The 229,439-nt window shown below is 41.6% G+C and overlaps 1 protein-coding gene and 2 long non-coding RNA genes across 12 annotated transcripts; 2 read left to right on the top strand and 1 right to left on the bottom strand.

Annotated features, from left to right (window-relative positions):
• Positions 1 to 16,992: 16,992 nt before the first annotated feature.
• Positions 16,993 to 197,852, bottom strand: CASZ1 (castor zinc finger 1). Of its 10 annotated transcripts, none has more exons than XM_072156451.1 (21): positions 197,834 to 197,852; positions 148,074 to 148,158; positions 69,451 to 69,501; positions 34,871 to 35,404; positions 31,655 to 32,489; positions 31,202 to 31,264; positions 30,825 to 30,915; positions 30,551 to 30,715; positions 28,107 to 28,279; positions 27,175 to 27,992; positions 26,580 to 26,691; positions 26,415 to 26,478; positions 26,175 to 26,329; positions 25,967 to 26,089; positions 25,553 to 25,870; positions 25,114 to 25,312; positions 24,839 to 25,010; positions 23,342 to 23,490; positions 23,015 to 23,237; positions 22,442 to 22,729; positions 16,993 to 20,369 (listed from the first exon to the last, which is right to left on the bottom strand). In XM_072156451.1, exons 4-21 carry the CDS (start codon positions 35,358 to 35,360, stop codon positions 19,246 to 19,248), a joined length of 5,562 nt encoding a protein of 1,853 aa, XP_072012552.1. In that variant the 5' UTR covers positions 35,361 to 35,404; positions 69,451 to 69,501; positions 148,074 to 148,158; positions 197,834 to 197,852; the 3' UTR covers positions 16,993 to 19,245. The 10 variants fall into 10 exon arrangements, with proteins under 10 accessions (XP_072012552.1, XP_072012551.1, XP_072012550.1 ...); XM_072156450.1 differs by lacking the exon at positions 197,834 to 197,852 and adding an exon at positions 197,139 to 197,296; XM_072156449.1 differs by lacking the exon at positions 197,834 to 197,852 and adding an exon at positions 196,646 to 196,737.
• On the top strand, positions 53,946 to 59,561 carry LOC140135244 (uncharacterized). The gene is made up of 3 exons (XR_011856490.1): positions 53,946 to 54,039; positions 54,573 to 54,698; positions 59,474 to 59,561. It is a non-coding gene; the product is annotated as an uncharacterized lncRNA (long non-coding RNA).
• On the top strand, positions 66,677 to 80,359 carry LOC140135243 (uncharacterized). The gene is made up of 3 exons (XR_011856489.1): positions 66,677 to 66,713; positions 66,995 to 67,079; positions 79,129 to 80,359. It is a non-coding gene; the product is annotated as an uncharacterized lncRNA (long non-coding RNA).
• Positions 197,853 to 229,439: the final 31,587 nt, after the last annotated feature.

Raw genomic sequence — 229,439 nt, 5'->3', positions numbered from 1 at the left:
GCCTCCATCCTTCTTTTAAAATTCTGCTAAAGAGTTAGAAGTTTGCTTGGGGGCCTTACCAGCACTCCTCCATGCTGCAGCTTTACAGGCTTTTACACGGTCTCCGATTCCCCAGCTCCCTTAGTATTTCCCCCTCCTTCTGCCTGAAGTAATCTCACACGGTAGGAGAGGAAATCGCTCCTGTACAGTGTAACAGCCAGTGATGCTACAGCATGGAGGGGCTCTGGTAACTGAATGCTGAGTTTAGTTCAGTTTTTCTAGGATAGGCCAAGTAAATCCTGTAAACTCACTGAGTGAGCGACCTAACTCACTTTAGTTCAACAGCTTCACAGTTCTTCCTCCCTACAATGCAGCAGTGACTTCTCATGTAACTGATGCAATGTTAACATTTTGCCTTCAATTACAAGGCAGAAACTTTGCTAATTAAGCCTGCATCTGTCTGATATAGAGCGGTACTGGATTGTCTGTCACTTCTGCTTCTAATAACATTGTCTATTAAGTGGTTAAATTATGTCAATGATATTGTGTATAAACAACAGAATTAGGTTATTATTTCTCCCTCATCCATAAATAGTCGGCCCTGTATGAGAATTGTACTTTGAGATAGAGACGAACGCCAAAGACTGGAGGTATAAATCCTTCTCTTCAAGGACAAGATCCCTCGAGAAAGCCAAAAAAGCTCTATTTTAAAAATAAAAATGAATAGATAAAAACTGTTGTTATTAAAACCTGTCAGTTCTGTGTGGAATAGACTTATAAGGCAGATAGATCACAGGAATGTTTTCCGCTGTGACTCACGACAGATTTTCAGAACATCTCCCAACAAATGTCCAGTCCGAGATGGAAACATTCTGTGTGCATAATGATAGCAAAAATATCAAATATATCTCCTATTTATAGCTGCATCGCAGTTTATTATTTTCTTATTATATTTTTCTTTAATGAATATTTTGATTAAAATCCAGCTGACATTATGTATGTAAATTATTTTGGGAGTTTCTACATTCTATTTAATGTGTCACAATCATAATATAAACTTAGATAACGTATCATTATTTAACACCATTAATTGCACCTTTTTTTTTACTTGGGTCAAAGCTATAAAGTGAAGGTGTCACCCCTTCCCACCAATGCCCTTTTTCTTTTTTTCTGGTTTAATTTTCTGCTCCTGTCCTTTAAAAAAAAAACTTTTAACGAAGACTTTTCCATGTACATAGCTGTATGAGGGCTTTTTTTCTGCATAACAAATTCTACTTCCCGGTAACAGTATTAAATATTCCATGCTGTGTACTGGGAAGCCAGCTAAAAAAAATCCAAATGTGGTGAAATTGACAAAAAAAAAACTAATTTTCACGTTCATGCCAGAACGGCCATTGTCACGTTCTTACAGATCTGCATAAATGTAGAGTCCAGGCTGTTACAGGTACAGATCATTTCTCCCCAGAGGGATCGACGATCTGAGCAAATATGGTGGCACCTCCAGCTTTTGAAAGCCTGAGGAATGTAATGGGTTAACACTTGCGATAGGTGCTGGCATTACCAATCACAGGATTTATGCACAGGTATTTGCTGCAAATGCAGCTAACACCTGCAATGGGGAAGGCTTCGCCAACATACTAATATAGCCCTTTGCGGCAAGGGGTTAATCATCCATTTTAAAACTAATTTTCCATGTAGCTATATTTAATAACATTTACAATTATTATCAAAGTCTATCCTGTAGACACCACTAGAGGGAGCTATATAGTGTATACGCTGATCTCAAGCATAAGAGATTATGGCAAACACCACTATAAAATCTTACTGTCTGCAGAGGATTTGGAGCTCTCTATGAGAACAATGTATATTTTACCACTATGATTTAAATCCACACAAAAAGTTGGATCCTAAGTAGAATGGATTTAAAAGACAGAGATTTGCTCCTAAAATAAGTTCTAAATACGTATATGTTATATTTATCTCACTGTAAACTATTAAGTCTTTAAAAGGAATTCACTGGTTAACAAGTGTGATAATGAAAAACAAAATCCCTGCTGTCTAAGGATTATAATCTGTTTCAACCAAAGGTAGAAATTACTGGAGCACTGATATAATGGCAGAGTCCTGTGAAACCCTTTTCCAAACTCCCTGACACCAAGAATAACACAAAACTCTATTGATTGTAACCTGACGAGGAGACCAGACCAAGAGGGGAAAAACCTCATGTTTAAAGAGATGCCTTTCCGTAAAAATATAATATATTTCCTCCTAATAAGGTAAAATATTTGCAGAGGGACGAGTGCAGAGCAGAAGCTCCTAACTGTCTTCTAAGGCTTGTTTATTCATTACAGGCTGCAGATTCTCCTACAACACACACATTGGCTCCTGAGCTGCTGCACTTGCTGCGTGGTGGGCTTTACAAGGCTCTAATAGGAACTTGCTGTTAATATTCTGTTACTAATTATCAAAGAAAGGAAACAAAAAACACATTGCCACGTCTGCAAAACCCCTTCTTGTAGAGGAAAACTTGTAAAGATTTTGTTATTTGTTTTCTATTTTGCAAATGAAAGGGACTTTCTGGTTTGGGACTGATTTTATTAGGCTTTGCTTCCTCGGGTCAATCCTCCATGTAATACATTGTGCTCATCATAATAACCTCTGTCAGCAACACATGGATAAGTTACTATAAACTGCCTCTGGGGGTAACTTAGTGGATCAGATCATTCTATTGTAATGTCCCCCCCCCCCCCCACCATTTGTACAGATTCCATTGGTGCTGTTCACTTAAATGGACCAGAACTGTAGTACCAGATGCAGATTACAAGCAGTCCCCGGGTTATGTACAAGATAGGTTCCTTGGGTTTGTTCTTAAGTTGAATTTGTATGTAAGTCGGAACTGTATATTTTTATAATTGTAGCTCCAGAAGAAAAAAAAAAATTTTTCCCAGTGATAATTGGATTTTCAATATATTTTCTCTAATGGGAGCAAGGATTATCAATAAAGCTTCATTACAGACACCATAGAGCTGATCATTGCAGCCTGGGATTATAGTAACATCCAGAGAGCTTAATTACAGGCCACATCTGGCAGAGGGGTCCGTCTGTAAGTCGGGTGTCCTTAAGTAGGGAACCGGCTGTATGTGCAGACCTGGCTTTGTGCTTATGGGAGTTTTGCCATGTTTTTGTAATCCTGCAGAGTTAATTTAACTCTTATTAAGTCATGGGGTACTCTTCTCCCCATTTTTATCCCTGGCCTGAACTTTTTGAAGGGCGTTTAATACAATATTACCTAGAACAGTGATGGCAAACCTTCTAGAGGCCGAGTGCCCAAACTACAATCAAAATCCACTTATTTACCGTGAAGTGCCACTAGCCATTTTAAGCAGTAAATGTTTGCTACCTGTTCTTCCTCATCTTTCAATCATATCGACCCCCTGAGCCCAAGGAAGGAAAATAGGGATTCATGGCTTCTCTCCAGAGTGTCTCTGTAGGAAAATGAATGGTGGCTCCAGCAGGAGGGCCTCCAAAGACATTGCAGTTCTGTCAACACCTTCTTGCTTTTCCCGCAGTTCCAAACAGCCAATGAAATTTTGCTTTAAAACCGCGCTGAGAGCAGCATATCTTAAATTGCCTGGGACTGAAGGTGGATTTGGTCCTATTTGGTGAACTCTGAACTGGAGCAATGGTCTGAGTGCCCACAGAAATGGCTCCGAGTGCCACCTCTGGCACCAGTGCCATAGGTTCACCACCACTGACCTAGAAGGTTGGTACGTAAAAGAGAATTCTAAGCCCAGAAGAAATATGTGTAATTCAGTTAACAATTGGATTAATGATAGTGGTCATCATAATGAAATGGTAGTCATAAATATAACATCATCAGAGTAGGTGGCAGTTGCAAATATGGTAAAACATGGGGTCTGTTTTTAAAGGACTTCATAGAGGTTGTATATAGAATAGAGTAAAATTTCCATTTTTGTGGATGATACTAAACTCTGTAAAGTAATGAATACACAGGTAGATAGTATAATATTACACAGGTATTTGTGGAAACGGGATGCTTGGGTGAAGAAATGGCTAATGAAGTTTATTAATGTTTATAAATGTAAAATATGTTATGGGACATTGATGCAGGGGTTTAGCCTGGCTGCTGGAAAGCCTATTTGGAATGGGAAAGAAATATTTTTCCAAATAGGCCAGTTGCCATACTGTTTTTTTTTTTTATAGTTTTGACTAAATGGACCTCCAACTTTATTCAAACGTTTTTTAATAGGATGCACAGGAACCTGCCTGTAAAACTGATATCATAACTGTCGTATGCTTAGTACATATCTTATGTTATTTTTGCCTAAAGTGTTCCTTTATGCACCCCAATGGTACATTGTTGCTCCAGCAGTCCAGCAACAACTTAGTTAAACTACAGTGACCTGTACAGACGTGATCTGCTGTTATGTGGACCATTATGGGAGGCCTCCTCTTATATTATATTCACTGCTCTGGTTGTAATAATGTGTAATCTGTGTAAATTATTATCCTAAACTTTTTATGGATTTGGTAAATTAAGACAGTAAAGGCAGTAAAGACATTCAGAAAACTTTATTGAAATGTTACATATATGGAAAGATAAATGGTGCTTTGTAAGTTCCCATAAACAATAGTTAAAGTTATGCTTTTAGCAGGAGATTAAAACAAATAGTAGATGGAAATGTGCAAATATCACTACCGTGAAAAAACTGCTCCCATGTGTTTTATCCCCTACACATTACAAGAGCCTGTTACGTATCAGTGGAAACTTATAACAAAATGTTGTTTATGTCAGCCATAAATATATATGTTTCCATGTATTGGGTGATTTGGAAGCTTGTGCTACGCTCTTCAGAAGGTAGAGCTTTATTTTATAATTCTCTGTCCAGAGCAGTTTCCTTCTTTTTACCTTTTAGGGTAAAATGGAAAGTAGACCTCTCCAGGCTGCAGAAGTGTCAGGTAAGGCTTTTGATTTCTTACAGGATTTTATAGACGTCTTATGTAAGTTTACTATTGGCTTAAAGGGGAACTCTGCATTTTAGTGTATTTTCCAGCTGCATACATAATCACCCCAAGTAGTAGTAGCTGTAGGGGAAAATCTTTCCAAAGTAAATTTTGAAATAGAATATAAAATAACAGACTTACAATATGGGCCCATTAATTATGTCATTAGATGGGATGCACGGACTGGCTGTTAAGGCGAATTACCAAAAACGGTGCAAGTTCCATAACTGTAGTATGCCTATAGCGTTCCTTATAGCGTTATACTTTTACAGCCCTTTTTTCTTTCACAATCAGTATTGCAAGTTTTAATAGTAAGAATTGTCTTGGATTTTATTAAAGAACAATTTTTCTTTCTCCTGTTTCTTTCTCCTTTCTGTCCTGCATTTATCACTGTCTAACTAAACGTCCCCTCCAGTGCACATACACACACATAGTGAAGTTGCTTAAGCTTTTCATGACTTGACTCCTTACAGATCAGACCAAGTATTTAACTTCTTAGGCTGGGTTCCCATTTTCAGGTTTCTGCATGCAATTTGTTAAGCAAAAAATTAGAGTGGAGGGGACTTATCCATTACACTTTTGCTCAATTTTTTGAACAATAGCTGGTTTTGGGTGCAAAAGTCTGAACATGGAAACACAGGAAGATTATCACGACTGGGTCACATCATGCTCCAATCCTCATACCACTTCCTGGGCACATAATGCACCCATCTGGGTATATTGGGCACACAATTGAATTTTACATCATAATGCATCCCCTCCCCACCCACTTTGTGTGGAGGTAGTTTAAAAAATCCCAATTCCCAACCGTGCACCAGGACGTGGAACTTTTTCATGGCTTACATATCATCATACATACTCCCCACAGGATTCAATTTAGATGCATTTAGCATTCATTTTTGTCAAAAGAGTGAAAGATGGATTTCCATGAAAGATGAGTAGTATGTGCTCGTATGGTGGGATGGCCATGGTTGCGCCATTGTATTACAAATGCCAAAATTTTGACCCTCAAAAGTCCAAAGTTTTTCTGTGTAAATTTGGTCGTCACAGTTTAGTCCAGTTTAGTCGCCCACCCCTGTTTTTAGGTTTGAACAAATATTGTTTCTGCCACAAGGGCCTGTATTTTACAACCACCTTAGTGGCATTGTTATTGCTCTGGGTCATAAACTGGTTTAGTCAGTGACTACTTACTTTTCTAAGCGCATTATTAATAACGGAACAATGACTATTAGGGAAATATCCATAAATTAGGCGGCTATTCCTTTCTGCCTTGGCTTTGTGATTTAGCTTCATCCGATCTTACCGACGTGGCAGAAAACTGTTTGGGATTATGCTTAATGGTATATTAATCTGACTCTCAGGAAGGGCAATATCTTATTAAAAAGTATGTGTGATAGTTCCCCTTTAACAGCCTTGAATTAAAGTCTGGGCTAGGAGCACATGTAAAGAAGTCCCACATTAATTACAGAGGACACGTTTAATATGAACATTGGGAGATGATTTAACTTGTGATCATTAATGTGGACAGAAGTTATAATGATTGAGTTGGAACGTTACACAGGATGGTGCTGCAGGGAAGCAGGTCCCAGCTCTGTACTTTACTTTACGCCTCTCCAGACTAAAATTGTACTGGCCAAGGAAATGTTTCACAGTGCAAACCCTTCAGCGACAGAGAGACGTATGGGCCGAGTTCTGTCTTTAAGACTAAAAGACACAAATTTGTGAATGGGTCTGTCATGTTTCCTTATAGAGCAAGCTGCAGAGATATATATGGAATAAAACAAGAAATTTTATTCCTGCTCATTGGAGGTCACTTGACATTGTGGGATGCAACTCCTATTCATTAAAAACAATATTAATCTTAATTAAATAGATTATATATTAACCTGTTCACAATTGCTATATATGTCCTAATTCCACATACCCTGTGCAAAAAGCAAGTCTGAAGATTTTATATTACTTGCACACTTCTATACAGAACAGCTATATCTTCTGAATGGTTGCACCTAGAAAAAAAAGGGTTTAAAGAAGAGAATCACAACTTTAATATCACTTTAGGATTGTGTTTCTAGGTGCTACTGAACCAGAGATAACTTCTGTTAAAGCTATAGTCTAGAATGCAATTTTCTTAAACAAAAAGAAAAACATAAACAACAGTAAAATCAACAAGTGCTTTTGGGGATCGGCATGGGAAAAAAATCATCAACAATCACAATGGAAACAAAAATTAAACACTGGATACCATCAGGGCCGGGAGAAGACATCTTGGTGCTCAAGACCATAGGGACTCCCCCCAAATAAATATTTGGAAACATGACAATGCCACCATAACTTTTCCATAACCATAATCATTTTCCCTCTTGTCTCTCCCCCACAGACATCCAAGCTTTCCTCTATCCCGTTGACATCCAAGCTTTTCTTTATCCCACTGACATCCAAGCTTTCCTTTATCCCACTGACATCCAAGCTTTCCTTTATCCCACTGACATCCAAGCTTTCCTTTATCCCACTGACATCCAAGCTTTCCTTTATCCCACTGACATCCAAGCTTTCCTTTATCCCACTGACATCCAAGCTTTTTCTCTAGCCCACTGCCATCCAAGCTTTTTCTCTAGCCCACTGCCATCCAAGCTTTCCTCTAGCCCACTGACAACCAAATGCTCCCCTTTTCTCACTGCCAACACACACTCCCTTCTCACCCAGTGACAACACACTCCGCTTCCCTCACAACACACTCAACCCCTCCCCCACTGACAACATACATGCTCCCCTTCTCCCATTGACAATACACATGCTTTCCTCCATATTTGATGAAAAACAAGATCCCCCTTCTCATCTGAGACACAAACTCTCCTCCACTGAAAACATCCATGCTCCCCATCCTGACAACACACTCACTTCACCTTCCTCACCAAAATCATAACGCAGCCACAGTCCTGGACTCTGCAGAGGAGAAGCTCCGGGCCAGCTGACGGCTCGGCAGATCCAACTAGTGCCCCACCCTCGGCCAAAGCAGAGTAGACACTCTAGTAGTTGATTGCCTAACTCTGCCATTACCTTGTCCTGGCCTTGATACAGTGACACATGCGGAGAGGTTACTTAAATGGCCACTCACACTAGGATCATAGGTAAGGTCAGCTCACATCCAGCACATTTGCTAGTAATAAACCAAAAGTAAAACCAAAGCGGAGCAACACTGAGGAAGCTGTCACATGAGAACTTGGTGTGGTGTGCGGTGCCTGTTCTCCGGCCAAACCAGCAGAAGTAGTATTCTAAATGTCCTCGGCTCATACACGAAAAGGGAATAGGTTCATCAAGTACCAAGTGTTCAAATAAAATAGTTGTCTAATTTTAGTAGGTATTCTAGCTGGCTTGTCCTCAATAAAACTCTCCCACATCTTAAAAACTCTTTCACTTTTGGCCCCAGTGAGTATAATAAATGCATTTTTATATACAGCTTATTCTTCTGACTGTAAATTTGGCAGTGGATACCTCTGTGGTTCTGTTGAATTAAGAAACACAATCCTTGTGTGATATTAAAGGGAAGAGTCTACTCTGAATTCTGGTGTCATTTTAAAGAGTTCAGTGTGACCCCATATGGGAGCCATGGGACTCCTTTTGTACTGATAATGCTATGTAAACTAAAATATGGCTGTATGTTCTCCCCGAGTTATCCGAACTCTGCACCAAAGTACATATTGCTGCACTGCAGTTTTGGTGTACCCCCTGCTTCCTACACCCCTGCTGTTTCCCGTGTCTTGTCTGTCTCGTCTAGTATTGAGATCTGTATACAAGTGATTTGAATGTATGATGTTAAGGATTTTTGGCATCCATTCTTTATTCAGTCCCCTCCAATGGGTGATGATGCAACAGCAGTTATTTCTGAGGACTATTGGAGATTGGTTCCTACAATAGATGTTGTATTACACTTGTTAGACGGTAACTATATGCCTCCATTATATGAACCAATTGTTTGATCTGGATTATTGTTTGATGCATATTGTATACGCTACCTATTGCTCTGTATTCCTTTTTATTTTTGAAAAAAAAATTAATAAAAATGTACAGTTTTAAGAAGTGTGTCCCCTTCAGAACTAGAGTTCGGTGTTGCCCATCTCTATTAAACAATTACCATAAATACTTGAGTATAAGCCTAGTTTTTCAGCACAAAATTTGTGCTGAAAAAACCCTAACTCGGCTTATACTCGAGTCAACTAAAAAAAATAAAAGTCAAAACTAACCTTTCTGACGTCATCTGTAGATCTTCTACTTCTGTCTCCGATGCTCCGGTGCCACCTCGGATCCTTCGGATCCTCTTCGGATCCTCTTCGGGTTCTTCTGCTCCTCTTCAGTTCCTCTTTAGTTCCTCTTTAGGAAGTTTCGCTCCTAACGATGCCAGCAGCTCACAAACAATGACATCGGCATGCGGATGTCATTCTGTGTGCTGGCCAAGCACAGAGACCCGAAGATGAGCAGAAGAATCCGGAGAGGACCAAAGGACCCGAGGCGGCACCGGAGCATCGGAGACAGAAAAAGACCTATGGGGGATGTCAGAAAGGTAAGTACAATGTTTTTTTTTTTTTTTCATACTACAGGGGCTGGGCAGGCTGTATGCTACAGGGGCTGCGCAGGCTGTATGCTACAGGGGCTAGCGGACTATATACTGGGAAGCTGTGACCAATGCATTTCCCACCCTCGGCTTATACTCAAGTCAACAGGTTTTCCCATTTTTTTGTGTTGAAATTTGTGGTCTCGGCTTATACTCGGTCGGCTTATACTCGAGTATATACGGTATTATATACCCTATATTGCAGGTTCTTATGAATAACACTGTTTTGTGTGCATTTTTTGTAGTGTAGAATATTTTTTTATATCTCAAAGTTTAAAATAGTAGTTTTAAAATCATTTTTATTATGATTATCATTTTTTATAGTTTGTTATGGGCTTTTATCATTTGAATAGTGGTTTATTGCTGAGGTCACAGTTATCAAAAGATAATGTGAATAAAATGCTGCAATCTAAATATTTAACAATACAGATTTATAGATGTGTTTGTGTCATTGGAAAAAAATGTTGAAAAGTTAAAATGCTCTAAAAGAAAACAGTGTTTATACATATGAATTTTTTCTGCAGCAGCAAAAACTAAAGCAAATCTACCATCGACATCAAACATGGATAAACCAGGGGACCTTTCTCATAATTTCAAGCACAGTGACTGTGGTAATCTTCTTATATTTGTTATTCATGGCCTTATAAAATCAACTTTTAAAATTATGCTAATGAGCCAGAAGACCTGTGGGGGGGATGTTACCAGAGCCCTTCTGTGCTGCAGATTTCTTTCACTGCACTGTCTCACCCTTCCGCTCTGCTCTCTCAGCACTTCCCCTATCTCTCTGCTTGCTGTAATCTCACTGCAGTACAGGAAATTTCAGCACACGCTGCTCTTTGACAGTGTAACAACTTGTGAAGCTACAGCATGGAGGGGCTTTTGTAAAGCCCCCAGAGATCTTCTGCTCTTCGCTATGTCAGTGAAGAAGGAAAAGTGGGATAAAGTGCTGTATCCACCATGTGCCTTAGGCTATATTCACACAAATTTATGGGGGACATATATACGGAGTATAAACGTCCCCCATACACGGCAATGGGCTCATGGCGCCCTACGGGAGCGGTACGGTGCTGCACGCGTTTTGCACCAAACAATTCCATAGCGGCAATATAAATGAATGTGGCTGTATGTAACCTGTAAAAAAGTGGTACGGTACGGGTAGCATACGACCATTCTCATATGGTCGTGTGAATGCAGCCTTAGGCTATATTCACACTAACGTGTGCTTGCCGTACTGTAGCATGGCGGGCACATGTCGGGGAAAGATAGACATGTCACCCAGCACCATGCGCCCATTGCTGTCTACGGGGGCATATATATATATGTATACGTTTTCCGTATATATATCCCCCATACAACAGTGTGAATGTAGCCTTAGACTGTATCAACATATTCAGGATGCCAATACAGTTTAAACCAAAGCCAGGGCTTTGTGCACTCCATATTGTATTGCCATCCTACTGCTGGCACTACACTACATTGCATCGACAGGGGAGTTATCCAGAAATATGTTGTTGGATATGGTATATATACAAGTTTATTACTTTCAATTATGTAACTTTCAAGTTACAGGATAACAAAAACCTTTGAAAATCCAATGGTCACAAGGACAAAAAGATTTTTTGTTTGGAGCTGCAATTATAAAATATACAGTCCTGACTTACATACAAATTCAACTTAAGCACAAACACAATGAGCAATACGGTTATGTGGTGGTACTAATATTATTAGCGTTGGGAAACAAAACAATTAAAAGGGGGTGTTCAGACTATTAATGGGGCAATGAGAATTGTGCAGTTATAAGGATGCACTGAGCTCATGTTGTGTAAGATGTCATTTTTTGTAGGATGAGGTGAAGTTTTTATTTATACCATTTTGGGAACTGTAGGACCTTTTGACTTTTTTAGACTCAACATTTTCATGTTACTTTGATTTGGTGAGTGACAGGCCTCTGATAGTGGTAACACATCTAGAGTAAGCTGTTGGTTCAGTGCATAGAACTTGTCCTTCCATTCCACATGTGCACACATGTAATCCCAGCATTTCACTGACACGTGTACAAGAGAAATGAGAGGTTTTTAATTAAAATGACATCATAGAGACCTCATCCAGATTCCGCAGTTATCAGCAGATCAATAACTATCATGTATCCATTCTTCCTCTGGGAAGGGATAACAGTTAAACATGAGATAACCAGGCTGTTCATATTAACCAATCAGAGCACAGCATTCATTTTTTAGGAGTAGAAGTCGAAGATGTGCGCTGTGATTGGTTGCTATGGATAACACAATTAATTTAATGTTTTACTTCCTAATTCATTTTTCTGCATCTCCCAATTACCCCTCATTTGTTTTTTTCTATACATTATAGGCAGAAGTGATGGCTGTAAGTCCTACATGAAGACTCCCCTCCAATACACATGAAGATAAACGCCACAAGCCGCGCACATCGCGCTCAGGTATCTATACGGCCGCTCTCTGTATAATGTTGTGACTAGATTGTTATGTCAAGATCCTGAGCTCAAGATGGGAAACAATTTCTTTTTTTTCTTCTCTAAAATGGAATGTTTAGAGCCATCTCGCTGGCCGGCCTGACATACTACAGACCTTTTTTATCTACAATAAACATTAAGGATCTTTTTCCTCTAAACAGCCGTGTATCGCTTCTCCATTCTCATAATATTTTACTTAAGAGGTTTTTTTGGTACCCAAATGCATTACTGAGCATTTGTCTACATTACATCTATGCTGCCATTTATCTGCTCGTTTCTGTCTTGTGTCAGTATATTTTTGGATTCCTCGTGCCATTGCTTCCCAGCACTTACCCAGCAGAAAGCAGGAGGCACCATTGTGCGGTTCTGACCCTTAGCACGCCACCTGCTTGAATGGTCAACCCATCTACTGCAGGATATGTGGCTCACGGGTTAACTTCTAGTGATATACACAATCCATAATGGCCACCAGATGCATGTGCTGTTTTATAGCTCCTGTATTGGCCCATGGCATGGGTATCTTGTTCCATATGAAGCAGGTGCTCATCTATGTCTACTCAGTCTCGACCCTGATCTTAATGCACAGCATAGATACATTTCACTCATTATGTTAATGGTGGGCGTTACCAGATCCCCTCCGTGTTGTAGCTACACAAGCTGTTACACCCCGCTCCTGCACAGTCTATCAGCCAGTGAAGCTACAACACAGCACAACAAGGATCTGGTAACACAACCAGAGCCCCTCAAGCTCGTTATGATTTTAGAAGGAAGGAGAACATGGATAACAAATATAAGAAGATTACCACAGTCACAGTGCCTGGATCTATGAGTAAATGTCCCCGGTTTATCATGCTGGATTTTGATGGCAGATTTCCTTTAAAGGAAACCTACTATGAGGGATCTACTATCAGAAGTAGATTTGAGGGTAGTTTCATCCTCCCTAGGTCTAGAATAATGATGGTGAACCTTCTGGTGACCAAGTGCCTAAACTACAGTCCAAAACCCACTTAGTTATCGCAAAGTACCAACACTAAAATTTAAAGGAAACCTACCAGGAGAAATCAGAAGTAGAATTGATGGTAGATTCCTCCTGCTGCCTCTGCCCTAATCTGTAATTTTGATAATCCTGGAACCTAACTTGTTAAAAACTTTATATTAGTTATATGTAAATTAACTGAAGAGGCTACTGGGGCATGTACTAGCCTGGCAGGCACTGGGAGATGAGGCTAGTACATGTCCCAGTAGCCTCTGCAGCTAATTTACATATTACTAAAATAAATTTTTTTTTTAGCAAATTAGGTTAGGTTCAAGGATTAAATTACAGATTAGGGCATAGGCAGGAGGAGGAATCTACCGTCAGTTCTACTTCAGATTTCTCCTGGCAGGTTTCCTTTACTAGACCTTAAAACCGAACCATAACATCAATATTCTTTAATATTGCAGCAAGCATTAACTATTATAACCACTTTATCTTGCATGTAGGGAATACAAATTTTGCTACACTGAGGATCTTGTTAAAACCAAGGTTTACCTGTCAGATTTCTATTAAAACAAAGTGTAAAGACAATTTTTGTATTTTATTGCTTGAACTCCGAGAGATGAATTTCAGTGATTGAAGTTAATGGATGAACAATAGCTTGACAACATTTTTATTCCAAGTAATTATTTTCTCAAAGTTACATTTTTTTGATATATTATTATAACAGATTTATGTCAGAATATGACTATATCTCTCACGGCTGTAAGTAGTGCACTTTGTTTTTTGAGAGGTTAATGCCCAATTCTGTTCTAAACTTGAAAGCTCAATGCTCGAGCATCTGTCATAGTTAGGCCTCACAGCGATAAATTATTGTATACTACTACATTATTATATTTTCACCTAGGGTTTCTGGGAAAAATTGTCTTGGTCCAATCCCTCCCAGGAGAACAATCATGTTAATGTTTACTTTGCTGCAATTATGAGGTTACATCACAGACCTTCTGTTTATTATATGTTTTTGAAATATACCATAGATCTTCCTGGAAACCTGAGAATTAAAGGGAATCTAGCAGCAGGTATGACCACAGCTACAGATAGTGTTGGGTAGAAATCTTAAAGGTCTGTATAACCATACCTATGTGTATACTGCTAATAACAGCAGTACTGTAAATAATGCATTTATATTCCAGGATTGTAGCTGTATTTGTAGCACTGGTATGTGAGATGTGTCTGCTGGTGCAGGATTCTGATTGGGTAGTACAGAAGAGGGAGAGTGACTGAGGAGCAGCTCAAATTCAAAGGTCAAAGTACATGGTAGTTGAGAATATTTTACCTGTGTTTCAAGTCCAGATACAATCCTGGAAAATAAATGTATTTTTCAAAATTCTGCTGCTGCTAACAACACACACAAGGTATGGTTATGCATACTGTGCTCCACAGCCAATACTTACCATCATCTGGAGCCAGAGATGGCATGGGGAAGGGGGGGGGCAAACTGAGAAATCACCCATGGACCCCTTCAAGATACTTTGGACTCTGTCACAGTTTGCTTGAGTACCTTTCTACTGTTGCAAAAATAATTGCATCCATGTCTGTAAGAAATTACTCTTTACCTTTTCATATGATATGCGCAAAACTTTTATTTTCTGTTATTGCTTTGCATTTTTTCTTTTTTTTTCCGTCTGTGTATCAATGATCTATGTGACCGTGTATGTAAATCTTCACTTTCCGTTAATCTTGAACCACTAACTTGTATTATCTAAACAAATATCCATATCTGCATATTTAACCTGCATAACATACAGTCAGCATTGTTCTTTTACATTATTGAATTTTTTTTTTTCTCTGTCTCCGCCAACTATTGATTCCATTTTTGGTCATAGTTTAGATTGTATTGTTTAAAGTTTGCTTAATATTCACTGACTAATGAGGCCGCAGTAAGGTATCAAGGCCGATCTTTATTTGCCTCAAGGTATTTGCAGAGTATGGTTATCCTTTTCTGCTGGTGGGATTACTTTTATGTTTAAGAACTCAGGACTTTAGGGAAGATGCTTCTACAGGAGTAGACTAGGAAAGCGAGCATCATATACTGTATGCAGTTTTTGTGACACAATATCAATCTTTAAACGTTCTTCTTATTTTAGATGTATATACCTGCTTTTGACTCAAGCCGTTGCATCAAATATTGAAAGTGAGATCATGAAGAGGTCCCATATCTGCCAGAGCACTGACCAGCAGCGGAGAGCACAGGTATTCGAGGAGGGACATGTAATCAAGTGTACGTGTGTATTTAAGAAACCACTGGTCAGAAGAGGAAGCCAGGGGAGCGCTGGAGAATGGGAGGTAAGTAATACGTTTATTGTGTTTTATTTTTTGTGGGAGATCCTCTTCATTAAAGTAAATCCACCATCCATTATGATAAACTAACTATTTAACCACTTTTATCTTGCGTGTTTGGAATACAATTTTTGATACATTGAAGATCCTGTTAAAATCCAAGGTGTAAAGACAATTTTTCATATTTTATTACTTGAACTCCCAAGAGATGAATTTCAGTGATTTGAAGTTAATTGTGATGGTAGATTTCCTTTAACCATTGGGTATATATAGTAACCTATTTATTTCTTTACTAATGCTTCCAATTATGTATCTTATCACCCAACGTCGTGGCAATGTGTAACTTTTTCTATTGGATAATGGTAAATGAGTCAGAATACGTTAATGTCTGCATTGCTTATCAGGGGTTTGTAGGGGGCTCCCATTCATAGTGTTGGTCATGAATATTAGATTGGCAGAGATGAGCTGCAGTTACTTGACTGGGGCGCTGCCCATAGACTGGAGCTTCTTTTTGGTCTTGCTGACAGTAAGCTACTGCGCTTGCCCAGAGCCCAAATGATGCTGGAGACAGGCCAGAGTGGATAGAGGAGGGTCAGTAGTGGCTACCGGGGGCCTGGAGTAGCCTTTGCACCCGGAGGTGTCTCGGGCTACTCCACGCCCCCAGTAGCCTTAGAAATTAACTTGCATATTACAGCATTAAACTTTATTTCTGGAGCAGCTACATCCCTGAATTAGTGAAAAATGGAATACAGCTGCTGTCCGGACGGGGAATCTTCCATGGGGAGTAGGTTCCTCATGGTATATTTCCTTTCAATGATGATATATCGGATGCCATTGTGTTTAGTTTTCCCAGATACCTTGTCCGCTTTTTCATCCTTCTCCTATGAACATTGCACTTTGGTAGTCTGAGACACTCCTTCTCACAGTGTGCATGCAGTAGTTACGAAGGGACTAGGAGTGGCCTGTACGTGGAGGCCACCAAGTACTGGAACTATGTAAGTTGAACCATTTCATTAAGCCATTGCTGCATGACTGCAAAAAGACAACTGACACAAGTGATCTGATTTTTTTTCCAGTTTTTATTGAGTGAAAATGTCAAACCTTGCATCAGTCATGCAACAAAAAAAAATCAAATAAATAAACACATATATTAAATTTCTAACAGCACTAAATTCAAGTGGAAAAATATTCAGTTCTTATCAATGCGGGAAAGTCCAATTCAAGTATTTAGAAGAACTCATTCTCACCTGGCTTATTAATAATAATGTTAAAAGTATATATCTGTATGTAATACATATATACATTACATATATATATATATATCTATCACATACCCCATTATATACAAATGTACACATGCTTATACCTATATCAATATACACACAAAGTATCCAGATATAGATAGTAAACTGTCTTTCGCCATGGTGACTGTAGTTTTGCTTCCACAGGAAATTAAAAAAAAGGATTAAATAAAAATGACGCATTAAATTTTGCAGATGAGTTGGAGATGGCTTACGTCCTACTGTGCAATATCAGGTTTAGGAAGACCTCTAACCTGATCAGTTCCTCAATTCATATATTTTTTTTTAGCTGAATTTATTTTATTTCTCCTTTTTTTTTTTTGCTACAAGTCAAGTCTAATTTACTTTTCGATTTTATTTAAGGGTATTACAAGGTGTATGTTTTGGAGATTGTAGTGTCCTTTGTATAGTCAGAACCTCTCAGTTTACCTCTATCCCTGATGCTTTGTAGGTCCAACTAATGCTTACAAACAAGAGAGGAAACTTTACAATTTCAGATACAGGGAAAAAGAAAAAAAAATGTATATCTGAAAAGAGAGGATCTCTGAGAGCAAAGAACTATTTTATTTCCACGTCGTTGTTCCAACAATACAGTGGTGGTCAGCTCAGCTGCAGAAAGGTTTGAGAGGCATTTACTTCCATACTCATCTCAGGAGAATTACTAATAATAATTGGAAAAAAAAAAAACTAAACGGGAGAGAGGGGAAGCACACGTAACTGATTGAGGGAGAAACCCACAAAATTAAATATAGAACTACAAACTTATATTAACAATCTGAAGATTACAATCCTCCATATTATCCGAACATTGTTATTTTGTTTTCTATAAAATTCAAGTTAAAAGTCGGAATCACGCTTTTCAGTGCTAGGGTGAAGTCAAACTTGAAGACTTCGAGAAATCAGAAGCTAAAAACCATAAAATAAGAGGCATTAGAGCAGGGTCTGGGGGCTGACATCTGCGTCCGGTGATGCTCAGACACTCCACCAGCCACCATATGCAAGCTTACTTTAATTTTTGTCATTTTTTTTTATCTTTTTGTTCTATATATAACCTTTACAGAAAAAAAATACTGTACAACTTTTTCATTTATTTCTTTTTTTTTTTAAATCAGAATGAATATGTTGCTCCAACACCGCTTGTTGCAAACACTTGAGGCGTTCCTCACTTAATCTGTTTGTGGTCTGCTTAAAGGGTGAGTACAAAGAATCCATTAAGGATTCGGTAAGGTGGTTAGGGCCTGTATCACCTGTGTCTCTTAGAGAGCGAAGGCCTGTAGTGTTTTTATATATTTATAATAGCATCTAACACACAATCTTGATCAGAGATCCTCCTCATAGATTCAACACTTCAGCACTGCTTCCTTTGGCAGACAACTTTGCTGAATCAGGATAAAGGGCCTAAAACAACTCATCTAGTGACAGATACAAAGAGAGGGAAGCAGAATGATTTTTAAGTGCAAAGAATTTTTTTCTTTTAATTTAAAACAATCCATCTGCACTTGCCCTAATGAACGAGTTTCTTAACTGGATAGTTTCCTACCTGAGAGAGGACATCCTGTGCTTGGTCTGTGGTGTAATCTCATAACCCTCAATGTGACCCTCTAGGAGAGGCCACTAGACTTACTGTCAGAAGGTGCTCCAGCTGAGCTAAACAGCAAAACTCTCTGTTTTTAGACTTGTAGCCTTTGCTGGCCCCTGAGCAGTAATATGGAGCTTTCTCCAGAATGTGCTACAGGAATCCTACCTCATTTGATGCATCTACCCCACACAAATATTTCCATTCTTTTCACAAGCAGTAACAGCGTGTCCTATAGGGCAGAAGGCTTCCTCCACGGATGTGAGGTTATCCTGGCTGCTCTTATAAGAAAAGTCCCATTTTTATTATACCAAAACAATGCCAAAATAAATAAATAAACCAGAGCAATTGGTGCAGAGGAAAGTTTTCTATATAAATATTTATAAAATAAAACAATAGCTTCCCGGGAACAGCCCAGAGAGAAACTGGAAGAACAGGAGTGAGAGCCTCATCACAGGGCGCCCGATAATGCTACTCAATAAATACCCACCAACCCAGCCCATCTGACCTCCTCCCTTGCCATAACTATATGGGAGCTTCCCCTATTTTATATTTTAGTGATAAAACAGGAACAAAAGTATTTCTTTTTCTTCTCACCCCCCTCCCTTTCCTCTACCCATGAAGGGGCTAATGGAAGGACTTCATATCACCAGAAGTCAAACTGATGTCCCTTGCCCTCCTGCTCTCAAGCACCAGTGTGAACGGATTGAAACGGAGGAGGCCAGAATAGCAGAAATGCCCCCTTGAGTCCTATGTAACTGATGACTTGGTGGAGTCCAAAGTTACAGAAGCTGCTTTTGTTAAGGTTCCTATTCCTTCCCTTGTTCTTTGAGTCTTTTGTTTCCCTCTCTCTTTTTTTCCACTTTGTTGGCAGGAGGGGAATATGGGTGAAGAGTGTACAGTAAGGCCCTCAACAGGGGATATTTATAAAACATTCAGTTCTAGTTGGGGTTATGGGGATGTTTGGAGGTTCAGTGGATTTTTGGAGGTATCACAGTGGTTTGTAGAATCCCCAGCACTTTCTTTGTTGTCTTTCCTTGATAAACATTCACCATCAGGCAAGGAGTCCTCAGAATCTGTGTTCAGATCTTCCTCATCATCTTCCTCCTCTTCATCTTCATTGAGTTCTTCATCCTCCTCCTCTTCGTCATCCTCTTCTTCTTCATCCTGAGACATGTCATCATCAGCATCCCCACAGTTTGCTATCTGAGTGTTTTCCCTAAGGACACTTTCAGCCCCATCCTGTGGTTTCTTGCTAAGGTCCAGGGAGTCATTGAGGCCCACCCCTGCAGCATTTTTCAGAAACAGAAGGGAGTTATGAGTGTCTGTGCTCAAATTTAGGGAACTGTCCAAGTTCACTGGTGGATTTTGAAGGTCATAGTCAGCACTACATTGAGTGGACCCCTCTTGCCCAGGAGAAACTGAAGGTAGTTCCCCCCTTTCCTGTTTCTCATGCTTACGCTTATGTGAGTCCATTTGAGACATTCCCACTACAGTGTGCTTGCAGCTGGGATAAGTGCAATGAAAGTGTGAGCACTTCAGCTTGTACTTGCATTCGGGCACCTCGCAGTCAGCACTGGAACTGAACTGACAGAAACCTGCGGCACTGATGACATCTTGCTTTCCGTGGTGCTTACGGTGGGCGGTCACTTTCGTGCTGTCGGTGCAGCGGAAACCACAACGCAAGCAGTGAAAATGTGTGCTATTGCCAGAGAACTGACAGTCAGGGAAGTTGCAGCTAAGAGAGGATTTGAAACGCTTAAAGTCATCAAGTACAAGGTTGTCCACTCTGTCATGGTGCTGTGCATGCTTATACATGTGGGTTCGTCCACAGAACTTATAGCCACAGTTTTCTCTGGTGCAGTGGTAGTGAGTGACCTTCAGAGAAAACTGGCATGCTGTATCCTTACAATCTTCATACAGGTCATAACGTCGGAATCCTTCCAACATCATCCCTTCATCCAACATTTTGCGTGAAGAGGCAGTCTTCCGTCTTTTGCCAAAAGGTGACATATCCTCAATGATCCAGAATCGTTTTTTGGCTCCAGAAGCTGTTGGCATGGTTATGGTGTTTCCTACAAAGAGAGAACATTTGCCATGTGAAAATGCACAGGGACTTGGGATACATTTTACTTGGGATGATTAATCTCAGAGAAGTAGATGCTAAGTTTAACTGTGACTAAACACTTCCTTTAATAAGTCTTTTTTTTATAAATTATAGATACATGTTATTAATGAGTACCAAAGGTATGTGGAAACAACAATTAAAAGCTTAGGGAGTATTCCAACAAAAATATATTTATGACATAGTTGTATGCAAATGTGTTTTTGCTCAGCTTTTTCTGTTATTCTTCATAGGCTTCTGTGATCATACGGTTACCCCACCCACAATTACTTGGATTTCGCACATCGGTGGAAGCCATTCTATTCAGAACTCCACTTGCTCTTTAACATGGTTTCTTCCACTTACGTATCTTCTACAATGATGCTAAGTGTGTGTGAACAACTTGGGTTATATCAACTAATCTTAGTTCTTCACTGTAACAAAATTTCAGACAATTATTTGTATTCTGTACTCCACCACCCAGTTCTCTTATCTCAGGTTGGTACTCTGCCTCCCACTTATAAAAACTAAATCAATATTATCAAGGATTGAGTCAATCTACAATCCCCACAACCCAACATGCTACCCAGTGTCCGTCCACCATCATTACCTATTTATCTACTCTGAACAATGGAAAAACTGTCCTCAATACTAGATTAAATCCCATCACAGCTGATCTCCACCATGACCAGGGCCGGATTAAAGGAGGGGCTCATGGGGCTCGAGCCCCGGGGCCCCCACCACTTTCACTTTTTAAAGGGGCCCCCACCAGTTGGCAGGCTACATACTACAGGGGGCTGGCAGGCTACATACTACAGGGGGCTGGCAGGCTACATATTACAGGGGGCTGGCAGGCTACATATTACAGGGGGCTGGCAGGCTACATACTACACAGTGCTGGCAGTCTACATACTACAGGGGGCTGGCAGGCTATATACTTCCATAAGCATTGTTGGAAGGGCCCCCACCAGATTGCGCCCAGGAGCCCCCACCACCCTTAATCCAGCCCTGACCATGACTATCCCAGGCCTAACCCACCTCTTCAACCTATTTCTACCCCTACTGGCACTTTTCCAGCTTCATAGGTCCATTGAGTACAAACAAGGAACTGTTGAGCATTCTCTCCTGCTACAAACTCTATCATCCTATAGCATTATTGATTTGGCTCTTTCACACATCACCTCTTCAACTCATGGTGTACCACAAAGCTTTGTCTTGGGACCCCTACTCTTCTCCATACTCTTCTCAGGTCTAGGACAGCACATAGTAAATCCCATGGCTTCCAGTTCCACCCCAATACTATGGCCCAGACATAAACTCTCTTCAACCCAGTGGGGGAGGTTTGTCAGAAGTGTTTGAGAGCAGAACTGTTTTAGTTGCTGCTCCTCTCCCGTGTGCCAAATTGTGCACGCCGTGCTACGGTATGGATGGCACACGTTCGTGTGAATTCACCCTTAGAGTAATAGAGCACTTACTTCAGGGTCATCTTTTCACTAAGCAATGTATGTGAAGCTTTTTAGCTACGGCGTATGTAATTAATGGGGATTTATGGGGATGGGGATTTATCAATGAATAATAATGATACAAATAGCAAAAAAAAAAAAAAAACCCTGAGCTTGGGCTGGTAAGAGACACATGTAACTAAACACAAAAATATTTTAGGAACTGTTCATGGCTCTTGGAATCATATAGAATCATGTAAAACTGTTCAGTTATTATGAGGCTTTGACATGTTTTGCTATCTAGTACAGTGGTCTCAAAAATACTTTATTATTTTTCATTGTTCAAGGTACATTGGCAAAAAAGGCAATGCAGTCATGTTACAGAAGAAGTATTCATTCTAATAGTGATGTTTTACATGTGAAGATGCAATATTTATATACCCGCAATATTGTTACATTCTAAATTGGCTAATTGACATGTTGAAATTGTTGACAAATGTTGACATAGATTCGGTGTTCTTGTGACATTTGGAACTTTCTTGAAGACTGACAACCCTGAACATTTATTAGAATATTTATTTTGTAAGAAGCTGAAAGGTACCTGCTGCATCCTGTACTAGTGGGACATCACTTTTGACGGGAGCTGGAGTGGCTATTACTGGTGTAAAAGTTGGAGCGCTGCTTGTTGGCACCACAATGCCCCTGCTGACCCCAAGGCTGGCAGTGATCAAGGAGTATGAGACACAAGATGGAGAGAGCAGGAACGGTAGGGAAGTAAGGGGAGGCCTAACCAAGGCAGGAGGAAAGGAAGGAGCATGAGGCATAGCCGCTGCTGGCGGTGGTGGAGGTGCATTGTGGGTGTCGTCAGAAGCAGAAGGGATCAGGCAGCCTGGAGAGGGCAAAGAAGCAGGAAAACAGAAGAGAAAGGAAAAAAGAAACAGAAAAAAAATGAACCAAATGAGAATCTGAAGAGAAAATGGTAAGATGAAATGAAACACTAAACAGAAGAGGGACATCATGACTCTTAAAACTTGTCTGAATGGATGGGGCTATAACTCTGGGTGATATAAACCGACAGGAATAAATATGTAATTTATGTCATGGTAATTGTTATATTATGTCTGTGAGTTATCTTACCCTAATATGATAGGAGTAAATATCTCTGCTTTCTTACCTGCATCAGCACTGTCATTGCCCACCGGGGTACTGGAGCAGCTGCGATCAAGGTTGGAGGACTCTGAAGACATCCCGCCAGGGCTGCCCAAACCAGAGTAGTCCATGCACTCATCAGTCTCTGTGTCCATCATGTTTTGGGCTGTGGTCTGGAACGCTGAAGTATTTTCTGTAGAGGACGGACTGTGGGCTGCACTGCCACTCAGCTGAGTATGGGAGACCATCTAAAATTACAAACCCTGGTTAGACTATGTGGTTATCATTGGTGCTAAACTAGAGAGGTTTTATGAGTGGTTGTCTAATTGAAATGTATCATGTCTTGATTTACCTGTCCAGGTACTCGGTCAAAATTCTTTCCCAGCATTCTCCTCATGTGCTTGCGGGCATGTGATGTCATCTGGTGTTTAAGGAGGAATGAGAACTGACAGCCTTCCCGAATGCAGTGGAAATGGCTATTCACCTGGTTGTATTTGCATCCTGGCAGGAGAGAAGGGAGTGGTAAATGCTTCCAACATTACAGACTTTAATTTCATCAAGTCACGTTAAAAAAAAAAAAAAACAAAGCTTTGTATCTACTTATGTGCATTTGTTGTTCTGTTCTTTTTGTAAACTACTTTGGATTCTACAGATTTCCCCATGATAAAATATGTTGTTCATTCTTCTAATTTTCTGACCGTTGCTTCTCTAGCAACCAGAACAAACAGGTGGAGGGTTTGGCAGGTGAGGACTTGCAGTCACCATGACAGCGCTGCCTGACTTTGAAAGCTGGCCCGGCACCTGTAACTCCAAAAGGTGTGCAAATAAGAGCAAGAACCGTCTCCTGACATCTGTAAGAGGACACGGACTGGCTCGAGTATGTTGATACTGATCACCCTGGTTACTGCAAGCTACTATTAACCTGGGACATAAATACTTTATGAGTTAACAAGGTGAGGTCTTCTGTTTTGTTTGTTTGCAAAGGTTTTAGTTATGCAAGAAAACTAAGAAAAACGAGGGGCACAAACTACACGATGACTAATCTTTCCCAATTCTTTTATGTTATTTGAACACAATTAGTTTTGTTGACAAAGGACTGTTACAATAGTTACCGAGTTCTATGTGACTAACTTGTAATATTAGGCCGAAATACAGCTCTATAAAATATTAGCAGAGATGTGCTAATATGTATACATCCACTGTGCAGGTACACATTAAGGGTCCAACATAATCACCACAAGCCCCAAGTCGGTGCAAAATTTCTTTTGTTGATGGATGCACAGTTTTTCTGGCCATTTATGAGTATAAGACATTTAGTAAACCTCTCCCGTACAGGATAATAAAAGGCTAAGAAAAATGGGTGCCCAGAGACTAAATAACCCAATTCCTCCATTATCATGATCAGTTTGGGTCCTACAAAACACCACAGGATAAGAGAGAAGCGTCTTTAGTGGCAAAACCCCAGTTTGTTTGCAACTGTGGAGAAGGACCTGGATCTTCTGGTTGGAATCCGTTCATAATATATTTTTTAGATTGCTATTACAATAGTTTAGGAACATACTTGCAATGGCAGATATGCAGTTTTGGACGCCCGGCTATATGAAAGAACTTTACTAGCAAATTCAGTATCTCCAAATCTATTCTGCCAGACAACCTTCATGTTTCAGATGGTTTATGATATATGCCAATGTGTAGTTGGGTGGTCAACCAACTTAAATGTGGGTAAGAGAAATAAATCATATATATATTAATGCAATTACATTTGCATAATGATGAGCATCTACTTTAAGTCAACCGGTTTGTAGATGTCACTAAAACAAGAATCGGTTGCCTCCTAGTTTCTACATACCTAATCTGCCACATTCTTCCCTCTTGGTGAAGTATTTGAAGCCATTTGCTGCTCTTCGTTCTGCCTTCTCGTGTTTTTTCACATGCCATGGAAGCTTAGTGGTTATGTTGGTGACAAAGTAACAGCTGGGCCTTAAACAATGGTAGTGTCCACGCATTCTGAATTCACAGTGCTAAGGATATTGAAAGATACGAAAGAGAGGAGAAGCTAAATAAAAGATATCTGGGAATAAAACTATTTCATTGTTTGATGCTTCTGGCTCCTCTTCTACTTACCTGGTTTGGGCAGAGACACTGCAAGGAGTAATACGCAAATTGGTCTCGCACATTCACTAGGCTGTTGTTGGGGTTGATGTGGTCGAGGCAGTGGGATTCCGCTTTTCCTGATGTCTTACACACATATTTGCAGTTTCCAAATAAACAATGAAAATGAAATTTGTTTGCATATTTGCAGTCAGTGGCCAGGCAAGGATCGCTGCAAAACAGATACCCAAAAGATACCAACATTAAAAATAGATTTCTGCTTCTATTGGACAGATTATTATGTTAAGTAACATAGCTTGAGGTTTTAGGCTAGGTACCACATGTAAACAAAGATACCTTCCTCAGACGTAAATCATTAGATATTACCAAAGATTTTCAGGGACGTTATAGAAGCTGTAATCACATAATAGGGCATGTTCCTTGAGAACAGTGTTTTTTGTATTGAACTTACTTTTCCTGGAACTGTAGGAAACCTGGCTTGACTTGAGGTTTCGCATTTTCAAGAGAAGTTGTTGCCATGGGAGATGAGGCTAAACTGGGTACCGATGCTGGTATTTGCGGGATTTGGGGTATGGATGACGCTAGCTGTTTCCATGCTAGTAGAGTTGGTGTAGATGGGACAGCAGCATGGCAGGGAGCAGGAACCTCACATCCAGGTGTCAGAGTTGTGGGGATAGGAGGCGATGCTGACATGGGGGAGACCTTATTTTCTCCTGTAAAAGAAATATCGGAGCCGCCCTTTGTTCCTACATCAGTCCGAAAATGAAAGCTGCAATAAAGGCAAATGCTTTACAAACTCGTACAAACACAGAATAACTTTTTGTGATGCTATGTGTAGATACATTGCTTTGGGTAAGCCTCTTACTTTGCATGTTTGACGGCTCCATCCTGAGTACTGAAAAGAGCTCCACATTCTTCCACAATGCAGTGAAAGTGCAGTTTATGCAGGAAATCGCACTGATGGTCACACACGTCCACCGGATCAAATCTGACAGATACACAAAGACAATGTATAATAAACCTGATCAATTGACAAGTTTTTCTTCAAGCCAAACTTTTGGTATGACTTTTACCTGCGCAGGTATGTCTTCCAAGGTACGGAGTTCTTTTCACGGTCAAGGGCCTTCATTACTTTGCCTAGATAATGCGTTGACTCCCCAGCTCCAGAGTCACTGCTCTCGGCGTCTGCTTTTAGGCTTAGAGAACTCCCTGCATTGCTGTGTTGGCTCTTTTCCAAAAAAGAAGAAATTACAATGTGTGCTATTGTGTGGCAGAATTGACACTAGTTATTTAAAAGTGATAATTATTATTACCTTATTTGCAAAAGTGGGATGAAGCAGCGGATCACATACTGTGTCTTGTCCATTGGGCTCATTACTATGGATCAAATAGAGAACGTTATCTCTCCAAACGTAAGAGAAAACCTAACAGCTTTGTTTGTAGAATTTGATACAAAATATTATATGGTCGATTCTCACCTGTTCAAACTAAGGTCTAGACTGTGCTCTTGGGAGCTGTTCTGTAGTGTTCCCTCAGGATCTGAAGTTTCTGTTTTAAAGCTAAGGCGACCTGTTGTTTGACCATTGCCTGCTGCAAAATAGAATTTCGAAAGTTAGGAAAAATCCTTTAAACTACAGGTAATTACATATGAGATACATTGTAGAGAAAACTGATATATGATTTCAGAATAAGTGAAGGGTTGTTTCATTTAAATGAAAGGGCTCAGAATAGGGAAAATAGGATTTTAAAAATCATTAATTGTTGCCACCGTTGAGTTTAAATGGTGTCCAAACACATATTGGAAATGCATATGAGTGCCCAATCCTCCAGTCACTAGATTAAGTGTGCTGCGACACACCACGAATATGTCCCAGTGCACAAGGGCAAAGTACAGACCAGATTACACGAGGATTGAAGAGGGTATTTTCCTTCATTAGGACATTCATTCTTAACCCCATTAAATATATTTTGAATTAGCTAAAAAAACTTTAATATAACAAAAACAATTTATAAACTACATTATAGTGACATAAGTCATGGAGTGGCTTAACTAAGCGTGACGCAGAAGCTCACCTGCTTCAGGAGAAGGAGACTGCTTGAGTGCCGCTGCTGCCAACCGTGCCATCATTGGGGAGATTAGACCCTTACTAGCGGAAATCTTTTCCATTATGGATGTAGCAGCTGGGGAAGTGCTGTTTTGATCACTGGCCCCAGAAGCTGACTGCGGAGAAGAATCTGGAGCTGCTGCAGGCATTATATTACTTGCATTCAGAGGTAATGTGGTGCTTCCACGGCCACTCACGATAGGAAAGTATGGCCCAGAACCAGCAGGAAGTGCTGCGCTAGACATGGCTAAAGCCAGGGGCATAGTTGTGGGCAATGTCTGGGATAGAAGAGCTGAGATCTTTGTTGTTGGCGGAATGGTGCTGGTGGATTTATGTGTTTGTGGTGAAGGTGCTTCAGATACATTTGGGACCAGGGATACGGAAGACTGCTGGCTCGTAGGGGAGGCACTCAGACTAGAGTTCTTGCTACTCAAAGCAGAGAAGTCAATGAGATCATCATTGCTGGACTCTTCCAGATCATTGTCCTTTCCTCCAATCAGGGAAGAGGAGAGCCCAAGGACCCCTGAGCTACGGATGTGACGTCTCTCATGTTTGCGTTTATGTGAGGTCATCTGGCTGGTAGAGGTGAAGGTAAAGCCACATCCAGTGCGTATACAGTGAAAGTGGTTGGTAGCTTTGCTATACACACATCCCTCGTATTTGCATTCCTCATATTTGTAGAACTTCTTGAATCCATCTTTTGCATATGCATCATCTTTTATATGGTAGCTCTTGTGCTTCTCTATGTCACACTTATTCTTGAAGGTAAAGCTGCATCCTGGACGTCTGCAAGCAAGTAAAAAGCATTTGTCATCACTAACTAAAGTTGATGAGTAACATGTAACCCTCCAAATATCATCTTCTATCTCTGCTACCAGCCCTGAAAATAAACTCGATTACCTGCAGTGAAAATGAGTGGTTTTCTGCCCATAGAACTGGCATTCCACGGTGCCACAGTCTTCAGTGGCTCGGAAGCGCTGAAAGCCATCATTAATCAGCTGAGTGTTCTTCTTATGGAAGTTTTCATGTGTCATCACATCTGAGGTGCTTGTGTACACTTTGTTACATCCCACCTGGGAAATAGAGCAAGTCACCTTAATGCAAAATGGTCATGTTCTGAATACACAAACAAGAGAAGACTGCTCCTAACAATGAAGCATAGATTTGATGCCAAGCAGGGTGGGTATAGCTTCCTTGTGTGTGTACATGTAAATATGTGTGTAATAAATTCTGTCCACAAATTTGTAATCTTATTATCCTTTTACATACATGATCACTATATTAGGTAAAGAGTGATGAAAAAACTAGATATTGTTAGTCTACAAAACCACAGCTGAAAGTGTATTAAAATCCTGTAAGTCCAAGCTCAAAGTCATCACGTCACTAATGGAATGTTCAACTTGTCTTCCCTCTGGCATCTGTCTCCAGGCAAACCGGGCAACTTTGCCATATTGAGTAAAAAAAAAAGGTGCGGAATCTGTAAATGCGGCAGCTGAGGGGGAAAGGGGAAGCAAGAGCCAAGTGCCAGGGTCTGCACCATCTCACAAGTGAAAGGAAAAAAAAAATAAAAGTACCTCCCGTGCCTTTTCCTATTCACTCCTGTCCTGCTAGCAGGTTGATGAGAACAGACAATAACAAAACCCTCTGACAAATACCCAAAACGAAAAAAAAAATCTCCAGCTGTTTGCTGTACAAAAGCGTAGTCACTGTTGACACCTTGAAAAAAAGCAGAACCCCACCACGGGATCAGAAAAGAAAAAAAAAATTAAACAAAAAGCTGCAGAGGAATAATTTGCAATGTGGCACTAGGTTCTAAAGCTTGAAAAATGTGGGCTTCGTATAAACAAGGACCTGAAATTTATCCACACCAATTATGGACATAACCAACGTGTATCCTATACAAATCTTGTTGCTTCGGCTCCTCTTACCTTTAATTTAGCATGGAAAAGTGTGCAGTAACCAGCAGCACTAAGCAGTGACCCCTAAAACGAGCCAACTACATGACTTGGGCAAAGCCGCCATAATACCCCATCACTACTGCATTTAGCTACCAGACTAAGCTGACGTTCTGCAGTTCTGGCCGCAAACAACTCGATGACAAGGGAAACTGAAAGTCCAAGCCACAACCTCCTAAGTGCAGGTGCTATTCCTATCTCATGTGGCCTGTGTACAGGGATGTGTGTGGAATCCATGGTCATGTGCAGTAAAAATATCCCCATTTCCTGTTTGTGTTCATGAGCCCTATTTGCACCCCATCTAAGGATCACCTGTAAACCACAGTGATCAGTTATGAAGGAATACAGCTAAAGGCACTTTCCTTTTCTGTGGAGGTGCATCCACGTATTTGCCACTATCTTGGCTGTGGTGCTAATGGAATGAGGAAAGGAAGCCTGAATGTCTCAGACAATGGACACCATTATTTATTTTATTAATAGAGCACGATTAATTTTATGGTGCTGTGCATATGTATATATATATATATATATAAAGTATTGAGTTATTTCCTCGCCACAAATCTATAGATTCTAAGAGGACTGTAAGGGGTATATTAAGATGTCACCTTTGTGCAGAATATAGGAGGGTGTTGTCTGTGTATTTGGGCTAGATACGACCTGCATGAAGCATCAAGGAGTAGGGTGTTCCCTTAGCAGTATCATAGGCCTGGGTGGGGTGTATTTGTATACTGTATAATAAAGCTGGGTGCTGGCTCTATATTGTATGTATCAAACACTTCCATTCTATAAGACGTGGGTCTCCTAGCAGTTCTAGCTGACCATTCCCACCGACTATAGGTAGCACAAACACAGCATTGTGGGCAAAATTTAAATACAGTTTAAAAAATATGTTATTATGTATATATTACATTTTGTATTTATTTTATTAAGTATGTATTTATTGTTATATATTTGGTTGTATAGGCTTACATATTCCCTATGGAAGTGTATGAGAAAAAAAGCCTTTATTGCTCGTAGTAATGATCCACAGAACAGCTTTAATGTTTAGAAAGAAATGAAAACTGCACTGTGATTGGTTACTTTAAGCTTGATGACCTGTTATCGGAATTGCAGGGGTTCAGATTATCACCGTTTACTTCTGACTAAAGGGGCTTTAATATTCCAGAATAGGCTCCAGAACAGGTACAGGTAAGTATATTAAATGTGTGTGCTTGTTTGATGGACATATTCGTGCACCATGAATGGGTCAGTAGGAAGGAGCAGTATAAGTCCTTTTAATGTTGTATTCCTTGTTAACCCTCTCCTGACTTGGGCTCAAATAATTGTAGCAAAATCTGCCCCATACAAACATGCATGTGTGGCTTTAACCCTTTGTTCCACAAGACTTACCTGCATGCAGTGATAGTGTGTGCTTTTGCCATTTAAATGGCAGCCATGATAGTAAACACTGCAGTCATCTAAAGGACTGAAACGCATAAATCCATGTTGCAGAGAATTGTCTCGTTTCTTGTGCATATTGTAATGTCGAATAACATCTTGCTTGCTAGTAAATCTCTGAAAAAAACCCCACAAAAATACGGGTCACTCGTATGCATAACTCATGCCAGCGACATATACTTTACATTATTACTACAAGACAGACGCAGGGACCAGATGATATTACCTGGTAGTTACACTCCGGGTCCAGGCAGTGGTAATGCTCCCGGTACTGATACGCACAGTGAATATGACCGCAGTGTTGGCTGCCAGAAAATCTACAAAGGTAACCATACTACCAATGAAAAGACATGCGGTATGTGACAATGGTGAAATAATCTTATGCAGATAGGAAACTAGTCATGGATTGGTAAAAATGTACAACGTCTATGGAAATGGCGCAGAAGAGGATTCACATATACACAAAAAAAGCAATGTTCTGGGTATGGTGTTTGGCTGACTCCGGCAGTGTTAGATTGGATGTGGGTGAAAACTGGCACACGGCCATATGTCATATGGTCCTAAAGTCAGAAACATTCTCATCTCCATACAAACCACTCCTACCTGGAAATGTATTTCTGGTAAATATTTACATCTTCGGGGGGCTTGTCTGGGGGGAGTCCATTCCTGGTGAGAAAGACAGGCCAGAGCTGGTTAGAGTCCACTTAGCTCCCTATCCAGCTCCGTCTCATGCCACACTCCCGGATCTGGATGTTAAATTACCCAAATTAATTCAACTCTCTGTTACCATAATCTAACCCCCTCCACCCCAACCCCCTCTTTTGCAACACTCACCTCCACTCATACATTTCATCTGTCTGCAGTGTTCCTATCTACTCATTGCCATCTCATCATACAAGCTTTACAAGAAATACTTTTCCTCTACTCTTCCACCATGTAGGTTGTATGCCCAGTGTCCTATGCCTCTCTATGTACCATTTATGTCTATAGATAATGTCTATATTTATGAGTAATGTAAAAGCCCATCTGGAATTTAGATGCATGGCAGGTACTTACTTAACAGTGGAGACTGTTCCTGTAGTGATGGAGTCTGTCTTTGAGAAAGTTGACTTTAGATATTCAGGAGTGTTGAAAGGCAATGTGACTGGTTGCTCGGATGCGGGCACTGGAGTGGTAGGGGTGCTTGTGAGAGGAGCAGGGGATATACTGGGGACAACTGCTGCAGCTTTGAGTGGAGTGAGTTTTTGGATATTGCGCACATCGTACTTAGAAGGACGGCCAACCTTTCCTGTTTTAAAAGCGATAGAACCGCCCATGTCTTGGTTGCCTTCACCGGGCTTAAAAAGGTGAAGATACTTGACATTCTCCAGGTCATATTTGGAGGGTTTTTTGTAGGTGTTTCCATTTTGTGGTCGCAACGACTCTCCAGTTTTTAATTTCTGAATAAAAAAGTCATATTTGGAAGATCGAGACATAAGGCCTTGCATTTGAGAGCTGCCAGCTGTCGTCAGAGGCAAAACAGTAGTTTTGGGTTCTTGTAAAATGACTGCCTCATGTCCCGGGCCTCTGCTGGTTAGTGGCTGCAGAGTTGATGCGCTCTCTTTGCTTTGTATAGTTTTGGAGTTGAGTTCCTCAGCTTTTACAACGTGGGCAGGCCAAGACAGGTTCTCTCCAGCTTTCAGCTTTCTGATGTACTCTTCATATTTCGAGAACCTGGCTCTTTTGCTGAGAGGGTCTTCAGCAGAGGTTGGCTCTGAGGTAGCAGGATTGATCTTCTCAAAGCTAATTTTCTTTGCAAGCTCATCTCTCACATTGGGTTGAGTGTACCCAAACATCCCCAGAAATTCACTCATAGTGTTGGCTGCATAATCCCGCAAAGAGGATGCTTCTCCTGTATGCATAAAAGTGAAATGTTCAGATTCGCAGAGAACACAGCCTGATCTATCCTCCGCTAGCACACACATCTGGCTCACTCTCTAGGTTTTATGACTTTTAAATTAATTTCTTTAAAAAAAAGAGAAAAGTAATTAATACTGGTAAAATAAAAAGGAGTTCATCAATGGCAAGAAAATCAATTCCCTGAATGTTCTCTGCGATGGCTTTTCAGTACATTAAACAAAGTTTTCATAAATGTCTCTGCTCTCCCATCTTGGCCTAATAGGAAAGAGAATCATTTTACTGGAAGGGAAGCCAAGTCTTATCTGTCAAAATGTATGGAAATTTCTAATATATATATGCTGGGTAATGTGCGTCTGAATATCGATTCTGTACAAAATGTCACCAGTGCGAGGATGGGCTGGTTTTAATACTTTTCTAAGCAGTAAAATACATGAAATCATACGAGGGTGTAAGCTACTTGTTTTGTTTTGATCTTGGACATTCTTTTGAAAAGTGTAAGAAAAAGTGTTTTCTCCTGCATCCTCCTGTATGGTGTAAGCCATAGAAGATGCTAACGTTGTATTGTATCAGTGGTGTAGAAATTACATCAATTTTTACGGTGGATAATAGTTGTTGTCAACAAGCACATGAACCTTCCTGACCGGGTGGACACGGCATTTGGCCGTTTGCTCGTCATAAGCACCCATATCTGACTATGTGATTTACCAATATGAACTCCATTATGTGTGTATGTAATAAGAGACCATAGAGAGCCAGTTTTGAGATGTGTGTCCTATCATTTTCAGGTGCTCTGTTTTTACCCCTGGTGCTGGTATAGATGCATGATATGGCGGATTCTCTTATATGTAGTGATTTTATACTTGGAACAGAGATGTATTTAATGTATACACATTGTCCTTTTTCATTGTGGTAAAATAAACTAGTAGACAGTACTGAAGTGAACATTGCTTATATAAATTGTCAATTAGAATGTAAACTGCATCATTTTGCAAACATTTTTTAATGTAAAAAATTGATTCACTTTTAAGCCCCTTTCATACAAATGTATTAAATCGTCCATGTGCTATCCATACTGTACCATTTTCATACGGGTAGCACACGGCTACATTCACTACAATGGGCAATATGGTCATCCATTTATATGGCCGTAGTGCCCACAGTACCATGAGCGAGGTGTAAATGAATATAGAGCATGTCCTATTTTAGACTTTTTTTTTTAAACAGATTTATACAGGTTCAGCTTTGAGGTGCTACAGACTTCACAATGTGTATTGATAGACAGCTAAAACACCAACTCAGAAAAGCAGCCACGGGCGCACAGTCAAACATACACTAAACTATTAAGTTATATTAAGAATTGGATGAGTGTACAATTTGGTGCAGTGTGAACTCGGTTCTTGACTATTACAAACGTGCTATTGGTGCCGATAAGCAAGATCATTCACAAAAATGATGACTTCCTTTCACTGAAAGTGATCTCGGGCTTTATTTTAATTGTTCAGCATTATCTTAAATATCTGTGGTGTAAAAGCAATTAAAGGAGATGGAGCCCTCCCTGTTTGGGCACAGTGCAGAAAAAGCTCAGCTCAGTGTCCCTTGGTTAGATGTCAGGGGACACAGGACTCGGAGATAAAAATAGGACTTGCTGGCTATATTTGGAAAGAAAACACTAAAGACATAGGAATCTTTCCTGATCCAAGATCTGACTAGAAGTGGCCGTGTGTGTGCTGTACTCCTGCAGTCATTTGTGTTTTTATGCCACTATCTGTGCACACAATGAGCGAAGTCACCTTGTCCCATAGAGGGAAATGCTTTCCTATGGGCGTCTGTTGAAGGTCACACATCTTCCCATTGATCTCACAATGTTTGTTAATTACTTTGTCACTGATGTGGTGAAGGATAATTAAACAGCTCTGTTTATATCTTCATGCATAATTATGAGCCTAGCACTGCCACTCGCAGCCAACCAGCAGACAGCCAAGCCAACAGTCTGACCGCCTAAACACTCACACAAAGATATATAGACAGGGATTACAAGGCGGGTGCCATACTGACGAGGGTGCGCTTCATGGTCACTGTTGTAACCAGTGCAGTATTCAGCTTCATATAAATAATACTATTTTTTTGTATACTGTATTTGTATATTATTTAAGTGTGTCCTCAATGTGTATAAATTGGTGTTATAATGTGTATATAGCAGACCCCCCCTTCCTATACAATCATTTTATCTGTCTAGTGTTCGCCTCATACATGGTATACAATCTCCTTGTGTTGTTTCTGAAATGCCAGTAAAGGTACAATATATAAAGCCAACCTTTGCTTGGATTTTGGGATATCAACCTTCACTAACGAGAGCTAAGTACAGTCACATACCTGTGGGTGCACCTGAGGGTGCTCCTGAGGGTAGCTTAGTTGGGGCTTCTGCATCCTTGGAGACTGTCCTCTCGGATTCTCTCTCTTCCAGGTATCTAGTCCCTTGAGGGGCTCTGGGCTCCTCAGTGTTATCTTCGTCATCACTGCACCCTTTTGGCTGTACCATATAGACCCCCTCGGGGGGAAGCTCCGGGAGTCCTATTCTTTTGCAGTCTTTGTTCGTCCTTTCAGTGGGTTCATCTGTGTATTCTCCGTTGACCCATTTCTCTATTACTTCCCTACGTCGCTTATCTTCCTCGGCACTTCTTTGATCAGTGCTCAGGGCTTCAGTTGGATCCACTTTTCGTTTCTGCTCCCCATCCCTTTCACTGCTTTCTAAGGGTCCAGCTTCAGCATCTCCTGTATCTGATCCCTGTTCTGATACAACTTGCCGGCTCAGTTTGGCACAGATAGCATTTAGTTTCAGGCCGCCTTTCCGTTTGGCAGCCATCTTCGGCTTTCCTGAGGTTCCGTCAGTGCAAACACTTCTTTCAGCTAAAGGAGGAGAAAACAAAGAGTATTGGGTTATATTTTTTTCTATTTCCTACATTTTTATTCTTTTTTTTTTTTTTTAATGATTCCCACAGCTGTATTTTCAGTATAGAGTAGATGCCGCCACATTGAATGCACTGAACATTTTGTAACATGTCCAAAAACTTTGGACCTTTGGGTATTTTGCATGGTTGTTATTCGTGTAATTCTGCATATAATCTACACATTTTTTGCTCTGTAAGTAAAAACCAAGAAATATAAGAAATTTTATTGAATATTTATTATCCTATTGTGCATATATTTAGTACTAGTGAGTTAGATTGTATGTCTATTGGCTGGCAAGGCAGCTTTGATAGTATACATATCCAGAAGCAGGCCTGTCAGCAACATACTGGTGTAATTCAGATGCCCCTTAGGATGTTATCCTCTAATCTGACATTTTAGAGCAAACTACTGTGGATGCAATGACAGCATCTAGATGGAGACTTGTATGGAAGGTGAACGTGTGAGAACAATGTCAGGATCCCATTGATACATGAAGACAAATTTGGCTATAAATCAATACAAAGTAAGTGGCCTCGATCTAGACAAGAGTAGGTAATGTCCAAGTCATCCCCATTACAGTCATAGGTGGCAATAATTAAAACAGAGGGAAATAGAGGTTTGGACTACAAATGGTTAACTGGCTGCTCTGCACTGGTTGAGCGAGCTTAGCATGTTATTGCTCTGTTAAAATAAACATCCCGCTTTATTTCATTTAGCCCAAACAAAAATTCTTTTATTTTACATCAATATAAGGAAGACATTCATAAAACCGGCCTGTCAAACTCAACGTTTTCATCTTTTTCCCAGCACAAACTCACCAACTACTTTATTTACACACACAACTTCCTCTTAAAACAATGCCAGCACAATTACATTGCCTCATGGGCCCCTGCCTTCCAAAAGCCACCAAGGTGCACGCAGGAGAGATCTGGAAGGAGACACTATGGAAGAATCCAAGGCGCTACCTGAGAGGCTTCTGGCTCTTTGTCAGCTACTACTTTTATACTGTACTGTTGTTTAGGATCCATATCTCGTAGCTAATAAAAAGATTGTAAACATTTAGGTTCTATTTATTTATGGGATCCAGTATTGTTTTCATTATTGTTTTCAAATTATTGAAATAACATAGTTTTGCTGCTTTACTTTCTTTTTTTTTTTTTTTTTAGAAACGTTCATTTTTTTAAAAGTTTTTTTTAATGTAAAGTGGTGGGTGGCAATAATGAGTAAAAACCGCCCAGGTATAAGCCGAGGCCCCTAATTTTACTACAAAAAACTGGGAAAACCTATTGACTCGAATATAAGCCGAGGGTGGGAAATGCATTGGTCACAGCCCCCCCCCAGTATATAGCCAGCAAGCCCCCAGTAGTATATAGCCAGCAGCCCCCCAGTAGTATATAGTCAGCCCCCTGTAGCATATAGCCAGCCTGCCCCTGTAGTATATAGCCTGCCAGCCCCTGCCAAGTATATAGCCAGAAGCACCTGTGCCACAGTATATAGGCAGGTCCCCGCCCAGCTATGCAGACAGTTGATTTTAAAAAAATAATAAAATCTAAACTCCTGCCCCCGCAGGTCTTCTGTGCAGCAGGTCTGTGCGACGCACAACTTTGACTTCAGCCGCAACCGCTGACATCAGAGAGTGCGCCGGCTCCTAGCACACACAATACTATTGCAGCGGCGTCAGTGCCTGTGACGTCATATGGACCTGCTGCTGACCGACGGATCGCACAGAAGACCTGTGGGGGCGACGGAAAGGTGAGTTTAGATTTTTTTTACTCAAGTATAAGCCGAGTTTGTGTTTTTCAGCACATTTTTTGTGCTGAAAAACTCGGCTTGTACTCGAGTATATACAGTGTATGGGAAATGGGTCTGTTTTCCCCTCAGAAACAGCACCACATTTGTCTAAAGGCTGTGTCTGGTATTGCAGCTTAAGCCTTTTTACTGTGTCTGTCTACAATAAAAAAAAAAATAAACCCCTTAAACAACCTTTTTATTTAGTTCACCAAAGTTTTAAAGACTGACACTATCTAGGTGCAACTTCTATTAGATTTTCAAGCATATGTAGGTAAATTTAACAAATAAAAATGAGGGTAAAAAAGTCACAGGCAGATAATGCAAATGCTATGAGAGGTGAATTTGTAATGCTGATTTGGTCCTGTACACCAATATATTCATGAGGTAGGATTAGAAAACCTTGTTTCTTTGTGTGTACAATATGTGACACGTTCTACCATCCAGATTATCAATAAAACACATTATTGCTTTCAGTTCAGGAAGTGACCTTGGACATCCACTGTCCTCTGCTCATGTCCTTGTCAGTTTTCACGCTCACAGAAGTGAACTACTTTTAGTGAATGTGCTACAATGAAATTTCCATTTTATAGTTTTTTTTTCTTCCTTTTTTTTGCTGGCATTGTTGGATTATTTGTCTGATAGAAGCAGACTCTCATATCTGTAGACTGCTGACATGTAGTAAAATGACCCCTACAACCATCTTGAAATAATGGAATCAGACAAAATCGAAGTAGTACATTCAGTATGATCATGTAGTGCTCTGTGTGCGGGGCTATGAAAATACCTCATCCACGGAGACAAAACTAAGACACAAAACTAACAGATGTATGATAAAGTTTTGGCCACATTTTTACACGCTAGATTTTGTGCACTGACTTATTCCTCAAATGATAGTAATGGTAGATTGAAATACAGAAATATTGGAATTGTGCTACCTGGAAGCTGGAAGGACACAGTGTGTGGCTTATTCTCCAAATGGAGGGGCATCTGTTTCCAGCTGTCATTCACACGGCTTGTTAGTGGCACATCTTCCAAATAGCCAGATGAAATATTAATCCTGTGTATTTTCATTAGATAAACTTAATTGCTTGCATCTGATGAACTGATTGTCTCTGCAGTACAGACAACTCACCCATGAGTATCACTGGCACAAACTAGAACTTGTCACCTTCATCACACTGCCATCCCTGGGGGTCACCCTGGCACAATCCCTGTACCTTCTCTACATGGGCACAGTCAGGTGTAAATGGTTACGCAGTAGTAAGTGCTATAAAGTCTATAAGTGTATGTCCTCTACAATATCCGAATACATATGCTCTAATAGTATTTGAAAAGCCCCCATACTTTACCAGAAAATACGTTACCATTAAGATTTTGCACGCACACAAGACTTGAGACACTCTCAATTACACATGCAGCGGCAGTCAGCAAAGTGTTAACGGCAATTGTTAAATGGTACGGCAGATTGCCCCAATAAATAATTTACTGATATTTATAAATATTCAAATCAGCAGGCATCAGAAATTGAAAGGGAGGTGACATTAATTCCAGAGCTCTCCAAATTCATTTGAGAATCGTTTCTCATTTCAAACAAATATTAAATCTTTGGCGGCAGTCCTGAAACATCCTCTGTGCTGCGGTAACTCCCACAATGCATCATGGAGGATCTGGGCCTGTGACTATGTAACGTATAGATGCAAAAATATCCTACAGTTTTTATCTGCAATTTACAATAAATGAAGAAAGGTTCTCAACCAGTTATGATGCAGGACACCTAAGTGGTTCAGAGGTAACAAATACCTGTATGTCAAAACTATAGGATCATGGCATCGTTGGCACAGATGTTCCATCTATCTCGGAAGTTGGGTGGGATTTCTGGAGCACCATTCAGCAGCTTCTCTCTCAGACCAGTAATGGTCACCCACACCACAGTAATACAGAACACACACACACATATATATATATATATATATACCGTATATATATATATATATATATATATATATATATATATATATATATATTTTCATAATCCAAAATCAGGGGTGGATTAATACTGCCATGGGCCCTGGGCTGTATGAATATTATAACCCCAACAAGTCTGGAATTAAATTCCTACATATGGAACTAGAATCGGCTTTTCTGGGAATGGAGGATTCGTCCAGTCTGTCTGCTTTCAATCTGCGGTTTCGGGATCTTTGGAGGACCTTCAAAGGTCCTGAAATGGCTTTGGTATACATGTGTATTGAAAGCAGGAACAGATGTAGGAGGATTTCATAGAAGAAGGCAGTATGCAATTTGGTGGGTGTTTGGGTGGCCATGGGCCCCATAGAAGGTTTGGCCCCCAGGGATACTGCCCAAACCGCCTATATATTCCACTTCTGCCACAATTTTTCCTTTTTGTTTTATTTCCAGAAGGTTACTGTGTACTTTTTTTCTTCTTCCATATTTCTGCCCTCTCATGATCTGCTGATTGTCCTAGTCTTTCTATCCCGGGCCAGAGAAATGAGTCCCCTCCCTTGTACTATCTGTAAATCATGGCGTGGAAAGAAAAGGGGGGCCAGACCTGGCATCCCTACTGAATTATAGGTTTTCTAATGCAGGGCTGGCTGTCAGCTCCCTGTTCTCTGCTTTATAGCTCTGTCTGTGTATCTCTAAGCTCCCTGGTAGGAAATAAAGTTACCCCTTGGCGAGACTTCTAAACATTTCATTCAGTGTGAATGCTGCCTAAGAAAAATGAGCGTATATATCTTCCTAAAGATGTATCCTCTTCTCTAGATGAAGCTTGCACAATGCATGAGATGTGAGGCCGGGGTACAAGTTCAGTACAAAGGGCTGGAACCAGTTCAGACGCCTATGCACTGATCAGACCAGGCAACATTGAATTATCATTTGCAATTTTTTATGAGAATTTCTCCTGTGATCCATAGTGGATCTCAGAGTTCGTGCGATTTCATATTAGAGATCATTTGATACTTTATTTGCTTCTGTATGATATAATTTCCCCAACATTTGCTGCCTGGAAATCTAGGAAGGTTTATAAGGACATCTTAACAGAAAATGAGGTGGAAAACATTCAAGACAGTTGAAATCCTTCCCAATAGTAGTCATTCCAGCAAATGTATCTCAAAGTCATACATTTACAACAAAAAAACAAGAACTACATCTTGTTCAAGTTCATGACAGAGCTTTTAGAAAAAGTCTGCACAATTTTGCTTGTTTGGAAAGTTTTCATGAGAACAATCTTCTTCCTGGTATTTCAAAGTTGCATCTGAACAAACCACAAAACTTCTGGAACAATGAGGTAGAAATAGCCCAATCAAAGCCCAGAGCTCAACCCAATATCAAGGAACTGAAGCAGTGTTGGAAAAAACTATGTTTCATTCATTTTTGGTAAATAAATAATCTGTGTATTTAATCTGCAGTTGTATTACCCTACTAAGGAACAGATTTTTTGGTGTCCTCAAACCATAGAATTCAAAGATGGTGGACTTCCTCCATGACTTTATATGATCAATGAACTTAGCTTCTACGTCCTATTGCTATTGCAATATATAGGTCTCTAAAGTAAAACATTAACAGTACAGTGATTCATATATTGCTGTTATCTACTACACCTTTATATTACAGTCACATGTTGACTGATGTTTCTAAATAATTGGTAAAAAAAAAAAAAAATTTATTTAATATATTTTAGAAGCAGCCCAAACAGTGCATTGGTTCTGGTTACTAGCTAAACACAAGGACTTTAATGGTTTATATGGGTTACTACTACTATGAATGTGTCCCATCTGCTCCTTTCTTGGCTTTCCCTATAAAAAAAAAAAAAAGTCCAATTTTTTTTAATTTGCCATCACACCATTGTCCATCCCAATGGCCCGGAGATTCACATATGCTTTACACCTTGAAAACCCCCCTTCTCCCCCCAAATAAACTAAGGAAAAAAAACTGAAAAAAAAAACCCACAACGTCCCCTTGATTTCCTCACAATGGAATAGAATAGAATAATCAATCCAATGTGTGCATTTTTTTTCTCCATAAACTCGATTTCTCTCTCCTTCTGAAAACAAGTGAGCTGTAAATACTGTTTAACCTCTCCCCCTCCCCTCAGCTCTATAAAAACACAAATATGCCATAACTCAGCCCTTCCAGCCCTGGCGTCTCCGCCATGCCCTGCTGCAGGCCTCACTGGAAGGTCAAAACAAACGACTTTCCGATTCACTGCTCCTGAAATAATTTTGTGTATTAAAACCTGAATCTGCACTTTCTGGACCGAAAGGCCCTCTTAATTATTGCAGCCGTCCTTGGGACGGACAGTGATCCTTCACGAAGACACAGTAACCAACCCCCCCCCCTTCGCCAATCTGTTTGCAAAGTGTGTCTGTCCTTTATTAAATTGTTTTCTTTTCCACATTATCAGTTGCCATGGAGACCTCATCTCTCGGATTATTTGAATTTCATTATATCTATTGATTTGGGAGCATTTCATCTTTTTTATTGTTTTTCTGTCAATTTTCAAAACGAATAACCATCTAATTTGCGTCAGTGCTGATTATGTTTGTTCCTCAATAGAGGTCGGCAGCTGCACCATGCACACAAATCAATGTACAGCCAGCTCAGCGCTGCCTGCCTGCCTGCTAGGGCATCTCACATACACAACGGCTACACAAGTGCAGCACAAAGCGCACTGCTCGCCACACAGACACACAACTTCTACTCAACGCAACTACTAAAACACGGACTCAAAATTATCTTCCAATTACTAACTGGACATGCAAATGTGTTTACCTAGGCAAATTTATTTCCATTATACTACCGCATTTTCTAGGCAGTCTAAGTGTCATCCATGCCTCTCTTCTCTCTGCACGGTATACGTTTTTAAGGAAAAGGTATCTCGGTTGACAGCAGAGAATACAAAGATGAAGACAGAGCCGATGAACGGATTTTCATTCATTTTTATTATAGGACAGTAGCTCATCCTGCCACACAATAGTTTCACCGTAAAATAAAGACATTTTTCACACTTTGCCCCTTCGGCTGTCACCTGACGCCATTTCTTTCTCATGCACATTTGGATTGTTCGTATAAGTAAATTCCTGACCTTTTCATCCTATAAAGGAATGTTCTATACTTTCTGTAAAATTGAAACAAAATTGGTGTTGAGAATTGCCTAAGAAAAGTATCAGTTTCAAGTTATAATGTGAGAAGGAAGACACTCTGCTACTAAGCAGTGCAACACACGGAGGGGAACAAGTGGGTGAAACCGTAAAGGGTATAGTCCTGTACTGTCACTACATTGTTAAGCGATTGAGGCTATAATTCCTTTTGGACAATGTCTGGACGCCTCCTGCGAAAATAAATCGAATCAAAGAATAAATATCTGGCTTCGTGCTTAATGTTTTCCCAGAATTTTCAAGAGGAAAGGTACAATAACAGTCAGAGCATCATAGAGGTACACTTCCCTATACAACAGTCAAAGAACAGCAAAGAAAACTTTACACAACTTTTAGAAAAGTCTCCTAATGGAATGTAAGAAGAAAGCATCACACAGAGACAGACGAGACACAACAAAATGCTGCGGTGTATTTCCTTCATTGTCACTCGATGTGGATGGAACACAAGGGGGGTACAAGTCATTAAAGTGCTTACTTGGTTCCTTTTTTTTTTTTTAAATAATTTATGCAATTTTAAGCATTTGTGTATAAATTTTTTAATAAGCCACCCTGGAGCAAAATGGCCATTAGCAGCCCGTGCACTGCTGTCCAATCATCTCAGGCCAGGATCACTCGCACAGCACTCTTGCTTTTTATGACAAGATAAAATGCTTTTAAAGCAATTTGCACGAATATGGAAATTTCCTTGCATTTTTTTTTATAGATGCTTTTCTTAGCCATAGGGGACAGTTGTGTGCCGCCTTAAGAGTTCATGTGAGCGTTTCAATGTATGATATAGGTAGCCGAGCTGACTTTGACAGTTAGGTTAAGGACATATTATATCAATGGATACATCTGTATGTAGTTTAGCTAGCACTTGTCATACTCCTCCTGTATAGCTTGTGAGTATCAGGAACTCCTATACTTTATCAGTCTGATTCCGTTACATTCCTGGCGTTCATTTCCCCCCAATGCGTTCTCTCAGACGTGGGGATATAACGTTTATTCTTTACAAGTACGAGTCGATGTCTGTGCCTGGGAAAGGATGGTGTCTTCCATCTCCATTTCTCCACAATCCTTGCTCTCTACGTTCCCGTGTGTCTCAACAGCTTCACATCTCCTGTGCTCCCTGCAGCTGTCTGCTTCACAGCCTTGATAATTTAACTGTCGCAATTCTTGTTTTCTGTAACTGTCCCTAAAATAACAGGTTTCCATCTTAAACAAACATTCCCACGTTGGAGAAAAGGCTGCGATTTAAGCGGGTCCCTCCGAGTCGGCTGTTTGCACAGATCTCTTCACTAGAGGTCCCCTCCTGACGAAGTGACTTATTAAAGTTTAAACAGTAATTAACAGAACAATAAAAATAAAGGGATGTTTGGGGAGCTGTAGCACACACTGGGTTTTTGGCAGCGCCAGCACTTTCCAGTGCCCTGTGCTGGCAGGGAAAGTCTGTAGCAGAGCCAGGGAAATAAATCGTAGAGTGAGAGGATGGATGAGAGGCAGAGGGTGAGGCTGATGTGTTGGGAACCCAGGATGCAGGGGTCATGACACACTGTGTGACCCAACCGTCAGGATTCGGGAGGCAAATGTGTGTGTGGCAAGCGGCTCAGTAAAGTGCTGCACATTCATTGCAAACATTCCAAATTCTACATAGCATCTCATAATTAGTAGAAGCCCAGATTCCTACTGCATTCATATCCATATGTTTTCACCTGACATACTGTCACAATATCTACAGTATGAAACTTTTGATTCTCAATTTTCTAAAATAATACAGTAATTTCATCTTTTTATAATCTTACATAAAATTAGGGGTGGTTTAGGTCTCAGGAGTCACTGGACTGATGTATGAAAATTAAATATCTCCAATATTTCTCAATATCTGATGCAGGATCTGTTACAATTGTTGTGAACAAATATAACCAGCTACACATGTTCTTGCATGTACTAAAGTCTGTTGTCAACCATCTGGGGATAGGAATTACAGTCACCTTCCTAATCCTATACATACTAAACCCTAAGCGGGTTACAGAGGATGGAAGAGGCAGGTGGAGAATACAGGCAAAAAAAATGGAATGATTCAGCAAGGTTGTATCTGACCAGTCCCAACCACACAGCAATAAGCATGACAAGCTCAAATAAAACCACAAACCAAGAAAGACACCACATAATGACACAGGTAACACTCAGACACAGGCTAGGCTTTCTCCAGACACAGACACTCACACAGACACAAAGTCCCCTCTCCAGCGCGAGGCTGTCAGGTAAATTAGATCTGAAAGCTGACAATTTCTGACCATATTTCCTTGATTATTTCAAACAAATGCACACCAGCCGCTGTAAGGAGATTAAAGTGACATAAACGTCCCGGGTGGGAGGAGGGAGGGCAGAGAATTCAGGTCACCCCCATCCGTCCCCCATCTGACAGCCGCTATATCGCTATCCAATCCAATAAAATCCCCCCCCCCCTTTGCTTTAATTAATTTTACAGCTAGCTTGCTTAATTACTTTCAATCAAAATCCTCCTGCCATCACAAAATTAGAAATGGTTGAGCTCCATTAGCCTAAATTCTTCATTTCCATACAGATCTCGTCCATGCAATTCTCTTCTACATGCTCCCTCACTTTGGGAGGCCTAAGCTAGTCAATCACTGGGGGCTCATCCTCTTGGGAGGCCACAGTAAGCCAGGGGCTAGGAGATCATAGCCCCAGGGGGCCAGAGTAAAACAGAGGTTGGAGGATTACATGCGTGAGTGAGCTGAATGCAGGGGCATCACACCCGTGACAATACGGTTGGGGAACCAGGATCACATTCTTGGGAGACATGAATCAGCTGAGCAGATCGTATTCCCATGAGGCTTGAGTAAGCCATTTACAGGCCTGATGGTGCTCTGTACTGTGATATCACACAATGAACCTGATGTATGTGGGGGATTATACAGTTAGAGGATCATACTCATGAGAAGGCTGAGCGAGTTGGCACAGTTGGAAAAGGCTCAAGTCACTTGGGGGTAGATGAACGTCTTAATCAAATTAGTGCCTTGAGATCACTCAACAAGGGAGGGCTGGGTCCAGACGTGGGAGGGACATCAGTATAGGCAGATTTAATATCATGTAGGTAAGTGATCACTCTCATAGTGCTCATTGCTGTGAGATCACTGCTGGATACATCTGTGTGAGTCAAGGGAATTATAATAACACCTTCCAGTTAGGCAGCCATTGAGGTTAGGTGCAGGCCAGGCAAACAGATGAATGGCTGCCAGATTCTAATAGTCACCAAATACCATCCAACCTGTGCAATCTGCATGATCCCAGACAACAGGTGAAGTTAGTTTCTCTACTTTAGTTTAATAACTAGAATCAGATAAATTAGTTTCATCAATAATTTTACAAATTTTGCCCCCATGCACACACTACGATTAGCCATATTTTTTGGATATTAACTAGGGGCAGCCCAGAAATATATAACCAATCAATACAAATATGGCAATATTTTAATTTGACTAAAAATGAAGACTTTTTAGCTCCCCTGGTGACAGCAGTAAAGAAGGTCCAAACCCCTGCAAACGCGCCCTACAGAGCACAGGCCGGTAATGTGGCTTGACACATAGGAGCCTGTTATTTTTTCCGTCATCGCTTGGATGAAGCTGCTCAAAACAATTAGTGTTAAGTTCTGTCTAACCAAAAAAAGAGTTGCTGTTTTGTTTCTGTACCACAACACGGTAAGTGCTAGCGACATAGGCAAACTGATCAATTATAGGAAAAAAAAGTGAAAAAAAACCCATTCTATGGAATAATACAGCAATGCAAAACTGATATGAAAGGTTAGTGTTAAAAATGGATTAAAAATCTAGAAGTAACTTTTACCCTCCTATGTGATTGTGATACTGAGTTGCCACAATCGGCTGGAGTATTAGGGAATATTAAGGCTGGGGACAGACCGAGAGTCCTGCCTGCAGGTTAGTTACTATGGATTTGCTGCAGGCTAACCCGCTGTGATTTGATGGTCACTCCATCCATATGCTATATCCGCTATAGCTGTAGGTATGACCCGTGGATTTCCACATTTGAAATCTGCAGTTCAGTTTTGTCAGATACCAAGCAATGTCCAAGTGTTTTATGCCAGGATGTTTTTACAGAGGATTTTTTCTCCATGGATGGCCTTACACTAATACAACCCCTTAGGCTGACGGCACATGTATTACATGCAGATGTTTTAAGTGGAAAATCCAAAGTGTACTGTAGTGTACAAGATTCCTAAAACTCCCATACACACTTTAGTGATTTATGATACAGAGCATGTAATTTATTTTCTGTAGATCCCAGTTCAGAAATCCAATTGCAATGCAAAGCAAGAGCTCCGCCGCCACCATAGGAAAAACATGGCATAAAAATGCATCAGAAACTAGCCAATTTTGGCTGGTTTCTGATGCGTGAAGTATGGCTGCCATTCTACTTCATGTGCAGATAGCCTTACACTTACAGGGATGAGATACTTTATGCTCTTTTACACAGCTACTTACAGGCATGAGCGGTAAAGGATGTGAAATGAGGACAAGGAGCGCATGCGCAGCAAGGGGGTTGAATTGCAGGCCATGGTGGCCGGATCACAGACCCGTGAAGAGAGATGGTAGTAATGGTTGTGGCACATACCACATGACTGGGTTTGTTTCTGAGAAATCCAGAGGCTTTGGAGAAGGAAGGTATACCAGAAGGTTGCACAGCTTAGTACTATATGCATTGTAGGCAGGGAATCCTTACTCCCGGATAACCCCTTGAAGTGGGTTTTACGACTTGTAGATATTGATGACCCATTCATAGAATAGATATGGGGGGAGGTCTGACACTCAATACCTCTGCTGATCAGATATCTGCATCTCCATTTACTGTGTTGATTATATATTTTTGTGTAGTGGCTGCTTGCCCTAACTAAAGCTCAGCTTCCATTCAAGTCCAGAGGAACTGAGCTGCAGTAATGTAGCACAGCCACTATGCAAAAAATGGAGCCATATTTCCACCTTGTTTCTCTGTGTTGTTTACAGCAACATATGAAGTCACACTCATTGGTTCGTCCTGAGTGTCAAACCCCCACTAATAAGGATAATCATCAGTATCTAAATGTAAAAAAAAAACATTAAGTACCGTAGTTTCCTTTAATTGTATTTGTGTTACAGTTTGTTCCATAAGAAGTAACAACCCCCCCCCCCAAAAAAAAGACGGACTACTAAAGAATAATAAAAAAAATGTAAAACACTAAGGATGATGGCACATTACTGTGGTTGGTCTGTGAAAAATGGACTGTGTGCTGTCAGGCGTTTGAGGACCAAACTGTAATCATAATAACAGGGGAAGAAGGGACTCCTTGTATCATTTATAACTATAATACAGGAGTTTTGTCCTCTTCACTATAGTTGGTCCTTGAAACAGGACACTGGACAGTACATGAGCGACCTCAGTTGTCTGAAACTGCCCTAAGTGTGAGCAGAGCATAAAAGGTAAAGTCCCCTTATTGTTATTTAAAGATTTGTATTGCTCAGGGTCAGTCTGTGCCATGTGGATGGATTGCAGGTTTGTACAAGTAGTCATAAAAATGTTAACTTTGCAAAGCCCTAGATATTTGCAGTCCATAAACATTGAGGAGATTTATCATATGCCAGCGCAGGCGTTGGCATATGATAGCGGCCACGCACGCCCGCGGCCACGCCCGCCCGCGGCCACGCCCGCCCCCACATCCCGACAGACACATTAAGAGGGTTTGGCCTCTTGATGTATCCAAAGGGTGGCATGTCTACTGGGCAAAACTACGCCAGGTCAGACCTGGCGTAGTTTTGCATTAAGACCTGAGGAAGAAAGTTCACAAGTTTTTCAAAATTACGCAGGTTTGGGACAGGAACGCACCATGCCCACTTACTCCACTGGCTGCCACGCCCCTTAGGGAATTCTGTAGACGAGTAGTGGGACACTCATGATCTATACTAGTCACATTCAGTAAACTATAATGAACAAGTCTCTTTATTTCTGAAATTCAGGGAGAGAAGAAGGGGGTGCCCACTGTACCAATTACTGGGAGTCCTAAAAATGAAACTTGCATCTATCAGACATTATGTCATTGTTGTTAGTGTGCAACAGGGCAGCGTTGCCCCCTACTATAATTATATTCATAGCCACTGTTTGGATCACACAGGGAGACTCCAGATATTCCTGGGGCTTCTCGTTGACTACGGATGATTTGTTCAGGCTTTTGACTGAGATGTTGAGAGTTCATGTAATTGTATAGAAGAGCGGTGCAATGATTTCTCTAGACAAGCTTTCAAAACAATTCATTCAAGTCCTGCTGCAGAAACAGGACATGTGTTAATGATATGTTCACTCTCCTAACTCCTAATATAGTTTCCAGTTTCCCTTTAAGACCAAGAGCTATAATTTCTCCCTGCCTTGGCATAACTAAGTCAAAAATGGAGATGTGTCCTATACCCTCTAAATGTCCTCTCTGCGCCAGTAAACTCATAACTACACAATCCACAGTTGTCCCGACATTTCTCACTTTGCAGAACAACTGTTACTATTCCACAACTGTTCTAAAAAGTGCTACTCCCCTCACCCTGACAAAGCTGCACAATCCCAAAACAAGGGCTTGTCTGCCGAAAAATGTTATTAACAAAAAGCTCCGGCAAAGCCAAAAGGACAAGCCACGGCACCTGTTAAATGGAGACAACTGTCTGATTCTGGAGTTAGTCAGTGACATTCAGGACATATAGTCTACCCTGGAGGAGAGGGAGAGAAGGGGTTCACCCTGCAGTCTCCTATAGCCAGATCTAGTGTAATAGTCATGTTTTCATACGGATACAGCTACTCAACACTGACAGTCCGGAGAACTGCAAGCGATCACGAAATGCTCAATACACAACCGATGAAACGTAAGTTAGCAATAGGTAGTGAGTTTGTAACTGCAGAATCAGACTACAGAGGGCTTGTTTGTAGTCTGTTACCATGGAAACGGGAGAGTTATAGAAACAAAACTACAGAAAACTTTTAATCAAGACAATTTTCCAAGTTACTTTAATTCTGATTCCCTTTTTTTTTTGTACTTTTACCCTCTCAAACAACGGCTCACACACAGGCTGTGGAAACCATGGCTGTGTGTGTGAGCCCATAGTTCCATCAAACCTGTTTTGGACAATACACCAAAAAATAAAAAGCAGACCTCTGTATTTCCCCATCTTTAAGATTGTCAGATACTCTGTTTTCTTGAATTATAACCTATTTCTTTATATATAGATTTTGTATATTAAATTAGTACTCATCGTGTACATTATGTTTCATACAAAGTCAACTGGATCACGTATTCAGAACCATTAAAACATTCCCTGGGGCACACACAGGAAGTAGAGGTACAAAGCGGACCCTTGCTCTTATCTGGTCGTGAACGTTGATTTGCCCTGTTCCATTTCTCAATATGTCCTTTCTAGGCCCAAAATGGCCTTAATAATTTTATTACCTCTTTGACTCTATTGCCTTATTGCTCGCTCTTAGTTAATGGTCCCGTAACCACGGAAACCAAACGAATACAGAGTCACTAGAGAATGGAATGATTAAACAGGTTGCCCTTGCAAAACAAATTTACTTCAAGTAGAAATGTGTGCGAGGAAGAGTGCTGACATTGCGGAGGCTCAGAGCACCCAGGAGTGCAGCCCTCTGCACCTGTGGACAATAAACCTGCATCTTCCATATTGGTGGAGAGGATCAGCGAATCCTGCGGCCCTTGTCACCCTCTTATATTCACAGACAGCTCGCCTCTAATACCTCCTGCCCCATTATGTCACTTGCAGGTTTTTTTTTTAGTACTATTGTGTATTTGCATTAACCCTGCCAAAGAGATATTTAATTGTTACAAAAATAAAAGACAAAATATTTTACATTTTGCAAAAAATCACTATTTATATTGATTCATTTGTGAGAGAAACTTACGTATGTGTACAAAGTCTGCGCAAAGGCATAAGTGATGTTTTGTTTATGACCGGAGTACCGTCCATGTTGGGGTTTGGCACACGGTGACCTCCAGCTTGTTAGTTAAAAGCTGCAGGCAGATCGTACACGAGCCCCTCCTTTATGATCTGACAAGCACCCTAGTCACTTAGCTCAGCTAACAGGTGTCCCCCAGCTCTCCAACACTGATCAAGTGTCACACTTTTTTTTTATTCAAGCCACAGAACAAAGTCAGCCTGTTCCCCTCCCCAGAAGCTCCCACTGACAGCTGGTTCCCTGCAATCATTATGCCATAAGATGGCTCCTGCTGCCCGTCCCCGAGTAATATGCATCAAGTCGCATGTTTCTGAATGGTAGATATGACCATATACAGGCTACAAAGTATCAATGAGTAACCCGGTAAAAGTAGGCGAAAACCCTTAAAAGAGCTGCAATGGTCACTATTTAGTTGTCACTTTTATATAAATGACTTATAACGCCTATAAAGAAACAATTTAAAAAAAAAATGCTTTATGATTTTTTTGCCCTTACCCCCGCTTTATTCATATCTAATTGACCATTCAGAATAAAAAAAAAAAAAAAACAAGGAAATATCTTTTTATGTTCATTTTGCTTCCTATCACATTACAACTATTTATTAATATTTAATATTAGATGAAAACCACAGGTTTATGGCAATTCTTTTAATGTAATACACCGGTGAACCATGAATTTCCTGGAGTCGGACTGAAAAAAAAACGCTCATCTAGGTTAGAATAGTGCAACTGTATTACATAAATTACATAAAAACTATTTGTTGTATCTGAAAATATAGATGTTATCAGGGACTAACAATAGGAAGAGAGATGCTTATACAGTATGTTACACGTGGATTTGATCCCAGATTATGATGTGGATCCCTCACATATTTAGAGCCAAGTTCAACTTTTAATTCACTTGAGAAATCTGTATCAGATCCGAATCAGAGAACTGTCATTTGCTTGGTAATATCACAAGGCAGATTTTGTAGAAGGGACATGTCTAAAAACTTGCAGCATATTCATTAGATGAGTAAAATGTAACTATTACCTAGAGGAGTTTTCCTACAAACATCAGATATCCCATTATATGATATTCATATTTTTAACATTTTGCTTTTCTACTTTTCCTCTTCACTTCTCACAATCTTTCCTATGTAAACTTTTGTTTGGAATTGGGACAAAGTCATAGGGGGCGCCACAATCCCTCCTATAGAGGGTAAGGTAATTCAAGCCAAGACTCTTGCAATTACTTTCCTTGTCAAGTTTTCATTTTCTACTTCCTAAAAGCTTTCAATTGAAGAGCTTCTGGCAGTGAGAAAAACAGATTATGATAAACATGAAAATGTTTTATGAGAACTGGACTCCTCTGCACTGATGATAAATATGAGGGGGGGGGGGAGGTAATTCACAATGTACAAGTCAGCAGCTGTCAGAGTAGCTTCAATGCACAGAAAGTCCATTTCCTATAGATTTGTATTGTCTCTCTGGGTGCGGTGCTCACAAAACTGTTAGGAAAAAGTAAACACAACTTGTACCTAAGGTAACTTCAAGTCTCCTTCCAAACGGTCTGAAGCCTCCCCCTCCCTCCAGCTCCCACCTGTAATACAGCCAGAGCCTTGTATGCTGCTAATTCCTGCCTCAGGCCCTGACAACCTGTAAACAGGAGGTGGAACTTGGGCTGACATTTGTTTGGATGTGTAATAATCTGCTTTTCCATCACAAGTCACCTCATCTTCTGGAGGAAACACATTCTGCTATGTATCCTGCAGAACATTAGACGTAGTAAACCCCACTTCTCGTAAAGGTGTCTTGTGGTCACTCAACTGGGACAGTGTCACTTTGTAAAGCTGGAACTATGTGGATACAATTTAAGAAGATTCCTAAACTATCAAAGTATTTTAGCATTTTAAGATGCACAAATGATATTCATGTCTCTATTGAGGGGCTCAGACTAGCGTATCCATTGCACGTCCATAAAAAAAAAGTGCCTGCAGTCCTCTCTTTGCAGTCGGTGTTGTATCCGCGTCCGTTTCACATCCGCAAAAATAAAAAGCGAAAACTAGATTGCAAAAAATTATCAAAAAACTGACCGAACACGGATGATATTTTAGCACTGTACCTATTTTTTTGGGAAATCTTTGGTCCACAGATGAGCAAAAAAGTAGTGCACTACTAGGTTTATTTTGCATGGGTATTGGATCAGTGACATAAAAAAATGACATGGAAGAAGTCCCATAGAATACAATGATGGGTCACTGTAAAATCAGAAGCTGAGCCCTGGTTCTGCTGATATGTGTGCTGGGTTCTGGGCACAAGCTGGCAAAGTCATTTCTTCTATTATATCTGAGTAGATATTTCGGTGTTCGGTGCTAAAATGTTCAATACATGGCGGTAACATATACAGTGAACTTGTCTTCATGTACAGAAAATAACACCTAAGAAAAATTATAAAGAAATCTGAAAACATATCACTGTAAATGCCCAGGTTTAGGATGATCTCAATATTGTAATTCCTGCAGCCTGTATTCTAATGTATCCGCACACATTAGGCACTCGCCATGTTGTAAACACGTATGATGTCACGCACAAGCGAGTGACTGTTGACACCATAACGTAAATTTCTTCTCCAAGCTCCTCCCAACCTCTGGGGAAATCAGACTAAAAGAGGCTAATGCAAAGCAGTCACTTTTCCCCCCCTCTTTCTCATGACACTGTTCACAAAATTTATTTTCCAACTCTTCTAATCTTTGGTACACAACCATTTAATTTGCATAACCCAGCCCTCTCGTAAAGCACAAGGAAAAAAAAAAATATCTCGGCACTCGTTTAATTAAAAAATGTAAATTTGCTGTCATCTTGGGGCCTGGTGAGTTAGGGACGACAGTGGCATCTTTTACTGCTGACAGCGATGCACTGAACGTGTTTTGTGAACTGCAGGAAAATGAGATGATAAGGGACATGTGTGGACGGAGGCCCAGAACGCCACAACCTTCATCCTTGTCACACGCTGCCGGGGAGGAGGGGGTCTCACACTTCTCCATGCAATAACATCATTCATCTCACAAGTGCAGAATTCTATAGTAAAATTTACGTATTTGCCTTATACATAGAATTATGCTGATGGATTGATGGACCTGATCAGTACCAGATACATATTATCGTGTATGAGAGAAGTTTATCACAGTGGGGTCCAGCTCCTAGAACTCATCGTACAATGAGAGTTGTAGTCCAACACCTGGAGGGACACATGTTGCACAGAAGACACCGCTGCTGGTTCAGGGTCTTTGTCTTTGACAGTGAACCTTGTCCATCACTTAAGTCACATCAATAAATAATGGATGATACATGAAAGTTCATAGCAGAGCGTTCCATGTCATTCACACTTTGTGGATATCAGAAAGTAGATGAGAAAGTCAGAGGCTCGGTATATGGGGCGATGATCTCAGACACCAGTGCCTTTTTGTTTTTTTGAGGCTGAAACCGTGATCTCCAGGGTGTGATCATAGTCACCACGGAAACCCTGAGACACATGTGCTGCTGCAACCGTCTCCACAGACAATGCCTGAAGGTCCAACAGCCTGAGACTGACTACAAGCCCCCGACGCCCCCTCTACCTGAGCTCCACACAGGACAGGCACACAGGGTACCTCCCAGAGACACCTACCTTGTCCCAAATTCTCACAATCCCCTTGGCTTACACAGACAGAAGTATCATATAGAGCAGGAGATAATGTGTACAGCACAATATAAACAGCCTGAGACTGACTACAAGCCCCTATGCCCCCTCCACCTGAGCTCCACACAGGACAGGCACACAGGGTACCTCCCAGAGACACCTACCTTGTCCCAAATTCTCACAATCCCCTTGGCTTACACAGACAGAAGTATCATATAGAGCAGGAGATAATGTGTACAGCACAATATAAACAGCCTGAGACTGACTACAAGCCCCTATGCCCCCTCCACCTGAGCTCCACACAGGACAGGCACAAAGGGTACCTCCCAGAGACACCTACCTTGTCCCAAATTCTCACAATCTCCTCGGCTTACACATACAGAAGTATCATATAGAGCAGGAGATAATGTATACAGCACAATATAAACAGCCAGGGATCCCCCTGCAGGACCTCCAGCATCCTATCCCCAGGTAACCCCAAACACAAAACTTTTCTACAGGAAGAGGATGGAAACTTACAGTAACAATCTAAAGAGAAACAAGAGCCGTAGTCATAGTGAAACAACAGCCACCAGCCCAGTGTATGAAAACTTCTAATGCAGGCTACGAGGATGGAAGAGACAGAGGTACTCACCATAGTCAGAGAGTCCAAAGCTGAATTCACTTAAATAATCAACTTTCATAATACTTAATTAGGATGTAATTGAGGCTGCTGTGCTTCCCGGATCACAAGTAGTTTGCCTGATGTCACAGTGTGTGTGTGGGAGCCGTGTCAGTGCACGGGCAGGGATTGGCACAGCACTGCTGGCACCGCCTCCTGCCGGCCTCACCAAGTGCATAGAGGGCAGGTGACAGAGCGCCGAGTCCCTGCCTCTTCCCCGTGTGTGAACAGGCGCCTCTCCGCTGGATGACAAGTGAATGGAGTTACTGTACACAGGCGGCCGGAGGCTCGGGCTGCCCTATCAGGGTGTCACAGCTCTGGCAGGGGCTGTCCTTCCTGCTACACACAGCGCCGACACATCCCCAAACACACGGGAGCCCGGCACTCACCCGCCACATGGCGGAGACCGGCAGTGTGTACAGCGCCGTACAGGAGGAAGCGTCTCACATGTGCGGCTCTTCACAGACACTAATCTACAAGAAGCCGCATCAACTGCAGGTGCAGACACTGCCCCGCAAACTGAGCAGCTCCCAGATACCAGACTCTCCCGTTATTACTGTCCTGTATCCCTGACACCATCATAATCTACCCCCCCCCCATAATACTTTCCTGTATACCTGACACCATCATAATCTACCCCCCTATACATACTGTCCTGTATACCTGACACCATCATAATCTACCCCCCTATACATACTGTCCTGTATACCTGACACCATCATAATCTTCCTCCCCATCCATAATGTCCTGTATCTACCCCCTATCCATACTGTTCTATATACCTGACATCATGATAATCTACCCCCCTATCCATACTGTCCTGTATCCTTGACATCATCATTATATACCCCCCTATCCATACTGTCCTGTATACCTGACATTTTGATAATCTACCCCCTATCCATACTGTCCTGTATACCCAACATTTTGATAATCTACCCCCTATCCATACTGTCCTATATACCTGACATCATGATAATCTACCCCCTATCCATAATGTCCTGTATACTTGACATCATGATAATCTACACCCCCTATCCATAAGGTCCTGTATCCCTGACATCATGATAATATACCCCCCTCAGTCCATACTCTCCTATATAACTGACATCATGATAATCTACACCCCCTATCCATACTGTCCTGTATACTTGACATCATGATAATCTACCCCCCTATCCATAAGGTCCTGTATCCCTGACATCATCATAATATACCCCCCTCAGTCCATACTGTCCTATATACCTGACATCATGATAATCTACACCCCCTATCCATACTGTCCTGTATCCCTGACATCATGATAATCTATACCCCTATCCATAATGTCCTGTATACCTGACATCATGATAATCTACACCCCCCATCCATACTGTCCTGTATACCTGACATCATCATAATATACTGTCCTGTCTCGCTGATGTCTTGACAATCCCCCTGAATCCATACTGTCCTGTTTGTTAAATCATGATAATCCCCCCTCAATCCATACTGTCCTTCCTGCTATATTTCACTCTTATTACATTACCTTCTTTATTTCCGTTTTGACACAGGGTTATAACTAAGACCACAACATCCTGTATTATGACATGACAGGCTGATCACTAGTCATCATCATCAGCCATTCATGTCTCCTGTGCAGATGAAGCATCATCTATAGGTCTAGTTCATGCACCAAAAAGGAAAATTCCGGATCCAGCTAGGTGCAGATTAAAATCGCCTTTATTCGATTTTCAGGGCATCCATCAGATAAAATACAGGTGGCATGGTATAATCGTCAACGCGTTTCTAGCACATACAAGTGCTCTTAATCATGACAGTCATGATTAAGAGCACTTGTATGTGCTAGAAACGCGTTGACGATTATACCATGCCACCTGTATTTTATCTGATGGATGCCCTGAAAATCGAATAAAGGCGATTTTAATCTGCACCTAGCTGGATCCGGAATTTTCTTTTTTGTGGACTACATTGCCCAGCAGTGGGGTGGATCCGTGCTAGCGGACTAAGTTGCCGCATGATCCAGGTGAGCTGGAGGACTTTTTGTATATCTAGTTCATGCACCCCCTGCACAAGCCACCTATCTCCTGGAATAGTATAGGTGTATAGGAGTTCTCACCTTGTGGGGCGGGTGTGCAGCCAGTGTCATGTACATGTTGTGATTTCCTCCTTGTTTTGTATAGGTGAGTGATTTATGTAAAGTTTACAGACCAAAATAGTACTAGTCTAATTTTGCACTCTTAGCCCCCCTTTACACAAACCTGCTTTATCTGCAGAAATGGAACCACGTGCTGATCAGATCCCATGGACCAAGCATAGTGCAGTGGACGTGAGTCCTTGCATCATAGTGATATATGTATGATGCAAGGAGTCTATCGGCAGTGATAAGTTTATGGGATCTGACAACACACAGGTGCGTTTTTTCATGGACCAAGCACATTCTTGTGCAGGGGTCCTAATTTTGACATAAAATGGCACCACCCCTCACTCACAGGAGGCTCTCTGAGTATTAACGCTACTAGATCATGCTGAGGTGTGATCCTGGCTACTGACTGTTCTGTACTCCTGACCTCGGGTCACCCCTTCACTTTCTACCTGTATCTTGACCATGACCTGCTGATTTCCCGTCATGACCCTGGCATACCTTTGACTTTCAATCGGTGCTGCTCATACTGATCTATGACCTGACTCTCTACCTTGTGAACTCCTGCCCCTGGCTTAGATGTGACCCTGTTTTGCTCAACTGTTCCTTACCCCAAAGCTTACATCACATTAACTGGTCCAACTTCAACTTTTTAAAGTTGTGCACCCATAAAGTGCGTGGTGTGTGTCATAAAATCAAAATAATTGTAAGTGTCCTCTGGGTGTTCCTTTACTGTAAAGAGTCCTCATCTCTCTCATGACAACAAACCATCCATCTAGGAGACTGCTAGAGCTGTTTTGACCCAATCAATACACAGACCCCAGGAAACTACAGATATGGCCCAGTTCACACCTGCTTTTGGACCTTTGTTATTCTCTCCCATCACTAAAATCAGATACGTTACACTATCCTTGGATTGCAATGAATTTATAATGGCCTTTGTTAGTGCACCATTTCCATTAGGTTTCTGTTAGTTGAGACATGAAAAAATAGCTAATTTCTGCTCAAATAACAGCAGCACTAACAAAAGTGCTGGGAATGGGCCCTAATGGAAACTATTAAAAGTCATTTGAAATCAAAGGACGTTTTAACATACCTGTTGGACTTACAATATTATCGTTTTAGTGACGGAGGATAATAACGGAGGTCCAGATTCAGGTGTGAACTGGGTCTGGTGCAGGAGGAAGGAGACCTGCCCTCTCCGTTAAAAATGTTCTATATTTTACGGCACAGCCTGGCTCGGTCATGGTGCATTGAGGACTGATTTTGCAAGCTCTGTGTGGATTCTGTGTGCGCTATATAAATATAGGAATTATTACCTCATCTGTGAGCAGATGCCATAGACGTTTTTGGCGGCCCGGGATTAAATTGTACAACCGTATCACCAGCCCCAATATGGTGGTCTTACACCTACTTAGCTCTAAACACTGTTCCCCTATCCTAGAACAGGAGCTTGTGTAGGCCAATCCATGACAACTGCGCCATCAACCTATCCTGTGAATGTGGTTCATGACAACCCTTCTTACTCATAATGAAAGGGCCACCGCAGGATTGAGCAGAGGTCTACAAAATGGCATCTGAGAACCTCCAGAATGGCACTATTCAGGTAAGTGGGAGCGCAGAATTGTCTCCATAATCTGTGCTGGCTCCAGGTATAAGGCTTTCTATCTTCCCCTATGAGGGCCATGGTCAGGGCTGGGTGGTAGATATTTCCTCAGTGACTAGTAATCTCTCTTTTTTCCAGTATCTGTCTTTACATTACTCTAGTCCAATTTACAGTAGAAAATCAGGTGCCTTGTATATAAAAAAATAATTACAGATCCTATGCAAAAATCTTACAATATTTAAAAAAAAAGGAAGAATAAACAAATTTGTCAGGAGACTTCAACAGGAGCCAATTAAGGAATTATGGAAGAAGAGTCTCTAAGTACAGTAACATGATGGAACGTCGTGGAGTGTCTTGCTGTTTATTGGACGCCTGCTGTGTTTTCAATAATGTACGTCTCCTGCGTGTGGTGTGTGCGAATTCTCCTATCCTACTACATAGGTGTAGTGTGTGTACCAGTTTGTGCATGTATGTAAGGCTGTCTTTGTGTACTAAGGCGTGGCAGTGTGTTTACATAAGCGCTGTTGGCACACTGGCCTCTCCGTCTCTATAATCCTGTTAGCTGGCAGCCTCCTTTCTCTAGGCTTCTTAGTGAGTATTTGTAAACTAGATATCTAATGGAAAATTATAGGAAAATTATAGTGAAAGCCATGATGAGAAAATCAGATTACCCCCAATTCAATTCTGCCATCCCAGCCCACACAGTGCGTTCTCCATTTTTTTTCCCATAAATGCCAATGCCAGGGGTCCCTATAATCAAATAAAATTGAAAATCATCTTCCCATTAAATTCAATTAGCTGCAATTTCTAAAGCCTATCAGAGATTTTAATTACTAAATTATAAAATTCTCCAATGCTAAATTGAAGACCCGAAAAAAAACGTGCATCTTTGCATTTCAGTGAAAAATACAGGATGAGACCTTGAATGGTTATGTATCTGCATCTTCTTATCTGAATGTGACAGTGTCTCCCTGTCCTCATGTAATTACAGCAGCCAGTATGCCGGCATCGTACCCTTCACGAGGACACAGTGTAACCCAACCATACCTGTCGCTGCGCCTCTCCTTCCTGCCCTTAGGTACAATACTAATTGTAACTTCATTGTTGTCTATAAATATGTAAATGAATAGTTATATCAATATTATTCAATCAGGACACAAACACAAAGCACTTCCATCTGCATTGTCATAGTTGAAGAATTTCTGGGGAGGGGGTGCTATGATAATTAGAAACCACCCCCATTGGTCTCCATCAGCTGTTATATACAGATACTTTGTATATTCACATTTAGACCATGGCAGAATCTGATGTCATTGTGACATCACGGCCCCTATCAGCACATGGTGCACATCATGGTAGCACACAAGGAGATGATAAGAGCCAAGGATGCACACAGTTTGTTTCCTGTGTGAGAACATAAATAATCATTTCTGACAAAAGGTCAGAATTCTCAGTGGTAACTGGATGTAACATGTAATCCTACACAAGATTAGCTGGATTATAGGCAGGATTCTGCCAGCCAAATCCCATCTAATATAAAACCGATGAGACAGTTACCAGTTATTCCATAACCTTAGCAGAATAAGGGAATTTTTTTCTCTTTTTCTACAAGAGATTGTAACACTGTAGTAATGTAATTGCTTTCATTAAGAAGGGATGTCAGTTTTGGGGATTCCATAAAAATCGCCATCCTCTTCCATTGCCAGGGAAAGTGAAAGGGATATGAAGATTGTGTCCAGAAAATGGGTGCCATTATCTGAATGTTGGGTACCATTTTACATTTATATAACATATGGTTCCAAGGATGTGACTATAGTCATGTCTTATCAATTATACTAAAAAACCTTCAGACAAGTCATCAAATAGAAGTAGATGGATTATATAACCTGATAACATCTAAATGACAGTCTTGTATTCTAAATGATTGTTGCCATTACTGGGGTGTGCCCCCCACATTCAGCTTCACACCTAGCAAGGCTACCACTCTTCTTCATCAGCCATACAAATATACTAGTATCAGAGTGAAGAGATCTTCTACAGTCTTCTGTGTCCTACTCATTGAGTCACAGCAAACATACAATGTACACACTGCTATTTACACTTGTCAATGTGTCTTGGCTACCAAGCTGACTGTAAAATAAGGGATATGTGGTTACACTCACCTTTCCTTCATGTTATCCGCCATCTTTCTTGATGTCACAATGACATCATAAGGTTTCTCGTCTGCTGCTCCCTATGTGGCTCCTGCTCCTACTCAGAGTTTCAGCTCACACAGTTTGGGCAGTTGCATTTGGCAACAAGCAAATAAACACACATTAATTATACTGGTAAAGGTTTTTTTTTCTTCAAATAAAAATAAAACTGGTTGGACTTGATTCTCCTGTTTAATTCTTCGTCTTTCTTACAGAATTAGTAATCAGTTTCAGTTGAAAGCTCCCAAACTTAAACTTCTCTTTTGCAATAGGACAGTTGCAAAATACATGGAGTACAGTGCGGCTTTGTGTCAGGTGTACTATTAGATATTGAGTATTTTATGAACGTGTGAAAAGGATCCCCACTGTAACATAATAGACATAGTGACAGCAGTGATGGGGGGATTGTAGAGACCTTGTGTAAGGGCTATTCCATGTAATCCAATCATCTCAGCCATTGGGCACATTTACTTATCCGTCCGGTGGAGTTCACAGAAGGTGCATTGTCCAACAATCATGCACTGTTCCGCGATTCACAAGGATCGTGCACCCAATATCCTGCATGTGTTGCTTCCCAGCTTAGGTCCGCCGGAGTTCAGCATCTTCTTCCTGGTGTGCATAAGTGCTTTGGATTGCGACACAATTTGAATGTTAATCAAATCAGTCGGATTGTCCGACGGCACGCCCCCCCCATTTCTGTCGCATGAAAGTCAGCGCATCCGCGCCACAATCCCATTGCATGCGACGCAATCCCCTGCTAAATACTTGTCACAGCCGTGCAATCCCAAAAAATGTCGGAAAATCCGACTAAAGTGCGGTCGCGGCACTTACTAAATTAGCCCCACTTACTTTCCTGGCCTTGTACAACAGAAAAGGAAGTTACTACCTGAAGACCCAACTATTTCTATTTATTGCAATGTCCTGCACATACATCAATTAGAAAGTCATTGGAAAAAAGGAAAAAGTAACTGTTATTTGAATGTATTTCTTGGCATTCTCTTCCTACCATGTGTCCAGGTGATATCTCCTCTTTATATAATGTGTTTATATGTGTTTATGTTATTATGGTAGGCTACTGACACACAGTAATGCTCTTTATACATAGTACTGGTCATGCCTTACCTGGAGTAACGATGCACAAAAAAATTTCCCAATGGGGTTAATAAAGTTTTATTCTATTCTATTCAGATGGTCTGAATATGGGCACTTGATTATAACATTAGGTTATTATTATGACATCAGTGGGGGCTCTCAGCACCCATACCAGGTAATTGGCCAAGGACTACATTCTCTTCATTGTTTACACTGGTCCAACTCACAGTTAGCAGTGGTTGTTCAGGGTACTGTAGCTGTGTAAGATTCCACTGTGGTCTCTTTCCAGTGACTCTCTAAATACCAAATTTACATGATTTGGCTTACACAGAAACTATGGGGGGAATTTATCATACGCAGGCAATTGTATACTGGCGTGTGATGCAAGCCACAATCTCCCCCGCTGCAGCAAATACAAGACCTCCTGATGTATCCATTGGGTGGCTGCGCAGCCAGGTAAATGTAGTTTTGCGTAAAAACCAGCAAACGTTAAGTGGTGAGTGTTCACAGATTTTAGTGAGTGTGCAGGCACGCTACAGGAACGCCCCATGCACCAGCACGCCCACATGGTGTGAAATTGCAAGAATAATCACAATTTCTTGCAGTGTGCAAGAAATTGTCATTATTTCAATGCTTCTACACCAGAAAACTAGTGTAGAAGCAATGTTAAATCTCCAACTATGAGACCATGCAGATGTCTCTCAGGACCCTAACGCTGCAGAAAACAGTGCTCACCCACTGATCCACCATGTAGGCCATAAGGACAGCATATGGCTGAACGTTTCACAAACGATATTACCCCATGTATGGTAAACCCATTTTTATTGACCAGGACGTATAATCCATCCTTATGTAATAAGTGAGCACATTTCCTTACATAATTGTATGTGACCGATAGTTGTATATTCTTCCTGCTCCAGCACAGACAAGGTAGAACCGTAAGGTCCTGATGTCTTTGTGATGCGCAGCGAGCTCTCATTTGGCGTATTCATGCAGCTGAGGATCTACAATCTTATTGCTTAAATACGCCTTGTGTCTACAGTTGTTTACAAAGCAAGAGAGCAAATCTAAGCACTGTCTCTTTGTACTGAACAAACAACATGGAACAGAGACAACGTCGCAGGACTGTCACCGTGTATGTGCGAGGCTGTATGTTTGTTTGCTACGGCACAGCAGCCGCTGGCTTTGGATTAGTTGCTGTATTCCCCCTCCTTTCCCCTCCGTACTTTTTTTGTTGTCTGACAAACCTATCATATTTTCTGTGTTTAGCAGACCATGAATTAACCTTCATACCAGTTACAGGGCTATTTAGTTCCTGCCGCAAGTAATCACCAAACTTTCGCTGTCTGCTGTGCCTTTCTCTAGCAGCAAATCTCAGCACATCACTGCAGACTGGTGTACAGTGTCCCCACCGTACAGATGAGGCAGAGCTGAAAGCGTTGGGCAGCGCATAGTCTGCTGCTGGGGGGTCAGAAACATTTCATTACCTGTAAATAGTATATATTACAAACTACCATATAAATATATATACTGCTATAATATCAACATTTTATGACCAGAACTACTGGCAACGGATGAGAATCTTACCCAACCTGCTCATTCTTTGAAACGTTTTTAGGCTCATAGTTCATATTCATCCTCATGGTTCTTGTTGGGGTAGTATTGCAACTTTCATAGTCAAGTGCATGAGATGTATCAGTGAAACTGAATTATTCACAAGGTTTATGAAAACCTGTGTATGAGTTGCCTGTGACTCAAAATTTATTTAAGTGGAAGGTGATGGTGCCAGATCATCATAAAATATGAGAACTTGGACCTTTTCAGTAGCAGGAAAATGATGCTATGTGGACACACTGTGGAATGGCTGAAGAAATTACAAGGTGATCCCACAGTAACTCTGCTGATATCGGCTGGATTTTAATGTTGTTTTACCACGCGTTTCTGCTGAAACCAAAGGTTACAAATGATAGTATTTACAGGGGGAGAGATCAGTTCCATTAAAACTATGATGTCAAATAGTGAAAAGTCCAGTTGCCCAGGGTTAGACTAAACTAAACTGAATTTTCTGAAAGATTTCACTTACTTATAGGAAGCAAGCTATACTTCCCTGACCCCACCAGAAGAAAGTGGGTCACCATATATTACCAGGCCAAACAGTGCACACAGCGTCTATGAGTACTCTCTGTGTATTCAAAGACACACACACAGCATGAAGCTGTCTCATTAAAGCAACTTATTGTTCCTCCTACTCTACCGTAATGTGCTAAATATAAAGCTCCTTTAGCAAGTGCAGGCTACCCAGCCCTTCATAGCATGCAATGTGGATTAGCCCTCTCTGATCTGACGCTGTGGTGCCTATATAGCAATAGCATACCACCTGTAAGTCATGTACACTACTATCATTAGAATAACCCAGGACAGTAGGCTCTGCTGTGCGAGTGAGCATACAGATACTACTACTACTCCACTGGGAGTCATTTAGAAAGAGTTTATTTTACAAACAAAATAGTAAAATAAAAATAATCATAATATGTTTCCTTTCCCAAATAAAGTTCTTAAAGGGGTTGTTTGGAATGGGGCTTTGTGTGTATAGGTTCAAATAACAAAGAACCTATATTCTCCTCTCTCTTACAGTTTGGTGCAGTTTGTGCCTCTTTTTATATACACAGGCACAGCGGTGATGTGTACGTATACAAACAGAGGTTGGCAGTGATTGGCGCCACTGTGCTGGACTGCACCGGCGGAGTATAGGTTCTTTGTTGTTTCTCCCCGGCATCTAAATAAAAAATAACCAATCCCAGACAATTCCTTTAAGTACAGAGAAGTGGAGTTTTAGTATGCCCATCTGGAGGGTAATCTTTTGGTTTCAGAACATGTCAATAATCATGGACCATGTTTTGTCAATTTGCATTATGACCAGTGACCAATTTCCACAAAGAAACGATCAAGCCATATAAGTTCAGAGTCCTGAATGTAATGTTTTACAGAAATACTGCTGCTTGAAAATACATAAACCAATTTAGCCTGTGCAGTGCTCCCTTTTCCATGGTGCAAAAGAAAGGTACGAGGTTTGGAGGATTTAGTGAAGGAATTTGATATTTTGCAGGCATTAATATATTTTCGACATAGAGGAGGATTTGTTGGGATTACTTTGAGGTATTAGTATTCAAAAACACTTCCGCCCTAACAAACTATAGCCCCTTTTTTTCCCAGAAAGTTAGTGGTCCCTATTGATTCTGCTTAAAGGGGTTGGCCAATAATAGCAAACTTTACCCTGTTAAAGTTTGCTGTTTGCGCTGAGAGCCACAGGTCATGTGAATCCCAGGCAGCAGAACTCAAGACTTCCTGTGTGTCCTGTGTATCACTATTGTATGGATACATCCAACTATTGAGTGTTGGATGGGAGTGGTTAAGACATAGGGGGTGTGAATCCAGTAATGAATGACTCCATCCGCTGGAAGCCATACAGGGTGCTGGGGGCTACAATGACACTAACGTTTGCCCACTGGGCCATAGTATGGCGGGCATACGTTCGCCGCGATGGAGAGGAGGATGGGTGACCACTCCCCTCTCCACTGAGATACATGGTGCACGGCACCGTAATATGGGGAAAGATAGGACATGACATATCTTTTCCCCGGGTATGGAGCAGTACGGTGCTGCATCATTGCCACCCTATGGGGGAACGTATATATGTAGCCTAAGCATAAGGTGACACTATTAGGGTCTTATACTTACCTTCTTAAAGTTTGCTACAATAATATTAATAATAATCTTATTATTATACCACCATCAAATTACGTAGCGCTTTACAAATCATAGGGGACATATACAAATATAATAAGACATTACAGAGTAATAACAGTCATATGGAACAATAGGAGTGAGAGCCCTGCTCACAAGAGCTTACAGTCTATGAGGATGAGGGGGTGACACTAGAGCTTGTATAATGGTCCAGCCATTTTTTTTTTTATAAGGGAATGGAATTAAAATAAATAAATAAAAAAAAATGCTGCTGCATGAACCAGCCATCAGCTGCCATCTTATATACAAAGTCCATAGTCAGTGGCACTACGGAGATAACAGACTTGGGGAGTACCCAGAATTGGTTAATAAAGTGTTAAAGTTGCATACAGTTAGCAAATGTGATAGACCTGCATAAATAAATGGGTTTTAAGAACACTTTTGAAGCTTTGAGGGTTGGGTATTAGTCTGATAGACCGGGGAAGGGCATTTCAAAGAATTGGTGCAGCTCTAGAGAAGTCCTGGAGACGTTTTTAGAATTAAGGAAGAGAATAATCTAAGATCACTGGCTGATCGAAGAACACGTGTTGGACTATAGAGTGAGATAAGAGAGGAAAGGTAGAGAGGTGCAGCATTATGCAGAGCTTTGTGGGTTATTAAATATATGTGGCCAGCCCCTTTAAGCTGAGGTCAGAATTTATTAGCTAATAGTTTAAAGGGGTGAATCTGTTGCTTAAAAATAAATAAATACAGAGCAGATGTATTTCTTTAGGGAAACGCATATGTAATCGGGCCGATGCATGACCCTGTGCACCAGCGGCACCTGTGACAGCACCCTCAAAGAACCTTCTCGGCATCAGGGCAAGTACAAACATCTACCCATTACTGGAAATAAACCACTTCACCTGTTTCCTTCTTTCCTCTGAGTGGACCTAATTAGCCCCATTGTGAACTGATAAAATGTGACTTGTATCTCTTCTCTATCCGGGCTTGTAACCCACAATAAAGGCCAACCAGAAAGTATTTCTGCATAGCAGGGGGGGGGCTATTAGTGTCTGAATGGAGTTAAAGGGAGATAAGCAGCGGCAATTATCGAGAATTTTCTATATTATTTTGAATCTCCATTATCTAATAATCTTTAATTCTGTGTTTTCCAACCTCTTCACCACAGGACACCGCTGAAGAGCAAAGAGACGAAGCTATGTATGTATAAATCAGTGGAATTTCCATACTAATTCTCCTAATAACTACACAAGTACATTGTCTGCTGAACACAAGGCTCTTGTACAAATATACTTATCACTGCTCCATTTTCTGCCTACATCAAGTAACCGGAATCCAATTCTTGTTACAAATGTGGAATAACTCAAAAATATTCCAAGTATTGTTTCTCAATACCATGTATTACCAGCTAATGCCGCTTTCAGAGGCTATGGGGTGATCACCAAGTGCTTCTGAGATGATTATTGGATTGTTTCCTATAGGACGCATTTGACCAGGGATGATAAATGACCAGAGAAATGTCAATACAGCGACTTTGCCTCATGCCATTTGGATGACAACATTCAGGTATTCTTTCATAGTAAATTGCCCTAGACTATAGGATGTAAAAATATAGAAACATCTATGATTTGTACAGCGCGATGGAATTTGATGGAGCTTTATAAATAAAGATTATTATTAGTATTAACATTGTTCATCCTCTGGGCATTTCCTAGGAATATTAACTGATTAAATATCACAAGTTCCCCAGTATTTCCTATGGCAGGGGGGTAATGGATTTGCACCTAAATTTGTAACTTTTTGAAAAGTCACATGTCATAAATATGTCTTGAACCAAGTTACTCCAACTATCTGCTTTATTAAATGGGGCACGACTGTGGTCTAGGCAAAAGTGACCTAGAAGTTGGTTCAGCGAAAAGTGTAAAAAATCCATCAATAGCCAAATGCGACTTTTCAAGCGACGAAAAACAGGCGCAAGTGGTAAATGTTGAGTATACCCCAATCCTCTAGGAGAGTCCTCCAACAGATATAAGGGTAGAGGCAGGTAACTAGGCTCCAGGGTAATGAATAGTAAGAATCTCGGAGCAGCCATTCACACTGGCAGGCACAATGCCCTAATGTGACCTGCGGTGTGCTCTTTCTGTGTTCCTATTTCAAGGCCACTGCCTGGAGCTCCCAGACAATGACTGGGGAGGGCTTTGAAGTCAGAATAGAAGCCGAAAGCTAAACAAGCAGGAGGGGTGAATTGAGGAGGGGTTTAAATGGGAGGGGAGAAGGGGGGTGTATTTAAATACAAAAAAGTTGAAAATACAAAAGAAGAGTGGTTCACAGTTGTGCTTTAAAATGTAAAAAGACAATACGAAAACCAAACAGATCCAGGACAGGGCACATGCTGCTAATGTCTGGATGCTCCTTCTGAGGAGTGAGGATGATGGATGTCTTGCAATGGCCTGCAAGACCTAAACATGTTACATCACAAGTATTTACATAAACTGCTTAGCCACCCATAACCCCTGACACTTGCAGGACCAATGGAAGCATGGGATGTGACACCGCAGGCTACTAGAGATCTTGTAGAATAACTACCCATCTTAGGGTATGCTCTGCGCAATGTGACACCTGCTAATCACTTCTTCTAGGTATATTAACTTCTGTTACATTTGTTTCCAATTCATTTGTTACACAAGAAAAATAGAAATACTGAAATGATTTACTATTAGTATGTATGAGTACCAGGTGGAGAAAAAGGGATAAATGACTTTACAAAATTTTTTTTTTACTTACCTAAAGTGTTGAATATACAAAACTTTATATACTCATATATCATATAATATATATATATATATATATATATATATATATATATATATATATATATATATATATATATAAAATATATATAATATTTTTTTGTATCAGCATAATTTTTTGTGAGTTTTACAAAACTAATGATATATTATTGTTTATATGGTATATTCTGCAGTTAGTGTATGAATTCATAACTTTATAAATCGCATCCAGACTAGGATATTAAAGGGGTTGGGCCAACAATTTAAATGATCTCCTATCCAAAGGAAAGGAGAAAACAAGGTGTTCGGGATTTTAATTATCGAAGCCCCCACAGATTACAAGAACGTTCCCCCAAGCAATCTGGTGATTGGTGGTTCCATTCTCACTAATGGGTGGAGTGGCAGATATAGCGTGCATCTTGCCACTCCATTCCATCCTCATTAAGTGCTGGAGATAGCCGAGTGTTGTGCTCAGCAATTTCCAACACTGCTATGAACTGTTGGAGCGGCATGATGCTTGCTCAACCTGCTGCTCCACTCGTTAGTGAGAGCTGGAGCTCCATTCTCCAGATTGCTGTATGTACTGTTTTCATGATCAGTGCTGGTACCTGATCACCTTATTTTCCCCTATCCTGTGAATAAGGGATAACTGAAATAGTTAGTACATTGCCTTTAAAGGGCACCTACCACCACAAATCTACCTATAAAGGTAGATTGGGTGGTAGGTGCATCAATGGGACGTGAGGATAGCCCTTTTAAGGGCTAATCCTCACGTCCCCTCACTTTTTTGGTAACTTTTATTCCACATTTATTTAAATTTACTTATGCGGCTACCGGGGCGTGGAGTAGCCGCATATGAGATTACATGAGGCGGCTACTCCACGCCCCGGTACCCACTTTACCCCTCCTACTCACCCATCTTCGGCGCGCAGCTCCGCATAGCTGCGCGCCCTCGTCCGGCGACCCTGCCGTCTGCGCATGCGCAGAAGAGTCAGAGTGCAATGCAAGTTCTGCGCATCAAAAGCATGCGCAGAACACGCGGGTGAAAAACGCAACTGTGAAAGGGGCCTTACCCAGGCCTTACAGGATAACAGGGTCTGGCACTTTTAGATATATAAATATGCAGATACAAAAGTTATGGGTCTTACCTTATACAGAGATGACGCAAACCCTTTCACTTCTCCAGCCGTCACTTCATCCTAATTGAAATAGATAAGAAAAAAAAACACCAAAAGCTTTAGCTGTATGTGGTAGCAATGGTTAAAACAGAATGTATGTGCATGTTGTCCGAGTCTATACACTGGCATGTGGTAAGCAGTGATGATCTAGTGTCTATTTGGCAGCTGTAGACAGACTGCTAATGTAACAGGTGTCAAGTGATTATTACAGGAGGGGCACAGGTGCCGGGTGTACACCAGATGTATACAGAGGAGCAGGACATCAGCGTGTACGAGTGGCTCTCTAAGTGTTGGACGTATACATAGACCTCGGCCTGTGCAATGCAGCTGGGATTACACATGTGTGCTGACTGTATGATCACAGACAATGGAAGGACGTATTCAGGTTTATTTATCATGTTTCATCTATACAACTTAGAGCATTTTTGGTGCAGGTACAAGCAAACCTTACTGCCCCATTCCTAAAAACGTGAGACATTTTTGTTTTATTTTTATTATTTCTTCATTGTACACATAGCACCATTGTACTGTATTTTGTCACATAGAGGAAAGTCTGTGACCTCATTGAATGGTGATGTCACAAACATAGCTTTTTCCTATTCATCCCCTGACTCCTTACACTCAGGAAGAGGCCACTGAATTATTTACAGCCATATGTTCCAGAGATCTGATAGAGGAAAACTTTTTGCTGTAACAGTGGGTGAGAGTATTCCAATTTATTGATAAAGTTAATGCATGAAGTTTTTGGTCAATAATCAGCTTATCTAAACCCTCATCCTTTCGGAAGAGATCCCTTGAACTATGTGATCCACAGTATCACTCCTTTTTAGCTGAGCAGATCTAAGCAAGAGAAATCTGCCTTAGTGTTCAAAGTCACACTGTCCCCTGCTGCCACGCAGGAACAGAAGGAAGGGATTAAATATTCTCTTTCTGCTGCCCTCCCTCCTTTCTTTTCACTTACTTAGAATTTGGATATCATGTCTCAGTCCATAAACTGCCCCTCATGAGCTGAGGGTAAAGGATTACACCATTTCCTACTGTCATAGACGCAGCAAGAAGCACAATCCACTAGTTAAAACCAAGTAGTTAATGACATTACTTTAGTGTGGACTTTTGCATTGAATAGTACGGTAACCCGAAATTAGAATGTATATTGTATATTTTCTAATGTCTAAACCAAATGTACCCCAAGTAAACAAAAGCAGATATACCATCTATTATACATTGATTGACATATTTAAAGAAAATCCAAACCAAACATGACAAACCAGGGACACTAAATTCTAGGCTCAGTGACAGTGGTGATCTTCTTCTATTTGTTATTCATGGCCTCCTTCCTTCTAAAATGAACATTTAAAATTATGCTAATGAACTAGAAGGGCTCTGGGGGGCATTACTAAAGCCGTGCTGTAGCTTCACAGGCTGTTACACTGTCTCCCCATCCCTTCTTCTCCCTCCACACTTCCCCCTTCTCTCTGACTCATGTAATCTCACTGCAGCAGAGTAGGTATCAGCACACAGAATGAGGGTTGAAGTGCTTCTTATACAGCCTATGAAGCTGCAGCAGGAAGGGCCTTGGGTAACACCCCCAGAGCCCATCCGGCTCATTGGCATAATTTTAAAAGTTGATTTTAAAAGGATGTATGCCGTGGATAACAAATATAAGAAGATTACCACAGTCACAGTGCCTGGATCTATGATCTAAATGTCCCTGGTTTATCATGCTGGATTTTGATGGTAGATTTCCTTTAATTCCACAAACCCTATGGCTAGGCACACACAATGGACCCTGCTGACTCAGAAGTCACCTATATTATAACATTGTGGCTTCTGATTGACCCATGGAACTGGATGGGGCCACGTTGGTTTCTAACATTAACAATTACATCAGCCTATACATTTGGCTTCCCATGTTTTTCCCTAAGGACAGATAAAGTGTCACAAAGTATATACATAATACAAGAGCCAAAATGGCTGTTTTAGGTGAGAATCCTCTCTGTTACCATAAAGACAAAGCTATACTTTATATATATAAAGTATATATATATATACTTTATTCATTATGATTTTGGACATTATGTATATATTTTCTTCAGTACTTTGATGTTGCTCACTGGGAGTTATAGCTGAAAGTCTATAGAGAAAAACTGAAATTTCCTCAATTTGTGGTTGACTGAGGGGGAAATGGTTCTTTTTAAAAGGGTCTCAAAATAATACATATCACTTTCTTGCAAATACAACCCAGTTGTTTGTTCTGCCTGACAAGACACAATACAGAGATGTGGTTGTTGAGCAACCAAAAACAATACATAGATGGAAACTAGAAGCAAAGCGAAAGATTGGAGAATTGTATTGTAGAGGAGCAGGTCAAAGAAAATGCATTGTATGGTTAGGTCCTTACAGCAACTGGTCTACACAAGGAAAATAAGCAGCACTTTGGATGGTAACAGAAGCAAATGAAAATGTCCAGTTAAAAGTTTGCAGCAACTGTATAGTTATTGTGTCAAATATGAGGTTACAATTTTGCTACGGCTGTTAATATAATAACCAACTAACATAACTTTCTGCTGCTTGTAAGTCATACACCTGTGAGAGAGAGCAGGACACAGCTGCTGCTCACTGGATTTTAGAGACCTTTTTGTAGTCCTTTGCACATCCCTAATTTTTTTTATCATTGTTTTAATAAATATTATATATAGCCCCTACAACTTTGTAATCAATTAGTACATATGGTACTAGAATCAGCTTTTTGATGAATAGAAGATGGGTCTCTAGTCTTCTGCTTTCAATCGGGGGTTTCAGGACTTTTAGAGGACCTTCAAAAGTCCTGATATAGCATGACCTGTGTACATGTGTATTGAGAACAGGAACAGATATGGGAGGATTTCATGGGTTAAGATCCTTCTTAGTATAAAATTGGTTTGGGTGGCCATGGGCCATATAGAAGGCTTGGGCCTATATTATAATCCACTACTGCATTAAACCATAATATGACAAGATCTGATGCGAAATGGAGGATTGCCATCTATCCATGCATTGTATGGTTAGGTCCTTACAGCACCTTGTATACACAAAGGAACCTGTTGTGACATAACAGAAGCAAATGAAAATGTCTAGTTAAAAGTTTTCTGTAACTGTATAGTTATTGTGTCAAATATGAGGTTACATTTTTGCTACAGATGTAAGTATAATAATCAACTAAGACTATATTGACACGAATGCGTGCCTGCCGTACCGTAGCACATTGGGCACACGTCAACATCCGGGAGTGGGGGAGAGGGTGAGCATAATGATGTATGGTGCATGGTGCCGTATTTTGGGAAAAGATAGGACGTGTCCTATCTTTCTCCAGGCCACGGAAGGGTACAGTGCCGCACATGTGCGGCCATTGCCGTCTACGGGGGACGTATATATGTCGCCCGTATATATACGTCCCCCATACGGCCTTGTGAATGTGGCCTTACATAACTTTCTGCTGCTTGTAAGTCATACACAAATAAGAAAGAGCAGGACACGCACAGCAGCTGCTCGCTGGATTTTAGAGATCTTTTTGTAGTCCTTTGCACATCCCTATTTTTTTTATCCCAAGCAGTTCCAACATTTGTTTTGTTAAATTTTTTTGTTTCCCCTCGTGTGTCTTTCAGCTGTGGCTTATCATTGATGCAAGAAGAATAACGCCAATTTACTGAGAATGCGTAATCCTAAAATCAGATTGGGGGATTTTATGAGGCAATATGACCTTGCATATGTCTCCATTAAAGCTATAGAAACCTGTTCTTGTATGCTGTGTTCCCAGTACATATTTAGACAGATAACACTAATTGCACTTGACATGTCCTCTTAAGGATGGACTCCCTCCTCCCCCTGCTCCTCGCAGCCCCCTCCATGCAGAACAGCAATGAGTGAGATCTGCATTCCCTGACAATACACACTCCATCAGCACACAGCCTTACCAGTGACACTACACACATACACTCCATCATTCACCACCAGCAAAGCAGTGACAGCACACACACCCTTACATATCCGCACAGCTCATCATCACAATCTAAACATATCATGATAGAACTATAAGAACTTGCACTTTAAAATACATTGTTCTGTATATATATGTTCTGTAATAGGTTAACTATGTAATTGGACCTAAACTTATAGGCCGTGTATGTTCCTGAGCTACAAGATCAGGCCTTGGCGATTTTCACAGATGATAAGTAACATCAGAAATAACATTTTCTGGTTGTGCCAGAAACTTTAAACAGAAAACCAGGGGCGGATTTAGACTACAATGGGTCCCGGGCTAGTACATATGGTACTAGAATCAGCTTTTTGGTGAATGGAGGATGCGTCTCTACTCCCTGGCTCCAATCTGAGGTTTCAGGATTTTTGGAGGACCTTCAAAGGTCCTGAAATGGCTCTTGTGTGCATGTGTATTGAGAACAGGAACAGATGTACAAGGATTTCATGGGTGAAGATCCTTATTAGTATAAAATTTGGTGGGTGGTTTGGGTGGCCATGGGCCCCATAGAAGGCTTGGGTCCCCCGGGCTACCGTCCAAAACGCCTGTATTATAATCCGCTACTGCATAAAACCATAATATGACAAAAACCGATGTGAAATGAAGGATTGTCCTCCATCAGTCATAGTTTTGGTGAAACTACCAGCATTCTCTGATACCACAGGCTGCTATAGACTGACCAGGTCTTAAGCTCTGGCAGTCACAGTAATAACCAGACATACAGCCACAGTAGAGCAGTTAGAAAAGCCTGAAATAAAAGAAAGACATATCAAAGTAGTGATACTAGGCATCATCAGCGGTAAAAAATTACACTCCTTGTCAATGTCCACAAAGCACATAAAAACTCTAGTGATTGTGTAGGCCTACGCTGAAAGAACTGCACGTTAGAATGTCTGCAGACTTGATTCATGTCACCATTATAAAGCGTCCCCTGTCAAAGACACAGAGCCACTAACTCTCAGCCTTTCTTCCCTGCTACCCCTTCTTTTTATTTTTTTTTCTAGCCAAGCAACTGTGCATTTATTAATTCATGAGGCACTAATTAGTTCTTTGTTTAATTTTGTGTTAAACAGACTGACCGGAATGATAACGACTTGCAGCGCTGCGTTGCGGTCCCAAACCGCCCCTCTTTTCTGACAACAAGGGAGCGCAGTGCGACTGCCGTGATGAACCCAAATTCCCTCTTCAGTTGCACTTCATTAAGTCAAAATGTGACAAGAAGCTTAGAGAGCAACTTTCAGATCCGATCGCACATAACAATTGGGGAGTGAAGTTCTCCAAGAGGATGCTGGGGAGGCAGCAAATGTTCTGCCTGTCTCCTAACCCCTCCAATGCCACGAAAAAAGTATTAAAGAGACAGAAAAACATGTCTAACCCAGCAAAGTCTAATAAGCAAATAATTTCATCATCCTGCAATGAAAACTTTGCACAACTATCCATAGCCACACTCTGCTGAATAAAATGATATCAGAGGGTTTCCGTGTACATACATGAGCTTCCTACTATGATCTCGAAGATTAATTTTAAAGATACTAAACGGTCTATATCCATTTGATCTTCAGTGAGAGACAGCACAGTAGTGGTGAGACGACACATAGATGCCTCTCAGGAGTTATTGCTATTTTGAAGCCATATTGACCGCTTGATGTATAGACGTGCTCCTGGGACATCTGACTTCAGAGTCTACACGACAGCTAAAGTTGCTTGGAGGCAGAAGGCACAAAGCCTTGTGAATATGTGAGTGAGTGTGAAGGGTACGGGGTTTCACTGCACGAACCAAGTCTCTTCTTATTTATCCAAATATCCTCACACAGTTTCAGAAGTTAAGAGGATTCTGGAACATGACAAGAGAAGGAACCATTACTTCCTAAGAGAAACGGTTGATATGCTGCAAAAGTTGGCTTTGTAGTACTCTTACATGTTAAACTATGACTACAGATCCATCACAGATGTATGGTACATTATTAGTAGAACACAGCAACAAATATCTTACTATTGGAGCTATTAGGGCACTGCATTATTGTGAAAAAGATCCTAAAATGGTAGACTTATGGAAGTGAAGTTTCCATGTTTTGCTCTAATGCTGCAACTGTGCTAGAAAAAGCTGGTGACTTGTGTCCAACCCAAATGTAACTACAATTGCGTATTTAAATACACCTAGAGAGCAACTACATAATGGCCTTTGTAGTATACTCACAGGTAATGGCAAATTCCCAGTCTAATGGTTCGTTTGATTTTCTGCCATTTCCCAGGAGACTGATCCAGTCCAGACAGTCCCCGGGTTACGTATACGATAGGTTACTTGGGTTTGTACTTAAGTTGAATTTGTATGTAAGTCGGAACTGTATATTGTAATTCCAGACAAATTTTTTTTGTTCCGTTGACAATTGGATTTTCAATATTTTTTGCTGTAAATAGACCAAGGATAATCGATAAAGTTTCATTGCAGACACCTTACAGCTGATCATTGCAGCCTGGCATTAAAATAAAGTATCCAGAGAGCTTCACCAGGGGTCACAGTGGGCAGAGAGGTCCGTCTATAATTAGGAGTCGTCTGTAAGTGGGGTGTTCTTAAGTAGGGGACCCTCTGTATATGCTTTCAGTATATGTAACCTTCTATTACATAAGTGAAGATTTAACATTTGATTATTGTTCCCATAAACAATAGGTCTGATACATTTCTGGGCTACTGGAAAGGGTTAATCTGGAAAAACCTGCAGTCCGGTGCATAATGTGTTGAGCACATGTTTACAAATGATAACATACATACAAATGATTGATTCCTGCAGGACTAAAGACTGAGTAGAGCCAACAAGTATCTGAGATAAATTGTATGTTTCTATTTAATAATGACACTCATTTATACTGTCCTCTGCCTCCGCTACTTGTCTAAACAACCCCATTCCCTCCTATCAAATATGATCTATAAAACCTGCATCCTCCTTCCATCTATCACAGGCCTCTATTATTTCATCTTCACTTTGCTTTTAAAGTTCTCTGTGTTGGATCATCAGCTAGTTGTGTACAAAGTGCCTCCATATCCCTCGCCATCAGCAGCCTGCAGTCCTTCAAAGGAACAGATGCTATGATCAGGCGCTTCAGCGATGGACACAGGTTCTGTGGTACCAGACAATGTACTCTGTAATACTGCTCAATTTAAAACAAAGTACAGTCAGCAGCTCTGACATTTGGGTCAGGGTATAGTTATTTAACCCCTTCTGCATATAAATGACACAGGAAGCATGTTCTACAAAAGGCTCATGCAGACAAACGTGAATTTGGGACGTGTGCTAGCCATGGTCTCAAAAGCTGGCACACATGCTCATTCACTTCTATGGGCTCATGCACAGGGCTGTGGATTCCACGGCCTCAAGCCTGGGGCAACTGCCAGGCTGAAAATGATACATCAGGGCCTATTCTTGTCTGTCTTTGGTTCCTGGTCTATTAAAATTGTCATCGTTGTGTGAGTGGCACCAATGACACAGTGGATGCATACGGTCCGTGGGAACTGCACATCCTATGTGCCGGAAGCCTTTGAAGAAGCAGATTTGGTAGCTGAGCCCATAAGATGAGGATACTACACAATCTCAAAGGGGGAAATTTATCATACGCCGTTGCTCCTGCACTGGCGAATGATGGCGGCCACACTCCCCTTTTCGAGCTGGAGGTCGTAGCCAGGTCGTAGCTGTTATAGTTTTGCGTAAAAACCAGCAAACAAAAGTCCACTGGTTTTTCAAAAGAACGCAGGCTTGGGCGACAACGCCTCATGTCTGCCCCCTCCACTGCGCCCTTCTACGCCCCCTCCACACCCACATGGCGTGGAGGTGGCGTATTCGCTATTTTAATCGCAAATTCTTGCATTGCACAGAAGACTGCCGTAGAAGCAGTGATCAATCTCCCCCACAGACTGTAAGCACTTGCCTCATAGACTGTAAGCTCTTGTGAGCAGGGCCCTCACTCCTATTGTTCTATATGACTGTTTGTACTCTGTAATGTAATATTATATTTGTATATGTCCCCTAAGATTTGTAAAGCGCTACAGAATATGATGGAGCTATATAAATAAAGATTATTATTATTATATTGGCATTCACCATAGACAGGAGTGATATCAGCCAGTTAACCCCTTTGATGTTGTGATAAAGAATAAAGGTAGTTAAGGGGTCACAGTTTGCTATAAGTTGTTATTGCATTATTAACACCCAAAGCAACCAGCTATGGCTTTGATTGGTCAGAGGTGTTCCTTTGGCCAATCACAGCCATGGCTTCTAGTTAGGAACGTTAACTTGCCGGATTGGCTATTAAGCAGCCAATCTGGCAATATTTTTGGGTCGAGCGGGGATGGGAACACCCGAATGGGAAGTTCAGGTTTGCTCATCTCAAATAAAGACCATTACTGGGACATCAACATTTTTTTAATATATACAGGTGGTCCCCGCATAACATACAAGATAGGGTCCATCGGTTTGTTCTTTAGTTGAATTTGGATGCAAGTCGAAACAGTATATTTTATAATTGTAGCTCCTCAAAAAAAAAATTTGCCCAAGTGACATTTTGATTTGGACAATGGGACGACGGATTATCAATAAAACTTTATTACAGACAACTTACAGCTGATCATTGCAGTGTGGGACGAAAGTAAAGCATCCAGAGAGCTGCACCAGGGGTCACAGTGAGCAGAGGGGTCAGTCTGTAACTAGGGATTGTCTGTAAAATTTGTATCAACCCAACTAATAAGGTTAATATGTAATTCATATGTAAGTTAAATTCATTACCCAAAATAATTAGGCCAAAATAATTTCATTAAAATTTCCAATTTGTCCTGGTAGAATAGGAAGCCTATAGCTGTTTTAAATATAATAAAGACATTACAGGCTGTCCCAGGGTTACGTACAAGATAGGTTCTGTAGGTTGGTTTTCAAGTTGAATTTGTATGCAAGTCACAACTGTATAATTAATAATTGTAACCCCAGCCAATTCTTTTTGGTTTCTGTGACAATTGGATTTGAAAAATGTTGGAGTCTCATAAAAACCGAGATTAACAATAAAGCTGATGATGTTGCATGAAAACAATGTAATTCTCTTCCAATAGTGTAGTTCAGATCACCTGATTAAAATTCACCATTTTTTTTGCATCTGTGTTTAGCAACTTCCTAGGAAGCAAACAACTTAAATTATGAGACCCAAAAAGACCTAAAAAAATTGTCCTCCGTCTTCCCTCACCTACTGGAAGAGCGAAGCAATCCCACATCACATTTTGGCAGCGGCTGGCTTGCTTTAGCTAATTTGCTGTCAGACTGCCTAAGCAAACCAATTAAAACTAATCATTAATTATAAAAGGAGAAAGAGAGCGAGGGGAGAAGAGAAGGGAAAAGTGGGGAAACGTGATAAGGGAGAGGTGGGTCTAGCAGGTAGACAGCACATTAATGCAGCAGGCGACTGGTAACACAAAAGTGATTTCTTATTCTTCATCAGGACTGCCATGCTTACTGGCGGCTACAGTGTTAAAATGACTCCCCTCTAAATGACCTTTGAGGAATGCTAACCAAATTAAAAGCACTTAGCATATTTAAGCTAGATCTGCCTTAGAAAATTCAATTACCATTTTATAGTGTGATCTGTTTCTCTTCTAGGTAAACCTGCCTGCAAGAGCTCAACTTCTACCAGTAAACAATGCACAGTGTGAACAGCATCATCCAACAGCCAGATAAGTCTAATAGAGAATGGGCTGATGGGACTTTTTATTTTTTCATGGAATAATTTCTCAGGTGTTTTTTTGTATTTCTCCAATACAGATGGCTTGTCCAGTGGCTGGTAGCCTCACGCAGCAGACTCCTCTATTGTATGTTATGTGTGCTGCCCAAAGGGGGAGAGACAGCCAGTAAAGGGGCAGCTGTCATAGCATTCACCATCGCCCCAAAAATGCACCCCTTCCTCAACCCGACTCCTACATCCCTCTGTTGGAAAAAAAATAGCACACACCAAACTCGGTTCCTTTTGTAAAGAGCAAGACCCCCAAGAGTCGAATGAATCGCTGGGGGGAACGGACAACATGGAGTGGTGTCATGGAAACCAGAGCCTTCCTCAAAAAATATCCATATCCCTTTTCTGCCTTTCAGGAGCTGTCAAGAGACTGTGTGATTGTCACACGACCCACAACCCAGCCGTGACAAAGCCAATTTTCTGCCTCATACTTGATTGATTAAAAAACTTTTTAGTAAAACCATGTTAAAAGACAAAAAAAGAAGAAAAGAAAAAACAAGGGAGAAAAAAACAACAAAGAATTGAAAGTGACACAGAGGGTGGTGAGGGTCTAGGGCAAAGGCCTAACAGCAATGTTCCCTAGGCAATAGGTCCTGGGGTGACTGTCATCAGCGCATTACACACCAGAAGCAGTGAAAAGGAAAACGGTCAAATTGAACACAATGGTGATTAAGATAATGATGAAGTAGGTAACAGGGGAAAAATGAAGGTGACAAGTTAGGACTCAAAATCTTTTCTTCTTCCAGGAAACAAAACCACTCCAAGCGGTGGCTCTCTCTGCTGGAGCGCTGGAAAATGGTGTTGTCTGTATAAAGGGGAACACACGGGGGATGCCTAGATGCGGCGCTCTCTGGGTAAAAAGGGGCACACAGGGGCTGTGAGAAGATGATTTTACTGTGACAGGGCGCAGCAAGGAGCGTGCCGCAGTGCTGAAAAGATAGTCTTGTAACTTGAATGTCCAAGTGTAAAATTCACTTGCAAAGCTTTCAAAAACTTCTTTTGTTTCTCACGGAATATAACAAGCGCCGAGTGCTGTCTGTGACATGGGGCTTCAGCAGAAGTGGTCGGAATGTTTTTTTTACAACGCTTTTTAGCCATCAAAGAGGAAACAAGCAATGTCAGCAACTTTCATTCTATGCATTAAAAACAGCACAACTCTTTACTGCATCTTATATGTCTCTCTCACGCTTATGGTTCCATTGAGTGATGCATTGCTAAAACTTGTGGTGCAATTTCTCTATAGAACATAAGGAAGTGGGACATTACAGCTTGGAGTTATTAGTGAATCATCATCCATATCATGAATATCCAGGGAGGGTCCTCCACAAACCCTGAACAGAACTATATGGTAATCTAAGATCAGAACCAGTAGACAAGCATAACCTCCCCCAAAAATTACAATGATGACCTAGTCTTATGGCTTACTGTGTGTTAGCATTTTGGACGATCTTATGGAAGTTCGATAATCTTCTAATTTCTAATAATCTAGGATATCTAATAAATAATATTCATGGAATGTACTACTAAGGGTCATCTCCAAAAACAAGTATAGTAGAAGACATTCCTTAGGATGAGAAAGTAGTAATGGTTGAGTTGTTGGGGAATGACCGATCGCAGAGAGTCCCCCTTTGTGACTTCCACATAATGAAAGGCCCGCTAATGCCTACTTCCAAGACGGCTACATTCCAATTTATCCTGGCACAATGCCCTGATAATGTATGGTGGCGGCACTTAGCAGTACGGTACCACAGGATGTCGGATCTGAGAAAAGCAAACAAATCTGTTCAGTGCAGATTTTACTGTGTACAGAAGCAGAAGATGTCCCCCTTAAACAATCAATTACATACAATAATTGGAGGAACACATACAATCCTCCTGGAGAGATAATCTGTGAACATGTTCAATGCGTCATGTGGGCCATACAGTTGCTGTCTTTTCTCACCCTTTTATTTGTTTGCAGTGTACTGCATTCATATCCCATTTATAGAAAATCTTAATAAAATGGCTCCAAGCAACAGACACTGCACACCTTAGTAGGCCCGGACCAAGGTAAATCCCAAGACTTCTAGCTAATCTAAAAAGCAAAAAAATAAGATGCTTCTTGACAGAGAGTCATTTATATTTTAGCTTTGTTCCATTATCCTAACGAATTCTTCATCAACGGATGCAATATTAACAGCAGAAAATCAGCTCCCTCCACCCGCGGGAATTTCACAAAGACAGCGGCCGTGCTCGTGTCTCCTGCAGTTGTCCAGAGGGAGCCCTGCAATGATCACTCACTTCCCTTCAGTTTTCACCGCTTTACACATATTTACCCTCTTACATCTTTAAAATATGACAGTGCGACTGAATCTGAGCAGAGGAACTGGGGGCTTTGAGCATCACCAAGCACAAAATTTTTAGTGTTTTTGTCCTCCCTGCACAAATGTGTTGTTCTCAGGCTGCAAGCAACATATCTGTGGTCTGCATATCATCAGTGCAATTTGAGGCATATTTCCGAATAAAATGCAAAAAAAAAAAATCCAGTGGCAAATTAAGTCACTAGCTTGTGCCAACCTCTTCAAGGGTCACAGGATTGTGTTATATAGAAACTGAGCAGCAAATACAGACCACATGGAAGACACCTGTGAGGCATCCATATTTTTCACATTCCCATACTGTAGACTTCACTCACGTGCAGGAATGGGACCTGCTCTTAGTTTTCTACAGCCTTCTCACAGATGCATGAAAAATATGTTCATGAAATTCCTGTTGCTTTTGATAGGTCAAATAAAATAACCTTCTTGAGGTTGTGATACCTTTAATTGGTCCATTGAATAAATGTTCAAGTGTGCCATCTACAAAAAAAACAAAAAACGAAAGCACATGGATGAAAACGTTTGTGCCTTACACACATCCATTTGGATATTTTGTTTTGGCTCTTCTTGGTCATGGGTCTTGTATCCATTGGAGATGTTCACGAATACTTAGAAAATCCAGTTAATAGGACATCACAAATACCAGACCAGGCTCTCTTACTAAAGTCGATTCATGTCACCATTCAAGATCTGTTTGATACTGAATGGCCTAGTGCTCGGATATCATCCATGTTACCAACATTGATGCCTCTAAAGCACTTTGCAGCGTGGTACACAGTAATGTTAAATATGGCTACTTCAGTCTCTTTCCTTTGATGGGCCCCACAGCAGCATCATGGCCCACTTATGTAATGAGCACTTTCTTGTTCCCAAGCTGTTCTGCCACATGACAGGCACAAGTCTATCCATCCATCAGCCATAGTAGGAAGTCCCTCTTCACTATTCTCTACCATCCTGAAGAGCAGCCCCTGTAAAGATTCCTTTACCACCCAGCATCGATGCCGACAACTATTTGGCAGTGTAACAAAAAAGACAAAACACGGCATTACTGCGAGTGAGAGCATATTATATGGTTTTGTTAGCTCATTAAAATGACTTTGTGGTAGAACATTACAGATATCAGCTGTTTATTTTTAGGTGTAAACGTACATTTTCTCTAAAAGGAAGCCCTGGTTAGGTTCCTATTGATTAAATGCATATTATATGATTTCTATGGAGAAAAATAACCCGGTGCTGAATATTTATAAGATTGATTTTATTTTCTTTGTTTATCCAAGGGAAATAAAAACTTTCTGTAGGTTTTATTGTCTCAGCTAAAAAACACACAGTTAGGTGCTTCTTCAGGAAAATTCCCCAGGACCCTGTGACCCTTGACAAGACGTTTTCAATATTATTAATATCCATTAATACACTGATCAGCCCCAGAAGACGACAGCTGCCTCGATTACTGACTTCTAACATTTGAAGTCAGTGCCTTGTCTTGGCAGCCCTCTCTCCAAACATATGAGTGTCATTTCAATCGATATTTACTGATGCTTATAAATAACATGACAGGGCTCCTGGTTAAACCATCAATGTACGACCAAAAGCTCTTAGCAGGAAGAGAGGAGGAGGGCAGAGTTGTGGCTAAAGGTGCATTCAGTGTGACAACAGAAATGTATGCTTGTATGGATTCCCCCTTAATATCAGGATGTAAGAAGATCTTCCCTTTAATATTTAAACTTTTACAAAGGGCAAGCCCTTTCTCAGGATACAGCATTTTCTTCCGCGCAAGCGTTTCACCATTGGCCAAAATAATGTTATATAATGGATTATGTTGGATGTCCTACTAAAAATACACCCAAATTTCCTCTATTAAGTCATAGAACAGGGAGAAACAAGTGTCAGGATGTGCATTTCCTGGAAATGTTTGTAATGCACTGAGATTACAGAAATCCCTTTTCTCAGTGAAAATAAAAAAACCCCACAACACCTTAATTCTAAGAGACGTCCCACTGCACTAGGAATGTAACATCAGTGTTGAGCATGTAAAGCCACTTCTTTATCCCTTGTGTGAGTGGACGCCTGCTGTGATGGGGGCTCAGCCAATGCCACCATTATCTCTCCATGTCCAGTATGACAAAACCCAGTGTATTGCATGGCCTCCTGCATTGACTGGTGGTTGTACACTCTGATACTATTTAATCTCATTCCCTCTACAGGGGTTGGGATTCCCTTCCTCAGGGAAAATCTGTTCCCAGACGTTGTCTCAAATCTAAACTCTCTTGTCCCACACATCCCCACTGTGTTGGAAACTGTGGGCAGGGATTTTTGTTATTATTATAGTGACTCCATGGGTGGGTCCATGGCTGACCCTGTCACTTCCACTTACTTTTCCTATCAGTCTTTAAACGACAACCTCTTCTCTGTGGTCTGCCGACATAATACAGATACTGCTTCATTTGTCACTTTGACTATGCACAATCATTTTGTGGAATCCGCTGCATTTTGTACTTTTCAGCACACTTGTCGCTCGCTGCCCTCCCTTCAGAGCCCTAGTTAATCCAGTGTTTCAAACTAGAGGATCCTCGGAATATTTATTAGATTATCAACTGCTACCCGCTGTCTCTGTGCTGTGTTGCTAATCCTAATCCCATCTGACTCCTATTAGCCTGATTCAGGGGAAGCTAACCTGTCCGATCTAAGTAATTAGGGTCCCTCCTCCTGACATCGGTGCAGCTGCTCGGCTCAATGCACAGTTGTGTCCTCAATGGCAGGTGCAATTTTCTGCATGATTACTATGATTTGATACATGTCTAAGAATACAGTTTTCATCACTGGAGACAACATGGCCTAAAGCTTAAAAAACAATGTGGCGAAATACAGTTCTGGGAAACTTACTGAGAGTTGTAGTTCATCATAGCCCTCGTTAGATCAAGACATTAAAGTTTTTTTCTGTCTCCCCTCACTTTTTGTTTGTCCCATGCGAAAGCAATGTCAGTTCTTAAATGTTCCTTCAAATATTTTTATGTCATATGCTAATTTTGGAACAGCATGTCCTTGAAGAGTGAAAAAAAAGAAAACGGTCAGCCATATGTTGAGCTATCAATCAAGACTGTTTTATACTGTAGAGGGGAGATATTTTTTAAGGGACAAAGCATTTTGAAATTGTTGTTTAGCTCCAACAGATGCACTACAAGTCCCTTTCATACCTATCAAACTACAAAGATCTAAAATCTTCCAGCTATGGAGTACTTTGGGAAAACATGCTTCTATAGCTCTAAAATAGCGTGTGTACTTCACTGGAGAAGATCACTAAAGGTAGATCATTACCACCAAATCAAGGATCTAATACTTTTAAATATTTGTCAGCTTGGATTCAAGCGGGCATTAAAAGCTTAAAATCCCTAAAAAAAGATTGACAATGCCTATCATTCAAGGAGCTTAGACAGAAATATAATATACCTGTATCGGATTGGCTTAAATATCATAGAATAAGATCTATTATGGATTTGTTAAAAGACCTTGCAGAAGATCTGACATACACTTTATTTATTATTACATTTGTAAAGTCATCTAGATCGAAGGGTGGTATCTCTGCAGCCAGAATGGATCTTATATATGGGTATGGTAGAAGTAAACAACCCTACATGTTGAGTTGGGAAAGTGAAATAAAATTGACTTTCTCTCATGAGCAGTGGATGATGGCAATTTATGACTCAAACAAGAATCTGTTTTGTACAAACCATATAAATACCCTGTTTAAACTCCATACCCGATGGTACCTAACCCCCAAAGAATACTGTTGGAGGGGGTGTACAGCAACAACACTGCATATGTGGTGGGCCAGTGCTCAAGTTCTCCAGGTTTGGAATTACACCTTTAACCTTATTTCTAAATTAAGGAATACACATAACCCACCTTGTCTTTCTATCGCTCTTCTGGATATCCACACAAGTGACTTCTCCAAGAGTGAGAGATGGATAATTAGCAGTCTATGTGCGGTTATCAGAACAACGATTGCTAAAAAGGGTCTGGTGACAACTCAAACAAACCCAGGTGAATCAAAGGAAAACCCAAACCCAAGTCTTCGTGGTTGTGTCCCCCACCCTGCTCTCTCTTACCCTTCTCTTTCCTTTCTTCTTCTTTTCTCACTTCTATCCCTATGCTCCTCTTTCTTACTCTCTTTCCCGAAGTGCCACACAAGGATGTTTGGAGAAGTATGTTTAGGGAAGTTTTCTCTTCCTAACACTCAACTGTGTTCTTTTGTTTATGTTTTTTGGATAAATGCTAAACGGACGATTAAGGAAAAAATATTAGTAGTTCAACCCAATGATAGCACTATTCTGTTGCAAAGATTGTATTATATGGTTATTATTACTGTTCTGAGGTTTTTTTTTCTTTTTCTTTTTGAGGAATGTCATGACCACTGCCATATCCACCTCTACTGTATGTACTTGGACTATTATTTGTTCCATTGCGCACAATAAAATCTGTGCTCTATACTATAAATAGTCATCCCAAATGCCTGATCGGGTCCTGTTACCAGAAAGTCACTAAAGTCACTAAAGTTTGAAGCCTTCCCATGAGTTACCATTAGGTCTGAAACCACTAAAAGTCTATCTGGACTCAACATATGAAACCTCTCTAAAAGAGGAGAGGACTTTACCACGTCTGGTAAAATGACATTCACCTAAAAGAAGACCAATGGACCTCATTAAAGTCATTAGTATATTCAGGGCTCCGTTAGTAGCCTTATTTATCCAGGTCATCTCTTTCCGCATCCTATATAGGAGCAGTACAATGGAATAAAAAGCAATACAACTGCACTATGTAAACCCTGCTATACTCAACCATAAAAACCCTTTACAGCAACAAAATAACATAAAAGTCTGGAAAACAATGGGGAGATTCAGAAAAGAAGCAAAAAATGATCTGAAAGGTTCAGCACCTGTGTGAAATATTTATGAGCGTGTGGGTGTGATTGGGTTTGTGTTTGAAAGGTGACTAAAGTAGTAATTTGAGCGTTCCTGAAAACTTGTGTACACGTCAAACAATAAAAGGGGCCGCTCTCTCCAGGCACCAGCTGCTGTCCCCTCTTGATCAGTTAATATGATACTCCTCATCATCTCCTCTAAATGCGTAAACTAATTCATATTTGATGTGTTACACAGAAATAATGGGAACCATTACAGTAAGTTATAGTGCCGGGCAGAACATACAAGAACTGCCATCATGGCACACCAGTATTGTCTTCAGGTATAAAAGTTTTATTGTACTATATTGGACCTTAGGCCGTTGTGTGTGTGTGACGAAAAAAACTCAGATGCTCAGATGCTCAACTACTTGCTGCATTCAGCACATTAGAATAAGAAAAGGGCTAGCCTATCTCCAGCATGATCGAAATCTCACTATAAGCCCTGTTTATTATAGTTATGACTATCTCTTCCAAAAGTGATAGCTTAATGTTCTGTCACTGCAGCTCCTAGAGGGGCTCTCACCAAATCTTTTCCATACAGCATAGGGGTTAATCTGATCATTGGGGGTCCAACTGCTGGGACATCTACAAATCATGAGAATGGACTCTTAGCAATGAGAATGGGGGTTGTGTTCTACTAAGTTTTAATACTATGGGAGTGTTGTATATTGATGGCTATCCCTAACTCACATTCACTGTCTACAAAGTGCTGAAGATATCCGAGTGTGGTGGCCAGCAATATCCAATGTCCCCATAGTATTGAATGGGGTAACAGGACACATGCTCATTCTGCTGCTCCAAATAATGAGAAGACCCCCAATGTTTTGAATGGTCCGTGTGATTACTGTGGTTCCGAGACGTCAAATTTCCACCCATCATCCCGCCTTTGGATAGAAGATAGCAATGAAACTTGTTACACCCTTTAAACCTCCTTTTACAGGATAATTAACTTTTTAAATATTAAGGGTATTTAAAGTTTGTGTAGTCACAACCTGTTCCTTATTTTGTTTAGAGGGACTGCCATGGAGTTGCACCTACATTTTAAACTTTTTTAAAAACAAAAATATAATACAGATACCCTAACACTTTCAGAGCAAATTCTAGCAATGGAGAAATAAACTCCCCATACACACTATTCTCAACCACAACCTATGTGTTCCTGGCCTTTTTAGCTTTTTTTTTATTTTTTTTTTACAATTTATCAGTAGATTGAGAATGTAGCATGCCTCACCCTGCTAAATAAAGCATTGGCATTTCTGATAAAGCCATCAAATTCCTTATCACACTGTCATAGGCAGCATTTAAAGAGACACTCGCTCTAAGCTTTCCCACAGATCTCTTACTACTCATAGCTAGCGCCACCAGCAGTCAAACCAGTGTAAGAGCTGATGAATTTTCTACAAAAACCTAGTTCCTACTTCTATATAGTCGAAATCAACACGATGAAGATGAAGAAGAAGACGTTGAATGGCTAAGAACTTTTCTTTACTTTATGGACAATGATTGCTGTATTATCCTGATTACAACTCAAGATGATAGATGTAAATAGATGGTAATATCACACTCTATAGAGAACCACATTACACCTGTGGCCTCCCATCATCCTAAAGATTGGGGATCGCGAAATGGACATGCAGTTTTGAAAAATATCTCTTAGAGGTAATCTACTCTAAGCTTTTAGAGAGAAAATCTTAGTTGTCAAACTTTTATAACTAAGATTCCAAATGAAAATCAGAAGATTACTAAGGTACAGTATGGGCCCATTTCTTCATCATGCTCTGCTTCTATAAACATGGTATATTAATAACTTTCCCACAAAACCCAAGGTTCTCCTGTAAATATCCCTAGTCAGTGATAAATATAGGATCCATGTGGCCATTTTATTTATACAGGAGCTACATTTAGCACATCTTTGCCTCATTTACATCTCCCTGTATGTGCATTATCTCATCAGCTGGCACATTACTGAGCTATAGCATCCTAGTGACTCCTTCCATAAATCTGATCTCCAGATTCTTAACACAAGCTCTTTTATACCAGGTAAGAAAACACAGCTGGGAGGTGCTGGCAGTTTTCTGGGCAAAGCAGGCAGGCATGGCTGGCTGCAAAACTCCCTGTCGACACACAGAATAAGAATACACAGCTGAAGTTACAGCTGCTGCTGGCATGGTGCTACCCACAGAAACTCTACACAGCTGGAGTCCCAGCTGGTAACCAGAGGGCACTGCTTCAGGGAAGCCCACAATGATATGGGCATCTTTCCTAAACCCCCAAGGCTGGTGTCCAAACCTCTCGGCTGCAGGAAGCAGCTTGTTTCTCCCTACACAGGCCATTGAGATCTATCCCTACTAGAATACAATTTTACTGCCCAGAGTGATGCGGGATTTATTTACTCCCAAATTTATTATTTTTAATTATTTTGATTTACAAAAGTGCACAGCCATTAAAAGTGTATTAAATAAACTTGGTACTACAGTATTTAGCAATGAGACAGGGAAATCCATAAAAGAAGACAGTGATTGCACTCCCTCGCCTGGCGCTTCTCAAACTATCTGACCAGCTTCCCCCTCACCATTGCGGCTTAATTAGCCGCCATTTTACCTTCTTGCCTGTATGTCTTAGAAATGAAGGTGAATGAAGCTGTACACACTGCTGTCATATTGCAAAGACAGAGATTGGCAGCTCTTCAAACACTTCCACGTGTTGGTTCCATTAAAATTCTTCTTTATTCAATAAATGCACACATGAAGAATGGACAGTACAAAGATCTACGCGTTTCGACGCGACAGCGTCTTAGTCATGATCATATCTGCTGTCATATGGTGCCAAGGCCACACACTGCTGAGTGGAAGAGTACTGATATAGTATAGTCACTTGCGTTTGTTACATAGCGCGTGGATAAGATCTGTTTAAATCAAATCCATTTCATCCACTAAACCCCAGCCCAGGATAAAATGAAGCCAAATTGTCAAAAATCCAGATCTTTCATTGAATCTGAACTGTACATGAATCCTGTACACCAGTGTATTCCGCCAGTGAGGCACGCAGTATCTTGTATCTGCAGCTCGGTGAACACTGTTCTACATAATGTTAGGGTCACTTTTCATTCATTTTCTTAATCATTACTCTCTTGGGGGGGGGGAGCACCCAATATTTTTCTATTTGCCAATTTAAATGACACTTGGATAAGTCATACAACACATAACTAAGACTATCAAAAGTTGTACAATAGGTTTTTGTGCATTTGTGGATTATTCACCCTATAGTCCTGCAATATTTTGTCAAAGAGGACCTGTCAGGTCAATTTGGTACCCTAAACCTACAGGTCCATGTGAATTAGGGTCCCAAATCGACTTATATGTCATCTTTGCATGCTGTAAGTTAAAAAACCTCATTGAGGGTTCATTTACTAAGGTGCAGAATCGCCGGGTTTCCCAAATATTACTGTTTTGTGCCGTTTGTCCCTGAATCGTCCCGGGTTTTTGGTGCACGCGATAGGATTGTGTCGCATCGGCGCCGGCTTGCATGCGACGGAAATGGGGGCCATGGCCGTCGGAAAACCTGACGCATTCGGAACACCCGCGGTATTTAAAAAAAAAATTGTGTCGCAAGATCAACACTTACATGCACCGAGGAGAAAAAGGTGAATACCGGCGGACCTCAGCGCAGCAGCGACACCTGGTGGACATCGGGCGCACGACCTTAGTGCATACCGGCAGAACTGAATCCTCGTCGGAGAACGCGCCGCTGGATCGAGACTGGACCGGGAAAGTAAATGAGCCCCAATGAGTGGATTTCAAACAGGTCCATTGTTTGCAGGTCGAAAACGCACATGTTCATATGGAGGTAGGCTTATTTCGGATCAAACGTCTCAAACTTTCTTGCAATCTCTCTCAAGTAGAGGGCAGTGTAGGGGAGTTATAGATCAGGTTTTCTCAGTTTATGGCCATCAGTTTAGGACCATTCATAGATGACTTTGTGGCAACAAGCTTACTGTAGGTGATGTTAAGTGGGTTGTCAGGGGGTTTAAAAACATGGCAAATTTCTTCCAAAAACAGCTCCTATCCTGACCATAGGTAATACCTGGTACTGCAACCAAGCTCTATTCATCTAGCAAAAACCATGGCACTGTTTTTGAAAGAAAGCAGCTAGGTTTTATAGCCTCCAGACAACCCTTTTAGGTAACTGACATGGAAGGACAAGGCCAGAGCAGCGTTTTTGGAGAGGACTGGGTTTATCCTTTGTAGAGTAATGTGAAGCCACATTGTTTTTAAGGGAAGATAATAAATGATAATTTATAATCATAATGATGTCATGATAATATGAAAGACAGAAAAGTAAGGGCTAAATGAAAACTTTACATAGAAGAACATGGCCACAGCTTGCCTCATTGTTACCACACCCATGTAGAAGTGTGCTCTGCTTATTACACGTCTGTTTTCCCAGCACTTTACTTAGCAGGAAGTCAAGATGTCTGGCTAAGGACCAAAGTTTACCCCAGCAAAAGCAACTTTATGTTGCTCCATCTTAATCAATTAATGTGCACTGATTCATCTGCAGCCATCTTATTGCAGTCTTGTACCAGCTGTATTGGTTATTGAAACAACAGCAGCGTTATTATATGCACATAAATTATGTATGCCTGTTTTCCACAGAGCATTTGGATCAGGAAGATCGGACACATTGAACTAACATTTGTCTCCAAGGTTTTTGTAGTGAGTTTTTAATGTTTTTCCATTCAATTGCCCTAGTAACCTACAAACTGTATGAATTCAATTTCAATAAAGAAAGAAGTTGGGTGAAAGGGTGTAAGAATGGAAAGCTCACAATACTGCTGTACCGTGGTCTGAGCACAAGTCCGGAATGAAAATAACAAACTTCAAGAATCTCAAGGTCATTTAATAACTTGTTTGCTTTAGAACCATGCTGGACGCAGAAGAGAAAGTGTTATAAAAAGCGACCACATGTCATCAGGACTGGATAATCTTCTACAGGAGCTGAAAAGACACAGGGCACACTGGGGCCTTCTTGGGAGAAAGGGTTTCTGAAGGATCATTAAAAAAATTACTAAACCGACAAAAAAACTAACTACTATTACTAACAAAAGATAAAAGATATTCACTTTAGAGATGTTCTACAAAAACCATGGTCACATACAATCTATACTACAGAAGTGGTGGTCAGACACATGACAATCTATGCTACCGAAGTGGTGGTCACACACTTGACACTATGCTACAAAAGTGGTGGTACCACACATGACAATCTATGCTACCGAAGTGGTGGTCACACACATAACACACATGACAATCTATGCTACACAAGTGGAGGTCACACACACAACACTATGCTACAGAAGTGGAGGTCACACACATGACACTATGCTACAGAAGTGGAGGTCACACACATGACAATCTATGCTACAGATGTGGTGGCCACACACATGACACTACGCTACAGATGTGGTGGCCACACACATGACACTATGCTACAAAAGTGGTGGTACCACACATGACAATCTATGTTACAGAGGTGGAGGTCACACACATGATGATGTATTCTACATGAGGGGTGGTACCACACCTGACAATCTATGCTACAGAAGTGGAGACACACACGCATGGTCATTTATGGTACTGAGGAGTTGGTCACATACATGATCATCTATGCTGCAGAAGTGGTGATCACGCTGACAATCTATGCTGCAGAAGTGGTGATCACACATGACACTCTGTGCTACAGAAGTGGAAACACGTGCATGATCATCAATGCTCTACAAGCAAAAACGTTCCATACTACAGATCACAAACTTGATGTCCTCTGTTACAGAAGCCATGTCCGTACAAGGGCAGATTTCACAAAATTGGAATATTGACCATGACTGACATATTAAGACTATATATTTACAGACATCAGATCATTCAGCTTCCAAGAACATCCACCATTTCATATGAATTTAAATCAGGTTTTCTCTTATTACAAAGAAATGCAGAGATGAGTTACCAAATGTTCAGTAGATACAGATCTGAAGACTTTACATGTTGTCATAGGATCATATGTATATCTACATAGTGGGTGTAGTCTGTTGTAGTGGCACTAGTCCTGAAGTTGTGGCTGCCACATGTTGGCAGGTCCCAAATTAGTTGCAATTCTGGAATGGGCCAAGTTTCAATCAAGTGGAAAGGGATGAATGAAAGTGGTTACAAAACTATTCTCATTCTTTTCTAGAATAGAACATGACAATGCAACTCTTGGTTCTGCATCTTCTACTCTTTTTATTTGATGTTTGGTTTTACCAATTCAATGCAAATTTTATTACGGTAATATAGAATTAGAAGGTGAACCCAGTGTACAGTGGAAACATCCCTGGAAAAGGACAGCAGGCCGTAATCTAAATATAAGAATGAGCAGGGAGCAGGGCTTTTTGTTGTCGTCTGTCAGTGCGGCTGCTGGTGTGTGTGAGGCTTTGGTATGGGGAAAGTGGAGGGTAAGGGAGGGCTCTGTACAAGCTGCCTCCAGTCACACTGTCTTGTCAATAAATTTTGTGTTCACTTGCTTTGTGACAGGGATTCTTTCCCTAATATGGGGCTGCCAGCTTTCTGGGTTATTTCCAGTGTGTGTGATAATGCTGCCTGGATGCCAACGACTGCTGAAGTTCAGGATTCCAAAAAAACCTAACGGCAGGACAGTGAAAGACAAGAGCGAGGGTGGGGGGAGAGGGGCTGGGGTGGAAAAAGGACACCAAAAAATAGTTTGGCAGGAAAGGTACACACAAGTAGGTTTGTAGATGCTATAACCCGACACGAGAAAAGCTGGAAAGTCACCCTGTCCAGGTTATGAGCGGTTCTGTGGATGAGAGAGTAACATGTTATACAGAAGATCCGCTCATGTGAAGGAAAGGCCTGCTCATGATGATATAACTGACAGATAAAACACAGATCACAGCGCAACTATATATGGAGAGCAGAAAATATACCTACAGTATCTTGTCATCACTATGAACATTGTGCATGGTGCTGGCAGAGTTAATCTGTTTCCATTTATTTTCCTGCCTTCGCCCCTCTCCTGTACCAACATTCTCGATGGCTTCCATCACCTTCCTCCCCCGCCCCCTGATCTTAGGAAAAAACCCATCAAAATAACTATTTTATGTCTCCAAATATGCAGATCATTTTGTTTAATGAAAGATGCTTGACGTCTGCGATCCAATTAATATGCAAATGCGGGCAAGGATTTATTTGTGACATTCTGTCTGGGTGAGAGAAAACAAAAAAGGCCCGTTAACCAAAACACTAATTGCTGTGACTGATTGTCACATATCATCATTTTCATTGGAGCTCCACAATCCCTGGCTGGGGAGAAGCTGGGAGCTGTGCTCCAAGGAGAAACAGGGCAACTGTCTCCAGCACACAGGACGCACAAGAGGCAGTGTCCCAGGGGGCGGCTAAAGGAGCCTTACAGCCTAACCACAAGGGCAATGGGGAACTCCAAGGTACCCGGGGGCAAAGACCAGCTCCAAATCCACACTCCGCGTCTTGGGTCTCCCATACATAGGAACACGCTTGGTTAACACATAGACCAGAGGGGACAACATGAGTCACCTCTCAGACGGCACAGAGTAAATGTGACATCCTCACCGGTTCTATCCGTCTACCCTGCAGTATTCAAAATCACCGTCTGCAATGCCTGCACAGACATGCATCACCGCTGTGGCTGTCAGTGCTATATTAACCTTTTGTTACATGGGTACATAGTAGTCTGTCTCAGTCTAAATACAGAAAAAAACAACAAATGTGCTACAGGTGCAGAATACGGAAAAAATGTTTTTATCATAACAACCAAATACAAAAATAGAAGTAAAACCTTCAGTGCCATATATATTATAATTGATGAGTGAACTAATTTCCCTTCCTTTTCACTGTAACTTTAATCCACAATGGCAGCAGGCAATAACAGGGAGAGATTGAATGTAGACTCCAAGAGGAGTGGCTTTAATAAAAAATGGGTGTAGCTTAGCAAAAAGGGGGCATGGCTTAAACTCTATCTGCACAAGTAGTGGAAGGGCTGCAGAGATTACCCCAGCAGTCATTTTGTAGTATCAGAAACCAGCCAAAATCGGAGCAGTTGTGTTTTTATGTGATTTTGATGCAACAGGGTGTCGGAGTTCAAACTATGCGTTGCAGAGGTTGCATTCTACACTGTGATCTGCAGCAGTTAAATAGCATGGAGCAGATCATAAAACCGCAGCAGAAATTTATACTATAATGTATAATACTATTTGAATAGATCCCATAAACTGCTACTGTATTACATGTAAAACAAGCTACTTGTGTGGACACCCTAAGGCTAGCCACACATGCAGAGGAATGGCTGAAGAATTTAAGCAGCCATAATTCCAAGTCGTTCCGCAGTAGTACAACACAGCGAAAATCGCCTGGTTTCCTTTGTGGCTTTATACCACATTTTTGCCATGGCAGCGATGTAAAGCTCAATCTTAGCAATACTGCACCCAGAATCTTCAGAAATAAATTGACATGTAGTAGATTCCAAATCTGCTACAGCTGTGAGATTCTGTGGAACTAACTTAGGCTACATTCACACTATAGTATGGGGGACGTATATACGGCCGACGTATATGCGGCCGATATACGTCCCCCATACACTTCTATGGGCTCACGGCGCCCTACGGGACATGTCCTATCTTTTCCCGTGTTACAGCGCCGCGGCCATATATCGCTATGGAGAGGGGCGGGGTTGAGCGCAGCTCACCTCCTCCTCCTCTCCCCACGCTGCCGTGTGCCCGCCGTGCTACGGTGCGGCGGGCTCACGGCAGTGTGCATGTAGCCTTAGGGTGTGGTCACATGTGGCGTTTGCAATATGTTTTTAAACACATTTCAAAACGCATGCGCTTTTACATGTAACCATGCGTTTGGCTGTTTTGAGAGGGTTTGTTTGTTCATTGTTGTAATTGCAAGCATCTGTGAAAATGTTAACACTGCTCTTACACTTCCAGAAATGATGAGAAACACTTTCAAACCAGCCAAATGCACCCGGGTGATGCCACACGTTGTTTTTAAACAGTCCATTAAAAAAGCATGCATTAAAAAGTGCATGCTTTTTTTGAAAGTGCATCCGTTTTTGAAAGGCTTTACGCATGCTTTTTTGACAGACTGCTTAAAGACGGGCCAAAAACGGGTTCAAAACGCCACATGTGGCATCACCCTAAGGCCACGTTCACATGTTGCATTTTTTGCTGTGTTTTTGATGCATTGGGAAAGATTCTCCTGTTTCTCTTCTATATAAATGCTTGTCTTTTTCGCCCTCCTGTCTCTGTTGCGTTCTTGCTTTTGCTTTGCGTTTTTGAAAAGCACACAAGCTTTGAATTGCATTGCATTGTGTAGTGTCACCTTGCTTTTTGTGATGCATTTTAACATTTGCGTTTTGCTGGGAAGCAGTTTCCCTTAACTTTTTCATCAAAGTCACAACTTTTAGGGCACAGTCTATGTATCCAAGCACAGGGGGCCGTTGAACGCATCTGATTGTTTACCTATCACATGTGTTTCACTGCAAATACATTCAACCCCAGGCGTGCCCCCACTGCAGTAGCACTGCGCTTGTAAACGCAGCACTAGTGCAGCGTCTGACATCACCCTTGGTGTGCATTAACACATTTGCTTTTTCAGAAGCAGTTTTTGATGTTCAGTCAACCACATCATCTGGGCATGTCCACGTGAAGATGCTGACCTCTCAAGCGCATAAATTGCCTGCCGTGGTTGGCAAGAAGAGGAGATGAGGGGCGGGTACATAGTTGTGTCACAGAGGGGAGAGAAGAGAGGGGGAGCCTGATTGATTTTTAAAAAATGGTTTGGGAATGTGCTAAGGACTGGCTATGGGGGCATGGTGACAGGTTCCCTTTAACATTGATTTAATTGAATAAAACAGTTTCATACACAATAAATAGATCCCGTCCCTTTGGTAATTATGTCACAATGAAGCCTAAATAGAATAATTCTGTGTGGCCCTGCAGTAGTCAAATCAAGGAATTAAAAAGTTAGGCTTTGAAAGAAATAAATGACAAACTTCAATGAAAGAGAAAAGTTATAGCTTTAGTGGGAAGAAAAGCTGCTCTCTGTCATTTCATGATATTGTGTGTTTTAAATTTAATTCTGGTTTTCTTGAGTTCAGCGGATTAAAGTTGAAATAACCTACAAATTACTTAATGTGTTGTAAATCTTGGGAAATGAAGGTTTAATGTGCAACACATGTCAGAGGGGAGCAAGACAGAGAGGGAGAGAATTCCTCTTCCCCATGACAGCCATGAAAAAGAAATCATTTTTCTTCTGCACTGAAAACATGCAGGATTAATCCCGCCATAAGGGTCAGTAACAAGCGCAATGTGAGCAGGGACAGAGGGGTTACAGCTGCTACTGATCACCCATGAAAGCTAGCATAGTCCTTAAAGTGGGAATTTACAGAGACCATTATAGCCGGGCAGCCATTTTTAATGAATCTGAAGATTGTGACCTTATAGAACAGAAAACTTACTTCCAGTTAAACATCTGTAACATTTCTGCATATAAAACATACATAAACTATATATACTATATAAACTTTTCAATTTTCACACCTTCCGAAAACTAGAGATTTTTACTTTTCTGTTTGTAAAGCTATATGAGGGCGGTACAAATTGTACTTCCCAGTCCTGGGACGAGGAGTAGGCGAGGGTAGGTGTCTAGGGGGCCACCTTCGCCTCCATCCCCGTGGGGCACCGTCCCAGCCCTCAATAATAATCAGCGGTATGTGCATCATTAAGAGATACATATTACTGGGCAGAGGCAGCATGATATTACCACTGCCTGCAGCCTTCTGTGTGTCCTATCTGTGTCATAGAGAAGACGTCGGCAGCAGTATCATCACGCTGCCAGTGTTCTGGAGGAGAAACGTGGGAGCAAAGTGGAAGCTGCAGGGAGTGCGGATTTATAAATTCTGCTGTGGTACATATAAACTTTTGGCATGTGCTGCCTCGGCTAACCAATATACTGTGGGCATGTGCTGGCATTGGCTACCTATATACTGTGGGTATGTGCTGGCATTGGCTACATATATACTGGGGGTATGGGCTGATATTGGCTACCTAGATACTGGGAGCATATGCAGGTCTGGGCTACATATATATTGGCAGCATGTGCTCGCCTGGGCTACCGATATACTGGGGGAATGTGGTGGCCTGGGCTAACTGTATACTGGGGGCATATGCTGACCAGGGCTACCTAAATACTGGGGGCATGTGCTGGTCTGGGCTAACTGTATACTGGGGGCATTTGGTGACCTGAGCTACCTTTATACTCAGGGCATGTGCTGGTCAGGGCTACCTATATACTGGGTGCATGTGCTGGCCTGGGCTACCTATATACCGGCAGCTTGTGATGGCAGGTTAAAAATTGTTTATACTGGTGGTAGATTTCCTATAACGAACAGGGGTGTATTTGGTATTTTTGGGTGTCCTAGGTCAGTGGGTATAGAGAAAGATATACAGTATCATCAAAAGCAACATCCTTCTAATGTTTATTAGCAACAAATAACTATACTAAATGATACTGGCTGATCACCTAAAGGTCATGTGACCTGAAGAAAAAATATCATTCCAGTGCTGAAACATAATATTATCTCATTCTTTTAATAAAATCAAATAAAATGGTGAATTGTGTTGTGATCATCCTTATACACTGAGGGTGCTGTCACATGGTGCGTCCTTGGTCGGTTCTTGGTGCGTTTTTGTATGGTTATCATGGGTTTGACTGCTGTGAATACTGTATTACCATTTTCACAACTGCTTAAATTTCCACAAATGCACGGTAAACATGGTAAACATGCAAAGACGCATTGGTCAGGACCAAGAACTGACCAAGAACTGACCACCCTAAACACCCAGCTAAACCAGACTTCTAAAGATCAAAATTGTGTGAAGAGAAGAACCCATTTCCCGTATCTGGAATACACCAACCCCACTATCTACTTATACATATTTGTATTACAAAAGGTTCTGACAAGGTAGTCCTGTCCCATTGACAATAAAAGTATACAGCAGCCTCTGTGAGGGCCTAGTGTCAAAGATCTATTAGCTGGAAGAAACAGATGGCTCCCCACTATCATCTGAAAACGTGTATATCATGCATGAGGGATCGGACAAGATAAAAGAAGTTTATAATGAAATCTCTGCGTTGGGATGTGTCGCTGTCTCGTAAGCACACCTGCTTATATTCTAAGTAGTGCTGCCTGCTACTATCACTGTGGTTGTGTGTGCGGTTCCCCTGGGGTGGTAACATTGTCCATGGTAATCACGAGACAGACGGTCACCCTTTCTACTCCTGTCTGCCCTCCTCTGTGTCCGCTCTCCCTTTCTGCAGCTCCTTCTCTCCGGAGTGGCTGCCATATGGTTCTAGTTAAGCTCCATATTTTTTCTTGTCAATAGAAGCCACACTTTCCTTGCTGCCAGACGTTCTACAGATTGCTCTGTTGGCTCAATTTCTTATTGGATTTTTTTTCCCTTTAAAAAAAAAACTGACATTTTAAATTAATTTACAGCCACAACAAAAAGAGTTCAGAATTTTAATGGTGTTGTAAGTAATTTTTACCTAATCCGCTCCAGATTTTGGTATTAACCTTTGAAATAGGGTTCATTCAGCTACTAAGTTACAAGCTTTGGACTGATATACTGCTGAGAGGGGCTGTATGAGTAGACAAGTGCGCAGGATAAATAGTGTTTAAACATGGACCTAAAACGCTACATGCATCCAGCTGGTAAAACAGCGCAGATGCCTATGGGTCCTCAAGCACGAAACCTCCAGAACTATTTCCTAGTCCAGAAAGCTATCAGTTGGGATTTATCATATACATGTTTTAATTAAAAAGTAGGTCCAAAGCTTAAAAAGGCTCTACGTGGTAGCAGCAGTAATTGAGATCCATGGCACGGGAACAGCAGTGTTATTGCATGTGCATAGCGGTGGTTCCCATTAGATAATATGCACATTATAAAGAGGTTACCTGTGCTTTAGCATTGAATGTTATAGAGCCTTTTATTTAATTTGTCCTGTCACTAGTTCCTACTAGTGTGACACTTCTTATGTGACATTGACAAGGACCCTAGAAACATAAGAACATCATAACATTTAGGTTACAGCTCAAGCCCTTGTTTCCATCAGGTTGTCACTGGCAGGACTGGCAGCATTAGCTGCTCTTACATTGGCGGATTATGCTGCTATTGCTTTTGGCTGGTTTTTATTATGAAAAATTGGTTTCAGATGTTGGCAGAAGGAAATAAATGATTTCTTTTACCTTTGTCGTTTTATTACTGAAAAATGTTGAACTCTAACCGTGTAATGACAGCTCAGATGTGAAGGCTGCAATTATTGAACAATATCACAGCGGGAGACGCACAGTAGCGCTAACTGACGGAGAGGAGCAGCAAATCAATCACCAGGAGGTGCCACCGCTGCATCATCACCAAGAACCAGGTCTTATGTGGGCTGGGGAAAGTGGCATTAGGGAGTCAGATTGTTTCCTCAAATAGTACAAACATCCTTGGCATCAGTGACTGGGGCTCTGCCAGCCAGCAACAAGTCTACATTCCTAAAATTCCACTGTGCCCAAGAGGTTCCCCTGGCATCAGGGACCAACACTGGAAGATCCAGCTACTGCAGGGAGAGCTAAATGAGAAAGATGTCACACTCCAGGGGGGATTGGCACATTCTCCAGAGAGTGAGAGAGGGACAAGGATTGGTTTGGTTTTGGCTACTGAGTAGAGAAAATAGTGCTTTGGCAACTGTATAAAAAAATACAAAAAGCAAAAAGAGAAATACAAATATCATGCTTCCCATATGTATCACTACTTGTATTAGTGCGTCCCTCGTTACCAATATAAATGAATCTAATTTCTGTGTTTCTTTTTGGGATGAGGGCATTATTGAAGAACAGCCTACATCTAGGCATGTACCTATCCAGATATAAAGAGGAGAGACATATTCTGGTACACCTGCTATGGAAATAACTTATGGAGATAATGGTCCCACGATGTGTTCCTGGGAGGTCATCCAGGACAGGACTGCTACATCATCCTCACAAGTACCACAGAACTATATTGCCTCTTCCTGGTATATAATATTCTACAAACTAAGGCCCCTTTCACACTTGCGTTTTTCACGCGCGTTTTCTGCATGTGCTTTTGACGCGCAGAACTTGCATTGCACTCTGACCTATTGTAACCAATGGGTCTTTTCAGACTTGCATTTTTTTTCACGCACACACGCACGTTTTTTTTAACGCGCGTTTAAATCTCGACATGCTCTACTTTTGCAAGTCACGCGCGTGAAAAACGCACCATACAAGTCTATGGAGATGCATCAAAAACACATTGCACTCTGAGACACTTGCAAGTGCAATGCGTTTTTCACGCATCAATTGCCATAGAAAAGATAGAGATCAGTCCTGAGTCCATTTCACGTGCATTTTCTGCGCGTGAAAAACCCATTGAAATTGCATTGAAAAAGTGAAAACGTGAAAAACGGAGACACTGAACAAACTCTGACTGAAAACTGATTGCACTCTGATGCAAAATGTGCGTTTTTCACTGACCAAACCCTGATCGCTCCCTGATCAGACTCTGACGTGATCTGCAACGCAAGTGTGGAAGGGGCCTAAGATGGTGAGGATGTATGAGAGCAATGCGGTGTTAAAATCACATATCTGTGGTATGTCTGTGCAAGAAGTCAGTATCTAGAAGTCAACCACCACCAATGACTAATGACACAAACAACTTATCATACTTCTGATTTGACGTTCTCAGTTCCTTGGCAGCCCCACATACGAATGGATCTAACCAATGTCATCTGGATTGCCACCTTCTTTATTAGACTCTACCAGTAACTGGAAGTTACTCTAAGAAAGTGTAAATTTGCAAATGCCCACATGAATTCATAGGAAGAGACGCCCTTCACGCGCTCCTCTGTCAGCTGCCATCATGTTCATATCATATCAGCTTGCTTATTTTTTGAAGGGGGGGCATGAGGGGATATTTTAGTCCCCCCGGCTTGGATGACCCAAGCGTTTCTATAGAAACCTCAGTTTGAAAAACAACCTCTGGAAGTTGCCAACTATTTTGTCTTCTAGTTTAACAACTGCTCCGCTCACATGCTGGGGACAGCTGGGGGGCCCCTGCCTTACAAAAGTAAAATGGGTTTATAATGGACGTCCTTTTAATGGTTTCAGGATACAAAGAATAGTGTGGGTTTTTTTCGCCTTGATTTTTTTTCTTCAAGAAAATGACAAGCATAGATGAGCGGCTCAGAGTTCAGTTTCTACATTACCACATTTGCTGCATGAGTGACAGTGACTCCTCTGATAGATAATGTGTTAAACTACCCAGTAAAGAAAAGAAAACCTCTGTGAAAGAGAAATCCCTATTTAATTACCAGTAAACCAACATCAAAGGAGATAAAACAGGAAAATAAAGGTAAAAGATGCACGACACATAGACGCACCCATACTGTGTCATTATTACGCCCTGTCATCTGCTGACCACATACGCTGTATTCTAGAGAGTAAATAATACATGACTTCGACTTTCGCTGATTAGATCAATTTAGCAGAATATTAAACCCCGGTAAAAATCATAAGATGGTCGTTTATTACAGCGTAGAAGGATTCCTGGACACTGATGCATCATCTAAAGAGAATAAGAACTGATGGATTTCCTTCACAAAGCAGACCTTTCCACATTCTGTCCTCTGATTGATCTATAGGTAATTGACCCACACTGGGAATTACAAGAGCGGATACCAAAGTGCCACTCTATAGGCATTTATATCACAATGTGCAGATGTAGCAATGTCCCGTTTAACATTGGGAATATTACATGTTTATATCACATGTATTATACAATATATGGACAAAAGGCCTGGGCCTAAGCTCTCGATAATTGAATTCAGGTGTTTAGTTCAAACCCATAGGCGCAGGTATATAATATCCAACCCCATGTCATGCAGTCTCCTTCTAACATTTGTGAAATAATAGGCTGTCCTAAAGAACTTGTCGGTACTGGGATGTCACACAAGCCAGTATGTTCTTCCCTCCTTAAAATTCAGTTTTTATTGTTATTTATAGATCAACATTAATTCACATTTAATAAGGGGTTCACATTTCATAGTACTAAGCAGAGAACAAATGGAAGTACAAAAGGTAGAATATCACAGTGAAGTAGAAGAAGCAGAAAGAGGACCCTGCCCATGAGGGCTCACAATCTATATGGGAGGTTAGATGGAAACACTAGGTAAGGTCTGAAGGTCTGAAAGGGGGGTTTGGCCAGTCTGACACTTTTTGGTAGAGAGTTGCCCAGGAGAAGTCCTGAAGATGGTTGTGAGAACAGCAGATGGTAGGAGAACAAAGCAAAATGTCTAGATTCCATGAAATCTTTGAGTGGTATTATTTGGAAGTGAAAGTGTTATAGGGGCTGGCCCGACCATTTAAGTTATCCCCTATCCACAGCATAGGCTGAATAGTGATGTGTTAACTGTAGGGACCCCCACATATTACACAAATGAGACTCCCTGATTGCCAATGAATGGGGATTTCCTTTTCACTAATGGGCACCTACTCATCCTGCCACTCCATTCACTGTCTATGGAAGCGGTCAGAGATAGCCGAGGACTGGGTATGACTTTTTCAGTCATTCCCATACAATTGAGAACGGGGTTCTTGTTCTTGTGATTACTGGGGTTCCAGGAGTCAGTCCTTCTCTGATTGGCTAGTTATCCCCAATCCTGTGGATGGGTGCTAACTTAAATAGACACAGACACTCAGCTGCATGCCACATCGTGTTACAGGGAGGTTTGTCTGGGACACATACTATCCCATACCTCCTCTGCTATTAACCTTGGCAAAAAACGGCCTTCTATAACTGGTTACTGGGCAGTTGAATGTAAGTCTTATAGCCAGCACTGAAAGGAGTGTTGTACACTTCCTACACTGTGGCCAGGGAACCTGGATAATAAAGCTGCTGCTAACCCAATACAAGCAAACAGGATTCCTTGTCCTGCTTCTTCCAAACCCACTACTAAGCCCTGCAGAGGGCTCTGTGGTCATAGCAGGGCAATATAACTCACACACAGGAGGTTGGATATCACTGAGGAGACTTTTGAGCTACAATTTCACAGATTGCAAAGTCGAGACTCAAGCTAGAAGACTGAGAAATGGAAGAGGTGTATAGAAAGCAACTTCAGAGGGAAGACCCACTGAGCTCTGGACCTGAGGAAAGAAACAGAAAGCCGCTCCTTCAAAAAGAGTAGGAAAAACAGAAAACTGCCAAAGAGATTAAGAGGATACAGTGATACAAACATATCATGAAAAGAACTGAGATAGATAAATGAGTGAGATAAATATATACAATAGGGGATGTATGTTTTCTTGGGGGAAGGAATCAAAACTTTCTCTAATTATCTTAAAATTACTTTTTTGCCATAATGCAGAACTGATGCAAATGTTAAATTAAATTAAAAGCTCAGATAGTTTTGTCAAAACCACCAACTGTAGACATGTATTCTGATATCTTAAAGCCTCTGCTTTTCTTTTAGCTTCTTATGCCCATGTTTTTAAGAAAAAAAGGCTTTAAAAATTATGCATATGAGCCTGACGGGCTCAAGGCACCATTAACACATATGGTGTCTGGGGCCCCTCAGGATCGTTTGCTTAATTTTAACAGTCTTTTTTGTTAAAACCAGGGCATAATAAGCTAAAAGAAGAGCAGATCGTGCCTGACGGGTGCACACCAGTATGTCAGTGTGCTTGGTTTACAATCCTTCTTCCTGGTGGTAGATGACTTTTAAAGAGATATTTTGAAAGTAGAAGCTATCAGCAAGGGCTATAAGACTTAAATTCTAAATATTGAGGGACACACAGTCAAAAATGTTTGGGAGAGCAGTTAATTACTGTAATATGACATAATGGGTACATGTCACAAGTCTGGCCACCTGCCATACACCAACACAATTGGGCAAATAAAATGCATTTACTGGTCACAGACACAGTGGGGCACATTTACTTACCCGGCCCATTCGCGATCCAGCGGCGCGTTCTCTGCACAGGATTCGGGTCCGGCTGGGATTTAAGATGGTAGTTCCTCCGCCGTCCACCAGGTGGCGCTGCAGCGCCGAAAATAATCTTAACGCCCCGGAATGCACCATCCCATAGAAGGTGAAGGTGAGCGCTCCCCAAGCGACACATTTTCGGTTTTTAAATGCGGCGGTTTTTCCGAATACGTCGGGTTTTCGTTCGGCCACGCCCCCCGATTTCTGTCGCGCGCATGCCGGCCCCGATGCGCCAGAATCCGATCGCGTGCGCCAAAAACCCGGGGCAATTCATGTACAAGCGGCGCAAATCGGAAATATTCGGGTAACACGTCGGGAAAACGCGAATCGGGCCCTTAGTAAATGACCCCCAGTATTTCAACATCCCGCTGCAAGCTTCCACATCATGGGTTATGCAAAGACAATTAATGCCAAACAATTAATATAAAGCAAATGTCTCAGATGCCTCAAACCACTCTACTGCCACAGAAGTAGAAAACCACTGTCTAGTCTGGCTGCAAAATTACATCACTCTATAGAAGAGGACTGTACACTATAAAGTGCCACAGCCATAACAATAGCAGAGTAACTAAAGTATGGTAATAAATTACAAAAATGATTGCTTTCCAATGTACTGAATCCTACAGATGCACAGGAATATAACAATCCAATATAATTACATCCAGAAAAAGTTCTGTAGATCCAAAAAGAGATCTTCCTTACTAAACTTAGATTGTTCTCCAAGGTAAGAAAATCAGCCTTCTGTACCACTGAATCCAATGAAACATAACCTTCTATGTTTCTCTGGAACTAGGAGGAACATAGATGCCTGTACATGCAACAATGATCAAGGATGCTATCTGCCTATAATTTATTTGTATAGAATGTCACTAGAATATGGTCTCCAGCAACTAACAAAGGGTCACCAGGCTAAGGCTTCCAGCACATGAAGAGGGAAAATTTTGGCTGTGAAAAAGTTTTCTTCAGTATTTCATGGCCGATTATCCCCAGTCTGGCATCTGTTTTTCAAAGATAAACTATAGTCTACAGTATATGTGATCTGTGAAAAATGGTTCTGACTAAGACATGCTCTACTTTTTAACAGATCTCTCACACAGACCGTTTAAAGAGCCGCTGTGGGCATCGATATATATAAAAAAGTATTGAATATATATAAATGATTGTTTGGGGATCTATTGAATCCAACAGCCCTAAATAGCAGTTCTGACCACCAGGATTTCTAAACTCTATTTTGCTACCATTAAATACAGAAAGAAACAAATGTGAGACATTCATAGTAAATTTTTGGTGGCAGGGATTAGAAGGTGACATCAGAGCCCACTAAATAAGCTTTTCAGCACTGCTTCATATACTACTAGTCACTGCTTGACTTTAGTCCCCCACTCTTCCAAGTCACAAAAAAATCCTGCACGTTCTTCAATAATGGACTGACAGTATCAGAGCAAACTTCCAACACTTACACTTCTCTGCCACAAGTTGCCGAAAAAAAAGGAGGAAGAGCAAAAAATGTGAAAAGTGTTGTCTAGGAATCAAAGAGTCACCACTTCTTTTTATTTTGTGTTTTTTTTCTCAGTAATTACACTAAAGATGAAAAACTCATAATAAACATCTTGCAGTCCCCACCTGCTAACAGTAATTATAATAGACTCAACAATAAATGGTAACGCAGCATAGAGCAGCATCTTGGGAATTCTCTGGGGTATGTGGATTAGCTTGAAAAGCCTGAATGATTAAAATACACTAATTAAAATTTTGCGTTCCTTGGTAACTCGTCTGCCTGGGCCCCTGGTGTTGGCAAAATGGGAATTAACGTGACAAAAGCAACACAGAGGGGTTTTGTTTTAAATAAAAAAAAAATGATGCACACAAAACTCTTCGGCAGGACAGGAAGAAAAGCGCAGATATTTGCCTCTTTTTTCACTATTATTGTCCATTCTGCGGGATCTTGAAATATCTTGTTCACATCAACATGTATCCGGCTGAACAGAAGAACGTGTGACATTATCCGCCCCCCAAGTGTCAGGAGTGCAAGCTTATTTAGTAACATTGAATTTTATTACATTTTTTTCAATCACTGCCCTTGCGGGATGTAGATGAACTAACCCTGTATGACAGTAAGGGAGATGCTTCATATATGTTCAAGTCCGGTGGGATTAGCAACAGATGCTCCATTCTGCAGCCATATACTGCTGTATACTCCTAAGTGGATATGCTAATTTGCTGGGAGATTTACACAATATGGCAGGGAAATATTTCTTTAAAAATGATCCCTCTCTCAGGTAAATCCTCAAACGCTGCATTATAAGAGCAAAAAAATGAAGGGAATGAAAGAGTTAAAGGACGTTGTCACAGGGTAGGGCATGCAGCATGCAGGTAGGGCAGGTAGACTTGACAGGGTCCACTCACTAGCACATTCCTTCAGGGACCTTGGTGCCAATTCTTTAGCTGGAAAAGATTGACTTCTGCTCGCTGCAGTTTTACAAAAGAATTGAAGCACTTCTGAGTTGCCCTTAGCAACCTAATTGCATCAGTACATTGCACACAGGAGCCAAAGTAACTGAATTTTGATGAAAAGGCGGCGGTAATTTACGGCATCACAAAATTAGTTGCCGTGGCGACGGGTTAATTACATCTCAAATTAACAAAGCAAGTGTGGTGAAATTAAATATAAATCATATTTTCTGCATAAATTATAGGGGTTGATTAGACCGGGGCTATGGGAGAGGAAAAGGTTGTCCCACGGAGGGCCTACGTTGGAATGACTTAAGCCGACTTTGCAAGTGACATAACAAAGTCTCTGAATGTTTCTCCCAGGCAGCAGACTTCTCTCAGGTCGGTAGTTATCAGGCATCCCTCGGCCACACGCCGGCCATTGACCTGCTGCTTTTATACTTCAGGGCGTCTGTGCGGCGTTACCAAGCACAGACCCTGCTGTGTGTAATGTGCAGCCTGCGCTGCATTGTGCTATTGTGTTAAAGTGATCTGTGATCTCCCTTTAATACTTGGACACTATGAATAAAACAATAAATCTGCGCTGTGTATCCTGACCCGCACTGTTATACACGGCTTTCACATGATACAAAAGGAAACTTTCTCTACCTGACTGTAACTAAATTATTCTGTATTAAGTATCCAGAGTAATGTATCTGGTGCACTATATATACAGGCAGTCCCCTACTTAAGAACACTCGACTTACATACAACCCCTAGTTACAAACGGACCACAGGATATTGGTAATTTATTGTGCTTTAGTCCTAGGCTACAATAAACAGCTATAACAGTTATCACAGGTGTCTGTAATGAAGCTTTAGTGTTAATATTGATTCTTATGACAACCCAACATTTTTAAAATTCAATTGTCACAGAGACCAAAAAAATTTTGGCTGGGATTACAATGATAAAATATACAGTTCCGACTTACATACAAATTCAACTTAATAACAAACTTGCAGACCCTCTCTTGTATGTAACCCGGGGACTGCCTGTACTTGCTTTACAAGTAAAGTAGAATTGCAATTTATTATTATAAGTGTGGGGGAGGAGGCCAGATGTGCATAGTATATAGATGAGTATGATTCTATATATGTAGCTTACGATCATTTGTGACGACTTGATGGGACATTGTATGGGGGGGATTTATTATTACTTCTATGGCAGTTTTCTGGCACTGAAATAATCACAATTTTATGTGTTTTTTGTGCAATGAAAGAAATTGTTATTATTTTGGTGACTATGCCATCTTCACACCATGTGGGCATGGGTGGTGCAGCTGTCGGTGGAGCGGGTGGCAGAGTTCTTGCCCATGTACTGCTTAACGTTTGCATGTTTCCAGCGCAGCACGGCTGGCGGATACATCATAAGGTCTAAGCCGCACGGAGCGCCGGCGTATGATAGATCTACTCCAGTGGCGTAACCAGAAGCTGATGGGCCCCAGTGCAAAGTCTGTGCCCGGCCCCCGACTACAATGCATGGTTTATAGTAATTGTCTTCTCATATGGGAAAGTGACACCATAAGGGCCCCCTAAAAGTCTCGGGCCCTTGTGTGACTGCAACCTCTGCACCCCCTCAAGTTGCACCCCTGATCTACCTGTATAATAGATCTATGTGAGAGCAAGTAATATGGAAACTATTTAGGTGGGATTTTACACTGTTGATGAAATTATGAAGGAGCTTAATAGGGCAAGGTATGAAGAGTCAGATATAGGCCATTTCACAATGCAGATATTTTGGAATCAGTTAAGCCAGTGGACTGCCTACAGTGCAGAAGACAGGACACAGTGGGGCAGATTTACTTCCCGGTCCATTCGCGATCCAGCGGCGCGTACTCTGTGGAGGATCCGGGTCTTCCAGCGACTCACTGAGATAGTGCGCCTGATGTCCACCAGGTGTTGCTACTGCGCTGAAGTCCGTCGGATTTCACTGGAGTTCACCAAGCTACCCTGGGTGAAGGTAAGCGCGTGTCAAGCAACACTTTTTTTTGTTTAAATATATTGGTTTTTCCGAATCCATCGGGTTTTCTTTCGGCTACGCCCCCCGATGCGCCACAATCCGATTGCATGCGCCAAAAACCCAGGGCAATTCAGGGAAAATCCGCGGTAATATTCGGGTAACCCGACGGAAAAACGAGATTCGGACCCTTAGTAAATGACCTCCAGTGCCTCATAGTGATTTATGATTCAAGGAGTCCCTTCTTTGCTGCAAAACAGCAGCCCTGAGCTGTAGTCATGGAACGGGTTTAATAGCCAAACGTAGAAGGAGTGAAGTTAGAAGTGTCATTAGGAAGGGGCAACATTTTAATAGCAAAAGGTGCTATAAAATACATAAAATTTATGTTTGAGGTGGGGGAAGGGCTAAAGGCAAAAGGGAATCAGGTTGAAAATTACATATAAAATTGAAGAAAGGCACAATCTAGATTCCAAAATGTGCAAAGAATTAGGTTACAGGCAGTCCCCTACTTAAGAACACTCGACAATTTATTGTACTTTAGTCCTAGGCTACAATGATCAGCTGTAACAGTTATCAGATGTGTCTGCGATGAAGCTTTATTGTTAATCCTGATTCTTATGACAATACAACATTTTTAAAATCCAGACTAAAAAAGTTCTGGCTCGGATTACAATGATAAAATATACAGTTCCGGAGTACATACAAATTCAACTTAAGAACAAACCTACAGACCCTATCTTGTAAGTAACCCGGGGACTGCCTGTATAGTGTATACAGTGTATAGTGTTATATCACCTTTCACATTAGCTTTGCGGAGAAGTATATATATATATATATATATATATATATATATACACTCACCGGCCACTTTATTAGATACACCATGCTAGTAACGGGTTGGACCCCCTTTTGACTGCAGAACTGCCTCAATTCTTCGTGGCATAGATTCAACAAGGTGCTGGAAGCATTCCTCAGAGATTTTGGTCCATATTGACATGATGGCATCACACAGTTGCCGCAGATTTTCGGCTGCATATCCATGATGCGAATCTCCCGTTCCACCACATCCCAAAGATGCTCTATTGCAGGGGTAGGGAACCTATGGCTCGGGAGCCAGATGTGGCTCTTTTGATGGCTGCATCTGGCTCTGAGACAAATCATTGATTAATAGCGATCGGCAGTGTGTACATCTAAGACACACACAGCGATGATCACTGGATGTTACCGCTGCCTGCGTCCTTTGTGTGACCAAGGTGCCATAGGCGCACCATTGCTTAGGTAACAGCACCTGTGTCATAGAGTACACTGTGTCATCCACTCCTCTCTATGACCCAGGCACCATTGCCTTAGCAACGATGGCAGCGGCACTTGGGTCATAGAGAAGATCACGGGAGTACTGGTGCTACCTATCTACTGGGGGCAAGTATGTGCTTTGACTACCTATCTACTGGGGCCTGGGGCATGTGATGGGGCTACCTGTCTACTGGTGGGTATTTGCTGTGGCTACCTACCTACGAGGGTCATTTGCTATGACTACCTATCTACCTTGGGCATGTGCTGTGGCCAGCTATCTATTGGGGAGCATGTGCTGTGGCTACCTATCTACTTGTAGAGCATGTGCTGTGACTACCTATTTACTGGGGGGCATGTGCTATGACTACCTATCTACTGGGGGGCCATGTGCTGTGGCTACCTATCTGCTGAGGGCATGTGCTGGGGCTAACTGTCTACTGGGGGAATTTGCTATGACTACCTATCTAATGGGGGTCATGTGCTGTGGCTACCTATCTACTGGGGGGGGGGGGCATTTGCTGTGGCTACCTATTTACTATAGAAAATAAGTTCTGACCGGAGCTCCCGGTTCCCTGGCCTCCGTGTGTCTTTCTCTTCCAATATGTCACTCACAAAATAGAGTAGTTCACACTCCTCCAGCACAAATTCCTGAATCCTCCGATAAGAATATACCCCTATTCAGACCAACACTCCTGCGTTTTTCTTGTGACCTCCTCTGTATGCAACATATGTTCCGGTAGATCGCTGGAAGAAATTCACCCGCAGATAGCGTAGTACAGTTTAACAAATCTAAAACTCCAATATGGGACGCCAGCTGCACGTTTCGCCCGGTTTGGCTTCTTCTGGGGCGAAACCCAGGGTCGGGCGAGAACGTGCAGCTGGCGTCCCATATTGGAGTTTTATATGCGCATTTGTATCGCTCTTTTGTGAGTATGTTTTCAACCTAAATAAATCCTGAGTGTTAAACTGTACTATGCTATCTGCGGGTGAATTTCTTCCAGCGATCTACCGGAACATATGTTGCATACGGAGGTGGTCACAAGAAAAACGCAGGAGTGTTGGTCTGAATAGCGGTATATTCTTATTGGAGGATTCAGGAATTTGTGCTGGAGGAATGTGAACTACTCTATTTTGTGAGTGACATATTGGAAGAGAAAGACACACGGAAGCAAGGGAATCGGGAGCTCCGGTCAGAACTTATTTTCTATGTTTTACAATTTGTGTTTACTGGATCAACCCTTGACTGTTTGTAGCTCCATGAGAGAGGTGTGCAGCACATAGCTGTTATTGCTGTATTTTTTACCTATTTACTAGTAGGAATGTGATGGTGCTACCTATCTACTGGGGGGCATGTGCCGTGGTTACCAATATACTGGGGGGCAAGTGCTGTGGCTACCTATCTACTTAAGGGCATGTGCTGGAGCTACCTGTCTATTTGGGTGCACGTGCTGTGGCTACATATGCACTGGGCTGCATGTTCTGTGGCTACATATGCACTGGGAGGCATATACTCGGGTCCCCTATTTGCTGGGGCATGTACTGAGGCTACCTATCTAGTGGTGGGGCATGTTCTGTGGCTACCTATTTACTGGGGGCCATGTGATCTGGCTACCTATCTACTAGAGAGGAAGTGCTGTGGCTACCTATCTACTGGGGGGGGCATGTACTGTGGCTACCTATCTACTAGGGGGCATGTTCCAAGGCTACCTATCTACTGGAGGGCATGGGCATATTGTATGGCTCTCACAGAATTACATTTTAAAATATGTGATGTTCATGGCTCTCTCAAACAAAAAGGTTCCCGACCCCTGCTCTATTGGATTGAGATCTGTTGACTGTGGAGGCCATTTGAGTACAGTGAACTCATTGTCATGTTCAAGAAACCAGTCTGAGATGATTCCAGCTTTATGACATGGCGCATCATCCTGCTGAAAGTAGCCATCAGATGTTGGGTACATTGTGGTCATAAAGGGATGGACATGGTCAGCAACAATACTCAGGTAGGCTGTGGCGTTGCAACAATGCTCAATTGGTGCCAAGGGGCCCAAAGAGTGCCAAGAAAATATTCCCCACACCATGACACCACCACCACCAGCCTGAACCGTTGATACAAGGCAGGATGGATCCTTGCTTTCATGTTGTTGACGCCAAATTCTGACCCTACCATCCGAATGTCGCAGCAGAAATCGAGACTCATCAGACCAGGCAACGTTTTTCCAATCTTCTACTGTCCAATTTCGATGAGCTTGTGCAAATTGTAGCCTCAGTTTCCTGTTCTTAGCTGAAAGGAGTGGCACCCGGTGTGGTCTTCTGCTGCTGTAGCCCATCTGCCTCAAAGTTCGACGTACTGTGCGTTCAGAGATGCTCTTCTGCCTACCTTGGTTGTAACGGGTGGCGATTTGAGTCATTGTTGCCTTTCTATCAGCTCGAACCAGTCTGCCCATTCTCCTCTGACCTCTGGCATCAACAAGGCATTTCCGCCCACAGAACTGCCGCTCACTGGATGTTTTTTCTTTTTCGGACCATGCGATGGTTGTGCGTAAAAATCCCAGTAGATCAGCAGTTTCTGAAATATTCAGACCAGCCTTTCTGTCACCAACAGCCATGCCACGTTCAAAGGCACTCAAATCACCTTTCTTCCCCATACTGATGCTCAGTTTGAACTGCAGGAGATTGTCTTGACCATGTCTACATGCCTAAATGCACTGAGTTGCCGCCATGTGATTGGCTGATTAGAAATTAAGTGTTAACGAGCAGTTGGACAGGTGTACCTAATAAAGTGGCCGGTGAGTGTATATATACATCCCCATAGAAGGCTATTGTGCCCAGTAGTGGTAAGGTGACCACACACGTGTGGCGCCATACAGTACCATGCAAGGGAAAAAGATAAAGCATACTATATCTTTTCCCGTGTTTTCAGCTCTCACCCTGCCTCCTCTCCAGTGCACTACATATGCCGGGTGAGCATACGTTTAGTGTGAAAGCCCTAGAGTGCAGAAGCAATATGGGAGGAAAAATAAGGTGATTGAGGGGCAAATTAAGTGAAGGAGTGGCAAATGAAGCAAGAGAGGGGCTAATGAACCGAGGGAGGGGCTAGGTGGCAGACAGCGAGAGGAGCCAAGTTTAGTATATTACTAGAATTATGGAAGACCAAGCATGAAAGTGAAGTAAACAATGGTATTGAAAAACTAAAGGAAAAAAGCAAGAGATGCCAGCTAGCAGAAAAGCAGAGGCACATATAGATGGTGCAGCAACTATGTGCAGGCAAAATATAAGCAGTAAAATACTACAATTACAAATGCATTTTTTTATGCAGTTTTTTTGATCCAAAGCCAGAAATGAATTCAAAAGGAAAAGGAATTAAACAGGAAGTTCTTTGGATTTCTCCTTCCTACTAAATCCACTTCTGGCTTTGTTTCAGACAAAGTGCAATGTATACTACATATGTTATTCCAGCATAAACTAGTATAGAAACCGGTAAATTTACTTGATGTGGGGCAGGAATGGAACCAGAGTCATTTACAGAATGGAACACAACTGGGAATCAATAATTCAGATGACTAAAGAAGCTGGAGCCAGAGGAAAATATTGCAGTATGAAGGTATAAAGTAGACATAAAACATAACACTATAGGTAAAAAGGTAAAGTTACAGATAGAGAGCGTTTCTTTACTTTATGGCTGTCTGGTGTTTGCGACAGTTTGTGTGTTATATATAAATAGCGTAAGGGTAACATGAAAAAATGCACCTGATATTTGTACAGGCGGTCCCCAATTTAAGAACACCCGACTTACAGACAACCCCTAGTTACAAACGGCCCTCTGGATGTTGGTAATTTACTGCACATTAGTCATAAGCTACAATAATCAGCTATACCAGTTATCAAAGGTGTCTGCAATTAAGCTTTATTGTTAATCCTGGTTCTTATGACAATCCAACTTTTTTAAAATCCAATTGTCACAGAGACCAAAAAATATTGGCTGTGGTTACAATTATAAAGTGTACAGTTCCGATTTAAATACAAATTCAACTTAAGAACAAACTGACAGAATCTAACCCAGAGACTGCCTGTACTTTAAAAGGACAGCAGTATAGTAAAACTATTTCTGTTACAGGTTTATACAGAGAAAATGTGTTATTGCAAAGCTACCCTTAACTTTCAGCCTAAGAAAGTTAGAGGTTTCACTAAAGACGCCTATGAAACTGGTACTTGCAATTCACTAATGCCTCCTCTGCCACTTAAAAATACGGCAGAAAAGTATGTGATGGTTACAGGATAATCTACAAAAGTAATAAGACATTTTAATGTATTGACCTCCACATTTATCAAAGATGGATTAAAATATCATGTATTTTTTTGGAGTCAGTGACTTTTTAATGTGTGTGCATTATACCTTTCATATAGAGCTGATAAACAGTGTGTACACAGTAAGAACATTTGTTAGTATTCACATATCGCGCATGTTACGATTAAGACTAAGAAAAGTGTTGAGAGGGGGCGACCAGCCCTGGCCACTATTTCACTTATCTTCTTTTACCAACACATTGTTTCCTTTCACATGCGCACCGCTCTTTCCTCTTGGTGTTTGAAGGTGACTGTGAGGCCAATTGGGAATGGAAGTGAATGACTGTAATCTGTAATTACTGTCCAGAGCTAGTAAAAATTACAAGGACACTTAAAACGAGTGCCACTACCTCTAGAAAGCCTGCTTCATTATGCAATAAAGAGCCGTAGAGTTAAATTAGGATGAAGGACTGGCAGCCTCCGTTCTCACATAAAATAAATGGCAATGTTATATAAATTATATCGCTGCTGTTTGTTTGTAAGGAGACTAAGGATTAAGCCTACCTGCACACAAACGTATCCATAATCGCCCATGAAAAACGGATGTTAATGTCCGTTTTCAGGACCGCATTTCTGGCATCCCTTTTATAAATGATCCTCACAAACTATAGTCCATGAGTGATCTGTTAAATGCTGTTCTGAAAAGGACATTCTCCATTTTTTTTTTACAGATTTGTCACACGGTTAGTTGAAATAATCGCCGTAGCCACTGATCAAATGAAAAGTATTTTTATTTTTAAATTTAGCAGCCATGTGCCGTCACACATTTGCATCTGCCCTAGGGGTTTAACATCAGGATGATGGGGTGTTCTTTGATATGGGTAAGGTGGGCCGGTTGTCATAGAAAATGACAGACATGTAACAGGTAACACAGATCTTCACTTATTGATATTCCTGTGTTGGGTTTCTTACTAAAGTTTAAAGAGAACGTATTACCAAGTACAAAATGACAAATACCTAATTTCTTTGTCCCCGTGTCCCTGATCAATTTGGTGGGTTTTTTTTATTCATTTTTTTAGAAACATGACATTTGTAAGTGACTTGTTTATAGTAACCAAAGGGGTGGTAACCTTTATCAAAGCAGCACAGCGAAAAGAAAACGCCCCCTCCGCTGCCATAAACTAATTCAAATATAAACTAAGTTCTGGGATCCATCTCTTGTGAACGGGCAGTCAGACTAAATATAAATTGTAATAGATGACTTGTCCTTTTTAATACATGGCAAGAGATCTTTCACATATTTAGGTATAAATGACCAATTATGTTGTTTTAATCATTCCATGTTGATAGTTTGGTTCAGTTACAGAGAGGAGAATAATAATAATCTTTATTTATATAGTGCCATCAAATTCCATAGTGGTTTAGAAATCATAGGGGACATATACAAATATAATAATACAGTACAAACAGTTGTATGGAACAAGAGAAGATTATGGACAGGTCACTCACAATTACATGTGGCTTAAAGAAGCACAACAAGATTTGGATCGAACTTAGGGTACATTTAGACGGCCGTCTCTGGGGATGTATACGCGGCTGCAAATTTGCGGCTGCATATACGCCCCCATAAACGGCAATGGCCACCCGGCAGCATTATGGTGCCACACATGTGTGGCACCGCGCCGTACACCGGTAAAAAACAGAGCATGCTCCCCATGTGTGCGGGCAGTGCACCACTTTTCTCTTCTCTCCAGTGCAAAGCGGTATTCCCGGTCAGCAGTGGCCCGGTGGGCATACAGCTGTCTGTATGTACCCTATGGTTAAAAAGCTATGTTTTTAAAAATACAGAGTGGCCCCATATCATGCACTATGAGTGGTCTTCCCCAATCAAGATTTCCTTCACACAGATCAACAAGTAGTTATACAAGTCCTACTGCACAACTGGGCACAAAAAAACTGTTCTCTCCAAAAATCCCTGATAGAAAATGGATAAGCACTCAAAAAAGAAGGAATTAGGCCGACAAACTACCACCACCCTGTTATCTAAAATGATTTATGTATATTTTCAGAGATTTCCCATGACTCAGAAAAAGAACTTTGAAGACTTTGAAGTGTCATGCTGGTTTATTGTCCCACAGGACTAGTATGCCATCATAACCTACCTTCAGCAGATACCAACCAGACTGGTGATGACGTACCCAGACTATGGGACATCATTCAAGCCAGGGGGGATATACTAACATAATTCTTCTCCACCTCTCGTTCTCCCAGGATGTAGAAGATAATCTCTATGATCCTGTCATCACATCATATCACTAACAGGTTGGTGGGCATTTGTGGGCCGAAATCCTCATGACAGATTTCTTTAGCCAACTTTTCTTTTTTAACTCTCTACATTCCAAAGCAGGAAGGAAACATGATTGGTGACCAACTGCGACTGTAATATTGAGCCATAGGGGGGCCACCTAAGTAATGCCACATACTGTTTGCAGCAAAGTGTAGGGTAGAGCTATTAAAAATACTTCTTTTTCCGATCAGAAGGTAAATTGCACAGACATTGGTACATTTCTAAAGGGCAATATATACGTATAAAAGTATATATATATATATATATATATATATATATATATATATATATATATATATATATATATATATATGAAGAAGACACCACTAAGATTTCTGTTCAAAGGCTAGAGAACAGTAAATAACTCGGAAAGCGAATATTGTTATAAAAATACAACAAAAATATCCTATAATGTGTAAAAGCTCCTTAGTGTTCAGCCCAAGGTAGAAATCCATAAAACTATGCTGAAAAATTCATGATGCATCCACTGAAATCCAGTGACATTGCCTCTGATGTGCTATGTCCTTGTCCTGCTGATTTCTGGGCAAATGGAAAAGGACGGGCTAAACAGATCCCCCACCACCACCTCCCCTCCACCCTCTCCAGCAAAGACTGCAGCAGGATGACCCCCTCCCCATCCCAGATAAAACAGCAGGTGGGGATCAGAAGTTTGGAGGAGAGTGATGGAATCAATGTACCTGTACGCACAGTGGACCCACAGGTTCCGAGCATTGCATTTCTTCGCTATGCTTCTTACAACTTGTGCGCAATATCGTGATTCACATCAAGACAGTAAAGGGTGAGTCTGATGCAAAATGTTTATGAAATGCTTTCCTGTGGAGCCAACTGAAATTAAAGCGTTTTCCTCTTTCACCCCTCCTTCACATATCATAATAAAAGCATAACATAGCAGGAAGTAAAAGGTAGACGCAGGAAAATATAATAGACATTTATTCTAAAAGGCAGCAGATGATAGTGCAGGACGCATTTACTTATTATGATAAATCTATAGCGATCACCACATGACTGAGCCCAGAGAATAATGGCCAGAGGAGGGCATTGTACAGGTATGGATACACATGAAAGGTAGGTACAATGCTGAGATCATGACACTTTAGATCAATATAGGCTTACAATATACAACTAGATATATCATGTCACAACCCAGGGCCGCACGTACAGACAATCGCCTTCATAATCAATTGATGCACAGTCACTCCATAGGAGATGTGTCTGTCATTTGTCACTTGCACCCCATGTAATAAATGTATTAAGGGTCCACAGATAACTATGCACTGCAGTCAGCTGAAGAATTGACTTGTGTTCACACCTAAAGGATAATTCTGCATGAAAAAGAACACCATAAAGTAATGTCTAATCTACAGGCATGTTATAGAGCAGGAGAAGCGGATCATAATTATATTCCCCTATCTGCAGGCTGTATGTTATGGAGAAATAGGGGATGAGCAGATTGTTCTATCTGCAGGAAATATGTTACAGAGCCGGAGAAGCTGAGCATAATGTATATAATCTCCCATTTGCAGGTAGCATTTTATAGAGCAGGAGTAGCAGCATGGATTGTACATACTATCCCTTTTCCAGGCATTGGCTCACATTTATTAAAGTGTTTGCACCAGACTTTGCACTGAGAAGAACGTGCAAACTGCCTGCGCATGTATTTATAAAGTGCCTGTGCCAGTTATGTGTCGCGGCTGCTCTGTGTCCGATGACACAGAAAAAATGGGCACCTAAAGGGGTGTGTTAGTGCTCAGTCAGAGTTTTTGCCACATTTATCACTAACGTGCGCCACAATTCTGCAGCATGAGCAAAGTGCACCAAAAGTAAATGGTTCCCGAGGGGGCGCCAGATTAATGAAGACTGTGCGCCAGTTTGGATGAATCTGATGCATTCTTCACTCCACAAGCAAACAGCACACAGTGAAGACTACACTAGTTTTGATAAATGAGGGCCATTGTGTTATAGAACAGGAGCATTTTTTTTGGTGCACTCAGTTTAATTGCCGTGTGCCACATTTCTGTCGGGCTTTCAACATAAATGTGGTGTGCAATGCGAATCCGCATCAGGGTGGCCCTTTAGGTGTAGAGTTTTGTATTGCAGCGGACACATTACTGGCGCAAACTTCATAAATACACGTGGAAGCACTTGGCACATGTATTTATGTGCAAAATGCGGCAGAAAACTGGCGGCAGTAAAAGGCAGCCTCAGTACAGTCAATCACCCCTTTCAATACCACTTATAATCTAATTTTATTGGGTTAAAGGGGCGTGGTTGCCAGATTAGGGGCGGGGTTAAATGAGTCATAGAGCAGAAGGAGATGAGCAGATTGTACATAATGTCCTATCTATATGCAGCATGTTATAGATCAGGAGAAGCTAAGCATATTATACATAATGGGGCACATTTACTAAGGGTCTGCACACTGCATTTCCGTTGGTTTTCCCGACTATTTCCGATTTGCACCGCATTTAAGTGGGGTTTTTGACGCACACGATCGGATTTTGGCGGCGACTTTCATGCAACACAAATGGGGGGGGGGGGCGTAGTCGTCGGACAAACTGACTGATTCGGACTAAGCGCAGGATTTAAAATTTAAATTGTGTCGCAAGACATGCACTCACATACACTAGGAAGAAGAAGGTGAACTCCGGCGGACCTCAGCAGGGAAGCGACACATGCAGGATATCAGGTGCACGATCTTGGTCAATCGTGCCGGTCATTATCCTCGTCGGACAGTCCGGATGGGGGATTGCGACAGGACCAGGTAAGTAAATGTGCCCCAATGTCTCATGTGCAGGCAAAATGCTATAGAGTAGTAGGAGCTAAGCAGGTTATATAAAGTTTCCTATCTGCAGGCAGCATGTTATAGAGCAGGGGAAGCTGAGAAGATTGTACATAGTGTCCTTTTTGCAGGCATCAAGGTAAAGAACAGGAGGATCTGATCAGAATCATGTGTAGTGTCCTATATGCAAGTAGCAAGTTATGGAGCAGGAAGAGCTTGTTAACAGCATGTTATAGAGAAGATAGGACACTTTGGTGGAGACGCCAATCTGATTCCACCAGTTGTCATACTTGTGATCTGTGTATGCTTTCACATAAGTGTAGTCTATTCTTGTTTAACTGTTCATAATTTTGATTAATATTGTCCCCCAAAATAATGCATCATCTCCTTCGGCATGTCCAATGTGTCATGGCCGAACTCTGCTAAAGCAAAAAAAGTTTGAAGCCAACCATTGCAAATTCCCAGTAGCAGTTCCCTCTTCTCTTCACTCCTCTGCCATGGCTGTGCATGGTTCTGTTGCAGGCAGGTGCAATATGATGACATCATCACGCCAGCCAGCTTCAGATCCATGCACAGCCACAGATGAGGAGTGAAGAGAGGACTACTGCATGGAATGGGCAATTGACCACCATATTTTTTTTCAGAGTTCGGCCGCGGCCTAGGACTAGGTGCTACACAGTCCTGGCAGTTGGTTACTGACGGTCTACAGGATACGTGATAGGTTCCCTTTAAATAAAAGTCTAGATATTAAGAATGGTTTCATAACTTAGTTTTAACTCCGTTATATTCCCTAGTTTCTCTGTTTCATCCCCTTTATAAGTATACGTCCATTTGGGGACACACAGCAAAATATCAAGCTAAAATATAGAAATAATAATTCACTAATAAAACCTGGCAACTCATTTTTTCCAGAATAAACTTTTCAAAATAATATCATTTACACCACACTGAACTTCTTCACAAATTTTTGCCACATATCAGCCAGCTCCTCAGTGCGGAATTTCTCAGGACAGAGAGAATTCTCCTTCACAAGAAAGGAAAAGAGATTGAAAAAGGTTATCCTGTCGTCTAAGTGTGAATATTCGCAATGAGTGCAGGGCTATGCATGGAGGTGCAAGAATGGAACTTATCAACCATTCTGGTTAACCCTTCGCCGCCCCCGCGCAGAGTTAGCAGTACTTAACCAGGAGATGATGTGTTTATTTATGAATCTCCATGTGCAAAGCAATACACAATCTCATTAAACACAACTATAACAAATGCCGGGAGACCATAAGCAGTTTGCGATACTTCCCTTCAGCATATAAATGACCGTTTAGCAGCAGATGGACAGCTGGAATATTCTCTCTTTTATAAGTTAATAGGTGTCACCCAGATATTATGATTTAAGTTTGATGCATGAGGTTAGGGGGAGACTTACCCAAGGTCGTGCAGAACCACTACTTTTTCTCCTGTACGGAATAAAGACTACTGCGCCTCCTGGTGGTCAGAGGAATGTTTTTTTTCTCCCCATAAAAGAGTTTTGCTAAATACAAACATCAAGCGAAGCTGCAGATTATAAGAATTCTTATAAGGTAATTAGATATGGGGTTAGCAATGATTATTCTAAATACAACAAATCAGTATATGTGATACCTGACCCAGTATGTATAATACTATTGTAAGGCCACTTCTGGAGCGACTACGTATAGACTTACTACAGTTATATAGTGGGTAGCTAGTCTCCTGAATATCTGGAGAGGTCCAGGCTATTCACCATGACCTGATGTCTGAACTCATTCTGGTCCTGCTTAGCTGTTAGTTGTTTCAGCACATGTCCTCATTCACTTCCATGAGCACATGCACACAGTCGTGGATTCCACAGCCCTGCGTATGACCCCACATCCACAGTGCCATGTATGACCCCATGTATGACTCGGGCAGTCTAACACTGTCGTTGCTGCATGGACCAAGTTCAACCACCGATGACACGCGGGATGCACCCGTCATGTACAGGAGCCCTAAGTCTGTGGCCTTCCTTTCTCCTCATTACAACATACATTTATTCTCTTATAAATATGGTTTTATGAATATCCTAAAGCTGCATATTCCAATCCAAAACATTCTGGGAACCTAGCTAGAAAGTACAATGTGAACCTCTATGGATAAGCAATGACAGAGAATAGCCCTGCCTTTAGTCCAGCTGCTGTCTTCTGCATGGTGCACAGTATAAACAGCTGTACACTCCACACTCCTCCGTCTTGCCCCAAACAGAAGCCTAATAAAACACACAACGCTAACAGATTAAATTCCAGTCAAACAGCTCTACGCTGAGGAATCCTCCCGCTCTAATACTGCACTATGTATAAACAGTGTAGACACTTTTACTAACTAGTGGAAAATACACTTATTACATGTTCTGTTCCCCACAGTGACAAGATGTGAGGCCAGGAAAAAGCTGCTATTCCTGTCAGTCACTGCATATTTTACCTTCCATATTAAAGAGGGACTGGGACACTTCTAGTTTGTACCTGCTCCCTTTTGGAATTAAGGATGGCTTTCATACCCCAAGGGAGTGAAAGGTAAGTGTTTTTTTTTATCAATTATAATTGTCTTTCTACCCAACAAGACAGCAGAAGTGCATCTAAGTGCAGCAGAAGGAGAGTACCACAATGTGAAGAGGGAAGGAGAAGAGGGGCCACAATATGTGGGGGAGAACGTGGCAACAGCATGAGGGGGAGGAGAAATGGGGACACAATCTGAAGGGGAAGAGGGGCCATTATATGTGGTAGAAATGAAGAAGGTTACAATGTGAAGATGGATGTGGATAGGGGCCATAACATGTGGGGGTGAAGGACAGGAGACACAATATGGGGTCACAATGTGAGGTGGAGTAGAAGAAGGTCCACAATGTGAGGGTAGGAGGAGAGAGGTGACTATGTAAGGGGGGAGGAGATGAGCGGCTTAAGTGTAAAGGAAGGCAGGAGAGGGGCCACAATTTGAGGAGGAAGAAGACACAGTGAGAGAAGCCACAATGGATGCTAAATTATGCTAGGGGGTGGGGTTGGAACAATGGGCGGGGCTTGGGTGATCTGTTCTTTTTCTATCCCAGAAGTTATTAGGTATGAAAAACTATCTAAGGCTCCTGACATAGGGGTTAGCTACTCAGCATTGACTACCCCTACCCCTTTGATTCTGGAGCATGTCAATAGTTGTGGATTTAGAGAGCAGATTTCTTCCAGTTCAAAGCAAGGGTTCAGGTCCGCCCCCTTGTCATAACGAAGTTAAACCAATTAAGCCCATTACAGAGCAAAATGACATGGAGAAACTATGTTATTCACAATGAGATGTCTCTTATCAGACCAGTTTTGTTGACTGGAAAATTCCAAACCGGGACATGAGAGGTTCTGTATACTGCACTTTACTCACAAGCTTGTAACTTTCCATATGAATCCCAGACACCTCCAAAATTGTCTCATTTAGATAAGGGGTGATATATTCCCTCAGGGAGACAAGTTGTCTGAGGGCTGTAGTAATAAAAAATGAAGACATTTCACACAGGAGCAAAACTGATTCTAGCACAAATTCAGAGCCACAAACGGGAAAAATGCTAAAAGTACTTTTTTACTTTCTTTGCAATTCACACCAAAGAAACCATAAATGGGATGTATAATTATAAAAAAAAAGATGACCATTTTTACTTTGTGAGACATTAGCCCACATTTATAAAAACTAGTGTAGTCTGGACTATGTGAAGTTTGCACGTGGAGTGCGCAGAGTGCGCCAGATTAATCAAAACTGGCGCAGGGTCTTCATGAATGTGGTGCCCCCTGGACTGCTCTGGAAGTGCAGTAACATGCCCCTTCAGGTGCACATTTTTCTGTCTTGTCGGTCACAGAGCAGCCGCCACACAAAACTGGTGCAGACACTTAATAAATACCCTCACCGGCCACTTTATTAGGTACACCATGTTAGTAACGGGTTGGACCCCCCTTTGCCTTCAGAACTGCCTCAATTCTTCGTGGCATAGATTCAACAAGGTGCTGGAAGCTCCTCAGAGATTTTGGTCCATATTGACATGATGGCATCACACAGTTACCGCAGATTTGTCGGCTGCACATCCATGATGCGAATCTCCCGTTCCACCACATCCCAAAGATGCTCTATTGGATTGAGATCTGGTGACTGTGGAGGCCATTTGAGTACAGTGAACTCATTGTCATGTTCAAGAAACCAGTCTGAGATGATTCCAGCTTTATGACATGGCGCATTATCCTGCTGAAAGTAGCCATCAGATGTTGGGTACATTGTGGTCGTAAAGGGATGGACATGGTCAGCAACAATACTCAGGTAGGCTGTGGCGTTGCAACAATGCTCAATTGGTATCAAGGGGCCCAAAGAGTGCCAAGAAAATATTCCCCACACCATGACACCACCAGCCTGAACCGTTGATACAAGGCAGGATGGATCCATGCTTTCATGTTGTTGATGCCAAATTCTGACCCTACCATCCGAATGTCGCAGCAGAAATCGAGACTCATCAGACCAGGCAACGTTTTTCCAATCTTCTACTGTCCAATTTCGATTAGCTTGTGCAAACTGTAGCCTCAGTTTCCTGTTGTTAGCTGAAAGGAGTGGCACCCGGTGTGGTCTTCTGCTGCTGTAGCCCATCTGCCTCAAAGTTCGACGTACTGTGCATTCAGAGATGCTCTTCTGCCTACCTTGGTTGTAACGGGTGGCGATTTGAGTCACTGTTGCCTTTATATCAGCTCGAACCAGTCTGCCCATTCTCCTCTGACCTCTGGCATCAACAAGGCAATTCCGCCCACAGAACTGCCGCTCACTGGATGTTTTTTCTTTTTCGGACCATTCTCTGTAAACCCTAGAGATGGTTGTGCGTGAAAATCCCAGTAGATCAGCAGTTTCTGAAATACTCAGACCAGCCCTTCTGGCACCAACAACCATGCCACGTTCAAAGGCACTCAAGTCACCTTTCTTCCCCATACTGATGCTCGGTTTGAACTGCAGGAGATTGTCTTGACCATGTCTACATGCCTAAATGCACTGAGTTGCCGCCATGTGATTGGCTGATTAGAAATTAAGTGTTAACGAGCAGTTGGACAGGTGTACCTAATAAAGTGGCCGGTGAGTGTACATGTACAAGCAGATTGCACGTTCTTTTCAGAGCAAAGTCAGAGCCAGCAAAAACTGGCCCAAACACTTTGACAAATTGCTATAAATACCCATTCAGTAGTATATTCAGTACCCGGCAGTCTTCAAAAAAGTCAAATCCTATTAGGTTTACATGACAGACTGGATTTACTAGACATTATACCCCCCCATAGGAAAAAAGATCATATAACGCAGTTTTTAATTTCTTTTTAAATAATAACTTCCTTTAGCAGAGGGAAAGAAAAGAAAATTATGTCTGTCTCTTTAACAGAATCTTCATTTAAACGCTCTTATATCTTCCACCATTCCAGTGATCTATATGCAAATATGCTAATGCATGCAAATTAAGACACTACTTTTAGTCCCAATTTAATAGAAAGCATTAAAATACCATTTTTTTTCTAAACCCTCCATATGCATATGCACGACGGGCTCCAGCAACAAAATGAGCCACTGACAGTTCTCAAAAAATCAGCCGGGAGCCGCATACCGGAATCAGCTGTTAATACACTAATGCATGCCTATGATCGGAGGCTCGTTCTATTTTGTGCACCTGTGATTACTGACACTTTTCAGAAAAATTTGCTACCTTGATTAAAACCTTTTTTGGTGGGTCAAACTAGTTCACAGCATGTAGTAAAAAAAGGGGCTAGAATCAAGGTATCAAAGAATGTCCTCCCCTCTGAAAATGGTATTGTCCATCATGGGACTCAAAGAGTCTTCTAAGAGCACAAAAAATAACAGGACACTGTGACTACTGTACAATGCCATTCTTGGTGTATTTGCAAAGAAGCAATCTTATGCTAGGGTGCTGCATTCATACAAGGTATCAGCCTTGGGTACTCCTGGTGTGTGTGCAGTGACGGATCTCTGGGCAAATAGGGAAGGGAAGACCCATGGTGTTAGTGGCAGGATCACACTGGAGACAACAGAAGTCTTTGCAATAACTCAAATTTTCTTTAAACGTACACAGTCTAGAACATCAGCAGGTAATAGGCTGTAAACAATCTTTCCTGCAGGTACATCCAAAGAAGTGGATTGGTTGGCTATGGTGATGATTCCATTGTGAAATAGGAATTTAGTAGTATCTCAGCCTGGATCCAGTAGTCAATAGGCTGGAAATAGGAGCCAGGTTGGCTCTGCTGTTTCTGCAGCAAGCTAGGTGCAGGGATACATCTCTATGAAGGAATCTCAGGAGTAAGACGGTCTGACCCAGAACCATAGACAAAGCCTGAATTTAAAGAATAACTCTGTCTAGACAGTTCTAGAATATTCTAAACCTTGCAACCAATCACAAGCTTGGGATTAAGCAGAAAAGTTACATTAACTTCAAACATAACATAAATAAGCACATTGGGGCACATTTACTAAGGGCTTTGCGCCAGTTTTCGGATAGACTTTGTACATTCTTTTAGGGGTAAACTGTTTGCACAGGTATTTAAGAAGTGTCCATGCCACTATTGTGTCACACGTGACCGTTTTGTGTCACAGCTGCGCTGGCCCCCATGCAACACAAATTAGGGGGCGTTCTGGCGCTCAGTCAGACCGTGCTCTGGATTTGACATGCAAAGTCTGTCTCATGCCCTATGTTAAAGGTACACCACAAAAAAGTTGTTGAACTCTGTGGGGCTAGAAGCGACAGATTCATGATTTCTGACACACGTTCTTAATGAAACTGTAAACTACTTTTGGGCAGTAGAAGACAGTAAAGGATCATTATTGGATAGCTTTCACAGCCTTAAAGGTGATGTGTACTTAAAGCTGCTGAATTTAGAGATGTCTTCAGGGACATTAAAACCCTAGCAGAAAAGGCCAATGAGGAGTATACTCTGAGGCTACCTGGAAATGAACTTCCACGAAAAATCATGTGAAAACAAATGTTAACATCCATTTATAAATAGCCACAAATTTTCCCGGATCCTCGTTAGTCTATGAGTGATCCTTGATATATGGTTCAGATTAGGACGCACTCTGCCTCCTAACAGGTCAGTTGCAAGGTCCGTTAAAAGAACGGCCATGGGAAGTGATCCATTATAAAGGTTAGCGTTTAGTGCAATGGTTTGTTGTCCGGGTTTTTATATAGGCAATAATCACTGACTTGTGCATCTGCCCTAAAGACTGACAATGTGGCTCCGCAGAGGCATTGTGTAGTGCCTAAGAGTATCATATGAAGATGCTAAGTATTTTGTGGATGTGATAAGAGACCCTGTTCAAAGACAATACATTGAGTAAATCCGAACACTGGCATGACATAGACTCATGTAACTGTTAGTGTCAGAGAAGTGTTTGAAGTAGTGAAGCCATTGTAAGCCGACCATCTCCCCCCCCCCCCCCTTTAGGTTTTGCTTTCTATATGAAATGACAAGAAAGAAACATTTGTATAAACTTTCCCAACAGCAGCAGCCATCAGTCACCACGCGTCGCCTCCACCCAACGCCAGCACCACTGTGCCCTGCGGGGAGATGTCATACAAAGGGGGGCTGAGGTGGGAGATGAGGAAAACTCAGAGCAAACAACAGCAACAGGAACCAAGTTGAGCCATTTCAATTATTCATATGCCAGATGGAATCTCTTCCTGCCTTCTTCTTCTGGAGAAAAGAAAAAAGGAAGAGAAGCGGGAGGTGGATAGAGAGGGACACGGGGAGTGAAAGGAAGAGTCAAAGCATATTGATGTATACAATAAAACAAGAGCATGATATGATCCATGCCCCCCTTATACAATAGGGGAGGACTTCATGTTTAGGCCTTGCACCCCATTAAAGCCTCTGGTCATTGCTCTGGCTGCACCCCTACACTTCTGTACTCTCAGGGAAGAACGTCTGGATAGAAAAGGTGTCCAAGATTAAGAAGTGGACTCAAGGGTTTTGTAATATGTCAGTCGTGATGACTGGGGGAAGAAAGGTTAAACAATAAAAGGAAGAAGCAATATATGTTAGAGGTTCAGAGAGAGGGGGAGAGACTGAACATAAGGACAAGTAGCCTGGAAAGGGCTTTGACCTTCTATGAAGGAAATAAAAAAATCCAGGAGCCTCAGGGGACACCCAACTATCTAGCATATTGCTGTTAAAATGTCTGCAAAATTTAATACACTTGGCATGCCATGTGATCAGCCGTTGGACAGCTCGCCTCCGCCTGCTCCATGATCCCTCTACTCTTCGCTGCAATAGACAAACTTTGAATATTTCTTCTGGGGGAAAACAGCTGCTATGTCCCCTCGGTGCAAACACTGAAATAATAAAAGATGCCGCGTGTGGTTACAGTGCATGTACATGTGCGAGACGGCCAGGTTTATTAGAACCCATTTGTGATGTGGGGGGATGGGACACGCATGACAGGGACACTGTTTATTGAAAGGGACAGCTGCTTCCATTGCTGGGTGGCTTTAGAAGCCATATTTCTGCCTTAAACGACATTACTGAAAGTGGCGGTCAAGTCTGAGAGGACATCAGTCAGCTGCTCTCTATCAAACAGTCCGCACGCAAAAGGCACAGCCCGAGGAAAGAGAAGAGGAGAAGGATGCACACAGACCACGACAGGGTTAATAGTGTCACTATACACCCAGGACACAATATACAAGTGAGAGGTTAATAGTGTCACATGCACAAAGCACCAGAGAGCATTATGCTGCAGTATAACAGTGTTGTGTTATGTACATAGATCACAGTATAAGAGGACAGAGAGAATTACAGGATGGGGGTGATGTAGTGCCAGGGCACGGGGTTAACAGGCCGAATAGATGTACATAGTATACAGGAGAGGCAGGGCTAAGTCCACTACAACCTCAGTCTACACTGTCGTCACATCGTACAAATAGCAAAATAAAGGGCATGTGATAAAAAGTTTTTTTCTTTTCATTTTGCCCGGGGGTCAAGAAGTCTGCCGGTGCGCGTGTCTCTTCTTCTCTAAATCTACGTGCATCCTCTCTCCATGTCTGTATCTACAGATCACTGGCAACTGATCATATAATGCGCTGATATTATTACATCACTGCTACCTGTCATCTTTATGTAAAAACAGCAGGGAGCTCATAATATAAAAGTAATAATAAAAAAAGTAAATGGAAAAAAAAATCATTATTTAAAAAAAAGCCTGGTCTGGGGGCCTATATAAATAGCCATTTATTACCATTTTAAACTCCTATGGATTATTTCTATTAATAACAATATAATACTCCTCCACAGCTAAAAATATCAAAGACAACTAAAGTCAAAGATACATACCCCCCGAAGAACGAGCGGAAACGGGGAACACAAGAAAAGCCACTGACGAAAAACAAAAATTCATGTGCCCCAATGAACGCTGTTATTAGTGAGGCAGCCACCATTTAGTGGACTGAAGAAATACATAGTAGATACTGCCCCAGATAGCTGACAAGACCTATACATCTTATAGTCCATCACAACTGATGCATTCTCATGAATATTTTACCATTCTCTGAAATATGTGTTTAGCACACAAAAAGCCTATTACATTAATGCAGCAGGTACATTTAACGGGAATCTCCACCTGGAAAAAAAATAGGAGGAAGACTCAGTTTCTGCTGTTTATGGGACATTAAATAGACCATACAATAATCAATCCCCTTCAATGTTGTGTCCATATGAAGCTTATCAAGAAGTCAACCCCTAGGCCAGGGCATGCGACTTAATGAATCCAATCCACGCATCATAGATTTGTGCTTGACAATCCTTTGTACAACTGATCATAATGAAATAGGAAGATGTCAGAAAACTTTAGGACTTCTAACCAATCAGGTGCTGTGAAGCCAGTGTGTACCACTATGGCATGTATGGCATAGTTGAAGCCGTGAACAGCATTAGTATAGAGGGTTTTATTCGGGGATGCTAAGCCAAAATTATCTGTGTGTGTGGTTTTTTATCCTGAAAGATTGCGACAGGTTTCTAAAAGGTAATTTTAAAAGCCAGCCTTCACCTCTGCAGGCTATGACCACAATTCTTGCCATGATCCTATGCATCATCGGTTTTCTCCTGTAAAATGCCAGCCCGTAGCAACATAGCTAAGTTAGAGGGGTGTGTCTGTCAACAAGTTTATTGACTGTCTCCAATAACGACCAGCAGATAAATGAGTACAGCTCTAGAGTATAATAAGGGAACTAAATCAAGCTCAGTATAGTAAGTAACACAAATTATTTACAAAGTGACGTATAGGGAATTTGTCACCACATTTGTACAAATACAGCTAGTGACAGGTTCCCATAGAGACGTATTAACTGACACCTTTCTTTTTAGCTAAAAAATGTTTCCCTTACATCCCCATAAATCCACATTATCTTATATTTCCTTATATTACTCCTCCCCATGCAGCATACCTCCTTACTATTCAGCAGTTCATGCCATGTGACCAGGGCGATGTCATCTAAGGCCCTATATACTTTACATTTGCAAAAATGTACCCCATGTATGTATCTAATCACATGAAGCCACAGCAGCCTTCAAGGACTTCTCCTCTCCATCCCCCATGGAGGCTGCTGTGATTTCATGTGATCAGATACCTCACCCTTGACATGAATGCAACACAAGGCACCAGGTAAAAAATGTACACAATATTTCCTTTAAGTAAATATAGCTTTATATGTGGGTAGTTGATTATTGGCAGACAGTACCCAAGTACAAAGAGGCAGAGCAGTGATTTGAAGAGACACAGAGCCAAAAACAGAGATGTCCTGGACCAAAACCTCTTCCAGAGTGCTCTGGACCTCAGACTGGGCCACATGTTCACCTTCCAACAAGACAATGACCCTATGCACACAACTAAAACAACAAAGCAGTGACTTCAGTACAACTCTTTGACCATTTGTGACCATTCTTGACTGGCTTCCGCCTTCCTATGGAGGCGTGCATGCGCACGGCCGCGCGCAGCGCCGAAGCTGCTTCGGGTCTGTTCATCAAAATGTGTTTAAACCGCTATTTAGCGGTTTAAAACACTAGCAAAGGTAAGCTCCGGCACCATCTCACCTTGAGCTGGTGCCCGGTGTTTACATCTAATACCTACCATCAGCAGTGGTAGGTTTCCTTTAACAATGTGCATCAGAAATCATATAAATCACATGGTACAGACTGCACCGTTCTTAGTAAATGTGCTCCACTATGTACAATCTGCTGAGTTCCTTCTGCTCCATAACATTCTGTCTGCAGATAAAGACACTGGGGCACATTTACTAAGGCCTGTGCGCCAGTTTTCTGACTTTGCATGTTCTTACTAGTGCAAACTGCTTTCCCGGGTATTTAAGAAGTACCTGCCCCACACAAACATTTTCTCACACCTGTGTCTCACACAAACATTTTGTGGCAAAGCTGCACTAGGCATCATGTGACACAAATTAGGGGGTGCACTCTGTCAGGCCAGTTCGGGGAAGAGCCAGATTCATGAAGAACGGGTGCCAGAAATCATGAATCTGATGCACCCTGCATTATACACAGGCAAACCACACCTAGAGCAGTTTAAACAATTCTTAGTAAATGTGCTCCACTTTGTACAATCTGCTTAGCTCCCCCTTCTCTATAACATTCTGCCTGCGGATACGACACTATGTACAATCTGATTAGCTCCTCCTGCCCTGTGACACCTTGTAGGAGAAAGTACACTGGGGCACATTGCACTAGGTGCAGGGAGCGACAGATTAATCATAAGTGGCGCACGGTTTTCATTAATCTGGTGCACCCTGCACTGCTCGCGACACAATTCTGCAGTAACAGCACATAAATAAATGTGCAGTTTGTACATTCTTTTCAGAATGGTGCAAAAGCTTTACTGAATGGTGGCCATTTTTCTGTAGTCTTTTACGGTTATGTAGACTGTCAGTAAGGTGTTTCTTGCTAGTAAAAGAACAATGATCATACACTATTTTATAAAGGTACACAGCAATTCAGCTATTGATTACACTGTACATTTCCATCTTCATTTGTGACAAGGATATAGTTTAGATATTCAAGGATACATTTTTTTTTGTTACAAATGATTTAATGGGCACTTACATGGAGCGTGAATGACAGACACATCCTGCAAGGTGCTTGTTTGTATACCTGTAGGACTCATGTCTGTATGACATTAGTGGGGCAGGAGGTACATATCAACATAAATGGAAATTTCTTATGCTGTATGCTTTTTTTTACTGATCACAAAGGAAAGTGCTCTAAATTTAGGAGACTTTACCTTTTTAAAACCTCAGGATTGGAGCTGTGGACCTGGACAACCCAAGACATCAGAATCTTCCTTACTGTCCTGTGGTTTGGAGAAGGAGCAGAAGCTCTGTAGCCACTTAAAATGTACATTACATATTGCAAGAGAAAACCAATAAGGACCATTTCACCGTCATCAATTATTTAGAAACAAGTGGGAAGCAATAGAGAGCAAAACAATGAACTTCTAATTAAAGGGGAAAGATACAAGGTTCTTCAGAGTAGCTTTTGTCCAAAGTATGTACGGTATCTATATCACTATACACAAAGTGCCCTGGAAATCAAGCGCATGTCTGAGATGACACCATTTTTGGGGGGCTTGAAGAGCAGCTCTGACTCATCCTCAACATACAGCAACCCCTGCTGTTCACATAAAATCAAGAAAATCTTTACTACTAAATATAATGAATCAAAAGGGGGCACAGACAGAAAGGTCACAAAGAAGCAGAAGAATGTTTTTAGATGTGTTTATTACTGGATTAGATTTTGATACCATTTCAATGATTCCGTATAGGACATATTGGTAGGGATGGATTGGTGAAATATCTATAATATTTTTCAACATTTGCTTTCTGTGCCCTTTAACTGAGGTTATCCAAATGGCCAATTCATCTCACAAATAACCCCTTAAACACTTGGCTGCATGCCATTCTTATCCAAGGGCACACTGACCTCTGTCTTAAAAAAAAATCAAGATTTCCAATACACAAATGGGAAGAAATGTGATTTCTTAAGGTATGGCTCAGTTTCATATGTGATAAATAAATCGCATCAGAAATTTGAAATCTGTGTGTGGTGCTGTCTCTTCTGTCTTACAGGAAATCTAAGAAAAGTGTCATCAAATAAAGTCTTCCATAAATACAGATGACACATTCATGACACATATCTACTGTTTTTTCTTCACTGGAACTCAAGTTAACAAAGTTTTCAATAATGCTGTGAGTTCCAGCCCCGCCATATGCGATATGTCCAAAATTGAGTATGGGCATTATTCCAGCGGTAAGTAGCCATAATGGAAATACAGACACACATACCTTGTTTCTTGGACTGAAGACAGTCAACCAAAAATTCTAATATATACCTGTATACCATTGAAACACAAAACTTTGCATTATACTAACCATCTGAAGTTTGCTTCCAATGCCAGTCTGCCTCAATACTGGATTGTATCACTGTGCCACTTAAACAATCGATAAAAGTGTTTCTATTTTATCCATATTTCACACATGAGACTGATTTGATCATTCATCCCATATGGCGTAGTGATTACCAACCCTCAAAAACCTATACAGGCAGTCCCCGGGTTACGTACAAGATAGGTTCCATATGTTTGTTCTTGAGTGGAATTTGTATGTAATCCGAAACTGTATTTTTTATCATTGTAAATCCAGACAAAATTTTTTTTGTCCCACTGACAATTGAAATTTCAACATTTTTTGTTCTAATGGGAAGAAGGATTATTAATAAAGCTTTATTACACACCTTATAGTTGATCATTGCAGCCTGGAAATAAAGTAAAGCATCCAGAGAGCTTCACCAGGGATCACAGTGGGCAAAGACGTCCGTCTGCAACTAGGGGTCGTCTGTAAATCAGTTATCCTTAAGTAGGGGACCGCCTGTAGTAGTGCCCCTAACCTAGAATTTAGCTAGGGTGATGGAACAAACTGCTTTTACTTTGTGGCTTACTCCAAAGGCCTATGTGGTTATAGTATCTCTATGAGATATTAAAAAATGAAACTACATCTGTAGCTTTCAAAGAGCAGTAAATGTCACATTTTAGCTGCCTGGTACAGAGTTAAGTGCTGGATTATGCCAGCTGTAAAGAGTGAAAATATCTAGAGACCTCATCCTGCCAGCCGGGGCTACAAGCCATACATGAGACAGAAAACAGAGACAGGACAGATGCTAAACATTTGCCACAAAGAGACAGAAGGTGGAACTTCAATGGAATTATTTACTTTTGCTGTTCCCAAATTAAATGCCAGAGACGGCCTGGTCTGCCACACTTCACAATTCCTGAGAAACACCTTGTGCGCTTGGTGCAGCTAAAAAACCTTCAGTGGCTGCCAACCAGATGCTGCCCGGACAAGGCTCCCCATTGCTTCATACCCAGTTGCTTGCTCTTTGTGCAGTCATCTATATGGCACATCTCACTGCATCATTATTAGCTAGACAAAATACATCATCCCTATAAACGGTGTTAGCAGCCCAGCTGATAAAGGAGGACAACAGCTTCAAACTGTATTTGCATGTATTTATTAAAAAAAAACTAAAAAAGGTAACATTTACTCCATAAAAGTAGCCTCTAAAAGACAAAGGGACTCACTCTTTGTCTAGCACAACGCAGATTTTATGCTACAGTTGCATGTAAGTGTTTGCTAATTTTCGATATGAAATAATGTCGCGCCTTGAGATCCTTAAATTATCTTGAGTTTTAAATGTAACGAAGGAACCTTTTCACATGTCTAATTACCATACAAATCAGTTATCCCAAAAAATATGGCCTAGGCTCCGATTTTAAATATAGGTTTGGGAGCCTTCAGCGACCGCCATCAACATATTTCTATAGTCGCATTATTTCATAAGTCCTTCTACTGCGTTCGCTCAATTTAACCCCTTCTGTCAGACGCCGATGGTGGTACGGAGTTAATCACTTTTCTTTTCTCATGACTGTCGGCCCCATAATTACTTCTGGACCAGGGATTGTTGCAGAGAAGACGTCCTTAAAAGCTTTGTGTTTGTGCTGAAGGTCTACTCTGTTGATTAATAAGCGTTTCATAATTGGTGGTGCTTTTAATACCATCTAGGTCTGATGCCGTTAATGAAATCTAAATGCCCGAGTTAATGATGTGGCCAGAAGACACTCTGGGCAACTGGTAGCTGTAGAGAATGGGGGGGTGCACGCATGATCTCACTCACGAGCTGGGTTCTCCTCTCCCACTCAGTCATGTGCCAACAAAAGCTATTAAGTGCTGGCACAGCGATCTACAGCGATGGACCACTAAAAAGAGGTGCTGTGACCTCCAATATCAGCATTATGGAACTTAACCTTATTGCTGCCAAAATGGTTACAATCTTTTATAGCAATGTTAACCATTGTCAAATCTGCGGCCCCGGATTTATACATTATAAATGGTTTAGAGTTTAAAAAAAGATGCTACTTTTTGCATACAGTAGTCAGTACACAGCTGGCAAACAGGAGAACTAGTTTTACAACTCCATTGTCCGTTTTGTATACTGCTCACTGTATCTTGATTTATAATTCTATGCAAAAGTCTTTGCATATCTGTTCTATCTTGTATTTATATATTGCCAAATAAATAGGAGCGGATCCCAAACAGACAAAAGTAGAAAAACCAGTGTGAATCAGAATACTGGCAGGATAGACACAGGACCCTGAATGATCTTTGTGCTAAAAAAAAACACCAAAGTCATCGAAGACCTTGAACCTAAACAGAACCATGTTCTGTACATCTTGGATCTTGAGCTTCAGTACTTGCTTTTATGATAACAACTTTGAACCATAACAATAATTTTATGAAATTTAAAAAAGAATATTTTCCTGTTTTAGTCATTTGGATGAAGTTCTATAGGGTCAAGTCAGCAGTCACCGTTTTTGCAGGTGAAAAATAGAAATATTCACCAGTATCAACCAAAGGATGAGGGGAAGATTTGTGAGTGACTATGGAATGAATAAAGATTAAGCAATGAAAGGGGGTTTCACATGCACAGTAATTGAACCCTGTTCACCCCCTGCTTCAGGACTATAATGCTAGTTTGCTAAATTTATTTTATGTTTTTACCAAATTTTTTAAGGAAAAAAAAAAAAGAAATCTCTCATACTGATACTGAACACTGATCCAGTTTCAGTGTAGAATCAATGCAACAGATGTGCCCATGTCCTGTACTAGGAGATTTTGATTACCGTGTTAATACCAATTAAAGGAACATGTATCAATCTTAGGAAAGGGCAGGGAATGCTACCTGCTGGTAGGGAAAGTGGGCACCCGGGGACAAGGGTTAAGACTCCACATTATCTCCCTTAACGTATCTGACAGCACCCAGAATTACAGAAATCACAGAAGGAAAACACAATATCCTTAAAAAACTGCAGAGGGATTTTCCCTGTCACCTTGGATACTTTGTATCAGCCGACAGATTACTCCCCCAATCTGGTACAGCAGCAGATCTCCACACATCCTTCCAGCCTTGGCGTTCTTCAAGGGATTTGTAATTTACACCCCATAAATCCTGCCACTTCCCTTCCAATTTCAGCTATAAAACAATGTATTAACATTTTTCACAAAATATGACTCCTTCCAGTATCTCCACCTCTTCCTAGTATTTCCCCCAGTGACACTTGTTGGACCTCGGGGAGAGATGGACTTGTCTGCAGGAGTTTGGGACTGTTTGGATAAGCAGCTAATCCCTTGGGCAGCACTTGTCAGATTACTAATTAGCTAAATCGGATCGGCCTAAGAAGACCATGCGGTCAGTCTGACTTCAGATGAAGCAGGACAAAATGTAGCCAAATTTAACCCTTTCATGTATGGCAGGTATAACACTTTATCACAAGAAGCCGATATGAAGTTTATATTCTACTTGTGCAGGTGAAAGGACAGTGATAAGACTTGGGCCACATTCACACATTGCGTTTTTGTTGTGTTGTGAAAAGCATTTTAAATGCATCATGGCAAATGCATCTTATGAAAGCATATATTTTAAGCTAAAACGCAACATATGAACATATGAGCCTAAAATTTACTCGCACATGTTGCTTCCAATAATCTGGCACAGCTTCATGTTTAACTGGTGACAAAATATTAATCCCTGGAGAACCTAAAAGGACACCTACCACCAGGATGAAGGATTGTAAACCATGCACACTTAAATGCTGGTGTCTACCACTCTGGAAGAAACTGCACTTCTTTTAGCTTCTTCTTCCTTTGTTTTTAAGAAAAAAAAGTATTTAAAATTATGCAAATGAGCCAGAGGGGCTGGTTTACAATCCTTCATCCTGGTGGTAGATGTCCTTTAACCCCTTAAGGACGCAGCCATTTTGTAGCTTAAGGCTCAGCCCGATTTTTTGGATTCTGACTTGCGTCTCTTTATACGGTTATAACTTTTGAACACTGTTACTTATCAAAGCGATTCTGAGATTGTTTTTTCCCCACATGTTGTACTTCATTTTAGTGGTAAATTTTGGCAGATAAGTTTTGCATTTATTTACAAAAAAAAAGAAAATATGATAAATTTTTGGAAAAATTTGCCATTTTCGAAATTCAAAATCATTGCGTTTTCAGGCAGATCGATTTACCACCTAAATAAGTTGCTGAATAACATTTCCCATTTGTCTACTTTACATTTTCACAATTTCTGAAATGTCTGGATAATTTATTTTGATGTCACGCGGCTTGCAAATAGAATATCGCTTTTCCGGATTTTCAGAATTGAGTATTTTGGGGATAAATACAGTTTGGAATGAAATTTTACATATTTAGCATCAAAACCCCCTATATAACCAACCCATTTTCAAATCTGCACCCCTCAAGCTATCAGAAACAGCTTTTACGAAGATTGTTAACCCCTTGAGATCTTCATAGTAATTGAATCAAAATGGAGGTGAAATTTAGAATGGTCATATTGTTCCCTTATACGTTCATTTAGCCCTAAAATTTACACATTTCCAAAAGATAAAAAGAGAAAACCCACCATACAATTTGTTCTGCAATTTCTCCTGAGTACAAAGACCCCCCACATGTGGCTGTGACTTGTGTTATGGGGGCACAGCGAGGTGCAGAAGGGAAGGAGGGCGCTGCAGCTGCCAGGATTTTAGTTTCCTCATTGGCCCCTTTTGAAGGCTATAAAATTTTCGCTTTTTCGTTATTGGGGCCATGTGATGCCATTTTTTTTGCGGGACGAGATGCTTTTTCCAATGTTACCATTTTGGGGTTTGTATCACCTATTGTTGAAAATTTAGGAACGTTTTTTGAGGACAGGAGTAGAAAAGCATCAATTCTGTACTGGATTTTTTACTTCTTTTTTTTTTGGTGTTCACCGTATAGACTAATAATCATGTTATCTTTATTCTATGGGTTGATTCGATTACGGGGATACCAGACATGAATATATTTTCTTACGTTTTACTAAATTTGTCAAACAAAACCCTAATGTGGGGAAAAATCTATCATTTATGTATTGCCGTCTTCCAAGTGGCATAACTTTGTTACTTTTTTGGCTACGGAGCTGGTTGATGGCTTGTTTTTTGCGGGACATGTTGTACTTTGCACCAGTATCATGTCGCAGTACATATGGTTTTTTGATCACATTTTATAGCATTTTTTGTGGGATTGAAAAGGTAAAAATCATAATTTTTGGAGGGTTTATCGTGCGGGTTCAATAATGATTTACTTTTATTCTACGGGTTGTTACGGACGCGGTGATACTATATATGTGGGGTTTGTGTTATGATTTAGACTTTTTTTTGAGTTATATGTCTCTTTATATGTTTTGGGGGTTTGGGGCATTTTTAGTGATTTATGACTTTATTTTTTTTATTGAATAACTTTTTTTTTTACTTTTTCACTTTTATACCATGGGACATGAAGAAGCAATCATCTGATTGCTTCTTCATGATAATATTCTGCAATACTCATGTATTGCAGAGTATTATCAGTGTCAGCCTATACACTTGCATAGGCTGGCACTGTGCCAGTAAGATGACGTCACAGACGCCATCTTACTGGCAATTCTTGCAGGTAACTCTGGGGTCCAGATCGGACCCCAGAGTTACTATAGCAACGATCGGCGGACCCCGAAAACGGTTCGGGGGGGCCGATCGTGGGGGAAAGATCCCCCAGATACATGTTAGATGCCGCGGTCGCGCTGACCGCGGCATTTAACGGGTTAAGCACCCGCGATCGGAGACAACTCCGATCGCGGGTGTTACACTGGGGTGCCGGCTATCAGTCACAGCCGGCACCCCGTCTTTCCCGATGCCGGTTCGGCTCAGATCTTGAGCTGAACCGGCATCAGCTCAGCGTCCGATATATCGGACGCTGAGCGTTAAGAGGTTAAGTGCAATTTATGAAGGCATAAAACCAAAAAGCCTTATATCTACAAATATTGGAACAGATTAATCATTAAGGAGATACTGTATCCCTTGAGTGTGTGTGAAGCTGTTCTGATGCAGTTTGATGGTCAGATTTGTTATAGTGGTTTAGAAAGCTTGATAAACATATTTCTATTTCCACACACATGAGGGGGGATTTATCAGAAAACTTGCGTACACGGATGGCGCACTGCTATTTGCCCCCTTATGCCATCTCCATGGCAAGTGGGCATGAAGGGGGTCATGACCGGTGGTAGAGTGGGTCAGCATAGGGTGTTCCTGCTCTGCATCTGTGGACTGCCTCTAGCTAGGCCAGGAACTGGTGTAGAACTGCCCAGGAGTGCAGCTCCCGACAGATATATCAAGTCCGTGAGGGGTGGAGGGTGTGTGATATGTGATATATGTCTGCAGTGGAACTGTAACAATCACAACCCTAAATTTTTTCCTGCACCACTGGGGAACTGGAATGGATTTGTGGCCAAAATTAACTTCATAAATGTCTGCACCACATCTGGAGTAAGCAAATCTGTGGGAAATCACTTTAAATACAAAATGATGCACCCCGTTTCTAAAATCCTGTGGTCATGCTTGGGGTCAAGGGACATATTCACAATACTACATGTTTGATGCATGTATTTTTCCACATATTTGTAGAGAAAACTGGTAAGTGCATTCTAGCTCCTCATAGACTGTAAGCTCTTGCACGCAGGTCCCTCACTCCTATTGTTCCATATAATTGTTTGTTGTACATATGTTTGTACTCTGTAATGTAATATTAGATTTGCATATGTCCCCTAGGATTTGATGGCGATATATATAAATAAAGATGATTATTGTTGAATGTAGGACCAAAGTTTGACCAGTTGAATGAGCCCCAGGTCTGTTTGCTCTACATATAAGTGAGAGAAAGAAGCAACCCATCAACATGTGACTGGATGTCGGCATCAAACTGCCAGGCGAGAAGGAGTGGCATAATATTTATTATCTACGCTGAAAAGTAATTAATAGTTGAGGAAAGAGGAATTTAACCCAACCCAGGCAATAAATGCTAGTTAATGCCAAACTTGAATTGCAGATTTTTTTTTTTTACATTTAAATTGATCAAAGTACACAATCATAAATATATAAAAAAATGAGTCCACTGTGTGGTTTTGCATGGGTTCACCTGGAAATTTACATAATGTGATATAATGGAAACTTGGTCAAATTATCAGGCACCCAGGCAAACAAGTTGAACTTGTTCTTTTTTTTAAATTAAACATAACACAATGATTAGTTTACCAGGTTTCTTAATATACTGTATACATCATAATATTAGACAAAGGACAGGTTGGAATCCTGCCGACATATCCAGTTTTTATAATTAGGGCTGCCGTATAGTATTTGCAGGAATGTCAGTCTTGTAATGTCCACCAGCATTATAAGAATTTTGGGACAATTATATTAGTTAGGCCAAGCTATGGTGCATTCCTCAACAACAAGAAGCTATACTCAAAAGAGTTAACTGCAAATATGAATGTACAAACATCACAGTTAAATACAAATGTGCCCATATAGAACACAGTATTACAGCTTAGCACAACCACAATCATAGCAGATTAGTTGTCACAATCAACATGGTCTGTGGGCACAATGTTTAAGAGCAAGAGGAAGATCTTTCAATGGAAAATATAATTTCAAAGTTTGGTTATTGATCCAAATTCTTATTCTTGGCTTAGGAGTCCACTGGGTGGTTCTACTCAGTGACTGACAATAATTGGTAGTCCCTGATTATTGCTACAATCACACCACCATGGTTGTTCCATGAATCACATATAACTATCATTGTATTTCACTATGATACTCGGAGTCTGGTCCTCAGAAATGTGTCCGGTTCTATGAAATCCAAGCGGTGCAAGGTCCAGGATTCACGGACCGACCACGGTGGTATGCTCGTAGTCCAAGGCAAGTTGCCCACTTTGGTCCGAGAAAAAATCTCAAATGCGATGACGGGATTTCTGGGATCAAACTTCCTATCACTGGCCTGAACTAACATGTTGAGTTCAGTCCAGTGATATGAGGTTTGTTCTTGAAAATCCAGGGCACGGAACATTTTCCTTGGACCGAATTTGTTTCTGGGCAACCGGCCTAAAACTGTTAATCCCAGAATGAACTGACTGAGATTAGAATACATGAGATTTTACTCACCCTTTTCCTTAAAAATCTAAATCCATACAAAGCTCCTCTGGCCACTCAAAGATTAAAAGAAATCATAACATTATCAATCACATAGAAAAGAAAATATTTCCTTCATATAACTTCAATGTGTAGATTACAATCCTTTAATATCTTACAAATGTGTACTATGTGGAAATGTATATGGGAATATAACAACCCCAATGAATAGGTTGCTGATATTTAAATGTAACTCGATCTGTAAGTGGCATCTTATAGAGCAGGAGGATCTGAGATGTCAAGAAGGTGGTCCTGTCCCGTCAGACAGTCTCCCCTCCATGGCTTTATATACAGGGATAGCTTCCCAGACCTTTTAATGTAGAAAGAGAAGACAACTTATACAGAAATTTTCCCACAGTGCTATATATCAGCTCAGCTCAGCCTTATCTATAACATCCTGCTTGCAGACTGCATTTCATTCTGCATGTGAAAGGTACTGTAAAATCCAATATTTTAACTATGATTAAGCATAATTTAATACTAGTAATGGCACCAAAATCTAGGATGAAAGTGGAGGTCAGATAATTCTTAGGTGGATAGATGAACTCTTGTTACCCCTAGGACTACAAAGGAGTATTAGATGGCAGAGGCTGCAGCCAGGGGATCCTACTGCTGGCATCCTCCTCGGAGTAGGGAGACACTTAGCGAGATCCTATGAGGTGATTTCTCTGGTCTCTGCTCCTGGACTTGACATTCAGCAAACCACATCCTCTGTTATTGTGTCTCCTTTTTATCTGTTTGGCTGTTGGCAGCCAGTGAGTGCACAGCTGACAACGCTTCAGTGGAGCCCTGAAGGATGGACTTACAACTGTCCAGTCCATTTACACATGAAGGTCAATGATCCAGCGCAGGCCCAGGAACACAGGAGACGCACTAAATAAAAAGCCTGCAGCTAATGCAGTGAGAGCAGCCTTACACATTGCAAGGCCCCAGAGCTCTTCTCAACCTGCCCTTCACGCTCTCGGCTGCCACTTTTGGAGGTCTGCTCTCCCATGCGTTCCTGGAGAGTTAACCAGTCCATATGGTAGCCAATATGTTAACAATATGGATGAGCTATTCGTCAGGTCCAGAGCAGATGGATGTGACATATCAACCCTTATCCCTGACATGCTCTAACTTCCTGCCGCTAGCCAGGACAACACCGGAAGCCGTGACCGCAGGGCCTGCTGACTAGGCAGACGCAGAACTGCACGCGTCTGTCTGTCATTTACACACTCAAAGACTGATCTAACACATGGTAACATGAAATTTCCCGAAAGGGATGAATAAAGTATTATTATTATTCACTCAGGGGTTAAAAACTTTTTGCTATGTATTTTAAATCCAGCCAGTGACAATAAATTGAGAATATGAGAAATTAGCACCCTACAATCAGAAATAACTACGATAATTCACCATATTCTTGTTGTCAAATTCCGCAGCAGAAATGACAGAATTTCCCCCCACGTCTAGGAACATGTTATGAAACTTGTCCGAATGACAGGTGAACATTATACACGTTCTGCACAGGAAAACAGCTGTACCGGCCGTCACCAAAAATTCATGGCTATTGATTTCTATGTATTTCTTTTAGACGTGCAAACTGCAGCTCGGCTTTCATTCATAATTCATAATCTGGCTATAATTTCTAGAAATGAGGCGTAATATGAAGAGATTACTGACTGACAGCTGCAGCATGTCAGCTCGGCGCTGCTTATCTGCATAGTCATGTTTGTGTGTCGTCTCCAGCTTTGGCTTTAAATACAAGCAAACGATGTCCCAGCGGGAGCCTCATTAAACTGACCCCCAAGTTCCCCAACTTCAAAACCAAAGGTCATATTGGATGAATCCATTTTTAATGAATGAACTGGCTGGTGTGCACATCTAGGCTTATAGACGTCTTGTGTTTCTAGCTGAGGCCCCTCAGATGTGTTTTCTTTTACTTACTGACCCCCCTTAGGTGAAAAGGCAGCAGATGGCATGTACCTGTTGGCTGTTCTGCATCTGCCTACATGTAAGCAATAAGCTGGATAATGGTGTTTTGTGTTAACGACAAAATATTTGCGTGCCATTTTCTAATAGTCTAAAGTACTAAATGAATACCTGTTCCTTACATCTAGTATGAATTTAAAGAGGATCCGTCTGTCCTTATGACGTGTCTGTTCTGTTTTCCATAGAACATCACAATAACAATCCTGGTCATTTGTCCATCCACTGCCCGTTGTTCTTTTTGGAAATATATGAATATATTGATAACTCAAAGATACTATACCCTTTGTGAACAACATGGTTCTGTCAAGAAAAATCTGAGCATTTAAAGAGAAACCGTTATCGGTTTTGATCATAATAAACTGCTGACTGTGCTAGGTATAGGCCCTGGAGAGCTGCAGAAGCACACCTTTATGTGTGTAGTAAGTAGCTGCAGGACTGTGAAAAGTGAATGTTTGATCCAGGTTTGCAGCTCTCGCAAGTGCTCTTAGTGGAAGCAGCACAGGGCAAAGAGCAGAAAGCTCTTCAGGGTGAATGATCCATACAGAGCCCTTTCAAGATTTGCAAAGCTTAATTAAAACTTATAGGGGTATTCCAGGAATAGGCATAATTCATATACAAATGGGTCCTTAAAATATAAAGCTTAAAATATAAGCTTATATGTTATTAAAAATGTAGCTCCCCTTAGCAAAAAAATGCTACTGACATACACTGTAATGGAGAATTAAAATGCTACTGGCCCTTTAATCAGTCCCTTAAAGGGGTATTCCAGGAATCAGCATAATTTGTATACAAGTGGGCACTCAAAATATAAGATAATGTGTAATTAGTTGTTATTTAAAATTTTGCTCCCCTTAGCAGAAAAATGCTGGTGACATACACTGTAATGAAGAATTAAAATGCTACTGGCCCTTTAATTAGTCCGTTAATTTCCTCCGCGCGGTCCAGGACAGAAGATGGCTGCTGGTCACATGTCCACATCACATGTCCTGTACTTGCCTGGGCAGATCATGTGATCACCACTACGTTTGGCTGTAGTCGGTTGGTTGCACTGCATCCAGTATGGTCAGTGTTGTGGTGATGGCAGTTACACATCATTACTATGGTAACAAAGCAAGAAAACCTGTTAGATCATCACTGGGAGCAGAGCATAAAAGGTAGGAGGAGTTACTGAGAACTAAACGATCATGGAACTTGTAGTTTCCAGTGGCGACCATCTTAATGATAACTCCACCTACTTTAGAGAGGCCATAAATTTTGTAAATCATAAAATCAAATTATTTAAGCTCCGTTTTGTGACTAATGACATTGAGTATTGTTGTATTCATTTATTTATATCATCATGGGTTTTTGTGTCAGACGTTCATATTCCCGGAATACCCCTTTAATTTCCTCTGCGCGGTCCGTTGCTGAGCAGACACAGGACAGAAGATGGCCGCTGGTCACATGTACACATCACATGTCCTGCACCTGCCTGGGCAGGTCATGTGATCATCACTACGTTTGCCTGTAGTCGGTTGGTTGCAGTGCATCCAGTATGGCCAGTGTTTTGGTGATGGTAGTTACACTTCATTACTATGGTAACAGAGCAAGAAAACCTGTTAGATCATCACTGGGAGCAGAGCATAAGTGGTAGGAGGAGTTACTGAGAACTAAAGGGTCCTGGGACTCGTAGTTTCCAGTGGCGGCCATCTTGGTGATAACTCTGCATACTTTAGAGAGGCCATAAAATGTTGTGAATCATAAAATCAAACTATTTAAGCTCCATTTTATGACTAATTACATTGAGATTTGTTACTTTCATTTTTTTTTTTGGATCAGACGTTCATATTCCTGGATACCCCTTTAACTTTTCACTGTCCAGTCGCTAGGACACTCCACTCTAACACGGTCTGAAGCTTTGTATGGCCAAAACTGGTCACCAATTTCCTTTAAGGGGGTCACCATAATCCAGGCGGGTGTGAACAAACCCCTTTCCCTTTTGAAGCTAGAACAATTTAAATTTACCAGGAAATTCCAGGACAATCCAAGCAAAATGTACACATGGTATGACACTGTGAGCACTGAGTTCTAAAAAAATGTTTCCAAAGTGTTGTGTTATTTGGAATAATTACTTGAGAGTGGCACTTATCAAAATAAATGTAAACAGTGTCATATTTTAAGTTTCATCATGATTCTACACATTGCAATGGGATCTAGCCATGTTAGTCATATGATTATGGATGTTTTAAAACCAGTATAACCAATATTACCAGATGATTTCTATTCAGAAGTGTAGAAAACAGCCCATTATGACCTCCAAAGGGAATTGCAGACATAGGGATAGCCAAATACATTTCTGCATGGAGGTCAACTTGGACTTTTGAAAAGTGACATCACTTGAGCATAATTGACAAGTAGTGACATCACTGTCACTTTACTACAGAATATAATAAGAAAAAATATCTCTGAGTCTTCTCCCTTTATGTTATTATAGATAAATTCATTGACTTACCCTAAAAATTTATAGTACGTAACACAATATTATTATTATGGTTATTAGATTAGAACAAATATAGCTAAAATACTAAAGCATGACATATATGTATAATCATATAAAGTATAATAAATAATTGCCATTGTAGGATTGTCCGGGAATAAGGACTTGTGGATGGCAGTCAGGATGGGAGGGAGTGCGGTGGTCAGAGCGAACTCTAAAGGAAGTTCTATTAGATTTTATACTTACAAATGGATAGATTATCAGATGTGACTGCGGCGGAGAGCTAATGTCTTAGTGATTGCCTATCAATGTGATTTACTGGACTGCTACGTAAAAAGGTCTTAGATTCTAGAAATGCTGACAGTCACACTTTACTGCAAACCATGGGAGAAGATAAAGACATCAGAAGGAATTTTTAAATAAACATAATGTGATGTTTCTGCTTATAAAGAATCCAGCATTATGCAGAATGAAAAAGATATAATGTGGAAAGTTGCTACTGAAAGATACTTGTAAAGCAGATTTCCTGTTGGGGGCGCTCCTCCCGGTGATGCTTACCTGCTGTAATTCATCTTTGGAATTGTCTGCTTTTTAGTTTTGTTCTAGTTTGCTGAACAAGTAGAGCAGAGTGTGCAGCTGCCCCTATGCTTTATACTGCAGATCTGCTTGTAGAGGTTGGCAACCATATATAAACCCAGCGAAATGATATCAGAGCTAGCTTACACTACACAAAAAATTAACCTTAATAAACAGTAAGGAAAAAACTTCTGCATGGCAACTTGAAGAACAACAAGAAATGTATTAGTTATATAAAAATATGGCTACCATTATAACCCCCACATGGATTGTCACCTAGCTCTGCTAATCTCCAGGAAGATATCCGTTCTATTATGAAAGAATTAGAAACAGATGTACCGTATATACTCGAGTATAAGCCGACCCGAGTATAAGCCGAGGCCCCTAATTTTACCACAAAAAAACTGGGAAAACCTATTGACTCGAGTATAAGCCGAGGGTGGGAAATGCATTGGTCACAGCCCCCCCAAGTATATAGCCACCAAGCCCCCAGTAGTATATAGACAGCAGCCCCTTGTAGTATATAGCTGCCAGCCAGCCCCCAGTAGTACATAGCCTGCCAGCCGCTGCCCCGGTATAGTGTGCCAGCCCCTGCCCCAATATATAGCCTGTCAGCCCCTGCCCCCTATATGTAGCCTGTCAGCCCCTGCCCCAATATGTAGCCTGTCAGCCCCTGCCCCAATATGTAGCCTGTCAGCCCCTGCCCCAATTTGTAGCCTTTAACCCCCTGCCCCAATTTGTAGCCTTTAACCCCCTGCCCCAATTTGTAGCCTTTAACCCCCTGCCCCAATTTGTAGCCTTTAACCCCCTGCCCCAATTTGTAGCCACCAGCCCCTGTGCCCTCTTAAAGAGCCGGATCCCCGGCCCGTTATGGAGCCGGACAGTTAATTTAAAAAAATTAAAAATCTAAACTCACCTTTTCGGCGGCCGCGCGAGTCTTCTATGCGATCCCTCTGGCTGCGGCGCCAGGTGCGTGTGGCGCGCAGCTCTGACGTCAGCCGCAGCGCTGACATCACAGTGTGTGCCGGCTGCCGGCACACACAATACGACGGCGGGCTGAAGTCAGTGACTCGGACCTGGTGCCGCAGCCAGAGGGATCGCATAGAAGACTCGCGCGGCCGCTGAAAAGGTGAGTTTTGATTTTTTTTTTTTAGTCTTTTTTTTTTTTTTAGCTTTTTGACTCGAGTATAAGCCGAGTTAGTGTTTTTCAGCACATTTTTTGTGCTGAAAAACTCGGCTTATACTCAAGTATATACGGTAACAATTAGGCATCTTTACAACTAAAGGTCCTAAGAAGGGTAGTGACCACCCCTATGGGAGCTGTAATGGTGGTCATAACTGACCTATTGTAATTTTAACAACTTGCTACGATTCAAGGACAGAGATGTTATTTGTAATTATAGGGTTAAAAATGGCTGATGTAAGCAGAATATTGGAAGAGACACTTAAGAAGTGCATCTGAATCTTGTAATGAGATCTTTAAAAATAATCTTACCTCGTACATGAAGTCCCGTTGCTGCGATGTCCATTCCAACTTCTTACTGCAAGCGTTACTAAAATGGCCTCTCTCAAATGAATTCCTATACAAAAGTTCAAAAGACACATTTACTTTTTGATGGTTTGGACAAATGTACATATTAAGAAATATCAGTCATGGGAGTATATAGTCTATATATATATATATATATATATATATATATATATTTATATATATAGTATGGGGAATATATCATTGTAGGTAGGTCGGTTTTATGGTGTATTAATGCCAATACCATAATATCACTTCTGCCGTAGTTTTTCACTGTACCTAACTTATTCAGATCTATTCAAGAGAATCCAAATGTTCAAGGCAGATTTATAAGATGCAACTTTGAAAAAGTTACACATTTAAAATTAAATTTCCCTCCAGTCCCCTCCACTAGTAAGAAATACGGAGAAACTGGTTGTACAAAAACGTTTTGACTTTTGTGTGACAAAAAAAGTCACAAATACATTGTAAACCTTAAAGGGAACCTGTCACCAGGAGACCCATTTTTGCTGTGTGACTAGGCAGTTGCCAAATGGGAGGGGCTGGAAATGAGCAGTTCCCCCCACCCTTGGGATTCAGCTACTCCATGTGACCTTTTCAAATACATGAAAACACCCATCATTAGGCTTAGCGACGCCCCCTGCTCCTCTACAGCCAATCCCGAGTGTGGGGAGTTATTCATATATTTGAAAAGGTCACATGTTTCCCAAGGGTGGGTGGGGGGTAACTGCAAAAGGCAACTGCCTAGTCACACAGCAGATGCTAATGAAAGGTACAATATAACATATCTTTTTTTATGTAAAACCTATTTTTTATACAAAAACACTTTGGCAGTGTATGCACTATGCTCTGTGGGGACTGGGAGAGTGCTAAAAATGGGTCTCCTGGTGACAGGTTCCCTTTAACACTTCATATGCCAGATTTATCAAACAGTCTAAGCCACTATGATAAATCTGACATGCCGAAAAGCTCCTAAGACACTCTAGAAAACTGGCAGAGGAATCCTGCCTAATCACAGATCTCCCCCACTGATTCCAGACTCTTTACCGAGGCAATCCAGAATTATACTTGTACTTTTACCACAACCTAATGCTATATGCACACAATCGTAGATTGCTCTCTGACCGCAAACAACAGGGCCATGGTCCGTTGTTTGCGGTCTATGTGTCATCCACTCAACCGCTAACCCCACTAAAGACTGTCTGAGCTACAAACACGGGCAGGATTAGGACCTACCATAAGATGTGGAAAGTACAGCTGTGTGCACTAGCCCATATAAATACATGTGCGCTAGCTGTTGGAACATTGACTATACAACATTTAAAAGCAACATTCATGGACATGTACATTAACAACTAGAAGGAGATACAGACTGACTAGGCTATCTCTATGAACATGAAGCCAGAGCATACAATAGAAAACGACTTGTACCAATAAGTAATGTGCCAAATGTGTTGTCCACATAAAGGGTTGAGCCTAAGTGATCTTTCTATTTTTTCTGTTCATAAAACCCAAGGAAACACCTATGAAACGGAAGCTAATGTCACTTCCACCTAATGCGAGCCGAGAACATAACTTTGGATAATTTGCTGTTGTGATTATCAGCTTGTCCGGAGGAGATTACGCCACGTCATTTTATGCAGAGTATAATCATGTTTTCCAGCTTTATACCTTGACAACAGTCAAAGTCCAGAACAGGCACGGTTTTCTAACAAGAAATGAGTAAAAATCTAAAACTTCTGGAAGTTGTCAGTATTCCTGTTGTGTGCATTAGAAAGCCCTGGAAGAGCTCTATTTGTGGAATTTACACAACACAATCGCACCAGCTGTCACGCTTCCTTTATACTGGAATACTGGAGGGTGACTGACTTATTTTTTATAAAAAAAATCTGGAGCTCGTTCTACAATTATTAATTTTGGGACAAAGCACAAAAGTTGAGGAAAAGCAGCTAATTGTTAAATAACAAAGGCTACTGTTAAGATCCATTTCAGATAGGGTGAGAGCCAAAAATGGAGCCAAATGTGTCAACACAGCTACCAAGAGACCTTGTGTCATTTTAAGCAAATATTGTGGCGTTTCCATGACAATCCCTGTTTTGAATATCCTTCTTGCTCACATTTTTAAAAAAAGGACCTTCCTGTTTGCTATTTAATAAGCAGATTTTTGTACGTTGGGTTGAAAGAAACTATACAGATGCATGTAAAACTATGCAACACTATATAAACAGGGACAACACATGATAAAATCTGCTTTTCTGATCAAAAGCGTTATAGTGACTGAAATATAGATTTATCTTGAACACTGCAGCATTACCAGTGTTAAGGATGAGGTTGAGCCACATTTCATTCAGAAGTTCAAAAACCCTGAAGAAACAAGAGGTAGGAAACACACAACAGGACATGTCAAACATAACATATGTTCAGGGCATGCATCTTAAAGGAAACCTGTCATCAGAAACTGGCCTAATAAACTAGTAGCAGTATGCTGTCTAGCAGCTTTATATCTTACAGATCATGTTTCTTTCCTAGCCCACCATGGTTACATCACCCACAAAATCTTCTTTGAAGTGAGGTTTGCATTGGTTGCATAAAGTCAAGGAGGCGGAGAGTTCAACAGTGAAGTCAAGCTCTCCCTGTCTCTGAACACCCCCTCCCGTGACTAACATCATGCACCTAACATCATGCACCAGACTTCAGAAGATCTGGTTAGTGATGTCTATGGGTGCAGGACCATCAATTACAGTGAAGAGGGCATTCTGTGATGGCGAAAGCTTGAATTCAGTGCTAACTCTCTGTCTCCTTGACTTTATACAACCAATTTACATCTCACTTCAAAGTTGATTTTCTGGATGATGTCACCACACCAGGCCATGAAAGAAACATGATCGGGAAGGTGTTCAGCTGCTTGATAACATACTGGTAGTTTATTAGGTATATTTCTGCTGACAGGTTCCCTTTAAGATGGTCAATAAAAGCGCAACTTGTGTCTATTATAAATATTACCATGTCCCAGGCTGATAGCTGTAATGCAAACAACTTAATCCCAAGTCAAAGTTAAAGTTACTCCCTTCAGTTAAAAACTGGAAATAAAATAGTATGCAGTTTACAGACTACATACGAGGTTTTGGCATGTTTATATTGATGGCAAGAGAAATAAGAAGACTCCTTGTGAAGATATTGCCATTAAAAGCCACTCATGGCGGCATGTGGAGCCACTGCAGGGTTCTGGGAAGTATGCAAATACATTTTCCAGGATGGGATAAGGAATCTCTGGTGGATACCTACTGCCTGAGCCTCACCACTCCTGATATTGGCTATACAGTGGGGGGCAATTTTTATTGGCATTTTTTATTGGCTTTGGGCGGCTGCCCCCTTAAAGGGAACCTGTCACCAGGAGACACATTTTTAGCACTCCCCCAGTCCCCACAGAGCATAGTACATACACTGCCAAAGTGTTTTTGTATTAAAAATTGGTTTTACAGAAAAAAATATATGTTATATTGTACCTTTGATTAGCATCTGCTGTGTGACTAGGCAACTGCCAAATGGGAGGGGCTGGAAATGAGCAGTTCCCCCCCACCCTTGGGGAACAGCTCCTCCATGTGACCTTTTCAAATATATGAAAACACCCATCACTTGGCTTAGCGACGCCCCCTGCTCCTCTACAGCCAATCCCGAGTGTGGGGAGTTATTAATATATTTGAAAAGGTCACATGTTTCCCAAGGGTGGGGAGGGAAACTGCTCCCCTATGTACACAGCCAGCCAACCCCCTTTAGTATATAGCCAGTCCGCATAAAAAATAAACTTACATTCTCACCTTCCGGCGTCCCCGATGCTTGTCGTGGCTTCCCGATGCTCGTTGCAGGTCTTCTTCGGTCTTCTTTCTGCTGTAATAGTCGGCAGAAACGCGTCCATACGATCTGCTGGCCAGCACATACTATGACGTCACCAGATAACATGGAAGCGGCTCTGCTGGCTGTTACAGCAAGAAGACAGAAGAGGACCCGCAACGAGCTTTGGGGACACCGGAAGGTGAGTATGTAAGTTAATATTTTCTATTGACTCATATATAAGCCGAGGTGACATATACCCGCCATATACTCAAGTATATACAGTATTATATGTCAGCACCACAATTTAGCTTCTTTTTTGTCACTCAATTTGGCAGCTCTTCAATCCCGACACTTTACCTGCACTAGTTTCCTGACACTTTTTTGCCACATAAGAGGACCAACAAAAAGCAAATTAACCAACTTCTTAACACCTTCATTCATGTGGTTTGTAATCTCTGACACTCATTAGTTCATCTTACAGTACGATAAAAAAATCAAGGCCATGTGGCACTTTATAAAATCAATATAAAATCCAATCAATATATGTTAATGTGTGAATTTGTATGTAAGTTGAAACTGTAATTGTAGATCCAGACAAAATTTTTTTTGTCCCAGTGACAATTGGAGTTTGAAATTTTTTTGCTGTAATGGGACCAAGGATTATCAATAAAGCTTCATTACAGACACCTTACAGCTGATTATTGCTGTCTGGGACTATAGTAAAGCACCCAGAGAGCTTCACCAGAGGTCACAGTGGGCAGAGAGGTCCGTCTTTAACTAAGTCGTGTGTCCTTTATTAGGGGACCGCCTGTATATAGTATACAAAGACTATGGACTCGGTACTTAGTCTCTGTTTCCTGAAAATATTTTATATGGAAGATCCTTTCATTTTACTGCATTAAACCAGATGTGATATGGTCCCTGGATCCTTGTTAACCATACACAAAGCCAAATTTGCAGATAATAGAGAAGGAACTAGGTCCGAATATTGTGCAAAACATGGAAATCATTTTTTAATAATAAACAAATAAAATATTTATGAGGCCCAAATTGCTGGACCAAATTTTTATTTCAGTCTGAATAAAGCAGTTTAATTATTACCACAATTAAATTCTTACTTGAGACATTTTCCCGCTAGAACTATGGTATTTTCAATGAAAATACTGCATACCGGGTAAGGGATGTGAAATATGGGCTTAGAGAGTGGTGAGACATCTGAGTGATTCTAGTCATACCAACGTGTTTCCTGCCCCTGCTCAGTGAAGGATGGTAGGTCAGCGTTAGGCAACCACTCTGGATGACTACAACTTTGGTGGTCGCAACGCAACAGTTCCATTAACATGGACTTATTCATATATTGCAGCATGGCCACCCAGAACGGTCATGGTGCGGTGAGACAAGGTGGGCTAACCACACTATCACTACAACAGACCTCAATGGGGGCCATGAGTAGGACTCGATCTGTGCGGCTAGCTCACGGCCCCCAAATACGGTTGTCTGAGCGTTTCTGTCAGTGGAAATCTGCAAAAAGCTCTGCATTAGATATTATGAAATTCATGCATTTTGAAGTTCTGGTTCCATCCAAAACACACTCTAACACTAAGCCTACAACTCGTATCATACAGTGAGTACATTATAAGCATATTGTCTAAAATAACATTTTATTTCCTAGCTGGTTACCAAGTACATGAAAGAGAGATTCCAAGTCTCAGGGTCACGGGTACCAGGGCACCACATTTTATGGCTTTCGTAGCGTCTCATGGCACTTAAAACTATTACTACATCACAATAAAAGATTTGAAAAGACTCATTCCATTCCTATCAATATAATAGTAATTCACTTCTTCAATAGATTTTTGAAACAAAATTGGCAGTGGACCTTGAATGCTGAAACGTGAATAAACAAATGAACAAAGACTTGAGAAGATCTGCACAAAGCATGAATGTTCCCTTCCCTCTTAGTACTACAGACCTGGACTGTCTTGCATGAGGCGGGATTGGGTGGAACAGAAATGCCAAACTGATTTCTCCCCATTTATTTACTATAAATACAGATTAGCAAAAATGAATGTTCTTTTTTATTATTCCCACACCCGGAGACACCTGTTCTCAGCCTTAAATAGTGCAGAAGGAATCTCAGCCATACTTGGGCAAGAGGGATATTTCTGAAACATGTATGGATAATGAACATTTTTAATAATATAAAATATACCAAGAACAAATTATACTATTAAAAGGCAAAAGTATGCATTTTAGGAGAAAAGCTGCCAATTTACCTAATCTAATGTCTAGAAAAAACAAGCTATAACACATCTTTCCACATTATAGTTTGTTCTGAACTACACATGCCTTACAATGATTCTGTCTATTATAGCAACACATTCTCCAACTCTGTGACATATGAGTACATCTCCCACATCAGAATACTTGTAGTGTAACCTTTTTTGTCTTGACTAAGGCAAATGTAATTATTATTTTAGGTCCACTAGGTTACTTGGACCCTAGGGGGCCTGATTGTTCTTAGCATATACTGCAATACTACTGTTTTGCAGTACAGTAGATAGGATTTCGCTACTGATCTCTAACCCCCTTTCCCAACACAATGTAGTAATAGTATGTTGAACACTGGGTAGAGGTTAAAAGTTATTTTTTTCATTTTAAGACAGTTTGTCTTTATTAAAGTCTGATAACCAGTCAGCTTTACTGTACAACATCAACAAAAATCAAACTCTTTAAAAGTTGTTGACACGCAAGTCACAATTACAAAAAAAAAAAAATGTAGCGAGAGTCAACAAATTTTTATTCTACCGTCTTGTTCTCACAAGACTACCGAAATACAGTTGTGTAGCCAGACAAAATACACAAATAAGTTTCGTCTGTTGCTTTTTTTCTGTGCCTCAGCTGATGTAAAAAGACCCGGGGTATTTATTATAGGTTGTCTCAGACACAAATACAGACAGACACACAGACCTTAATTTCTTTTATATTGTCAATAAATAACACAAGCATGTGAAACAAAACGTATTTTTAATCCACTGATTAAACATCCAGTAGGCTTGTGTGAATGAAGATTTAGACGTTTTAAAGTTTGTACGCATAGTAGAATATAACAGCTGTTTAACTAAAGGAATACATGTATATAAAGTGCCATATTACTGTAATAATGGGGATAACAATGACTATATTGAAATGAGCTTGAACTGCCCAATGCACTGTTCTGCAGCATCATGTGTTGTGTCCTCATGTTAAAGATGAGACAGATCACTAGCTGGAACCAAAGTGTTTGAGTTAAATTTTTTTATATATTTTCTGAAACCAATAAACTCAGCTGTTCCTTGTGTGGTTACAATTAAATAAAAATGATAGTCCATACACATCAGGACACAAAATGTCCGACTGTAGCATCTCCCAGAGAAAGCTTAATTAATATAAGTTAACGAAACAGTAATTATATTGTGAGAAATATAGAAATATGACATTCTAATTCTTACCTTAGCTTTGTAACTTTCACTGAAAACTGAGAAGGAAGTATTCCCTCTACTGAGTACACAAGTTCACGGCCATAAATTAGACAAGACTGCAAGTTCCTTCATTGTCATTGCCTCTCATAAATTGTTAAGCAATATTTAGTAGTTTTTAGTTGGGATTTTAATGTCACAAGGTGTTACCATTTTTATTTCAAAACTGTATGAAATCAAAATGGAAACGTTAGTTTCTACTAAAAAAAAAAACATTTCAAAGGATAGAAAATATCCCAAATAAAAAACAGTATTTTTCTGTTATTTTTTTTCTCTCTATCTTCGTCTGTCTGACTCCTAAGTCTCATAAGTGTTTGGAGGTTCTTAGTTGGTAAGACCTATACACACATTGACTTGCACACTGATTAAAAGGTCTGCTCCAAGATGGAACGCGGTTCCAGGTTATTTTTAATTCCTTGAAGTTCCCTCTTTAATTGTTAAGTCTAGATAATCTTTAAAACAAGGCCTGCTCTTAATTTCCCTCTGATGTTCGGTGTTCTGTTTTCGGTTGTGTGGTTATCACACCTCTGTTTTGCAGGTTTAAAAGCAGAAAGTTAATGCCCTTTCATTTCAGAGTGGCGGCATGTAAGGACTCATTCAGTAGACTACAGTGACAATGGAGAGACGTTGTATGTTCCCGGCCGCCTTCGTCTGTCAGCTCTCCAAGCAGCAGGGCCACACATGAAGTGCCTGTGGGAATCTGGCTGACGGACAGGCACACTCCATCCTGGAACTTTTAACGGGGTTTTCCCCAGGTGTAAATTTAAATCACTCATAAAGCAGTTCCTCTAACTGGATCCACAATTTCTACTTTATAAATAACATTTCTATAAAATGAATTGGGCTGCAGAACTTGAATGTGGAGAACCCTGTTAAAAAAAAACATCTGCCACCAGTTTTACGGTAAGGAAAGAAGAGGGCAATGATGGCTACAAAGAATGCAGGTTTTCTCACAAAGTATAAAAAATAAATATGCAATGACTTAAAGCCACTTATCATATCAAATAAACCCCATTTACAAAATCCACAAAACATACAACATGCAAACCTCCACTATGGGTATGGGACCTATAAAGACAGTACTGTTAAAAGTTAAAGATGCGCCTATAGAACTGAAGCTTGCACCCCCCGATCCCACACTTTGGGATGAAAATCTAGAACTAGAGCTGTTCAGCTATAATCCCTATTTATTAGTCAATATTAATTAGGAAGTTTTACATAGACTCTTTAATGTATGTATATTTTTAAATCAATCAATGTGCAATATAAGGATGCTATATAATACACTATCCGATCATAGAAAGTTAGGCCCTATCCTGAGGATAGGACCTGACATGCTGATCGGTGGGACCCCCATGGATCACTAGAAAGGGGTTATGTTGTACCCATGTTGCGCCTGTGATGACTGAAGCAGCCAATTGCACATGTGTTGGCTGCTCTGTTTATCTTTACAGTGCTGACAGAGATAACTAAGTGCTGTACTCGGCAATCTCCATCAGCACCATAGAGATGAATAGAACAGCCAGCACAAATGCTGCTCTCCTTATCTCGAGCTACATCGGGGACACAACTGATCCCCATTCTCGTGATAAGTGGGGGCCCCATCACTGAGACTATCCCCTATCCTTTGGACCCCTATCCTTAGGATACAACCTAACTTGCTATTTCTGGATAACCCCTTTGCTAACACCTTTAATAGAAAGGGCACAAATTTATAGATATGCTGGGAAAGAGATACAGCATATGGATTTGGGACCTGTAAGTATCATGCCTCCAGGTGAACTTTAACAGCTTGTCACAACACTTGTAACTACTATTCATTTATTGTTGCAGACTGTCAATGAGAATAACCTCCTTGAGTACTATTAAGAGTTAAAAACGATGGTTACTCCTTCTTAAAATGTAGCTAGCTGGAACACACTTTTATATTATTTTCCTTATTGACAACTACTAAGTTCAACATGAACAATAAATCCACAGTCCCTATTAAGATGGAAAATAATTACAAAAAAAAGACTAAATTGGGATTTTTTTCTATAGATATGAAGATGTTCTTTTTAAAGTGGGATGTAGCAGAAACCTAGAAACCTATGCTGTGACAGCATGATCCTTCATAGTGCAACCACTGAATATTATCCCAAAATTCATGTAAGTGTCTAAGTGGCAAGAGGAATGTTTCCATTAGAATACTCAATATGAAAGACAGAGACATCTCAAATACAAGATATGCGTTCCCATATCAGAAGCATGAAGACATATCTGCTTGTCCCTTCCAAATCAATACTACAGAATGGAAGTCAGGCAGTAAACATGGCAGCAGAAGAAAATCAATGAGCCCTGGCAGATCGGATCCCTTTAACTTCCAGGGATCAGTAACTCTAAGAGAAATCAATCCTTAGGCTGCTAAGTAGCCATAGAGATGCCTGTAGAGACACGGAATATAGCAATAGCTCAGCCTCAAAAGGAAAAAAACAAAGTTACATTTTCAAAACTTTGGATATTTTAAATAAATGTAGAGCTAAACAAATGCTCTAAGAAATAAAAACTGATGGAATCTCCTTATGAAGTCATCAATGTTAAATAGGTGGGAAACTGATTTTTGGGAATCCTACTCATCTGCACAATGAGAGGGTCACGTCCCCCCATTGGCTTACATTGTCCCTAAGGCTTGTCAACAGGTTCTGCTGAATCTGGTGCTCCAGTCTTAGACAATTTGCCAAAGAACCTATTTTTTAAATATTCTGTTGGGGGATTCTACGGGGGAGTCCTACATTCAAAGCGGCTACAAAAATAAACCATTTCCCACTCTGGCAGGTACATAAAAATACATTGATTTTTAATAAATATCATGTAATACTTCAATTCTCTAGTGGTGGGATTGTGGTAAAGTGGAGTACTTGCTACTAGATTCACTACTCACTGTATGTCCCACCAGTAGACCCTTCTAACAAAAAGGAATTGTTCAATGCAGACAACCTATCTTTTTTGGAATAATGGAAGAATTATTGTTCATCAATAAGTCCACATAAAAAGAAAACCTATAGAATTTTCCCACACAAAGTCCTAGGATTTGCACGAACGGCTTCATTCTTTCCCAGCATTCAATGTGTTCCAACCAGTTATTGCAACAACAATTCTGAATTGAAACCATATTAACCAGAATAAAAATACATTAATCAAATTACCTAAGCTTCTAATAGCAAAGAACAGATTCCAACATTATGAGTGTAATTAGGTGTGTCTGATCAGTAGCAGATCTGTGCCAGTGAAACCACCTAAAAGAAAAGATTAGTGAATGTATTCGAACATCATGGCAATTCCTATAACTTTTATCATTCGATGGTCATAAGTTGCATATGTTGCCATTTGAAATAAACCTATATATAGGGAACCTGTCAGAAGTAATTGACAGAATAAACTACTACCATTATGTTGTAGCTTAACACCTTCCATTTCATTCAATGGTCATAAGTTGCATATGTTACCGTTTGATATAAACCTATATATAGGGAACCTGTCAGAAGTAATTGACAGAATAAACTACTATCAATATGTTGTAGCTTAACACCTTCCATTTCATTCGATGGTCATAAAATGCATATGTTGCTATTTGATATAAACCTATATATAAGGAACCTGTCAGAAGAAATTGACAGAATAAACCCCTATCATTTTGTTGTAGCTTAACATCTTCCATATAAGGTTTCTTTAATGACCTAGTTTGGGGGTATCATCCAGAAAGCCAACTTTGAAGTGGGATGGTTGTATAAAGTCAGAGAGGGGGAGAGTTCAGCACTAGAGATGAGCGAGCACTAAAATGCTCGGGTACTCGTTATTCGAGACGAACTTTTCCCGATGCTCGAGTGCTCGTCTCGAATAACGAACCCCATTGAAGTCAATGGGAGACTCGAGCATTTTTCAAGGGGACCAAGGCTCTGCACAGGGAAGCTTGGCCAAACACCTGGGAACCTCAGAAAAGGATGGAAACACCACGGAAATGGACAGGAAACAGCAGGGGCAGCATGCATGGATGCCTCTGAGGCTGCTTAATCGCACCATTATGCCAAAATTATGGGCAACAGCATGGCCATGACAGAGTGACAGAATGAAGCTAGATAGCATCTAAAACATGCAATAATTGACCCTGACACTATAGGGGACGGCATGCAGAGGCAGCGGCAGCAGGCTAGAGAGTGGCATGGCGACATACCCTAAATGGACTCAGGCTTCAAACCAATGGGTGGCAGAGAGGAACCAAAGGAGGTGAGCAAGAAGCGCTCAAATAATATCGGTACATGATAAAAGTTTGCCAGTATATTTTGTGGATTACACAGCAGGGTGGCGACAAAGTTAACATGGAAGCCATGAAAACAACCCAAAATTCTGCCTGACACAGCTCGTTTGATAAGGGGACCATGTATGGAGGCAGTGAACTAGTAGTAGATTAAAGGTGCTGCAGTTAAAACTATGTTAGTTGGATCTTGGCATGGAGTTGGCGCTCCGCTGCCAGGCGAGCTTTCGCCAATCCAAGCCCCTGTCTCTAGGCTACTCCCCAAACAGCACTTCTAAGAACCTTTTGTATAAGATCAAGTGTAGTAGCGTTCTTATAAGTTTAGGATATGGCGGGTGAGGCGAATGTAAACAGATGCGCAAGAAGCGCTGAAATAATATTGGTAAATGATAAAAGTTTATTAGTATATTTTGTGGATAACACAGCTGGGTGGCGACAAAGTTAACAACTTTGATGTGGAATCCATGAAAACAACCCAAATTTCTGCCTGACACACCTCGTTTGATAAAGGGACGATGTATGGAGGCAGCTATATGGACGACTTTTGGAGGTAGCAATGGAGACAACGTGTGGAGGCTGCTATGGAGACAATTTAATTTGGATAGTGCCTGTATGTGGCAGTCCCAAAAATTTTTCAAACCAGAGGAGCAGGTAGGTGGCCCTCCAGAAAAATAGAATAGATTGAGTGCCTGTATGTGGCAGTCCCAAAAAGTTTTCAAACCAGAGGAGCAGGTAGGTGGCCCTCCAGAAAAATTGAATAGATTGAGTGCCTGTATGTGGCAGTCCCAAAAAGTTTTCAAACCAGAGGAGCAGGTAGGTGGCCCCCCAGAAAAATTGAATAGATTGAGTGCCTGTATGTGGCAGTCCCAAAAAGTTTTCAAACCAGAGGAGCAGGTAGGTGGCCCTCCAGAAAAATTGAATAGATTGAGTGCCTGTATGTGGCAGTCCCAAAAAGTTTTCAAACCAGAGGAGCAGGTAGGTGGCCCTCCAGAAAAATTGAATAGATTGAGTGCCTGTATGTGGCAGTCCCAAAAAGTTTTCAAACCAGAGGAGCAGGTAGGTGGCCCTCCAGAAAAATAGAATAGATTGAGTGCCTGTATGTGGCAGTCCCAAAAAGTTTTCAAACCAGAGGAGCAGGTAGGTGGCCCTCCAGAAAAATGGAATCGATTGAGTGCCTGTATGTGGCAGTCCCAAAAAGTTTTCAAACCAGAGGAGCAGGTAGGTGGCCCTCCAGAAAAATAGAATAGATTGAGTGCCTGTATGTGGCAGTCCCAAAAAGTTTTCAAACCAGAGGAGCAGGTAGGTGGCCCTCCAGAAAAATTGAATAGATTGAGTGCCTGTATGTGGCAGTCCCAAAAAGTTTTCAAACCAGAGGAGCAGGTAGGTGGCCCTCCAGAAAAATAGAATAGATTGAGTGCCTGTATGTGGCAGTCCCAAAAAGTTTTCAAACCAGAGGAGCAGGTAGGTGGCCCTCCAGAAAAATGGAATCGATTGAGTGCCTGTATGTGGCAGTCCCAAAAAGTTTTCAAACCAGAGGAGCAGGTAGGTGGCCCTCCAGAAAAATAGAATAGATTGAGTGCCTGTATGTGGCACTCCCAAAAATTGTTTAAAACAGAGGAACGGGTCGGTGGCCCTCCAGAAAAATTGAACAGATTGAGTGCCTGTATGTGGCACTCCCAAAAATTGTTTAAAACAGAGGACCGGGTCGGTGGCCCTCCAGAAAAATTAAATGCATAAAGTACTATAGCAAGAGCCAGTGGGCCCTGTCAAAAAATAGCCAGTTTCCTCTGCTTTACTGTACAAAGAGGAGGAGAAGGAGGAAAATGAGGAGGAGGAGGAGTGGATCAATTATTCAGGTTGAGCTTCCTTCACCTGGTGGAGATTGGAAATTATGAGAAATCCAGGCTTTATTCATCTTAATAAGCGTCAGCCTGTCAGCGCTGTCAGTCGACAGGCGTGTACGCTTATCGGTGATGATGCCACCAGCTGCACTGAAAACCCGCTCGGACAAGACGCTAGCGGCAGGGCAGGCAAGAACCTCCAAGGCGTACAGCGCCAGTTCGTGCCACATGTCCAGCTTTGAAACCCAGTAGTTGTAGGGAGCTGTGTGATCATTTAGGACGATGGTATGGTCAGCTACGTACTCCCTCACCATCTTTCTGTAAAGATCAGCCCTACTCTGCCGAGACTGGGGACAGGTGACAGTGTCTTGCTGGGGTGACATAAAGCTGGCAAAAGCCTTGTAAAGCGTACCCTTGCCAGTGCTGGACAAGCTGCCTGCTCGCCTACTCTCCCTCGCTACTTGTCCCGCAGAACTACGCACTCTGCCGCTAGCGCTGTCAGAAGGGAAATACTGTTTCAGCTTGTGCACCAGGGCCTGCTGGTATTCATGCATTCTCACACTCCTTTCCTCTGCAGGGATGAGAGTGGAAAGATTTTGCTTGTACCGTGGGTCCAGGAGAGTGAACACCCAGTAATCGGTGCTGGAATAAATTCTTTGAACGCGAGGGTCACGGGATAGGCAGCCTAGCATGAAATCTGCCATATGCGCCAGAGTACCAACGCGTAAGAATTCACTCCCCTCACTGGCCTGACTGTCCATTTCCTCCTCCTCCAACTCCTCCAACTCCTCTTCTTCTGCCCATACACGCTGAACAGTAAAGGACTCAACAATGGTCCCCTCTTGTGTCTCGCCAACATTCTCCTCCTCTTCCTCCTCATCCTCCTCCACCTCCACCTCCTCCGATATGCGCTGAGAAACAGACCTAAGGGTGCTTTGGCTATCAACAAGGGAATCTTCTTCCCCCGTCTCTTGTGACGAGCGCAAAGCTTCCGACTTCATGCTGATCAGAGAGTTTTTCAACAGGCCAAGCAGCGGGATGGTGAGGCTGATGATGGCGGCATCGCCACTGACCATCTGTGTTGACTCCTCAAAGTTACTCAGCACCTGACAGATATCAGACATCCACGTCCACTCCTCATTGTAGACTTGAGGAAGCTGACTGACCTGACTACCAGTTCTGGTGGAAGTTGACATCTGGCAGTCTACAATGGCTCGGCGCTGCTGGTAAACTCTGGATAACATGGTCAGTGTTGAATTCCACCTCGTGGGCACGTCGCACAACAGTCGGTGAGCGGGCAGTTGGAGGCGGCGCTGCGCTGCCCTGAGAGTGGCAGCATCTGTGCTGGACTTCCTGAAATGCGCACAGATGCGGCGCACCTTCTTGAGCAAATCTGACAGATTGGGGTATGTCTTGAGGAAACGCTGAACTATCAGATTTAACACATGGGCCAGGCATGGCACATGTGTCAGTCTGCCGAGTTGCAGAGCCGCCACCAGGTTACGGCCGTTGTCACACACAACCATGCCTGGCTTCAGGTTCAGCGGTGCCAGCCACAGATCAGTCTGCGCCGTGATGCCCTGTAATAGCTCTTGGGCGGTGTGCCTTTTATCGCCTAGGCTCAGCAGTTTGAGCACCGCCTGCTGTCGCTTAGCAACGGCACTGCTGCTGTGCCTAGAGCTACCGACTGATGGCGCCGTGCCCACGGATGGTAGTTCGGAGGAGGAGGTGGAGGAGGGGTGGGAGGAGGAGGAGGCATAGTAGGCCTGAAACACCTGGACCGAGGTAGGCCCCGCAATCCTCGGCGTCGGCAGTATAAGACCAGCCCCAGGGTCAGACTCGGTCCCAGCCTCCACCAAGTTAACCCAATGTGCCGTCAGCGATATATAGTGGCCCTGCCCGGCAGCACTCGTCCACGTGTCCGTGGTCAGGTGGACCTTGTCAGAAACGGTGTTGGTCAGGGCACGGGTGATGTTGTCTGACACGTGCTGGTGCAGGGCTGGGACGGCACATCGGGAAAAGTAGTGGCGGCTGGGGACCGAATACCGAGGGGCGGCCGCCGCCATGAGGTTGCGAAAGGCCTCGGTCTCTACTAGCCTATAGGGCAGCATCTCCAAGCTAAGCAATCTGGAGATGTGCACATTAAGGGCTTGGGCGTGCGGGTGGGTTGCACTATATTTGCGTTTCCGCTCCAGCGTCTGGGGTATGGAGAGCTGAACGCTGGTGGATGCTGTGGAGGATCGTGGAGGCGACTATCAGCTGACACAGGGGAAGGAGCAGTGGTGTGCACGGCCGGAGGTGAACGGGCTTGTTGCCACTGAGTGGGGTGTTTAGCATTCATATGCCTGCGCATACTGGTGGTAGTTAAGCTAGTAGTGGTGGAACCCCTGCTGAGCCTGGTTTGGCAAATGTTGCACACCACAGTCCGTCGGTCATCCGGTGTTTCCTTAAAGAACCTCCAGACTTCTGAAGATCTAGCCCTCGCCGCAAGAGCCCTCGCCACGGGAGCTTCACTAGTTGACACATTTGGCGCTGATGCACCAGCTCTGGCCCTGCCTCTCCGTCTGGCCCCACCACTGCCTCTTCCAACCTGTTCTGGTCGAGGACTCTCCTCCGTCTCAGAAGCACTGTGTTCACCCGGCCTCTCAACCCAGCTTGGGTCTGTCACCTCATCATCCTCCGATCCCTCAGTCTGCTCCCCCCTCGGACTTCCTGCCCTGACAACAACTTCCCCACTGTCTGACAACCGTGTCTCCTCATCGTCGGACACCTCTTTACACACTTCCACTACGTCAAGAAGGTCATCATCACCCACAGACTGTGACTGTTGGAAAACCTGGGCATCGGAAAATTGCTCAGCAGCAACCGGACAAGTGGTTTGTGACTGTGGGAAGGGTCCAGAAAACAGTTCCTCAGAGTATGCCGGTTCAAATGCCAAATTTTCCTGGGAGGGGGCAGACTGGGGGGGAGGAGGCTGAGGTGCAGGAGCTGGAGGAGTGGCGATTTCGGTGACATGGGTGGACTGCGTGGAAGACTGACTGGTGGACAAATTGCTCGAAGCATTGTCAGCAATCCACGACATCACCTGTTCGCACTGTTCTGGCCTCAACAGTGCTCTACCACGAGTCCCAGTAACTTCAGACATGAACCTAGGGAGTGTAGCTCTGCGGCGTTCCCCTGCTCCCTCATAAGCAGGTGGTGTCTCACCCCGGCCAGGACCACGGCCTCTGACCCCTGCAGTAGTTGGACGCCCACGTCCCCGCCCTCGTCCTCTACCCCTAGCCCTCGGGTTAAACATTTTTAAAATGAGAGTTATAGCTTTAATTTTTTTTAACTTTTTTTGTGTTTTTTTTTTTTTTTTGTGTTTTTGAGTTTTTAAAACCAAACAATGCTATCCTATTGCTATGGCTATTTTCTAGCCAAGTATGAAAGCACACTACTATGCCAGATGAGATGACACCGAGTTATTAAACAAAATAAACGTAAAATAAAAAAGGACAAATGGCAGACTGTGCCTAATTGAAATCCAACCCCTACTAAATTTTCCCACTTCGGTCTTTGCAATGGATATGTGCGTCACTAAGCGCAAAACACAGCGGTCGCAAGTCTCACTACAAATTGCTGACAATTGGCTAGTAGATGCACTGCAGCAAGTACAGCCACCAGCAGATCAACCAGAAATCAAATATATAACGCTACTGTAGGCGTAAGCCGTTTGGATTCTCCTATGGCTATTTTCTAGCCAAGTATGAAAGCACACTACTATGCCAGATGAGATGACGCTGAGTTATTAAACAAAATAAACGTAAAATAAAAAAGGACAAATGGCAGACTGTGCCTAATTGAAATCCAACCCCTACTAAATTTTCCCACTTCGGTCTTTGCAATGGATATGTGCGTCACTAAGCGCAAAACACAGCGGTCGCAAGTCTCACTACAAATTGCTGACAATTGGCTAGTAGATGCACTGCAGCAAGTACAGCCACCAGCAGATCAACCAGAAATCAAATATATAACGCTACTGTAGGCGTAAGCCGTTTGGATTCTCCTATGGCTATTTTCTAGCCAAGTATGAAAGCACACTACTATGCCAGATGAGATGACGCTGAGTTATTAAACAAAATAAACGTAAAATAAAAAAGGACAAATGGCAGACTGTGCCTAATTGAAATCCAACCCCTACTAAATTTTCCCACTTCGGTCTTTGCAATGGATATGTGCGTCACTAAGCGCAAAACACAGCGGTCGCAAGTCTCACTACAAATTGCTCACAATTTGCTAGTAGATGCACTGCAGCAAGTACAGCCACCAGCAGATCAACCAGAAATCAAATATATAACGCTACTGTAGGCGTAAGCCGTTTGGATTCTCCTATGGCTATTTTCTAGCCAAGTATGAAAGCACACTACTATGCCAGATGAGATGACACTGAGTTATTAAACAAAATAAACGTAAAATAAAAAAGGAAAAATGGCAGACTGTGCCTAATTGAAATCCAACCCCTACTAAATTTTCCCACTTTGGTGTTTGAGGTGGATATGTGTGCCACTAAGAGCTAAACACAACGGTAGCAAGTCCCCCTGCTAATTCCTCACAAAATGGTACTAGATGCAAATAAAAAAAAAAAAAAGTAGAACGTTATTGTAGCCCTAAGAAGGGCTGTTGGGTTCTTGGAGAATCACTCCTGCCTAACAGTAAGCTAATAGAACACCCTAACGCTTTCCCTGACCAGCAGCAGCTCTCTCCCTAGCGGCATCCAGACACAGAATGATCCGAGCAGCGCGGGCAGCGGCTAGTCTATCCCAGGGTCACCTGATCTGGCCAGCCAACCACTGCTATCGACGTGTAAGGGTACCACGTCATGCTGGGTGGAGTGCAGAGTCTCCTGGCTTGTGATTGGCTCTGTTTCTGGCCGCCAAAAAGCAAAACGGCGGGAGCTGCCATTTTCTCGAGCGGGCGAAGTATTCGTCCGAGCAACGAGCAGTTTCGAGTACGCTAATGCTCGAACGAGCATCAAGCTCGGACGAGCATGTTCGCTCATCTCTATTCAGCACTAAAATCTAGCTCTCCCCCCCTTAGGATGCCCCAATGCAGTGATGGACATTGTGCACCAGACTTTAGGAGTGATGTTTACTGATGTTAATGGCTGCAGCAATTACTATGTAGGAAGCATTGTAAGTTAGGGAGAACTTGACTTCAGCACAAAGTTCTCTGCCTCCTTGACCTAATACAACAAACTTACATCTCACTTCAATGTAAATTTTCTGGTTGATGCCACAATGCTGGCCCATAAAAGGAACATGATCTGGAAGAGTGTTACGTTGCTTCACAACAAACTGAAGTTATCTATAAGGTCAATATTTGCTTAAAAGTTCCTTTTCAGTACACATTTAATGTACCAGCTTATTTTTAGAAATGTTGGGCTATCATAATTGGACTCATGTGACATGTGTGATTACTATGTGATTAAAAAAGTATAAGTCTATAGTAAAGAAGAATTATCCATCAGTCCACAAAAGTAGTTTTTTTTTAACAAAATCTGTGAGATTTACCATACACTAAGAGGAAATGACAATACTGCAAGCAGACATGGCGACTTTTACCTTACAAAGCCATAAAAATGGAAAAAAAATCCATAATAGGGACAATTCATGTGAAAGGGAAAAAAAATGCAATTTGATCTGCTGTGGCTTGAAAATGTTTTTCATTGCATTTTTCCATCCTGATGTCATCAGCTTTATCTCGGCACTGGGTACGCCCATGCAGGTATTTCTTGTACACAAACAGCGCAAACATACACACAATTAAAAAACTGGATTGGTAAATATTTAAATGAATAAAAGTTGGCATCTTTCTTTCTTCTGTATTTCAACATCATGTCTTCCCATTGGCTGCATATCCTTGTGTTTGTGCAGCGCTGGTCAGGTGTGCCTCCTGTTCAGAGCGTGGGTGTGTGTATTTGTGTTCACAGTATATTGTCGCTGTGTTGTGGCAGAAAGACAGTAGCCTTTTATTCAGCCAATTTTCCTTACAAAACTGTCTATGATCACAGCTGTATGCACAGACGTCAGAAACTAAGTAAAAATGTCTCTTATCATTATTCTATTGATTATTCTATTGATTAATTAAAGATTCGAAAAACAAAAAGAAGGAAATTTTTTTCGGACATGACAACCCTATAGTCTGGGAATGATGTCTGCTATTGCTGCGGAACAAGCACAGGGTTATATAGTGCCAATGCACAATCGTAGTTCTCCATCACAAATAACTGTATGAAATTAGCAAGTTACCACTCCAGATAGTATGGAATTGTATATTCAGTGGAGCCTTTGTATTAAGACTTGTACTTTGTGAACCAGTCTTAATGATTGGGGCACCCGACATGCAAAACTCCAGAATTACTAAGATGCCTTTACAGGGAGTCCGCGACTTACAGACGATTCCAAGTACAGACGGACCACTGGATACTGATAATTTACTGAACTTTATACCCAGGCTGCATAGATAACCATAACATAATACCGTATATACCCGAGTATAAGCCGACCCGAGTATAAGCTGAGACCCCTAATTTTACCACCAAAAACTGGGAAAAACTACTGACTCGAGTATAAGCCGAGGATGGGAAATGCATTGGTCAAACCCCCCCAGTAGTATACAGCCTGCCAGCCCCTAGTAGTATACAGCCTGCCAGCCCCCAGAAGAATACAGCAGCCCCTAGTAGTATACAGCAGCCCCCAGTAGTATACAGCAGCCCCCCTGTAGTATACAGCAAGCCCCTAGTAGTATACAGCAGCCCCCATGTAGTATACAGCAGCCCCCATGTAGTATACAGCAAGCCCCTAGTAGTATACAGCAGCCCCCCTGTAGTATACAGCAGCCCCCCTGTAGTATACAGCAGCCCCCCTGTAGTATACAGCAGCTCCCCTGTAGTATACAGCAAGCTCCTAGTAGTATACAGCAGCCCCTAGTAGTATACAGCAGCCCCTAGAAGTATACAGCAGCCCCCAGTAGTATACAGCAGCCCCCAGTAGTATACAGCAGCCCCCCTGTAGTATACAGCAGCCCCCATGTAGTATACAGCAGCCCCTAGTAGTATACAGCCTGCCCCTAGTAGTATACAGCCTGTCCCTAGTAGTATACAGCCTGCCCCTAGTAGTATACAGCCTGCCCCTAGTAGTATACAGCCTGTCCCTAGTAGTATACAGCCTGCCCCTAGTAGTATACAGCCTGCCCCTAGTAGTATACAGCCTGCCCCCACGGCCCTTAAAAAAATAAACTTAAATACTCACCCTCCGATGTCAGCGCGGCTCCCCGATGTCGGCGCGACTTACCGATGTCCCCGATGTCAGCGCTTCCCGTCTTCTTTCTTCTCCGCAGCTCCTCTTCACTCTTCCCGCGGCCATGTTTTCTTCTAGCAGGCGCATACTATGACGCGGCCGCTGCTGACGTCATAGTATGCGCGGCCATGAAGAAAACATGGCCGCGTCGATGATAGAAGAAAGAAGAAAGAAGAGGAGCCACGGAGAAGAAAGAAGACGGGACGCGCTGACATCGGTAAGTCGCGCCGACATCGGGGAGCCGCGCTGACATCGGAGGGTGAGTATTTAATTTTATTTTTTTAAGTGGGTAATTTTTTGGGGGTAATAGATTCGTGTATAAGCCGAGGGGACGTTTTTCAGCACATTTTTTGTGCTGAAAAACTCGGCTTATACACGAGTATATACGGTAGTTATGAAAGGTGATCAAATGCAATTGTCACAGGGAGAAAAAAAAGAGGTTTTCTGGAGTTACACTTACAAAATATACTTGTTCCGACTTGCATACAAATTCAACTTCTACCAGGACATCTATCACCAGAATGAAGGATTGTAAACCAAGCACACTGACATACTGGTGTGTGCCCCCTCTGACAGGATCTGCTCTTCTTTTAGCTTCTTATGCCTTGAATTTTTACACAAAAAGGTTTTTAAAATAATGTAAAAGCCTGATGGGCTCCAGGCTCCATAGGTTTTAATGTAGCCTGGAGCCCCTCAAGCTTATTTGCATAAGTTTTAAACCTTTTTTTTGTTTAAAAACAATGGCTTAAGAAGAGCAGGAGGCACATGCCAGTATGTCAGTTAATAACAAACCTCCCTTTAACCCTGCACAATAATAACACTTTATAGTTACACACAGTAGTATGATAAGGCAATCTATAATATGGGACTGTAGGGGAATTTTAAAGGAGATAGACAGATGATAGGGAGATTGATATTAGAAAATAAATATGAAAGATGATATAGATTTATAGATGGATGATATAGAAAAAGTTATACATGCATTAATAGAAAGTAGATTATATATAGATAGCTAGATAGATGATAGGAGATAGATAGATAAAGTAGAAGAGAGAGAAGATCGATTGATAGATTTATATATAGCTAGATAGATACGATGGATAATAGATAGGAGATAGATAGGTAAATAAAAAAAAATTATATATTTAATATATATGGACAAAAAGCTAGATAGATACAGGCGGTCTAAGAACACTCACCTTAGGGTGAAGACACACATGGCATTTTTGGGCCATTTTTGGGCCGTTTTTACTAAGTGCGTTTTCAGATCGTTAAAAACGCATGCGTTAAAAAACGCATGCGTTTTTGTCCGTTTTTCCTAAATTGCGCAATGAAAAACGGACAAAAACGCATGCGTTTTTAACTATCTGAAAACGCACTTAGTAAAAACGGCCCAAAAACGCCATGTGTGTCTTCACCCTTACAGACGACCACTAGTTACAAATGGACCTCTAGATGTTGCTAATTAACGGTACTTTATCCTTAGGGTGAAGACACACATGGCGTTTTTGGGCCGTTTTTGGGCCGTTTTTACTAAGTGCGTTTTCAGATCGTTAAAAACGCATGCGTTAAAAAACGCATCCGGTTTTTAAAAACGCATGCGTTTTTTGAAAACGCGTGCGTTTTGTCCGTTTTTCATTGCGCAATTTCGGAAAAACGGACAAAAACGGATGCGGTTTCAAAAAACGCATGCGTTTTTTAAAAACGGATGCGTTTTTTAACGCATGCGTTTTTAACGATCTGAAAACGCACTTAGTAAAAACGGCCCAAAAACGGCCCAAAAACGCTATGTGTGTCTTCACCCTTAGGCTACAACAAACTGCTATACCAGTTATTACAGGTGTCTGCAATGAAGCTTCAGGTGAGGCAGGTGGGTAGGAATAGGGTAAAAGTTACCTAGAAGTGTGTAACCTATTCTCTATAAAAAAAAGTAACAGATAGTGTTAGCTCTCGTGAGTACAGCTGCGTACCATTTCTATTGGATTTCCTATTGCTACTTTAACATACTCTCCACTGAAGTGTGTGGGTGATACACTACTGTTGGAATCTATGCCACCTGTAGTGTAGTGTAAGCAGTACAGGACTTACACACACAGACATACAGTTTTAAGAGCAACGTCTTGGTGACAAGAAACAGACATGGGGGCGAGTTGGAAAGCATCCAAAGGAACTGAAGATTCTGGGACTATACTTAGATCACATCATTAACGGATTTATTTAATCAGCTACTGTAACAAAAAAGGTGCAGCACAAGAGCGATGAGAGCGATTCTCCCTGATATGATGCAAGTGTTTAGCGCATTGTGACCACGATCTAATGTGCAGTCACACTCAGGAATAGAGGCCTTGTGAGAATCCATGATCAGCATGAATACCGCTGTGGATGAGCAGTACTCAGAGGTCAGGAGTAGATATGCCAACAACTGAGTGAATAATCCTGGCGATAAGTGCAGCAGTGTAAAGTAGCCATACACGCAATGCGAGAGATTTATTACTGCTTTATGCCAGTTTTGTGGTGTAGAAGCAGTGAAATAATCACAATTTCTTGTGTACTGCATGAAATTGCAATTCCTTTTGTAACTACCCCACCTCCATGCCATGTGTGGCCGCCTACAGAGTTGGCCATTGTGGGGCGTTGCTGTCCCGTGACTACACACTTTAGATTCAGGCATCTTTGATCTAATCCTCCTGATGTATCCACTGTGGCGGCAGGACGGGGTTTCATCATACTATATGTATAATAAATCTCCCCCAAGGTATTTATCTATAGATCATTGGCGGATGCAGCCACTCTTATGCGTACATGTATAACAGAGGTTGAGCTATGATGTGCTGTACACTACACTAGGAAGTGACATACTGAGATCAGTCCCAATTTGCAGCGTTTGGGGGCCGGGAGACCAGGGCATTACGCGCTGTTAGTGTGATACGAGTTCATCACATCACACTCCCAAGTGTGGGACCGGCCTTATACTACTTACCAAACACAGGTGTGTTGGTCAAAACATATGAATTTCTCCCGATGCCCATGAAATATGGGTGAACCAAGTGCAGAACTTGTGGGACTGTACAAGTTCTGTACCTGTACAGCACCTGTACGCAGGGAAATGACTATAGGGAACAGGCACATGTAGGATACAAGTTTAGTCAGTGCTGCAGAGAAGCAGCAAACTTTAGTACATGACACCAGAAAAAATACTTGACATAGAATCGTTCTTTTCCATGCATGGTGCCAGAAACCCCCCTCCCCCATATGTATATAAAGTCTGCTCGACATATGGTGGGATGAGCACAAATCCCCTCCTGGACAGGTGACAGGGACACCTCCCATTACACAGGCGGAAGCCGCTGCAGGTGATCCAGCCTGTTTGTGTACTGCCCTTCCAGCTACCTATCTATTTTATTTAATAGCTGGATGAGTTTCTGAGGTTCTTTGCCAAAAACAATGAACTCTGGGGAACTGAGGAACATAAAATAAAGAGGGTGTGTCGCCTCGGAGAGACCTGGTTTCCACGGAAACCGCCACCTTTTCGCCCAGGTGAAACCAAAAGCTTTCAGGGCTGCTGGGAAATTCAGCCTCAATAAGCTGCCATTCAGTTATTAATTAAACGCACAGCCTTGTACCGACTCTCACAGAACACACAAACTTTCCTCAAGTCATTAACCCTTCCCACGCTCACATCTTGTAATCTATGACATTACTCCTAACAACAGAAGGATAACATACATCTGCTAATAACAAGCATCAGCAAAGAACTTATCCACAGGGATAACAAGCTGACCGATGATGGTCCCGCAGTAAGTCCAATATGGAACAATGCTCATGACCATTATTTTAAACGATTTAGGGAATATTCTGTTAACGGGTCGGGCTTGTCCTAGTCAGAACGATTTTCATGGATTACTCATAGATTATATTTTATTACAAGGATGGAACTGATGTTTTATTCCTTTTTTCACAGACAGGAATTGGCTCAGTCGGTGACAATAACAGCAGTGAAAGACAATGGGGCACATTTACTTACATTCCCCCTGTAGTTTACTGACGATAATGCACTCTGCCGCAATTCACTAAGATTGTGCGCCCGATATCATGCATGTGTCGTTTCCCCAGATCAGGTCCGACAGAGTTCACTATCTTCTTCATGGTGCATGTCTTGTGTCACAATTTGAAAGTTAAATCACGCACTCAGTCCAAACAGGGCAACCCCCCCCCCCCCCAATTTGTGTTGCATAGAAGACAGTGCAGCGCATGTATGACTGCTTTCTGCAGAGATGCAAAAGAGCAAGGGGGCAGTAGATGCAAAAGTAAGGTGCAAAGCTTGACATAACCTGAATAGAGCATCAGACTAGATAAGCCCTGTCTAATTACATATATATACACACACACATTTACCGTATTTACATTCTGAAAATGATGCAGACTTTCACCAACATGGATACAGGGAAAGATTTTGGAGTTGGGCTGAACTAAACTCGCTGTGTTTATACCTTTGGGGGTTCTCTGATTTAGAAAGGTGTGCCTAGCTTAATACATCCATAGTCCAAATCTATAGCCTGTACCTATCGTTTTTTACAATGTATCAGGTCAAGAAAAATGTCCCAGTAAGATGTCCAATGTGTTTAGCAGACACAATTTATTTCATTTAAAATTTGGGCTGCATTGGCTTTCTGCCACTTGATCTATAAGGCAACAACAAAATATATGCTTGTTGTCAATGAATAGCAGCAAAGTATATGTGAAGGAAAAATGATGCAACAGTATTTACATAAAACAAGAACCCCTATAAGATGATGGACTTTTATATGACATGTAAAATTCTAATCTGCTTTTATGTTACTATTAATACAAGAGTTGGGTTAATTCTGTTGTTTTCCATCGGTACATATAATTTTCATGGCTTTGCAGCCCTTGAACCATTCACTCACCAGAGTGTAAGCATGCAGGGACGGCTGGTGCGTCAGCCATTTCTACAATCGACCTCTTAGTCTCATTAAAATATTTCCATTTTTTTTTTAATTTAATGTTCTCCATAATTCATCTGTCCCAAAAGGTAATCAATACATCCCATAATGAAACCCTGAGCCATATTTTATTATTGGCTGCAGGGAACAGGCCCAATAAGCAGCAGCAGGCAATCCTGAAGGAAGATCACATATACTGCATACACGTTAGGCTAGTGCTTCTGGGTCACATTGTCGATACAGTATATATGTGTCTAATACAGATCACATTACTACTTTAATACTGCTAAGATTCCTTTACAATATTTAAAGAGTTGACAACAATTTTGTCATATAATGGTCCTTCTGTAGACAGCAAGTACTGCCTAGTCGTGTATTCACTAACCCTATTCTGGACGGGAGGGATCTTGCTTTTACACAAAAGTTGCCAGAGCCATGTTATGGCCATATCCAACAAAGTTTACATGGGGGAGGTGTAGTTGGTAACATTTTTACAAAGACTTTTATAAGACAGACTTTATTCACAAAAAAGTAGACACTAACCTAGGTTTTAAAACTGTGATGAATAATCTCCATGTATAAGTGACCTGTAGCAATCCTTTCCAATTGACTATAATTCCCATCACCAAAATATAAATGAATCTGACACATTAAAAATTTGTGTTGTCAGACATATTAATGGTTATCCCAACACACAAACAGGATTCTCGTCTTCAGTCATGAGAACAGGAATGACACCTCTCAAAGTTAGATACAAGTAATTCCAATCTTATTGAAAATTTGCAGTATCTCAACCATTTTCTTATTTGGGTCTCGCCTCAGATCTGCCCAAAATCTTAAAGTGTGTATAAATATCTTCTACTTCCTGCATTGCCAGGTTGGAATATTTCTATCTTATCCTCTTAGGGACAAATAACTCTTAGCTGCTCGACAATTTTTTTAATCTACAGTTTGGAAATGGACTGCGCATTCCGCAGGGAGGACTTATCTTCCAACTATGCAGTGTCTTATGGACCAGAATTGATTAATAAACATAGGCAATGACGGCAATGTGATAAATTAAGGTCTGACGCCTATATAGATCCTTCCCTTCCTTTTTACGAGAGGTTTTATATTTTAATAGCTTTGTAGATTTAGCTCTTTAACCCAAATGCACTGCCAGCGAAGCAGAGCTCTCAATGGGCTGACCTCATTCACTGAGAAGGTCTCCTGTGTGATGTGAGATTGTGTTTCATCGCCTCACCACACCACGCCACAACCAGTTATACTGACAAGTGGAACACACGTATATTTATTAAGTAGCAGCAACTGGATTCTAATGACCTCCTCTGGTGACAATAGCCACACAGTGCAAATACATTATCCAGGGCCAATTCACAATATACCCAGGCCACAGGGAAAGTGGATTGGTACTGAGTCCTGATTGCTTGATGGTCAGTTTGATTTGTCTTCTATTTCACATGTATTATGTTTTACAAAAAAGACTCTGTTATTCCTGCAAACAGCATCCATTTCTGTCAATGGGTTTAGACTCATGAACACATCAGTACCAGACATGCCCAATGGACAAAACAGACTCCTGACTAGTACCAATATGTATGAAATTTAGCCGTAAAGAGATACTATTTTGAGAGCCTTGTTAAGGACCAGGACTGCAATATGTATATACAGGCGGACCCCTACTTAAGGACACACGACTTTCAGACGACCCCTAGTTAAAGTCGGACCCCTCTGCTCACTGGACCGCTGGTGAAGCTCTCTGGATGCTTTACTATAGTCCCAGGCTGCAATGATCAGCTGTAAGGTGTCTGTAATGAAGTTTTATTGATAATCTTTGGTTCCTTTAGAGCAAAAAATTTTGAAACTCCGAATGTCACTGGGGGAAAAAAATTTTTGTCTGGAGCTACAATTATAAAATATACAGTTTCGACTAACATACAAATTCAACTTAAGATCACACCTATGGACCCCATCTTGTATTTAACCCGGGGACTGCCTGTAGTTCTATAGATTATAGAATATATGGTTTTTATATATATAAATACACATTGTAAATTTGCTATATTGTTTGCAAGACGCGAAGTTCTGTTATCATTAAAAGGTGTCCCATTCAGCTGTATAATTCTGTATATAACTGCTCTTTCAGCCCAAGGCCTCTGGATATCTGTGGAGCCAGACAGCCAAAAGATTCTTCAATTTTTTTACAGTGGCTAGTTTGGTCAGTTTGTTTGTCCTGGATGAGACTAACTTGTTGCATCATTCTTCACTGCCTCGTCCATCTGTAGTGTAGTAACAGACGAGTACCAACCTGGTTTTGCACTGTAAACCTCATTTGCATTGTTTTCGGAATGCTCTGTACTATGTATTCCGTCTGTTTGCTCACCTGTCCTAAAATAACGCATTTATTTTTCTCCCCCTCATTTTTTGGGGTCAGATTCAGCAGGCGTATGTTTATTAACTAAACACCTTTGTTATAATTGCATTGGGCGTTTCCACAAATGACATCAGAAAATAATGAAATTATAATGTGCATGAGAAGAGAGAGAGGAAACCGGCTTCAAGTTGTAGCTTTTAATTAGAAGCTTATAGTAAACTTGGGAGATCTGACATGGGAGCATCCCTTAGAATTGAGCCGCAGTGTAAACAGGATATTTAATGAATTCCACCTCTTTCTGACACAAAACTGGATCGACCAGATAAAGAACTTTCTTGTTTTCTTTCTTGGACTATAAAGTTTAACCCCTTTAGCATATTTTTAATGAAACATGAGAGCCTTCAAAGAGACAGTAAAACAGCAAATATGACAGGCAAATGATAATGGGATATAGATAAAAAAAATACTAAATGGCAAAATCATAAAATAATATATTATTCTGTATTTACAAAAGCAATGAGACAGACATAAATTACACCATTGAGTACTGACTCGAATGAGATTGTACTTAAGTTACTGAAATACAGAATACATTCAATGAAAGGGTTTTCCTAAACCCTCAACCCTCTTGTGCCTTTATCGTGCTCCATGTTGCAGCTCATCCACAGTTAAAGGGGTTTTACTAGAAGTTTTAGGAAATTGTAGGACCCTCTTTATCCAATGATTGGCCTCCTTCAACACAGGATATCACTTCCCTTTTCCGGGGGATATCACTTTCTGTGTTGTTCTCTGCTCCGAGGAGGCCAATCACTAGTAGTGTGCACAATCTGAGACCTGAAGCACCACAGTGATGCAGGAAATGGGAGCCATGTTATTTTTAATTTTCATACCCTGGCCTCAGCCACCTGGGGGGTTTTCAATATTGATGTAAATGACTACAAGACATGACCATTGACAAGAATGCCAGGTCTTATAAAAATACAAAACCTTAGGTCCTTTGGTCGTAAATTGTGCAAACATGCAGTCTGGTGTGCGCCTCACCCCTCCCCTTTCTATAAAAAGCAGTGTGTCCTAGTCTGGCTCGATATTCGATATGCAGTGGGACAGAGTGTCCTCACCCCACCATGGCTGGTTGCCTCTATGGGAGCATTGATCTGGCAATAAGTTTAGTGGCCTGTGCAAGGCCTAGTAGATTCTAGTGGGTGACTACAATGCACAATATACACCCCACTCCCATTTTCTGCTAAATCTTAATCATATAAGATAAAAGTGTAGGTAAACTGAGATATTTCCATAATAATTATACCATAGTCACACAGCATAATAATATGTATATAGTATTTATTTTGTTGGTAGGCACATTTATAGTAATAGATATTCTATAAGTCATAAGTCACTGTGATTTCTACCTTGATTAAGACAAAGATATTTAGGTCACCGGTGTCGACTCACGCCAAAAACCCTTCTACTTGTACAGTTCACAATGGCCTAAAAATTGCTTCCTGTGTATAATTTGTGGAACATTCCAAAAGTTTTGAGCTGACAATAAAATGTGTCACCAGTCCAAGAAATGGTGAGGAATCTTACTGATAACTTAACGAATAACTAAGGAATTAATAGACCTTTGAAGCAAGCTTTTATAAAATTTCAAAAACTTTGTAATATACTTCTTTGTTTTCTTGTTTCTGCTCTTTCTCCTGCAATGAGCAGAGTATCTGAAAGCATTGAGAGCTCCATCCACCTCAATCAGGTAACATTATTATTATCGTTATTAACTCTTTCCACACCATATCTCCCTTGATGATTCAGCTCTCTGATGTGATTATACTATCCAGGGACTGTCCGTGGAGAGTTAAATAGTTATTAGGAACATTATCAGGTTCTTTTCTCATCAGTTGTCAGTAGAGATGGAGCTGATTTACATAAACTGCTTATATAAGGCAGAAATGCAGAGATATTTCTTTAATAAAATATATTACAAAATTTACTATTATCATCTTCAATACTGATTTACAAAATTTAGCTGAAAGTTTAGTTAAACTTGAAGTCTCAAATAGCATCTACTAAAATCTCTACTATACATTTTGCTCAGTGATCATCAGAGACCCAATCACATACCCTCACTGAGGTATTAGGGCATGTAGGCTAAAGACTGAAGCCAATGTATCCACATGTTCTCCTATCCTGTCCTACAAGGGATCAATGATATTTCTTGACAAATGTGTACAAATGTCTAGAAGATGTTGGATTTATATTTTTTCTCTCATCTTATTTTTGTTTTCTGCAAGGCTTCTTTGCCACTGAATGATGTAATCTTAACATCCTCTGGGATTCTGAGATGGCAAACACATTTTGCTATGTAATGATAAGCTGTTCACAAGCTACTTGGGAAAATGGAGCATTACAGAAGGATCGGATCAAGGTCTTTGGGTGGAAAGCTTCTTTCCAGCATCAGAAATGCATACTTTTCTGATTATCAGATTCAAATAAAATCAATATTTCAGAATCTGGGGAGCCTATTATGTGTAAATCTATTGATCCTAATACCAAAATATGATAAACTAGGGTCTAGAAAACTGTGTACAGAAAACTTATTAAGGAGATATTCTGTGGTATTCCAGGCTGACCAATTATATCCTGTGCACTTAGTGTCACCCTACTCCTATGAGAGAACGTTGTCACAGCAGTTTCTCTGAAATCCATCAAAATCTTTGCTCAGTCCATAATATTTTGTCAATTGGCTGATAAATGTGTAGCCACCCCAATTCTTTCCCTTTTACTGCAGGATGCAGTTGTGCTTCCCCATATTTCATTTATTTCATCTACCACCCTACGTGTGCTATACTTTCTGCCAATGATCTTAGGTTTGCATACTCCAAAACCCAAAGTCTGTCAGAGACTTTTCTCAAACTGCAGCAGTTTCCTGAAATGTGCTCTCTCTGGTAATAAAGGTATTTCTACACATATGTAACTTTATAACAAATCTTTATAACCATTTTCCCCTTTATTCACTATACCATTAGAACCTAATTGTCAGGATTCGGGGGTATTGGACCCATTGAACCACCGCGGACGATGACGTAAGCCTACACCTGGAGCGGAGTCTAAGTGGCACCCGGTTTTCACCAGAGCCCGCCGCAAAGAGGCTTGGGCTTGCTGCAGCATGGTACCACCAGGTTGCTCTACAGGCACAACTTTCTCCACGGTGGTAGCCCAGGCAAGGTACAGAGTCGTGAGGCATAATCGCGGTCGGGGAAAAGCAGGAGGTCGAGGCAGGCAGCACAGGATTGAGTTCAGGAGCAAGGCAAAAGGTCAGGGCTGGCAGCAGTGTAGCATGGTCAGGTACGGAACCGAGGTCACAACGGGAAATCAGGATAAACGCACTAGGCATGGGACACAGCTGAGCATGAGAGTACAAAGATCCGGCGGGGAATGTGGGAAGAGGCTGGCTATTTAACGGATACCAGATTGCCAGTGGCAATTAGTGGTGCGCCAGGCCGTAGGAGCCATCGCTGGAATGCGGCCAGGTGAGACAGCCAGCCACGGGTCCTGGACACCAGAGAAGAGCATGGGTGCGCCTAAGACACGGGACACTAATCCATTTAAACGATACTTAACCCTAAACTACAAGTACTTTATATTTGTGCATACATTAACACTGACTGGCTGGACCAGGGTAAAGAACAAGCACTTTTACCTTTTGTATCATCGCTAATTCTTTACAGATTGTATGTTCTTGTAACCAGGGTCCTCATTATTGTTTCAATTATCATCATGAGTCCAATATTATGCTGAGGATTGTTTAATAAAATGGCCACCGTGTGCATTTTCCCAAAAAGTTTCAGAGAAAAGAAAATATATGTTACATTATTAACGCAGTTATCTACTACACTGTGAAGAGTATCCACCAAATAATTGACAAAACAAATAGTGCATTGAAGTTTATTGACAGTAGCATAATAAGACCCATTCACCAAACCTATAATGAATCCTTAAGTTACAAGAAATAAGTTTATAAAATAATTGGACTCCTGATTATCTAACTTGTCCTCAGCCAGAGGTATCTTTACTATGAAAATGGAAAATGCTTTAAAAACATCTAAACAAGCCTGAGGGACCCATGTCACAAGACAACCTATAAAATACTTTTAACAAATATTCCTGGCGCTGTGTGAAATCCCCCCCGGCATGACTGGGGAGCAATTTATCCTGCTCAAGGTCTAGAATAGCAGAGACATAAATGAAATGTCCAACATCTTCAAATTTGCATTGTAAAACCATCCTTCAGCTTCCTTGAAATAAATTTTACTATTTTATTAGTGCAAACAACATGGTAATAAAACTCTAATACAGATCCTTGTAGCAGAGGGATGAGCGAAAATTAACAAAGACCAAACAGTGTCGGCTATTACATTCAATTACCTTTTTGCTTAAGATTTACATTCTCATCTCATAATCTCCATACATTTTTTACCCATTTCCTTCACTCACTGGAGACCTAAAGTACACTTACTTAAACCTTCTACTGAATATAAAGCTTCGCCTGTCTCTGAAAATGAGACAAGTGCTGGGAACTTCATTATTTTTGCAGAAAACCGTGGCAAAAGTCCAATTTCACTTTCTATCGACAGAAGAGGAAAATATAGTCGCTGTATGAACAAATCATATGCTTTGTATCTGAAAAAAAGATGAGAAAAGCATTGAGGCTTTCCCAAGATTATTCCCACTTTCCTCTGACGGGATTCCGTCCATTCTTTGCACACAGCTTACTGCCCTTACACGACCAACTACCCCTGTAAGGTAGGTTAATTTCCTGTGAATTTCAAAACCTGGAATGAGTGACAAAAGTCATGCAATAAAAAAGGCAGAAGTAAAATTAGACTTTTCACCCTTTTTCTAGCATGTGTGCCAAATGGGTTTGGAACAAGGTGGGCCAGAAAGATAGCTTGGCCTGGAAATTTTACTGCAATCTGATGCAGGTTATAGCTGAACTCTAGACCTGGTGTAGATTTTAATCCGGATGCACGAGTACTGCTCCAGAATCACTAAGGCTTTAAAAACTCTTATTAATTTTGGCATGACAAACCCTGTTTTCATGTTAAAACATTGCAGTGTTACCCACTGCAGGTTATTATGCGATCAGAATCACAGCAACAGGTTCTTCTAGAATATTCCTTTAAAATAAACATTTGAACCAATTGTTCATCATTACTATGCAATTATAACATGTATTTGGAGTTAGTAACTGAAATACAAGTTAAGATTCTTGTTTGGCGTCAATCATCAGACATGTTGCACGGCCTATTAAAGAGTTAGACATTGACTTACAGGATAGTAACTCCCTGTAGTTGGCACCAGGGAGACACGCTTCCCTCTTCCTACAAGAGAGCTACTTTGTAACCCCAGTCACTGTCACGTTTTACTTTAATTTCCAATCTACCGAACCCGTATCCTAATATGGTTAGCTTTAAAGAAGACAACCCACATTTCATTTACACTTGTCCTTAGTAGTAGAGTGCCTGATGGTTAATTAATCTATAGCGGTGATAAAGCTTCTTTACAAGACTTCATATTGATGAAGACCAGATACAACCCTTGTAATCAATACATTCATTACAGAACCACCCAAACTGCCAGGATAATAGGTGCACCAGGCTTTATCTAAGTACATAAAAGACCATTAACATGGCATAGAAACAAACAAAAAGAGCAACAAAAGGCAAATTGAGAACTTGTATTTACAAAAGATTTTTTCCCATTTGAGTTTGGTTTGGTTTTATCCCCTATGAAAGGGTTTCTCTTTGTTTTATATTATATTTAAACAAAAGAAAGTTTGTCATAGTTTTGATATTTCTTGGGTTCTGTCCGAGTTCCACCTTGTTTTTTTTTTTGTCTTATGTGCAGCTCCACCCTTGATAAATAAAGTGAGCTGACTGGCAAAGGCTGGGAAAGCAAAATACAGCAATCTCCAAATTTGAGAGTGTGTTTTCTTTCTCTGGGCTGAAGTTTTAAGCAAAGGACAAAGAGTATTATTGAATTAACATAAGTCACTCTGTGACTCACAAATCACCTCATAGTCAGGTTTAGGTATAAAAGGTTTTCAAGCAATGAAGGGTACAAACACAATGTCACGAGTGGGTACAGTTACATGCTCTTATTTTCCAATGTGTTACAGAACCAATGTTTAGAAGTGTGTGCCACAGATTCCAGCATAGTCTGGGTTAACCTTATCTGAAATAGCTAGGTATGTTATCCTTCAGAAATTCCTAAAATATCAGCACATTATAGCTAAAAAAAAGATAAGTCTATTAATATAAGTAAATCATTGAACAAAAATGTTTGCTATGGGGCACATCACACATTTCCACTCTCCTCAAGAAATGTCTACATTGGTAAAAGTGGTAATTTCTTCCCTTATTTGTGTTAGGGTCTGTAACTGGTGTGGTTGCAGGTACAGGTTACAAATGCTGCCTACAAGGTGTCTCCTTCCCAATTGAGGATGATAAACAACACATCATAGTCGTCAGTCAAGTTTTTGCATTGGGCCCTGTGGCTTTTAGTCATGACTCCAGGCCTTTCCGTTATTGAATATATAATAATGGCAATAGGGAAGAAGCACCAATTTGCTCCTGCTATGACACTTCAAACGATTTAAGAGACTGTTTCTGTTCACTTCGGTCAATCAGTTTTAGAAATATGAGAGAATGAAAGTGGGTGGAGAAGAAAAACACACTGAAACTAGGGGGAATATTAAAGCTAATAACAAAAAAGGTAATTTACACTGGTTAAATGTAATTTCAGTTGCAGCGTTAAATCATATATAATAACATTGGAATAATCATGTTCTATGTGTGATCAGGTAACAAAAAATTTAACTTTGCAGCTCACCCGTTGCAGGTTCTGGCTTTTTATTGAATGGACTATGAGTTTCAGAGTTTTAATGGAATTTTCGGCTGTTCACGCTGGATTCATTTTTTTGCTACCTATGTGTGACCCTTGGATTGTGTGCTAGCAGCAGGTATTATGATTGCATCAACCTTAAATCTTCCTGTATGGAATCTCACTGTACTTATCCAAAAACTCTACAATTTGTATGACTTTTTGCTTTGCATTTAGTTATTTGCTTCTATACCATGTATCCGTGTCATTCAAGTTCTTGTCCAACAAAACCCTTTAACAGGTCAACTTCCCAGGCTACAATGAGACCTTGGAATAAACGTTTAGCTTAGTTTTAACAATGACCCCAAAATCTTCAGGTTGTATTTTGACCACTTCATTGTTTCCCCAGTCTCCTTGTTCCAGGCCCTGCTAGTATTAGGTCACTACCTTCTATGCCACAACCACTCCCTGCCGCTCGCCTATACCATATGCCATTTATTGTGAAGGACATATTACACAAGATTAATGGGATATCATATAATAGTAATGGCATGCTACCTAATGGTGGTCAAGGAAGATTTAGTGACGCCATTAAAGCATTATTGCATATAAAAGGGAAAAGGACTGCATACCATTAGTATTGCTGCCCTATACAACACATCAGAACAACACTTTTTACCAAAAGAAATCTGAAAAGGCAATATTTTATTTTGTGATAAGAGACAACTTCACACCTTTAACACTCGACTCTTCTGCACCGATAAGCTCATACAGCAGTTTATCAGGGGACGACACCTTCTTGATTGTTTTAATTCACTTAGCAGAGGAAGATGACATGAAGCTTGTAAGGACATCCAAGGAAATTCACACAAGAGCAGATGCTTGCTTGCTGTTTGTACACATACGTACTAGCACAGACATGACCTCGCATGATCTCCTAATGCCTCACCTTCTCAGTTTCAGTACCACGGCCTAGTCACTGGTTCAATGACACCGTGCCCACAACCAGTGAGGTGTGTGAATATGCTTACGTCAGGTCCTGCACAGTAACAATCTGGCTTCTGAACACCTAATAATATAGGGTTTCGGTGCACCTAAAAAAAACCTAAACCCTGTATTATAAATTTCCAATGGCCAAAGTTCACAGAATCCCTGTTTCAAAAGTCAGGTGCCGCAAGCAAAAAACAAAGACGTCAAAGCAATGAAAAGCCAACTCCGTCTGTCAATCACGTGGCAACTTTCATTTGATACCACTTTGTCATTGACAGAACAGCTGCTGAAAGTTATTCAAGTGAGAATATTATACAAGATTAAACCTTATGGAAACTCTGCTCCGAATTGCTTAGATACACTGTAGTAATCAGCCACGGAAACGTAGTCACCTAAGTGAAATCTGAAGTGTATTTCATAAGCAACATAGAGTTGCTGTTATTCTATTACTTAACATAGAAAGTGGTGTTTGCTTTTAAAGGTTTATATTTTACAAAATACTAATATCATTTCCCCACAAATTTAACAAAAACATGGAAAATTGCATAATAATCACAGTCTTTATCAGAATGAATGTCTCTACCTGACAATAATTCAGATAGTTTCCCATCAATCTGACACCTACAGAATATACAGTAAATATTTCAGAAAAGTTATTGGAATACTTCTATCATTTAATCCAAAATTAATATCAGACAGATGCCAGGCGATACTATTTTCCAGATTGAGAGTGCTGTTTATATATATTTATACTAATGACCGATCCTAAGAATAAGAACCGATGAGGGTTATTCATCGTACGTCGGCACTCATAGCCCCGACGTAGGAGGATACATCAAGATGTGCTGCACAGCATTTATCTCCACGGCAGGTGGCTGTAGCGAAGGCGCAGACGCAAAGACAAAAAAGCCCCGTGCCAGCCCACTCCCAGCCAACGGTGCCCACCATCCGCCCCCTCCCTGGCAAAAAGTTGTGGAAAATAATCGTAAGTTCTAGCTATAAGCTAGGATTTGTGATTATTTAACTGACGTAGCGCAGAATAAATATCCCCCAATATCTCTATGGAAGGACATGGCCCCCCTGCTACTCCCTCTATATTTACGAAATGACCCCACTATCATTCTCCATATTGACACATGTTATTTAGGCATCTAGTAGCATTACACCAAGGTGAGTTTACTACTTTTATTTCCTGACAGGTGCTGAAGATGTTGCTAAACATGGCTGAATTTAGTGATCTAGCAGCTGGTAATGACTGAATTATCTGGAAGATGACACACATTAAAATGTAAATGCTGTATTATTTGTGTCATTTCTGCTTGGGCTGTTACCGTTTCCTCCTTATTTTATTGTTCTTTCTAAACTTTACTGCATGAGATGACAAGACATTTACCAACCCGTGAAACCAGAGACTGAGCCCCAAGTTACATAAATGCCATTTCTTAGCACCTAATTTTACTAAAAGTCATGCAAGCTGATCTGGAGGATAACGTCTTCCTCAGGCCTCTGATCTGCGGATGTAATCTTAGCTTCGCTTGGATGTAACTGGAGCTGGACCCTGAGCCCTGACTATCTTATATAAATGTGGTCTCTTAGCACCTAATCTTAGTAAAAGTCAGCCAGGCCACTGCACACTGCCTTGTCTGCCTGTTGATTACAATTGGGTTTAAGAACTTTACAAAGAATTGCAAAATCCTTAAGCAACTTGTAAGTCTGTAAACTCGGGCCATATTGGAAGTCGAAGCTTTAAAAGGACCCCAAGCCTAAATTCTAACAGATGTTGTGTTATCTAGTGCTCCCTGTATTCAGCCATTTTACGCTGAGAATCAAAAGACTATCTCAAAAACTTACAGATTTGCTATAAAACAGAGCAGCTTGTACTGTATGATAAAGTGTATCTTATCAGGACTTTTTCTACCATTGATAATCGGAGTTTGTACCATACAATTTTATACTATTTTCTGCTATATTGGAATGTCACACACGAGAAAATGTGATATATCAAATATCCCTAATAGAAAGAATTCAACTTGGTGCATTACATGACTTTTGTGGACAGAAAATAAAAAACCTTTGAGAGTGTTTATAAAGAGAATAATGTGAAATCAATGTTTATTCAGCGCACCCTTAGTAAAAAGGCAAAGATTTCCTGGTGTTTGTATATAAAAGGGTGTTACTCTCAGTAAATCTTCAATTATTGCCACCACTTGTTCAGATTTTGGAAGCTACTTGCAGATAAACTGAAATAATCTCAATAATGATGTTAGACTGAAAAAACTGTTAAGAGGACAAGATACTGTATGGAGTATGGATACTCTTCTCAAACCCATTGGTCAAGATGCATCATGTGTTTGATGACAACCAGCACACAATTCCTTTCTCCAAAAGTTGAACACATTTGTGTGCAGCCTGCCTTACACTGAAGCTCTGCTTGTTTAGCGTTTCTGCAGGCTATTAACATAAGCCCACCACATGCTTTGTAGACAGACAATTGGAGGTACATTTAACACATGATCTAAAGTCTGATGTAGTCACACTTCGATAAGAAGAATCATATGCATATGAGCAAGAATTACCGAGGAGGGTGTGTTCACATGCTACTGTTGAAATGGCATCACAATTACAATGCTAAGAACAGTTTTGATGTAATTTTAGTATTAGTATTTAGTATTAAATTTAAAGGGGTTTCCCATAAAACAAGTTAGGTCCTATCCACAGATCACAAGAACGGGGATCAGATGAGGTCTGATGGGATACCCTAGTCACACCTCTTGTCGTTCCCCAAAATAAGCAGAGCAGCTGGTCGCACCTGGAGATCAGCAATCTCCGTCAGCTCCATAGAGATAAACAGGGCAGCCCTGCCATGCCCGACTGTCTGCTTCACCTAGGGAGAGACTATGGGTTCAACAGGGGTTCCCCCACTGATCAGCAAGTTAGGCCCATACTGTGGAAACCCCTTTAATAGGTGAAAGAAACTGTAGCTAAAATCAGAAAATAAAACTAAATGCAACTGCTGCAACTTGTGGATGCACCCTCAGACCATGTTCACACATTGCATTTAAACTGCATGTAGAAATGTAATTCAAGCACAGCGGGGAGGAGCTTGTCCTGATTCATTTAGCACGAAACACTGTCAGGAACAAGCAACTGGTGTTTTGCAGTAAACAATGCAAAAAGTGTTGCTCTTCCCAATCACAAGTGTTTTAGACTAAACGCGTCTGCGATGGGGAAAATCTATGAACGTAAATCAAAAGCAGCATTTGAACATGGCCTCAAGGCCTACTCAGATAACTTTTGTGCTGCCTGTTTTTAGCAGTTAAAACATGTAGACTCCATTTTTTTAAATAAAGAAAAAAAAAACAGATAAGTTCTACAGATACATTTTCTAACTGGTACAGTATTTCATGAAAAAGTATCTTTTCTAAGACCTTACAACAGACAGAGAAGACCTATTAACCTAAAATAGTATTTCCACCATATGGCAGATGCATCATAAAATCCACCCATTGATAAATTCAGGTGCAAAGGCTGGAAAAATAAATGTTTAATGCAGCAAGATGATATACCCGAGTACTTAAGGGCTTGTTTATAAAAGTCTACAAAAGAAAATCTTGCAAGTCTTACATGACAGAGGCACGTTGGAGCCAAATACGAGCAGATGCTGCTCCCGCCACTGTTTAAATATCCTTTCTAGTCCTTTATATTTCTCCAAAAAGGGAAGAGGGAAAAAGTGTCATTCTAATTAGATAAATCCTTTAAGCGCGTGGCCTGCAGTTCGTCATGGAAATTAACCTCCCTGAAGATCACACTAACTGAAATAAGAAACTCAGTGTTTTGGCATACTGCAGTGAAATTAGAGACCCAGGACAGCGTTTAATACACACTTTCATAAACTTACCACATTTCATCTTTCTGAAGCCCTGAGTGCACGTCCCTTCTGAGACTCCCCAATCCAGCGCTACTGAGAAAAGCCCCAACTATTCAGGGGGGAGGACACGATCCACTTTGAACCAGCTGCTCGAGAGGATCAGGGAACTTAGAACATTTTTTGAGTAAAAGCATCTGCTCGGCCAATCTATGAAATGGCTCTCTCATGAATATTGCTATGAAATTAGTGCCGTGTGACGCGCTTCCCTGTAGAGGGGCCTACACGATTTCCATCCACTTGTGATAATTTCATTAGGAAAACTAGCTGCTACATTAAATGCACAATGCAAATTTCTAGATGACAGCTCTGCCTCGTGAAATTACTCAAAATGGGTGTACAATGTATCATCAGTGTGAGGTCAAGTGTTAGCATCCAGACCAAACATTGTTATGTTATTGTAATTCCACATTCCTACCTCACAAATGGTTACCAACACAATACCAACAAATAGTAGTTAAAACACCTATTATTTCTAGGAATAACTGAAAAATGTTGCTTAGAACAACTTTATATCCATATAATATCTTATATTTTTGTATGCTATGTATCTAATATTAGTGAGATTAAAACTGCTCATGATATGTTTCAATCTGCTCCAAAAGTTGATGACATTTATGCTTCAGTCAATATCCTCAACAAAAGGTTAACAGTGAGTTGCAGTGACTTTACCTTCAGATACTAAATGGCTGTATGTTGATGTTTCTAAGCCATGTTCTGTCCATTGTATGACAGATCGGCCCATGGCTGCACCAAAGGTAATCCTTTATAATGGATCAGTGCACATAGCCATTATTTTAACAGACTGAGCATCTATTCTTTTATGCCGCTTTCACACAGCCATTGTTGGGGGGCAAATTTGTGGTTAGATAAAAGTCCCCACAGACGGCTTTGGCGTCCGGTGGCAGTACGATGACCACACAGGTGTAGCACCTTGCCGTAATACGCACAGGAATAATATAGAGCATGCTCTATCTTTTTCCATATTTACGGCCGAGCAGGGTGCATCGCTCTGTAAAGGAGAGGGGTGAGCAGTGCCCCTTCCTCTCAGGCGTATGCTCGCAAGGGTTACGGCAGTGTGAAAGAGGCCTTCAAACAGTAGAGCATGTCCTAGACAAGCCAGTTTCAACAACCCATTGTCCAATAGAAATCATTGGGTACGTGAAGAAAACAGACTACAGTCGGATGACATCTGTGTGCTGCCTGAGAAAATTGGATGTTTGTTATTATACACTCAAGGGTGACAAAGTTTACTGTAAAATTCATCCATTTTCTGTCATTAAAAAACAGCTGACAAACTGATCCAAGAAGGAAGCAAAGAGGACGAAAATCATGTGTGAAAAACAAACATTGTCAACTCTTTATTGCCAATAATTGTCTTGTTCATGTGCATCTAGCCTTAGTTTACCGTAGTAAAAATCCCAAAATCATACATGTCAATGATGGGAAAAATAACTTAAGAACTCTCTTAAGAATGAATGTTTTAGTTTCCGGTATCTTTTACAGCAGGAAAAGCAGAGAAGAGTTTGGACCAATTCACTGGTATTCTAACTGTGAAAAATAAAGGAACTATAATGTTCCTCATTTTTAGTCTAAAGGATACAAGTTGTCCAATAGTTAAAAAAATTAAAAAACCACTATAAAAAATTAAACAAGAAAACAATAATCACAGATCTTTTATGAACATAGGTCATAACACGAGTGTGCATATTATTGGTGCAACACAAATTGTTTAAACTTCCTTTTCATCCACAAAATATCCAACTTCAATGCTTTAGGTATAATTTTGTGTAAAATGAACCTAACCCTTCTGCAAGTACGTTATGTATAACGCAGCGTCTGGTTATAGAATTCATTGGGGCTCATTTACTAAGGGTCCCCCCCACATCCCCCAGTGCTTGACTGACAGCCTGTATAATGATGTGAGATATAATGGTGTAATGGCTCCTCTATGTGCTTCCTGGTGCTGGAGGCCACCCCCCTTGCAGCCTGTGTGTATGAGATACTCCTATACAAATGACTGACAGCCTGTATAATGAAGTGAGGTATAATGGTGTAATGGCTCCTCCATGTGCTTCCTGGTGCTGGCGGCCACGCCCCCTGCAGCCTGTGTGTATGAGATACTCCTATACACATGACTGTATAACGAAGCTGGCGCTAGGTGGCCCTATGTACTTCCGGGTGCTGGAGGCCACACCCCCTGTAACCTGTGTGTGACCCAAGTGCTCCAGGATGCAGCCATGTGTATAGCAGGAGAGAGCATGTCAGCAGATAAAGCACAGACACCAGCAATACTTTACTATACATTACACACAGATATTAGCAGGAGGAGGAGAAGGGAGGGATAACAGGGGTGACATCACTGCCTCTGACCATGTGACCAGCCTTATTTACATAATAAAGAAGAGATGATTTTATAATGATTAATATATGAATTGACTAGATAAATGCTGGGATGGAATCCTTGTGAGCTGCTCCAACAGCTAGTAGTGACAGAATTTGTGACAGAGACCTGATGACAGGTGTCCTTTAACAAGCCTAGCTAGTTCCAGTTATGTTAGCCTCAAAATGCACACAATGAGGCCAAATACTATATGGGTAAACTCATTTTCATACCTCTGCATGTTGTTTATATTTATAATGTCCTTTTATAAGAAATGGTAGCAGGTGGAAATATAGCTACTCCATTATACAACCCTGAGTGTTATCTTACATTCTTGAGGACACTTTAGAATTCTTGAGAATTGCCCTCATCTACCTGGGTCCTCTTTCCTATGTGATTTCACATTCTTATGTCAGTTACAGGAGTCTGGGTTATAGATATTCTCACAATGAAAGCTAATTAAAGTTGTCCAATGTAATCTGAATACACTAAATATATGATCTGGATGTATAAATTTCCAGTTTTTAACGTTCATGGGCCAATTGTGAAAAGACTGGGCGACCATCCAATGTGTATGATGGACTCCCAACTCTCACCTGACAACAGGTGTTGAGTTAAGGATTGGGCAGGTGGATTTCAAGTACCCGATCCCTTTATTTACAGTGAGATAAGCTAATGACAGAGGTGTCCAACAGGGGTTTATCTCTCTTTTCTTTTAGGACACATGTACTGCTCAGTTGTTCAGTTGCCTTTATTCTTATTGCCTTAAAGATGGAGAAGGAATGGCACATAGAAATTGAATCCTAGGAAATTGTCTTAATTTGGATACTACAAGATAACAGCAAACTTGACACAGGTCTGAACACTTTTTGCTCAGTACTTTTTAAACTTTATAACGAAATTGGTGGAATCTGATCTTCCCTTAATACTAGTTATGGACTTATGTAGCAGTTGGTCCCAATGGGCACATCTGCAGGTCAGCTTCCCAGACTTTTTGGCATCCCTAAAGAGTTTTGAATAATTCTATTTTGGGAATCCTGAGCAGAACTACAACTTGTCCAAGCGTGTCATTTACCTGCCGGAACAGGTCTGAGGAGACTAAAGACGACTTCAACAACTCTGTTCTTAGACATGTGAAATTCTGGCACACAGGGCCTAACTTTTCATTTTATGAAAGAAAAGGAAGCTGAAAGAGCTGCAAAGTAGGATTAAAGAAAATGAAGATTATTAGTTGAAAGGGAAACTCCTTGAAGGATCTGATATAAAGGACATTTGGGGGGACCAGGATTTGGAACTGAGCTGCAAGAAGAAACAGCATACGAGCGGCTCAGAGAAAAGAGACGTGAGCAGGAATTACACCTTACAGGAATTTGTTTGGGGACCAGGAATTAATGTGAGAACGCATGGGGAACGCATGTATTATAAAGATTGACAGAACTTGGGCAGAAACACAAAAGAAAAATGGACCCCCCTTTCTCCAGACACACATAATATAAGACAGTGTCAGGCAAGTACAGCAGCGCATCACTCAGGTCTACAGTCTCCTTCTCAAGACCACAGAGGATAAAGGGTTTCGACGAGAGACTAGCGTAACCATCTCATTTTTCTAATGAAACTGTTAAGTGCTTTCTCCTTTCTCAAAGAAATCTTCCACCCCTTTGATCGACATTCATATATTTCTAGGGAAAAGAGAAGAAACTTGCACTGAAGCCTCTTCCATGGTCCTTGTTGTTCACCAAGATAGGTTTTTAGGGCCAGTGCTATTTTCCGCTCCTCTGCCTTCTTTCCTATTTGTCCTTAAGACTCCTCTCACCTTGAGGAGTGTTAGGATTACCCGGCATTTATACTCAATGCTCCTCTTTATTCCTTAAGACTTATTAAGAATGATAATGAGCTCCAAAGGACCGTCACGTCGCGCTCCTTCCCTCTCTCTCTGTCGCTCTCTTCTCTACGTGCCTATTCTGTCAAAGGCACACAGGACAAATCAGACCAAAAAAAAAAAAAATCTGACAATATGGATCAAGGACACTTGAGGATTTATATTCTATAATTCCACCCTTTCTTTTGTTTTTATTATTCCTCTTCAAATTTCTCATCCCCCTCCCGGACTTTGACCGGGGACGCGAGGAGGCAGCCTGCCTAGAAAACCTCGTTAATGGGAAGCCCTTAAACGGCTGATTAATTTTAGCAAAATTTACGATGTTCTCTCTCTCTCTTATTCTTGCTTTCATTTAAGCTGCAGTATTCTGTCAAAGAGGGTTAACCTGGCTGCTAGGCTTTCTTACCTAGCTGACTGCAGGACTACCTCTATGAAAGTGAAGAAAATAGTCATTTTAAGCAAGTAAACTTTGTCTTAAACACAAGACAGTCCGACACATAAAAACACAAAGACTAAAAAACAAAATGAATAAAGGACACCACTATTCAGACGTATCATAAATAAGAGGCTTTTCTATTAGAAAATGACCCTATAACACAAAAATTAAAGCAAAATTAGCAGCGGATGCAGCGCAGCAAGCACGCCATAATAGACGCAGATTCCAAACACGAGCATATCGATTGCAAGTTTCACTCAATGGATATTAACATGCATGTTAACGGACTGCTCTATTGAACAAGACGGACAAGTGTCAATGTAAAGTGCCTGGGTTATGTCGACACAGATATAAATAAGCCAGCAACGCTGCTCGCATCGCCGGACCGCTCTCTACAGTGCAGCCCTGCACTGAGCTTTTTTAAGGAAGATATCAAGCAGGAAAAGGCTCAATCCTAAGCTACATTGTACTCTGCATTTGACCAATTTAACCAGATGACAGCAACTCCGCAGCGTGCGGTCTCCAATAAATTACAGATGGGTGAAAAAAGTGAGCATTTATATAAAAGGGGGGGAGGGGAATGGGACAGCACGGAACAAGTGAATTCTTTTAAAGCAGTCCGACCCATAGTTGCTAGTTTCATACTTTGACCACAAAATTCTTTGCATGAGAGATGGGGAACCACTTTGACTGCAGATCTCTGTAAAGAAGAGCTCAGCTTCTAAATAAAAGGAATACAAACACAAATTGCTAATCCTACTAATTCGTCCATATGGATAGCTGGGTTAGCTAGATAAAAGATTAAGGGTTTTAATAAGGAAGCTGCTGCTAACGCAGTCATTTCACATACGGGGCACTGGAAGTCATTGAGACAAACCTTTCAAAAACTTTTCGGCCCTAATCCCCCAATGTCCTCTGGAAATAAGGATGGGTTTATCTAGGAATATTACATGGGACGATTTCCATCCAGTGCTGACTCGCCTCTCGCCCTTCTGTCTTGTAAACATTTCAATTAAAACCTGCTAAAATGAATACGGCTGTAGAGAAAAAAAGAAGAAGAAGAAGCCTCGATGTTCTAAGTTCCATGGGGAGGATTTCACTGTAAATTCCTTCAGGATGCTGCCGCCTCAATTCTGTTCTACAACTGAACACTTCTTACAGGGATTTCCTGCACCACAAACCAAATTGCTAACTGTGTAAAGATGACAACCTCGTCTGTCTGGAAGCTGACACTACAGCTCTTAAAAGAAAAAATAATAATAAAATAAGCCGTCGACTTTGCCACTAAAGTATTGTCTTGTACTAGCTAATATTCTTGTGTCACTGTGTTATAAAAAAAAAACAGAAGGGGGGGAGATATGACTTTCCCTGAATGATCTGTTTAACCTAAGCCAGAGAGGAAAAAAAAAAGAAGTCATTAATTACTTATGTGAGCTATTCCTTCACAAAGACAATAAACCTGCCTGGTCGCCATGGATATGACATATTTGCTCTGAAAACAACACAATAATTAGCAAAGGGGAGAGATCCGAGGAGAATATGCAAACTCCTGAGTTTAAAGCTGTACAGCCTTTTTGTTTTTTTCTAACTTGTCACAGTCATTTATGCATCGGAACCAAATTACGCAAACAAACACAAACAAAATGCATCATTAAAGGAAAAAAGACACAAATAACACACACGGAGACATCTACATGGTAACAAAGTCCTGGGGAGGCAATGAAAAAGAAGGAAAAGCAACAGACCTTCCAGGGGGATCAGGGCTGGTGGTGAACAGGGGCTTGTTTCTGGTTTTGGTTAAGGCCACATCTCATTATACATTTACACACCGACTGTGATTTATGTTTTATTGGAGAAAAAAAATCATAATCTGATCTGCAGAAGCCGGGGTTACAACAGCGTCTGCTAATGAAGTTTACAATGCACAGACCCCTATATTGTACTAAACTTTATATTTATAGTCATTTTAAAGGGACGTCTATTGTAAATGGTACACTCACAAACAGTACATAACACAGATATATGCATATACCGACACACACATGCAATAATAATAATAACACATGTACATTCACAACTCAGAGAAATACATGACACAAACACAAAACATAAACTGACGTACAGTAACCTAGAAGAATACATACACACATCATAGACACAGATGTACATGTACTCTCGGAAGAATCCATACACTTACATGATACAAACACACAAAATAGACACGCACGTACAGTTACAACTTCAAAGAATACACAAACTTACATGAACATGAACTTACATGACAAAAGCATACAACATAGACACAGTTGTATCCTATCACACAATGTATAAACACAACACACCTCACAGTATAGACACAAATACACACAACATACAAAAGTGACACAGGTACATACAAAAACATTGTTTTTACATGCTAAAACAGGCCACATAGTAACAAATACAGGAACATAGACAACACTAACACACCTTATAAACACTTCAAGAGGCACACAACATATTTACTCAGACACAAATACTTACTCGTCCAATATACACCATATACACAAAGAAGTACACACACCTCCCATCCACACACATGTATGTTCTGCTTACACGAGTCTGATCAAGTTCCCAATGTTGTTTGTTGATTCACTATAAACTTGGCTTATAGCAGAATAAAATCTCCAGATCTGAACGTCCGCAGCTCACACCGGGGGCTGCTTTGAAGCTGTTTATACATCATAAGGATTAAGTATAACACAACATTATACTCGAGCAGATTTGTTTTTATTGCTAAAAATTCCTCATTTAGGTCAAAACGAGCAGATCATGGAAACCTCATTCATAAAAAGATTAAAAAAAAAGACTGTATTGTTTTTAAGTTCACTCTTTTAAAACAATAGTTCTTCGCCAAAGTCTTTGATCTTGAAAGGTTTTTGAGATTTTCAGCTGGGGGAGAGAAAAATGATCTATTTTAAATAATGATGCAACTTGAGGATCAAAGCCATGACTTTGTGTTAGCCATAATAAGCTCGGCTTGGCACAGAACTGCGAGTGCAACCTCCCTTCCATAAAACAAAATATATTGTAGACTTAAACAACCTCAGAAAACTTCCCGGCTACTGTCTGCACACATCAGACTGGCCCTTTAAAGTGCCCCGGTGTTATACACAGTGTGATTTCTGAAAGAGATCCGTTGACATCTCTATGGAAACCAGCAACAGATTATCATCAACAGAATAAATAACCAGTCTAATAAATTAAACAGGAGAGAGAAGGCACAAGATCGCAGAAACTTGATTACTCCGGGTTCAACAATATTCCCCAGAAAGTGGCTTCTGCAGCTGACATTGGAAAGAGAGGTGGCAGCAGAGCGCTTCCCCATAGGAGCAGCACATGGATTAGATATTAGGATCAAATAAGAACAATAATGGGACCAGAGTCCAGGTCATTACAATAACTCCTGCACATACAGTGATTTATTATCACACCATAGATAGGTACAACCAAAGGAAAAAAAAGCAGCACTCCAAATCCAAATTCAAGTGAAACAGGGGAACTTTATTCCTTGTACGACGTTTCGGTGGATAACCTTTCTCAAGCAGCCTATATACAAAGTATATATAGCAAACACATAGTGCTCCATGAATACACAGGAAGTACAGCAATAAGTAAAGAACACTAAATCAAGTGCACACATGATTAGAAAAGTACCCCAAATTCATACATACAGCAATATTCATAAAGTGCAAGTGCTCAAAAGTGAAGAATACATGAATAAAGTGCAGGAATATTCCTATATCCATTAATTGCATCATTAAAATCAATACATCACACCTGTAACATCCGGAGTACAGTCCCCATATGCTAACTGACGTCCTCCTCTGTATAGGAATAACTCACATAGATTGAAGTCTGCAGCGTCTCACGGTGCTCAGTGTGCGAGCCTGAAATCCGACGAGCATGAGCAGTGTCGCACAATGCAGACACAGAAGACACATTAGATAAGGGCAGCCAGTACTGCCAGAAGCGTCCCACGTGACCTGCAGCATGGGATGGGCGGAGCTGCTGTACATGGGCTCAGCTAGCCCTGTGTGAACAGGGGCATATACTGTAATAGAGAGGCAAGAAGACGCTGTGTGAACAGGGGCATACAGTGAGACAATCACTGCAAAAGATCACATATGAGATAGTCACTTAGTCCCAGACACATTATATTTAACTTTACTAAAGTGTAGAGAATAAAGAACCAAGTAACTTCCCAAACTGCAAATAGTAAGAGAAGACAAGGTCTGATTTGGTGAGAAGTGTGTGGAGTGGATCATATACTCCCTGCATAAGAGACAGGCATAGAAGTATGAAAACTTCTCAGATGATGGGGGGCTGGCTTACTTACTGGGGCTCCTCTCCTTCTGTCATCAGGTGTCACCGCACTTCACACAACTTCCAGCTTTTTTTGCCCAGAAACATGAAAAAAGAATAAAACAGTGGAATCCTCGGTTTCTTTTTATATAATAAGTCAGCGCTCCAAAGTGTGTTCTGTCCCAGTGCAGAGTGACTGACAGATCGGGCACCTGTTCCCTGTCCCGGGCTCAAAAATAGGAGTGTGACATTGACCAAAAATGCACGGTTCCAATCCCCCCTCCCTGCCTGTACACACACCCCCTGCCACCTCCTCCGGGCAGCTGCACCCATAGCAACCCCTCCGCTGGCAGCACAGCTATGCTGCTGCAGAACCGCTTGAAAGTTACAGCTGTCGATCACTTTCCTGGCACCCCAGCAATGAGACGCGTCTCCTGAGTGCAGCCTGCTGGTAGCTCCCAGTGCCTGTGATAGGGAAACTTTCCACACTTTCTACTGCCCCTTCCAGTAGAACATCAGTGCCCTATGAGTAGCCCCAGAACTGAAAAGGCAGAGGACATGGCACCTGGGCACTGGTCTGCTAGCAGCTGTCTCCCTGGGTTGCACCACTTACCAGCATACTACACATCCCCCAGCACCCCTAAGGGTTAACTTGTGCCCAGCACTCGCCCTTCCCTTTAATCCCTCTCCAGGCATGGCAGGATGGCAGCTGCCAGGGAAGTCTCTTACCTGCACTTGTGCTTTGGGTGACTTTTCAGGTAAAGGAAAATGTGAGTTTTGGACGTTACCTCTGCACATGCGCCATCAAACTTGTCTGATCCTGGGGTTTTATTATTGAATATTCTTATTTCTAAGCAGGAGCAGAGCACGAAACACGGACTGGAGCCAAGTAGACAGGAGCTGGGAATGGCTGTAAAACCTGGATGTGGCTTCCTGTGACCTCTAGTGGCCGCAGCCTGGCACACTTCTTGTTGTGCCCAGCATGGGAGCAGGCACACCTGAGCGGCAGGAACTCTGCAGGAGTCTCATTCTTACTATCAAACCTGCTGAGGACTACAAGTCCCAGGATATGCTCACCCCTATACAAGATTCACCTGCTATGGACTACAACTCCAAGGATATACTCACCACTATATAGTATTCAACTACTGGGGACTACACATCCCAGGCTACAATCACCACTATATACTATTCATCTACTGGGGACTACACGTCCCAGGCTACACTCACCACTATATAGTATTCAACTACTGGGGACTACACATCCCAGGCTACAATCACCACTATATACTATTCATCTACTGGGGACTACACGTCCCAGGCTACTCTCACCACTATATACTATTCATCTACTGGGGACTACAAATCCCAGACTGCACTCACCACTATATACTATTCAACTACTGGGGACTACAAGTCCCAGGCTACACTCACCACTATATACTATTCATCTACTGGGTACTACATGTCCCAGGCTACTCTCACCACTATATACTATTCATCTACTGGGGACTACAAGTCCCATGCTACACTCATCACTATATACTATTCATCTATTGGGGACTACACGTCCCAGGCTACACTCACCACTATATACTATTCATCTACTGGGGACTACACGACCCAGGCTACACTCACCACTATATACTATTCATCTATTGGGGACTGCACGTCCCAGGCTACACTCACCACTATATACTATTCATCTACTGGGGACTACACGACCCAGGCTACACTCACCACTATATACTATTCATCTACTGGGGACTATACGTCCCAGGCTACACTCACCACTACATACTATTCATCTACTGGGGACTACACGTCCCAGGCTACACTCACCACTATATACTATTCATCTACTGGGGACTACAAGTCCCATGCTACACTCACCACTATATACTATTCATCTATTGGGGACTACACGTCCCAGGCTACTCTCACCACTATCTACTATTCATCTACTGGGGACTACACGTCCCAGGCTACACTCACCACTATAAACTATTCATCTACTGGGGACTACACGTCCCAGGCTACACTCACCACTATATACTATTCATCTACTGGGGACTACAAGTCCCATGCTACACTCACCACTATATACTATTCATCTATTGGGGACTACGCGTCCCAGGCTACTCTCACCACTATATACTATTCATCTACTGGGGACTACAACTCCCAGGCTACACTCACCACTATATACTATTCATCTACTGGGGACTACACGTCCCAGGCTACACTCACCACTATAAACTATTCATCTACTGGGGACTACACGTCCCAGGCTACACTCACCACTATATACTATTCATCTACTGGGGACTACAAGTCCCAGGCTACTCTCACCACTATATACTATTCATCTACTGGGGACTACACGTCCCAGGCTACTCTCACCACTATATACTATTCACCTACTGGGGACTACACGTCCCAGGCTACACTCACCACTATATACTATTCATCTACTGGGGACTACACGCCCCAGGCTACACTCACCACTATATACTATTCATCTACTGGGGACTACACGTCCCAGGCTACAATTACCACTATATACTATTAATCTACTGGGGACTACACGTCCCATGCTACACTCACCACTATATACTATTCATCTACTGGGGACTACACGTCCCAGGCTACAATTACCACTATATACTATTCATCTACTGGGGACTACACGTCCCAGGCTACACTCACCACTATATACTATTCATCTACTGGGGACTACACGTCCCAGGCTACACTCACCACTACATACTATTCATCTATTGGGGACTACACGTCCCAGGCTACACTCACCACTATATACTATTCATCTACTGGGGACTACACGTCCCAGGCTACACTCACCACTATATACTATTCATCTATTGGGGACTACACGTCCCAGGCTACACTCACCACTATATACTATTCATCTACTGGGTACTACACGACCCAGGCTACACTCACCACTATATACTATTCATCTATTGGGGACTACACGTCCCAGGCTACACTCACCACTATATACTATTCATCTACTGGGTACTACACGTCCCAGGCTACACTCACCACTATATACTAATCATCTTCTGGGGACTATAACTCCCATGCTACACTCACCACTATATACTATTCATCTACTGGGGACTACACGTCCCAGGCTACACTCACCACTATATACTATTCATCTACTGGGGACTACACGTCCCAGGCTACACTCACCACTATATACTATTCATCTACTGGGGACTACACGTCCCAGGCTACACTCACCACTATATACTATTCAACTACTGGGGACTACACGTCCCAGGCTACACTCACCACTATATACTATTCATCTACTGGGGACTACACGTCCCAGGCTACACTCACCACTATATACTATTCATCTACTGGGGACTACACGCCCCAGGCTACACTCACCACTATATACTATTCATCTACTGGGGACTACACGTCCCAGGCTACAATTACCACTATATACTATTAATCTACTGGGGACTACACGTCCCATGCTACACTCACCACTATATACTATTCATCTACTGGGGACTACACGTCCCAGGCTACAATTACCACTATATACTATTCATCTACTGGGGACTACACGTCCCAGGCTACACTCACCACTATATACTATTCATCTACTGGGGACTACACGTCCCAGGCTACACTCACCACTACATACTATTCATCTATTGGGGACTACACGTCCCAGGCTACACTCACCACTATATACTATTCATCTACTGGGGACTACACGTCCCAGGCTACACTCACCACTATATACTATTCATCTATTGGGGACTACACGTCCCAGGCTACACTCACCACTATATACTATTCATCTACTGGGTACTACACGACCCAGGCTACACTCACCACTATATACTATTCATCTATTGGGGACTACACGTCCCAGGCTACACTCACCACTATATACTATTCATCTACTGGGTACTACACGTCCCAGGCTACACTCACCACTATATACTAATCATCTTCTGGGGACTATAACTCCCATGCTACACTCACCACTATATACTATTCATCTACTGGGGACTACACGTCCCAGGCTACACTCACCACTATATACTATTCATCTACTGGGGACTACACGTCCCAGGCTACACTCACCACTATATACTATTCATCTACTGGGGACTACACGTCCCAGGCTACACTCACCACTATATACTATTCAACTACTGGGGACTGCACGTCCCAGGCTACAATTACCAATATATACTATTCATCTACTGGGGACTACACGTCCCAGGCTACACTCACCACTATATACTATTCATCTACTGGGGACTACACGTCCCAGGCTACAATTACCACTATATACTATTCATCTACTGGGGACTACACGTCCCAGGCTACACTCATCACTATATACTATTCATCTACTGTGGACTACACGTCCCAGGCTACACTCACCACTATATACTATTCATCTACTGGGGACTACACGTCCCAGGCTACACTCACCACTATATACTATTCATCTATTGGGGACTACACGTCCCAGGCTACACTCACCACTATATACTATTCATCTACTGGGTACTACACGTCCCAGGCTACACTCACCACTATATACTAATCATCTTCTGGGGACTATAACTCCCATGCTACACTCACCACTATATACTATTCATCTACTGGGGACTACACGTCCCAGGCTACACTCACCACTATATACTATTCATCTACTGGGGACTACACGTCCCAGGCTACACTCACCACTATATACTATTCATCTACTGGGGACTACACGTCCCAGGCTACACTCACCACTATATACTATTCAACTACTGGGGACTGCACGTCCCAGGCTACAATTACCACTATATACTATTCATCTACTGGGGACTACACGTCCCAGGCTACACTCACCACTATATACTATTCATCTACTGGGGACTACACGTCCCAGGCTACACTCACCACTATATACTATTCATCTACTGGGGACTACACGTCCCAGGCTACACTCACCACTATATACTATTCATCTACTGGGGACTACACGTCCCAGGCTACACTCACCACTATATACTATTCATCTACTGGGGACTACACGTCCCAGGCTACACTCACCACTATATACTATTCAACTACTGGGGACTGCACGTCCCAGGCTACAATAACCACTATATACTATTCATCTACTGGGGACTACACGTCCCAGGCTACACTCACCACTATATACTATTCATCTACTGGGGACTACACGTCCCAGGCTACAATTACCACTATATACTATTCATCTACTGGGGACTACACGTCCCAGGCTACACTCATCACTATATACTATTCATCTACTGTGGACTACACGTCCCAGGCTACACTCACCACTATATACTATTCATCTACTGGGGACTACACGTCCCAGGCTACACTCACCACTATATACTATTCATCTACTGGGGACTACACGTCCCAGGCTACACTCACCACTATATACTATTCATCTACTGGGGACTACACGTCCCAGGCTACACTCACCACTATATACTATTCAACTACTGGGGACTGCACGTCCCAGGCTACAATTACCACTATATACTATTCATCTACTGGGGACTACACGTCCCAGGCTACACTCACCACTATATACTATTCATCTACTGGGGACTACACGTCCCAGGCTACAATTACCACTATATACTATTCATCTACTGGGGACTACACGTCCCAGGCTACACTCATCACTATATACTATTCATCTACTGTGGACTACAATTCCCAGGCTACACTCACCACTATATACTATTCATCTACTGGGGACTACACGTCCCAGGCTACACTCACCACTATATACTATTCATCTACTGGGGACTACACGTCCCAGGCTACACTCACCACTATATACTATTCATCTACTGGGGACTACACGTCCCAGGATACACTCACTACTATATACTATTCATCTACTGGGGACTACAACTCCCAGGCTATACTTACCACTATATACTATTCATCTACTGGGGACTACAACTCCCAGGCTACACTCACCACTATATACTATTCATCTACTGGGGACTACACGTCCCAGGCTACACTCACCACTATATTCTATTCAACTACTGGGGACTACACATCCCAGGCTACACTCACCACTATATACTATTCATCTACTGGGGACTACAACTCCCAGGCTATACTCACCACTATATACTATTCATCTACTGGGGACTAGAAGTCCCAGGCTACACTCACCACTATATACTATTTATCTACTGGGGACTACAAGTCCCAGGCTACACTCACCACTATATACTATTCATCTACTGGGGACTACACGTCCCAGGCTACAATTACCACTATATACTATTCATCTACTGGGGACTACACGTCCCAGGCTACACTCACCACTATATACTATTTATCTACTGGGAACTACAACTCCCAGGCTACACTCACCCTATGTACTATTCATCTACTGGGGACTACACGTCCCAGCCTACAAGTACCACTATATACTATTCATCTACTGGGGACTACACGTCCCAGGCTACACTCACCACTATATACTATTCATCTACTGGGGACTACAACTCCCAGGCTATACTCACCACTATATACTATTCATCTACTGGGGACTACTATTCCCAGGCTACACTCACCACTATATACTATTCATCTACCGGGGACTACAACTCCCAGGCTACACTCCACCACTATATACTATTCATCTACTGGGGACTACACGTCCCAGGCTACAATTACCACTATATACTATTCATCTACTGGGGACTACACGTCCCAGGCTACACTCACCACTATATACTATTCATCTACTGGGGACTACATGTCCCAGGCTACACTCACCACTATATACTATTCATCTATTGGGGACTACACGTCCCAGGCTACACTCACCACTATATACTATTCATCTACTGGGGACTACAACTCCCAGGCTATACTCACCACTATATACTATTCATCTACTGGGGACTACACGTCCCAGGCTACACTCACCACTATATACTATTCATATACTGGGGACTACTCGTCCCAGGCTACACTCACCACTATATACTATTCATCTACTGGGGACTACAAGTCCCAGGCTACACTCACCACTATATACTATTCATCTATGGGAGACTACACGTCCCAGGCTACACTCACCACTATATACTATTCATCTACTGGGGACTACATGTCCCAGGCTACACTCACCACTATATACTATTCATCTACTGTGGAATACAAGTCCCAGGCTACACTCACCACTATATACTATTCATCTACTGGGTACTACAAGTCCCAGGCTACACTCACCACTATATACTATTAATCTACGGGAGACTACACGTCCCAGGCTACACTCACCACTATATACTATTCATCTACTGTGGACTACACGTCCCAGGCTACACTCACCACTATATACTATTCATCTACTATGGACTACACGTCCCAGGCTACACTCACCACTATATAATATTCATCTACTGTGGACTACACGTTCCAGGCTATACTCACCACTATATACTATTCATCTACTGGGGACTACAAGTCCCATGCTACACTCACCACTATATACTATTCATCTACTGGGGACTACACGTCCCAGGCTACACTCACCACTATATACTATTTATCTACTGGGGACTACAAGTCCCAGGCTACACTCACCCTATGTACTATTCATCTACTGGGGACTACACGTCCCAGGCTACAATTACCACTATATACTATTCATCTACTGGGGACTACACGTCCCAGGCTACACTCACCACTATATACTATTCATCTATTGGGGACTACACGTCCCAGGCTACACTCACCACTATATACTATTCATCTACTGGGGACTACACGACCCAGGCTACACTCACCACTATATACTATTCATCTATTGGGGACTACACGTCGCAGGCTACACTCACCACTATATACTATTCATCTACTGGGTACTACACGTCCCAGGCTACACTCACCACTATATACTAATCATCTTCTGGGGACTATAACTCCCATGCTACACTCACCACTATATACTATTCATCTACTGGGGACTACACGTCCCAGGCTACACTCACCACTATATACTATTCATCTACTGGGGACTACACGTCCCAGGCTACACTCACCACTATATACTATTCATCTACTGGGGACTACACGTTTCAGGCTACACTCACCACTATATACTATTCATCTACTGGGGACTACACGTCCCAGGCTACACTCATCACTATATACTATTCATCTACTGGGGACTACACGTCCCAGGCTACACTCACCACTATATACTATTCATCTACTGGGGACTACACGTCCCAGGATACACTCACTACTATATACTATTCATCTACTGGGGACTACAACTCCCAGGCTATACTTACCACTATATACTATTCATCTACTGGGGACTAGAAGTCCCAGGCTACACTCACCACTATATACTATTTATCTACTGGGGACTACAAGTCCCAGGCTACACTCACCCTATGTACTATTCATCTATTGGGGACTACACGTCCCAGGCTACAATTACCACTATATACTATTCATCCACTGGGGACTGCACGTCCCAGGCTACACTCACCACTATATACTATTCATCTACTGGGGACTACACGTCCCAGGCTACACTCACCACTATATACTATTCATCTACTGGGGATTACAACTCCCAGGCTATACTCACCACTATATACTATTCATCTACTGGGGACTACTATTCCCAGGCTACACTCACCACTATATACTATTCATCTACTGGGGACTACACGTCCCAGGCTACACTCACCACTATATACTATTCATATACTGGGGACTACACGTCCCAGGCTACACTCACCACTATATACTATTCATCTACTGGGGACTACACGTCCCAGGCTACACTCACCACTATATACTATTCATCTATTGGGGACTACACGTCCCAGGCTACACTCACCACTATATACTATTCATCTACTGGGGACTACAACTCCCAGGCTACACTCACCACTATATACTATTCATCTACTGGGGACTACACGTCCCAGGCTACACTCACCACTATATACTATTCATATACTGGGGACTACTCGTCCCAGGCTACACTCACCACTATATACTATTCATCTACTGGGGACTACATGTCCCAGGCTACACTCACCACTATATACTATTCATCTACTGTGGACTACAAGTCCCAGGCTACACTCACCACTATATACTATTCATCTACTGGGTACTACAAGTCCCAGGCTACACTCACCACTATATACTATTCATCTACGGGAGACTACACGTCCCAGGCTACACTCACCACTATATACTATTCATCTACTGTGGACTACACGTCCCAGGCTACACTCACCACTATATACTATTCATCTACTGTGGACTACACGTCCCAGGCTACACTCACCACTATATAATATTCATCTACTGTGGACTACACGTTCCAGGCTATACTCACCACTATATACTATTCATCTACTGGGGACTACAAGTCCCATGCTACACTCACCACTATATACTATTCATCTACTGGGGACTACATGTCCCAGGCTACACTCACCACTATATACTATTTATCTACTGGGGACTACAAGTCCCAGGCTACTCTCACCACTATATACTATTCATCTACTGGGGACTACTATTCCCAGGCTACACTCACCACTATATACTATTCATCTACTGGGGACTACACGTCCCAGGCTACTCTCACCACTATATACTATTCATCTACTGGGGACTACAAGTCCCATGCTACACTCATCACTATATACTATTCATCTACTGGGGACTACACGTCCCAGGCTACACTCACCACTATATACTATTCATCTACTGGGGACTACAACTCCCAGGCTATACTCACCACTATATACTATTCATCTACTGGGGACTACACGTCCCAGGCTACACTCACCACTATATACTATTCATATACTGGGGACTACTCGTCCCAGGCTACAATCACCACTATATACTATTCATCTACTGGGGACTACAAGTCCCAGGCTACACTCACCACTATATACTATTCATCTATGGGAGACTACACGTCCCAGGCTACACTCACCACTATATACTATTCATCTACTGGGGACTACATGTCCCAGGCTACACTCACCACTATATACTATTCATCTACTGTGGACTACAAGTCCCAGGCTACACTCACCACTATATACTATTCATCTACTGGGTACTACAAGTCCCAGGCTACACTCACCACTATATACTATTCATCTACGGGAGACTACACGTCCCAGGCTACACTCACCACTATATACTATTCATCTACTGTGGACTACACGTCCCAGGCTACACTCACCACTATATACTATTCATCTACTGGGGACTACATGTCCCAGGCTACACTCACCACTATATACTATTCATCTACTGTGGACTACAAGTCCCAGGCTACACTCACCACTATATACTATTCATCTACTGGGTACTACAAGTCCCAGGCTACACTCACCACTATATACTATTCATCTACGGGAGACTACACGTCCCAGGCTACACTCACCACTATATACTATTCATCTACTGTGGACTACACGTCCCAGGCTACACTCACCACTATATACTATTCATCTACTGTGGACTACACGTCCCAGGCTACACTCACCACTATATAATATTCATCTACTGTGGACTACACGTTCCAGGCTATACTCACCACTATATACTATTCATCTACTGGGGACTACAAGTCCCATGCTACATTTACCACTATATACTATTCATCTACTGGGGACTACACGCCCCAGGCTACACTCACCACTATATACTATTTATCTACTGGGGACTACAAGTCCCAGGCTACTCTCACCACTATATACTATTCATCTACTGGGGACTACACGTCCCAGGCTACACTCACCACTATATACTATTCATCTACTGGGGACTACAACTCCCAGGCTATACTCACCACTATATACTATTCATCTACTGGGTACTACACGTCCCAGGCTACACTCACCACTATATACTATTCATATACTGGGGACTACTCGTCCCAGGCTACAATCACCACTATATACTATTCATCTACTGGGGACTACAAGTCCCAGGCTACACTCACCACTATATACTATTCATCTATGGGAGACTACACGTCCCAGGCTACACTCACCACTATATACTATTCATCTACTGGGGACTACATGTCCCAGGCTACACTCACCACTATATACTATTCATCTACTGTGGACTACAAGTCCCAGGCTACACTCACCACTATATACTATTCATGTACTGGGTACTACAAGTCCCAGGCTACACTCACCACTATATACTATTCATCTACGGGAGACTACACGTCCCAGGCTACACTCACCACTATATACTATTCATCTACTGTGGACTACACGTCCCAGGCTACACTCACCACTATATACTATTCATCTACTGTGGACTACACGTCCCAGGCTACACTCACCACTATATAATATTCATCTACTGTGGACTACACGTTCCAGGCTATACTCACCACTATATACTATTCATCTACTGGGGACTACAAGTCCCATGCTACACTCACCACTATATACTATTCATCTACTGGGGACTACACGCCCCAGGCTACACTCACCACTATATACTATTTATCTACTGGGTACTACAAGTCCCAGGCTACTCTCACCACTATATACTATTCATCTACTGGGGACTACTATTCCCAGGCTACACTCACCACTATATACTATTCATCTACTGGGGACTACACGTTCCAGGCTACTCTCACCACTATATACTATTCATCTACTGGGGACTACAAGTCCCATGCTACACTCATCACTATATACTATTCATCTACTGGGGACTACACGTCCCAGGCTACACTCACCACTATATACTATTCATCTACTGGGGACTACAACTCCCAGGCTATACTCACCACTATATACTATTCATCTACTGGGGACTACACGTCCCAGGCTACACTCATTACTATATACTATTCATATACTGGGGACTACTCGTCCCAGGCTACACTCACCACTATATACTATTCATCTACTGTGGACTACAAGTCCCAGGCTACACTCACCACTATATACTATTCATCTATGGGAGACTACACGTCCCAGGCTACACTCACCACTATATACTATTCATCTACTGGGGACTACATGTCCCAGGCTACACTCACCACTATATACTATTCATCTACTGTGGACTACAAGTCCCAGGCTACACTCACCACTATATACTATTCATCTACTGGGTACTACAAGTCCCAGGCTACACTCACCACTATATACTATTCATCTACGGGAGACTACACGTCCCAGGCTACACTCACCACTATATACTATTCATCTACTGTGGACTACACGTCCCAGGCTACACTCACCACTATATACTATTCATCTACTGTGGACTACACGTCCCAGGCTACACTCACCACTATATAATATTCATCTACTGTGGACTACACGTTCCAGGCTATACTCACCACTATATACTATTCATCTACTGGGGACTACAAGTCCCATGCTACATTTACCACTATATACTATTCATCTACTGGGGACTACACGCCCCAGGCTACACTCACCACTATATACTATTTATCTACTGGGGACTACAAGTCCCAGGCTACTCTCACCACTATATACTATTCATCTACTGGGGACTACTATTCCCAGGCTACACTCACCACTATATACTATTCATCTACTGGGGACTACACGTCCCAGGCTACTCTCACCACTATATACTATTCATCTACTGGGGACTACAAGTCCCATGCTACACTCATCACTATATACTATTCATCTACTGGGGACTACACGTCCCAGGCTACACTCACCACTATATACTATTCATCTACTGGGGACTACAACTCCCAGGCTATACTCACCACTATATACTATTCATCTACTGGGGACTACACGTCCCAGGCTACACTCACCACTATATACTATTCATATACTGGGGACTACTCGTCCCAGGCTACAATCACCACTATATACTATTCATCTACTGGGGACTACAAGTCCCAGGCTACACTCACCACTATATACTATTCATCTATGGGAGACTACACGTCCCAGGCTACACTCACCACTATATACTATTCATCTACTGGGGACTACATGTCCCAGGCTACACTCACCACTATATACTATTCATCTACTGTGGACTACAAGTCCCAGGCTACACTCACCACTATATACTATTCATCTACTGGGTACTACAAGTCCCAGGCTACACTCACCACTATATACTATTCATCTACGGGAGACTACACGTCCCAGGCTACACTCACCACTATATACTATTCATCTACTGTGGACTACACGTCCCAGGCTACACTCACCACTAAATACTATTCATCTACTGTGGACTACACGTCCCAGGCTACACTCACCACTATATAATATTCATCTACTGTGGACTACACGTTCCAGGCTATACTCACCACTATATACTATTCATCTACTGGGGACTACAAGTCCCATGCTACACTCACCACTATATACTATTCATCTACTGGGGACTACACGCCCCAGGCTACACTCACCACTATATACTATTTATCTACTGGGGACTACAAGTCCCAGGCTACTCTCACCACTATATACTATTCATCTACTGGGGACTACTATTCCCAGGCTACACTCACCACTATATACTATTCATCTACTGGGGACTACACGTCCCAGGCTACTCTCACCACTATATACTATTCATCTACTGGGGACTACAAGTCCCATGCTACACTCATCACTATATACTATTCATCTACTGGGGACTACACGTCCCAGGCTACACTCACCACTATATACTATTCATCTACTGGGGACTACAACTCCCAGGCTATACTCACCACTATATACTATTCATCTACTGGGGACTACACGTCCCAGGCTACACTCATTACTATATACTATTCATATACTGGGGACTACTCGTCCCAGGCTACACTCACCACTATATACTATTCATCTACTGTGGACTACAAGTCCCAGGCTACACTCACCACTATATACTATTCAACTACTGGGGACTACACATCCCAGGCTACACTCACCACTATATACTATTCATCTATGGGAGACTACACGTCCCAGGCTACACTCACCACTATATACTATTCATCTACTGGGGACTACATGTCCCAGGCTACACTCACCACTATATACTATTCATCTACTGTGGACTACAAGTCCCAGGCTACACTCACCACTATATACTATTCATCTACTGGGTACTACAAGTCCCAGGCTACACTCACCACTATATACTATTCATCTACGGGAGACTACACGTCCCAGGCTACACTCACCACTATATACTATTCATCTACTGTGGACTACACGTCCCAGGCTACACTCACCACTATATACTATTCATCTACTGTGGACTACACGTCCCAGGCTACACTCACCACTATATAATATTCATCTACTGTGGACTACACGTTCCACGCTATACTCACCACTATATACTATTCATCTACTGGGGACTACAAGTCCCATGCTACACTCACCACTATATACTATTCATCTACTGGGGACTACACGTCCCAGGCTACACTCACCACTATATACTATTTATCTACTGGGGACTACAAGTCCCAGGCTACACTCACCCTATGTACTATTCATCTACTGGGGACTACACGTCCCAGGCTACAATTACCACTATATACTATTCATCTACTGGGGACTACACGTCCCAGGCTACACTCACCACTATATACTATTCATTTACTGGGGACTACAACTCCCAGGCTATACTCACTACTATATACTATTCATCTACTGGGGACTACTATTCCCAGGCTACACTCACCACTATATACTATTCATCTACTGGGGACTACACGTACCAGGCTACTCTCACCACTATATACTATTCATCTACTGGGGACTACAAGTCCCATGCTACACTCATCACTATATACTATTCATCTACTGGGGACTACACGTCCCAGGCTACACTCACCACTATATACTATTCATCTACTGGGGACTACAACTCCCAGGCTATACTCACCACTATATACTATTCATCTACTGGGGACTACACGTCCCAGCCTACACTCACCACTATATACTATTCATCTACTGGGAACTACATCTCCCAGGCTACTCTCACCACTATAAACTATTCATCCACTGGGAACTACATGTCCCAGGCTACTCTCACCACTATATACTATTCATCCACTGGGGACTATAACTCCCAGGCTATACTCACCACTATATACTATTCATCTACTGGGGACTACTATTCCCAGGCTAGACTCACCACTATATACTATTCATCTACTGGGGACTACAAGTCCCAGGCTACACTCACCACTATATACTATTCATCTACTGGGGACTACTATTCCAAGGCTACACTCACCACTATATACTATTCATATACTGGGGACTACACGTCCCAGGCTCCACTCACCACTATATACTATTCATCTACTGGTGACTACACGTCCCAGGCTACACTCACCACTATATACTATTCATCTACTGTGGACTACAAGTCCCAGGCTACACTCACCACTATATACTATTTATCTACTGGGGACAACACGTCCCAGGCTACACTCACCACTATATACTATTTATCTACTGGGAACTACATGTCCCAGGCTACACTCCACCACTATATACTATTCATCTACTGGGAACTACAAGTCCCATGCTACACTCACCACTATATACTATTCATCTACTGGGGACTACAACTCCCAGGCTACACTCACCACTATATACTATTCATCTACTGGGGATTACACGTCCCAGGCTACACTCACCACTATATACTATTTATCTACTGGGGACTACAAGTCCCAGGCTACACTCACCCTATGTACTATTCATCTACTGGGGACTACACGTCCCAGGCTACAATTACCACTATATACTATTCATCTACTGGGGACTACACGTCCCAGGCTACACTCACCACTATATACTATTCATTTACTGGGGACTACAACTCCCAGGCTATACTCACCACTATATACTATTCATCTACTGGGGACTACTATTCCCAGGCTACACTCACCACTATATACTATTCATCTACGGGGGACTACACGTACCAGGCTACTCTCACCACTATATACTATTCATCTACTGGGGACTACAAGTCCCATGCTACACTCATCACTATATACTATTCATCTACTGGGGACTACACGTCCCAGGCTACACTCACCACTATATACTATTCATCTACTGGGGACTACAACTCCCAGGCTATACTCACCACTATATACTATTCATCTACTGGGGACTACACGTCCCAGCCTACACTCACCACTATATACTATTCATCTACTGGGAACTACATGTCCCAGGCTACTCTCACCACTATATACTATTCATCCACTGGGAACTACATGTCCCAGGCTACTCTCACCACTATATACTATTCATCCACTGGGGACTATAACTCCCAGGCTATACTCACCACTATATACTATTCATCTACTGGGGACTACTATTCCCAGGCTAGACTCACCACTATATACTATTCATCTACTGGGGACTACAAGTCCCAGGCTACACTCACCACTATATACTATTCATCTACTGGGGACTACTATTCCAAGGCTACACTCACCACTATATACTATTCATATACTGGGGACTACACGTCCCAGGCTCCACTCACCACTATATACTATTCATCTACTGGTGACTACACGTCCCAGGCTACACTCACCACTATATACTATTCATCTACTGTGGACTACAAGTCCCAGGCTACACTCACCACTATATACTATTTATCTACTGGGGACAACACGTCCCAGGCTACACTCACCACTATATACTATTTATCTACTGGGAACTACATGTCCCAGGCTACACTCACCACTATATACTATTCACCTACTGGGGACTACACGTCCCAGGCTACACTCACCACTATATACTATTCATCTAATGGGGACTACACGTCCCAGGCTACACTCACCACTATATACTATTCATCTACTGGGGACTACAACTCCCAGGCTACACTCACCACTATATACTATTCATCTACTGGGGACTACACGTCCCAGGCTACACTCACCACTATATACTATTCATCTACTGGGGACTACAACTCCCAGGCTACACTTACCACTATATACTATTCATCTACTGGGGACTACAACTCCCAGGCTACACTCACCACTATATATTATTCATCTACTGTGGACTACAACTCCCAGGCTGCACTCACCACTATATACTATTCATCTACTGGGGACTACACGTCCCAGGCTACACTCACCACTATATACTATTCATATACTGTGGACTACAAGTCCGAGGCTACACTCACCACTATATACTATTCAACTACTGGGGACTACAACTCCCAGGCTACACTCACCACTATATACTATTTATCTACTGGGGACTACACGTCCCAGGCTACACTCACCACTATATACTATTCATCTACTGGGGACTACAAGTCCCAGGCTACACTCACCACTATATACTATTCAACTACTGGGGACTACAACTCCCAGGCTACACTCACCACTATATACTATTCATCTACTGGGGACTACACGTCCCAGGCTACAATTACCACTATATACTATTCATCTACTGGGGACTACAACTCCCAGGCTACACTCACCACTATATACTATTCATCTACTGAGGACTACAAGTCGCAGGCTACACTCACCACTATATACTATTCAACTACTGGGGACTACACGTCCCAGGCTACACTCACCACTATATACTTTTTATCTACTGGGGACTACACGTCCCAGGCTACACTCACCACTATATACTTTTCATCGAATGGGGACTACAAGTTCCAGGATACATTTATCACTATATATTACTTACCTGCTTGGGGCCCCTCTTTTATTGTGCCCGAGTAGTGCACGCTCATATTGTGCACCCCAGTAGCTCCCCCTCACAAGGGTGGACTGGCCATTGTACCCACTGGGAATTTTCCTGGTGGGCCAGTAGGTCTGGGGTTGGTCTGGGGCTGGTCCAGGGCCGCACCACACTCCCTCCCTACAACCTCTCAGATAATCTATTGTACCTGCATCGTACAGTCGATGCAGGTACCATTAATCAGCGCACAGAGACGCAGCACAGCACCGTTGCTTCTGCGTCTGTCTACACATGCAGCTACACAATTAGCGTCATTGCACGCCCTTTGTAGCCTGGAGGAGCCACTACGGGCCACCAAGCAGCTCCGCGGCTTGCTTGTTATAAGAGGCGCGAAGTAGTGATGTCACTATCCTGCGCTTCTACACCAAGCTATTGAAGACCGAGGACAGGAAGAAACCTGCTCCGAAGAAGAAGAGGTGAGTATTATGGTTTTTTTTAATTATAGAGTGGAGGCATTAGTTTTATGAATTGAGCAGCCATTATATAAATAAGACAGGCTGGGGACATTAATTCTATGTCTGGTGCAGGCTAGGGGCATTCACTTTATGGCTTTGGGCATTCATTTTATTGCTAGGGTGGGCTGGGGGCATTAATTCTATGTCTGGGACGGGCTGGGGCTATTAATTCTATGTCTGGGATGGGCTTGGGCTATTAATTCTATGTCTGGGGTGGGCTGGGGCTATTAATTCTATGTCTGGGGCGGGCTGGGGCTATTAATTCTATGTCTGGGCAGGCTGGGGCCATTAATTCTTTGTCTGGGGCAGACTGGGGCCAATAATTGAATGTCTGGGGCAGGCTGGGGTCAGCTCTCCAGGCCACCACGAAGAAATCTGCTCCAAAGAAAAAGAGGTGAGGTCTGGGGGGGATGGGGCTATTACATCTATGTCTGGGATGGGCTGGGGCTATTAATTCTATGTCTGGGGCGGGCTGAGGCTATTAATTCTATGTCTGGGGAGGGCTGGGGCTATTAATTTCTATGTCTGGGGTGGGTTGTGGCTATTAATTCTGTGTCTGGGGCGGACTGGGGCTATTAATTCTATGTCTGGCAGGCTAGGGCTATTAATTTCTATGTCTGGGGTGGGCTGGGGCTATTGATTCTGTGTCTGGGGCAGGCTGGGGCTATTAATTCTATGTCTGGGGCAGGCTGAGGCCATTAATTCTATGTCTGGGGCAGGCTGAGCCCATTAATTCTATGTCTGGGGCAGGCTGGGTCCAATAATGCTGTGTCATGGGCAGGCTGGGGCCATTAATTCTATGTCTGGGGCCAATAATGTCTGGTGTAGGCTAGGGGCATTTACTTTATGGCTGTGGGCATTCATTTTATTGCTAGGGTGGACTGGGGTAATTAATTCTATGTCTTGGGCAGGGTGGGGCTATTAAATCTATGTCTGGGTGGGCGGGGGCTATTAATTCTATGTCTGGTGCGGGCTGAGACTATTAATTCTATGTCTGGGGTGGGCTGAGGCTATTATTTCTATGTCTGGGGAGGGCTGGGGCTATTGATTCTGTGTCTGGGGCGGACTAGGGCTATTAATTCTGTGTCTGGGGTGGGCTGGGGCCATTAATTCTATGTCTGGGGCAGGCTGAGGCCATTAATTCTATGTCTGGGGCAGGCTGGGGCCATTAATTCTATGTCTGGGGCAGGCTGAGGGCAATAATTCTATGTCTGGGGCAGGCTGAGGGCAATAATTCTATGTCTGGGGCAGGCTGGGGCCATTAATTCTATGTCTGGGGCAGGCTGGGGCCATTAATTCTATGTCTGGGGCATTAATGTTATGACTGGGGAAGCATTAAAAATTCGGAAACCTAAACAGTCTCCTGTTTCCTAAAATATTCCCTAGTTTATCATGGTTATTGTATATATAGCCCCCTCATGGTTATTTTGTATGAAGCCCCCTCAGCCCCTTTATTAGATACAGCCCCCCCTCACTCCCATGTGCAACACCGCTGCCAATACTGGTCAGTGTGCAATAGCAGCTGTAGATTCTGCCTGAACAGGCAATACTTAAACTGAGTGTAAGATGTTATCCAATTATGTGGCTGTATTGTAAACTGGAATTTGATTGGAGAGGTGCTACCACCTGACCAGGGGGAGTATAAAACCCCTGGGCAGGGGGAGCACATGGTCTTTTGAGCACATGCTCTTTAGCACAAGTTCCAGTCTGCAGAGACAGAGTGAAGAGAGAGACAGTGTAGAGCATACCTTCAGTGCTGACACAGAAACCAATCCCAGGACTCTGAGTCAGGAGATTCTAACCAGAGCTGCAGCCTGAATCTACCACCACGCTGGTGTACTATTCCTAAGGACCACTCTCCATGACCACTCCAGTAACAGAATCTCAAAAGTACAAAAGAAAAAGTGTTTTTGTGATGCACACTATCCCCTATAGGAGCTGTCTCTGGTTTATAATGGTATGTAAAGTCAACACGTTGCGTTAGACTTTTTTTCAGAGCTCATAAAGTGCAAACAGTATAGAAAACTTTTTTCAGCACACAAGTAAACAAAGTGTAAACAATTAAAGTGTAAACAATTAAGCACATCCAGCAGTATATACAATTTAAAATCTACTGTTAAACATTAAGAAACATAATATATCCGTAACTAAATACTAAGGATAACCATGTGACCCTAGAAGTTTTCTAAAGATCCACCTTGTCTTCTGGGTTAGGTGCACACACACGGGACCTCAATAGTACAAAAGAAAAAGTGTTTTTGTGATGCACACTATCCCCTATAGGAGCTGCCAAACAGTCACAGATGGATCCCACATCTAGCAATTAGTAAAAATAAAACAGTCTGACCGGAGCTCCTTGTGTGTCCTTTTATATATCCTTTGATAAATCGACGATTTCACTCCTTTCCCAACTATGTTCCAAATTCTTCAGTACACTTCCACACAAACGGTATTTGGATGGGAATAGATCGCTATTCAGACAGTTTTAAGCTGCGTTTTCTTGCATCCTGTAGCCAAATAGTGTACAGCTACTATAGAAGAGATTAAGCAACAGATAGGGCAGTATGTTCAAATATATGGAGTTTATTTTATTAAAACATACTCACAAAATAGAATAAAAACATGCGCATATAAAATCCACCATGTGGACGCCAGACTCGCTAGTTCGCCCGACCCAGGGTTTCGCTACCACGGCTTCTTCCGGGGCGTTGCTGGCTAGTAACCTCTCAATCTTTTTATACCTTACACATAGCACAATTACTGTTCTATTACCATTCTATTACAAAATAGATACTTCGGACCATTTAGCAACTATTTTGTATACATACAATATTAATATATAAAAAACTAACAAGAATGTTCTACCAGGAGGAAAATACAATATCTGTTGTTACAAAGCTTTATCCAATCTAGTATATCCCAAGACTTCACACCCTCTTCCCCATATTGTAGACACCCCCCCCCCCCATGTTTAACGTTTAACCCCTACCTTCTCACACATAACAAGCAGTGCGTGAGCAGCAGTAACTTAGTCCCTGTTCACACTAGTACAAAAACAAGAATTTAGTTCATTATTGGCAAATCAATTCGAAAGATTAACATCTTAAGAGGTAAATTTATCTTCAATGAAGGGTATATGTTTTTTTTTTTTTTTTCAATATAAGGGATGGAAACATATACCCTTCATTGAAGATAAATTTACCTCTTAAGATGTTAATCTTTCGAATTGATTTGCCAATAATGAACTAAATTCTTGTTTTTGTACTAGTGTGAACAGGGACTAAGTTACTCCTGCTCACGCACTGCTTGTTATGTGTGAGAAGGTAGGGGTTAAACGTTAAACATGGGGGGTGTGTCTACAATATGGGGAAGAGGGTGTGAAGTCTTGAGATGCACTAGATTTGATAAAGCTGTGTAACAACACATATTGTATTTTCCTCCTGGTAGAACATTCTTGTTAGCTTTATATATATTAATATTGTATGTATACGAAATAGTTGCTAAATGGTCCGATGTATCTATTTTGTAATAGAATGGAAGACAGTAATTGTGCTATGTGTAAGGTATAAAAAGATTGAGAGGTTACTAGCCAGCAACGCCCCGGAAGAAGCCGTGGTAGCGAAACCCTGGGTCGGGCGAACTAGCGAGTCTGGCGTCCACATGGTGGATTTTATATGCGCATGTTTTTATTCTATTTTGTGAGTATGTTTTAATAAAATAAACTCCATATATTTGAACATACTACCCTATCTGCCGCTTAATCTCTTCTATAGTAGCTGTACACTATTTGGCTACAGGATGCAAGAAAACGCAGCTTAAAACTGGCTGAATAGCGATCTACTCCCATCCAAATACCGTTTGTGTGGAAGTGTACTGAAGAATTTGGAACATAGTTGGGAAAAGAGTGAAATCGTCGATTTATCAAAGGATATATAAAAGGACACACAAGGAGCTCCGGTCAGACTGTTTTATTAGTACCAGAATCTGCTGTTGACCGTTTAGGCCCATTGCCTGCTGTTGTTTAATAAAGAACCTTGAGTTGATTTGCACAACGTTGCCTCCGTCTGATCCCTGGATATGGCTGTTTAGCACCACGGGCTTCCCCTTCCATTACCCAGGGACTTTACTTACAGACACTCAGGGGTTGCCCCAGAGAGAACCAGTACCTCAGCCTCTCCCTCCATATTTCTTGCACACACCACCTGCTGGAGACCTGCCAGGCTGTAGGACTGCCCTCTTGCGCCAGCCCTGCGCAGCGTATATTCACAGCGTTTCCAAGCGCAGGGGGCCATGCTTGGGACCATCTCTTTAGCGTTTCCAGTGAAACATGCAACAGTATACCGAGGCAAGCTAGTGCAGCGTGTGACAGTACTCTCAATATTATTCACCTTCTGGGAACTACAAGACACAGGCTACACTCACCACTATATGTTAGTCACCTGCTGGAGACTACAGTCCCAGGATACATTTACCACTAAGTACTCATCACCTACTGGGGACTACAAGTCCCCGGCTACACTCACAACTATATATTATTCACCAGCTGGGGACTACAAGTCCCAGGCTACACTCATCACTATATACTATTTAACTGCTTGGATTTACAAGTCCCCAAATACACTTACTTCTGTATATTACCTCAGCATAGTGTTTGGTGGTCTCTATGTTGTGCACACATAGCATCTCCACCTTCCACAGGATCACTATGATGATTATGACAATGGGTTCAGTTTCTATAGCTGAGTTCTTCAGATCCAGTCTTGTTATGACTCCCCCTACTTTATTATATTTAGACATAAATAGTCACAGGTTAGAGACTGGTATCCAGATGTCTTAATCATGTAACTGCCTTTAACTACAACTGGTAGACTGTGCCCCATTCATTGGCTACAACACTGGTTCTTAGAAATGAAGAAAATGGGAGATACCAGGCACCAATGTATTATATCCGACTACAGCATAAAGAAGGATGAGACCAAATGAAGGCCTAGGGGCCTTCCGAGAATTGGGGATAATGGGGCACATTTACTTACCCGTCCCGTCGCGATCCCCGAGGTGCGTTGTCCGACGAGGATGCTGCCCCGATTGACTAAGATCGTGCATTCAATTTCCTGCATGTGTCGCTTCTCCGCTGAGGTCCGCCGGAGTTCACCTTCTTCTTCCCTGTGTATGTAAGTGCATGGCTTGCGACATAATTTTGAAGGTTAAATCCCGCGCTTAGTCCGAATCAGTCGGTTAATCCGATCACGTTCGTAAAAAGAAAACCCTGTTAAATGTGGTGCAAAATGAAGTCGGCAAATCCGACGAAAATGCGGTGTGCGGACCATTAGTAAATGTGCTCCAATGTATTACGATATTGTAAATTTCTCACATGATGGGAATCCATGATGTTTCTGCAATACCAATTTATTGCCCAACAATGTGCATACAACCCATACCACCAAGTTATAAGAATAAAATGAGTTCTTGAGGGGCAGGCAATGAACAATATCTATATCGCAGCGAAAATCTAAATTGTCCCCCAACAAATAATTCTTCAAAAGATCTTTAAACTCGAGTTGCCAACGCTGCAATAGCACCACCTAGGATGAAATAGCCAAGAAAAGGGTCTGTCTTTCCTTGATACGCGACAAATATTAAACAAGACACTGAGAGGACGTCTATAAAAACGTGTAATGTATAGATTTATTTTGAGATATAATGTTGTTTTATAGGCCCTGGAATGGCTCAATTAAAGAATCAACGCTTGACGGTGAAGCATATTTCTCTTTTGTAATCCCACACTTATCAAGAGTGACAAGTGTCATTCAAAGGGTTGTCGCAAGGAGAATTAGCCACTTGAGATTTGACAGCTCACCACATTTTACTGGATATATTGAATTGAGAATTAAGAATTTTTAAAGGCAGACATCACACTGCAAAACTGTGTAAAAGTAAAACACAGAACTATATTCATTTACATATGAATATCATATTCCCCCCTGTAAATGCCCTGTACCCTTGACCTTTTGCACACTTGTTAGGGAGTGTATATGAATAATTTAGTCTCAGCTGTCCCTGCATTCTACATAGCTCCAAAATGTCTCGGATTCGGGGGGACAGTCCCAGTTTTCACCGCTGTTCTGGTCGGTTGGGAGATTGGCCCAGACTACCCTACTTTCTCCCATCTTCTTCTGGTCACACTACAGTTGTGGAGCATCCAAGACATCAGGACAAGGAGGTGGGATCAGTTTCCTGCTGCCTTCTTATGTTTTCTTTTTTTAGCAGACATGTGTAGAGGTAGCCCTTTCCCTTGATCCGATCCAGACAGGCCATACCCCCTCCTTTGAGGAAAAAGGGGAAGTCAGACTGCTGCGTGGCAAGGAGGGAAAATTAAGTAACACATGTTATTTTTTGTTAATACATTTACAGGAGGAGGGCAGGGGCCACAATGGAAAAACAGATGGAGGAAAGGGGGCCACAATATAATAGGTATGGGGGACATGCAACGTTCATCTGGATTCCTCTTGTACCTGAGTGGCCGGCATGATGCGTGGGCCTGCCATATTCGCGTCACTGATAGCTTGGTCCAGGTGAACAGGCCTTACTGCTTACTGGATAGGGAGCCAATAACAGCAGGTTAAGTTCATAATACCCCTTCCAGAGGGCCATTACAGTTAGGGGGCACAATATGAGGGGGATGGAGGACAGGGGGCATATTATTAGTTCAATGTAGAGCCGGAAACACAATATTATGGGGTGAAGAATAGTGGTGCTGTGATTCTTTATAAGGGAACAGAATAAAATAATTTAATAAATAAAAATACAGCTGCATGAACCATCCATCACCCGCCATTATGTATACAAAGACTATGGTCATTGGGACTGCAGAAAAGCTTGTAGGGATGGAGGACAAGAGGTAACAATGTAAGGTAAATGGAGGACAGGAGGGCACAATATGAAGGGATGGACGACAAAGGGCCACAACATGAGGAGGAAGGAAGTAAAGGGCAGGAGGTGAAAATATGAAGTAGTGGAAGATAGAGACCACATTATAAGGGTGATGGAGGACAGAGGGGCACAATATGATTGGGGGGGGGGGGGGTTGGAGGACAAGGTGCACAATATGAAGGAATTGGAGGGCAGGAGGTGAAAATATGAGGGTGTGGAGGATAGAGGCCACAATATAAGGGTGATGGCAGACAGGGGGCTACAATATGGGGGGATGGAGGACAAGGTCCACAATATGACAGGGGTGGAGGACAAGGGGCCACAATATGAAAGAAATGTAGGCTCAAAGACCACAGTATGAGAGGGATGGAGGACAGGGGCCACAATATGAGAGGTATGGAGGACAGGGGGCACAATATGAAAGTCATGGAGGACAGGGGGCAGAATATGAGGGTGATGGAGGAAAAGAGGCCACAATATGAGGGGATATGGAGGACAGGGGCCACATTGCAAATAATATGGAGGAGAGATGCAACAATATGAGGAAGGTGGAGGTAGAAGTGCAGAGATCTAAGGCAATATAAGTGTGTGGGGCCCACAGAAATGTTGAATAACATGAAGATGGGTATTATAAGGGTCCATAGGTTGGCCACTATGTGGGGGGCCATTTTGGTTGATAGTATACTATGCTTGGGGATGGGGCAATAAGTGGGCCATAGAACATTATTTATAAATTATTTTTGGCAGAACACTATGTGCACCACCCTCTTTGTTCCTATTTCTCTCTGCTAAGAGTTGGGGGGTATGCATTATCCACTGTTGCACAGAAGTGCAGGTGGTACAGTCAGTATTTCTATAATATATCAGATAACTAATTTAGTTTCCTAAATATGCTTCTGGACAGTGTATTAGGAGGTCTATGAGACCAGAGATTCACCCAAGTCAGTGATGGGCAACCTTTTGAGCTAGGTGTGTCAAAATTCGCCAAAAAAACGAGCATAACTCGGGTGCTGTGTCACCTTTAGGAAAAACCTAATTTTGTAATAACATGTCCAGCAGCGGCCTCCCCTTATTAATAACATGTCCAGCAGCGGCCTCCCTTTACTACTAAAATACCCCTAGCGGCCTCTGTTTACTACTAAAATACCCCTAGCGGCCTCCGTTTACTACTAAAATACCCCTAGCGGCCTCCCTTTACTACTAAAATACCCCTAGCGGCCTCCCTTTACTACTAAAATACCCCTAGCGGCCTCCCTTTACTACTAAAATACCCCTAGCGGCCTCCCTTTACTACTAAAATACCCCTAGCGGCCTCCCTTTACTACTAAAATACCCCTAGCGGCCTTCCTTTACTACTAAAATACCCCTAGCGGCCTCCCTTTACTACTAAAATACCCCTAGCGGCCTCCCTTTACTACTAAAATACCCCTAGCGGCCTCCCTTTACTACTAAAATACCCCTAGCGGCCTCCCTTTACTATTAAAATACCCCTAGCGGCCTCCCTTTACTACTAAAATACTCCTAGCGGCCTCCCTTTACTACTAAAATACCCCTAGCGGCCTCCCTTTACTATTAAAATACCCCTAGCGGCCTCCCTTTACTACTAAATTACCCCTAGCGGCCTCCCTTTACTACTAAATTACCCCTAGCGCCCTCCCTTTACTACTAAAATACCCCTAGCGCCCTCCCTTTAAATATAATATAATAATAAACTTACATACTTACCCAGTGATGTCTTCTTCCCTGTAGCTGTACTGCAGGCGGCTCGGCTCCTCCAGGGACGGGGGCGGGACATTACCACAGGGGCAGCACATTACACAGGGACATTAACACAGGGGGAGCACATTGCACAGGGACAGAAACACAAGGACGGGGGCGGGACATTAACATAGGGGTAGCACATTACACTGGGGCAGCACATTACACAGGGGGGCGGACAGCGGGCGCTGGGCGGCCGCGTGTCAGCAAAAATGACTACGCGTGTCAGTGCTGACACGCGTGTCATAGGTTCGCCATCACTGACCCAAGTTATCCAACATTTATAAAATTTGTTGATTATGTGTTTTCATCTCCTAATTCTAAGTTTGATACTGCAGGCAGTATAGTATAGAGCAGTGGTGGATTTGCAGATTGTCTTAGCCCCTGGCAGTGTCTTGTACAGCAACAGCTGCCAAGCAGACTGTACAATGTTTAATCTGTAGTTAACCCCTTAACGCTGAAGCCACTTTTCACCTTCCTGACACGGCCCATTTTTTCAAATCTGCCCTGTGTCACTATAAGTGGTTATAACTTTGGAACGCTTTAACATATCCAGTTGATTTTGAAATTGTTTTTTCGTGACACATTGTACTTCATGTTGGTTGAGAAATTTAATCAATATGTTTAGTATTTATTAATGAAATAAATGGAAATTTGGCAAAAATTTTGAAAAAAACTATGTTTTCCAAATTCAAAATTTTCTACTTTTAGGAAAGTTGGTCATATCACTAAAATAACTTGATAACTAACATTTTCCATATGTCTGCTTTAACTTGGCATCGTTTATTAAACATCTTTTCCTTTATTTAGGATGTTAGGAGGCTTATAACTTTAGGTGCAATTTTTCAGATTTTCACAAAAATCATCAAAACCTACTTTTGGAGGGTCAATTTAGTTAGAAGTGACTTTATAAGGCCCACATGACAGGAAACCCCCACAAATGACACCATTTTAGAAACTACACCCCTCAAAATATTCAAAACAACCTTTGTGAATTTTGTTAACCCTATGAACGTTTCATGAGGGTGAAAGATAAATGAAAGTGAAATTACAGAAATGTAATTTTATCTGACTATAGATTCATTGAACACTAAAATTTGCACCTTCACAATGGGTTAAAAAGGAAAATGCATTTTACCATGTTTAGGGCAATTCCTCCTGAGTATGCCAATACCCATTTTGTCACTGTACCCTGCTGTACGGGCACATGGGGGCACTTGGAATGGAAAGAGCGTTGTTTTGTTTTTGGAGGGCAAATATGGATGAAAAGTTTTCATGTGACAGGATGCATTTGGAGAGCCATAATGGTACCAAAACAGAGGAAAGCCCCAACAAGAGACACCATTTTGGAAAGTACACCCCTTGGAGAGTTTAGCAAGGTGTAATTTGTGTATTTGCCCCAACAGGTGTTTGATTCAATTAGGCCCCAAAAAGGAAAAAGGTGAAAATTTTCTCAAAAAAGTCACTTTTACCCTAAATGTTTGTAAGCCACAAGGGATAAAAGATGAAACAACCCCCATAAATGTGTAGAACTATTTCTCCTAAGCACAGAACTGCACCACTTTTGCATATAAAGTGTTGTATGGGTACACAGTAGGGCTCAGAAGGGAAAGAGGGGCTTTGGCCTTTTAGAAGCCAGATTTGACAATCATCCTTTACATGTGTCAGGATGCATTTGGAGAGCCCTAGTAGTACCAAAACAGAGGGGAACCCCAACAAGTATCACCATTTTGGAAAGTGCACCCTTTGGAGAATTTAGCAAGGTGTAATATGTGTATTTTCCCCTACAGGTGTTTGCTTCAAATAGGTCCCTAAACGGAAAAAGGTGAACATTTTCCCAAAAAAGCCACTTTTACGGCAAATTTTTGTATCCCATAAGGCATTAAAGATGAAACAACCCCAAAAAATGTGTACTAGCATTTCTCCCAAGTATAAAATTGCCCCACAAATGCAAATAAAATCTTGTATGGGTACGCAGTGAAGCTCAGAAGGGAAAGAGGGGCGTTGGCCTTTTAGAAGCCAAATTTGACATACATCCTTTACATGTGTCAGGATACATTTAGAGAGCCGTAGTGGTAGCAAAACAGAGGGGGGAACTCCAACAAGTCTCACCATTTTGGAAAGCACACCCTTTAGAGAATTTAGCAAGGTGTAATATGTGTATTTGTCCGTAAAGGTGTTTGATTTAATTAGGACTTAAATAGGAAAAAGGTAAAAATTTTCCTATAAAGGTCATTTTACCCCTAATTTTTTATAGCCACAAGGGATAAAAAAATTTAATAACCCCACAAAATGTGTAAAGCTATTTCTCTCGAGTGTAGAAGTACCCCACATGTGTATATAAAATGTTGTATGGGCGCACAGTAAAAGGAAAGGGGGATGTTTGCCTTTTAGAAGCCAAATTTGACAGAAATGTTTGACATGCATTTGGAGAACCCTAGTGGTATAAAACAGATAAGAATCCGAAAAGTGACCCTAATTTTTGAATGCACACCCCTTAGAGAATTTTGCAATGTGTAATATATGCATTTGCCCCTACAGGTGAATGATCCAATTAGGCCCTAAACATTAAAAAGGTGAAAATTTTCCTATAAATGTCACTTTACCCCTAATTTTTGTAAGCCACAAGGGATAATATATTAAATAACCCCAAAAAAGGTGTAAAACTATTTCTCCCGAGTGTAGAAGTACCCCACATGTGCATATAAAATGCTTTATGGGCGCACAGTAGAGGAAAAGAGGGGTGTTTGTCTTTTAGAGGCCAAATTTGCAAGAAATCCTTCATATGTGTCAGGATACATTTGGAGAGCCGTAGTGGTACCAAAACAGAGGAAAACCCGAAAAGTGACCCTAATTGTTGAATGTACACCCCTTGGGGAATTTAGCAATGTGTAATATGTGGTGTAGTGTAATACACGTGGTGATATGAGCATTTTGAACATATAGGTGGTTTCCAAATATCATGTGCAATGGAGTCCGAGATGGAAATTGCAATTATTTCTGGAAAGTTCAGTGCCAGTTATGTGGCGCCCCTTATGAAATAATGGAGGGGTATAGGGAGCAACGGGACATAATAGTTGTTACAATTATTCATTTTACCGAAATTAATTCACAACAGGTTGGGCGTGAATTGTGAATGTCTAGTGTATAAGGAGGTAGAATATACCAGGGGACCAACTAAACTTTTGTCACTCTGGAGGTGTCGCAGGTCTCTTACCGTAGTAGTATATAGTGTCCATCCTTAGTATATAGTGTCCATCCTAACTCCTCTTTTGTAACAGACTCTTTATTGAGTCCTACCATTAGAAGCAGCAGAATTCACCGGGAAAATGCTGTCCTGGCAAAACACAGAAACATCTAAACCAGAGGTACTGGGGCCCGTCCTTCTTGTCCCAATATTAGTTTCCTAATATCTTCCTCTTGAAAACGGAGAAATGATACGGCAGGACCTGCACATTGGAACAGCTCGTAAGAGTTGTACAGCATCATCTGTACAATGTGCACGGCCAGCACTTTAGTACCAAATCGTGGTTTTTCGTACGGAAATTATCGCCAAGTGTTGCTCTTATTCACCCTAGCGATGCCCATTGTGACGAATATTGCTGCTTTTGGCTGGACCAAATCGACCAGCCAATAGCGGCAAACATGGACAGAGGGGGGCAACAAAACCCCTCTGAACCACAAGGTAAAATCGGTGGCTGTCAGGAACAGCCACCACCCTGCCCCGATCACCGTGTCTACAGACATGGTGATCGGTATTACTGACGTCATAAGTAAATTCGCTGCTATTGGCTCGTCTGAATTGATGAGCCAGTAGCAGCGATCTTGTGGGGGGGACGTAACCCTTCTGTTCCATGGGGCAGGATGGATGGACGTCAGGAACAGCCGCCATCTTGCCCCGATCACTGTATGAACCGTGTTAGCAAGTCACTACCCGCCGCACCGTTCTATAACAACGCTCGTTGGGAATAGGCTATACAATCTTTATTTATTTTTTAAGCAATTTAGATACATAAGGGCTTATTTTTTGCGAGATGAGATGCACTGTAAAAAAAACCTTCATTTTAGTGGGTTTTTAGCTTATTGAAGCAATTTTATTAACTTTTTACGTGTGGAGGAAAATAAAATCATCAATTCTTGTTTTGGATTTTTAGCATTTTTTTGGGGGGGGTGTTCACTGTAGCATAACAATAATATATTATCTTTATTCTACGGATCACTACGATTACGGTGATACCTCATTTATATAGTTTATTTTATATTTGTCCAATTTTATTGAAGGAAAACTAGAATAGAAAAAATTGCATTTGTTTTAGTATTTCCATTTTTATAGCAGCATAACTATAGTATTTTTTGGTTGACGCAGCTGGTTGTAAGCTTATTTTTTGCGTGACAAGTTCACTGGTATAATTTTGGTGCTTGTAACTTTTTCGGATAACTTTTTAGAACATTTTTTGTAAAGCAATTTGATAAAAAGTTTTAATTTTTGGCAAGTTTTTGGGGGGTTTTTTTTACCACGTCCACCGAGGGGGTCCAATTATGTTTAGGATTTATTGTACAGATTGTTACGGACGCAGCGATACCAAATAAGTGGGGTTTTTTTGTGATTTAGTGTTTTTTATACTTTATTACTTGTGTACAGGGAAATGTGGTGTTTGGGGGGACTTTCACTTTCTTTTATTATTTATTTTTATTTTAAAAAAACCTTTATTTATTTTTTTTACTTTTTTTACAGTTAATGACATCTAAGCTTGAACAAGTGATCTTCTGATCACTTGTTCAAGCTATTTTACAGGTTACACAGTGCAATACAGATGTATTGCACTGTGTAATGTAAGACACTGAGCATGCTGCACATGCCCAGTGTCTTACAGCCGGGTACTGCCAGAAGGCAGGGACCCGGCTTCCGGATGAAGATCGCGCAGCCCCGGGCACCGGCAGTCCCGGGGCTGTGATCGGAGGAGCGGACCCCCCCGGTAAGCGCCGCGGGGGGGTCCGATTCACTTTTACTAGGCTTTAAATGCCTCTAACACGCCGCGGTCAGCGCGACCGCGGCGTGTTAGGGGTTAACACCCGCGATCTGAGAAATCTCCGATCGCGGGTGTTAGAGGCAGGTGTCGGCTATAATATATAGCTGACACCCGCAGCTTCTGGCCCCGGCTCCGTTCAGGAGCCGGGGCCAGAAGCTTGACGTAGTAATACTGCATTTTGCGGGAACGCACCTCCCGCCATGCAGTACTATTACGTCAAATGTCGGGAAGGGGTTAAAGAGCAAGAGAAGCAGTACTGTGCAGACAAAATGTTATAGAGCTTGTCTTA

Source organism: Engystomops pustulosus, chromosome 6 (assembly GCF_040894005.1).
Source record: "Engystomops pustulosus chromosome 6, aEngPut4.maternal, whole genome shotgun sequence".
Lineage (NCBI taxonomy): Eukaryota > Metazoa > Chordata > Amphibia > Anura > Leptodactylidae > Engystomops > Engystomops pustulosus.
Note: the sequence above shows the minus strand (reverse complement) of the source record. Positions and strands in the feature narration are given on the sequence as shown.

Excerpts from the sequence above, each read along its gene's own strand:
- CASZ1 (XM_072156443.1), bottom strand. The coding sequence starts at position 54,755 with ATGAAAGTTGATTATTTAAGTGAATTCAGCTTTGGACTCTCTGACTAT. Across the intron at positions 31,265-31,654 it reads GGAACAGTCTCCACTGTTAA|GAATGGACTCCCCCCAGACA; the intron begins GTAAGTACCTGC and ends CTTTCTCACCAG. Across the intron at positions 26,330-26,414 it reads ATCCCACTTTTGCAAATAAG|AGCCAACACAGCAATGCAGG; the intron begins GTAATAATAATT and ends TTTTTGGAAAAG.